We start from the raw sequence: 288,358 nt of genomic DNA, 5'->3' as shown, positions 1-288,358 counted from the left end.
TTTTTGAGGGTGAGCAAAAACGCTCCGTTTTTGTGTGTGTCTCTTTAAATGCAAATGAGCTGCTGCTCCTACAAAGAGGGCGGAGTTTCAAGCTTGTGTTAGCAGCTCCGATTACCTCAAGACTCACTGAAAATGTTAGAAATTGTTCAGCCTTTTATGTGCAAAAGGCTGAACAAAAGTCAGACAATGATGGAAAGACTCAAGAAGAAGTGACGTAGAATGCAACAGGACGTTTCTGAATGGTTAGTTGATGAATTTATGTAGCTGATGTGAAGTTAACTATCTTAAAGTTATTGATTGCATATTCTGTCATGATAATCTATAAATTGCTTGTATAGGAACTGTTGTAATGTGCCTACAGAGTCAGAGAATATATGCTGCATGGTATAGTTTAGTTTAAAGCTGCAGTAGGTAACTTTTGTAAAAATGTATTTTTTACATATTTGTTAAACCTGTCATTATGTCCTGACAGTAGAATATGAGACAGATAATCTGTGAAAAAAATCAAGCTCCTCTGGCTCCTCCCAGTGGTCCTATTGCCATTTGCAGAAATACACCGCTCCCGGTAAGAAACAACCAATCAGAGCCAGGAGGAGTGTCTTAGCAGTGTCAATCAAGCTCGCATGCGCGCTGATCACACTCCTCTCATGCACAGCGCCAGTGCGTACAGGCGTTCAAATTCAAATTCAAGGCACCTGCTCATAAAATAAAGACGGTTAAACAGAAAAAGCCAAAAAGAAAGAATTAGATAGAGCCCGAAATAAAACGAGGGAAAATATCGGAGCGGCTTTTCCGAGGTGAAGGGAGCTACGTGTCCTGAAAGGATTAAAAAACGATGCAGAGTTAGCCACATTTCTGCTTGACAAGTAAGTATCCCTGCTTGATTTGTTTCATTTTTTAAGAACTAACGTTACACAACTAAGATAATTTAGTCCGTAAAATTATAATTTAGCCCGTCCCCTGCCTGATGCTTCCTCTTCTCCCCGCCCGTTGACTCCTCGAAGTCGCTGTGGGTGTGAATTCCTCGTCGGAGCCCACTGACTCAGTGTCAGAACTCTAGCCGCATAACATACAGATAAAATGTCACGCACTGTGCAAAGCAACTATTCACTGGCTTGTCATGTTGCTGAAATAATGTACTAGCAAACCTTATTTAGCATTACATATCGATAGAATAATTACTTGCATACTGTAACGTTAGTTACCGTTATATTATCTTACTAGCTATTTATTACTTTTAGAAATAGTGCAACGTCATATAGTTACATTTACATGTATCAATGTTGATGTTTCGTCCGTACCAGTGAATGTGCCATAACTGTTTATCCGCCGTCATTGGTGGCCCTGCTTGCTTACTAGCCTGCGCATTCACGGCAGGCTCCGTTGTGATGGGGGAAGGCTGTAGCGCAGCATAGAGCAAGGGGGAGTGACCTGTGAGTTGTGCTTGTTCAAATTTTCAGGCTAAGTCAACGTTTTCTAAAAACTCCCTACTGCAGCTTTAATTACGGTTTTAAAATTGTCATGTTGTCATCTTGTTTTTATGACATGCTATTGCATTTGTGTTACATACTGTATTGCAATAACATAGCTTCACCCCTTTGTTGCATGTTCTCGGGGGCAGGGTTTATGTAAATTTTAGGGTTAGTGATGTCACTAACCTGGGAAGAATCTCGTTGTAGTCCCTACCAGCTGTTTGTTGTAGTCCTTAAACAGAGAATTCTTTAAAAGAAAATATCTCCTTTTGCATTGAACTTTGAGCTTCGTAACTGCAGAAGTTGTTTATTCTCTACCAGCAACATCACACACTAACTAAAGTTAAAAAAGTGAAATCATAATCAGCAATACATTTAATTTTACACGTAATGCAGATTTGTTATTTGACAGCATTATTTGAAATTTCTTAATAATGGCACAGTTATTTGCATCACCTGCGCTGCATCAAGCCACTCCCATAATAGCTGTTCAAATTAATGCATTGACTAACGGTTTACATCATGTGTGTAAGACAACAATAAAATTATCAGGTAATTATTCCCTCACAAATAAATCTCTAAATGAGACTGGCTGTGTCTACATTATGATAGACTACACAACATTATAATATTATTTTCATTTTTTAAATTATTATTGTTGTCCTGGATTCAAAAAGGTACTCTTGTAAGAAAGTAGCAGTGGCTGGAACAGACTTTAAGTATCACCTCTGCTTAAAAAGATGCAATTCAGTCCTGTTTACATGAAATAAGCCTGCTCCCAAGCAGGTTAGAGCTTATGGACCTGTTGCTATGACAGCAATTCCGGGATGAGTTTCGAAGAACCTAACAATCCTGGATCATGTCAAATGGTCAACAGTAAAATCCAGATAACTGCGTAATTCACATATGAAGAACGGGACCCAGAAGTCATAAAATAGATAAAATGGATAGATAAAATGAATGCAAACACACACACACATAAAGTGTCATAAAGTGATTCCTCTGTACAGACGCTTGTTTGTTTTTAGGCACGAAAAATACACTGCTTATGCAAATGTGTTTTCAGAGGGGCTCTAAAATCTACTCTGGCTCCTGCATTGCAGGCTTATTCAGGTCAAATGAAGCCAGGGAAAACATCTGATATTTCATGCAGCCTTCATCCTCCTCCTCCTCCTCTTCCTTTCATCACATTGTCTCTTCCACAAGCTTCAGCTTCAACCGGGACTAAATATGTGCCGTCTTTTAGCACTGTTTTCTGAATAACATATGTAACCGTATCCCACGAGCATCTGTTGTTAGCTTTGAGATAAATTTCTGTTCTGACGAGTCCATTAAATATTAACGTATCCCCATTATTGCTTAGAAACCTCATCAATATTTAACTTGTTTTAACTAAACTTTTTAAGTATTTGCTGGCTAAGGGTCAGCAGCACACATGAAGGTGAAGAAATTCAGTTTTTTTTCATCCTGCGCTGTCCAAGCCAAAACCTGAATGACAAAATGCGTCTTTGTTAGACGTGTGTGCTTTTGGGATGTGTCATCAGCTGAGTGGTATATTGTGCTCAGATTACATAAATGTCACATTATTCCTGTGTAAATATCTGTGGTTTGTGTATGCTTACTATGAGAAGTCATAGTACTATGAGTACTCCCCTAAATATAAAAACTATGCATAAATTAAACATTTTTATTTTAAAACATTTTTTTTTAGATTTAGGTTTGTATTATTATAATTAGCTTTATTTAAAATAAATGTAAGTCTGTTTTATGTCAGGTAAACATGTGGTGTGTGTGTGTGTGCTCGCAAATATGTACTGTATGTGTGGGGTAATACCTGCTCTGGTTGAAAGTGTGTATCTTGACTCTGTGATGTGTATATTTCTGTAAGATCTTCTTGGTGTCTTCATCCGTATTGAAAGAGTTCATTAGCACCAGTGGAACATCAGCATTATATGTTTTATTCAAGTGCTGAAACCAAAGAAAAAAATACTTACTAAAAATACATTATCAAGCAAGTTAACTCATGTTTTATATATTAACATTGTAAACAAGCTAAAAAAGACTGCGATCCCACAATGATTCATTGAAACTCGGTTGACTCGTTTGAAAGGTTCAAAGTGTCTTGAGACACTTTGTAGGTTTCTGCAGCACATTCTGTTTTAGCTGGGAGAATAGATCATTTTAAATAATAAAATTTATTGTTTAGACAGCAATGCTGTAAATGTGTGATCTTTACCATCAGCGTCTCAAATGGACACAGACATCTCTCATATCTAATCTTTAGTTTTGATAAACATGGTCAATAATTAATCAAAACTAAAGTTTTAGGTGAATTGGCCAATATCAACAGTACTGCAATAAACAGAGTAAGTAAAAAAAAATTATGCCTATTTTTGGAGCAAAGATTAAGCCTAGTCCTAGACACCAGCTTCAGCAGTAATTCTTAAAATATTCAGATAAATTACAGAAACCCTTTACCAAAAAAAGGCACAAGTGAAAGAACGCAGATGCCTTTGAACATAGCACAAACATTCATTATCTATCTTGCGCAAGTTCAAAATGGAGAAAATCTGGCAAATTTATTCACGCAACAAAAAGTTTAAAACTTTAAAAATATAATAATAAAAAAAAATCATTAAACAATCATACAAGGGGACAAAAACTTAACCTAATTACCCACAAACACTGGGTTTCCCTGTATTAATGGTACTTGTCCAAATAACTACAAATTTCTCAAAAAATGATTTAAATGAGTCCTCTTTCAGAAACTGTTGGATATGTTGACAGATTTTAGGTTGGTTTCCTGTAATTAATGTATGCCCATAAGTCTTTGCCAAAAAGAAGCCAAATGGTATAAACTGGCCGACGGGCTTGCTGAGTCCTGCCAAGCACAGAAACGACAGCCTGTATTTCTGTGCGAGAAGGACAGAATACCCATTTACATGTACTAATGGGCCTTATTCAGTGAGCAGGATATCTGACGACATGAGGCAGGTAAATGGTCTGCCGAAGAGACACTAGGCTGAGTGTTCTTCAGCGAGAGCGTCCCACAGGGCTCAGTATTCTGCCCCTATCTTTTTTCCCTCTTGCCCAGAACACAGCCCTCTCTGTTTTGGTTTCACCCTAAGTTCTCTTTCATGCACACTACCTACAGTCCATGGCACTGAGAAAAATAACTAGCACAGAGCCTGTTGCTGCTGGTTTAAAATGCTCGCTCTGTATAAATGAAGGAATGTGCCTGTGTTTTACAGCTGTAGATGAGGAGAGCAAGAGAAGGGAAAGACAGAGGAACACATGTTTGTGATTTAAGACCTATGGGTGGAGGTCTATTTGCTCACTTTCAGATCTCTCAGACAGCTGCTGCTTTTTCCACATCTGGAGTGCTTTATATTTCTTTGGATTCAAATCTGAGAAGCTCTCCTATTTTGATATTTTCAAGAGACCATAATTAAAAGCATTTCCTCTACAGATAAAAACACAAGAAGGATATTAGAAAGAATGTGTAATGAAAAAAAATGAATAGAATTGAAGTGGTGTATTTTCTTTTAAACCAAATGCTAATTACCTAATAAAATGCAAATTATATTCAGTAGAGAAGAAATTTTCTATTTCATGGCAACAAAGAAAGTAGACATGTTTTAAAACAAGGGGTTGATGTTTGGCTAGTTAGCATGGCCACTTAACCCCTGCTGAATAACTGTCATTGAGATGAATGGGAAGATATTATAGACTTTAATGGCTTAAACTGTAAACAAAGTACTGCAAGCTTCCAGTGTCATGTGACCAACCTCAATCTGTTGAACGGTCAGATCCAGGAAAGTGTTCTCGTTACGGACGCTAATGAGGCTCTTGGGCCCTTTGCAGCCCATGCTGGTTCCCAGACCTCCATTTAGCTTCACCACCACCAGCTTATTCAGACTGTCAGCTATGTTGTCCGGTATACCCTTCACCTTAATCTTATCGTATGGCTGGATCTGAGACAAAGACAAGAAAGAGAAACAACTGTCAGTCAGGGCATACTTTCATTTTTTTCAGCATCTGAAGGATTATATTAAAAGGACTGTAGTTTCATCCAGTGACCACACTGAAGTTGTTAAATTTCACCCAGATGCTGTTGCTATTGGTGTGTGTATGTTTGCCTCAATGATTTTTCTACAAAAAAATATTGATGGGTCAGAGGTCAATCGTTGAGGTTAGTGAGCTGTTATGATCATGCGTGCAGTCAGTCTTCAAGAATCACTAGGATCAACTTACAAGCACACCAAACAACCACCACACACATTGTGCAAGCACAACATTTCTCATAGAGACAGAAACGAATAAACAGTCTGACTGCTGGATCAATAAGGTAAGGGGGAGAGAAACAGGAATGTGAGAAGAGAGAGAACGATGGATTTGTTTTTAAAAGAAAAGAACCTTTCCCTTTTCTTCATTCCTCTTGTTTCCCAGAGGGCCATATAGCAATGCCATGAGACATCACTGATGAGTCAGATACCAAAAAAATGTCACCACACACGCACTAATATTTAGTGCACAAAGCCCCACTTTCTGATATTATGACAAAAAAAAAAAAAAGAACAAATAAACACAAACATGAAAAAAAGAAATGGACAAAGATCTTCATGTCTACATCACACACAGCCACATTTCACTGACATAAACAGATAGATTGAGAGGATGATGTAACCAAGGTCATGTTGTTTGTCAGGGAGAAATGGGTGAGTGAGAGAGGAAAGTCAAGACAGATGTGTCTGTGTAAGAGTGGGGTAAAAAAAGAAAAGAAATATTGATTAACTCTCCCCCCATTGGTCATTTCAATCATAGAGCCTACACAATGCTGAAACAAATATTAACCCCTAACCTTAAAAGGTTAGTTCACCAAAAATGAAAATTCTGTCATTAATTACTTAACCTCATGTCATTCCAAAAGATTATTTTGATTAAATCTGAGAGCTTTCTGTCTCTCCATAGACTGCCTTTACAAGTGAAACGTTGACGCTTCATAAAGTTCATAAAGAGATCGTAAAACTAATCTATATGAATTGAGCGGTTTAGTCCAAATTTTCTGAAGAGACTCGATCACTTTACATGATGAACAGATTTAATTTAGGCTTTTATTCACATATAAACATTGATCAGCGAACATAAACAGAAGCTCAACCGAACCTGAATGACCCGTGAGAACAAACCTCTTCTGGAAGCTCAAACGTGCTGCGTAACACACGAGAATGAACCTCATTGGTTCTTGCATGCGTCAAGCAAACAAACTTGAGCTTTCCTTTACCACAACTGATGTGTGAGTTGATGAATTTTTATATGTGAATATAAGCCTAAATTCAATCTGTTCATCATATAAAGCGATTAGCGATGGACTAAACTGCTTAAATCATATGGACTATTTTTACGATCTCTTTATGAACTTTTTGAAGCGTCAACGTTTCAGTTGTGAAGGCAAGGACAGAAAGCTTGACAGGTGAGTAAGTTACCAAATTGACCAATGAAATCAGTTGTGTGGCGCGCTTTGTGCGTAACTAGTTTGGGAAAAAATAATGTATAAACAAAAATCTTTAGTCCGGAATCTGTGAACACAGAACTTTGCAGAATTCTGCACTAAATTCCATTCCATAGAATTCCACCTAACTGTGAAAATCGTCTGTAGATTGCTGGTCATCAGGTTTCATTACAGTGAAATCTTAAGTCTTACGTTAAAATCTGACAATTTAGTATTTTTCACAAATTCATATTACAGAAGGAAATCTGAACATGATTGAGGTTTCTTATCCTATACAAAATCTCATCTGTAGTTAAGATAAGATAATGCACTTAAGAAATGTCATTCTGTAATAGCTTTTGTCCTAAGGTTCTAACTGAAATTGCCATGGTTACCAAACAGATAAGATAGGATTCTAAAGTTAGGATCTTTCTGTAATATGTGGTGCTCAGATACAGCAGGGCTTGAGCCATATGCTATCACAGTGATCAAATGAATGAAAAACAGGAGTATCATGGTGCTGATGCGACTTATCGTAGGCATTACTTTGAGCCTTACAGTGATCAAACAGTGAAGCTGCACCTGGTGGCTGAAATCCCAGGACTGCTCATCGCTTGGAGCAAACAAGAGCCAGAGAGGTTGTTCCAAAGAGAAAAACCCTTTTAAATGGCCTACTGTTTTTGTTGTCGTTTGTTTTTTTTAAAACATTATTCACCGTGTATTTTTAATCCCTAAATAGTTCTTCTTTTACAAACTGTGAGGACAGTCTGTCCATGAAGATTCAGCCACATTGTTGTAGAATGACAAGTAGAATTGATTTTTTTTTTTTTACTTTTTCAAAGAATGTTATATTAAAATATCCTTTTATCACATAAGTGCCCCATTCTATTTTAGCATTTGGCAATAACATGGTACAAAATTATTGCCATATTCATATACCATAGTATTCATATGTTAATCCAATGCATTTCAAAGAATACCAATGGCTGGTTTGTACAGTAGTCAACATTTGAAGGTTTTGATCCACTTCAAATGTTGATTACTATAATTTGGTTCATTGTTTTGATTGGCTTGGTTAATTCCAATGAATCTAGGTCATCAGACAACCATGTATTTAAAAACGGAGTATTTATGAACAGATTTAGACCGAAACTTGTTCTGCCCATGTTTCATGAATAACACCCAATGACCTTAACCCCTGATCAGGTGTTGTGGTTATTGTTGTGGTGATGTAGGTTATGTCTTATTTTCAAGCTTTTAGTGTGTGCTAAAACTTGAGCAGCATTTAAATCCTTTATCCTTTCCTTTTGAGACCGAAATTCAAGATGAACACACATACAGTACATTCTTGCATAATTGCAGTTCAGGTGGCTGTGCCAACAAAAGGCATATGACCAAACCTGAATCCAGTTCTAAACCACCATGACACCACTTTCCCCGGAGCCAGTCATGAAACATTAATTCATCAGAAATTTATTTGAATATACAATAAAGTGTTCTAGCGGCCATATTGAATTAACTAAGCAGTTATCCAGAGAACAACAGGGACTTCCACACTTTGATGAAGAAAAGCAAATATGGGAGACCTGAGCTTCAAACCAAGGGCAGGAATCCTTTACCTTAAACCTGGTGCACAGGTTGAATCCACTGATTTATATAAATGGCTGGATTGCTCATTGCATTCTAAACTGCCAGCAAGAGGTGAAGTGTTCTAGCGGCCATATTGATATTCCCTCCCTCGACAGAGGGCATCATTGACTTGCAGCCAAAACCTTGATCTAAAATCACAGATTTGCAGCGTTTCAGTGGGACAGGATTAGTTTTTAATATATATGTCTATAAATTAATTGTCACTTTGGATGTTAACTGTAATGTTTATGGTCTTTTTGGGCAGGATAAGTGATATATAGAAATCGTTAAGATGGGTGCGTCTACTGTACTGTGCTACAAATATAACTGACCTAACACAAAATCGATTTCTTTATGTATGTAATTATACAGGAACTATTAAGCATGAACATTTATCTGGGATTTTCATCAGAAATTTATTTGAATATACAATAAATATTACAATACCTACAAGCCTCTATTACTATAGAGATATTCAGAGATCCATTCGTTGCTGATCACACATTGACGATTGTCTTTTTGTTGACCAACATCCACTTCAGATTCTTTGAGATCTTGGAAACTGTTAAAAAGCCACAGGTCAGCTCAAATTCTATGGCTTTTTACTAGCATGACAGTTTGCATATGAATTAGGTGTTATTTGTACATATTGTTTAGTTAATTATTTATTTATGCAACATTTAAGTCATTACTTTACATCTTTACTGCTTCGAAATACATGCTGTTAATGAAAACACTTGAGTCAATTACAGTTACTGTACAATGAATAAAATTATTTATCATTTTTATCGATTAATCGCATCCAAAATAAAAAATTGTGTTTACGTAATATACATTTGTGTACTCTATATTTTTATTATGTATATACACACACACATGCATGTATATATGTAACAAAAATATATATATATAAAATGTATATATATAATTTATTTATTTATTTATATATATACAGTCAAACCAAAATTTATTCAGACACCTTGAACATTTCATTCATTAATACAGTTTATTCACTATAGTTTAAACATGGTCAGGTCAAAGTGTCTGAATAATTTTTGGTCCCAAATTTTTATAAGTTTTACTGGTAGTAACATGGGTATAATATGTCACAGTTTACTTTATTTTGCTATCCTCACTTACATGACCTATAGTGTCCTGCACCCACTAGTAAAAATATACCAAAAATATCAAAAATGTCTGAATAATTTTGGTTTGACTGTAAGTATATATATATATATATATATATATATATATATATATATATATATATATATATATATATATATATATATATATATATATATATATATATATATATACTTACAGTCAAACCAAAATTATTCAGACATTTTTGATATTTTTGGTATATTTTTACTAGTGGGTGCAGGACACTATAGGTCATGTAAGTGAGGATAGCAAAATAAAGTAAACTGTGACATATTATACCCATGTTACTACCAGTAAAACTTATAAAAATTTGGGACCAAAAAATTATTCAGACACTTTGACCTGACCATGTTTAAACTATAGTGAATGTGTATATGTAATGTGTATATTTATTATGTATATATATATATAAACACACACACACACACACATATATATATGTGTGTGTGTGTGTGTGTTTATATATATATATACATAATAAATATACACATTACATACACATATATTATGTAAACACAAACTTTTATTTTGGATGCGATTAAATGTTTGACAGCCCTATTACAAATGTTGAGGTGTCTCGTCTGTCAGCTGATCTGATATTCTTGACTGTAATGAAGATGAACGTAACTCTTAATAAGCAGGGGAAATTCCTGACTTTAAACAAATAACCATTTATTTGTTGATGATAAACCATCCATTTAGGATTGTTGTGTTATAAGAATATACAGGGATACTGTCAAGTAGTTATCTCAATAATTCAATTGAATGTGAGGGAATACCAATATGGTAGTGGTGTAAATTATTTGAGTAAATGTAATTAGTTACTGTACGTAAGTATCATTTTGGCTGCTTTGTAGTTGTACTGAGTATCAAATATATTAGCAACTTTTACTCTCTACTTGACCACATTTTTGAACAAGTAAATGTACTTTTGTGATGAGTAATGCAGTTACACATTACATTTTGCATGGCACCTAACTTTTTCTGCAGCAGTTTGTTTCTGCTATAAAGAAGCGATACCGCCATCTAAGGGCATTGAATGCACTATATCTTGAGCGTTTTGCCTTTACTCACCCAAACTTGTCAGCAAGGCTACTTTATGTGAATGCGAGTGGATTAGCAGGAAGTATCTGAATTGCAGGTGTACCACTGCAAACCACTGCAAACAGACATTGACTATTTAATTTTACTTAACATTATTTTATTTATCCACTATATTGACCTTTTTGAAGGATATTGGTTTACTTGTGGCCTTTTTGAGCACTTGAGCTTGACTGAAACTTGAGAATCTGTAGACGTTTAAGAGGCTGTTGTGTCGACCTTGATTTATTGCAATATTGAGGTGTTCAGTTTTATTTTGAGTTTAGAAAATAAACATGATTTCTCATCTACAAATACATTTTTTCTTATTTTCACCTGCATGTCTCTTAGGTGTCGAGGACTAGTGCATCTTTGAGCCTACATTCAGTATGAGTAACATACTTAAGTACTGTTAAAATCAGATACTCTAAGACTTTTACTCAAGTCGTATTAGAATTGGTGACTTGTAACTTGTAATTATTGCTGTAAGGAATCTGTACTTTTACTCAAGTATGGTTTTCAGGTACTCTTTCACCTATGTGGCACGGTGGCTTCTCTTTTTATGATGTTATGAGCAATCCAGCCATTTACTGTAAATAGACAGTGGTTGTGTCAGATTGTTGAAATGTTGTTCCTGGGTTAGGCACATTCCATTTGCTCAAAACTCAAACCTGTTAACTCACTCTCAATCACACACACACACACACACACGTGGATAATAAAAACTCGTAGCTCCCACAGCGTCACAAGACCAGAATCTAATTAGCTCAGTCAGAAAGCCACAATTCCAAGTCTGTTTGCATCGTAAGCACTTTAGAAGAGCGTCTCCATTATGCAGAATGAGAGGCTGATGAACAACTACAGTGCTTAAAAGTTCACAGAGGTAAAGGCATTTGAAGATGAACATTACCTTGAGAACATCAATCTATGCAGTGCATTTTTTAATCTGGATATATTACTGTGGTGAATTGAGGTGGGAAGACTTGAACTAGACTCATTCAAACAGGAAGGACAACATTCCCTTTGGTATGCTTCATACAGACGTATGCAAATATGAAACAGACTTGCAAGATATTTCCTGCATTTAGGAATCCTTTGCCAACGCATAATGCTCAACAATAATGATGACCTGTGCAGCATTCTCGATCCTTACCTTTGTTTATTATATGTTTTTATGTCTTGCAAACAGAAACATTTTTTTATGATGTATTAAACACAGTTGTTGCTACTTCTGCTGATGTAAATCTGTCACCTATGTAAAGTTAGTTATTTGACACAAGAGAAGGTTTTGGAAATATCAGTTAGAATGGGATGAAAATTATAAACAAATCATGTTTTTATTGTACTGCATGTCATAATTTCCTGCATAAGTGAATTCATAGCTGTTACTGAGTTACAATATATGTTACTGAAAATTGCAATCATAATAAATTATTATTTTAAAAAAAAAAAAGAAAAAAGAAAAGAATGGTTAATATAAAAAATATATAATCATATTTTTCTGATGGTTATTTAAAAATAAAAATAAAAACAAATATATTTAAATTTAAAATGTGCATTAAAAACTCCACAATTGAGTTAATAGGCCAGTTTCATGTGAATTGTAAATTAGGTCATAACGTGTATCGTAGTTATTCATATCTTGTTTTATTCTGTCGGGATTAGTTACATAAAAATGTTGTGAGTTTAATACATGCTTGAAATACACACACACACACACACACACACACACACACACACACACACACACACACACATATATATATATATATATATATATATATATATATATATATATATATATATATATATATATACACACACACCCAGGTGAAAAAAAGTACATTTCTATAATGTACTTAAAGTGCTCTATTTTCATGCACTAATTTTGTACTTAAGAAGTACTAAAGAAGAATTTTTAGTATATCAAGATAATCTTAAGAACATCTAAGTGTACTCAACTGTGCTATTTTGAGACATCATGAAATAAGAACTAAAATGTGCTTTTACTATACTATCTCTGTATTTAAAAAATGTTATTTAGATACTACTTTTAGTACATTTGAACCCATAGTGTACTACAAGTGGTAACTAAATATTCTTTCAAATACAGAGATAGTATATTAAAAGCACATTTTAGTTCATATTTCATGGTGTCTCAAACTAGCACAGTTGAGTACACTTAGATGTTCTTAAGATTATCTTAAAGGTGCTAAAGAGGATCTTTTCATTGACTGAGAAACCAAAGACTGTTAGTGAGTTTTTGAAATGAGCGCATGCGTAAGAACAACCCCCCCTCCTTCACAGCTCATTCCAGTATTGGAATACGAGTGTTAACCACCGGCATTCGCTGTGTTGTGTTAGTGGATTCATTATGTCGGACTCACCGCAGGTAACTCATAATCTGCAGTTGTTACTCCTGTCTCCTGACAAAAACATTGCATGCGGTGCCTGTAGAGTGTGGAAAGTTACTGGAGCGCGCAGCCGCGCTCGTCTCTCACAAGGAACGTCATGGCAGTGATTGACAAGCCAGAGGGCCAATGTTTTGGCTGATGTTTTTAAGGCCCTACCTCGTGCACAGATGATGTATATTAATATTATTCCTTTCAGTGCACCTAATAAATAGTCTTTTATCAGTTAGTAAAGACAGTTTCAAGTAATATTGCAAAAATGTATAAAAACAAAACATCCTCTTTAGCACCTTTAAGAAGTACTAAAGAAGAATTTTTAGTATATCAAGTACAAAATTAGTGCGTGAAAATAGAGCACTTCAAGTACATTATTGAAATGTACTTTTGTTTCACCTGGGTATATACAGGAGTGCAGAATTATTAGGCAAGTTGATTTTCTGATCATATTTTTTTCCCAAGCACATTTTACCAATTCCAATCCACATCAATCTTAATAACTACTATTAATATTGTTTTTAATCATTTATAAGTGATATATAATTGTTCATGAAGGCTGGAAATGAAAAATGCTTTATATTCAGGTGTGCAGAATTATTAGGCAAGTTTTCTTTTACAGGCAAAATGAGCCAAAAAAGAGATTTAACTCAGACTGAAAAGTCAAAAATTATTAAATACTCATGAGAAGGACGCAATACTAATGCAATACTAGAAATTGCAAAGTTAAAGCATGACCAAGGGACAGCAAAATGCTCATTGGGTCAGCGGGGTCAGACAAAAACATGTGGAAAAGAAAAGACACGTTAACTGCAAAATAATTAAGAATTATGTGTGAAACCATCAGGAACCCTTTAGTCTCCAGCGCCACCATTTTCCAGAACTGCAACCTACCTGGAGTCTCCAGAAGTGCAAGGTCTCAGGATCTCAGAGACTTAGGTTAGCTAAAGAATCCTAAAAAATGACCCGCACTTGATAAGAATCACAAGCTGAAGTGTTATAAAATACATGAAGACTGGGTTTTTATAGGCCTTATAAACAGACAGCTTGAGAGTGACTCCTGAAGGACCAGCACCACATCCTCTTGTACCACTGTTTGAAGAATTTATCTTCCAGAATCTGGCAGTAAGTTTTGGAAGATCATTTTTAGTCCATCTCTGCAAGACAGACATTTCAGGATAAGAGATGGACTAAAAGTGAACTCAAACACCTTACTGCCAGATTCTGGATAAATTCTTCAAACAGTGGTACAAGAGGATGTGGTGCTGGTCCATCAGGAGTCATTCTCAAGCTGTCTGTCTATAAGCCCTATTAAAACCCAGTCTTCATGTATTTTATAACACTTCAGCTTGTGATTCTTATCAAGTGCGGGTCATTTTTTAGGATTTTTTAGCTAACCTAAGTCTCTGAGATCCTAACACCTTGCACTTCTGGAGACTCCAGGTAGGTTGCAGCTCTGGAAAATGGTGGCGCTGGAGACTAAAGGGTTCCTGATGGTTTCACACTTAATTCTTCACCTTAATTCTTAATTATTTTGCAGTTAACATGTGTCTTTTCTTTTCCACCTGTTTTTGTCTGACCCCGCTGACCCAATGAGCATTTTGCTGTCCCTTGGTCATGCTTTAACTTTGCAATTTCTAGTATTGCATTAGTATTGCGTCCTTCTCATGAGTATTTAATAATTTTTGACTTTTCAGTCTGAGTTAAATCTCTTTTTTGGCTCATTTTGCCTGTAAAAGAAAACTTGCCTAATAATTCTGCACACCTGAATATAAGGCATTTTTCATTTCCAGCCTTCATGAACAATTATATATCACTTATAAATGATTAAAAACAATATTAATAGTAGTTATTAAGATTGATGTGGATTGGAATTGGTAAAATGTGCTTGGGAAAAAAATATGATCAGAAAATCAACTTGCCTAATAATTCTGCACTCCCTGTATGACATTATATGCCACATTCAAGCATGTATTATGACTAATCCTGACAGATTTAAATGATGAAACTAAGACATAATTTATTTCCAAGACTACATTGTATACAACATTAATCACAGTTGCATTAATCTATAATAAGCAGAGCCACTATGAAATGTGCAACAACAACAATACTACTACATATTTACACATTTTAAGATGATGATGACAGCAGCATATTTGCGTGAATGAGATCAAATACATTGAAAGATGACAGAAGTGTTGCTGTTTAAGATAGATATGTCCAGATACACGTGCATGGTGCAAGCAATGCGTCTTCTCAATATGAATCATCGGATCAGGTCTGTGCGAGTAGGGAGCTACTGCTTAAGCGCAGTCATTTCAAGTTAATTCTAAATTTAGCTCCTAATTAGAGCTTTGTAGTCTTATCAATAAATCACCAAGATAGTTTAAATATTTTCATGACAGTTCATGTACAAAGACTTTGATTTCCAAACTGGTTCTTGTTAGGCTTAGCCATTGCTGTTTCCAGAAAAAAAAAAGGTTACCCACGTGGGCCAATCCAGAAGCCAAAAAACCCAGAAGTTTGAAATTGGCCAATCAGGTTTTTGAAGTGTGCTTGTGTGGAGAATGTCATGATGAACTCGACATAAAACCAGGGTAAAAAGTTCTGGGTAAAAGTTCCAGTGACTTGATGTTTTTACACTACGAACAAGTCAATCAGCAACTTATCTTGGGTATAATATATCTTAACGGATGACAATTGTCATTTTCAGCAAAACGGACATGATGTTGCAGGATCCAGAGGTTATGTGGCAAATTTTTGCAACAGGCAAGGACTGGTTTGCCTTTATAGACCCAGATGTTGTAAAATGGTGAATGAGTTTCATTTTTGGTCAGAGACAATTTCATAAGGACATGACACACCCTCAAGTTACAATGACAGAAAAAATTGCACAAGTACATAGAGCCCATCCCTCACCAAACATATTATATCACTTACTGTACATACATACTGAAGGAAATTCTTCTAAGAAACAACAACCTCACCTTCTCCAAATATCCTTTAAATTCATATGCACACACTCATATATGCAACAGTCTGTCAAATATATATAAATCCTTTATAAATCTGAAAGGAGTTGGAAGGTGCTTGGCATTAGTTCTTGTCTTGTATGTACACTCAAAACAGGAATTTCTGGAGTGATTCATTTAATTTCCTGTTCAGATAACCTTGCTATATGCTGCAGACTATAGCATCAAACATTTCACAAGCAGTTTCATAGTGTAGCCTGTGTGTGGTTCCTCGTGGAGCTAAAAGGCTTGTGTGTGGGTTTCTGGCTCTAAGAGGGCATTGCATAATCATCACAGACCCAGAGGAAGCAGACTGACACAGGATTCTTTATGTGAAACACAAACACACACACAGCCAAATCAAATTAGGAGACACTTTTGTTAATGGTTTGTCTTCCTAACACCCTCCCTTGCCCACAAAGACAAATCAATGTCGAAGCTTTATTTATAATTTTCCTTGCACACACACAATCATTCACACTGGGTCTATCTACAGGCTAATACTGTAACTCTAACTGGATCCAAAGTCTTTGGATACTTAAATACAAGTGTATGAATGTCATACAAATTAATTCATGCTGGAATGTGGGCAGCTTTTAATCACAGCTGGTTAATTCCCAGAGCCTGAGGCGATACTAATGCCCACACATGAGACTCAAAGCAGAGGCTCTGAGTGCTGTCTATCTCACTGTTTTAATACTTGAAGTCAAGTGTGTATAGACATACTAGGCTTGACTTTCTCTGCATATTCAGTTTATAGTTCTACAATCAACCAAATATGGGCTAAATTAGTAATACAAGCGAGTGTAAGAAATAGGCTTGTGTACGACCAATCACTTGCTTATCTTACCGAGTCCTCAGGGGGCCTGTTGATTTTTGGCCACTCTACTGAAGGTCCCTTCACCTGCAGAAATCGGTGGAATAACTTCCTAAAGCCTTCAAAGTCCTTTTTAGACACCTGGAGAAGAAAACAGGCAAAAAAGAATGAGTTCTCTTTCTGAGAAAAACATAATACGTTTTCAGTACTTAAAACTCATCATGATGAAAAACAGATGATGCCCTTATAGGCCTTTCCAAGAATGTACAATCCATTAACCTCCATAACCAGGCCAGACCTTTATTGATATTAGATAATGAGAGATATTTTTAGAATAGCAGTAAGTCAAAATAGGGTTTTTTTTTTGATCATCATTTACTAAACTTTTACATTTGCCTTTAGATGTAAGAATATCAGCTTTTTTTTTTTTTAAATAATTCTAATCTTAAAAAAAAAAAAAAACTAATTTTTTTTCAGCATAAAAATTAACAACAACAACAACAACCTGCCAGCATACCTTTCTAATCCTGTTTACAATCTTGCAATTAAAACTCCTGAAGGCTTTTTGAAATAATTACTACCCTGCTGTGAAAGATTGCTGGGTCATCAGACCTCTCACTGAGCACATCATTAAAAATAAAACCTGTTTGATGAAAATCCATAAAACTCCTTGTTGTGCCTGCTGAGAATTTAAAGTTACTTCTATAGCTCTGTACTTCAATCAGATTGTAACTTTGATACATAAACCTTGAAAAAAGATATGCAATATTGACTGACGAGAACAACAAATATCTATATGTGTGTATTCTGTATACACTGTAATTGATAGCAATAGGTCTATCATAATGTATTTCACTGGAAGGTCTAATCCACTGATCTGATATTTAACACATATCCAATTTTTGCCCTAGCTGTTTACTCTAATTTCACCAAGCATTTTGAGAAGGAAGTACATTTTATTTTATTTGATATACAGAGCACAAACACAAATATTTCCGTGAAAGTCAAAATCGGCTGCCTGTGAATCAGAAAACACTAGACTGGTAATGTTATTTTTTTATTTAAGAATCAATGTGGTACTGAAGTACCAGTGCTTTTGATATCCCTACTTAAAAGGCAGCTATAATGTTTACAGCTTTAAACTGATGACATATCTTCACCATATCAGACTTTATTTGAGTTAGCAGGGTGTGGATTTTAATACGTCATTTGGCAGTAAATGTTTAGGTGGGATTATGGGAGTGTGTAATGGAGAGGGAGGGATGACACAAGTGGTCAGTATGTGTCACGGTGATGACGGCTAAGTCTGATTATTACCATATGTTGCTGGGGAAACATTGGGATGAATCGCCAAACAGCTCAGAGTTTTACTATTTGACCTGCTCAAATGAACTCAGTGTAGCTGAAGAAAGAAAAATGAAATGAAGTGCGTAGGGGCTGAAGAAAAGCCGGAGAGAATGAGAGAGAAGATGCATCATGATGAAGCCAGTCTCGTGGTGAGACTAATTAAACCAGCTCAGCAGTGTAATGAAATCTCTCCCGTCATACTGGCACGTCATTCATTAGCTTGGATGCATACTGGCATCCAAAGAGGGTTCCTCTCATTTCTCATCTTTGCTCACTTGCTTTTTTGCTTTGAGACTATAAAAAAAAAAAAATAATGATTTCTATTTCTAATTAAAAATGCACTCACTTAAAATGAAAACTTTAGTCATATTATTAGTAGCCTAAAAAAGTTGTTTTATTTAATATGGCTCTTGGTGTGACATGTTAAGATCAAATAACCAAGTCAAACACTGCTTGCCTTATCCTAAAAAAAAAAAAAAAAAAAAAGTATCATAGTTTCCACAATTTTTTTTAAGACAAATGTTAAAACAAATGTGTAAAACATAATTTTTTTTTTAATTTTAATTTAATTTTACATTTTTTAATTAACATTTAATTTTTAAATGTTTCTTGAGCACCAAATCAGCACATTAGAATGATTTCTGAAGGATCATGTGGCACTGAAGACTGGAGTAATAATGCTGAATCACAGTTATAAATGACATTTCAAAATATATTAAATTTATTTTAGAAAAAAGTTATTTTAAATTGTAATATTTTACAATATTCAATGCAGCCTTGAATGGTAGTGTATATAAAGGTTAGCTGAATTTTTGAAAATGGGTTTAATTTTTTGTAAGCTTGTATCTCACCTCAGCATCTGCACCTTTGGCCGTGTTTAAGAGTTTCTCCAGCTCATTGTGCATGGAGCTCTCCAGCTGCTGTCGCATTACTTCCTGAAATTGAGCCATTCCGTAGGCGTCCCTCGGTAACTCTTTACTCAGACCTGCAATTAAAACCAAACACCTTAATGTTAAAGTTCTCACATAATTTTGATGACTTATTATCATTCTGAAATGTGGAAAACAATACCAATAAAAATAGAGTTGATGTGTTCAAACTTTAAATACAGCTCCTTGATAAATCTTTTAAATGTAATTATTTTTAATAAATCTTATTTGCAGTTATAATGTCCATATAAGGAAGCTGACAGCGGTTACTGATAATTGTACCACTGCCAAACTTCTGCCCCAGAATGAAAAGACTTTTATACTAGAAGCCATGAAAGCACAGATATGTTATCAACATTAAAAGAGCCTAAAACACACATCATTACTGGGCCTGGGGTTAATTTGCTGTAAAGTTGGCCATTAACACTGGCTGTACTGTAAAGCCTGGTTTATACCCTGCCGCGTCCAATCAAGCTCAAGGGTTTCCGCAACAAAAATGGTGTCATCGCAGTGTGGGCAGTCGTGTGCGTGACCCCATTTTGCATGGCGGTGTGCAAAGCATTTTTTTGTAACTTTAAGCGCTGCTCGGCTTCCGAAGATGAACAACTACAAGCCGATTCTGGACGAGCAGGTATTTCTATACTGGCATTTGCACTAAATAATGTTTGAAACAAGCTTTATTTTAATGAAAATAAAGTTCCCTGTTTAATAAAAATGTTGAAATTAAATGTTTAAAAGAAATTCAAACATTTTTAAAGGGTTAGTTCACCCAAAAATTTTAATTCTGTCATTAAGTACTCACCCTCATGTCATTCCAAACCCGTAAGATTTTTGTTCATCTTCAGAACACAACTTAAGATATTTTTTATGAAATCTGAGAGCTCGCTGACTCCTCCACAGACAGAAATTTAACCACCACTGTCAAGGTCCAGAAAGGTATTAAAGACATCGTTAAAACAGTCGACGTGACTGCAGTGGTTCAACCTTAATTTTATGAAGAGACGAGAATACAACAATCTCTTCTCTTCTGTGTCATTCTCCTACACTGTATATGTTGCATAGACAGCGCAGAGCTTCCAGAGCTTCTCAGTATTGGCAGACGCTGCACACGTGAGCAGCACAATGTATGTGTGTGTGATGCTGACGCAGGAGCTGGCCATAAACTGTGTAGGAGAATGACAGGGTAGAGAAGAAATTGTTGAATAAAGCTATTTTTGTTTTGTTTTTGATCACAAAATGTATTCTCGTCACTTCATAAAATTAAAGGTGCTATAGAGGATGTTTTCGACGACTGAGAAACCAAAGACTGTTACTGAGTTTTTGAAATGAGCGCATGGGTAAGAACAACCCCCCTCCTTCACAGCTCATTTTGAGGGAACACCTCCCAAAACTCGTGCACGAGTATTGGAACACGAGTGTTTACCACCGGCATTCACTGTGTCGTGTTAGTGGATTCATTATGTCGGACTCACCGCAGGTAACTCACAATCTGCAGTTACTCCTGTCTCCTGAGAAAAACATTGCATGCAGCACCTGTGGAGTGTGGAAAGTTACTGGAGCGCGCACATCTCTCACAAGGAACATAATGGCAGTGATTGACAAGCCTGAGGGCCAATCCGTGTGCGTCTCTCACAAGGAACGTCATGGCAGTGATTGACAAGCCAGAGGGCCAATCTGCGCGCGTCTCTCACAAGGAACGTAATGGCAGTGACTGACAAGCCAGAGGGCCAATCCGCGCGCGTCTCTCACAAGGAACGTAATGGCAGTGACTGACAAGCCAGAGGGCCAATCCGCGCGCGTCTCTCACAAGGAACGTCATGGCAGTGATTGACAAGCCAGAGGGCCAATCCGCGCGCGTCTCTCACAAGGAACGTCATGGCAGTGACTGACAAGCCAGAGGGCCAATCCGTGCGCGTCTCTCACAAGGAACGTAATGGCAGTGATTGACAAGCCAGAGGGCCAATCCGCGCGCGTCTCTCACAAGGAACGTCATGGCAGTGACTGACAAGCCAGAGGGCCAATCCGTGCGCGTCTCTCACAAGGAACGTAATGGCAGTGATTGACAAGCCAGAGGGCCAATCCGCGCGCGTCTCTCACAAGGAACGTCATGGCAGTGACTGACAAGCCAGAGGGCCAATCCGTGCGCGTCTCTCACAAGGAACGTAATGGCAGTGATTGACAAGCCAGAGGGCCAATCCGCGCGCGTCTCTCACAAGGAACGTAATGGCAGTGATTGACAAGCCAGAGGGCCAATCCGCGCGCGTCTCTCACAAGGTACGTAATGGCAGTGATTGACAAGCCAGAGGGCCAATCCGCGCGCGTCTCTCTCAAGGTACGTAATGGCAGTGATTGACAAGCCTGAGGCCAATCCGCGCGCGTCTCTCACAAGGAACGTCATGGCAGTGATTGACAAGCCAGAGGGCCAATCCGCGCGCGTCTCTCTCAAGGTACGTAATGGCAGTGATTGACAAGCCTGAGGGCCAATCCGCGCGCGTCTCTCACAAGGAACGTCATGGCAGTGATTGACAAGCCAGAGGGCCAATCCGCGCGCGTCTCTCTCAAGGTACGTAATGGCAGTGATTGACAAGCCTGAGGGCCAATCCGCGCGCGTCTCTCTCAAGGTACGTAATGGCAGTGATTGACAAGCCTGAGGGCCAATCCGCGCGCGTCTCTCACAAGGAACGTCATGGCAGTGATTGACAAGCCAGAGGGCCAATCCGCGCGCGTCTCTCTCAAGGTACGTAATGGCAGTGATTGACAAGCCTGAGGGCCAATCCGCGCGCGTCTCTCACAAGGAACGTCATGGCAGTGATTGACAAGCCAGAGGGCCAATCCGCGCGCGTCTCTCTCAAGGTACGTAATGGCAGTGATTGACAAGCCAGAGGGCCAATCCGCGCGCGTCTCTCTCAAGGTACGTAATGGCAGTGATTGACAAGCCTGAGGGCCAATCCGCGCGCGTCTCTCACAAGGAACGTCATGGCAGTGATTGACAAGCCAGAGGGCCAATCCGCGCGCGTCTCTCACAAGGAACGTAATGGCAGTGATTGACAAGCCAGAGGGCCAATCCGCGCGCGTCTCTCTCAAGGTACGTAATGGCAGTGATTGACAAGCCTGAGGGCCAATCCGCGCGCGTCTCTCACAAGGAACGTCATGGCAGTGATTGACAAGCCAGAGGGCCAATCCGCACGCGTCTCTCACAAGGAACGTCATGGCAGTGATTGACAAGCCAGAGGGCCAATCCGCGCGCGTCTCTCACAAGGAACGTAATGGCAGTGATTGACAAGCCAGAGGGCCAATCCGCGCGCGTCTCTCTCAAGGTACGTAATGGCAGTGATTGACAAGCCTGAGGGCCAATCCGTGTGCGTCTCTCACAAGGAACGTCATGGCAGTGATTGACAAGCCAGAGGGCCAATCCGCGCGCGTCTCTCACAAGGAACGTAATGGCAGTGACTGACAAGCCAGAGGGCCAATCCGCGCGCGTCTCTCACAAGGAACGTAATGGCAGTGACTGACAAGCCAGAGGGCCAATCCGCGCGCGTCTCTCACAAGGAACGTAATGGCAGTGACTGACAAGCCTGAGGGCCAATCCGTGTGCGTCTCTCACAAGGAACGTCATGGCAGTGATTGACAAGCCAGAGGGCCAATCCGCGCGCGTCTCTCACAAGGAACGTCATGGCAGTGACTGACAAGCCAGAGGGCCAATCCGTGCGCGTCTCTCACAAGGAACGTAATGGCAGTGATTGACAAGCCAGAGGGCCAATCCGTGCGCGTCTCTCACAAGGAACGTAATGGCAGTGATTGACAAGCCAGAGGGCCAATCCGCGCACGTCTCTCACAAGGAACGTCATGGCAGTGACTGACAAGCCAGAGGGCCAATCCGCGCGCGTCTCTCACAAGGAACGTAATGGCAGTGACTGACAAGCCAGAGGGCCAATCCGCGCGCGTCTCTCACAAGGAACGTAATGGCAGTGATTGACAAGCCAGAGGGCCAATCCGCGCGCGTCTCTCACAAGGTACGTAATGGCAGTGATTGACAAGCCAGAGGGCCAATCCGCGCGCGTCTCTCACAAGGAACGTCATGGCAGTGATTGACAAGCCAGAGGGCCAATCCGCGCGCGTCTCTCACAAGGAACGTCATGGCAGTGATTGACAAGCCAGAGGGCCAATCCGCGCGCGTCTCTCACAAGGAACGTCATGGCAGTGATTGACAAGCCAGAGGGCCAATCCGTGCGCGTCTCTCACAAGGAACGTAATGGCAGTGATTGACAAGCCAGAGGGCCAATCCGCGCGCGTCTCTCACAAGGAACGTAATGGCAGTGATTGACAAGCCAGAGGGCCAATCCGCGCGCGTCTCTCTCAAGGTACGTAATGGCAGTGATTGACAAGCCTGAGGGCCAATCCGCGCGCGTCTCTCACAAGGAACGTCATGGCAGTGATTGACAAGCCAGAGGGCCAATCCGCACGCGTCTCTCACAAGGAACGTCATGGCAGTGATTGACAAGCCAGAGGGCCAATCCGCGCGCGTCTCTCACAAGGAACGTAATGGCAGTGATTGACAAGCCAGAGGGCCAATCCGCGCGCGTCTCTCACAAGGTACGTAATGGCAGTGATTGACAAGCCAGAGGGCCAATCCGCGCGCGTCTCTCACAAGGAACGTCATGGCAGTGATTGACAAGCCAGAGGGCCAATCCGCGCGCGTCTCTCACAAGGTACGTAATGGCAGTGATTGACAAGCCAGAGGGCCAATCCGCGCGCGTCTCTCACAAGGTACGTAATGGCAGTGACTGACAAGCCAGAGGGCCAATCCGCGCGCGTCTCTCACAAGGAACGTAATGGCAGTGACTGACAAGCCAGAGGGCCAATCGTTTATGCGATGATCGCATAAACGATTGGCTGATGTTTTTAAGGCCCTACCTCATGCACAGATGATGTATATTGATATTATTCCTTTTAGTGCACCTAATAAATAGTCTTTTATCAGTTAATAAAGACAGTTTCAAGTAATATTGCAAAAATGTATAAAACAAAACATCCTCTATAGCACCTTTAAGGTTGAACCATTGCAGTCACGTCAACAATTTCAACCTTTCTAGACCTTGAAAGTGGTAGTTAAATTGCTGTCTATGGAGGAGTCAGAGAGCTCTCAGATTTCATCAAAACTATCTTAATTTGTGTTCAGAAGATGAATGAAGGTCTTACGGGTTTGGAATGACATGAGGGCAGAATTTTCATTTTTGGGTGAACTAACCTATTAAGAGATTGTTGTTTAATTTAGTTTTAGAACAAAATATATCTCATATCTATATGTTTTGTTCTAATGTCACAAGTAATAATCTCAAGGTTTACTGGGTTTTACACGATTCTTTGGTTCTTTTGTAAAGTGGGTTTGGTGAAGTGTAATAAAAACAAAGGGGCGGCACGGTGGCTACAAAGTAGAAAATTCCTACTTTGGTCATACTTTAAGACTACAATCTGTGATTCTGAAGTACAGTATCCACTCCGGTATGGTGACTGACAGCAAACATTAGATTCATCCGCGCTGAGGAGCCGTGCCGATGCACAACGCACGTAAAGATAATAATTCCGCATATAACCGCAATTGCAGGTTTCAAACAGAGATGGCGACTGAGGCAAATCTTACGGACAGCAGCTTTAAGAACTTTATTTTTAACAAAGTTATAGTCAGATCACTTCAGTAAGACACTGTTAGTTTGGTTGCTTCATTTTACTGTGGATTAATTTTTAAACAAGACAGTTCGACGCAGGCCTTTCAGAGAGACTAGAAAGAAAAGATGATGCGTGCCAACTACATTGGATCCGATAGTAATGTCGCAACACAGGCGTTGAAATGAAATCTAAAATAAAATCTAAATTATTTGTTTTATGTAAGTAAGAAATTATTTAATTTTTAACTTTCATCTCTCCTTCACAGCAAAGAAAACATGAAAGAGAACTAGAGCTATTTAGAGCCATTAACTCTCAGAATACTAACGTCATCAAACGCATGGGTCAAAGAGCAGCCACACACTGCATAGAAAGACAACTGTACATCCAGAGGTCCAACAGTCTAAACCACTAGTGAAAATGCTCCATGCTTTAATACTTTTATTACAAACTAATACTATGAGCATTAGAATTTGATTGAAAATATACAATTGTATGTCGCTCCTTTGACTGTAGCGCTCAAGCTCAAATTCCACAAGTAAAACCTGACAGTCATGTTCTCCAGTATGATTTGACAGTGATCTAAAAGAAGTAAGGTCATATGATAATCTGTACAAAAAAATCATCAGTAAGGATGCTTTAAACTGATCAAGTGACAGTAAAGCATTTTATAATGTTACTAAATAGTTCTTTTTCAAATAAATGTTGTTGTTTTAAATGTTCTATTCATCAAATAATCTTGAATAAAGTATCTACTGTTTTCTAAATTAATAAGAAATTATTCTTGAGCACCAAATCAGCATATCAGAATGATTTCTAAAGGATCATGTGACACTGAAGACTGGAGTAATGATGCTGAAAATACAAACCCAATTCCAAAAAAGTTGGGACACTGTACAAATTGTGAATAAAAAAGGAATGCAATAATTCACAAATCTCATAAACTTATATTTTATTCACAATAGAATATAGATAACATATCAAATGTTGAAAGTGAGACATTTTGAAATGTCATGCCAAATATTGGCTCATTTTGGATTTCATGTGAGCTACACATTCCAAAAAAGTTGGGACAGGTAGCAATAAGAGGCTGGAAAAGTTACATGTACATATAAGGAACAGCTGGAGGACCAATTTGCAACTTATTAGGTCAATTGGCAACATGATTGGGTATAAAATGAGCCTCTCAGAGTGGCAGTGCCTCTCAGAAGTCAAGATGAGCAGAGGATCACCAATTCCCCCAATGCTGCGGCGAAAAATAGTGGAGCAATATCAGAAAGGAGTTTCTCAGAGAAAAATTGCAAAGAGTTTGAAGTTATCATCATCTACAGTGCATAATATCATCCAAAGATTCAGAGAATCTGTAACAATCTCTGTGCGTAAGGGTCAAGGCCGGAAAACCATACTGGATGCCCGTGATCTTCGGGTCCTTAGACGGCACTGCATCACATACAGGAATGCTACTGTAATGGAAATCACAACATGGGCTCAGAAATACTTCCAGAAAGCATTGTCAGTGAACACAATCCACCGTGCCATTCGCCGTTGCCGTCTAAAACTCTATAGGTCAAAAAAGAAGCCATATCTAAACATGATCCAGAAGCGCAGGCGTTTCCTCGGGACCAAGGCTCATTTAAAATGGACTGTGGCAAAGTGGAAAACTGTTCTGTGGTCAGACGAATCAAAATTTGAAGTTCTTTTTGGAAAACTGGGACGCCATGTCATCCGGACTAAAGAGGACAAGGACAACCCAAGTTGTTATCAGCGCTCAGTTTAGAAGCCTGCATCTCTGATGGTATGGGGATGCATGAGTGCGGGTGGCATGGGCAGCTTACACATCTGGGAAGGCACCATCAATGCTGAAAGGTATATCCAAGTTCTAGAACAACATATGCTCCCATCCAGACGTCGTCTCTTTCAGGGAAGACCTTGCATTTTCCAACATGACAATGCCAGACCACATACTGCATCAATTATAACATCATGGCTGCGTAGAAGAAGGATCCGGGTACTGAAATGGCCAGCCTGCAGTCCAGATCTTTCACCCATAGAAAACATTTGGCGCATCATAAAGAGGAAGATGCGACAAAGAAGACCTAAGACAGCTGAGCAACTAGAAGCCTGTATTAGACAAGAATGAGACAACATTCCTATTCCTAAACTTGAGCAACTTGTCTCCTCAGTCCCCAGACGTTTGCAGACTGTTATAAAAAGAAGAGAGGATGCCACATAGTGGTAAACATGGCCTTATCACAACTTTTTTGTGATGTGTTGATGCCATGAAATTTAAAATCAACTTATTTTTCCCTTAAAATTATACATTTTCTCAGTTTAAACATTTGATATGTCATCTATGTTGTATTCTGAATAAAATATTGAAATTTGAAACTTCCACATCATCGCATTCTGTTTTTATTCACAATTTGTACAGTCTCCCAACTTTTTTGGAATCGGGTTTGTACAAGTTTGCCATCAGAGTGATACATTACGTTTTTCAATCATTTTAAATTGTAGAAATATTTTTATTTTTTTTTACAATATTTTTGATCAGATAATTGCTGCCTGGGTGAGAATGAGACTTCTTTCAAAAATGTTTAAAAAAATCTTACAGACCCCAAACTCTTTGTAGGCCTACTGTAAGTCATATTTCTCAGTATTATATTTTTAACGTTTTAAAGCTTTTTAATTTCCAGATTTAAATTAGGTTTCAAATATTCAGATTGTGACTTTTATTACCCACATTACTGACTTTTGAACCCCGCTGTACATCTGAAACACTGTTGAACGCAAACAGTCAGAAGACTTTAGTCAGTATCCCCTATAACTGTGTTTAATGTACAATCTCTTTAAATTACAGACACTTTCAGGCCAAATGAATAGCTGTCAAAGAACCAGACCTCAGCCAAACCAAAGCGAGGAATGGACAAGACAGTCTGCAAAATGTCTAGAGTTTACAAAATGCTCTCTATATACCCTTCAATTTCGGCAGAGCCAGATTTCCAGAGCAACTTTCCCAGTCTATCAGTCAGCAGTGATGGAAGGGTCCATTCAGCTCTCACTCTCATCAGAATTCAAATGACAGCTTGTACATGGTGCAGTAAGATCCAGTTGATCACTACGTATCTTCTAGTTAATTAAGTTACATCCAGAGAACCAGTACAACCTTAAAAGTACTTTAGGAGTAAGTACAAAAAAAAAAAAAAGCTAAATGAATGTTCTTACCTTCAACGTAAAGCGACATAGTGCTACAGTATCTGTCCTCTAAACTATTAAATACAGTTCGGTTCAATATCACAACAACATTAATCCTGTTTTTCTGTCATGGGAAGAACAGCAACATAGATACAGTCCAGTCGGGATGTCACGCTTATTAGTACTATTAATAATAATAACAACAACAACAAGATAGAAGGTCAGCTGATCGATTCTCTCATTCTGTTCAAAAGCGCTTTCCTCTTGTGTTCACGCGCTTTTAAATGAACAATCTCTCTCTCTCTCTCTTTCTCTCCTCCCACTGACTATGAAGTAGCGCAGGGTGAATAAACGACTGCCTCGTCAACCTTTACTCGCGAGCGCATTTATTGCTCAATGTAGACGGTGGGTTATATTAAAAGGTGAAGTAATTATGCGTATCTCTGTGTGCGTAAATGTAGGAATTGCATTTGTGTTCAGCCCCTTTCATTATTCAACACGTCACATTAGTCCAGACTCCAGTCGCACTTCCTCGATCACGTCCACACCATCCTGTTCGGGTCTTAGGGTCGTTCTTAAGATTTATATGGTCAAATTGGTTTAGTTTAGGGGAAAATAATTAAATGTTTTCATATTACTATATTCTATACTAAGAAAGGAATTGTTAGAGGCTGCAATTGTATCATTTATCATGGACTTGAACGCATTATTGCAGGAATTTATAGTCATAGAGCAGCAATGTTCTCCTCTCTGCGCTTAAACCCATAGCAGACGCTTGGCGTTACGTTATTGCATCGAAAAAACGTCGATTTTAAAAATTATTTAGGAGTTTAGGAACGCGTTAGAGGTGGCGTTAAAGTATTATAATTGCAAAGCGAATGTGAAAGTATATAGTGTCTTACTCTGAAGCTGAATGATGCTGTCGTAGATCTGCTGGAGGTTGTTCCGGAACAGCGACGTGTTTTCCTCTCTGACCAACCAACTTTCCTCTCTCAGAAACAGCAGTGCGGGGTCACTGAAACACTGCGGAAGTGCTTCACTAAAAACATCCTGAATATCACACGTTCAATACATTTAAAGTTACATTAAAAGAACTGCTTGGAAACCAAAATTATATGCGCCACTTGTCATCCATTTCTTTATTTTTTTGGTAATTATTGTTATTTATCCCAGTCACCCAGTCTTGATGAATAGTGGATACATATATCAGTTCACACTCAAATTTTGACATGTTACAAGACACAATGGAAGAGCGGATTATTTGAGCGGATTATTTCCATTTTTGCAGGATACAAAAGCTAGTTATTTATTAACAGTGTTGCTGTAGATTTGATTCCAAAGGGGGAAAACGTAAACTCGCTGCATGTCAGAGCGGCGCATCTCATTGGCTGACTTCAGTCGGGCTGCAGTGTTGCCATATCCACATACTAAAAGCGACTCTAATAAATTAAATAAATATGAGCTGTTGTGGTTTCGCTTTTCTTTTCTTTTTTTTAACTTATCCGTAGAATACAGTCGCGTTTTTTGGGGGTTTCTCGTGCTTGTTCTCCTTATACAATATAAAATCACCTACCTTAATTATTAATTATTGAAAAGACATAGCAAATTGTGGGATTGTTTTAACGTGGTTTGGCAACACAGTCGAAAAAGCCACGTTTGCAACCTCACATCAATGACCTTGCAGGACAAGAACGTTTAACTCTCCTTTCATACAGTGAATGTAATGTGTCAGAGAACAAGTACAATTCTATCCTCTATCATAATATAACACATTTTAAGCACCAATTCAGTGTAAGTGGCAATGTGCAAAAGATTAATTTATTAATATATGAAAACTGCAGTATGTCTTTTAAAAATGAGGGAAAGTATGCATTTTAATGTGTGGGTTTTATTGCTGGTTTCTACATACAAACATCTGTTACAGTAACCGCACTGCCAAAGCACTTTAACACATTAAACATTCCTTGTTTATTTCTGACAAACACCTGCCAGACATGTAACAGTTGAAATTTCAGTAAAGGCTGGATAATGACAAAATTTATGTAGTCTGAGTCTTTTCCAGGCTTTGGTCTTGCTTTATGCAGCTCTGGATTGTAAAGGGCAGTCTACAAATAATCTTGTTTTAGACTACCGTTTCTGCTTACATGACAAATGTGCTCAGATGGAAGACCAAAAACAGGAAGGGAAACAACCAAAGTCCCTGCTAAACAACAAGGCTGAAAATCCAGCTGAAAAATGAGGAAACGGGATTTCAAGTACATACAGTTCTAGAATTTATGTAACAGTTTCGGGGGAAGACAACAAAGATTTTCTGGAGTGTTTTACAAACGTGCTTCTGGAGTTTTCTGGTCATCTAAGAGGGGTGTAGATGGCTGGGTTTCTAGTCAAACACCCAGGAAAGAGACAGCGGTGTCTCTTTCCTCCACTAATTCAGCTGCTGTTGCATCCATCTTGGCTCTTGAGAAGTCATTGATGGCCAGCCCATCAACAATCTTCCAGGTCTTGTCCTGAAGAAAAAGAGAATTGTTGCAATGGTGGCTAAAGCCTACGTTCCTAGTATGATGAACGGATGTGAATATGAATTTGATCTCAGGATTCGGAGTGGAGATTAAAGAATAGATTTCAGGCATAGATTTTAGTAAAGTTTCAGGACAAACCTTGATTGAAACAGGGAATGAGTAAATTAGGTCCTCAGGTACTCCATAAGAGTTTCCACTAGAATAGACACCCATAGAGATAAACTCGCCCTATAAACAAACACAAAAACAGTTCAGTACAAGTGGCCTCCCTATAAAAATGTATAGCATCAGTCCAAATAAAAGTTGTTTTGTGTGCAATATCACACAATAAGCAGAGAACACATTTCAGTTTGACACTATCATATTATGCAATCATCATATTAAAGATGAAATTACTTATAGACAATTAAATACTTAATGTAACCCCTATTGTTTTTGTTTGGGAGTAGAAAAAAGACTAATGAGCAAATATTGTTCTTACACAGTCCTTGTACATTTCTATTTCATATTGCTTGGCTTTTTAGCTCCATAGAGCGGCATCATGCGTCTTCAGGACATTTCAATAGGCTGACTTTTTTAACAGAAGTTTAGGTCTTGTTTTTCCCCTTTTGTCTTCCCTGTTTATTAAGGCTGACTTTGAGCCTTCATTTTGTCCAAAATTGCTGGTAAACATGATTTTAGAGTAGAAATCATTAAGAGATTACTTCATAGATGCAATAAAACACCTACAGCAGTAATTCTCAACTAAGGGGCAAGGGCCCTACAAAAAAAAAGAAAAAAAAAAAAACAAAGTTGACCTCAGTAGTGCCTGTCCAGATGTCTCTCATGTGGTCACAGATGGCCTTGGCGGCTGACATGGCACTGGAGAGCTTCCTGGCCTTAATGACTGCAGCACCACGCTGCTGCACTGTCTGTGAAACAGAGGAAGAGTGGAATAACAATAGAAAGATTCTCAATCAGATCACTCCAATCAGTAGTCATGTGCAAACTGAGTGTTGCTACAATGGACCTACTTAAACTAAATTTCATATTACTAAATACCATACACATTAATCCTATTAAACATACTGTTATATTCTTACTTACTCAGTAAGTATGTAAATAGTCCAACAGTGACCTCTACAGAAGGAGGAAGTCATAGCAGACAACACTTACAGAAATGAATTCTCCCTTCAGCCAGGCATCGTCCTTCACTGCATCGAAGGCAGCCACGTCCTTCCCCTGCACAATCACCTTGCAGTGGTGGACGTCAGGGTACTGCGTAGAGGAATGATTTCCCCAGATGATCACATTCTTCACACCGTTTGCTGAAATGCCGCAACGCATTGCCACCTAGAGGACACATTGTGTGGTACAAGTTAGTGTAAAACTTGGGCATAAATTGAACCATTTCACCTCTTTTGAATTGTGCTTCATTACTGTGGACCATCAAGGGGGTGTTTTACCTGAGAGCAAGCCCTGTTGTGATCCAGGCGTGTCAGACAGGAGAAATTCTCTTTGGGGATGGACGGGGCAGATTTGGCTGCAATCAGACAGTTAGTGTTGGCTGGGTTACCAACAACTAGAACCTGTATATTAAAACATAAGGGTCAAAATACTGCCTTCATATTTGCTGAACTTTAATTGTGCCAACTGGGCAAGCTCTTAATTAGGTCACGGTCATCGGCCTGTTATTTACCTTGACTGTTTTCTTTGCATACTTGTCTAGTGCTTCCCCCTGAGACTTAAAGATGGCAACGTTGGCCTTCAGTAGGTCCTTTCTCTCCATGCCCTCTCTCCTTGGCATGGAGCCCACCAGGATGGCAGCATCCAAATCTTTGAATGCAACGTCCTCTTTATCGGTGGGGATGACCTCTGAAGCAAAAAGGGACAGACAGTAGTAATAGAGTAGATGGAGGGTAAAAAAAACACCAGCAACACCCAGGGAGTCCAAGACATTCTTTTCAAAAATGTGAAAGACCTCATTATTAAAACTATATGTAAAAAGAGTCAGCTTTTATTGTTGTAAAAAGGTTAATTTTATTTATTTGTATTATTATAACTTATTTCAGACTCTGATATAAACAGAAAAATTGGTTTGGGTTAAATACTACTTATTTACAATAGAGTGCCCCAGGGATGACGTGTTTTTGTAGGCCAACCCGGAAGTTAGCGGCGCACGGGTTCCCTCGATTGAAAGCCTATGCATTTTTCCCTTAGACTTTTGGAAAATCGCAGAAAATAAGGTCTGTGTTTAACAAAGGCTTATGACACTCACACGTTTTGTCTATCAAGATAATCTTTACAAGTGAACACAACATTTATACATTTTGAAGCCTAAATAAAGTCGTCAGATATAAAAGGCTAACAGTAGGCTATAAACGGACTACAGCACACCATGGTCGCGGATCAACGTCGTCACCACCAAACTTCCTCAAACTGTATTTAAAAAAACAACTTTATTTACAAACATGCTCGCTGATTATGATCTGTGCTGTGTATGAATACTTATCCACTTTTTCATGAGAAATGCTGTCCAAATGTCCCATTTTTAATGATGACGTCTAAAGTCCCCGCCAAAGGAAGTAGTCCCTTTTAGCAATTTGTTAGCAACCGCCGATTTTAAGACACAGTAAAAGTAAAAAAAAAAAAAAAAAAATCACAAGTGGGTTATAACTGGTGTGTTTTATATCATAGATCAGAACTTGAAAGTATTTAGAGGCTTTGTTAACCACAGACCTTATTTCAGGCGATTTAGCAAAAACCCATTCAAAAAACCCATAGACTTTACGCCGTTGGAACCGGAAGTCCCAAAATGCTAACTCGCTTCCAGGTTTTGCCTACAAAAATGCGTCATCCCTGAGGCACTCTATTGGCCTAATTCTTATTAACACAAAATTAAAAATCTCCCATTTTCATTAAATGTGAATTTGTGAAATAATAATAATAATAATAATGTATTATTTCATATAAATCATAGTAATAATTGTTGAACTGTCATGTATTTATTATACATAAATACATTAATAAAAAAGTTGGGTAAAGGTGATTGTTATGAATGTAACGTCAAAATGCAAAATATATTGTTTATATATACACATAAAGCCACTGAAATTTTTCATTTAAAAATGTGACCAATGGCATAATTTGGTTTCGCCCATCCAGTCTGGTTGTTTATTTTGTTCCATACACTTGACAGATCACATACTGTCAACCTTCCCATACCATCCTCTGATGGGAACCACTGCCTTTTCAGATAGGGATCATACATGCAGCCAATCAGATTGTTCGGAGCTCTTGTCATTTGTGCAGTGAAAACACAGGCCTTTAAGACTGCATGACTGGCACAAAGACTATAGAACGCAGGGCCTCATGTCCAGTCCATTCTGTGTGAGTGTACCTCTCAGAAGTGGGAGGGCACAGTCCTGCAGCTCCATAACAACACCCTCCAGCACAGGCAACATGGGAGTGATGTCCAACAGAACCAAAACGAGGGGCTGAAAGAGAGAGGGAAAGTGAATGTTAGTTGCATAACTGTCGCAATATAGTTTTGACCTGCATCCTATGTAATAATCTCATCAGATGTTGGCTGTCAAAGACATATATGGTGCTTATTCCTGGAATTAGTCAAACAGCACACTGAATGATACAACATCCTTTAATTGGATGTGATGGGACATTGCATAAGCCAAATCCTGCCTTTACCTGATCTTTACCGAAGACATCTCCCTTTGCGATGCTGTATAGCAGAGAGTATGCGATCTGCCCTGCAGCGCCAGTCACCAGGACTCTGATAGGCTCAGCCTACAGCAAAACAAGAGAGATAGAATTATAAACAATAGATGTATGGTAGCATAGAAAATGACAGTGATACTTAATGAACCACTCAGGACAGAAAAGCTCAGGAGGCTCACATATAAATAGTCCTGGCAAACTCTGACAGAATGACGTGCTGTGTGGGATATTTTTAAACTGGGAGACATTTATACATTTCCTCAAATGAACTCACTTTCACAGGTTTGGCAATTCTACAGAAAACTTTAATTTGTTGCAATGAATGTATCTGTATTATATTCAGAATCACTAACCCACGACTTGTGCAGAGAATCTAGGGTTAATACACCTCAAAATGCATTTAACTGTTTGATATAAGGAATAATCACATGCAAACAAAAGTGTGTGACTGTTATATTCTAACAAGTGTAATCAACATTATCCAAGTCTTCCGATCAGTACATTATCTAGTAGATAACTGCAAAAGTTTAGGTTCAGCCATAATTCTCAAAGTAAAACTTTAAAGTCTTTCGTCACTTTCCGCTAACATGATCATATATTGTCAGTAAACTGCACAATTTCATATAAATGTAAGTTGGAATATTATTTTTTCTCACCATTTTCAGCTGGTTTAGAATGACAGCGGCTCTCCTACTAGTCCAGTGACTGCGGAGGTCACCCCTATTTCTATCACGAGGCAACAGTTGTCGCTGCACCTGCGTTTCAGGTGTCTTCTGGGAAATGTAGTTTTAAGTGGCCGTACAGTCCGTTTATTTTGTTGAAATAAAGACTACAGTTCCTATAAGAAACTTACAGGAACGGACCCCTTTTGCATTGAGTCGGACGTACGACTTATCACAGAGAATCGGTTCTTTCAAACAGTTCGTTTCAAAGCACCGATACAAAAACTGTAGTTTGTTTGCAGTTTCATTACTCAGGTCATAAATAGTCCTTTTAACTTAAACATATTTACAAACTTATTCAAATAAATATTATCTATCATATTTTCAGGATGTTGTACATATAGCATTTCTGCTAATTGATTATTAAAGTTGACAAAGTTCAAAGAGTCACATTTTCAGCTGCTCGGACCAATTTAGTTCGATTCATGAACAAATCGTTGACTGATTCATTGAAAAAGATCCGACTCTCAAGAACAATTTGCTGGGGCATAACTGGTAGTAAGGTTATTGTATGTGATAAAACATAATTTGCTCATAAAATAACATAATAAAGCAGTTTATGCGAAATGAAGGCGCTAATGGTTTAAGGTTTCTTAGTTTAAATATATATGTAAGTGTAATTGGGCAATAAAGAAGTCATGTAAAATAGCCAAAACGTTCCTAGAAAAAAATATAGTATAAATATTACATAAATATGTAAAGAATCTGGTCACGGTTTGTGAACTCATATAAATGGTACTACGGATATCAATTCATTTTGACTACAGGAACAACCCGGAAGATATTAAAGTTTACCGTAATGTTTGGAAAACAACGCGGGGGAAAAGTAAACAGTGATGGAGAGTTTACAGTTGCGTCCGTTGCTTAGACACTCCTGAAATCATGAACATGTGATACTTGACCGTAAAATATCGTGTGAAAATGTTTAAAAGTTACACAACTGAAGGAGACCGCGTTTAACGACAACAGTTTAATTTTTGCCAGCATTTCCTCCTGAAGGTACGTTATATTAATTTGCTGTCGTCTGGCAACAAAAACACAGCAACTGCGGCATCAGTTCAGTCAAGTGGAGATCAACAGATTATTTGGGAACTAATCGGTAAGTCCAGGAATGAGTCAGAGCAACCTGTGAACTGAAGTATTTAAATTGCATGTGTGAATGTGAATGTGTATGTGAATGCGTATGTTAAATGATTGTGGAAGGTGTTGTATAGTGCAAAACAATGGGTGTCTAGAAACTTTTTTTTCTTTTTCGTATCACCTGAAAAACCGACATTTGCAGCAGTCATATTTAGGTTCAGCTGACCAGTCAAGGTTCACTGCTGTCGGCTTGCACTGACTTCTGTGCTGGTGGGTTTGTTGAGAGTGTGGAAAATATTATTAGTGGACATTTGGTTTGCCTAATTTATAAATTAGACTATAGAGTATTATTACTCGTAATCTATGTAACAGATAAATCCTACCAGTATTTTAATATCTGATAGTTTGAGAATGTGACAAAGGCAAATATGACATGAAAGGAATGTCAGAAACTATCAAAACTAAGGTTGCATCTTATATCCCCACTTACAGTTTTATGGAAATATCTCAAACCTGTTTTGGGATGCAGGAGTTAGTTATTAAACCATATTTTCCCATTCTGAAAAATATTTTCAGTAAGTAAAGAGAATTGTCAGATAGTTTATTCTAACTCTTGTGCTAACAAAGTAATTTTTACTACTGATCTGCTATCTTTTTTCTGTCTGAAAATACAGCTGAGAGCAGCCATGTCATCACACCCAATATATCTTTATGATAGATGTCCTTCGCTCCCTCTTATATTGAGAGGGTGATATAGGGCCTCTGTATCATTTCAGTGCTGTAAGGACCCCTGCTCTGGGTGAGATAGATGATCTCCCTGCTGCATTTTACATGAACTAATTACAGGCTCATTACAAACTGCCTGACAAAGGAGCACAGGATAATGTTGCCTCTTCTTTATGTGACGTCCACACACAGGAAAAACACCAAACACTCTTCTCCAAATCAGTAAAAGTCAAGTGCTTTTTAATCCTTTTAAACAGTTGCTGTTGGATTACTCGATGTAGTTTTATGAACTTAATTATATTTGGAATATTCAGAATATTTTATACAAGACGTTTTTGAAAATATCTGAGCCTGCCTACCTTCTTGTCTTTCTTTTTTTCTCTCTTTCTTTCTCTCTCCCTCAGGCTTTTTCATTCACACTGTTGTTTGTAACACCTTCAGTTTTCTGTAAAAGTGTCAAGTGTGTCACGCCTATACAATACTATATAATGCATATTTTTATACTAAAATAAATACTACAGTAAGAAAGTTTAATTTAACTTCTAAAATTTTGAATTATGCTAATTGGAAAAAATATACTGTATTGGTGCTTAAGAAAATGTAATAATTAGTTAATATTTATTAATAATTAAACAATTATTAATTGATTTTAGACTATATACAATTTATGTAAATAATTAAATACTTTATAATAGGCTGACAGTATTTAAAGATGGATTTATCTTCTGTGTTCAAGACAGTTTTGGGCATTTATTCTTGTCAAATTGTTTTGTGAAATCATAGTTTTTTCTTATGCATGAGTTTTGGGATTTTTTTATTTTATTTTATTTTTTTATACAAACTATTGTAACATCCGGCTATCTGTGTATCAGATCACTTTTAACCTTTAAATCACATAACCGCTTTGTTCCTAACCATGACAGGACTGTCACACTAGCAAATACAGTTTTGAAATATTTTAGTAGCACAGTATCAGATTGCACTCGGTGAAGACTGAAATTCTAGAATAATCCAGGCCTGCTTCAACAAGCCCCCTTTTTAAGACCTTAATCTGTTCTTGACGTTAGTCAACTCTCTCCATGTCAAACTATTGAAAATGAAATTGAATTCAGTCAAAATTAAATCATTAATAACTGATGAAGCGACATTTATGTCTGATCGACTACACCCCAAAATGGCATGGGCAAATTTTTATTTGTATGAAGCACTAATTATTATCAAGCATTTGTGAGATGCTCTTTCAATCTGTAAGATTTACTGAGCCAAAAGTTTTTCAGTACTCCTAGTTTAAATAAATAATAAGTTGACTGATTTCAGACTTCTCTTTGTGGATTAAAAAGTCATATCTCAGCTGTCATGTTTCAGATGCTGTCCCTGATTCAGTGCACCTCTATCAACTCACGCTCTAGCGACTTTAGCTGGTTTCTGGCATTTGTTGTTGTTGTTTTTTTAACTGCGCTGTTTTTCACAGATTTTGTGGACCTGCATTGTTCGTGTCATGTCAGTGGGAATGTTTGTTATTGTGTCTAATGCTCACATTGTACCTGGTGACATGAACAGGATATTCATGGTCTGTGCATAAAGGGAAAATCAAAACAATACCTGGTATCCAAGAACATCTGCACTCTTTGACCTCATCAAACTATAACTAAAAAGAGGTGCACTGTGGGATGTGTTATCACTTCGGTGCCTGAGTGAGCTATGAGAAAGGTGAAAGAGGAAAGATATTGTGGGTTGGGTGTGAGAGTGTGAAAATTAAGAGTTTTTGACCTCTTAAACTCTTTCTTAATATGACCTGAGGTCAGACCATCTACATAACTTTTTGAACAGTGAAGTAAGATATATCTGATTATTTTTGAGGCAGTATGTTTATATATAATATTCATACCTAAGTCAGAAATTAGCTGAATATATGAAATGTATATATAAAAAAAAAACACTATAAAAGTAAGACTTTTTTTCTGAAAGAAATTAATACTTTTATTCAGAAAGGCATTAAATAGATCAATTTCAAATAAAGGCTGATCTTTTCTATTCATCAAAGAATCCTGAAAAAGTATCACTGTTTCCACACAAATAAAAGCAGCACAACTGTTTTCAACATTGATAATAATAAAAAACATATTTCTTCAGCAGCAATCAGCATATTAGAATGATTTCAGAAGGATCATGTGACACTGAAGACTGGAATAATGATGCTGAAAATTCAGCTTTGTCATCACAGGAATAAATTACATTTTAAAATAGATTCAAATAGAAAATGCTTATTTTAAATTATAATAATATTTCACAATATTGCTGTTTATACTATATTTTATGCAGCCTTTGTGAACATAAGAGACTTCTTTAAAAAACAAATATTGATCTCAAACATTTAGTGTACATAAAAGATGAAAGAACATCTTTTGGCCACACATTTTCAATATCTGGGGCTTTTTTTTTTTTTTTTTTTTTTTTTTTTTCAATTTCAATGGCATTTTTACCCCATACAGTTGATTTCAGCGAGGTCATAACATGTCATTTTATTGTATGGTGGTATAATTCCTCTTTAGACGTGGGTTCTTTTGTTTGTTTGTCTTTTTAACTGAAACCATTGGTATTCACCCATGGTAGAAATGACAGAATTGGCACCATGGCACTATAAAAGTGCCAAGTATTATGTGTACGTGGACGTTTTATAATCCGTGTTGACTGGATTAAGATTCACATACCCTTATTTTTGTGAGTCTAAATATTTTTTATTCCCTCTATATCACAATGAACTGCTTTATTCAAAGGCAGTTGTATCTGTTGGTGATCTGGGACTGTCTGCCGGTGACTCATCGAAACCCCTAACCAGACAACTGTTATCTCTCTTCCATTATCTGTTAGCAAAAACCATCTTGATAATTGTGCTGTCTCTCAGTGGGGTTACGTGAGAACTCTGATGTCCATCACTGAACTTATTTTTTAGCATAATCTTCGATTTATTTTTCTAATGACCGAAGTTTGAACTGCAGTTCTGCCTTATGAACAACAGGTGTCAGTGTAGCACTAGTTTTATTGTGTAATTCATAAATGCAACCAAATAATAAAAAAAAAAGAAGCACCTAAAAGAGTTTAAACCTTTATATCCCACAAATCACTGAATTGTTCTATTTTAATTATGCTCATTTTTAACCCGCACTTGTTTGGAGTTTTAAAATCACTACATTTAGTTCCAGCCCCTTGAAACCTGACTGGAAGTAATTGAGCGAGTGTTTAGTTTCTCCTCCTTTAGGGGTTTTAAAGACAGCCACATTTCAAGTTGTCACATTGTTTCACAAATGTACAGCTGGGTTCTCCTGGCTCGTGATCATTCTAAGTGCTCTTTGATTTAGCTTCAAACAACAAAGCCCTCAGGAGTATTTACTCGTGAATGCTTTTTCAACCCCAGACTTCCCCATGCCTGTCAACTACACACTCCTTCAGCCTCAAACTTTCCCATGCCTGGCAGCCACACACACACACACACATACACAACCACACACTCACTCACTCTGATCAAAGTGAAAGCACACACTTCACCTGCTTATAAAGCAGTCCCGCCATCCATCTGTCAATCACCCTGTCTTTCCTCTTCTGTGTCTGGTAAACATGCCACGAAATCCGTTTTGAAATCAAAGGGCCGAGATATTGGCGTCAACTTGACAGACCTTATAAATTGCCTTTTCCTTAGCATAAAGGTACATATATTTTTTAGACAAAAATGAGACAAAATAAAGAGATGATAAAAAATAATTTCAAAATGTTATATATGAAATTTTGTTATATTAATTGTTATTTGTGTATGTGTGTATATTGGTACGTTAAATAACATGCCTTAGATCGGTTTTGCCCTAGAATACAATATCATTAACTTACAATGGTGTTGTACTGGCACTAGACTAAATGAATCTCCTAGGATTGTAGTTCTCTCTGTGTGACAGTGGAGTGTGCTGACGGGCCACTCATAACCATAACCCACTTTAACATTGCTTTGAGTTTGTTCTCTGGCTGGTCTTTTTTGTTATTTTGTTGCTTGCTTCAACAATGCTCTTCTTAGAGTCCTACACATCCACTGCACTCATCTAAAGGAGGGAATCATTGCTTTGGGGATCAGAGGCTGGTGCTGTTCAAGTCAGCCCTTGTGTTCGATTGTAGCTGTCCAGCAATCAAAACATGTTGCATTAATTCAAATCCCTTAAACTGGACAGGCAGTCCTGGCCTTCACACTCTCTTGCACAATGGTGAGAAATGGAGAAACAGAGAGACAGTGAGCATCCTGGACCAGGTCCTGAGTTTGAGGTTTGTTTTTTGTTTGTGTCTCTTTCAGTCAGTGTAGGGATTAGGCCTGTAGTCGCTGTGCCCTAAGTTTCCGTACAGATGTTAGCTGGGATAGTGTTGTCATGCCAACTACAGCCTTCTGTCTGGATGACGGGGTAGTCGTGTCCTCCAAAAAAAAAGCTTGCTCGCATGTACTGTATGCAGGTGTGTGAATGGTTTGAGGAGAGTCCAGTGCCATTTGTCTGATAAAAAAGCTAAAAACGGTTCAGACTCGGATCTGTGTTTGTGTTTGTGTCATGTTCTCCATTTTTCAGTGCTAAAAATATAGTTGTAACGAGGTTAGTAGATGTGGGAAGAAGGAGGCGGGAACCGGCGAACGTTGAACAAAACTTTAATACCAAAATAAACAAAGAACAAAACGAAAGTAATGCCGGCAGACCCTCGCGGACGTCTGCCGGCCACACAAACATAATAAAACATAACGTAAAGTCCAGGCCTGGTCCTCTCTCGTCCTTCACTGTAGTCGCTCCTCCTTTTATGCTCCCGGAGCTCCTCCGTGAGGGACTCAAGGCCGGTGCGCCTCCCAGGTGAAGCTCATTAACACTCGCGCCACCGGCCTCGCGCCGTTCCCTCACGGCTCTCGCCCGCCCTGGTCGCCACATACCCCATCGCCCCTCGCAGGCCGGGGGTACTCCCGAGACTGCGCTCTACTCCCCCCCGGGGCCTGTCTCGGCGGCCGCAGCACCTGGGGGTAAGGACAGACGAGACGAGAGAAAGGAGACGGAAGCAAGGGGAGCGACAGGACGAGAGAGGGGAGAGAGGAAAAAAGAGAAAAAAAAAATTCTTGGTCCGGTTCCCCGACACACTGCCGTTCGGTCCTCAGCCAGCCGGGAGGCTCTTCCTCGCGGTGCCATGCGGTGGCACTGGACGCTCGGTGGACGGCCCGATCCTCGACCGCCTCCTGGCGGCCGGCGATGGCTCCTCCGGACTGAGGGCAGCCGGCAGCGAGTCCCCCGTTCCCTGCTCCTCCCCTTTATGGCGGACGGCAGCAGGCTCCGGCCCACGGCAAACGGCGGCGACTCCTCCGCTCCCTCTTGGACGGCAGCCACCCCACCTCGTCCCAGGGGCACAGCCTCGAGCTCTCCGTCCCACCTGTCACTAGGCTCCAGCACCACCGCCTCGGGCAGCCTCTCGCGGTCTACCCACACTCCCGCGCTGCCCGAACTCCGCAGCACCGCGATCCCCCTCAGCAGCGAGGGCTCTTCGACAGCATGTCCCTCCTTCCTCCCGGGTTTCGGCACCAATGTAACACGGTTCATAGATGTGGGAAGAAGGAGGCGGGAACCGGCGAACGTTCAACAAAACTTTAATATAAAATAAACAAAGAACAAAACGAAAGTAATGCCGGCAGACCCTCGCGGACGTCTGCCGGCCACACAAACATAATAAAACGTAAAATAAAGTCCAGGCCTGGTCCTCTCTCGTCCTTCACTGATGTCGCTCCTCCTTTTATGCCTCCGGAGCTCCTCCGTGAGAGACTCGAGGCCGGCACGCGTCACCGGCCTCGCGCCGTTCCCTCACGGCTCTCGCCCGCCCTGCTCGTCACAATAGTTATCACCAGTGTTGGGGAAAATACTTTTAAAAGTAATGCATTACAATATTGCATTACTCCCTAAAAAAGTAACTAATTGCGTTACTTAGTTACTTTTTTCAAGGCTCGAAATTGCGACCATTTTGGGTCTCGTATGCTCCCTAAATTTAAAGGGTTCACTCAAAAATGAAAATAATGTCATTTATTACTCACCCTCATGTCATTCCACATCCGTAAGACCTTCGTTCATCTTTGGAACACAAATTAAGATATTGTTGATGAAATCTGATGGCTCAGTGAGGCCTACATTGCCAGCAATGTTACTGCACCTCTCAAGATCCATAAAGGTACTAAAAACATATTTGAAAAAGTTCATGCGAGTTCAGTGGTTCTATCTTCATATTATAAAGCAACAAGAATACTTTTTGTGAACCAAAAAAACAAAATAACGACTTTTCAACAATATCTATATGGGCCGAGTTCAAAACACTGCTTCAGAGCTTTACGAATTGAATCACTGAATCGGAGCGCCAAAGTCATGATGTGATTTCAGCAGTTTAGCCGTTTGATAGGAGATCCAAATCACTAATTCAAAACAAAAGATTCATAAAGCTCAGAAGCTTCATGAAGCAGTGTTTTGAAATCGGCCCATATAGATATGGTTGAAAATTCGTTATTTTGTTTTTTTGCCACACAAAAAGTATTCTTATCGCTTTGTAATATTAAGATAGAACCACTGAACCCTTTAATCTGTGCGACCTCAAAATATGGGAGCATTTGGGAGCATGTGTGCGAGTGCAAACAGTTGTTGAGGTGCGACCTGTTTTCATTTCTCTACAAAACGTTGGTTAATTACTGCACAGTATGAGCCTGTTGTGAGCTGATACAGTAACCGGAAATGCAAATTCATGCCTGTACAGTAGAGGTTTGGTTAATAAATTGAGATTAAATACATAAAGTATATTTGTGTAATTTAATATTAATTTTTACAGGATTGCAGAAAATTCTTCATTCTTTCATTTTGAGGAATACTGAATGTTTTCGTGCAAGTGAGATGAGTAAATGCATGTTCACATTTAGTCTAGAACTACAATAGCCATTAAAGCTGCAAGCAGCAATGAAAGGGCCCTTGCACCCAGGCTCACCACCTCCCGTTGGCATCAGGAAAACAGTGAACAGTGGGTGACATGCATATAAGCGAAGGAAAATACTGGAGAATTATGACAAAGTCATTTCAAAGTGCCACACTTCCTGTTGCCAACAGATGGCGCTGTGACCGTAACTGAATATTGGCATGTAGATGTCTTCAGGTCAGGACTATTATTACGTGAAGTTTGGGGCAGATTGGACATTGTATGCCCGAGTTATAACAACTTCCTGTTTCATGTCAGTTGTCTGTTTCTTTGTCAGGCCGCCACGGACACGCCCTTCAGCGAAAACTCTAGATCTTCGCAATATAACGCCGCAAAGGCTTTTAGATTAGACTGACCAAATATGATGTTGATCTGATTAAAGCTCTTGGAGGAGTTCGTTAAAGTACAATGTATGGAAATGGCAAGAACTGCTACAATTTTGCAGAGAAAATTCAAAATATCTCACTTCCTGTTGGGTTTACAGATTTTTCACCCAGGGGCTTTTTTGTAGGTATTGGGCTGTTACATGTGTGCACCGAATTTCATAACTATATGTGTAACGTAACGCGAAGGGCGCTTCATTGAAATTTTGTAGGTGGCGCTACCGAGCCATTTTGCCACGCCTAATTCTGAAACCCATATCAGATGTAAATTTTCACCCACTTTTGAGGCGTGTGCAGTTTCATGAGTTTTCAAGCGTGTTTTGGCCCTCAAAAATGCGATTCATTTTGGAGAAGAAGAATAATTGACTGAGCAATTACAATAGGGTCCTCACACCATCGGTGCTCGGGCCCTAATTATGTTTACACAGCCCACACAACACCTCTGCACTTTTATTTCTCTTAACATGGGGACAGGAGAGCTGTTAGTCAATAAATGTGAAAAAGTAACTTACTTTACTTATTTGAAAAAGTAACTTAGATATTTTGATGTAAATTGAAAAAGTATTGCGTTACTTTACTAGTTACTTGAAAACTCAAGTAATGTGTTACCCCCAACACTAGGTCATCACAGTATATTGCTGATTTGTGTGTTTGTATAGACAGTGTCTGGCTGTATGGGAATTGAAAGGTCTAAGGCAAGCTACAACACAATGGTCTGTTGCCTTTGTGGAAACCTTTAAACCAGACCTTAAAACATAAACATAATATTTAAGTTTTTTTTTTTTTTAATATTTAAGAGCTTTTACTTGTCATGACAACATTTTCACCAAGCCACAAATATAATGTGTATAAAATGTGTCCAAAAGAATATTCTATTTTGAACTGAAATTCTTAAACAGTATAGTGTATATTTCTATTTTTTATTAATTAAAGGTGTTCTAAGCGATGTCACGCGTTTTTAGGCCAAAACATTTTTTGTCACATACAGCAAACATCTCCTCACTATCCGCTAGCTGCCCGTCCCCTGAACACACTGTAAAAAACGCGGTCTATGTAGTCGCCACAAGCTCCGAAAACGTCAACAAAAACTACCAGGTGTAGCCTGGACCACGAAACATAATAAACATGCTCCAGCCAATAACCGACAAGAATGATTTTAAATGCGCGTTCATGACTGTTTCAGGAAGCACGGAGGGGAGGGGGAGGACGAGGAGGAGGAGGGAGGGTCTAGCTAGCCTCTGTTTTGTTTGACAACACTTCGAACGTCAACAGGAAGTTACTCCACCCAGGATCACTTAGAGCACCTTTAATTAATTTATTTATTTTAAAGTGCCACTTACCGGACAAAGAAATTTACCTTGTTTTAAGGATATTTAGGCCCTGTTTACACTAGTACGTTTTCGTTTTAAAATGCATAACATTTTCTACGGTGTCATTTACACTATTCCAGTGTTTTTGACCCTTGAAAATGGAGACTTTTGAAAACGCTGCAAAGCCCATTTTAGTTTGAAAACGTCGGGTTGCATTTCAGTGTAACCGGAGTAAAACGGCAAAGGAGGCCCTGTTTACACTAGTAAAAAAGCGATCCTCATCTACACTGGTGTTTCCACAGCATTTCAGAAACAATCTCTGTCTACACTATACGACCGAAATGCATATCACATGACCGTTCATGCACACTGTACAAGAGTAAACAGTTGCCTCTTGTGCATGTAGTTAGCTGCAGTATTAAAATGGCAGAGTTTAACTGCAGAATGGCTGTTAAAAATGGCAACACAGCCAGCAAAGATTGCAGTTCAGTCACCATGTTATTGTTTTCATGGTTGTTTATACCACCATTTTCAAAAGTTTTTGTCCGTTTACACTGAAGCACAACCCTGGCGTTTTCAAACTAAGACGGACTCTGCAGCGTTTTCAAAAGTCTCAATTTTCAAGGGTCAAAAATGGCAGATTAGTATAAACAACAGGCATAACCGTAGCAAAAGTTATGCGTTTTAAAGCGAAAACACACTAGTGTAAATGGGGCTGGAGACTTTTGAAAACGATGGCATGGCTGCCCACGTTCGCTCTGCATATCCTTGATTACCATGTAAACAATAACATGGAGACTGAACTGCAGTCTTAGCTGGCTTTGATGTCATTTTTAGCAGCCATTCTGCAGTTAAACTCTGAATTTTTTTATATTGCAGCTACATGCATGCACAAGAGGCAACGGTGCACACTTCTATGTGCATTCTACGTGTTTTCGGTCATGTAGTGTAGACTGAGATTGTTTCTGAAACACTAGACGAGGATCGTTTCCATTTTAAAATGCTGTTTTAAAACGAAAACGCACTAGTGTAAACGGGGCCTTAGTTATTTTTACTAAGAATCAAGACAAACATATAAGAATAAAAATTTTTGCAGTCAATAATTTTCCTGGGAACAAATGGTGATGTGGTAATAATACTGTTCTTTGGGCACACTGGTCTCAGGAGCATTTTAGGCTGTCAAAATGCTGTAACTCACTGCAGAGACTTGACACATTCTCAAGTAAGACTCAGCCCACGTCACTCGCACTGGCTCTTAGTCACACAACTGATAGGTAAGGACCACCTCATTTAGTTCATCACGGGAGGGTGATGTCTGAAATACGAGATCTCTCACAACCATTTTTAATACTTTAACTGCTGCAAAATACTCTCTGAGCTCTAGTCCCGGCCCCACGGGGCCATTTGGGAAAGCTGATATAGGATCTGACAAGACAGGGCTTGACACAGCAATGCACTTCCCTGCTATTGTGTCCACTGACCTGGGGCCAGCCGCCTATATTTGAGGATTTTCCCATATAAAGATGAAGAGGGGAAACATATGTATGTGTTGACTATCATCAGTCAAATACAACATCTAGGAGCCATGGATAGAATAGCAGGGAGTGTGTATGCTGGCTTTAACATCAACTGGGCATCCTGTTAAAGTCAAAGCCATTGTGTTTGTAGAGGGGCACTTGGGTGGGAGTGTTTAGTGTATGCATGGCTGATCACTCTGGTTGTTTGTCAGATGGAGCTCCACCCGTTGTCAGAGAATTCCCAGTCCAATCTAGCATTCCTTTTCCACCTGCTCTCTCTGTTCCTTCTCACCCGCTCACAGACTCGCATGATGATGCTCAAACTTAAAAGTCAAGGGTCACACGGGAAAATCCAACCTTTATTTTAAATTGAAAATAACTTTGTGTCTCGTCTCTGTCAGCGGTGAAGGCTTTAGGGGTCGGAGAGAGGGCAAGACTTATCCAGACTGCCAAAAACACCTGGAGAAAAAGATAACATTTCATTACAAGTAATACTTCAGTTGTCAGTGTAGTCTGTGCAAATTGTGAGTAATCAAGTTTTTTTTTTTTTTTTTTTTACAAATCTCAACCAGCCTGATACAGCAACATTGGCTCCACCAATACAGGAAGAGTTTAGAAATCCTGTTTAAAAATAATCATACATTTTTCAATCATTTTTATAATATGCCAGCTCAGTATTGGCTGACGCTGTACACGTGAGCAGCAGGAGTGATGCAGGAGCCGCCCAATAATGAGCCGGCGTTCGGACGTAAACACGGAAGCACTGCAGTTCGTTCACTACGTCAACTGCATAAGAGTATGACAGAGAAGAGAAGAAATTGTTGAATAAAGTTGTTATTTTTGTTTTGGCCGCAAAAGAAGTATTCTTGTCGCTTCATAACATTAAGTTTGAACCACTGTAGTCACATGGACTATTTTAACGATGTCTTTACTACATTTCTGGAACTCAAAAGGTGCAATGACGTTGTTTCCTATGTGTGCTTCAGAAACCCTCGAATTTCATCAAAAATATCTTAATTTGTGTTCCAAAGATGAACTAAGGTCTCTTCAGGGTTGGGGATGACATGAGGGTGAGTACTTAATGACAGAAATTTCATTTTTGGGTGAACTAACCCTTTAAATAGATTTTTTTTTTTTTTTTTTGGTAAAACACTCCAATAAGCTTTGTTTTATTTACAATTTCGAAACATCATTTTATTTTTTTTTTTTTTTTAACAGTGTTCCATAATATCTCTGGGGATGTGATTTTTGTCCTCTGTGTGGTCTGATGTAGAAATAACTCTGAAAGGTCTAAACGGGGTCGATAGCTCTGGATGTCACCCTGAAGAAAAGAAGAGAGTGAGGGAAAGAGAGCGAGAGGAAGGGCAGGCATGTGCTGTGTAGCGGCCACCATGTCAACGTTTGCCTTTCTGGACTGACAGGTTGTCATTTTTTTGTGACAGCATCCTGCAGACTATCCGTAATGAGCTGCTGTGAAGTCCGGAACATTCTCCTGACCTTTCAGCTGCTCGCGACGTTCCGAGGTCTTCTCCTTCTATGCATCCTTGTCAAAGGGCCAAAGCGCAAAACGTCAGGGGATGAACGCTGGCAGGGACATTAAAGAAAGTAAATCCAACAACAAAAACAAAGACACGGACACACTGACACCTGTCTCACTCGCATCTGTCTCACCGACAACTACACTGGACACTGATAGACAGACTCCTAGAGCTGCTCCCCCGTCGTTTAGCGGCTCCTTGCAGTTTTGGTCTTTGTTGATGTTGACGTTTACTCACCTTTGGTCACCAGAATTTATTTCACAAACAAACTCTAGCCTGTGTTTGAAAGTCACAGAAAAATACCCCAGAGTATGCAGACAAAAAAAGATCCCCGCCATTTCTTAAATGACAAGAAATTCCTCGGCTCTGAGAAGTGTGACCCAGCCTCGCGCCCCCACTGTTTGGCTTTCTGCTCCAGGTCTCTGGGTAAACACCTGCTTAAAAGGCATTGCTCCATTTTTCTCTCTTCTGTTCTTTTTGTGGCCCTCTTTCTCCTGATCATTTTGCTCTAATGACGTTTACAGATGTACTTAGACCTCCTTGTGAGTGTTTTAGACTCAGGTTATTACCACCCATGTTTACAGCTATGCTAACAAGAATCGCATTACGCCCGGCCTGTCGGGATAGAAAAATTCAAACCAAAGCTCACTCAAAGCTGTCTTTATCCAAGTGTTTAGTGAAGACAGCCATCCTGGACGTTGAACTTTAAATTCCCATACCAGCAGTCATAGAAGGTTGTGGGTATTAAATTTAGGGCTGCACGATACTGCAAAAAAACTGACGCGATTGCGATATTTTGTCTTTCTGCAATATATATTGTGATATGAAAATAGTTTCACCAGATGTCATGAATAGGATCTATTTGGAAAGAATGAATCATTCTAGAAGGATTGAAGGTGATTTTGTAAGGGAGTGAATCTGCATAGGAAAACAATAAACAAATTACAAGCATTAGATAAATACAATAGAACAAAGATACAAATGAAATAAATTGTGCTGTATGTTTTTCAGGTAAGTCTAACAGTATTCAGGTACAGAAATCGAATAATCAAATGTAAAATAAGTTTCACTGTATAATTTAAATCAAATTAATCTTTGTTAAAGCCACAAAAGTGATTTTCTCATTGTATTTGTTATGAAACTGCTCAGAGACGTGAAGTTTGAGGATCCAAACGCAGTTTATTGAAAGGGTAATCCACAGTCGAAGTCTAAAAACAGGCAAAGGTCAAAATACTGGGTAAACATTCCAAACAGGCACAGGAACACAGGCAAACGTGCAGAAAGTCAAAGCCACGAACATAAGAAACAAAAGACCGCATGCTCAGAAATGCATTGTAGACACATACAAGACTTCGCAATGAATTTCGGAGTGAACAGGGTTTATATAAGCTGGGCTAAACAAGGTAATGAGAAGCAGCTGTAGACAATCATGGATGATGAGACCGGGCAATGAGTTATGGGTAATGTAGTCCTTGATAGAATGACAGTCTGGGGTGGAGTGCTTTCTGATGGCTATCAAGGGCACTCCAGCTGGTTATCACTTTAAGATGGCTGTTGTCACTTTAAGATGTAATGCACGGATCCAATACAGTGATACGCATCCATTTTCTTTCTCAATTGTTTACGTTCACGTGTGACATACAGTGCACAGCATAAATGAGTACACCCCCTCTGAAACTTCTGAAAGTCAGCAATTACTCAATTACTTAGAAGACATGTTAGGGTTCTTTAGAGATATAATGTTCCAGCAAGTCTGCTTAATCAATTACCAAAGAAGCATGTCATAATTATTCAGGAAAATAAGATTTTCTTATCAAGGTGATAAAATGTTGTGTAGCAAAAATGAGTACACCCTCCTAAAAGTTACTAAATAAAAGGAAATAAAAATCTTCTGGTGTAAGTTTAAGGCAATGTTTGATCAACAGGTAAGTATGTTGAATCAAAACATTTAAAGAGAAGTAATTTCTTGACAGTTAAAAGTGTTATATAGCCCACTGAATCATTCTCAGATTTAATGCTGACAACAATGGAACCACTTGGGAGAGAACTGTCAGGAGTTCTCAGTTGTTGAATCTTTTTATGTTCATATAAATATTTACACAATAAAATGATTGCTGGAAAAAAAGCAATTGAATGTAAGAGGATGTTTCTTTTTTTTTAGTATAAATATATTTATATATTTATTTATATATTAAAGGGTTAGTTCACCCAAAAATGAAATTTCTGTCATTAATTACTCACCCTCATGTCGTTCCACACCCATAAGACCTTCGTTCATCTTTAGAAAACAAATTAAGATATTTTTGATGAAATCTGAGGGTTTCTGAACCACACATAGGCAGCAACATCATTGCACCTTTTGAGGTCGAAGAAAGGTATTAAAGACATTGTTAATGTCCATGTGAATGCAGTGGTTTAATCAACAATTTCTTCTCTTCCCTGTCATACTCTTATGCAGTTGACGTAGTGAACGCAGTTCAGCGCTTCCGTGTTCTATGTCAGAACGTGACTCATTATTGGCCAGCTCCTAGGTCAGCATCACATGCATGCGTTGTTCTGCTCACATATACAGCGTTGACCAATACAGAGTCAGCGTTCGGGCGTCAACACAGAAGCGGCTGAACTGCGTTCACTACTGATGGCTTTGTGTGTATGCGTGCCCGTGTGTGTGTTTACTCGGTCAACTCTACAAGAGAATACATGGCATAGAGTCAGAAACTATCTATCCAAACAAGCTGACACATGCTTTCTCACTCTTCCTTTCTCTCCTTTCCACTTCACAGTTCTCCTCCTTTAAACCCACCTCTTCTTTGAGAAAGGCTGGTAATTCCTTGCGTAGTCTCAATTAATGCTGCTAACTGGTTTGAGAGTGCTGGCAACTCCAGTACAAGTTTGTGCAGATCTTCTCTGCCTCAAACTCTCTTTTTTCCCCTCTGTCTGAACTTTTCAACTCTTGAACTCTCAATGGCCTCACTCTCCTGCTCCCAAACAACAATTGGACTAGATTCTTCCTTTTCATCCGGTCTGGATCTCCTCGTTTTTCACACTTGTTCATTCCTTTCTCTTCTCATTTGACAGACAGACAGACCTGCCCCCCGGCCACGTCACTCACTCTGCCCAACTTCATTTACGGCCCTGATTGACACCTCTTACACACGCGCTCACACAGACATACTGTAGATGTCTTGTCACATGAATAGTATTAGCTTTACCTCATTTTGAGCTGCTTGCCTGTCAGTCGCTATTATTTGTCTGGTGAATGTGAATAGAGGCCTCTCTCAAAGACACTCAGGCTGTGTGTGTGTGCGCGCACCATGGCGCCACTCTGTCCTTGTGTCTCTTCAATGGCACCTTCATGTTGTGTGATGTAGCCACATATTGTCTGTCACACTTGACTTGTCTCTCCCTTTATGAGGACCTGAGAAAGTGGAGGAAAGAAATAGATGAGTGGACTGATATGATAGTGTATAAATTGTATGAAGCTGTGGGATTTCAACTGCTGAAAGCAGAGAAATGGGAATATATAGACTAATTCAGATCTTTTCTTTGCTTGCATATGGTTTTTCTGGCTGTGTTGCATTTTGAGCTAAGGTCAGTTAATGGAAATGTCTAAATTATCTCTGCTTAAAAGCCAGCTGGGTCATTCCTGTTATGCAGTACTTTGAAATGTAAATTTAAGCAAGTATTTCTATAGCAGAATTTCCAAAATCTTGATCTCTGGTCAAGATCAAATAATTATGGCTATTTACATAATGGCAATGAGCCAGATGCATGATGCAAATTTCTGTAATTTTATTGGACAGGAAAGAATGTTTTGGAGTGAGACAGACAAACCAGCTAATACCACAAAACATCATAAAATACATTGCTCATTCTTTCTGACATTTGTTTTTACCAAAATATGTCACTTTCTAGAGGAGGATGTCATTAAGGACTTTTGTTTTAGGGATCTTACCAAAAAACAAAGCCAAATGGAAGGTGAAATTTTAAATTTAAACAATATTAAAGAAATATGTTCTGTTCTGTTGATGATTTTGATGATGAATTGATGATTTTCCTTTTTGGATGTTTGTGCAGCCTAGAAAATGGCAAAATCCGACCACACTAGTGAAATTATTGAAAAATTAATCAAAAGTTTGGGCTTAGATTTTTGTTTTAAAGAAATTAATATTTTACTGTTCTTTTGACCTTTTTATTACTTTATTTGAAAAAAGTGTCATGGTTTCCACAAAAATATTAAGCACAACTTTTTTTCAACATTGATAATAATAAGAAATTCTGAAGGATCTTGTGACACTGAAGACTGGAGTAATGATGCTGAAAATTCAGCTTTGCAATCACAGGAATGATTGGCACATAAAAATGGACAGGAATAAAAATCAAGCTGTTTTTTGTTGTTGTTGTTGTTGTTGTTTTTTGAACATGGTAGCTGATTTTATTTATTTATTTATTTTTTGCCTAAGGTGGTCTATCAGTCCTAACCAGCTTGGCCAAAAATATTTGTCCAACAGTCCTTGATCCCACCTGCTGATCAGCTCGTAACTGTAAGTGACCATCTAGAAACTATGTACATCAAAAGCTGTTTTAGCTATATTTTCCTGCAGTGTTTATTTTGCTATTTGAACTGCCTTTTGAATGTTATGATGGACTTTACCCCCACTTCTTTGCATTCTCTCTCTCCTCCTCCTCATCTCTGTTTTTTGGGCTACTTATCACTCTTATGGAGATCACTTCCTCTCTCTCTCTCTCTCTCTCTACATCATCTTCTTTCTCCTCTGTCTTATCACCCTCCCCACAGCACTCCTGGGCATCCTCCAGTATCCCATCATGCCCTTCTGTAATCTGTGACACCATTTTGTCAGCACATCTACTTGTATGTTTGACTTCCCTCTTCCCCTTTCCGTTTCTCTCTCCTAAAGTGTTTTCCATTGTTTTGTGTCTCTATAATGTTAATGCTGATGGCTGTGGCCAGACTGTGCCCTAGAGGACTCTGATAAGAGCTGCTGCCTTTTCTGTTTTCTTTTAGTTGTACTGTATTATATTTTCACTTCAGTAGCTTCAGGTTGAGATATAGAGGACAGAGAGAGAGGAAGAACAGAGGTGGTGATGCTAAAAGTCCACACACAAGAGGAAGTACTATGTATGTATGTATGTATATGATTTATGATCAATTTATGAGTGGTGAACATAACTTAGCAATACTTCAATGTTTTGTTCTACAATGTAAATTACACATCATATTGACAACACACATTTTGAAGCTGTTTTATTTTTAAAAAATGTGTGTTTCTACTAAGTAACTAGATAAGTTTGGGGTGTGAGTGTTTGTAGTTTACGTTGTAGAACAAAATGTTCAAGTATCGTCAAAATATGTTTACCACAGACCTTATTTTACTTATAAATTGAAAAACCCCATAGGAATATCTGGAGAGAAACAGTGTGAAATTAGTCTTCCAGGTTTTGATGTCATCCCTGCAGCACTATGAAAGAGAGATTGATTGATTGATTGATTGATTGATTGATTGATTGATTGATTGATTGATTGATTGATTGATTGATTGAGCATTATTGTTGCAGGTCGATTGTTTTGTACATTTGTAAGGGGCCATTCACACAGAAAGCTTTTTTTTTCTGCATTTAAAAACGCAAGACAGGGCAGTGGAATGAAAAAACACAATGTCTAGAGACAGAAACGTTGTCAGTGCGAAAACTCGACACCAGCTTGCTGTCTATGTGTGTAATGTGTGAAACCTAATAACGTGTACCAAAATCACAGCAAGTGTCAGGAAAAGGGTGTTATGATTTTTTTGAAAGGGGAAGAGTGAAAGTTGAAGGGTTAAGATGAAATTAAAATGCCTTTTTGAGGGGTGTTTGGGGGGGGCTGCAGTTCTTCACTTCTGGCAGTTTCCGTTGTCTATAATTTCAGCTGTCAGTCAAGGTTAGATGGGACACTTTTACTTGTGTCTTTGACTGAAGAGAGTTTAGAGGAGAGTGGGAGAGAGCGAGGGAAAGTCAAGAGAGGACATGTCTGCTTTTCCCTCACTCATCTGAAATCAGCAGGTGCATCTCTCTCCACTCTCCGTTATGACCCTGGATAGGGGCATGGGGTCACCAGGGGTCAATCACTTGCTGATGATTTTCTTTCCGTCTTTTCTGCTGCAGTCAGCTAAACTGCATTGGTTATCTGCGCTCGCCCTGCTGCACGTGAATTCACCGGCCTGACCTTTTTAATTTCATCTGACATTTTTTATTATTCAATTTGCCCTGTATTCTCGCACGTCGCTAAGGTCCTGTTGCTTTGAAAAAAGTCAAATGAAATAGAATAAAAAAATGTAGAGTTGCTTGATTGCATTAAATAAATCGAAGGATGACGGTGTGGATGATAATTGACTATGAAGGGCAGAACTAAAGGTACAGTTAAAACGAGAGTGCCATAAATGAGGAATGATAAATTTAATCTCGTCCTGATTAAATAAGTGAAAAGAGGAACAACGTCTCTTTAGGGTCGACCATTGGGCAAACAGAAAGATTGCCTGACGGACTCATCCTTTGCTCAGGTTGAATATTAATGTGAATACGTCTGTGTTCGAGAGAGAAAAAGAGGGAAAGAGCACCGATAAGACTTTGATAAAGATTCGTTTTCCCAGGGATTTAATTATGTTGCCTTTTAAATCAGAGCAGGACCGGAGGGCCAGATGCTCCCTGTCCTTGTTGTAAAACATTCTCAGTACTGTTTGACTTTAAAAGTTCACCTGCTTTGACAAATCTAATTTGTAATTTAGAGACTTATGGCAAGCATACAAGTGCAACATATTTTTCATAGGCCTCCTTAAAGGGATAGTTCACCCAAAAATGAAAATCATCCCATGATTTACTCACCCTCAAGCCATCCTAGGTGTATATGACTATCTTCCTTTAGACGAACACAATTGGATATATATTCAAAAATATCCTGCTCTACCAAGCTTTATAATGGTAGTGAATGGGGGGCCACATTTTGAAGCCCAAAAACATGCATCCATTCATCATAAATATAATCCATACAGTTCCAGGGGGTTAATAAAGGCCTTCTGAAGCAAAGCGATGGGTTTTTAAAAAAAATATATCCATATTTATAACTTTATTAAGTATAATAACTAGCTTCCAGGCAGACGGTCATGTGCATCGATTTGCAGTGGAAGAGTAACCCTTGACCTGACGCATGATGCAATGACAAACGCAGAAGCGCAAAGGATAGAGCAAAACAAAACACTGGTCACGAATTAGAAGTCTAAAACGAGAAACTTTAAAGAGAAATGTCTGTGGATTTCAATATGAGAGAAGAGGAGCTTGAGTTTGTTGCCCAGCCTTATTTGTTTAAACCATGAGAGGCGTCTAAGCTTATGATACTCCTACATGCGTCATACATCGCTTCAAGGGGTTACTCATTTGGCCCAAGGCGACTTGTGCAGTATGCGTACCGTTGTCTGATGGAAGCTAGTTATTTTAAATTATAAAGTTTTAAATATGGATATTTTTTTCTTACAAAACCCCTTCGCTTCGCTTCAGAAAGCCTTTATTAACCCACTGGAGACATATGGATTATATTTATGAAGGATGGATGCATTTTCTGGGTGGATGCATGTTTCTTCAAAACAGACCCTCTGTTCACTACCATTCTAAAGCTGGGTAGAGCCAATATATTTTTAAATATATCTCAGATTGTGTTCGTCTGAAAGAAGATATTCATATACACCTAGGATGGCTTGAGGGTGAGTAAATTAGGGGATATCATTTTTGGGTGAACTATCCCTTTAATAACTGGCATTAATGTGTTTTCAGTGATGGGATTGCACTTGACCAAGTGTACTGTACATGTACCCATGGCACATTGTTATAAGTTTCTGATAATGAGACCTCACTCAGACCTGGTTAAGGACGGTTTAATATATCCTTGCTGAATAAAAGAATTAATTTCTTTAAAAAAAAAAAAAAAAAAATTGTACTTAATGGTACTGTATACATCAAACATAATGTATAATGTATAACGTAAGGGCAGATCTTTATAGAAATAACCACTTACAGTATACGTCATTATACCTCATTGTATGGTGATGCACACTTGGTAGGTTTGGCTGATTGACTGAGGTCAAAGTCTCAACTGCTCTCTATCTGCTTCCTTTGAACAGATCTCAGGTAGACTGACTGTGTTCCTCAGCTCACCCCAGTGTTTAGACAGGCAGTAGGAGACGTCTACCTGAGGGGAAGATATACGACTAGAAGAGGTAGAGAACATGTTGGCCTCAGGATCAGGATTAGAGTTAGTTTGACAGCTGCCTAGCATGATTCCTGTAAGTTCAGGAACAGCTACAGATGTGAATCTTTCCAATAGGAGTTTACTAAATAAAAAATTGTCCTAAACTTTTGACGAGAAATTTAGATTTGATTGCTTGGTAAGGTTAGCATATGTGTTTAACTGTGGTGCTTATGAATAAGTCACAGGTTTAAGTCAAGGTTCAGTAATTTCACACTCTCCCATGTCTATCAAGTAAAGCAAAAATTGGTGAATTATAAATACATACAGTTCTGCTCATAAGTTTGCATACCCCTTGCAGAGCTGGTTGGTGTACAAATAACCAAATAGAGGATTGTCAGCAGTTTTTGTTCAATTTTTAGGAATTTTTATTATTTGTTTCTAAATTAAGGCCCGGTTTCACAGACAGGACTTAGACTAAGCCAGGATTAGGCCTTAGTTCAATTTGGGTATTTAAGTAGCTTTTATAAATGTACTCTAGAAAAAAACATTACTGGTGGTGTGCATCTTGAGACAAAACAATGGCTCTGACATATTTTAAGATATGTCAGTGCAAGTTCCTTTCAGTTAAAGCAGCTCAAACACGCATTTTAGTCTAGGACTAGCTTAAGCTTTGTCTGTAAACCCGGGGGAAAATGTCTAATTTAAGTATAACTTAAAGGTGCCCTCGAATGAAAAATTGAATTATCTTGGCAATATAACAAGAGTTCAGTACATGGAAATGACATACAGTATTCAAACTCCATTGTTTCCTCCTTCTTATATAAATCTCATTTGTTTAAAAGACCTCCGAAGAACAGGCGAATCTCAACATAACACCGACTGTTACGTAACGCCCCCAATATTTGCATATGCCAGCTCATGTTCCCAACATTATTCAAGGCATTAGAAAAGGGCAGCCAGTATTAACGTCTGGATCTGCACAGGTGAATCATCAGACTAGGTAAGCAAGCAAGAACAACAGCGAAAAATGGCAGATGGAGCAATAATAACTGACATGACCATGATATCATGATATTTTTAGTGATATTTGTGAATTGTCTTTCTAAATGTTTCGTTAGCATGTTGCTAATGTACTGTTAAATGAGGTTAAAGTTACCATAGTTTCTTACTGTATTCACGGAGACAAGAGCCGTCGCTATTTTCATTTATAAACACTTGCAGTCTGTATAATTCATAAACACAACTTCATTCTTTATAAATCTCTCCAACAGTGTAGCATTACCCGTTAGCCACGGAGCACAGCCTCAAATTCATTCAGAATCAATGTAAACAATATAACAGTATACAATACTCACATAATCCAACACATGCATGCCGCACGCATGACGAACACTTTGTAAAGATTCATTTGAGGGTTATATTAGCTGTGTAAACTTTGTTTATGCACTGTTCAAGGCAAGCGCGAGCTCTGTGGGCGTGGAGCAGGAGAATTAAAGGGCCAGTAGCCCTGAATCGGCTCATTTATAATGATGCCCCAAAATAGGCAGTTAAAAAAATGAATTAAAAAAAATCTATGGGTTATTTTGAGCTGAAACTTCACAGACACATTCAGGGGACACCTTAGACTTATATTACATCTTTTTTTTAAAAGTTCTAGGGCACCTTTAATGTGTGTGTTAAATATTTTAACATCTATTTTAGTTTTTATTTATTCTTGTTCTACCTCTTATGGACACGCTAGCTTTTTTGACAAGTTTTTAAGATTTTAGGTCTAGGTTCAAGCACACACACACAGACACACACACACACACACACACACACACACACACACACACACACACACACACACACGCTGGAGGAGACCTGCACATTATTATTATTATTTTTCTGGAGCTCTTGTGAGAGTGTGTGAGTTCTTTCTCAGCTCTCAGGGAGATCAAAGACAAACCTCTCACAGCTAAATCATCCATCACACAAAATCATACAAACAAGCCAATAAATGTTGCCCAGTGAAGGGGAAATAGATTATTTTGGTTTATTCATAAATGGGTTGCCTCTCTCTCGCATACACACTACAGACACAGAAGAGGCCTGTCACAGACAGATGATGCACTTGTCAGATTTCTCAAAGGATCACTCAAGTGTTTTTCACACACCAAAAAAATCATTTACACATTTCTGTCCTCCTTCTACTTTAAGAGAGCTGGCCGGTCTCACTGAGAGAAGGAGAACCAGAACTGCGGATGGAGATTTAATCTCATGCCCTGCACAAAAACTATCCTTTTCTCCACAAACTAACATCCTCTGCATACACACACCTGAAACAATGCAGTGAAACAATCACTAAGAACTCTCAGACAGCCAATTAAACCTTCAATCACAATTATTCAAAAAAGCCATTTCAAAAACACTAGACGATGAGCAGTCCCTAAAGCTGCGATTCAGTGTGGCATAGAAAGGGTTGTGTTTGTCTCACTGGCTGACCTCTCTTTTGTTCTTCCCCAGATCAGTAAATACTGCTTCTTAATTTGCTCGCACACAGCACAATAAAAGCCCATTAACTCATGCAAATGTGCGGCCACTTCAGCAGCTTGCCACGGCCGGCCGGCGCCGCTGTGTTCACGATACTGTGGCATCTGCAGCGCGGCACTCTGGGACGTGCCCGCTGACACCGTGAACGAGCGCACAGGGAGCGCTGTGTCTCCGGCGAGTGCCAGGAAGGCAGTGTGCACTGTGTTTTGATAAGCAGTTTTGCTAATTTGCCATTCAGGTCATTCGCATGTCTTAATTTAGGTGGAACAATGAGACTAATTGTCTCTTTTTTGTTTCAGGCGAAGTGCTTCTCCGGCCTGTCTTGCGAAACGCAGCCTTGCGTTGCCCTGATGTCGAAAGTAAAGATGCATTTCTGTCTCATTTTCAAGCTTATCTTAACCTATTTGAAACAGGGTCATCAAAAATGAGCCTTCCGCCTGACTGTCCATCTTAAAGTGTGAATTGAAGCTTCTTCCCTCTGTGGAGAAATTGGGTTTCTGTCGTGGAGAGAGAGAAAGAGCTGACTCGCTCTAAAAGCTGGTGAGAAGATGAAAGAATCCTCTTATGTCAGTAAACTTGTTAAGAGGCTGTGCTGGGGACAGCGTTTTCCCAACAATTTTTTTTTTTTTTTTTTTTTTTTTGGTCTAGCGTTATTTTATGTTTGTGGTAAATTTATTTATTTATTTATTTGGGAAAGTGGCAGAATTTTTTGCCCTTCTCTCTTTCTCTTTCTCCCTCTCCCCCTCTGTTAGCCCAGGCCTCGAGATAAGACTTGGCATGCTCAGCGTTAACCCTGTGACACAGACAGAAAGCAGGGATGCTGCTCTTCCTTCAATATGACATTAGATTTAATTTTTTTTCTGCAACCTTTAGCCATCCAAACAGGTCATATGGATAGATAGACGGCTGGACCAAGAATATTTGAAAGTTATGTTTGTTCGCAGTCAAACTTGTTTCTGGAATCAAACATGTTTCTGCTGAAGCAGTCAGTGCACATACTCCAGACATACCGTTTCACTCATATGGGTGACGGAGGTTCGTATCCGGCATGCCCTGATCTCATTTCCACGTATTTTTGCACAATAATTTTCTGTAATTCTCCACTATCACTCATTAGGAAATGCCAAGATGTGCATAAATTCTAAAAATGTGCATAAAAACATTATGCAAACAATTAAGCCATATATATTTCTTATCCAATAAGAAGACATACACATGATGGAAACACCGAATAAATCATTCGATGCGCAACAAAAAAACTCACATGACTTTGCCTCAACAGAGTATGTGATTGATTGAATAACTTGACTAACCAGCAGATCAGTTTCATTGCACAGCATCTCAAATGTTGGTTTGATCATTCAGAAATGCCGGAGCTAGTGTTTGTCATCAGAATGATTTGGTAAAATGACCTCCCAGAAGAGCCCTGATTGCAGCAACTTCCATTTTTATTGGATATTTTCCACCATTTTCCCAGGAAGTGATCATTTTTTTCTCTTGAACACACGGAATGGAAATGGTGCCATATTCGCAAATGTTGTATGCGATTTTCCAGTTTTGCGCCTAAGTTAAATTCGCAACTTTTGATGGAAAAATAGCTATTGAATGACGAGAGTGTTTACTTTTTGATATATTAAGATTTCATGCCACTTTGTCATGTGTCTAGCTAAATTCATTGCATTAACTTGGTTGATTATTTTTAACACTGCTGTGGCACCTTCATCCTTGGGTTTCTCTGTGTTTTTGACAACTCATCCTTTTCCATCCTTTAGCACAAAAGATAATTTGGCAGACTTTTTACTATGGACAAAGTAGGAATGTATCAATATTAAAATTCTGCCTGATAACAATATAGTCGTTAATTATTTTTATATACTGTCCAATAACTGATAAATTCTAAATAAAAAAAAATAGTATAAAAATATTTTTATTATTATTATTTAATATTTAATCAAATAAATTATAAACAAAATGTCTAAGTGAATTGAGGCATAACAACATTAGAATGTACAGTATGAAAAATGGATATTTGTTGTGAAATTAGCTAAAGATTACATGTGACAGTGTTGTTAAAGTTTATCTTTAAAAACAATAATTTAAGTAAGCTTTGAGGAAATGAGCATGCACAATTAAATATTATCAACCAGTTTTGCATGTTACATTAAAAAGGCTCTAATTTCAGCCGATAACCGATGTAGTACTGATATATTGTGTGTCTCTAAATAAAAGTATCTGCCAAATGAATAAATGTTATTCTAATCTAGTAATTAAAGTGGATAGTATATAAAATGAGACACAGCTACTAACTATTAAATAGTCTTTTTTTTTGGGTAACATGTCCACCATCTGCTGCTGACTGGCATCTAATGTTTGTATAGGAATGAATATACAAATCTTTTTGAATGCCATCTGTGTGAGAAAGAAAGAAGTGTGTATGTTTGTGTCTTTGTGTTGGTGCCCACTGGTCTGTGTGTTTGTATAGGAATGAATATACAAATCTTTTTGAATGCCATCTGTGTGAGAAAGAAAGAAGTGTGTATATTTGTGTCTTTGTGTTGGTGCTCCGTGTGTGTGTGTGTGTGGAGGAGACAGAGGTGTGTTCACCTTGTTGAGACGTGCAGAGGTGTTCCACACTGTGCTGACACCTGGCACAGAGCTCTGGCTCAAACCCAGACACACAGCAAGAGCGAGTGTGTGTGTGATTGTGTGTTTGAAGGAAACAGAGAGTGTGTGAGCGGTGTCATAGTCTGGTGTGTGTGCCAGCATGTTGTGTCAGTAAGCACCCTTGAGATGCATATGTTTATCTGCGTAGAGGATTCATCCTTTTTCATTTCCTTTAAGCTAATGTGTTTTTGCATGTGTTCAGAAGTGTGTGAACTCAAACCGCTCCTCTTTTTTTTTTTAGTTTGGACCGAAGGTGCCAAAAACTAGTTATAGTCTGAAAACAATCCTTCCTATCGCTCCAGCTCTCTGTGGTGATATAAAAAGCACAGTGCAGGGCTCTTGTTGCATATCTCCACTATTGTTGTCTGCCCTTCCTCTTTCTCACTGTCTCTCTCCCTGTTTAGACAGACTCCTGTTTGAGTTCGATCAGATGTCGTTCTGCCTGGCGGAGCTGCACTTGTGGTCCTTCAGGAACAGCCTGCGTGTCCCAGGTAATTAAAACACACCGGACGTCTCTCTTTCACACATTCGGTTGCCTCTCATACAGTATGTATGTTCCTGCTATCTGCCCTTTGCTGTCTTCTTTTCTTCTCATTAAATGTACCCGTCCGTCTCTCTCTGACTTTGTCTTGTGTAATAATGAATATTAGTTCTTTCAGAGCCTGTTAAACTGCTGGGTCACACACTTATGGTGGTTATTATTACACCAGAGCAGTTAGTCTTTTTATTACAGACATTCTGTGGCCTATAATTAAATTTGTGGCTCCCATAATTATAGCTTTTAAGAGGCAGTTTGTGATAAATACTTCATAACGCACCATTTCAATTTGTGCCGTTCTTTTTGTTCTTTTAATGGTGCTTTATAGTAAAACTCCTCACATCCTCTGCTCCCGTTTTAACCTTTTTGATTGTTTGTTCCTTCTTCACCCTTTGGTTCTTCTTCTTGGGTATTCTGGTATACTGGAAGTGGGTGTAAGGGCAATGTGTATTTTGCTTTTTCTCACAGACGAGTCCAGTTATCAGTTATTTGGAAAATCCTGTGATAACAGGATTGTACGCATGCATGTTTGTGTACATGCGTTATATTGTGTTCTGCAATCTGTTTGCGAGCATTTGTGTGTGATTGCAGCTCTATCGCCTGTAGCCAGCCCTCCTGACCAGCAAGGGAATGAAACATGCGGTGAATCCGTTAGTGTCTATGAATGAAAACTTTGAAAATTATGCATCAACATAGATGCAGGGGTGGATGGAAATGGTGTAGAGTCCATCTTTATTTGTAATACCATGTCAGAGGTACACAGTAAATCCAATGTAAAGTCAGACATTCTAGGTGCTCACATATTTTCGTTATGTGTATGCACCTTTTCAATTCTTCTAGACAGGACTTATTTTATCTGTTTGTCGCAAACAAACCAGTGTTTTACTTGGTATTCAAATAAACTCCTCCTCCCCTCTTTTGATTTGCCTTTTCACAGATACAGATATTGGCACATACCAACTCTATGAAAAAGGAGAACCAGGTATGCATCTTACTTAAATGACTTTCTAATTCATTCACAATCCTTATTTTTTCATAAAATTTGAAAACTTTTTGGTGTCATTTGAAATTTTCAATATAGGAATTACCAATAACATGCAAGTATAAATAGCTATACAAAATAAGAACTTTTAGTTCATTCTTCTTGTCTGAACCACAGTATTTCTGTGTAAATCTCTTGATTGAAGTTCAGTGAATGACACTTCAGTGTTTTTTCCTCTTGTTATGGTTACTCAACACCAGACACGCATGGAATCTTCTCTCTCACATAACTGCAGATTTCCACAGAATTGTAACATCCGTAATTCACAAAGTTCTACAAATGTCTCTGCACCTTTTTGCTAATTTTTTCTTAACTCGTTTTTTAATTTCATTATACCTTCAGCTACCAGAAAGCCTTCAATACTATAAGCAACATTTTAATATATTAAATATTTAAAGATTTGCCCCTAAAATAAGCTTAGAAACAGCCGCAGATTGTGTGTGGGCCTGCTCATCACTCTTACAGATGTTCTCTAAATGCTTCTGGGCAAATGAAGTGCCACCAGGTTTCTTGATTTTTTTTTTTTTTTTTTCATGTGTCACAGATTAAACATTTAATAATCCAGACCCCTCATGAGAGGACACAGCCAGCTCTGAAACGTGAAAAGCTTATTGATTTAAACAATGACAAAATTATGTTATTCATTTTTAATACTTCATACTTGAGACTTGAAAGGTTTTGTTTGTTCCAATGTTTCATACGATAAAGTCTTATAATCTGAGAAAATACAAGGCTTTGATGTTTAAAGACTTTCAGATGGTTAAAGTCTTATTGATTTGAAGTCTCAGAGAATTAAGGAGGGGGGCGTGTAATAATGCAGTGTTTGTTTATTTCATGTACCTAGTGTTTATTAATAATAGAGATCAAAATCTCATCTCCCATTTATGATTCATGCAAGGAATGAAACATGACTCAGAATTACTGCAAAAACCTGCAGTGTATTATTTATACTTTATAGAGCAGCGCTACAAAATTCCATTTTTCTATAAACCGAGTTTCTGTTTGAATGTGGAACCTGCTGTTTCTCACAGCCTCCAGCAGAGGGCGAAGGAGACCCATGCTTCTGTGAGGAAAGGGGGCTCTTCACCCCTCTATCCTGTAGCAGATGTGTGTGTCTGGGGCAGGCAGGGGCAGAATGGCCCTTATCTGATTAGCAGCAGTAATCCTGGAGCTGTCCAGCAGGTCCAGGCCTCCAGCAGAGAGAGGCAGTGCTCCTGTAGAGCAAGGCAGGGAAGGGGGCCGTCTGGCTGGGCCACTGAGGGCTAGAGATCTGGGACTGTGGGGTGAGATGGGGCTTAAGGTGTCGTGCTATAGCACAGGGAAGAGAGAGCATGCTGACAAAGCAGGAGTTTGGTCCTGCCTCAGTCATTTCCGTCTTTCGACATACCTGTCCCTCTCACTGTATGAGTCAGTGTTTTTCACTTTCTGACAAACACACACACACTGGGGCGATGACAACTGAGTGACCATATGCTGAGAAAGACACTCGAGGGAGTGTTTACACATACAGTACATGGGTGTTGCTTAAACTATGGGCACTTTTATGTGGCAGGATTTTTTTTATTCTTTTTCTTTTTTTGAAGGTTACATTGAAAAGTCTTAGAAACGTCTTGCCATTCCTTCATTTGTTTTGCTAATGTTTATATTTTTTATTTTTAGTTAAAAAATTATATATTTTTTACGTTGTCCCAAACTTTTGAACTTAAGCAATGAAAGTTTACTGTAAAAATACTAATTACGTTTTAAAAACTAGTGAGATAGACAAATAATTTTAATATCCATTGTATGAAAATTATTTATATACATTTTACAACTGTCCCTCAATTGTGATTTCCATCATACCCAACAGTTTTATTTAAAAAGTTTTATTTAAAAATTCTGTACTTTGTAACCAAGAGCACAAAAGTGTCAGTCAAGAGTAATGAAGTGCCATTAAGATAAATAAATATTAGCCTTTGCAGGACAAAGGAGTCTGCATTTTATAACAAAAATATTTAAATTTAAAAAAAAATCACAAATTTATTTTTAATGACATTTTTTAAATTACTACGGTGGAAGTGAGTTCAATGTGTGAAAATCTGTAATGCATTCGTCATTGTATGTTGTTAGTAGACAAATTAAACTGGTTAGCATGTGAAAACTGTTTTGAGTTTACTTTCAACGCAGGGCCAAAACACCCACGTATGCACATACAACTCGCTTTTGTATCCTATCTGAAGATTAGAAAATCATAAAAATGGTTCTTACAATGTTTTCTTCTTCTTTGTGCAGCCTTTCCTACAGATCAGCATTACTACAATGAGAAACAGCAGTTTGCAGACAGTAAGTAATCCATCATCGAACAATTAACCTTCATGTCAGTGATCATATTAGCTCATTATTTAAGAACATTGGTTTGCATGTTACTAAAGCAACACTCATCCGATTCCTAATTTAAATTGTGCTTCAGATGCCTGGAAAATGAAGTGCCCCATTACTGCAAATCTGACAAATATTAAACATCACTCCATTTTCCCTCCACTTCTTTAACCCTCAAGAGTCTGACGCAACATTAATGAAGAAGAATGAGATTAAAAAAATGCTGCATAAGGCTACAAGTCACAATGATGGACATAGACATTCTACAATTAATAGACTTCATTAAAGTTCTCTGTACCAGCAGTCCCTTACTTATTGTGTTGGTACCATGGTTCAGTGATGGTATAATACCATAGTACTGAAAGATTACAACTGCATATACTGTACATGTACCACGGTATGTTCTCCAAAGTACTTTGAAGAATACAGTATGGTACCATTTCAACATGGTAATATGGTATTTTTTTGTTGACATTAAATGTTTTGCCTGGACCATTTCCTTCAGCCTCACATTTAACCATTGCACAAGTTAGGTTTTTTGTTTTAAGACAAGTACAGCTTCACTCTGCCTGTTAATGTAGTTGACTACTGTACTGACTCTCTCATTTATATTTCTTTTTCACATCAGTTATAATGTTGTCAGACATTCACTACCAGTATGGCCAGTGTCTTCCCACTGTGATGCCCAGTTACCTCCTACCCACTCACCCTGCTGGTGGGGTAACTCCCGTTGCCCTCGAGAGAAACACAAACACCCTTATCAGGAGACACAGACCCGTCCCCCTCTCGCCCCCATCCTGCTCATCTCCCACCCTCTCTCCTTCATTTGCATTCATTTCTTTCTCCATCCTCTTACTCCTAAAAGGCAGGAGACATTTCTTAATAGCGTAGAAATAATAATAATAAATAAAACAGATTGGATTTGATTGCGGAATCTTTACGAAAACAAATAACAGACCTCCATTTCCATGGGTCCCCGTCCCGGATGAATGTATTAATGCATAAATGCAAACGCATACTCACAGATTGAACTCAGCCGAGAATTCTATTAACGTTTCTTTCTCTTTTTTTTTTCCCTTCGCTGGTTTTCTCCAGAGGGAAACAGGGACTGAGATCTAAGCGGAAATTTGGGGGGCTTTGTGAGCGGAACGAGGCATTTTGGAGTGGCGTATTTAATGTGTTTAATATGTTATGGTAACTTTGAGTTCTTCCCTCGGGTGACTGTGCTAACTCAGGGAGCGCTGATTGAATGAGACTGCGGCGTTACACTGAATTTAGCCTCTGTTGCGCTATTAGTTAATATTTCGCTTTTAAATCCCTTCCGTCTACAGCATGAGAGAAATAAAAAGAGAGAAAAGTAAATATTTTAGCTAATGAAAACAGAGGAATGTTTTAAAAGGAGGAAGTTTATTATCCACACTTTGCATTGTAGATCAAGGGAAAACATTCATTTTGGAGTTTGATTGGCTTTTCTGTAAAAAAAGGGGAAAAAAATGCATAAAACTAGACTTTCTTTACTTTTTAAAACTCACTTTAACTTGAAGCATTTTAAAAAGAATATAAAATATTGTTAAAACTTTTAAATATGTACATTTATGTTCAAAATATGTAATAATATTAATTATACTTTTCTTAACTTTTTAACAATTTAACCCTTTATTCTCATATTTATTCTTCAGTTTATATGTCCCATGTTTGTATGTGTCCCATGTATTTGTACCCAAATCTTCATCAGGATTGAAATGGGAGGATTTCATTCTTGAGCTGTCAGCTCAGATTCATTTGTAGGGTGACCTCAGGTAGAGCTGTATTTCAGGGTCAATCCTCTTCACCCACAAACACAAAAACACATTCTTTTGGCTGTCTTTTATTGCTTCTTTTTTGCCTCAGATGACGGTGCATTTCATACCTGTGTCCTCTATTTCTGTCACTCAGGTCGGGGTTACCCATGGTTCCTTAGTAACCGTCGTCCAGAGAAGCTGCGTGATGCCCTAAAGGAACTAGAGGTATTTGTTTACATTTCCTGCAGTCTGATTAACAAATAGGAGCATTCTCTCTCTCTCTCTCTCTCCTTTCATAAGGAAAGAGAAAATCCCCCCGACCTCTCTTGCTCGCTCTCGCTCTCTCTCAGCACCTGTGTGGGTGCCTCTCTGTCATCGTGGGGGATATTTGAGGGGGATGATTGGGACTGTGAGCTGGCTCTCTCTCTCTGCCTCTGGCTCTCTCACACAAACCTAGCTTTGTTCAGTCCAACTCGGGCTCATTTTTGCTGCCTCTCCGTATCTGAAACTGGAAACATCCCTCTAAACCTGACCCTGAAAACACTCAGACGGCATCTACTCATTCCTACTACACATTCTCTCTGTCTCTCTTTCTCTCAGGAGCTGCTGCAGTCATGCCCGGTCATGAGTGTCAGATGGAGAAGCAAGCAGTGCTGTCAGGTACCTTTCCCAGCATGCACCAGTACCCAGCAGGCATCAGGCCTTCTTGGCATGAGTTGGCTCGTGTAGCAGAGGTCAGGCAATGAGCATATGCAGACTGTTTGTGTCAAATACTCTTGGGGAATTTATCTCTGGGATCAAAAAGATTCCCTTCTCAAACACCTCGCTGTAGCCCAGCGGTTTTCCGTTCAGTGTGGATAGATTCTTCAGCTACATGCACACACATTTTCCGCACCTAAAGTGCTTGATTTAGGCCGTTTTAAAAGGTCGGGGAGACCAAACGTTGTTCGGCTTTTTTTTATTTTTTATTTTGGTGGTCAGAGATGGTTTTTCCTGCCCAGAAGCAGGGTCTGATTGGATGCAGTGCCCTTTATCGGTTGTTCACGTGCTATAGAGATGGAATTCCACCTTATTCCAGACAAAATGTTATCAGACAGCAATTTTTACCTAAAAAATTCTGTCATCATTTTCAGTACTTCATTCTGTTTCATTAAAACTAAAAAAGATATTTTGAAGGATGTGTCAGCTGTTTTTGTCCATATTATGAAAGTTAATGGGACCCAAAAAGCTCCAAAAAGAACATGAATGTGGCTTAAAGGGTTAGTTCACCCAAAAATGAAATTTCTGTCATAAAATACTCATCCTCGTGTCGTTCCCAACCCGTAAGACTTTTGTTCATCTTCGGAACACATAAGATATTTTTGATGAAATCAAAATAAAATTTGTTTTTATCCCCTATAAAAAAGCAGCACAATTACTGTCATTCAAGGTCCAGAAAGGCATTAAAGACATTGTTAAAATAGTACATGTGACAACAGTTGTTCAACCTTAATGTTATGAAGCAACGAGAATACTTTTTGCACATAAAAACAAAATAAAAATTACAACTTTATTCAACAATTTCTTCTCTACTCTGTCAGACTCGTACGCAGTTGACGCATTGAATGCAGTTCAGTGCTTCCATGTTTACGTCCGAATGCCAGCTCAGTATTGACCGGCTCCTGCGTCATCATCACACGCATACGTCGTGCTTAGAGACAGGGTATAGAAGAAATTGTTGAATAAAGTTGTTATTTTTGTTTTTTTGTTTTTGCGTGCAAAAAGTATTGTCGTCACTTCATGACATTAAGGTTGAACAACTGTAGTCAACTGTTTTAACAATATCTTTACTACTTTTCTGGACCTTTCATGACAGTAATTACATTGCTTTCTATGGGATATAAAAAAAAAAAACTTGAATTTTTTTTTTAGCAAAAATATCTTAATTTGTGTTCCAAAGATGAACAAAGGTCTTACGGATGTGGAACGACATTTTTGACACAAATAAAGACATTTTTGATAAAATCCAATGGCTCAGTGAGGCCTCCATTGCCAGCAAGATAATTATCACTTTCAAATGCCCAGAAATGTAATAAAGACATATTTAATTTATAATTTATAAATTAATTTATAATTTCATGTGACTACAGTGGTTCAACCTTAATATTATGAAGCTACGAGAATACATGTGTGCACCAAAAAAAAACAAAATAATGGCTTTATTCAACAATATCTAGTGATGGCTGATTTCAAAACACTGCTTCATGAAGCTTCGAAGCTTTACGAATCTTTAGTTTCAAATCAGTGGTTCAGAGCGTGTATCAAACTGCAAAAGTCAAGCCCCCCTGTGGTGAACCTTTTGAAATTTCGAAACACTTAAGGCCCCAGTATACTTCAAACGAAATCGAAGAACGAACTGGTGTGACGTCATTTAGAACAAAATCAGGCCAAAAAGAAGTTCGTTTTGTGTTCTTTTTGGAAGTTCGAAGCGGCATGCCAAAGCGAACTTTCAGGAAAACTTCACTCCAGCTGCAAAACACCTTCATACTACCATTGGTCAGTGACGATAACGTAATAGGTGGTGTGTGCTGAGGCTCCGCCTTCACTCACGTCGAACGCGTCTTTGACTCATTTCGTGTGTTTCAGTTCGTTGAGGTAAGAGCTCCGCTGGTGAAAACATGAACACACTGGATAGCCGCTTTATAGTACAAAATGAAGTTGTGCTTATAAAAAAAAATGAGGCACTAACACTGTTTTTCATGTTTGCTTGATTTTAAGCAATCTATTGAATAAAGTGCTATATGAAGACGTGATGTGACTGGAGTGCTAATTTGCAGAGCTTGTGCTAACATACATGTTGTTATGATCAGACGCTTTTCTTGCTTTCTATAATAAATGCTTGCTGTTTTCTCATTTTTATTGCGTTTATTTTGTTACTGAGAAGAAAGCGTACAGCACATATTTACATATTCATCTAACCGTCGCTCTCAGCAGTGTGGGCGGCGTCAGATGTTCGTTTACAGCATATCGCTGGTCACGCATTTCGAACCCTGAACGAAGAACAAAAAAGAACTTTGTTTGAAGTATACCGGGGCCTTTATGACGTAACAAAGCCTCGTTTACTGAAATCACGTGACTTTGGCAGTTTGAAACACGCTCCGAACCACTGATTCATAACAAAAGATTTGTAAAGCTTCGAAGCTTCATGAAGCAGTGTTTTGAAATCGCCCATCACTTGATATTGTTGTAATAAAGTCGTTTTTTTTGGGGAGTTTTTTGGCGCACAAAAAGTATTCTCGTCACTTCATAACATTAAGGTTGAACCACTGTAGTCACATGAATTGTTTTAAATATGTCTTTAGTAGCTTTCTGGGCATCTGAAAGTGTTAATGATCTTGCTGGCAATGGAGGCCTCACTCAAAAATATCAAAAATATCTTAATTTGTGTTCTAAGGTCTTACGGGTGTGGAACGACATGAGGGTGACATGAGGGTGAGTAATTAATGACAGAATAGACTACATCAATTAGGCATCTCAAACCTTGAACATACAACTAATGTCAAACCTCACTGGTTCTCAAGTGTCCAAATGTTTGAGGTTTGTGTCACCATATTTGATGTAGTCTTTGTGTGCATGCATTAAACAGGTTTTTTGCTTTGGAGCTTGACCCAAATATCTGAAATTTCCTTTAAAATATTGTCTTTTGTGCATTACATAGTAAAAAGAAAGGTTTGGAAGGACACAAAAGGGTGAATAAATGATGACAGAGTACTCATTTACACGTGTGAACAATTCCTTTAAATGTATTCTTGTTGTACTCTGGAGATTTACAGTCATTAAGTCCCATACAGTGTGAATGTGTTATTGTTTGTTACTGTGTGTAGATGCTGTTGAGATCAGGTGTGTTGGTGACCCTTATCCTGGGCGGAGCTCAGGTTGAACGAGTGGCCATTGACAGAACGCTGGTGGGGCGACTACCTGCTGACACCATCAGCGACGGTGAGTAAACGCGCACTCACACGCTACCCTTCCTCTCTTCTCTTTTCTTTCTCTCCTCTTCTTGTCTCTCCCCCTCTCCTTGCAGTTTCGCTCACTGCTCATTTTCCCAGCATGGGCCTGGGCGGCATGCACACCCACAGGTCACGAACGGCAGTCCCTTCTGTTTCTCCTTCTTCCGTTACTCCCAGAGGAAGTTCGAAAGGCACGGACACATGCACACACATACACATCGAGGTTCCTCCTGAATCTCAGGGGAATCTGGCATGGCTTCCTGTCTTATTTCTGGTTTGTGAAATTGGACACTCTCCCAAATCTGCTAATTATTTTCTCATATCATTTATTGTTTAGAGCTTATATGGCTAAAGCTCTCTGTGCCAGGTCTCTAGATACCTGACAAACCTCTCTCACTCTCTTTCTCTCTCCCTCTGTCAGCCCACCCCTTTCCTTTTCCTAGTAGCCCCCCATAGAGTGCCATTCAGGCCCCCAGAGCCCCTAATTACCAGAGTAATTATGTGTGTGTGTCTGAGAGAGAGAGAGTGAGTAAGGGTGGAGGTGCCAGGAAGGCTTCTGCATCTGTCACTTATTCAGTTAGTTTCACACACGCGTCAGACCTGTCCTGTCCTGTTCTTCGCGAGTGCTTTAATACAAAGAGAGAGGTTGAAAACTTTGATTAGCCTTTGATTGTGAAGAACACACATTTCAGACCCCAAAATCATCTGTAATCCATCTATAGCTGTCTCATTAGCATAGTCACAGGTTTAGAAGATTTTTTTAAGACTTATATGGACAGCCAAACAATGACATAAGAGGCATTATTTTTAGGAAAGTCCCACAGTGATTTTAGGTTTAAAAAAAAAAAAAAACGGCTTGGTATTTGAGTCCATTAGTGACGCCCAAAATGTAATGACCTACAATTTAAATATCTGCAATCAATGAATATTTTATCTTTTTTTTTTTTTTCTCGGTAAGCGTTTTAGACAGGGACGTAAACATGTTTTAAAGGAATGGAGCATTAACTAACTAAGCAGATTTAGAGGAATTTATTGATTTATTCTGCTAACCCGCTGCTCATATGTTCTAAAAACTGTTTACTAGCCCCTGGACACAAATTTGGAATTTTTTTGGAAGGATTATCATGGAATCTTCCCCTTAATTTGGCCATGATTACTGAACACTAATGCATGAGTATTTTCTCTGAAATGTTTGTAATCTTTTAAAAGCATGTTGAGTATTCTTTTCTTTTTATTTTTCAAAGGGAAAATATGTCATTTAAATAATCAGTTTTAATGTAATCATTTACATTTAGCTTTTCCAAATCACTCAAAGTAAGTGAATAAACTAAGCAAAAATGATTCCTTTAAATTCCTTTTAAAAGTAGATTTTTTTTTTTTACACACAATACATCAACTTTTTAAATTTGAATTTTCAAAATCTTTTGCAAATGTGCATGTATTCTTTGTTATTAAAGACTTGCTAAAGTAAAACTTAAAAATGATGGTAAATACTGCATTTAACACGCTATTCCTTTGAAATTAGCTCTCTGTTTTATGCTTGAATGTGAGATGATTCATAATTACTGCAGAAGCGCTGATATTCCATCTCTAATTGCTGTTCAGGTTGAAAATTCCAGCCTTGAATATCATCCTCAACTAAACCTGTTTCTCTGAATGGTTAATTGGTTTCATAAACAGATTAATTTTTTAGGAAGGGAAGGTTAATTGCTAATCACAGTGTGAAGAGCTTGTCAACAGTTTCACTGCAAATGTCTCTCTTTAACATGAAAGCTGCATACCCTACAGGCTTTATAGTCTCTCTTCTTTATCTCGCTCTCTCCTCCGTGACTCCTTATTAGTGTCTTAAACTACTGCCCTGACTCACTTCTGAAAATTATTCATTATGTGCATTTCTGTGTGTCTGGGTCAGATTTTACCTACATTGTAGGGACCAAATGTCCCCACAAGGATAGTAAAACCTGAAATTGGTTGCTTGAACCAACCAATAGTCAAGGGGTAGGTAACCTCCATTGGGGAAATTTGGAGACATCATCCTTTGGAAAAAATGGTCTGTAAATAATAAATAATAAATAATGTTGTTGTTTTTTTTTAGGCTAAAAAATGCAAAAAGATTTTCTATTAGGGGTAGGTTAGGATTGATTCAGTCTGTAGTGATTATAATGAGCTTTATATTTTAAAAATAGAGTTATATAGTATGTCCTCATTTAGATAGCAAAGTAAACGTGTGTGCATGCTTTGTCTTTTCACAAGGTCATATGAGTTTTGACCTTTGACTTTACTCTGTGGTTTTCAGCGGTGATTGGCGATCGCTTCCTGCTGTTCTCGCTGATGGAGAGGAGTCAGGTGTGTCAAGTTTACCTGAACAGGAAGAACCAGAGTTCACCTGAACCAGCACGACACATGGAGAAACTCACAGCTGCGGAGATTAAGGTAACACACACACACACACACATATGCACATACCTTTTACACACGCATCTATTGAACGCTCGTCCAAAGACATAAACTCACATACACACATACATACACACACACACACACACACACACTCTTCAATACGCACACATTAGCACATTTTAGGAGGAAAGGCAGCACAGCCTCTCCTGCTTTCAATTAAAATGCTTTAATGAGGCTGGTCTGGCTCTTTCCACAGGGCTTTTAGCTCTAATAATTGCCTGGCTTTGCTTGCTTTCTTTTACCACTGGGACAGGTAACACTGTGATTACTGGAGCTCTTTTCTAATGCACACCTGTGGGGAACATCACGTCCACACTCATAGCACTTCTCTTTTTATAGAGAGATCACATCCTTTATGACAGTACATCTGTATATGCCTGGGAAATGTTCTTCTCTTTGTCACTCTTTTTTGTTGTTGTTAAATTAAAGAAAGCTTTTTTTGTTGTTGTTGTTGCAGATCCTTGTGAATATAAAAAAGTGAATATAAAAAAAAAAATGATTTTGAAAACAATCTTTTCAAACTTCACACTGTTTTCTTACATCAAATGTATTACTAGTACCTAAACAGGAAAAACCAAAATTATTTTTGTATTTTGAGATAAATTTGGAATTTGGAAGATTTACATTTGCATTTATGCATTGGCATATGCTTTTAGCCAAAAAGATAAAATATATATATTATTATCTATTTATTTTTGTATTACATTGCATTCAAGGTACCTTTCAAAATTTGGGGTCAGTAAGTTGTCTCTCTTTTTTTTTTTTTTTAAGAAAGAAATTAATGTTTTTATTCAGCAAGGATGCATTAAATCAATCAAGTGACAATAAAGACTTTTAGATTGTAACAAAATATTTACATTTTTAAACAAATGCTGTTTTTTAACTTTATATTCATCAAAGAATCCTGAAATTCCACAAGAATATTCCACAAGAATTCCACAAGAATATTAACAGCACAACTGTTTTCAACATTCATAATAATAAGAAATGTTTCCTGAGCACCAAATCAGCATATTAGTATGATTACTATGATGTGAAGCTTAAGCTGAAAATTCAACTTTGCCATCACAGAAATAAATTGCATTTTAAAATATATTAAAATAGAAAACAGTTATTTTAATTTGTGATAATATTTCACAATATTACTTTTTTTACAAATTGATCAAATAAACGCAGCCTTGTCGAGCATAAGAGACATTACAAACCCCAAACTTTTGAACAATAATGTATATATTTTATTAGTTCTTGCACTAGTCCTGGCAGTTGTCCGCATTACCTTGGTGTTATTAGTTCTATGCTCTTCTGTTTGAGCTATAGGAACAGAATATGTACTATCTATATTAGGAAATATTTGTAAAATTGCTCACAGCCATATAGTTTGTCGCTAGCAGAGCAGTGGTGTAGGGGTCGGAAGGTGGGGTCAAGTCCATCTCCTCCTTTTCAGAGGAAATGAAGGTGATCACTCCATCCTTTATCCTCCATTCCATTCATTCTCTTGCTTTCCAAAGCAACTTGTCTAAAAATTCATAACGGAATTTAAGAAAAAAATCTTTATTCGTCTTCTTTTTGAAAGCATTAACCTCATTTTAATGGGCCGGAGACCAAGTGTGCGGAGATCACAATTTGGATGGGTCTGATTATGGACTAAACACAATACATAAATACATCAGGCTCTTAACACCCTCCGCACCCGAACATTATCGCATTACTGGAGCGCTTTGTTGCGACGGCAGCCTGAGTATGAAAGCAATCTCTCCTGCGGTGTGGCTGGCTCCAGCAGCATGGCTCTGATAAGGGGGGACCGTACAGCCCCCCCCCCCACCAAACCCTGTCCTCCCTCCCGACACCACCCCCGCCCACCCTCCCAACCCCCCCCCCCCCCACCCCCATCCCAGCCCGGCCGGCCCCATCCACTGCCTGCTCCACTGGACTAAGCTTTGAGCCTAATCCTCCAGAAAGAGGGTCTGATTATTGCTGACCAGCAAGCACAGGCAAGATGGGGAATCAAGTTTTGGGGGAGGGCAGAAAGAGACAGAGAGAGATGAATGTTATTTTCCCACAGTCTGTATCGGTTTACTTTGTTTTTATTTGTTTATTAATCTTATATAAATCATTTTCATGGTAGATGATAATACTTAACATGCACGATTAGTCTGTACAGGCGCAATGTGAAGGTCAAGGTTAATTGATGAACAGTTTTTGTTGTCATGGCCAGACTGTGGTACATTTCTAGTCCTCCCTATTGTGCACAGATAGAGTTGTTGACATAAAGAGAGACTCCGTGTTTGCTCACTTGATAAGGCCTTTCAGAATGAAGTATATGGAAATGACTGCTATTATGTTGCATGAATAGCCACTGACTCTATAAGAGCCATATCGTATTTTCATGCCATTTATTCGTACTATGGGCTGCATTAAAGGTCTGGGGGAAAAAAACCCTGCTTTAAAACCTCAGCCCAGAACTGCTGAAATAGCACATGATGAGCCGTTGCAGATATGAGATAGAGTTTAATGCAGCGGCATGAGACAGTGGTGTGGTGTAGGAGAGAAAATCGCTCCATATTGCTCTATTAATGTAGTCTCATAAACAGATAGTGGATTTAACGCCCTTTCAAAGGAACTAGTTTTGAATGCATCAATTATTATGTCTATGTTGAGGCTAGACAGTCTTGAGTGATTAAAGCTGTTTGTGCATCAGCCAAACAGCAGGTGTGTCTCAATCAGGTGTGGCTCATTTTAATGAAATTTGGTAGTCAGACTTAGTCAGCAGCAAAACACTGGCCTTTGCTACATTAGAAACCTGTAATTTTGGCTGGTTTTGGGATTGATCTATGCTGCAAATTTGCTGATGGAGGTATTTTGAATATGTCATTTGATTTCATTTTTTGAATTTAACTAAAGTTTTAAATATTTCTTTCCTCTGCACCAGTAAATTGCGCCAGGACTTAAAAAAAATCAGTGTTCAAAACTACTTCACTATGGTCGGCCTACTGTAAAAGTTTAAATTCAGAGCTGTCAGGTTTGATTTGGTGGGAAATATTAGGCTTCTGTCATTTATCCTTGTGTGTTTTTGTCACTTCCAAAAGGAAAAAAAGGTTCAAATAATAGCAGCTGTTACTTACTTGCTCAGATGACATTTTTCAGAGATACTGATTTCTTATTGTAAGTGATCTTGGCAGTGTTGGGGAAAGTTACTTTTAAAAGTAATGCATTACAATATTGTGTTACTCCGTAAAAAAGTAACTAATTGCGTTAGTTACTTTTTATGAAAAGTACTTTTGCGTTACTTTTTCCTCACCTGGACTGGGCTGGGCTTGCTTGTTTGTTTTTTAATAACAACAAAAAAGTTCTTTTTTTGGTAAATGTAAAGGCCCTTTTACAACAAAAGTGAAATGAATAATCCTCAGCTGAAGAAAATGCATATATTTACACCTGGTACAGTAGAGGGCGCAGCTCATACAAACCTTTCAGCTGTGCTGCCATTCTGGATTAAAGAAGAATAGGACACCGGAGAAGAAAGTTCAACACTCTTATTTATAAATCTTATCTAAAGTAGTTTTTATTTATTAGTATGGTTGAATTAGGTAATTGAAGATCAACAGCAAAGACACTGGTTGATAAAGTGAGATTAAATACATAAAGTATATTTGTGTGATTTAATATAGTTAATTATTACAGGTTTGCATAAAATTCTGAGATTGCATTTCACTGTTTTTATTCATTTTGAGGAATACTCAATTCCTTTATTTCTCTCAACATGGGGACAGGAGAGCTGTCAGTCAATAAATGCGAAAAAGTAACTTGTGTTACTTATTTGAAAAAGTAACTTCGATATTTTGTTTGTAAATTGAAAAAGTAATGTTACTTTACTAGTTACTTGAAAAAGTAATCTGATTACGTAACTCAAGTTACTTGTAATATGTTACACCCAGCACTGGATCTTGCTGTAGGTATTTCTTGTGGAAGCTCATTTCCACCTCTAGTTAAAAAAAGATTTAAAATAATTAAATATGATTAATTTTATGATAAAACAAAAAGTCTAATTTACAGTATGAGAAACACACTTGCAATTGTAAGATATAGAGTGGTACCTTTTTATATTACATTTTTTCCATAGGAAAAGTCCGAATGCCGAATCCGATTCCAGTTCATTCCTGCCACACTGTGGTTTATGAAAGTGAAAGCATCTAGAGATCTTATTAGCAGTCACACAAACACCTTGTTACCTTCAAACACCTCGCCAAGTGCAGAACAAATGCGGCTAATTCAAATGAATCTAATAAAAACCCCAACAAAAAATAACAATGCCCTGCTACCTGAAACAGCTCAGGCCACATTAATGAAGCAGCATGCAGCTGTAATGTGTTATGCAGAGGAGTTGAGGCCATGTTTTATAGATGTCTTGTGGTCCGATTCTTTTACGGTTGTTGTTCTTGCGCAGGTTTCAGTGATGGATATACCTGGCGGGGGACGCCGCATGGAGCGCCGCATGGGGCTGAACCGGACGCAGGATGTGGCCGTGTGCTGGTGGCCGCTCTGTAACGAGGAGGTTAGGCCTTGGTCTCCCATCCCTAGTGCAGCGGACAGAGTGAACCTGGTGCTGCTCGCCTGCTCGGATACCCCGGGGCTTACGGTAAGCAGACGCTCGCATGGCTTCAGGGTTGGTCTTTTATCCCTTTCTAAACTAATATTTTTTGGATGATGAAATTAAATTATGTTAGAGCGAGATTGTGCACAAACTTGAAGGTCAGATAATAACCAGGGTGCGACCTCCTAAATAATATAAATACTTTTAATAATGCCCTCACAGTGCTCCGCTGCTCAAGGTTTTGGAAAGATTTTCAATCTCTTTTTCGCCCCAGTCTTTTTGTCCCTTTGTACCTTTCTTTTTTCTCTTTTGTCATGCTTTACCAATCACCACTGTATTTCTCAATGAGGTGCTGTAACTCTCAGACTGTTCACTTGAACTTTTTCTTTACGTGAACAGCCAACCTTTGACCTCTCAGTCCCCTTCCTGTGTAGCTGACACTCTTTCATTGTAGCATGTATTCTGCTCTCCAGTGAATCTGCAGTTACACCGCAGCTACACTGAGAACGTTTTCTTGATTCTAAAAATATTTAGTATATAAGTAAAGGTACCACTCATTTTATGCTTATGTTACAGCATGTCTTGGACTTTCATCATGCACACTTTCAGTTACCGAATCAATCATGATTTACTTATATATATGTATGTATATGTCTATATATATGTCTTTGTCTCTAAAGTACTATTTTTTGTGTGTGTGTGTAAAACTTTTTAATGAGGAAAAAAAGAGTAGCTTCAAGGAGCCACTTATAACACTGTCCATTTACTTCTCCATCTCTCCATTTCTACTGTACATTCCTTCTTTTTCCTGCCTTTCAGCGCTGGTAAATATTGAATGGCGATGATTCAAAAATCAGCAAGCAATGCTTAAGCTCCCAACGTTGCACTCTGGTTTTAAACATATGCAAAATCTTCACTCGCAGAGCAGGGAATGAGAGAGACGAGCAAACGGAACAGCGTTTCCAATCGCAAATGCACCAAATGAAAACAAACAAGGGGTGAAAAAATGCTAAATAAAAAAATAAAAGGGGGGGTGTAGCGTGGAGCGACGCTGGATTGCTCTGGTTGGAAATGAACCCTGGATTTATCCTGGGCCTTCACCTATTTATTTTCCTCTCTCTCTTTCTTTCTCTGTTCCTCTCTCTCTCTCTCTCTCTTATTTTTCTACGGTTAAAAAACATTAAAGTGTCTCTCGCCTTCATCGTTTCTAATTAAAGTGTTTGTTGTCATTTTCAGATCCGTGGTGTGAAATCAAGCTAGCAGTTTATGTAAGACGCGAGCGGTGAATCAAACGGTTCGCTCGGCGCACAGACACACACTTCAATCAATTCTGCCTCATATATATGTTCCCTTTGTTAAGTTTGCTATCTGCATGCTAAACCCATTTTCTGCTTAGTCTTCAGCATTTAAAAAGTACGCTTTCTTTCCCTATGTGGTCTTAATTCTTACCCCTCGCAGATAAGCACTGCCAAGAGACACACCGGGAAAAACACTCGTGCACACACACTTATTTATGCAAACGTTTAACATTTTTAATCAATTCCCCTGTTCCTGGAATTTAATGATTTTAATAAAAAGAATTTTTATAAATACACTTATTTTGCATCTTGAGGTGGTTGTTCAGTAAGCATTTGATATCTCTCTCTTTTTTTCCTTTTGTTGATAGTTGTTTTGCATATTGAGGTGGTTGTTGTTATGTTTTCCGTACGCATTAGATGTTGTTGAATATCCTGTTATCTCTCTCAGAACACTTCTCTTTTCATTCGTTTGATCTGCTTATTTACCAGGCGTCTGTACTCTATTTACAAATTGCCACATTTCTTATGTCTTCAGCCAAACTCATATTATGATTTTAACACAATGTGGAATGATAGCAGAAAAGGATAGTTTTATAGTTTTAAGGCCTGTTTGAAAAGTATTTCAGACATCACACATGGACCATGGAGTCGGTGACTTTCCGGGCAGTCCACTTTTTTTTAAAGTGGATTTTTTTTGTAATAAAACCGTAAAATAGTGATAAGTATGTGTTTTTATGTGTTTGCGTTTTGTCAGTGTTCCATTTGATGATGATCCTAACGGAAGTGCTCTTAACAGTCAATGGTTGCTATGGACAAATCAGTTTGCTTCAAAGCTTGGGGTCGATAAGATTTTAAGTACAGTAAAAACAGTAATATTGTGAATTATATTTTATTCAAATATGATTTATTCCTGTGATGGCAAAGCTGAATTTTCAGCATCATTACTCCAGTCTTCAGTGTCACATGATCCTTCAGAAATCATTCTAATATGCTGATTTGGTGCTCAAGACACATTTCTAATTATTAATGTTGAAAACAGTTGTGCTGTTAAATATTTTATGTGAAAACAGTAATACATTTTTAAGGATTATTTGGTGAAAAGTTCAAAACAACCGCATTTATTTGAGCTAGAAATCTTTTGTAACATTGTAAATGTCTTCACTGTCACTTTTGATCAACTCAATGTATCCTTACCAAATAAAATAATTAATTTAAAATGATTTAAATCTTACAGACTCCAATCTTTGGAATGGTATGCACACCTGTTTTGACACAGCCCCTTTTTTTTTTTACTTTTTGATGAGGTATTTATCTATCTGCTGAGTTTATTGCCCTCGTTTTTTTTTTTATTTATTCCTTATTCAGTGAATCTTTGTCAGTGTTGATTTGATTCTAGAAGGCTTATGTGGAATGGTTTCAATCTCTGTAATTTTTCCGTGCATGGCTGCTGTTATGATTCCAGGCCATGTTATATATGAAGAGAAAAGGTCCGAGTGGAATGTGATTTCCCGGGTTAAATTCTTGGGCATGTGCAGGTGCAGTAGAGCGAATGCTTCTGTGTTGATTTCATGCCACAGCGGCCTGACAAGCATCTGAGTAGCACACACACACTTACACACACCAGAAGAGCAGAGACTCAGCAGCAAGAACTTTCATAGATTGCCTTCATCATCATCTCCCTTTCTCTCTCTCTCTCTCTTTTACTGTCCTCCTCTCTCTCTCTCTCTCTCTCTCTCTCTCTCTCTCCCTCTCTCTCACTGTTTGCTCTCTGAGCTGGAAAATTGGCTCAAAGAGCTCTACTGCTGTGAACAAGGCCTGCTGCTCAGCTGGACCTCTTTGGGTTTATCTTTCAAGCTGCAAAAGAAAGTCCAGAGAAGAGAAGAAAAGAAAAGAATAGTTTTGACCAGTGACTGAAACCAATAACTAACAGAGACTCACTTACCACTGTTCTCTCTCTCTCTCTCTCTCTTTTCTCGCTCTCCTTTGCACCCCCTTCCCCCCCCCAAACCTACCCAACTCACCAAGATGCCGTTTGTCTTTGTGAAATTGAATCTGTCATTGTTTCAGCAGCAGCTGTGGGATTTGCGATGTTTGTGTGTGCGTGTGTGTGAATGCAGGTCTTAAGAAGGATCACTCTGTGAAGATGTTAAAACCTTTGTGGCGGGTGGGAGAAAGACACTCGAAATGTCCCCCAGTGCTGAGGCAAACACACTGCCTCTCAACCAGCTTTGCTTTATTTCTTCACCTTTTTGTTTTTGTTTAGTGTTACCGTGGCAAAGAGCTTAGCGCTTTCTCTCTATGGCTATCCATTACTACTAAACCGGATAAACAAGTGTGAGGATTGTGCAATTTCTTTGTAGTTCCTGATGGCACTTGTGGTCTCGATTTTACACGCACAAGACAGCACAACAGTTTAAATGTGTGTATTATTAGCCAGAAGAGTATCTGTAGCACTACCTAGCATGGTATTAGCAAAGCATTAGCCTCGCAAGGTCATAAATTCTGGCCCGAGCAGAGAGCTGACCGCCTTTAAAATGGCCCAGAAAGGTGTTCAACCTAGCCCTAGCTAGGTTTTTACTAGCTTAGTGCTAGCGGGGTCAGAATTATCGTAGTATTAGCCAAAGCAGTTGGGGCGTTGGTCTTGTGCTAGCTTGGTCAGTGGGGTGTTGGTTCTGAGCCCGGGCCCAGCTGTGGACAGGCCCAGAGTGGGGGCCTCTGTGGCTGGGGCAGGTGTGTCTCAGCGGGGCCTGGCTCTGTGGAGATCTGGCACTGTTCCGGATCTCCCCTCTGTGCTGTCAGCAACTCCTCTCCCGCCCTCTCACTAAACCCCTCTCACCCCCTGGGGTGCAGCGGGAGTTGGCCCAGGGGGGATTACAGCTAAAAAAAAGACAAAAAAACTCATCCCCTGCTTTCACAGAAACCATCGGCAACCCGCTTAACTCAGTCTCCTACGCTGGCGCGCACGCCACGGTTCTGTGCCAGCCCATCGCTCTCAGTCTCTCTCACCACACCATCTGCACCAGAAACACACATACTACAGGTAAACCCGAACTTCCTGCGTGCTGCTGTCTGATAGGACATTTTTTAAGCTGTTTGTGTGCACATTTTGAGGTAAAATCTCCAAACAAATTTGCTCAACATGTGTGTTGGGCCTGTGATTTCTACTGTCTCAGGGATGGAGGAGCCCATGCTGAATATTTACTTTTGCAAATGTTTGTAACTTCTGGTCTCCCTGTGTGTGTGTGTTTTTTTTTTTTTTCCCTCAAGGCTGTCTGTGTCTTTCTTTGTTTTTCATCATAATGGGTTTTTACTTTTCATATACTTTGGAAATATAATTAAGACACCCATTTTCTACAATTTTTTTTTCTAGATTTTATTGGAATTGTGGCATAGGCAGCACACATGCTTTGATAAAATGATCTGTGGTGCTCAAAGCTTTTTAAATATAATTGATTATAATTAATTTAAGATGATTCAGTCACCACCAGTATAATTACGTGTTATGCATAATTGTTTAAGACTTTTTTTGGATAATGGTCAAAGAGTTAAGGTTGCTCATTTTGAGTTCAGGTGCTCAATTTGGTGTCACATTTGAATCCGACTCATTACCTGATCCCCTTACCCCCTTCTCTTATTATTCCTATTATTATTCCTATTCTTTTCTCCTCATTATTTCCTACTATACAACATACATATTAGATTGTAATTTAAAGTTGCAGGTACAAGCATATGTATTTACAATGAATTTCTGCATACATTGGTCAGAAAATCTTATCTGTCTGTTGTGACAGATGAAGAGGGTAAAAGTATGTGAACCCTTGGTTTCAGCAGAAACCAAGATTTTGTAATTGTAGATCAGATATGCACAACCAGTTTATAAAGAAATTCACATAGTAAATCCAAGGGTTCACATACTTAACCTTTGACTGTCTGTTTCTCTCTGTGTAGGTATTGAGCTCTGTTCGGACTGACGGGAACCCTATTGACTGCAGATTCAGTCTGACCCAACCCTACCATGTCCTGACTGTGGAGCTGCACCAAGAGGCCAAACACTCCACTTCAGGACTGCATGAGGAGGCCCAGCCTCCTGATGTCCAAACCTGTGTGTATGAATCTGCTCATGGACGTCTCCAGCGTCTGTCCAGCACTCCTCTATCCCTCACATCCAAACCCATTACCTGTAGTCGTGATCCGTTGGAGCGCTGGGTTCTACTGGGGCTTCAAGACTGCTCTGTGGTACTTTTCGACCCTCAGACAGGCCTCACCCAGTGGGCCACCTGCTCCATGGTGCCGACGGTGCTGGCATGGCATCCTTCAGGAGCTCTGCTGATGGTGGGCGGAGGTCAAGGCGAGCTCCAGTGCTTTGATATGGGACTCTCGCCTCTCCCTCTGCGTTTAGTGAGTGAAGAACTGGTCCCCAGCTCTGCAGGTCCCAGTCCTGCAGCTCTCTCATCACATGAAAACCTCAGAGGGGCTAGAAGGGATCCAATGGGCCTACTGTCCGATATCCCAGGGAAACGAGGGTCTGGAGGCACATGATTTACTGCTGCTTCGATTTCACGAAGGGCCGCTTGCTGCGTTGAAGCTAAGACTGGGTCAGTGGGATCTTTGGGTAATTGATTGAAAATCAAAGTAGAGCATTTCAAGTGTAGCACTAATATTTGGGATAGTTATAATAATATAATATTTTATATTTGGGATAGTTCACCCAAAAATGAAAATTTTGTCATCATTTACTCACCCTCAAGTTCTTCCAAACCTGTATAAAAAAGGAAGATATTTGGAAGAATGTTTGTAATCAAGCAGATCTCGCCCCCCATTGACTACCATAGTCGAAAAAAAAATACTATGGTTGTCAAGGGGGGGCGAGATCTGCTTGGTTACAAACATTCTTCCAAATTGTGTACAGCAGAACAAATAAATTCATACAGGTTTGGAACAAATTGAGGGTGAGTAAATGATGACAAAATTTTCATTTTTGGGTGAACTATCCCAAATATAAAATATTATATTATTATAACTATCCCAAATATTTCTGGGAGAACTGCCCCTTTAAAACACAAACTCTTCTAAAATGGCCACAAATACAGTAATTTAAATACAGTATGGTTTACTCCAAAACCACAAATGTTGGACTTTATCCCAGAGAATTTACACTAGACATTTACACAAAAGTTTCAAAGGTTTGAAGTCGGTAAGATTTTTTTTTATTCAGCAATGATGCATTAATTTGATCAAAAGTGACAGTAAAGATATTTAGAATGTTACAAAAAATGTTCTATTTCAGATAAATGCTGATCTTTTAAACTTTCTAGTCATGTGCTTCTGATGAATGGAGTAATGGCTGCTGAAAGCTTTGTCATCACAGGAATAAATTATATTTAAAATATTTTCAAATAGAACATGGTTATTTTAAATTGTAATAATATTTTACAATATTACTGTTTTTACTGTTTTTTTTTTTTTTATCAAATAAATGCAGCCTTGGTGAGCATAGGAGTCTTCTTTCAAAAACAAAAACATTTTACCGACCTCAAACTTTTGAATGGTAGTGTATATTAAATAAATATTTACATATAGTACATATAGTAAGTCTCATTTGCATCTCATTTTGGCTAAAAACTGCCCTCATAGACTGCAAGATAACTTATGTCTGACATGTACAATATAGCAGCCAGTCCTAGTTCACTTTGTTTTAAGAAGCCGGTTAGCCAAGTCAAGTCACCTTTTTATTTTTATAGCACTTTATACAATAGAAATGGTTTGCCCACCCATAGACCCTCCCCTCAAAGAAATCAGGACAGAAGTGGTTGAAAGTGGACAAAAGAGATGGATTAAAACAACAGATGTAAATGGGTATGTGTCTCCCGCATCTACTTGTGATCCGATTGACCAAAAAGCATCTTAATACCAGGTGTAAACAGGGCCTGTGAGTATTCTGAATTTGATTTGAATCCAAAGTAACAAGTACTGTTTACTTCATAGGACACATCAGAAAACAAAAACGATTACACAGTCTTGATCTGACATGAAGTTTATTTTCTACTAAGTGGCGCAAATGCAAAACTTTTTTGGTGAAAAAATTCCCAGGTAAAATTAACCTATGGCATAGCGGTCAGCCAATCAAATAGGAGCTTGCCCGATCAAGCTGTTATTGTGGGTAATATACATCGGAGTGTGGGTGTGCCATCTGAGATTGCGTTCATTGTAGAATTGTAGAAGACATTTGAGGGAATGGCAGGGGCCAAGTCTTCTGAGGTCACTCAATACCCACCCTTGGGCTGCCACCTCCAGGTGCATTCTGGGATGCATTTCTCCGATAAATCATTTACAGTGGCTTACGGTCCCTCAGGGCACCAGATAAAGTTTGCCAATCAAAACCTGCCCATGCCTAGAGTTTAATTTTGACTTTGGAAGTGAATGTGACTCCCAGCGACTCTGTCAAAGTTTTAAATAGAAAGCGTCAGCAAGAGAAAGAGTTTTCTACGAGAGAGAGGTAGAAAGCAAGGAAGGGTGGAAGGGAGAGAGAGCGGCAGCAGTTCCCTCTCCTCTGATCGTGTGCCAAGGTTTTGATGAAGAAAGCAAACGCACATCCTTTCCGACTGATAATTTGGAGCAGCTAGTGAGCAGCGCTTGTTTACCCGTTTGTCTATTTATTTGTTTGTGAACGTGTTCGTTGGGCTTGTCTTGCTCACGCTCCCATATTTATTGACTTGTATCTCCAGAACTGCTACATGATGAAGTGAGTGAATCGGACGCACAGAAGATGAAAGAGTTGGCAGACCTCCAGTCTTCCCAAGGAAGCAGCTCTTTCTTTTTCTTTCACTCTCCCTCCCTTCTTTTTTTCCTCTCCTCCCTGAGTTATCTCATCTGGGCACGCGCTCGGCACAGGAGAGCTGCTGTACAGAGTGGATACGGGGGGCAGCTGGCCGGCACACTCTGAGAAAGTGAAAAAAAAGTGAGTGAGGGAGGGAGAAACAAGATTAATTTAAAGGAGAGGAATTTGCACAGCATTGCAGTTTGGAGCCCTTTGGTTGCATCACATAGGACACCCCGTTTGTTTTGGTTGTGTCAGATAATGCCTATATAACACTTTCAATTAAATAAGTTAGTGCGGTCTTTGTTATACCACTTACAACTATTAGAAGACCAAGAAAAACTGTCCATTGGCGGCAAATTTTTTTTTGTTGTTTTCTATCACAATCAGCAATGAATTAAGACTTCTCATAATTAAAGGTCACCTAACTGTCATTTCAAGCTTTTTTACTGGACAAAACCATTAAATTTTGAAAAAAAATACTAACAAACAAAAAAAGTTTGAGCGCAGTACCAAACATTTCCACTAGATGAAATTTGTCACCCATTTATTTCCAATGAGGTCCTTTTTGACCATGAACATTTTTTTCAGGAACATTTAAGCTTTACAAATCATGTCCATGATTTTTTTGTGAGTGTGTTCACATGGCAAGTGAAAAAAAGAACAAACTGTAAACCTGTGCACTCCTCCTCCTCCTCCTCCTCAGTGTGATGTGTTTTTCAGCTCGATCACAGGCCTAGGGAGAAAATTAATCCTTTTCTTTTTCAATTGGGTGTATATGTGTGCTATAAACAGCATCATTGTGTTATTCCGTCTCTCTGCAGCACTGCAGCTCTTCTGTGTCTGTGCTGACGTCTGTCATTTCTCTCTACACTGTTATTAGTCACATTAGTTGCTCTTCAGGGGCTTGTGGGAAGCGGCCTGTTAATTTCCCACATGCAGTTTTAATTGGACCCTCCCCGACCTTCTTTCTAAATTCACTTAGAAAAAAATGGTGGCGTCATTTCATTTGCCGCAAAATGGCGCCTCCTTCTGCTCTCAGCGTCCACAGGAGGTGATTTCTGTCTGAGAGGAAAGTTGTAATTGGTTTAGCAGCAGAAGTCATTTGCTTTTCTTTGCTGTGTTATATGTGTGTGTTCCTTTTTGTGTAAGACTTCAGGAATCATGAATACAGATGCGCTCGAGGGGTTGTTTTATTTCTGTGTTTGTGTGATGTTTGTCAATAATTTTTATTTGCATGTGGTTTTTGTGGCTGTGCAGATGGTCTCCTGTTGAGTGAGCAAGGTTAAGCGTAGCTGCGATTGAGTGTGCCGTTCAGAAGCAGATCCAGTATGGCTGGATTAAGCTCTGTTACATTATTAAAGGCGCCTTTACAGATGTCAACAGCCTCAGGTGATTAATGCTCATTGTGATCACAGACGCTAACGTTCACAGAAAGTTAGCAAGAGAAACAGACAGATAAAAGAAAGGAATAGCAAAGATGTGTCTGAGAGAGAAAAAAAGAGACAGGAATAAAGGAAAAGAGAGAGGAGCAGATACTAAAACATGAGTGTGTGAAATGCAAGATAAAGGTTGAGTAGTTAAATATACAATGAAATGCTCTTAATGCACTGTAAAATCAGCACCAACCTGAAGATATTAAAGATAATATCTGATAAAGTAACAACAGTAACAAAAAAGTACCATGCAGGGCCCAACAGTAATTTTCTGCTGGCCCGGTTGGGTGTCCACAAATATTATAAATAGAAATTTTTTAAGCTTGTGAGGAAAAAAATATATATTTCTTAATAAAAATAATAATATAACTCGTGTTAGAACAATAATTCCACATAATGTTTTGCAAAATATTACTGATTTGACTAGATAACATTATTTTAATGACATTTAAATCAGCACAATTCAATAACAATGTTCAACACAACACAATCAACACGTTGCTTAATTATAAGGGTGGTAAGACAGCCCTACTTGATGGCGCAAGTAACAGTTCAACTTTACTGTTACCATGTAAAATGATAATTCTTAGAATTACTTTGTAGTTCTATGTAAATACCATGGTACATAAATATGATATACACTATTGTTTAAAAGTTTGAGGTCAGTAAATCAGCATATTAGAATGATTTCTAAAGGATCATGTAATAACAGACTGGAGTAATAACAGCTTTGCCATCAGAGGAATATAAAATTACATTTTAAAATATATTAAAATAGAAAACAGTTTTTTTTTTTTTAAATTGCAATAATATTATATAATATTATAGTCATGATCAAACAAATGAAGCCTTGACTTGGTGAGCATAAAGCCCGAAACACACCATGCCGACAGTTGGCCGTCGGGCAGTTTTTATTCGTCGGCTGACTGAGTTTTCTAAGTGTGTTCCGTACCGTCGGCTATTGGTCCTCGTCTGCTTTTTTCCGCCGATTTGACATGTTGAATCGGCGTCGGAGCTCGTCGGCCAGTCGGGCCATCTGATCATTCTGATTGGCTGTTCAGCTACTGGTACGGAAAGGCATTTCTTCCTACGCAGGCGCAGAACGGACGTGCTACTTGGCCGTCGGGTGTCGGTTTGGTGTGTCAGGGCAACTTTGGACCCAGACGCTGCCGACGTGAGCCAGCCCCACAGTCTGCTTTCGTCGCCACTAGCTCACTGGCGTCGGCTTGGTGTGTTCCAGGCTTTAGACTACTTTCAAAAACATGAAAAAAATGTTACAGGCATCATGTTGTAAAATTAGTGTTTATTTGCCTTCTCGTTTCATTGCTTTCTCACTTCTCACTATATAACTGTATTGATATCAGCCATTAAAAAAAATCCATAACAGTTGACCACTTATGCATTCAGATCAGTTTAAAGAAAACTCGTCTGTTTGACACTGTGATTAAAATTGTGGAGTGCAATGGCTTATGTTAAGATTTTCACTTGATAATAAATACATATTCCATTTTTTTCTTACCGAACTCACTTATCATATGCCTTCCGAACACTTCAAAATCAAAGTGTGTGTGTGTGTGTGTGCGTGCATTTTTGTGATTTATGAGGACACAAATTTGTATAATGACATGGGTATTACACTAGTATTAAGACATAAACATGAAATATGAGGAAATAGCTTTAAAAACATACTAAACAATGTTTTATTAAAAATGTAAAAATGCAGAATGTTTTCTGTGATGGGTAGGTTTAGGGGTAGTGTAGGGGGATAGAATGTACAGTTTGTACAGTATAAAAACCATTACACCTATGGAATATCATCACTTTGATAGCAAAACAAACGTGTGTGTGTGTGTGTGTGTGTGTGTGTGTGTGTGTGTGTGTGTGCGTGTGTGTGTGTGTATAAACTGTCCTGGAGACAGTCACAGAAAAATAAGTGAAGGGGTAAATAAACTCCAAGTACATGAAAGCCATTGTTTGCCCATGATTGCGATGTATAGAAGTGTTTTTATGGGTTTTAAATCAACTTCTCAGAGGATTGCCAGCGACTGTGAATTTTACAGATTTTTAAGTAATCTTACTGGGTATCCATAGACTTCACTTCACCAATTTATGAGATCTCCATTTCACCTTATTTAAGTCAAGCGATCTTGCGTTTTTGTAGACTCTTATAAGGTAAGAGCTGACTTTTTTGTTATTTTTTAATTCATTCATATATCAGCAGCTGCCTATTAACTGCCAGGTTATTTCCCAACCCAAACTGCATGATTATTTTTTATTTCAATTATTTTTTTCTTTTTTTTTAATTGGCTGATGTTGTTGGTAAATGGTGCCATTTGGTCTTTCTTCTGTTGTTCTACACTTAATTGAATTAATGTTGCCACATGATATTGTTAGAGTGGATGGCGTCATCTGAACTTGCCACACCTTGACTCTTATAATTCTCTAAACTAACTGACAGCAGTTTCCACACCAACGAGTACGTTTAACCTGAATCGACTGCATTTGTTGTGTGTGTCAGTTCACACACACACACACACACACACACACACACACACACACCTCTTAACAGTGCTACAGGGAAAGAGCACAGACTGAAGATCGATCCAAATGTCAATGGCAATCTTACAGAGCGTCGCCTCTAAAGATCTCCCACCTCATACGATCCAGAGCTTGCACAATCTCTCTCTTTCTCTGTTCCTTGTAATTGTGAAAATTCCAAATATTTTGATTCTTATTTTTTCCTTTTTTGTGATTTTTATTTATAGTTTAATAAAAAGAGGACAGGAAATGATGTAGACAAGAGTGAGGGGAAAGTGATTGGGGAAACACGGCTTAATGTTTCAGATCACGACGGCTTGCATTGCATATTGTAACTTTACTCTAACATGCTGTAACTACAGCAGTGCCATTGAACGGAGATTTTGGAGAAAGTTTGCTTCTGTCATCATTATATATTTGATATGTCTCACATCATAACCATGCAGCCACTTAATAATAAACAATAATAGTTCTGCATTTGTTCTATCTGCAGGTGTGTTTAATGGTGCTCAGCTAGGCCCAGGCGATTTAGTACAGCACCGTTTGCGCTGTGAGGAGGTGGATGCAGCACTGGGAATTCTGGGTAATATGGACTGGGCCATGATGGGAGCGGAGTGTTACAGGTCACTCATCTCCATCACAGATCACCTGCTGAGAAAACCACTGGACCAGCAGACTGAAGGTAAAGACTTCAGATCTTAAGGCTTTGATTTCTGGACAGACAAAGTGTGCAATAAACACAGCTTGGAATCAAAAAGGTATTTATGCTTCAAAATAACACTATTTAAATGAAGATGAAATGAAGTTAAGTGCTCTTGTACAATACAAACAGGACAATGAAGCACAATGAAAACTGAAAATGTTTTTATTGACTGAGAATATACTGATTGTGGCCCCAAAAGTATTTGGACCACTTATAAAATATCAACAATGTATCAAATCATGTGGCAATGTTTTAAATAAATCAAATTTAAAATGTATTTTGAACAGCAAACACACCTTTCTAGTAAAATATTTACAATTTATGGTTGTCAAAAGTTGGTAGTACTTCATCTAATTTGTTGAAAACTGTTTGGGACCATATTTGATCCTGATGTGTGTGATTGCAGATCAGTTGGAGTCAGCGCTGGGGCTGTTTTATGCTCCCTGCAGACCCCTCTCAAACACTGTCATACTGGAGTACAGAGACCCCATCAGCAGATACGCCCGCCGATTCTTCCATCACCTGCTCAGGTACACACATAACACATACTCTACATACAGTTCACATCACCTATTGCAAGTAATTGTGTGTGTTCCAGATTGAAATGTTTAAATTATGCTCTTCAATTATAAATAATCATTTATGGCTGTTCAATACTTCTGACTTTTCTCTTCTAGACACCAGCGGTTTGAAAAAGCCTTCTTGCTGGCTGTAGATATCGGAGCTAGAGATCTGTTCATGGTGAGCACACACTTTCAGACATGCACGTAAAATTACCCAAAAAAGTATTTGGACACTTCCAGGGATTCCCAAACCTTTTTGTCAGTCCAAACCTGTAAAAACAAATCTTGAAAAAATCTTGAAAGTTGATATTTCAATAATTTAGCAACAAATTTTATTTTTTTACGTTTTTTTTTATGTTAGTTAATGGTCACATGACATGCAGGTAAACTAATACAATATTTTGTCTTTTAAGTATTTTTTGTTTTCATTAAAAAATTACTTATTCCCTCACAAACCCCAAATTGGAAAACCCTGCATTAGACAACCAAAAATCAGACCAAGTGGTATTTATTTTAAAGAAAAAAGACAAAAATCACACTTTTCAAGCAAAATATTTCACAAAAAGATGTTCTGCATTGACAAACTGCAGATACACTGTTCTAAATGAAGACAAAGTATCTGGACACTTTCTGGTTGCCAAATGTTAGTGTATCGTGTTCATTTATCAGCTAAGGCTCGTGAACTTGATGAGACCTACTTCATTCATTAAAATCACCTAAACACCAGTTGGTTAAAAATAAAGGCAAATATATATACAGGTGCTGGTCATATAATTAGAATATCATCAAAAAGTTGATTTATTTCACTAATTCCATTCAAAAAGTGAAACTTGTATATTATATTCATTCATTACACACAGACTGATATATTTCAAATGTTTATTTCTTTTAATTTTGATGATTATAACTGACAACTAAGGAAAATCCCAAATTCAGTATCTCAGAAAATTAGAATATTGTGAAAAGGTTCAATATTGAAGACACCTGGTGCCACACTCTAATCAGCTAATTAACTCAAAACACCTGCAAAGGCCTTTAAATGGTCTCTCAGTCTAGTTCTGTAGGCTACACAATCATGGGGAAGACTGCTGACTTGACAGTTGTCCAAAAGATGATCATTGACACCTTGCACAAGGAGGGCAAGACACAAAAGGTCATTGCAAAAGAGGCTGGCTGTTCACAAAGCTCTGTGTCCAAGCACATTAATAGAGAGGCAAAGATGTGGTAGAAAAAAAGTGTACAAGCAATAGGGATAACCGCACCCTGGAGAGGATTGTGAAACAAAACCCATTCAAAAATGTGGGGGAGATTCACAAAGAGTGGACTGCAGTTGGAGTCAGTGCTTCAAGAACCACTACGCACAGACGTATGCAAGACATGGGTTTCAGCTGTCGCATTCCTTGTGTCAAGCCACTCTTGAACAACAGACAGCGTCAGAAGCGTCTCGCCTGGGCTAAAGACAAAAAGGACTGGACTGCTGCTGAGTGGTCCAAAGTTATGTTCTCTGATGAAAGTAAATTTTGCATTTCCTTTGAAAATCAGGGTCCCAGAGTCTGGAGGAAGAGAGGAGAGGCACTCAATCCACGTTGCTTGAGGTCCAGTGTAAAGTTTCCACAGTCAGTGATGGTTTGGGGTGCCATGTCATCTGCTGGTGTTGGTCCACTGTGTTTTCTGAGGACCAAGGTCAACACAGCCGTATACCAGGAAGTTTTAGAGCACTTCATGCTTCCTGCAGCTGACCAACTTTATGGAGATGCAGATTTCATTTTCCAACAGGACTTGGCACCTGCACACAGTGCCAAAGCTACCAGTACCTGGTTTAAGGACCATGGTATCCCTGTTCTTAATTGGCCAGCAAACTCACCTGACCTTAACCCCATAGAAAATCTATGGGGTATTGTGAAGAGGAAGATGTGATATGCCAGACCCAACAATGCAGAAGAGCTGAAGGCCACTATCAGAGCAACCTGGGCTCTCATAACACCTGAGCAGTGCCACAGACTGATCGACTCCATGCCACGCCGCATTGATGCAGTAATTCAGGCAAAAGGAGCCCCAACTAAGTATTGAGTGCTGTACATGCTCATACTTTTCATGTTCATACTTTTCAGTTGGCCAAGATTTCTAAAAATCCTTTCTTTGTATTGGTCTTAAGTAATATTCTAATTTTCTGAGATACTGAATTTGGGATTTTCCTTATTTGTCAGTTATAATCATCAAAATTAAAAGAAATAAACATTTGAAATATATCAGTCTGTGTGTAATGAATGAATATAATATACAAGTTTCACTTTTTGAATGGAATTAGTGAAATAAATCAACTTTTTGATGATATTCTAATTATATGACCAGCACCTGTATATATATATATATATATATATATATGTGTACATGCCACTAGGTTTTAGATTTTGTATCTCATGAAATTCATACATTATATTTGTGATTTTATATATATATATATATATATATATATGTATTTGATTTTTATATTAGTTCACCCAAAAATGAAAATTCTGTCATCATTTACTCGCCCTTAAGGAGTTCCTAAACCTGTATGAATTTCTTTGTTCTGCTAAACACAAAGGAAGACATTTGGAAGAATGTCAGTAACCAAGCAGATCTCGCCCCCCCATTGACTACTATAGTATTTATTTTTCCTACTATGATGGTAAATGGGGGGGCGAGATCTGTTTGGTTACTGACATTCTTCCAAATATCTTGTTTTCAGCAGAACAAAGAAATTCAGTAACACTTTAGTATAGGAAACACATATAAACTATTAACTACGACTTTTTCCTTAATAAACTCCTAATTTACTGCTTGTTAATAGTTAGTAAGGTAGTTGTTAAGTTTAGGTATTGGGTAGGATTAATAATGTAGAAAAAGGTCATGCAAAATAAGGCATTAATATGTGCTTAAGTACTAATAAATAGCCAGTATTCTAGTAATATGCATGCTAATAAACAACTAGTTAAAAAGACCCTAAAATAAAGTGTTACCAGAAATTCCTACAGGTTTGGAACAATTTGAGGGTGAGTAATTGATGACAGAATTTTCATTTTTGGGTGAACTATACCTTTAAGTGTCCAAGTGTGAATTTAATGGAACAAAGTTGTAACTAAATGTACACTACCACAAAAATATTGAGCAACACAACTGTTTTCAGTATTAATAATAATAATGAGAAATGTTTCTTGAGCACCAGATCAGCATATTAGAATTAGAATTAGATTTCGTAAAGATCATGTGACACTGAAGACTAGAGTAATGGTTGCTGAAAATTCACAGGAATAAATTACATTTTAAAATATATTCAAAAAGGAAACAGTCATTTTAAACTGCAATAATATTACTGTTTTTATTGTATTTTTGATCAAGCAAATGCAGCCTGGGTGAGCATAAAACATACAAATCTTAATAACCCCAAACCTTTGAACATTTTCATATGTACAAAATGTTCAAAGGTTTGGGGTTATTAAGATTTGTATGTTTTATGCTCACCCAGGCTGCATTTGCTTGATCTGCCAGGTAAACTGCAGGCAGAAAGCACAATTGAATTAAACTAATAAAGACTTTATCAGTACGTAGAAAACGTATCAATCTGTGATGATTATTAATAAAAAGATTTATTATTGTGACCAAGGTATAAATGAAAAATAGGTTTTAAAATGAACTTCAAAATGTGTTGCCATTGTCCATGATAACAGTGTAGTTATAGGTGAGTTACACATGTAGAGAGCTTTGCGTTGGCCCTGTTTTGGCCTGAGAGGCTCAGGGCAGGTGCAGCTTGGGATTTGAGGCCCCTGGCCATGTCATGTCCCCTCTCTCCTACCATAACAAGAATCTTAGAGACTCCAGAGAGCAACAGTTGCTAAGAGAATGAGGGAGGGGGTGCGGAAGAAAAAGAGCGAGGGAGTCTGTCTTTCACAGCTCTCGTGGCCGGTACACTATCTTTTCTCTCCCTCTCCTTTCTCACTCCTTTAAATGGTCCTGTGTGTGTGACCCCTTTTCTAGGCCTCCTCTCTCCATGCCCGAGTGACACCTTCCCTATTAGCGTTCACACCGGCCGCTGTCTCTCTCTTTCTCTCTGTCCTTTTTTCATGCAGTTCCTCTCTCTCCCTCCTTCTTTCACGCTGATCGCACTCGTTCCAATTCATTCCCCACTAAGTGCTGCTGCTGAGGGCCCCAATTGAAAAGGTGGAGCTCGAGCCACACAAGCCTGAAAGGGCAGAGAAGAGAGGGAGGGAGGGAGGGAGGGAGGGAGCGAGAGAGAAGGGCAAAGGAAACCTGGATCTGTTATTCTTGGGACATGCACTGGGAAAACCAAAAAGAGAAAGGATGAGAGAGACGCAAGTGGCAAATTATGAATGGCCCATGAATATCAGTCCTTCTGAATCAACAAAGAGAAGCGAGAGCGAGTGAGCTAAAGGCAGAGAAACGGAGAGAGAGAGAGAGCGAGAGGGAGCTAAAGCCAATGGCGTTTCACCCCACGGTTTTGGCTCTTGGCTAATTAGCCACAGAAGTTAAATTAAACCACCCACAGGAGAGAGGGAGAGAAAGAAAGAAAGAGAAAGGCAGAGAACGAGCGGGGGTCCTTGCTCCATCTGATCCAGTCCCCTCCGTGTCACAGAGGTCAGCTGAAACAAAACGGATGGAGCCCCACGTAAGAGCCCCCAGTATGAGCCAGGCTCGAGTCTCCATTGTCTCCGAACCAACAATGGAGCACCGAAAGAATTTCTCTTTCTTTTCTTTTGTAAGAAGCCTTTTGTGAAGTGAAGCACTTTGGTGTTGGAAGAAATTGGAGGGGTCGGAGTCACCCAAAGGGGTAGAGAGGAAGGGAGAGGGAGGGCAGGGTTGCCCCTCCACTCATTCACTGGAGTGTTTTGCATAATTGTTACATTCTATACTTGTAATTATCCTGTGATGTGAACCTGATAGTGCCTGCGCTAATTCATTTAGCTGTATTTCACTGACTTTACTCATTCCTTGCTCTTTTTTTTTTGATCTGCCGATTAATTAATTAGATCATAATTGTGATCGTATGCTTGCTTTGTTGGTTAATGGGGCGTATGCATGTGCGTGCGTTTGCTGGATCGTGTTCATTTCAACGATTAGACGTGACGTGCCGCACTGAGCTGATATTGGCTGCTTTCTGTGTCGAGATGGATAATGAACTCTGTAAGACCCTCTCGCGTATCTGATAAACACCTTCCTCAAACACTCACGTGGATTACAGGTGTGATCCTCCTGAATTGTCTTCGCGCTTGTGTGTGCGAGTGTAAATGCGCAATTGTGCATGTAACGGTTCTTTCTCCCTCTCTCGCTCTGCTCCACTGGTCCATGTTAATTTCAAACTCTTTTCTGACGTCGAGCGAATATCAAGCATCATCGCTGGACCAGCTGTTTATCCTGTCTCCATATGCCTCTCCAGTCAAAAAATAACACTAAAAGGCCGTTTATCCGCGTTTGAGCTCTTAAAGCTCTTAAATAAATAAGATTAGACCAGATCCTGTGTCCTGTGTAAGCTGTGGTGAATAAGAGGTATAATATCTGATTTATGTACAGAATTATTGTCATCCCTCTTAGACGTCTGGATTCACTCGCTTTTTCTCTGTCTGTCTCTCTGTTTCTTGGCCTTCCTCTCTTTTTCGATCTATCTCTCTTGCTGGCTCAGAAAGCATTATGTTCTGCTAAGCTGAAATAAAGGTCTTCAGATGCATTGCTAATATCCAGTGTTTGGCACCTATTCGTTTTCCCTTTCAAGTCTTTACCGAAAACATGATGCCCTTAGAATGCTCTCTCTATCTCTATTGTTGCATCTGATTTTTCATGTGCTTATGGAAATGTGGGCCACATCCACTGAAAGTTCATGCCTTGTAGCTGATTCAGGGCTCCAGACTGTGATTAAATGTGACTAATAATTTGCAGTAATAATTTAAAAAGGAAGGAAAACTTAACCGTGATAGCTGAGTTACTCAAAAAATTCGTAAAACTCGCATGTTAGTTATCGGTTTGAATCAGATTCAGTTTAGAGCTGTTACTGAGTTTGCAGTTGACTATATTCTAAAAAATATATAAACAATATAAAAAAATCACAAACATTGTTTAGCATAATGAGTTACATTTGTAATGTTTAATCGATTGTAAGGAAATCAATTGTGAGGTTTAATCAAAATAAAATGGGTAGAAATAATAATATACCATATCGAGCAATTCTGTATTTCGTCAACTAAAAAAGTAATTTGACATTTTTTAAAGTTGAAGAATCATTGTTCATGAAGGTTATTGGCTCTCATCCCTGAGCCTGTGAAAAGCTAAATCAAGTCCTGTTTGATGTTTATAAGTCACTCTTACAAACTCCCCAACCCCCCTCATTTGATCAGACTTGGAGAGGCCGGTTGACAAAACAGGCATTAGTGCTCTGCAGGTCCGACTGTGCTGTATTCACCCTCCCTGCATCCTGCCGCAGCTCTGACTGATGTCCCTGAAGCGGAAGGATGGGTTTAGCGTTTAAACGGACAGGCAGAGAGAGGATCTTATTAGTATCGGAGTCAGCACTGAGCTTCTCTCCCAACTTTCACTTTAATTTACCCATGAATGGGCCCCTCCGAAGATGGTCAAATATAGTCTGTCAATTACATTATTATAAGTTCTTCCAGCGTGTCTAAGGATCTTCTCTACAGATACATAAGGATATTCTGCTTGACAGAGAATGTTTTATACCACATTGCTTGAAGATAGACATATCAGATTCATTTTATGTAGCTCTAGCTCTTAAATTTGATTGGATGGTCTGAATAAGTGAAATGAACAGTATAGACATAAGTGACCAAACATGCCAGGTTACCTGTTGGCAGGTTTTTGTATTGTTTTGTTTTGTGTTTTGTTTTGTTTTGTTTTGTTTTGTTTTGTTTTGTTTTGTTTTGTTTTGTTTTGTTTTTTGTTTTATTTATTTTGTTATGTTTTTTGCTTTTTTATTTTTATATATATATATATATATATATATATATATATAAGGAGTTATTCTCTTGGAACCGATGGACGAACTATTGCTTGACAGAGGAATTGATTATTTTGGCTGTTACTATTAATTAATGCAATTTTTTATTAAACAACATATTTTATCAAATTTGCCCCGTTTTCTGAAAGCAGCAAGCAAGCATTTCTATAGTAAATTTACCACTGTGTTGGTAGTTCTTCTCTTTTAGCTTATTGCTTGTTAGATGTATTTTATGATTTTTTTTTTTTTAATACTTTGTTGAATTCACCAAAGGTTTCTGTCAGTGAAGCAAGTCTAGTCATTGATAGACTTTCTCTGAGCAGTCGGATGTGCTTTATCTCTGTTGTACGTCTCAATCCGGCATCCATTTTGGTGGGACTAATGGTGTGACATTTAAAAACATGTTTGTGGGTTAATGGAGGTCTCCTGACTGCATGAGGCTCTATAATAGATATATTATAGTCTATTCTCTGGGATGAGAGGGCTCATATTTAAGAGAGAGAAAGAGCAAGAGCGAGTGTGTGAATGTGTGTGCGTCACACACCCACCTGCTCGTAATGACAATAGTTTAAACTCTATTCCGACATGAAGAGCATCGCTCCTGCTTTTTAAAAGATGACACATGCCTTTCCCCACATCTTTGTGCTTTTTGAAACCAGTATGATTGCATCCGGTCAGAGTTCAGGGAGAAAGAGAAAAGGAGGGAGGACAACATAAAGGCGACTGAACAAATGAGCAAGACAGATTTTTGAAAGTTTGATACTTTTATCTGTTTTTTCCCCCCTCTGAAACTTCAAACAGGTTATTTAATCTATTCTCTCTCTCTCTTTCTCCTGCAGCCTCTATTCGCTGCTTCTCTCTCTTCGAGTAGAGTGCAAAAATGAAAAACGGAAAAAACTGAAGTATTGTCATGTGAGCTGAGATTAATTTTAGATTGCTCTGCTGTTCTGCTTTACCTTCAAAGGACCTCCATTACGTGGCAGCAGATAAGGGTGAGGTGGTGTTAGCCGCTGTAGCCAAGAAGAAGGCTAATGAAATAGACGCAGAGGCACAAACATCGGCACCAGGTGAGAGAATTATTCGCATAATGTTAGTTACAATAAAAATGGTGTTTTAATAATGTTTTGTAAGTGCAAATATTGACTCAAAAACTCTAATTATCTGCATGTTTTCAAACAGGTTTCCTGACCACACTTCCCATGTCTTTCATTGTTTGAACACACATATTAAGCTGGGATAGGTGGAATTATTTTGGAACAGAAAAACTTTAAAATTCTCTTTTTTTCCATTTACAGCTGTTGCAGTTGGCATGTTGTAGTAGAATGTGCTCTAGCGCTGAGTTCAAAACATTTGCACTGTTAATTTCATTCAGTCTTTCATGATATGACGTAAGAGGCATGTGACCCTGGCCGTGGCACCACTGGGAAATTAAAAAAGTCATTAGGTTTCGTAATGTTTAATCTCTTATGTAATTATATTTGACTTTTTGAAGGTTTTTTTAAACACTGCGCAGATATAGAGGAGAGTTTGATTTGTTCACATTGTTAATTGGCTGAATAGGACTGGTTTAAAGTGCATTGACCTCGGCTCTGATATTCTGTTTCCTACTGACCTGATGAGGACGTCCTACGTGCTGCTCATCATCAGCGATGTTCAACAAATATTTCCTAGGCCAACAGGGTGGGCAGACATTCAAATGAGAAAGGGCAGTAGAAAGAAAAGAAAAGCAAGTGGGAGATGAGGGACGGACAGAAGTAGTTCAGCTAACAGGTGTACAGATGAGACAAGGGAGGTGTTTAGCTTCTAATAAGGGGGTGAAAACTTGAGGGTGTGTGTGTGTGTTCCCACCCCGTCTGCCCATAAGCCTCTTAATTATGTCCTTGATGATTTCCCTGCTCTCTCACCCCGAGCAGACCTTAGCCTTGGAAGGAAGTGCTTAAGAGAGTGAATGTGAAATGAACAGATGGGCAAAATAGTCTGTTTGAGGGCATTTTACCGCTGTTAATAGTTAAAATGTTGCAATTATAAGTCATTGCCTGAGATTTTTTTTTTTTTTATGTAGTACAAGATACAAGGGGTCTCAGGCTCTCTCTCTCTCTCTCTCTCTCTTTCTTTTCTGTCAACTCTGTGTACGTTTTCGGGTCAATAGCTTCTTTCAGGTGCTGATATTGCCCGTGTGCGTTTGTGTGCAGGGATTATTGTGGAATAAAGGAATATTTACAGGAAATTCTGTAAGGCAGCGTAGAGGATCATAAATAGGGAATGAGAGCGGTAGGATTCTGCTTTGTGCTGTGCATTAAAAAGACAAGGTGTCTTGTTTACATTTGGCCAGCCTGAAGCAAAAGTCTCAGACTGCCAGCCAACCATGACTCACAGTCTCACACACACACAGGCTAGAAATCCAAAAGTTACTTAATATTCACACATTATATGGCTGTTCTCATAAATAAAACAAAGAGCTTTAAGGGTATTGTTCTGTTGTAGCTGCTTCTGGATGATTATTGACAATTTAGCAATGCTGCCTAGAGTCTCTTAAACCAATATAATAGATAGGGCTGTGTCAATCTCTTCAAATTTGTAATCAAATCAATTACATGGTACCATAATTAATTAATCAAATATCCACAAATTAGAGCTGGGAAGTATGACCAAATATCTGTACTTTTCATGACTGAACCTTTAGGTTTATTGTGGCTTATTTTACTGTCAGAAGTACAAAGAATGTAAAAACATGGTAAGTCAAATATTAATTTACTTTTTAAAATGGTGGTAATCAAATCAATTTATAAAACTAACAATTTAGTTTATCCTTTCAGATGTTATCAAATGAAAATGTAATAATTCTTTTTATTTTTTTGGCAAGTGTTATGGTTTAATTTAAAAGTATGAAAACTTGTGTAAAATTCCTTTAAATTGTTTTAATAAAATTAATAATAATTATTATTATTATTATTATTATTATTATTATTATTATTAGGCTACTTTAAGAAGTACATTGTACTGTGCAATAGTCAGAGGTCGCGTTAACCGAAAATTTTTCCTCATTGGCGGAATTTTTTTAGCAGTGATGGAAAAATCTGAAAGCCATCCGTCATTTTGACAGATTATACTGAGGGTCAATTGTAAATTGGAACTGTAATTCCCACCCCTGTCCACTTGGTGGCGAGTGCACACTTGCTGATTATCAAGTTAATGGTCAACGAATGGCTTTTCTGAGTTACCTGACAATGTTTACGAGCAGTTTTATTGACATCTTTCCATTGAAACACTGATTGAGCGATTACATAAGAGACATGATACGGATTTCGGTAAGTTGTACTGTATATTTTAACATATTTTCTGATGTTCATTTCGTTCTGTAACGTAGTAGCTAAAGAGGAAGGGATGATCGCGTTCACTTTCGCTCTGCTATCTTAACTGAGGCAATACAGTGATCTCTCGCGCCACATAAAGAGCACCAAAAGGGTATTTATTGTTTGAATTTGTGATAAAATAGACAGAATTTGAAAGCTGAGACTTTGTTTCATATCAAAAGTAACAAAGCACAAAGCTTACTGTATTGGAAAAATTTCATGATGAAACCTGAAAAGTGACAGTGAAAAGTGAAATATGCATAATCTAGCCTAAATGCTTGTCTTGTAAATTAATGAATAAAAAAGAATTGTGAACAAAAACAACGCCTATTAAATAGCTTATTATCACTAAAATATAAAAATTAAAATGATGGGTAATAATAGAATATGACAGAATTTTTACAACCCTCCTGTCCATCAAAATGAAGGACAATGCGAAAGTCTAACACGACCTCTGGCAATAATAATATATATATTTCATAATTTCTTCAAGTTTGTTTTGATGTTTGTGTGTACATTATATGAAGGTCATTTTATCAAATGAAATGGTGACATGTTTGTGAAGTTAAAGGTAGGGTAGGCAATGTTTTTATAAACACTTTTTGTTGTGGTTCCAACTCTCTTCACATCTTGATAGAAACGAAAAATTAAAGTATATCTTCTGTGGAAGTCTCAGGACCAAAAATGTTTGTCCAATCATTACATTCGGTCCAAATGCAATGTTAGGATGTCCTACCTGCCTGTCGACATATGTATTTCCATACCTCCGCGCACCCTGTTCGCGCAGACATCACACGTCATCGGCGCATTTCGTGAGGCTATGCAGTAGGGATGTTATCAATATCGTGGTATCGCGATAGCAAAATTGTCTCAATATTATCGTGGTCACATGAATGTACGATACAATATGTCTTCTGGGCAAACAGTGTAGGTTTTTTTTCAACCTGGTTCCAAAAACAGTTCTGGTGTGATGGGTGGGAGAATTGCGAGGACCGTATCCTTTAATAGAGACGTCTCACCTCATGAATATTATACCAATGAATGTACTGAAAAGCCCTTGTGGCTCACGCTACTCATACAGATATCGATGCAGAAGGAGAGAGAGAGAGCGTGCGCACGAGAGAGAGGTGCAAAGGCAAGCTGCACCATTAATCTTTGAAAGATTGCGTTCTCGATTTCATCACCTGCATGATCTAATTCCTGAATGACTACGATTCCTCGTGTATATTAAACCTTTGACAAAAATAAAATTGCGACATTTAAATCTGCGTTCACACTGCCGTTGATCCAAAGCGAGTTGTCAAGTTTAGTTGAGATATAAACAGTTTCACAAACAATCTTGTCAAACACACAGTATCATTTCTGTTAAAAATATTCCAAAAGTGTATTATTCAGATAACCGCTGGTGTCTACTTACCGATCAAAATTGAATAAATTACCTTCTGGAAGTGTTACGCCACTAGGTGGCAACAAATTACTGTTAAAAATGTATCACTGAATCATTCTTTTACAAACAAGTGAAGTCTCTGTACATCATTGTAATGTTCAATCATTGTTTAACACTTATGGCACTTTTTTCCAAGTCTTCATTTGTTTTTAAATATTGCAATAAATATCATATCGTGGACTTTATATTGAGGTATTGTCGTATCGTGAGATTTTGATATCGTTACATCCCTACTCTGCGGAGTTCAATACATTCTATAGATGCAAACATGCAGCAAATGTTTCAGCTACGCACCGGTATGGCGGTATTTGAAAAATATATATTGTACGTGAAATTATGCGAAAACCCATACCGTATACTGTTCAGCACTACCACAATTAATTTAATTTATTTGTATTAAAAATGGATTTAAAATATACAGCAATCAATGTCTTTGTAGTTTCACGATATACACATGAACCTTCAGAAATCAGTCTAATATGCTGATATAATATTCTTTAATATGCTCAAGTAACATGTATTATTATTGTCAGTGTTGAAAAGTTGCTACCTAATATTTTTGTGGAAACTTTTTTTTCAGAATTCTTTGATGAACAGAGAGTTCAAAAGAACAGCAATAGATTAATAGATTTAATTTAGGCTTTTATTCACATATAAACTTTGATCAGTAAACATAAAATATCAACCGAACCTGCTTCACATGCAAAAACAAACCTCTTTCGGAAACGCAAACGTGCTGCATAACACAAGAATGGACCTCATTGGTTCTCACACTTCAAGCAAACATGCTTGAGCTTCCGTTTACCATAACTGCAAGTTGGTGAATGTTTATATGTGAATAAAAGCCTAAATTCAATCCGTTCGCGATTGAGTCTCTTCAGAAAATTTGGACTAAACCTCTCAATTTATATGGATTAGTTTTACGATCTCTATATGAACTTTTTTGAAGCATCAAAGTGTCAGTTCCGAAGCTGTCTATGGAAGTACAAAAAGATCTTCATTTGTGTTCTGAAGATGAACGAAAGTTACAGGTTTGAAATGGCATGACAGTGAGTAATTAGTGACAGAATTTTAATTTTTGGGTGAACTAACCCTTTAATATAAATCAAATTCATGTGTTAATGAGGCTTCCAGCTTGTCATGTCTGAACAGCTGTTTTACACCGATGGTCAGGAAGCAAGATTATATGCCAGAATTTTTGTGGTGTAATTTTCTTATAATTACTTGCACTCGATGAATGCATTCAAATAACAGCCCTAAGGGGTCGTTCACACAGAACGCGTTTTCTATTCCAATGCGCTACTTTCCCATTGTTTTTCTATGTAAACACGCGCTTGACGGACGTGCATGACCGTTACGCTCGCGTCTCGCGTCTTTTGCAGTGTCTCGCACATGAGCGCCGCGTTTTTAAGACGCCGTGTCAAGTTACAAGAATTTCAACTTTTACACGCGGCGCCGCTCATCAATGTCAGTTCCAAAACAGTGGACCAATCAGAAGAACTCGGAGGCGGGGCAAGCGTTGCTAGTTGGCATGACAACTGTTTTATATGACGGCAACATGGCGGAGGAGGCGCTCATTATTATCTTATTTTCTTTTTTTTCATGTCAGAACTTGTATCTGTCAATTCTGGTGTTTGCCTATTTCTATTATTTCCGTTATTGTCATTATTGCATCACGTCTCAAAGGCGCGTCTCGAGACTCTCGCGTTCTGTGCTGCGCTTTTTTTAAAAACCACACCTGAGCGCTGCGTCTCGCGTTTTTAGACGCAAAGACGCGTTCTGTGTGAACGGCCCCTTAGGGCTTATTTATATAATGTATTTTCCCTTACATGTTTTTATATTGATCTCCTTGCCTAGACTCCCTCTCTCTCTCTCTCTCTCTCTCTCTCTCTCTCTCTCTCTCTCTCTCTCTCTCTCTGTCTGTCTGTCTGTCTTTCCATCCTTCCACCATTGCTTTGTTGTCACAGAAGAGGATCAGTGTTCACTGTCTCATTGAGGAGTGTGTTGATTTGGTGAGAGAGCCAATTGTAAAGGAGGACTCTGAGAAGAGCGTATGAGAGGGATCATCTTATAGCTCATGAGATGCAGACGCACACACTGCTGTGCTGTAGGGTGTTCCCTGAGATCAAGTCTCACTTAGTGTCTCTTGTTATATGTAACCTTCACTGTCTCTGTCTGGGAGAGTCGTGTACTAGACGCCCATGTATTACACAATATGTCATGTTCTCGCTCTCTTTCACCCTCTGTTTCATATAGAAGAGCTTCTACATTTCAAAGATTCATCATGTTAAACTGTTTTCCTCAGGGCATGGTGGGATTTTGTGTGTGATTTCAGATGAGTGTCAGTCAGCATACGGAGAGCAGAGTGGAGTCAAGCTACGAACAACCAGCAGCGACAGACATGTTCACGACCCCAAACACTGGAGCACTGCATCAAGGTGTGTATCTGTGTGTGTTTAAATTTAATTATTCAAGTCTAGATTGGCTGATACGTTAGCAAATGCACTTCTTGAAATGCCACATTCTGATGCTGTTAGCAGTGTCCTTCTTATAGCATTTATCAGAGTGCATTTCTTAAAGTGATAGTTCACCCAGAAATTAAAATAATATTACTTATTTGCCCTCATGTCATTCCCATCTGTTATTTTTTTTTCTGTGGAACACAACATTGTTTTTGTTTTTTTGTTTTTTTGAGTAACAGTTATATTGACGACAGATGTCACGTTCCAAAACAGATAAAATTTCAAATAAACTTCATAAAAGTAGTCCATACATCATGGGATTGTGAAGCCATAAGTGTTTGTTACTATTTCTTAATAATACTTAAAACAACCCTGACCAGAGCATTGACTCAGTGAGCTGAACTTGAGAACCGACTGAGAATAAGTAATTCATTTCAATTTGTGTTTTGGATCAACCAGTTCATTAAAAAGAACTTATTCCAAAAAAAAAGTTCAATCATTCAGTGACTGTCAAATTCACACAATGCCATCATGTGGCTTCAGAAGTCTTTGAATATAGTGCACAAGTTTTATGAGCTACTTTTATGGTGCTTTTTGTCTCTTTTGTAGCTTGACAGAAGTAGTAATTATGAACATGAGGGGAGTAAATAATGATTATGTATTTGTATTTTTGTGAACCATTCCTTAAAAGCTCATGTCAAACATATACACAAGTGGGATATTTTAAGCAAGCAGCCATACTAACTGTTCTAGTGTGTGTAATTCACCCAAGTTTGGCCTGGAGCATCACAATGAGTGTGTAGAGTGGATGTGTGTGTGTTACACGAGGATTGTCCTATTGTCTTATCCTCTCTCTGATTCCGTTGCTGCTTACGGAGGGAACGTTGACTCTGTGCAGACTCTCTTTCTTTCTGTCCCACTTAAGCTCCCTCGATCTCCTTTAAATCCTCCCTCTCCCATCAGCCAGTTCCGAGTGGACGGCCCAAAGAGGATGGGGTGGGATTAAAGGGTTTTTAAAACATAAAATAAGGAGTTTTGGGTAATTTGGCAGCCCGAATCCCAGTTTACAGGCCTGTACTGCTACACGGCCGCATGCAAGACATCAGAGGGAGATGCTCCCACCCAGATAAATAGCAGTCAAGAGAGAGAGAGGAAATCCTCTTCTCATTTTTCCCTTTTTATGTTTGTTTTTTGGAGTTTGTTTTTTTTATTTTTTTTTATTCTATTTAACCAGACTAATCTGGTCTCCGATGAAGTTTTATTGTTCCTTATGCCGAGCCAATAAGGCTTAGAGACACTGATTCGAGCTTCATGCCTGCGTTGTGCTGGCAAAGAAAAAAAAGATGGGGAGAGTAAGCGAGAGAAGGAGCACAATGACTTGGTGGCATCACCGTCGGTTGTACTAAATCCAGCCCTGTGCAGGGAGAGAGGCAAAGATGCGGATATCTGGAAAACATCCCGAGTTCAACACACATCTGTTGACGCATCCTTTTATTCTCTCACACACACAACGCACTCAGAGAGACGCACTCCAGCTCTTGGACTCGTGACGCTTTTTGCATCCGAGTGCATCTGTACATGCGTAGCGACGTGTATGTTTGTTCGCATGTTTGTATGGTGTGGGCTGCGCCCCGTAGGCCTCTTTTCTCCTCCTCCCTCGATTCTTGTAAGCGGCGTGCATCACTAAAGGAAATAGAAAAACCACAGAAATTGGACCCCATCTCCATCGCCAGTCGCTGCAGAAAAACCCAAATCGCACAGCCCACAATAAGACTGATAACATTCACGCGGTCTTACACGCTTGCTGGATTTGACGGCATGGCGTACGGTGGCAGCGGTTCGTGTTTTTTGGAATACCCATGAATCCCTGGGAAAGGCCTGACTCCCACACGTAGACTCTCTGTGTTGAGGACTTGATGTGTGTGTGTCTGTGAAAGAGATCCAGGCCCGTCTGCTGTGAATGCTAGTACACACTGATTATATTATAACATTGGATCCAGTAAGGCATTTCTCTGAATGCAGATGACTAGAATATTTCTATACAGCATTCAGGGTTTCTTTACTCATATTTTTAGTTCTATATATGAAAAACATGATTCCACAGTCCCTCTTTCCTGCAATAGGGCTGCAGAAACGTCGACTTCTGAGGCTATGGATGACCTCTCTAACACCCTGACAAGTCATCGCACCTGGCCTTGGAAACACACAGGTGTGCTCTTTTGAATACAACACCGTTTGAGTGAATGCTCTTCTCAAAGTAGACACAAAAGTAACAGGCTTGAATGAGTATATTGTTCTCAGTATTTGGATCAAGGCGTACAGCTTGTTTTTCCGCTTTATTGGCATAATTTATAGTGACTGTGTGTTTTACACAGAGCTTTACTGCCACAGATAATTCCTTCATTAATGCCCTGAGAGTGATATCTTTCCCTCTGTTTTGCCCTCTCAAAAATAGGTTCAAGTTGACTGCCTTTTTTTTCTGCTTGTATTGTACTTAGCTAATCATCCTCAAACATGAATGTTTTATTCTTTTCCGTCCACAGAATAATTAAACTTTTTTTCCCATACATATTTATTGGACAGTACAGACTGTAGGCTATTACAGACATTTACATCAGAATTTTAATACATGCATAATCCTGAATGCTAATGGCACAGTCATAATTGACCATGGAGAAACCCTCCTCCAGTTGAGCTGCAGAGGATGCTTGAACTCAACACTTCCTCCCACTCGTACATACGGTACACTTTCACAAGATTATTGAGCGATTGGCGCTCGGTCTGATCACCTGATTCAGGTGTGCCGCTATGGCGCTCAAGTCGATGCGTTGACGTACAACTTTCTTAAGTTTGAATTTTTTCTCTCTCTCTTTAGAAATCAACCTTGTTGATCGGAACACACAGGTAGTATATTTATTATTTTTGATGATGCGCTGTGTTGTTAAGTATTTGTATGAGCATCATTTACAGTCTTATAACTGATGAATGTAGACAAATCAGTTTTGCCAGGTATTATACCTAAAGTCGGGCAGAATATGTGAAAATAACTACTTTAAATTCATTGTCATATTTTCATTTATAAAATATTTAATGGCTGTATTGAATATGATCTATTTATTAATACATATTATTAAATATATTTATTTTAATACAATATTTAATATCTATTACTGCAGTTAATGCTGATAGTTGTAATAATTATATTCTTCTTTTGTGACTTATAGGTGCCTGAGGAGGGGAAACTGAAAGTTATTCATTTTGGTTTAGTCTAAATCAATGCTATTTTTACGATAGAAAAATGTTTTTTAACTTAAAAAAAAAAGTTTAACTGATTAAATGTGCTTAAACTGTAAAACTACTGTCAAATAAAACATATTTTTGTATTTTTTTTAAATTCTTTTTTTTAGCTTGACAGTGTTTTTTTTTTTTTTAATGAATTTCTTGTCACATAATTTGTCACACTCTATCTTGGAAAAGGGGTTGTAAGATCCCGTTTAGCCTTGTTGAGTAAATATATATATATTTTAACCTACATTTCCACGGTTATTCCTCTTTCTGTTACATATATTTCCTAACCATTCTGGCCTGTGCCAGTCACTATCACATTATCAGAATGGATGTTTGAGGGTCTGTGCAAACCACTTTTTTTTATTTTAGTAACACTTCAGTTTCTTTGAGCATGGTGGCACAGAGGCCACACTAGTATCCCTGTTCTTGATCACAGGATCAGTGGTGCGGCTTGTGGGCTGGGTTTAATTCTCCACCTGTTTGGTATATGAGATTACACGCAGAAGAAATGCAGAGGGGATACGCAGCGCGTGTCTCTAAAGAGGAGGCTGCCGTTTTCCCCCCACAGTCTTCATACACAGCGGCCGTGTCAGAACTGTCGCCGACCTGCTCTCCGAACTTAATCTGACAGCACCCAGCCATCCATAATCCCTCACTGTATCGTAATCTATTTACTCTGCATTCTAAGAGGATTTTCTTTTTTAAAAAAGTATATATACAAGATATATAAATATGAATTGATGCTGGAAATGGAGGAAGGGTCAGGAGAGGAAGCTTTTGTGTTGCCACCTCTGTTTTTATGTCTGTCTGTTACCTATTCTTTGCACGTTTTAAGGACAAATCAGTAGTACTGTTGTAACCTTATCATTTTTAAGCATATATTAAAACATTGTTTTATATGTATTATCTATTGCAATGTATATAATATGTATTACACACACACCTGTGTATATAATTTATATTTGTATATAATATAAATATATAATATCCCTTGATTTGTGCATTAAAACTATCAGAAATTGACTGATCCAAGAACTCAGCATAATGAATGTGTAGTGTTCAGTAGTTTTCAAGAGGCATCTTTCTTATTTGAATTGTTTTTTTTTTTTTTTTTTTTTTTTTAATTAGTCTGGCCTCCAGTCACTGATTGTGTGCCAGGAACCATTTTCAACAGCTCAGACTTAAGCTTAAAACTTACAATCACAGGATTATTTGAGAGATCACAGTTTTTCTGTAAATGACAACCTTGTAATGCTGTCGAGCCAAACTAAGAAAATGTTTTGAATCAAACATTCTTTTTGGCAAAAATGCTGAAATTTGATTGGCACATCATTGGGTATAATAGACAATGAGTTTCTTTCACAACATCCAGAAGCATTTTGTAACTTCTTTTCATGGGCTATGATAAGGGAGCTTAGATGATCTGGTATTTTTTTTTTTTTTTTGTATTTTGCAGTGTTACATCAGTATTATCCATGAGGTATATTCTTTTTTTTAAAGTGAATAAGTTGAATTTTTTCTAATGGTACCAGTGCAGATGTTTTTATGAATTGACCTACAGCTGTGGTAAGTAGTTAATGCTCATGAGTTTCTCTGAGCATCAAGGGCCTGGTGTTCTGCAGTCCATCAGAGGTCTCGACATCTAATTCAACCAGCTGTCATACACCAGCAGATATACTGAACGAATCTGCACAAACAACCATTCACTGTTAGTATTCATTTCTTGAATGGTTGTGTAAGCAGAGGGCAAACTGGTTTTCAGTCCTCACGCTCCCTGTCGGATCAACAGCCTCAGGGTTCATCTGAGTGGCATCTTTCAGACGGCGAGGTGATGTCACAGTCTGGTCACTTGATATGAGAAAAACGAATTTAACAAACTGTTCTAACCTCAATTAAGAGTTAATTAACTCTTCCCATTTTAATTGCAGCCATTAAGATCAATTATGTCACCACTAGGATTAGATTGCACTGTTTTGTCAACCAACACTTGAGTGGTAAAATAGTATTAGATGTACATTAGTAGAGAGATTCTGTTCCAGTCTCACATTAAAACACTGTGTTTATACTTACTGTCATATAAGGAAAATCAATATGACTATTTTCATATATATATATATATATATATATATATATATATATATTATTGACTCTAAAAATGTTAAGTTGTGAAACTAAATACTAAAATATTTACTTTTCACCCTAATGTATGGTAGTGTATAATATCTTCAAAAAGTTTTCAAACTTTTTTTCAGCAATAAATATCGTCATTTTAGTGTTAGACCTATTCCAATTGACTCGAGCAAAAATGTGCCTTTCATTTAAAATACTTTATACTTAAAAATAATGATGATAAAAACAAAGCAGTCATGAGGGTCGCTCTGTTATATATTTTGTTTGTTTTTGTCACATGACAACAATGGTTCCTACATATTGGTTACGTCACACTGACTTTAAATTGACAAATATTTTTTTACGGTTTATAATTAAAAAAAATATATATATATATATATATATATATATATATATATATATATATATATATATATATATATATATTTTTTCATTTTTTAAATTATAATTTTTTTTTATTGAGACTTTTTGTAGTATTCTGTGGATAGTAAGCCCACACCGCATAGACATTTCTGATTTTAAGGCCCCACCAAAAAAAAAACAAAAAAAAAACTCTCTAACAGATTAGAAAAAAAAGAGGTTAGTTGTCCTTTATAGTTTAATAGGGGCTATAGTCTAGCCTATAGCCTACCCAAAACTGTATGGTCAGTTACTGATTTAAAGATAAAGTTATATATGAGCTCAGCAAGTGTCATCCTGACAGCCATAATGCCGCCTGTCATCTGTTCCTAAGACCTCAGCGTCAGTACTGTAGAATAAATCCCTCTGGTGGTTTTCCCACCCTCAGCGTTTCTGTAACTCACAGAGGCCTGGAGTCAGCATCTCACCATCTCAGCAAACCCTTCGCTCATCACACTTCCGTTTTCCCATTAATGGTTTTGGTCGGTAATCTCTTTTACAGTTTTCACATGTAATAATATGGTGCCAATTGTGGACGAGCCGTCCCACTCGGGTGACATTTGGACATATGAGCATATCAGCAAGGCAAGAGTGGATTGCTTCGTACAGCAGTAATGGAAGCGTCCTATCCTGAGAAAATTCCACATCTTGAGGACAGTCCATCAAAATATTCTTGACCGAAGGAAGTTAGCTGCTTGGACTTTTTGCTGCAGTAATTCGCTTTCGTTTAGTTTAAATAATTTATCACCGTTTTAATAAATGAAAAATAGATATCCATACTTGCAAGGGACACTCTAAAAATAACGTGAAGCTTTCTTAGTGGGCTAAATTTTATTTGAACTGTGGTAGTAGGCTATTGTAACTCAGATGCTGTCAAAGGCACATGCCTTCCAGGTAGAAACTGATTAAACAATATTGTCTGGTTGAGTAAATGACAATATGACAGCCGAGATAGTTTTCAGAACGGAAATTTAAAGCACATCTTGTTTGTGACATAATGAGTAATTATCAAATATCAGACCAATGTGAAGAGTCTATCTTTATCATATGATATGTGTTCGTTCGTGAATTAAAATTAAACAAAGTTCAGGCTTTCAAATTTTCACCTCGACTTGGATATGTAATACGTTTGCTTTGTTGTTCATATGTATATAGCGGTTTAAATGCACATGCCAGGCTTTACATTTTGAAAATCATTCGATTTCAAAATTATAAAAACTGGAAAATGTTGGTAGTCGGATGTGAGTGCTTAAATGACCGACGACGAGATATATATATATATATATATATATATATATATATATATATATATATATATATATATATATATATATATATATATATATATATATATACAATTTCAATATCTTTTTTTTTTTTTGCCATTAAAGTGAAATAAACTTGATTTTTTTTTTTTTTTTTTTTTTTTTAAAAGCTCATTTTAGAGGAAAATTTCAGATGGCACTTAGAGGCTTTTCCATCTAAAGTCTTCATCTTAAAGTCTTATTTATATATAATAAAGTTTATAAGGACGATCTCTGGAACCTTATTTAATTCGGTTAGACTACTTCATCAAGAAAAAAAATTTTTTTTTAAAATGTTGGTTGTTACCAATATAAGTGTAAATGACCAACTCTGTTCATGAACATGAAATCCCTCCGCCAGAATGATGCCAGCTTCAGTTGAAAGTGTTAGAACGAACAGGCCCTAATGTTTTCTTTCTCTCACCCCTCGGGCTTAAGCAGGTGCTCCACGCGAGGGCGTGTCCGAGCTCCTAAAATTATTCCCCAGGAAGACAGGACGCAAATGTTTGTTTGATGCAAATCTTACAAATCCATTCATGTTTATGTAGTGTCGCTGAGCTGCGGTGGCGTCTCAATGCGAGCACAATAAAACAAACACGCGTAATGTTCTCCTGAGCGAGGTGTTGATTCAGCTGCCAGGCCAACACATCAGTAATTAGCACACAAAAACACTGAAGCTGATTAAAGTCGTGCGAATGGGTTATTTTATTATGATGCTATTAACGATATTGTTCTGAAAACACACAGAACGTGATATTCATAGTAACGTCGAGCAGCATTAAGGCGTTTCTTTCAATACGCATGTAGGCCTTTTTATCATATAGTAAACATGCAATAATAATAATAATAATATATATTTCTAATAATGAAACAGAGCTTTGTCATAAATTATGACTTAAAAATAGCCTACAGGCCTTCCTGTGTTGAGAGACGTGTAAACAATTTACTTGTGCACATTCTTTCAATCCTCTGCTTAATCGACCAAAAGGAAACTTTTTCTGTTCGAACACGTTCATCTAAACAGCTTTGCCGAGCCTTGTTTTTCTCCAGCTATTTCTTTAATGGCCCGGTGCCTGACGGCTGCCTCCCTCCCGCTTTTGACCCATTAACCCAGACCCACCCACGTCATTACCGAATCAGAAGAAGCGATATCGCTCCGGGTTATTTTGGCGAAACGCTCTTGTGCTCCAGAGCGCGCGGAGATTCTGCGGGGAAGCAATTATCGCGAGCGCATTCAATTACGGCCTGATCAAATGCGTTAATAAATATTTAAGAAATTTTGCAGTGCCGTGGCCTTTAACAGTTTGCACAAAAAGACCTTCAAACGTTTGTGTGTTTTCTAAAGCCCAGCTGAATACAGTTAAAGTCCACGGTTTGAGTTTTAATCAATTTTACACTCCTGCATACACAGCTGTAGCATCCATACCCATAGCAAATAAGTTTTTGCTTCTCAATAAATCGGTTAATCCTTTCCACATAACGAAAAATTCAATCAGCAACATTCGATTTTTCGCTCACGCCCTTAAAATCCTCACAGGAAATAAATCAATGAATTGCATCAAGTTCAGTGCAGATAATCATTCAGCTCTTAATATTGTTCACTGGTAAACAAGAAAACAAAAAATAACAAAAGTGTTGTATCGGCCATTTAAAAGTTCTTAATTAAAAATGCATCCAAGGATCTCACGAAATAAATAAAATTGAGGTGCGTGTATTGTATTTTTACTTATTTATTCGTTCGTTGACAGTTGAAAACACTTGCAACAAGAGAGTAAATTTTGGGTGTTAAAAGCGGACATACCCCAGTCAGAAGTCATGTGAAATTTTGGTAGTTAACTGATCTTTATTACGGACATGAATGTAATGATCTGCGCCTGCAGTACATTCATCATTTCACTGGCATTTGGGAATACTTCCTTAACCACATTTCTCATCCACATGTTTTCTTTTTTTCTCTCTTTCGGTTAGAGCAATTAAGTCAAGTGCTGTTAAATGCATCCAACAATTTTAATCATGCCCGTGCTCTTTCACCGCAACAACTCTTCAAATGCTAGTTTAACTAATGGAATATCACAGCCAAATATCCCCCGCTCTAAAAATGTCCAACGTATAATTAATTTTTTTTTTTTTTGTTCAAAATTTTAATTTTTTTTCCACATGATGTTCTCAATATAAAATCCTATTTAATTTTTTTCAGGGTAACAAAAATTGGTTTTCAGTATATCAAATAAGTCCAGTGGCCAATTCATGATCTTTGGATTATTTGGGAAAAAGATTTACATAAAGTCGTTTCAAAGTCTTATTAAACCATTTGAAATCCATTAACACCAACTAAATATGGTCAATGTAACTGACCCAAATACATATGTACACAATTCAGCTCCGTTAAGCTGACTAGAATCTGTCGTCCTAAAAAATAACCATATTTAGAAAACGAAACAGCTGTACAGGGTTTGAGAGGTGGAGGTAAACGGTCGCTGAGCGTTCAGTGTCCCGTGTAGAAAAACGGTAATCCAGATCAGGCAGGAGAGTGACGCGAGTTCGGGAAAACACTTCAGAACCAGAACTCTTGGTCGTCGAGTAAATGTAATTAAGTCTCTTCAGTGACAAAAAGGGAAGAAAACTAGGTTTCATTTCCCTCCACAACTTTGCCATTTCCCCTTTCTTGTCGTTTAAAAAGGGGAGGGGGGGGGGGGGGCTCTGATGAACATCTAACTATTCTGTTAAAATCTGCAAGTCCATATATATTTTTTCCTTAAACTCAGCACACTATTAAAACAGAGAGATGGTGAAAATGGAGGGCATTAAAAAAATTTTTTTAAAAAAAAATCAGATCACAAGACTTGGAACCTCCAGGATGCTTGGTCTTTGTAGTCCAAACAGTCTGTAGTGTTGAAGTTGAGCTTCCAGGAGGAGGCCGTTTGCTCCTTGTAATCCAGGCAGTCAGAAGAATTGAAGGCCAGGCCACTGCCACTGTAGGCCTGGTGATGATGGTGGTGGTGATGTCCTGAGGACTGACTGATGTGGTGGTGGGGGTGCGTGGGCATGGACGAAGCCGTCATGGGGCTGAGCTGATGAGGGTGATGGTGAGAGTGCATGGGGGCAAGATAGGAGCCGCAGTCCACCCCACTGAAGTAAGAACCGGAAGGAGTCGGGTAGCCCTGGCTGTAGCCGGTTGTCTGGTTGTAGGGCATGGGGTAGGAGGAGCCAGCCGTGCCTGAGACGGAACGCTGCATGCAGGAGGTGTTTGAGGGAGCGACGGGCTCCGGCAGGGAGACGGACGGGGGTGCGGAGCCTGGGGAAATGGCAGGGCTCCAGATTGAGGAGACAGTACTGATAGAGGTAGAGGTGCTACTGATGCCCGTGTTATTGGTGGAGGAAGAGGAGGAGGAGGAAGAGCCAGCACTGGAGACAGCCGGAGGGGTGAACTGGCCGCTGCTCTCGGAGCCCGTGCTCTCCCGGGTGGGTGAGGATTTCTTCTTTGCAGGCCGAGCTTTAGTGCTGCTGCCACTCTGCTGCTGCTGACGGCATTTAGCGCGACGATTCTTAAACCACACCTGCAGGACAGAGAGGGGAAACAAAAACACTTAAAATACACTTTGAAATTTAGTTTGAACAAAATAGACGCATATGAAAACAGGATAGCACAGAGTCCATTACGCCCAATACACACATGCACACAGAGCCCCATTAAATGATTGTGGAGACCTTCCGTGCATGGCTGAAGGACATGTTGGAGAGCCATTGTGCAATATCAGAGTGGAAAATAGCTAGTTATTAGCAGTTCCTGGCTTTAATTTGCATGCAGGGCCTTTCTGCTTTACTGTGTGGATCTAATTTCAGTGCTTGTAGACGGCTGGGTGATAGCAGCCTATTGAGTTTCTCCGCAGAGATGGTAATTCAATAGTGGAAGGAGGGTCTGACCGTGTAAAGCGTTTTGTTTCATGTGCTTATTAAGAGCAAATAAAATTGCTTGGGAAATTGATGGAGGGTTACTCCTTTAGGCCTCGGATCACTTCAGAAAAAGGATTATTTGCATGAAAAATCCACAGTGGACTGTGGGAATTTTTACATTTCCTCATCAATGATATTTACATCAAAGTGAGTGGGCATTTTAATCACCTGGGAAACACTGCATCTTCATATATTTGCTCTATATGGCCACATTTCTTCATTGCAGGAAAATCGATTCAAAATGCACAAACAAATGCACTGAACACTACTTTGGTTTGGAGATTACAAATTATTCAAGCATAATTAAATTCTTCAATTCAAACATGTCAAAAAAAAAAAAAAAAAAAAAAGTCAAACAGAGAGGAGCAGAAATCATCTCCCAATTAACCCTAGTTCTGTAATGGCTGTACAACTAGGCTGACAACCAAAATGTCAAACACACACCTTGGAGTCTATATTAATAATCATTATTAGTTAGCTACTACGAACTTTGAAGGAAATCAGTAGGGGGAGCAGCTGAGCATAATGTACATTGACGAACATTTTTAAGTTGTCATACTTGTACAATTGCTTTTTCTAAAGGAACTATTTAGTCTATTTTGACCCCCCCAAGCATTTAGTGGTTACATGTACCTGAACTCTGGACTCAGGAAGGTTGATCTTCAGTGCCACCTCCTCTCTCATAAATATGTCCGGATAACGAGTTTTGGCAAAGAGCGCTTCGAGAATGTCAAGCTGTGAGCGCGTAAATGTCGTTCTTTCCCGCCGCTGCTTTCTAGGCGTCGCTGGAAAAAAAAAGTCATACGAGTACACAGAATTAATATATTGTGATTTTGTTTACATGTGAAACAGCAAATAGCTTTAGGACATTTTCAAAGACTATTTTCTGAGAATAATTATAAAGCGTTTTTAAATTAATATAGATGAATTTGAGGTTTTGCGGATTATGTTTTTTTAAACAATAGGCTAATAATAAATAATGCAATGAGCATATTAGATCCAATAAGTCCTTTTTAAACATCGAAAAAAAGACACTATAGAGAATGTCAAGAATTTCAGTGAAGTTTCAGTAAAAAAACCCAGTTGACTTGATTTAAAAAAAAAAAAAAAAAAAAAAAAAAAAAAAGAGACATGATTGTTGCTTACATAGCACTGTGTTAAACACCGTTCACCGTACACATAAAACGTGTTATTTCTGTACCTGGGTATCCTACGGACGGGTGCAGTAGGTCCATGGCCGCGCCGCTCAGCCCCAGGCCGTTCATGGCGTAGGGGGGCTGTTTGAGGTATGACATCATGCTAGAGGCAGTCACGGGTCCCCCCAGATCTTGCCAATAGTTCGATTTCCCCCGATGTTGCAGTTTGACGAAGGACGGACCCGATTTAAGTTACTGAAATGTGATTGTAATAATATTAATTGTATTAACAACTGATATGCGTAACTACACTAAACAAAAGTATGAAATGCAAAGTAAATTAAATGAGTCAATAAGAACTGTTGAGTAGTAAACCATGTCCTCTGCAAAAATTATTAGAGAAAAGTAGCCTACAAATGACAACCCAATTGGTTTCATGGTTTTAAATCATGCAGAAAATCTCTCCATTACGTTTTTCGATAATAATAATAATAATAATAATAATAATAAAAAATCTCTCTCTATTTAAAAACAAAATAGCATAATGGTGAAAACTGATACCGGGATGCCTGACGCGAATTAAAAGTATAATTGCATTTCTAAAATTTCTATAGATCTATAGGCCTATTTGTAACCATATTTCAGCTAAAATTCAAAGCATAAATATTCCCAATTTTCTGACATTTCCTATATAAAATATTTTAAAAAGGCATTTGAAATATTTTGCAAGAGGTAGCTACATTTATTTTCCATTCGTTTTTTTAATTTCAATTTTTAAATACGGCTCTGCAGATTAACAGGAGAAGACCAAATCTGTGCGGTTTAAAAGTACTTATCAAAAGAATTACAAAACCTGCAGGCCTAATAAACATGGTCTTCATGGTCACACTGAATTTAGCTTTGTGTAAAAAAAAAAAAAAAAAAAAAAAAGTAATAGAAAATATTTATTGTTAATTATTTAAAATAGTTTTGTTGAACATTACATCTCTCAAAATAGGTACTTAGAATAAAACAGAGTTAGGCTACTTCTAGAAAATGTATAATCGTATATAGCCTATTATGAGTGTGGTACTGTTTTAAAAACCTTAGGCCTATATCTTTATTAACGCATCGTATTAATTTAGTTAGTCATTCAATTTTTAAGCAAAGGTAGGAGCTGACTGGTTATCTAGTGGAAGTGAATGTGGATGGGCCCCGTGCTGAGAGAACCGATCCGTTTAGAGATCTGTGTATTCCAATCTATTCCTTGCTTATTCTTTACTCTGTAAAGACTTGTTAGAAAGAGCACATCTACGTGCAAATTAACTCAATTACAATGCAGATTAGACCTCTGGGGAAACACCTTCATTTTTTGGCCTTATCACCAAAATAAATTAACAAAAACCAAAACACGCCTCTCCAATTACTCTCCAAGAGCGCTGGTTTATACTGCGGTGGTGAGTTGATCTTTGCAAAACTGCTCGTGTTCGTTTCAAACAAACGGGTCTCTATTTTTAGATTTAATTCATTTTTAAACATTTGCGACTACCACAATTTCCAGTCTGTTTACTGCGTAACTTAAATACACCACTGACGTCGGTAGAGTGAATAGGACACTAAAAATTGAAAACTTTTCCATTCTCCAAGAGAACCAAATTTATCTACGTAATATACATCAGAAAAATAAATGTTGTGCTAACGTAAAAACAACACATTTAACTAAGTGAAACTTGTATTGGTTCAGTTTTGTTAAGTGTTGAACCACAACAATAGCTAAAATTAGGGAGGGAATCTAAATTAAAAGGCGCATTTGTTCTTACCTTTTTCAGAACCCTCCGTCCTTCTCCTCTCCTCTTTATTTGCAGTCTGACCAGACGATACAAAAAAATATCCACCAGCGGAAGAGTTCAGGAAGGCAAATCGACCGAGGAACCTCACCAAATAAATGTCGTCTAAAACTCTCCTCAAAACTGCAGCAATGTTGATAGGGCGCACGTGTCTGGCTTCTAGCTGGACTTGTTGTAGCCTATTGAGAGTGTGTTCCCGGGGTTTAAAACCAAGTACATTAAACTCATTTGCTTTGGCTTTCTCGTTCGTGTCTGTCACTAGTTTAAGGTGATTGCTAATGTAGACGGATGGAGATTGATCACCTTCTCCTAACCCTGCCTCTCTAAGAGCGTAGGACACCTGCAGATCCGCCCACTCCAGCCAATCACCGCGCATTCTCTGCTTGATTGACAACTGTAACAACCAGTCCACGGACAGAACCTCCTTGAAGCCCCACCCGAGGCTGGCTAAAGACATCAAGAACATGCACCGTCCAAATAAATCTTTAGAATTTCGAGAAGACCTAAAATATCAAGAAAAGTGTAGACAATACAGTTAAACATTTCCTAAAATTAGTTGGTAATTTATTTTTAGAATATGGGCTTCATTTACAAAAGTCATTATGAAATTAAGGTAGGTTATAAAGTAGGCTATAATATGTAAAATATTTAAATGATGATATTTTACCAAAAGACCTTACGATTGCGATATTGACCAAAACATTTAATTAGGAAGTCATGTCAAATCTAAACAAAACATTTGACTAGTTGCTTAATTACACGCTTATTGTAACCGTTTTGCGTCTTGAAATGTATTTCATTTTGGTATAGCCGACCTCTAGAAAAAAATCCACGTGTATTTAGCCACGTGTATTAAACAGTCCAATATAATTAAAGCTATATCCACTATCAAAACAGTTAAAGAGCGAGAGAGAGGGAGAGAGAGAGCGAGAGAGAGCGCGAGAGGACATTAAGGCCTTTACTAAAATGTCTGACATCAACTAAAAAAAAAAAAAAAACACCAATTCACAAAGTACCGTTTGATACAAAATTTAAGACTCCTTTAAGTGATCGATTCATGTAGTCCATCGATTTGAAGCGAGGTAAAATGCAGCAAAAAAGTTTAATTTATCCACTTTATCTATTTTCATTTTTATTGTTACCTCGCCTCATGAATATTAATGAGTGGCTAATCCCCACTTAGAATTACATTTCAGAATAGTGTGCGTAAAGTTTAATAGGCAGACGGAGAGGAAACGTGAAAGGGAGTGAAGAAAAACTCGGCCCTTCCAGAAAAGAAACGAAATCAGCACATAGAGAGAGTCTGAGCCTCAGAGAATCAAAGAAAGCACCTTTCAAGCCTCACTTTCCCAAAGAAATGCCAATAAAATACGGTAACAGAATATCACGGAGGGCGCGGTGTTTCCTTAACTGTTTCTGAAAGGCTCAGAAGATCTTAATAAGGCTTCGCTCGGTCCTTTTGTTGATCTCACAAAATCAACTCATTCTAATTGAGGCCTGAGCTGAAAGCGACCTAATGTTCAAAGCAAGTGACCGCCGGAGGAACGAAATTACATTTTTACTATATGGGGCATCCAATCAAAGGCCGGGCGGCTTTACACGTTCTTCTATAGATCAACAAAGTCATCGACAAAAGTACTCTTGGGAATAACTGAGATGCTGCTGTTAGCCGTCAATAGACGCGGAAAAACTAAAGGGAAAGTTATTGGATACCGCTTAGAAGTAGGGTGACAGGGAATGCGCATATTAAATGTTTATACTGCCTGTTTAAAGCACAAGTGCTGCCTCCAGCCCCCCCCCCCCCCCATAAAGGCAGATTTCACCTGCCCTTAAACTACCCCATTTCCACGGATAATAATAACAACAAAATGTGATCCTCAAACGCACACAAAAGAAATATACAATTCCTGCATTTTGTCAGTTTGCTGGTTTATTCTCTCGGCCCTGATGTTGCTAAGACCCCGTGATAAACCCAGAACAAGTATCAAGTTATCAGGTTGCAAGAAGCTTTTGTAATAAGAGTATTTTGTCTAATCCCAAATTGCAGTCGAATTTTCTAAATGCTGAGCTCGTAAATCTCGGGATTAGAGGAGGCGAGAAGAGGAGGGGGAAAAGTTTGGTTTCTTTAGCCGGCAGGATGGGAGCGAGTCGGCGATGTTGTCGGTCCTTATTAAAACGATGATGCATAAAATACGATATTGAAGCTCGTACAGAAGGCTCGGTACCGTTTCCTCCGGTGTATTTTAGGACGAGGGAAGGATTTTCGGCGGTCGAGGGGCTTCGTCAAGTCCAACTGCTCAACACCTGAAGTGAGGCCGTGGACTTCAAAGCAGCTGGATCCACAGAACGCGCTCTGGGACTCGCGCATCTCTGCTCGCGCTCACATGATCGCGCTGTTTTGGAGAGCTCCTTTTTTTTCCTGTGATAAGAACATTTTTTATTTTTAAAGTTTTTTTATTTTTTTTTTTTTTTTTAACATACACTATTGATTTGAGCCTGAAAACAATAGTTGGCAAAATGGACAACAATCAGGTAAGCTAATTGTGCATTTTGAAAATGCCACTGCATGTGCGAACTAGAACTACGTAGATAAGATGTTTGATTTTTTTAAAATCCTTATGTGTTTGTGTGTGTGAAATGCAGAGAAAATGCCAGAGATATCTAAACTTTCTGATAGTTGCGTGACTGAAAAACAGCATTAATTATATAATGTAAGAAACCACAAATGCATCACATATTTTTATGCAATATTTTTTTTGTTGTTTTAGAAAAAAGAAAAAAAAAGCGCTTTGAAGGGATAATACTTGTAAAAAAAAGTGCAATAAAAAGACAATTTCTATTCCAAAAGTAAAATATTCCATCCCACGTTTCACTGGGACAAATTAGATGTATACATACACACCTTGTATTAAATTAGCCATCTGAATGCAGGAACAGTTCAAAGCGGTCATTTAGATATGAACACCACGCTACCGTCTCATCGGGATTACACGGACATCGCCACAGGTCTAATGCATAAAATTATGACATGCGTTTCAAGCCTCTCACAGGCTCAAACTCTCCGATTAGTAAAGGCAACAAACAAATGTCCTTTCCGCCGCCGTGTAATGGTTTGTGAGCGCCAGTAAGTGTCTCCTATTCAGACGATTACAGTCATCTGCGATAACTGCCAAATAACAAAAACAAAAACAAAAGGCCGGGGGGAAAATGGAGGTACAGTCAGACCCAACCATCAGCAAATTAATGTGGAAGTATTAGAAGGGCTAAGGGAGGACGTCAGCTGTCAAAACTTATTTTGTTCGTTAAATGGACGATGCGAAGCTGCGGTGATGACTGTTTGGCTGAGAATTAAGTGTCTGAGGGAAAGCAGATGCTTTGGACAGAGTAATTCTGCCTTAATCTCCCTCTGAGGAAAGACCTCATACAAAACAAAACGCAAACATTCATTTAGAAATAACCGGGGAATTTTCGCAGAACGAGCTGGACGTCCCTCTTGAGTGCCTGTAAATTTTTTTTTTTTTTTTTTAATTGATAAAAAAAAGAGCGTTTGTCGTGTTTCATCATAGTGCGACTTCATATGGGTTTTAAAGTAATTTAAAGTAATGAGTGTCTGAAACAGTCCAGTAAGAACGTAAGAAAAATAAAACACCATTAATTTAAAATACTAAATCATTAAGTTAAACATAATTGTAGACAGGCAAAACTAATGAGAGAATAAATAAATAAATAAATATGCAATTATTCATATAAATCGAAAAGAACTGACAAAATTAAATAAGTGTTTAAGTTTATTCAGTATCAGCTGAATAAAGATGACACAACATTTTCTTTAGAAACACAAGGCCAAATGCATTAGCAACACCCAAAATTCGAGTATGAAATCATTTGAATTTTATTGAACAGTGATATTTATAGTACAGTGGAATAAATAAACCGGTGATGCTCGTACAATGAAGACGTGAAACAGAAATATGCGGACAAGAAAAGCCTGCCTTCTAACTATACAATAAATATTAAAGTCTTTGAGCAAATGTACATGATTGTGAAGATGGTTACTTTAAAAACGTCTCAAACAGTAATAAAAGCAAAAAGTAATAAATTACTCTGATCGTGCCTGCTTCTGAAAATAAAGTTTTTGTCCAAGCTTTTTTTTTTTTTTTAAGCCTCAAACAGTGAAATGAAATGTACAACATGACCGTTTATTTCTGTTTAAGCACTCGCAGTATTTCACTCTTCTCACTAAAGCAAGCTCTAAAATGTTTGGTAAACATATTAAACATAAAAAAGTCAGTAAAACACAAAAACACATTTTTTTTTAAATGCAACAAGTCCCCTTCTCAAATATTCTAGAAAGTTGAGTAATTAAAACGTTTCAGCTCTTGTTAGAGGAGAACATGCTGATAGATTTTCTTAAAAACTGAAATGTGATATGATTTTGAAACCCAATCCTATTCACAAACAGAAAATGTCACCAGTTAACGTGCTGTACCGAAACTTTGAGTTATAATTTCCTGTAAGAAAGAGGCTGCGAACGTCTTAGTGTTCAGATTAATCTGAATTATAATGGATTTAACCATTTAGTCAGAAAGTTTTCGAAATTGTACAGCTTTGCATCTCCTCAAATATTAGCTCCTTAAGTACCTTGTTTGTGAAATCCAACAAACAAAACCTAATAATAATAATAATAATAATAAAGTTTTTGAATTTGTGTATGTGAAACAATAAATCTCTCTGGAATTAATGAAACAGGATGCATCTCAGGGCATTCACCAGTTCTTCAGCCCTTACATAATAAAAAGATCAACATATGAAGATTTAAAACAACAATAATAAAGTGTATGCTGTAGTCTCTATGACGCAAATACATTTCAAGACTTTGTAGTGTACATGTCATCTCGCTCCTTTATTGCTTCGGAAATGTCCGTCACTGAAGAACGCACTTCTCCTCTTTTTTTGCCATCTTGCCTTTGTTCTGTTCCAGGGTTCTCTCCAGGTGCTCATCTTCCTCTTCGGCCCTGCCGACACACACACACAGGACACACAGGATCAAAGGTCACAGACGGGGACACGGGAGAATGCCACCTGCACCTACACCACCTACGACCTGTACGCTTCAGAGTCACTTCGGCTCTTGAAATATTCACAAGCCCTCTCTGCCTGACTCCATCCCCCCCAACAAAACACCTAAACATGCTCGGTGGCAAAGAGAATGCGGGTGACTGCAAACTTTGGCCTTTAAACCCTCCCTGAACCAGGACCTGGAGGACTAATCCTGGCTCTAGCAATCCCACAATGCCTTGCAGCAGGACGACTTACTCTTTCTCCTGGGCGTCCAGGTCTCGGACCAGCGCGTCACGTTTGTTGACCAGTATGACCAGCTCATCCAGCAGCAGCTGCTCTCGGCGCTTCTGTGCCTCTGTCTTCTGCCAGTCTAGAAGATGGAATGGAAACAACGGAGACTGTTAGAGAAAAAGCTCAGGAAATCACCTCATAGCACCTTCCAACACAATCCTGGAAACAAGACTTAAAGTGATAGTTCACCTGAAAATCACAGTTCTGTCATCATTTTCCTCAACCTCATGTCGCTGCAAACCTGTATGACTATCAAAAACGAAGATGTTATGAATCTCAATGTTGTTTTGGACCCCACTGACTTTCAAAATACCTTCTTTTCTTTTCCGCAGAAGAAAAAGTCATCCAGGTTTGGAATGACACGAGGGTGAGAAAATGATGACAGAAATGTAAACTATCCATTTAAAGGCACAGACGTCATATGCTGGGTTTTAGCGAGAAAGACATCACTGCCCCATGATAAAATATTCAGAGAAGAAATCGTAGCCCGTACTGTTGTGGAGTTATTGTGAAGGTGTACCAGGGCACCCACAGGTTCCTGTATGGAGAACAGCCACACGGTGGAATTCAGACAAAAAGGATCTGATAACACGAGTGAATGCGAGGACAGTGCATTGAGTACGCTAAATGTTTTCAGACGCCTCAAAACGGCTCCCAAAGAGACGCGCTGACGCCATTTAAGATAAGAAGAATAAATTAAGATTCACATTAAACAATAAATAGCGTAACTACATTATATAATTCAGATTTTTTTCACTTTCACAAATATGGAGTTCCATAATCTGGAAGAAATGGATTTGTATATGCGTTCAAATGATTACATTTAATGTATAAAAGGTGCGTAACTATAGCGAAGGTCTCTGTGAGGTGACCTGCTCCTGTCCCCCTGCCAACAACAGGTCTGAAATATCAGCCTGGCAGACGAGATCAGGCCTTACTGATACCAGTGCAGATTAGGGCCCTGCTCACAGCCAAGGGGAAGTTATCTTACCAGGCCTATTCTTCAGCCCGCTGTAAGAACAGACTGTACCTAGTGTCTTTACACTGCTTTATTAGCGCTCCCTCATGCACATAGACTCGCAAAAATACACACAGACAAAATCAACTTCTCTTATTATATAGAGCGACTGGTTTCTACCAAAAAAAAAAAAAAAAGATAGATACATAGATAAACGCATGTTCGGCCTTCTGAAAAAGTCAATACTTAAATGTACTTGATTAAAAATAAATATTTCTGCTGCGGTTATGTGAAATTGTACTGAGAACGTCGTTGGTCCTGAAAGGTCTGCTCCTCGCTCTCATTTAACCTCTCCTCTTTGAAGTGAAGCGCAGTGGCAAAATGAACACAGTTCCAATATTTGAAAGTTATTTGGCCCCCAGCAGCTAAATGAAAGTCTTTGGTGTTCTGACATTAGGCTTCAGAGAGGCTAATGCTAAATATTTGAGAGGATTTGTCTCAGCTTTAACAAATTTGCCAAATTTGTACAAAAGCTGCAGAAAAGGAAATGAAAAAAGGTACACCGTTCTTGAAAGAGCGATCCGGCTATCTGAGAAAAAATATTCAATTCTGTTTAATTTTCTAACTATGCGACACAAGCCGGCCATTTCCTGTGCACCTATAGACCGCGTTTAACATCCTACAGGCCAGACTGTTTATCCTGCATCGCTCTTCGTACGTTCTGCGTCTTTCACGACCCTCCTCTTTAATTCGCTCTGTCGTTTCTGCTACCCCTCCGTCAAAAACGACAATGCCTACTTCACAAAGACCTGCCTGGAGGGTAGGCTACGACCAACAAAAACTTCTCCTGCATGTCCCAAAGAGGTAGAGAGAGAGAAAAAGCCCCTCGACTCTTTACCTCCTCCTCCCGTTCCCCTTCAGCATTCTCAGCCAAAAAGCCACAGATCCTCCCCTGCACCTCCGGCAGAGGCCGCATGCAGCTGTCAATCAAACTGGAGCGGCACCGCCCCCCTCATTAAGAAGGTAAACAATGAATATGGACGCAGAGGGACACGGCAAAGTAAACGAGGGATCACAACTCGCCAAAAAACACGAACGGACGGTGCTGCCTCCTCTCTTTCCTCGAAAAAGAGATGGATGAAGACTATTTGGAGTTGTTGGTGGTGGTGGTGGTGGGGTGGGGGGGTTCAATCCTTTTTGGATTACTCCCCTCTTTCTCTCTCTCTCATCGCCCTGGGCAATCACGTTAAAACTCACATGGTTGGTGCTTATTCAGATAACCCTAACAATGCACACCAATGGTAACCATGTGAGCACTCACAACCCACAGAAGAATGCGCTGGTTCAAATCCCCATGACCCTCCTCCACAGCAAAATTTATTCAAGAGTGCAACCTGCTCGGCAGCTTCAGGAGGCACAGAGCTTCTTCTGAGAGTTCTGCTGAAAGATCACTAAACACAAACTTCACACACCCGCTATGCTCACTATAGTGTACGGACACATGGAGCAAACTTTTGGACTGAATGGAGATTTTTTTTTTTTTTGGTTAGAACTTTTTTTTGGGGAGGAAATAACAGGAAATAAGTAGTGTTGGAGGAATCCAGGGAAAAATGCATGATCTTATTACAGCAGATTTAGGCGAGCGGTGGGCAGGCTGGGAGCGCCAGCGTAAGATGGAGCTGGAGAGAGGCCAGCTGGGAATGAGACAAAGACCAACATGGAGAACCATGACAAGGAGGGTGACGGGACAACAGTCCCTGGATTCTTACCGCACTATACCCAAATAAAGTGACGATATCAAAAAACAAACCATATACACAATGTCTTTGAATAAATGTTTGAATCACTAATCTGCATCTTGTGTTTCTGTGCATGCATATGAGTGATGTAACTAATTTGGTTTTTGAGAAATGGAAAAAACTTTAACTACACAAGGTTAAAATGCTGAGAATAAGGTCTTTCAGTAAAATTATACAGCCTTTATATCAACTACTGCTAACTACTGTGAATATTATCACTCAAATTAAATACTGGAAAACACAGAATGTATTACAACAACACAAAAAACAAGTATTATTTCGAATCAGGAGACTACACAAATATAAATGTCTATTTGGCGCTGTTGTATAAAAGTGGATATTGAGAGTCAAATGCAGAACGCGACAGCTAAATGGAAATGAACACAGATTTCAGTGAACGGTGTAGAATGAGAAAGTGTCGTCTCGCCTTATCTCCAGTTCCAGTCAACTAGCAATCTTGAAAGAGTTTGCAACATCATCAAAGCCGGCCATTTGATAGGATTCTCACACTGCACCCAATCAATCTGAGGAATACGGCAGCCCAGACATGTAACAAAGCTCAAATAGATTTACAAATGGGGTTGTAGGGGGATAAGCCCTTGCACAGGATTACATATTGATTTTAAACATATAAAAAAGCTTATCATATAAAACCGTAACAACAAAACTGGGGGACCTATGCAGAAATCCCTCAGCAAAAAGGAGCGTCCACTTTCAAATATAACGCCCCGGAGTGCACCGCATTTGAGGAAAGAAAGAAATAGGGAGAGGGGAGGGGGAAAAAGACGAATTTGAGAGAAAGCGTGTGTGCATGGCAGGCAGATAAAAAGGGCAAAAAGGATCAATTTGGAAGCAGAGAAATAGGAGTCATGGCATATTGTGGAAGGCCTCGCCACTTTTCTTTGCCTCCCCACAGCAGAGCGCAGACTGAAGGGGTTATCGTTTAGCTGACATTAACACTCACCCTGTTTGCTCTACACCTTTAACTGAATCCTTCCCATCTTTTCAACCTGCCTTTATAATTTCTAAAATATTTTCTGTCCCTTTGTGGTGTCCACGGGCTTCAGATCTAATAATGTGTATTGCAACAGGCAACAAGTGTACCTGAATTTAAGTCGGTGAGTAATGATATCTACAGTATTAATATCTATAAAAAACAAAACAAAAACAAAACAAAGGTTGTTCCATATGTCATGCTAGTCGGGGTTGGGTAAATTCAGATCTGAATATCTGGCACCCTTTCAAAATCTTAAAAGTGTGAATTTGAATTGAACTGGCCACATTCCACAGGAATTTGAATAGGAATGACAGGAAGATCAATTTACTGAATTCCAATAAAAAAGAAAAATGAATGCATTCTGGGAAAAGAACTATTCTTCAATTCTGGTCCAGAAAAGATGATTTAAACTTATAATCTATAAGATAATTTCAATCAATCAATCTTCAAACGGTTTTAAACACTTTTTCAAATAAGTCTTTTCTAAGCCAACATTCAAAAGTTTGTTTTGATAAATTTTGCCTTTTTAGTTTTCTAGTTAAAATTTAGTTATGAATTTCAATTCATTTTAATTGTACTACTTTATATTCAAATTCAAAAAATTCCAAAGGGTTAGTTCACCCAAAAATGAAAATCCTGTCATGGACCCACTTTATATTAAGTGGCCTTAACTACTATGTACTTACATTTAAATTAATCATTTGTTACAATGCACTTATTGTGTACATACATGTTTCTACATTGTACTTATATTTTAAAAACACCTGCATGTAATTACATCTGTAATTAATTTCTGTAATTACATTTATAATTACACAGTTGACCCATCCCTTAACCCTTACACCTACCCTTAAACCTAACCATACCACCAAAGCTTTCCCTAACCTTACCCGTATCCCACCTCAATAGCAGCAAAAGTGTTTTGCAATTCAATATGAACCCAATAAGTACATTGTACTTATTTTGTGATGTAAGTACATAGTAGTTAAGGCCACTTAATATAAAGTGGGACCCCTGTCATTAATTTCTCACCTTCATGTCGTACCACACCCGTAAGACCTTCGTTTTTCTTCGGAACACAAATTAAAATATTTTTGATAAAATCTGATGGCTCAGTGAGGCCTGCATTGACAGCAAGTTAACTTACACTTTCAAATGCCCAGAAAGCTATTTAAAAAGGTTCATGCGACTACAGTGGTTCAACCTTAATGTTATGAAGTGATGAGAATACTTTTTGTGCACCAAAAAAACCAAAATACCGACTTTATACAACAATATCTAGTGATGGCCGATTTCAAAACGCCGCTTCATGAAGCTTCGAAGCTTTACAAATCTTTTGTTTCGAATCAGTGGTTCAGGAGAGTGTATCAAACTGCGTGAACCATTACAAATTTCGAAACACTTATGACGTAACGAAGCCTCGTTTACTGAAATCACGCGACTTTGGCAACTACTGATTTGAAACAAAACATTAAGTTGAACCACTGTAGTGTGGTGTGGAACGACATGAGGGTGAATAATTAATGACAGAATTTTCATTTTTGGGTGAACTGAACCCTTTAAATTCTGCTACCTCAATTACTATACACTTATTTTTAGCAGTTAGTATGAAAACAAAACATTTAAGGACACCTCAGAATGGAGAAACCAAATTCTTCTTGACATTTTGTTAAATAAAAGACACACAGAATGCTACCTAAACCTCTCCATGACATCTATACGAGCCTTCAGTATTACTCATCTCCAGGTCACACCGACTGTAGATTCTCCTCTGCACAGTCGTGGGGTCGAGGAGGGTGAGTATTTTCCTCTATCAGTGAGAGAGTGTGCACTGATATGGGAGAAAGTATGTGTGTGTGTCTGAACGCCTCAGCCGCTACACTTCCAATGTCATCAGCTGACCAAGCAAATCAGCAATTACCTGTCTGCATTGGCTGGGCGCGAGAGCCCGTCGGGGCTCCAAATAAGAAACTGATGCACGAACCTCCTCACCAGCAGCTCAGAACTATCTCTGACTCGCTTCAGAAACACCCTGACTCTGAATGCCAAGTGCTGGGCCTCATGGGAGAAAGAGAGAGAGAGAGAGAGAGCAAGGGAGATAAAGTGAGAGAGAGAGAGAGAGAGCGAGAAAATAACTGCGAGTGATAATTCAACAGGTAGCAGTGTGTGGACTGATAGGGTTGTTACAAGCAGCAGGGACTGAATTACCACTGCAGTGGACGGACCCTGTCACCCTTGCACATCCATACCAATATTTGGAACTCACTCCATGTTCGCTGATAAGTGGACACAAGGCCGAGACACTTCAACATCTGAACGCTTATTAGCTTAAGTTCTTGCTATCGGGCTCAGCATTTAGCGTTCAGTATCATCGCAACTCTCGGCTAGGAGGAATCTTTCCGAAACAAGACAGAAGCATGTCAAAATATTGAGATGAACCGTGCTGATCTGCCTCGGTGAAGCCCTGGAGGTGAGAAATCGTGTGGCGAACGGCAGCATCACAATATGGGGAGCTGTGCTCTCTGCTTGGCTATTCATGTCCACTGTCAACCTCTCCGAACTAATTAGAATTGATTTATGATGGATCAGCTAGCTTATCAGGTGCAGAAAGAAATTACCATGGCTAGCCAAGGGGTGAGAGGGTCACCATCGAATTGTAAAATCAATTTGCATTGATTGTAAAAGGTTCATTTTGCGAAAGAGGACACAGTCAAAGGGATTAAACTTAACCAGACAACTTTGATACCGCACAATAGGCTTTATTTTTTTTTTTTACTTTCCTTACCTGTCTGTATTACACACACTCAAAAAGCTTATAAACATGAGCGCAACCTCCGGCGCCCCGGGGTACATCACAGAGATTTCATATCGATGTGGAAATGACATGTGCACTTGCGGCTGTAATACTTGCGATTTTGAGAGCAAATCATAATATCTTGTGAATTTGTAAGATCTTCATTACTAAAGGGCACTAAAACAATCAGTAGTGTTTTCAAATCAGAGCTTGGTGGGCGGAGCCACGCCGGTGGTGTCAAAGAACACGTTGCGGGCAGGTTTAATTAAGCAGGAGAGGATCTTTGTCTTTCACAGAGCGCCTCTCAAATTCACCCCCAAATCCCTCTTTCACTCCCTCTTACCTTCAATCGCCAGCATTGCCCTTAATTCTCGGTTCAGCAGCTCAAAGCGTCTCTCCAGATCGTGTTCCTTCTCCCTGGGCAAGTTGTAAAAGTTCATCAATATGTTAATTACTAAATCATTAAACACTTAAAGAAACCTTTAATAAACATTGATTCGTGAACTCGCCAACACCTTCCCTACCTCACATTAATCTACTGCAAATAAGCGATACACAAACCGGAACAGAGTGGGCCGAGAGCGGGGAAACGGCGACGGGGGGAAAAAGCAGGCGGGCGGGCGGGCAGGCAGGTGGGGTATCACGCGGCAAATTAAATTTTGCCACTTTCAATGTATTGGAAATGAGCTAACTCTGTCCCTAATAGAATTTGTCCTTCACAGTCTGTTCAGTGACTAAAAAGAAATGAAAGAAAGAGAAATTATCAAGGCCCTTTTAATTGAGCACTTAAAAAGCCCTTTTCCAGTGATATAATGTGATTAGAATACTTCAATCTGCCATTTGTGAGAGCTTTGAAACTCTGTCTCTTTCTTCTCCTCCTCTCTCTGTCGCTCTTTATGCAGAATGAACAGCCGCCCAGATTTCTGTACGTCTCACTCTCACTTTTAAAGAAAAGGATGAAAGGTTTAAAAAATGAACATTATCATCTTTTGAGGCAAAAAATAACTGCGAAAGCAGTAAAAAAAAGAAAAAAAGAGGGTAAATATGTGGGTTATTGTCATAATGGCTTCCTCTTTTAGGTGAATGAAGTCATTTTTTCAATTCTTTTTTTGGTCAATCCAATTCTCTTAATGGGTGGAATAATACAGTCTTTGAAATCACATTATTGCAGACGCGTCCGTACTGATATGCCGTTTTGTCCGCTTTACGGTGGAGGACCGCCGGGGGAGGGGTGAAAGTGAATGAGGGGCCCGACCTTCTGACTGGGCTCAGGTCTCTTGGGAAAATCATTTCAAGTGCGGGTCTCAACGTATTATAGGTGTGTGTGCTCAGAGACCACTGCTTCCATTGGTAAGGGTGGGAGAGAGAGAGGGAGAGAAAGAGTAAACATTAACTCACAGCAGAGAGAGCTGATTCTGTCGGCGGATCAGAGCATTCTTCTTTGTTGACCAGCGTGAACCATTCCTGCATCATGGATTCCTCCTCTTCCTTATTATTCCCTGAAGACACACACACACAGAAAAACATGTAAAAAGCATGTAAAACTTTATTATAACATTCTTGTCATATTATAAACATCACTCTGTTGTAGGGGCTTTCAAACTAGGGTACGTTGATCAACAGTGGGCCGTAAGTGGGTGCTAGGAGGCCTGCTTCAAAAAAAAACAAAAATAAAATAAATAAATTAAAATAAAATAAATATCTTCAAAATAAAATAAAATAAAATAAAATAAAATAAAATAAAATAAAATAAAATAAAATAAAATAAAATAAAATAAAAGTAGTTTCTAAAGACTGGTTGGAAATCATCAGATTAAATCACAAATTATTTATAGTCATCAAAAATTCCCACTAATTGCTCAGACATGCTAGATGTCTGTAGATATTAATTAGCCAACCATTCATGTTCTTGCCAGTTACACCTTAATACAACAGTTTAATTCCCAAAGTCTCACTGCAGCCTTTAAACACACCCTAACAAAAAGGAACACACACACTTTTGACCGACTTTCTCTGGAACGGAGAAGTTAAGCACTTTTCTCACACCTCCGAGTATAAAGTGCATCAAATGAGATTATCTGACAGGCTTTTCTCAACTGCGCAGACTGACACGCACGTTAGGAAGCCATCCAGATGTGTGTTCACTACCTACGTATTAGACACTTCACAAGGTACTTCCATTGTCAGTAAAACAGAGATGCCTCTGGATTAGAGCAGGATTAATGAAGGCTGGTTACTTTCCTCCACTGACTGGGATTAAATCCTCAACTCCAGGTCTTTCTGCAGCTTCAGATCCGATCCAAAAGCACATGTCCTGTGCCTGAGGCCTACATGTGCGAACGGCGTACTCGCAGTCGGAAACTACAGGTGGGGCCCCGCACGTTGCTCAGGGGTTGAATGTATGACAGGTGAGAAACTCAATTACTCAGTTTAATTCTAATGGCAAAAATCAACTGTTCAAGTTTAATGACACATGAATGAGTGTATATGAAGACTTTTTTCTTTAAAATTAGCATTTTTATCAGGCTCCAATGTATAGGTTTCTACCTAAGTACCAGTACTTCTGATTGGGCTGAGGCTGGGATTTAGTGGGTTTGAAGTGTAAGAATTTGATGGACGTATATTATAAACGCACTCACTCAGTATCGTTATCTCATTTTTGACCAAGGTGGCTTTTAGAGTCTTTTTTAATGGAAGTCTTCATATGTATCTGCATATCTGGAGTACAATGTACACTACTTCAAAAGTTTGGTGTCAGTAAGAGGTGAAAGAAATAAATACTTTTATTCAAGGATGCATTAAATTGATCAAAAGTGAAAGTAAAGACATTTATGTTGCAAAAGCTTTCTATTGCAAATAAATGTAGTTCTTTTGTATTTTCTATTCAATAAAGAACCCTGAAAAAAACAAAAAACAAAAAAAAAAATCGGTTCCACAAGAATATTAAGCAGCACAGCTGTTTTAAGATTGATGATAATAACACATGTTTCTTGAGCACCAAATCAGCATATTAGAATGATAGTAACACTTCATAATGAGGTTTCATTTGTTAACATTAGTTAACTACATTAGATAACATGAATTTACAATGAACAATACTTCGACAGCATTTATTTATCTTAGTTAATGTTAATCTCAACATTTACTTATACATATTTAAGATCAAAAGTTACTGTTAACATTAGAGCACCATGAACTAAGATGAACATTTGTATTAACCAACATTAAAAAAGGATAATAAATGCAGTAAGAATATATTGCTCATTGTTAGTTCATGTCAGTTAATGCATTAACTAATGTTAATGCGTTAAACCTTATTGTAAATTGTTACCAGAGTGATTTGTGAAGGATCATGTGAAAAATGTTTAAAATGTAAAACAGAAAAAGCCACATTGATAACATTTTGAAGATTTCACATTTTGAAGGTTTTGTCTGGCCAAGCTATGCCATCTCTTATTTGACCTCAGAAGGTATCAAAGGTAAGCAGACACTGTGGGGTTTGGTAGTTTGGGCCGTGGGGTAAACCGGTTAAGTGGGTTCAGGAAGAATGACTCCGATGTCAGTATTCTGAGCATTTTTGTGACACTAATTATGTCTTTGAAGAGGGATGAAAGAGGAGAAAAGATGAAAGATCCTTTAAGCTTATGTAATCACATCACCTACTCTATGCTCTTGTGATACCTGTCTGTTCCTGACAGCATCAACAACAGAATTAGCATCTGTACACAAACACGCTCACTCTTTTTACCGATACGAGGACTTTAAGATCAACTTTTGTAGATCTTAAGATGAGAATTACAGTGCCACACCATTAAATAAAGATCTCTGCATCTGAGTCATCCTGGATGACTTTGATGGCATCTACTGTAACTGTCTAGTGTCAAACACAAAGACAATTATACCTAGCAGTTATGGTCTTATTATACTGTCAAAAAAAGTTTATTTAATCAATAAAGTATGAGAAGCATACTATATTGTGAATACTGTGCAGTGGAGCTTCAGTCATGACTATATTCACATTACAGCATGACTTTCAGTGTTTTATTGCTTCTTAAAAAAAAAACAGTTACTATATATTGAAAATAAAAGGATGCAAATTGTTGTCGAAAAAAATAGCTTTTCATCTATATGATATAGTTGGTATGCAACAAAAATAACAACTGCTATGGATACTGTGTAGTGATATGGTGGACAGGTGTTATATGAACAGGAGTCATATATGTTACTATGTTATGGATTTCAGCAAGCTGTATTGACCAATCAGAAGCCAGGACTGGATCTGTTTCAAAAACAAGTGATATGACAGTGTGTGCATCTGTCTGTGTGCACGAAGCCATTACAAGGACGGGGTGGGGGTGACAAAGGGCGGATCTTCAATAAGCGTCTGATGTGGGAACTTGCACCTCGGATCTTTTTTCCATCACGCTGTTGCTTGGCACCATGTGACTGTGACGCTGGTCATGTGAGAGAGACAAATCCGCTAGCCACAACAAAGCCAGCGGCTGCCCCCGGTGGGACGACGGCCCTGTCACTCATCCCCACCAAAACTCCCCAGCCCTCCACCAGGGGAGCCGCTCTCATGTCTGCCATTGCCAGATGTGTGAAATTTTGCATTTGACGACAACGCAGAGTAGATGGGAGGGGGGAAAAAAGAGGGGGTCCGGGATTTAGGAATCAAGCCTGGATTATTGTAGTCAACTTTTAAATAGTGCAGCTCGGAAGGGATAAAGTGTGCAGTGACAGGTCATTGTAGCGACGCACAGTCAAATGAAACAAGCAAATAATAAATGGTAATATTAAGCTTGTGTGACATTGTAAGGGAATGACGGATTAGTAGCCGCATCCCGGAGGCCATTGCCTGAGCTTCAGCACTGACAGAGCCCTGACAGCATGAAAGAAGTCCTCGCTTTACCACTAAAACAAATAAAACGCACACAAACACTCTTCCATACACATTCTACAGTGCCAACACTTAAACTATGACCTTTGCTGGGGACGACCCAAATAAAGGATGTCCTGAAATTGCAAAAAGAACAAAGCAAAAATAAATAAAGATTTTCTTTTCTTTTTATATTTAATTTAAATTAATCTGATTTGAGATAATGTAAGATCGCGTTTTAAAAAATGCCACAATGCCACAACAGTTTACAGTTTAAACCAAATAAATTTTTTTATAGAGTCAAAGCTTAGACAGAGAATGCAGAGTTTTTTTAACCACATTTCTTTTATTTCTATGTGCTGGTTGAGCACTTTTTTTCTTCTAATTTTCATTTTAGAAATAATATTTTGGTTGAAGTGTGTATTTCTGTACTGATTAACTAAAATAATAAAATATTAACTTAAAGGACTGAAATGGTTGTTTTCTTGTAAATGAACTATTAAATTCTATATAATGTAATATAACAAGAAAACATTTAGGTTACACAAAAATTTGCATGTGTAAGATACAAATAATAAGAAAAGTTAACAAATTAATATCTCTTTTTTTAATTATACAAATAATTATGGTAATACTTTATAATAAGGTTCATTAGTTCAACATTAGTTAATGTATTACTAACATGAACTAACCATGAGCAATACATTTCTTACTGTATTTACTAATCTTTGTTAACATTAGTTAATGAAAATGCATTTGTTCATGTTAGTTCACAGTGCATTAACTAACGTTAACAAGATTTTAATAATGTATTAGAAAACGTTAAAAATTAACATTAACAAAGATTAATAAATGCTGTAGTTCATTATTTGCTCATGATAACTAATGTAATTAACTAACATTAACTAATGAACCTTATTGTAAAGTTTTACCATAATTCTAATAATTTTCCTAAATTGTTTCATGATTTGACAGAACTTCAATTAAAATTATTTATTTTCTTCAGAGCACTGAATACAATTTTAAAAAAATAAAAAATAAACAGAACCTGCTTTCCTAGCTTGGCGGATCACTCCCAATTGAATTCACTTTACAAAACTCGAAAGAGAGACCTTCACACACCCTATAGTCCACACATACACGAGCACGAGAGGCTACAGGGGCCAGGCTCGTCTGGTAGGCCCGAGGGCCTGTGTCCATGGCAGGGTGATCTGGGCCCTGCAGCCGAATCAGATTAAGATAGTCATCTCAGCCACTGTTGCATTCAAAACAGATAGCATTAATGAAATCCTCACACATTTCACAATCTGCCCCTCTTTCCTGCTAACCTTTACTGATTATTTACTAACATCTACAGCACACACACATAGACAAAACAAAGATTCATGTGAATATATTTAAGTTATATCAGCTAGACTATAGCTATAAACAGACATACACCTGTTAGATTTCAAATTCACCCTAAATGGCTCCAGGCATGACTGTCATGAGTCCAAATTATCAATTAAATATCTGAGCTGCTTTAGCAACTGGTTATAAAAACCACATCTTGATATTTGGGAAATTATTGTAGAAGATCTTTCCAAAAGTTGCCAAAATGCTTAAATAAGATTGTTTTTCATTTTCAAGGCATGTAATTAGGCTAAATGCTGTGAATAGCAAATTAATTATGTGAATTGAAGGTTCTATTTTTTTTTTTTTTTAAATTAGAACCTTATTTAGATATTTACAGAATGATAAAAAGCAAATAACTCTGAAGTAAACCTCCACAACAGGGGGATTGTTTTGCTTGGCATTTTGTTTAATTACAAAATTCCCCCTCATTTGATTTAGATAAAAATCTTTCTAAAGCATTAAGAAACCAGAACAATTACAAATTAATCCTGAGTCCTGCTAAGAGCTGGGTGTCTTTACTGAAAGAGAGAGAGAGAGAAAAAAAAAAAACAGACTGGGGGTGGAGAGAAGAGGCCATAAAGAAAAGAAAAAGAAAAGAAATATATTAAACCCTGTGATCACAGCGAGCTCTTCTCATTTCTTATCCACCCGTTTTCTGTTTAATCCAATACCCAGTAATCCAATTTGTCTATCGGAGTTTGAAGGGGAAGATCTCCACTCCTCTGCCACTCAGTCACTTTTTGAACATTTACGATTTATTTTAAGTGGGCTGACTCTGCTCACTCATTCATTCTGTGCGTCTGACTGCCGTTTCCCTCTTTTTTGTTGTCAGGAGTTAAAAATGCATGAAAAAGAGAGGGAGAGACAAATAAATATAAGTAAAAGGGGGGAATGAACAAGATGAATCTCGTGCGATTGAGAGGAAGCTCATTAAGGCCCAGTCAGGGAGTCTTTTTGAATATGCATGAAGGCAATAATCAGATCTTCACTCGTCACTGAAGGAGAGAGCGGCGAGAACAAAAGGATTGATTTAATTACTCTGAGTGGGTCTGCAATGTGGAGAAGTCTTGTTAGCGTGGGCTGAAAGGGCCGCGCTCGCCTTGCGCTGCTCTGATGGAAGGTAGTTTAGCTTTAACCACAATACCTAATCTCAGGATAAAGCCCCGGCCATTGTGCTTTAAGACGCCCATCACTAGTTTCAAAATGGACCGAACACATTTTCTCTTGTTTAAGCCAACCTAGTTAACCACTAACCTTTTCCCCTGTTTGCTATTTATCTGGGGATCAGCCTCTTTAGGTGACCAAGACACTGAAAAAAATCAAAGAAACGTGTAGAAAACGGAGATCTTCAAAAGCTTAAATTTACTCTACAGAAGCAACGGTTAATTCTTTCGAGATTAAAATAGAATTAAACCACTTAAAGAATATTATCCAAATAACTAAATGACAAAAAAAAAACAAAAAAAAAAACAGTATTAAATCATCTTTCAAGCGGAAAATTTTAATATGTGCACTGATCAGATTGTACGTTTAAGGAAACACGTTATCAATTCGTGATCACAGACTGACATATTTGAGTTAATGGAACATGAGCAGTCAAAGCGCATTACAATTTAATTCCTCGTAAAGTGTCCCGTCACTAGGTTTTCAATTGCCAACCGGTATTATTGACCTTCAGTTGCTTGCTTTGCGGCTTATGAGGAAGGATTCATAAGCGGAGCGGCCTTACAGCGAGGATAGAAGAACCGCAGGAGGAAAACAGGACCGCTTAAGTCGCCCTTAATGACTGAAAAGTCTTGGCTATACATACACCGTTATCATACATCCTTTCATGTAATTGTTTGAACGTTCAGTGCGGGGCTGACAGAAGATAGTCTGTACCTTAATACTCGTCTCTCACCCGCCCCTCAGCGCTGTTAACACAAACAACTCCTCTGCAAACACCCCAGTCCCCCAGCTAATACCAGACACCTCTCACTTTATGTCGAGTTTGGCAGGGCAAAACAAACAAATGGCAGATAATAGATTTTTTTTTTCTTTTTTTTCCCCCCTTCTTATACACAAATTGGAATGTAGTTAATATTTAAATTTAATTTGCATACCCATCAAAAATGGTTCTATTACTTTAAAGCATTTTTTTTTTTTTTTTTTTCCCCACATGGGGAGTAACAGTGGAGACTATATAAATTTTAGCCTGCCTGCCTGAGTTAAGCACCAGGAATCACAAATATGTCCATCTCTGTCCGCAGCCCCCTACTCTATTAAACTGTGTTTGTATTCCACCCTTCTTTTTAATCAATAAACATTATCACAGACTGACAGACTATCAGCTAGTGTTGGCCGTTCCTTGCTCCTTAATCCCTGGGCCGCCTGTCCACTATCGCAGCTTCACGATGAGCGTAACAGCCAAGACAGGCAGTTTACATTACAAAACAACAATTACAGCCCTCTTCACAATAGCACTCGCAATAAATAATGATGCAAAATGACAGAAGAGTGGAAAACAGATGAAAAATATGCTTGTCTTTATATTTATGCATTTGGCAGATGCTTTTATCCAAAGCAACTTAAGCTGCATTCAAGGTCTATATTTTATTCCTGGGAATCAAACCCATGATCCTGCCATTGTTGCGCCATGCTCTAGTGTTTGAACTATAGGAACAATATTAGATTTGATCCTTTTTTTAATACTGTATAGTCTAATCAAATGCAACTTTGTTAATTGTAATCTCTTATGACACACATGGTTTACACATTAATTACAAATAATATTATCTTATATATATGCATTTGTTGCATTGTACACTCCAAAAAATGCTGGGTTAAGATGGGATAAAACTGGACAAACCCAGCAAATGGGTTGTTTTAACTCAGCAGTTGGGTTAAATGTTTGCCCAACCTGCTGGGTAGTTTTATTTAAGTCAACTATTGTTTAAAAATTACAGTATTGCTTGCTTAAAATGAACCCAAAATATGTTGGAAATGAACATTTATTAATATGTTTAATAAATGAACATTTATTAATAAGTTTAATGAATAATAATTAAACAATAAACATTTATTAAATTGCTTATTTCTAGTAAGTGTGTGTCTGATTTTTAATTTCCAACCTATTTTGGGTTCATTTTAAGCCAGCCATATAGTAATTTTTAAACAATAGTTGAGTTAAATAAAACTGCCCAGCACGTTGGGCAAACATTTAACCCAACCACTGGGTTAAAAGAACCCAATTGCCGAGTTTGTCTATTTTCAACCCAGCATTTTTTAGAGTGTATATGCAACAAATAAAGCTCTGAATATAGGATGAGGGTGACAATATAAATGTAAATAGGCTACTAGATGGTAGATATTGAACGTGCCAGTAAGTAAAATGAATGTAAATCAACAGTTTGTACCCAAGTAAGGGGTAATACCAATTAAATGAACTACTAATTAAAAATATATATTTGCTGCACATACATATGTTTAAATAGATCTATATCTACATATATATATATACACATCAACCAAGTTAACCTTAAAACGCAGGTGTAAACAAACAACAACAAAAGAGATATAATATGACCTTCAGGGTGAAACACAGGAGCCAGAGGTCCTCTCCTTTCTTTCTTATTTTGACAAATACTATCATTTCACTCTTTCAACCACTTTAAACCTGCTTTTGGGAGCGCTGAACACAGGGGCAGAATCAAGGGCCTATGGAAAAAGCTGAGTACTTCAGGTAATTAAAGCTGGGTGAGTGGCAGACGAGAGCGGTAAAAAAAAAAAGATCACCTGGTGAAGCCTCCGAAAAGGTGTTTCATTAAAAGCCTTTTACCATACAAGCACGGCACAATGTGGGGACGCTGTATTTTACCACTTGTGCTCAACAGGCCCTCAGAGCAGCGACTCGGATGAGAGCAGAAACCTATCCCGGTTAATAATCTCATAACAAAAGCTAAAAGACATCATCCTATTAACTAGTGGTCTCCAGCGCTAATGCGAGGCACTGCCCTGTGCCTCTGTATAGAGAACGCAGCTATTAAAAAGGAGTGTGTGAACAGCCGGCAGGAGACTCCGTCAGACCCGGGCCCTCTTTCACCCTTTATCTGTCCCCTCTTGTTCGGGAGCTGTTATTGATATCATGAAACTCAGCGTCAACACTGGTCAAAAATGAGAATTTTGGGAATCTTGTTTTAACGGAAACGCACGAGACGAGAACACTGAGGTCATTTCTGTTTCGCGATTTAGATATCGTTCGATTCTCTGCAATAACTCGGAAGGAGGAATGCAAGTGACACCTCCCCCTTTCCCTCCAGCACCTCCAACTCCTTGTTGCACATTTTACCTTTTTTCTTTTCTTCTTTCCTCTGTCCTTTCTTTCTCAGGGGGAATATTAAATGAGTGAGCCGACTGAAAGGCACTGAGTCGCTGACACAAAAAGCGTTAAAAATTCTCATTTGGTTGTCTTTATTTTGCTAGCGCCATGTGGTCCTTGAAGATGTTGAAAACACGGGAAGCAGAGGAAAGATCAGAGCCGGCTCATTAGCATTGGGACAGAACTGGAGAGGCAGCGGTGTATAGTGGGCCCTACTCCAGAGCTCCAGTGAGAGCGGTTGGTGGTAAGCTCCCTGTTTCATTGTGCTTTTGTCTTTCCTCTGGGTCTACCTCACAGCGGGGAGCAACGCTAGCCCTAGGTTACACAAGGGAATTATGGGAAAAAATTATTTTGACCAAGGTGGAGAGGACTCAGACATTGTCAGACATAGGCTTTGTGGGTAAAGATGATGTTCTTGGCGATATGACAGAGAAGGTGTAAATGATTCTTCTTCAAAGACTCCATCATACTCGTACTGAATCCACTCTCGGCGGTTCAATCTACTCGTACAGTCTGAAAGAAAATACCCTACAGACCAACATGTTCTCTGAAAATCATACTTCAGTACAAACCTGCAATAGTTATGCAGAAAATGTTAGACTAGTTATAATTTATTAGCATGCAATTAAGGAAAAATATGTGAATTATGCTACGCATTTTAGCCCAAATTTGGTTTGGTCACGATGACAGTATCCATACTGGCTGACGAAATGCCTCACGTTTTGATGGAAAGAGAAAAACATCAGTTCTAACCCGTCTCCATCTCACCCCTGCCTTCCCCAGTCGTAGTGAAATGGATAAAGGTCTAGTTGGATGGGTTTATCGGGTAAATCCTGCTGGTTGGCCTGCTATCTTGGATGATGACCCTGAAGAATGTCAACAGCTCATTTCCCCAAAGCTGGAAGGAGTCACCATGGAAGTCATAATCTGCTCCTCCGCAAAGCCCTTGATTCAAATACCAAATCTTTCCATCTTTCCAAATATATATTAACAGGAATCGTCCACTCCTGCGCACCCATAACTCTTATCAAGATCTGAGGAGGAATTGCTTGGTACTAAATACTCCAAGCTTTCAATTTTAGAGAACTGTCTTTTGTTGTCATGCCTTCATACTGAGACAACATTAATTGACTTGAGAAGGTCTGACTGCAAACCTTGATCACTTATAAAAATGAGTAATATTGTTAATATAAACACCATTATTGTAAGAGTTCCTGACTGTAGCTTAAAAAGTAAAGCATGGCACTAGCAACACCAAGGTCATGGGCTCAATTTTTAAGGGCTGATCAAATGTATAAATGAGAATATGTAAGTTACTTTGGATAAAATGAGCAAAAATATTAAGTTTTCACCTACTATAACTGCTTGCTTGTCATTGGTTAAAATATTTGAACTTTTTTTTTTTTTTTTTGCCTGAAATATTCACACACAAACCCTGCATTTTCTGTTCTTACCAACAGGACGACAGCGACAGCATGAGACACCAAAGTGATTTTTTTGGCCATGTTGACGGGGGTCATCTGCTTGAAACTAACTGGCCTCCAAAAAAAAACCAAGGACCAGATGTTACCGAAATGATCAACAACCAAAGCAACAATAGCTACAGGGGGAGGGAGAGAGCAGCATAAATTAATGGCTGATTTCTCTGGCTTTGATGGAATTAGCGGTACTTCTTTTCTCAATGTGCCATGTGAATGTCCTTGCGTTAAACGTTTTTTTCCCCTATTCTTTTTTTTCTCTCTCTCTCTCTCCTTTTCTCCTTTTTTGACAAGTAAGGCCACCCAGCAGAAAGCAACTGATGCAAAACCCCCAAGTAATCCCTGTGTTTATCTCTCCACTGTGGTAAGTCTGAACACAGACCCCATTATCTCACGGATTTGAGCAAACTTTCATTTATTTGTTGGCCTTGGGTATTCTTTCTTCAACTTCGATGCCTGAGTTTAGGATCCCCTGATTCCCCTATTCCAATGTAAATAGATTTGCATAGTGTCACAATGCATCTAGCCGAGGTACTGATTAGCTGACAGAGGGGAGGCCTGTTTGCAAGGGTGGGGGGACCCCAGTAGACATGTACATGTAAAAAGGTGCCTTCCAGGAGGGAGCAGTGAGCACATACATATGTATCTGTGATTGCATGAAGCTTCTCAAAATCTCCACAGAGCCAAATGGAAAAGGGCTGCTTGGATACCTGCCCCCATCTCTTGCTCTTGGACCAAAAACTAACGATGTTGAGTTGACTGCACCTGAAATAACTGCTAAAGCTGACAACAAATGGACAACTTCTTGAGTATTTTCTCAGTAATTTATGATTTGTAGGCATAATACACAAAGAAACAAGACGTTAAAATGACATGCCTTGGGAATTTACTCACCTTCAAGTTGTTCCAAACCTGACTTTGTGCTGAACACAAAAGAAGATATTTTGAAGAAAGTTTCCACTGTTTTTATCAATATGATGAAAGTCAATGGGGTCCAAAACAACACTAAATTGACAAAAAACAAACCAACAGATTTTTTTTTTTTGTTCCACAAAGAAAAGAATTTTCATTTTTGGGTGAACTATCCCTTTAATGGATATTCAGCATGCAAATGTAATTAGTTTTTATTTATATGATGAAACATTATATTACATAGCATGAGCAATAATGCTTACAAGGACTTTATAGATGCTTTTGACAATAATCTTGTGGGTCAACAGATGTCAATCGTTTGCAGTTACAGTGAGCTACAATAGATATTTAACTAGCATTAAGCAAAGAAGACAGTCTTGGCAGCACCTATTTGAAACGCAAGTGTTTTGGTAAGACATTAGTGTGCGTTAAGGACAGGGCTGTAGCCGTTTAGGAGTATCTCTGTTATCTCATCTACTTAGGACCTGCTCTACCTCTCCGTTTACATACTAGAGGTGTGAAATTCTGGGGGGTTATCAGAGTTTGAGCAACACTCCATTTAGATTCACACCGAACCTTGAGAGATGCTGAAATGGCTACCTGTAGAGACGACAAATTAGCACAAGCAGCAAGGCCCCGTCAACATCATGCAGAATGTTTTTCTTACTAATATATGATTTGCTTTTATTTGCTTAATCCGTTTTCCAAGTAAACGTCTGAGCAAACGATTGCGGAGGGTGAAACACATCTGCTGGCCCCCTAGATTTCAGCCTTTCGGCTGACTGTCAAAAGCATTTAAAAGTCCCTGTTATCATTATTTAACATACGTTCCAGCTTGTGCTAAGTAATATTATGGTGCATCATATAAAAGAAGATATTTTGAAAAATGTCTCAACCAATTTTATTCAAACAATCAATTCAATGGGGTCCAAAACAACATTGTAGCCCTCTGACTTTCATTGTAAGGATGGAGTCACACTTTCTAAAAAATCTTCAGAAAAAAATCCATACAGGTTTGGAACGACATGAGGGTGAATAAATGAATTCTCATTTTTGGGTGAACTATCCCTTTAAGGTCAAAAAGTACAACAAGATAGGAGAACAAATGTGACATGGCTTGGAGTAAAAGAAAATGGGTTAGTTGAGTGCAGAGGTGCAACTCCCTCTGCGTTGTAGTCATTTCCCTCCTGCAGTGTGCCTTTGCATAATTTGCCCCTCCTCCCCCATTAGAGCGGTCGGCTCGTCTCCCCGGGCCATGTGTTAGAACAAATTTGAGCAGTGTCATATTGCACGTATTTCAACAAGGCCAATACGGTTCCCGCCCAATTTGCTTAATGAATTAAGCTGAGGAGAGTAATGGATGTGCTAACACTATTAGCCGCCCTCCACACATCTGCATTGTCAATTCTGGCGTTTTCTTTTCTCCCCCTCTCTAACCCTCCCATTTTTTCTCTCTCTTTCTTTCCTCAGGTTTGCTTAAGGACAAATTGATAATGAGTCTCCTCCCTACAGTAACTATAAAAGTAGCTTCCCTCGCTATCTCTCTATCTCTACTAAGCGGCTAACAGCAGAACAATAGCATTTAAATGGTCATTTCCATTAGCTCAAATGAGCTGTTTTGGGTGTCGTTAGCGTGTTTTAGCATGCTAAAGGTGGGCTGGGGAGAGAGGCCGTGTGCTGATAAGGTTCAGGTAGTACGCTAGAGGAATGTGTAGCCTAGAGAGGCCCATACAAAGGGAAATGAACAACAACTGAGCTAGCATAGCAGGGCTGTTAGCACGTGAATGCCCCTAATTACAGGCCAACCCCGCGTCATTACACTTAATTGTAAAGTGTGTCTTAATCAGTTTCCATATGAAAAGGTCTATTAATTAAGTGCATGACTGAAATTCAATTATGTTGTCAGGAGACAATTTGTAAACCAAATAATGATCAATTATGCAAACAGAGTCCCACGCACCCAAACTGTTCCGCTGAGCCTTTTTCACACCGAGAACTTCTCTGAAAAAATCGAATTTCATAAAATTAGAAACAAATTTAACAACAACACATTTACTGAATGACAATCAAAAGCCTAACTTAAAGAAATACTTCAAATGTTAGACCTGTCCGCGTCTAAATATGAGATTTCTTTGCCTAAATATGTGGCAAAGAAATTCTCTTTGAACAATAGTGCATGTGTTTGGTGTTGCACATGTGGGATTCAAGTTCAAATCTGGCCTGCATCACACAACCGATTCCTGTCTCCTTTCTACCATCCTCTACTTAGAGACAAAAATCCAATAAAAATAAAAAAGTCAGACAAACACACCAGTGCCACAAAAACACAATAAAAAACTAAACTAAAAAAAAAAGCCCAGCAGATCATTGAGGTCTTGGCTGGCGTTGCGGAGAATGGCTCTCTGTTTTTCAGCGCGTATGGAGCCGCAGTGGCACGGCACTAGCTGCTTTTGGCTGGGTCTTACTGGAATGGCAGTCAAAGGGGGGGTGGAGATGAAAAGGCCTCAAGATGCTTCAATAAAGGGGAGATTATAATAAGCGCCATCATTGTGCCCCTTTTGAAAATGTTAATCAGGCATATCACTGCCTGCCTGCAATGCCACATGTAGCAGCGTTTAACTTAACTTCACACCAACAATTTAGAGGACAGCAAGGCCACTGCAAAACACATTGGGGGGATGAAAGAGAGGGATAGAGGGACAGGGAAAACAAACGAGGATGGAGAGGGAGCGCTATGACAGCGACTCATCATAATTTCCGTGCCGTTATAAAAATCTAAATTACATGTCTCACAATGCAGGCCGTATCTCCCGCAACCAACAAACCCTTCCCCCCGACACACCCCCCTCCGCAGACACTATCCACCCCGTGCGTTTTATCTTAAGATTCTCAGACAATGCCTGGAGGATCCCCTTCTCTAATCTTCCTTAAAATCCCCTTTCATCCAACTGTTAAAGAATGTTTGAAAGCCTGACACCAGACCAAAAAAAACCCTCTTCACATCTGGGAAAAGCTTTCGGAGGGAGGGGTTGCTGGTTGGGGGTTTGAATGTGAAGTCAATGCAACTTAACTAATTAAATTGTTTTTGCCTCTCGAACATTCAAACGGCCTCAGAGATTAAAAAGGGCTGATGTGAGGCGATTTTCTTCTCGCTTACAGCGATCATCACAATAAATGGACAAACGCAAGGAGAAATAACACTCATTTGGTTTAATACAAGAGTAGCGCTAATGTCTTACATCATGCATTAATTGAGGCTAAAGGTCTAACCTGTTGATATTAGGTAGCGAGAATACATGACTTCACAAAGGCGATCTATGCTGTGCACGTAACGGTCCGGTGAGAATTAAAACCAGTGAGAAGAACAAAGGCCGCAAAAGCCAGTAGCCGAAAACGGACCATTCTGATGTTAACCAGCTCTTGAAGTCGAGCACATAGTCCAGCACTAAACCTGAATAGGCAGTCACCTCCTGATCCAGCGCTGGCCTTTGGTCGTGCCGATAAAAGCCATCCTTATGAGCCGAATTCCTGCGTTTGTCTCCAGGCTTACTTTTCCGCTACTCACGGCGCACGCTTAGCAGGAAGGCTAAACGAGGTCTTTGGTCTTTAAAATTAGAGTGGACAAGCTACCGAACTAGCATGCAAATCCCATGGAGAAGAAAGAATAGGACAGAGGGAGAAGAGGGAAAAAAAGAGAATTGAAAGAGAGACAACAGAAGAAAGAGAACAGCAGAGAGGGAGAGAAAAAGAGTTTGCGATTACACCGATAGAACCTGGTGCGTGCCGATTGCGCGAGACATCACAAAACCCGTCTCGTCCCCAGAACCGGGGCGAGTATTATGCTCTAAACACTTTTGCTTCTCTTACTGCGGAAAGATTATACTGGTTATCCTATTAATGCAGCTGAAATGCCATTCTAGTGTCTTTAAGCTCTTGCATAGGAGGTCAAGAGGACTATGCCACCGCTTACAAGCATGCTGTGGATGTAATCTTCCCAAAGTTACAATAATTAATGTTAAGCTTCTTTAGCAATACGTTTCTGAAAGAACTTGCCTGATAATATACTTAAAGCTGTGTTAGCTGTTAGCTGTTGTCTGAGCTCGGAGACCATTTCCCCATGCGACTCACGTAGCCAAGCTTAAATCTTTAGTCAAACTAAGGGGCTGGTTACAAGCATGTTGCCTTAGCCACACGAGCAATTCCATTTCAGTCTTGGCGGAGCTGAGATCTATAAACGCAGACACTCAAGCAATTATTTCTGCATGGCCAACACTGCCTTGGAATGCGGGCTGGGAGAATTAATGTGGGAAAGCTGAGGGGGGAAAAAGTGGGAAAAAAAAAAAGGGACTGACGTTCTGAGACTAAAATATAAAAAGGTGCACATCCGTGAAGAAGCCTGGAAGAGGACGGCCACGTCGCCGAGAATAAAACAAACATAACGGGCCTCTTCTGACATGTCTGTTTTTGCTGGCACGGACTGTGATGGCTTGTCTGTAAACTGCATTAAGCTGATGATATCCGTCTTGTATGAATTTCTGTGACCGCGTCGGAGAAAAGGAGAAAGGATTAGCATGCAATAAAACCTGTGTCAATCTTATCAGACTCAAGTGCAATTTTTAAACATATGTTAATCTCACCAAAACTCATTCTTTCCCTTTGCTTTTTTAAAAATCTCTTATCAAGAACTCTGTAGGTGTGTGGGTTTTAGAGCGCCTTTAAATGCCATTATTTTCATAATTGCGTTCATTGTTGCAGGTTATAAAGCAATTTGAAAATCATATGTGTGCATAAATGCATGCTGAGCAGATGTCAGGGAGATGCATTCAGAGGGTTGCTGAATATCAAAAGCCGAGCAGATAACATTTACACACATTTCAATGCTGCGCGCTGAAAAATTTCAATGTGATTCGGGACGGTATTGTGCTCGGACAGAATGGTGAGCGCGCGAATAGCTCTCCTCTTTCACTTTTGATTTTGCCAAATGTTCAAAATTGATATATTTAGAAAATCGGGTGACAATAACATATTTAGACGTAATTCCGGGGATGTGGCTAACTGAGGTAATGGTTGAGCTGCTGGTGAGATGGGCATAGAAGCCTGTGTGTGTGTGTGTGAAGGACACTGCTCCCTCTGGTGTGGGAATAACAAGTTCATTAGGCAGGAGCCACCGCAGGCCTCTGCCTTCCCCCGAGCGTTCTGCGTCCCGTTTACGGCCTCCTGGCCCATCAGCGGCTGCATCATTAGGGCTCTGCCATAATTAAGAGCTGTTAGAAAGTGAATTCTCCAACTGCAGATTAGAAAATTAAACTATTTACTGATTACATATTAATAGAAGACAACAATGGCAGTCGCCATAAGCTTGGAAGGCAACCAAGGAATACATCTGTGTACTTAATTACCATAAACAATGGTTGCATGGAAATAGAGTTTTATACGCATTCCCTTCTGTAATACGCCTGATATCAGAAGACACTTGACAATTCGTGTTCAATTATCTCCATTCTTTAATGTGCTGTGAACTGCACACAGTAAATAAATTAACCAGCCCAATTACTGTGAATTCATCTGGGAAACAAACGCAAAAAACCAGCAGACTAAGGCAGAGCGTATAATGAGGTGGGGAGGGGGATATCAGGGATCACGAGTAGTTCTAAGTACAGTTTTTATATGTATGTAAATATAACTTTATATGCGTGTATATGTGTGCAATAAACATCTGTATGCATATATTATATTATAGATATATTATAGATGTTTTTTTAAATGTCTATATATATATCATGACTTTAATTATTTGCCTATTTTATGTGTATGTATGTATGTATATATGTATTTATATGTATGTATCTATAGTGTCCACCATATAGTATGGGTGGAGGAAACAAATAAGACAAAAGTTAAACATGCGTATGTATATATATATATATATATATATATACACATATACATGTATATACACATACATATATATATAAATTTAGTTGGTTGTGATAATTTAAGTATTTATCTGAATAATGCAGACATTTCAAGTGATAAGAAAATTATATGCAGAAAAAAAAAAAAATCAACTGAGGAAAAACTTTAAATCCTCATGAATTTTTTTTTTTTTACAATATTTTAAAGAATAAAGTGCAACACAGCTTAGTAGTCATTTTAAATTCAATAAGTGTATGTTGAGCATAACATAACCTTGTTTGTTTTGTGTATATTTGACTATAGAAGCTGTTACTGAAGATCATGTTGTCTGTACCTGACAGAGGCGTGAATTCACCTGTTTGCTGTACTGAAATGCGTGCACTGGCTCAGACAGGTAAGCACATTAAGGTGAGAATCGTACATGAGGTCTGGTGTGTAACGGTGCCTCTTATTTCTGTGTGTGAGTGTAAATCTTGCTGAAATGTCTGGTTTGGTTCTCCACCTGCTAGGGCATTCAAGCCATTTATCATTCAGAGCGAGAAAAAAACCCTTCAAACGGACACAACGGCTTTGACTTCAACAGGGTCCAGGTGAGTGGGAAGAGAGAGAGAGGAGAGAGAGAGAGAGAGGATGGATGGAAGGTTGGGCAAACACAAAACTGTGATAGACATGATATCATCCTCAATGTGACGGAGAAGCAAAAAAAAAAAAAAATTCAATCGTCTACTTTACCCTCCTTTTTTCCATGATGCTACCCTTGTGAGAAATTATTGTTTCGTATCAGCATCTGGTTCTTAAATTTGGGTTGAGGTGTTGAAGCAATTGCCATTCTTGCTCAGAATGGAGCTCCATGTTTTAACAAAGGCTCAGCAGCCCCTGCTATACACACCTGAAAGATTGCCCCATATCCTTTCATATGTGTATATGTGAGGAGAAGAGAGAGGAATAGAGGGAGAGGGAGAGAGAGAGAGAGAGAGAGAGAGAGAGAGAGAGAGAGAGAGAGAGAGAGAGGAGGAGGAGAGCAAGTGCATGTATCTATTAATACGTGTCTTTCATTATTTCAACATTTCCTTTTCGGTCCAGCCCCCAAATAGCAAACCCTCCCCGTTTCTCTTCCTCCCCTCTTCACCCTTTACCCCTCTGCCGTATACCCCTCTCTCCCTCCTTCTCTCTCTCTCTTCTACAGCATATCATTGAAGGCCAGATATGGGGTTCTGTTGCGCATGGCTGCACGGTACTGTTCAATAGTGGCTGGCTGGCGGACGCTATCAGCACTAGTTATCAGCTCCCATGAAGGCTCTCTTATCACGGCGGCCCAGAGAGCCTCCCTGCATCCTCACCGCCCCTTTTCATATCCCCGCTGCCGCCCCAACATCCCGGCTTCAAAGATTCACACTTCCCAAACTCCATAAGAGTTTGTGAACGCTCAATTTGCCAAAACTGTTTACAGTGTAATTGGGCGGCGTACCTGTGTCCATGAGATAGCGCAGACGCTTCTCCACACGCGAGGCCCGCGTGTCGATCTGCCTCTGCTCGCTCTCCAGCGCCGCCAGTTCTCCCACCACGTACTGACTGGTGTCTTTGAACGCTTTCTGCTGGGCAAGAACAAACGAGAGGAAGGGGGAGTGATGAGAGGTTAGAAATGAAGCATCACATCCTGGGTTTATACGCCTTTTTAATACCAGGGGAACAGTGGTCAGAATGATGACTTGCTAGAATTAATTAAGCAAATGAATGTTCTTTTTTCAGCTTTCTTTAGAAATGACGTACTGCTGTCAGTTTGATTTAAAAACATAATATATTAAGTAATAATAAATAATATTTTTAAATTACATTAACATTTAAAATTTAGTTTTTTTAAATTGTATACATGATTATAAAATAAAAAACTATTCAGAGCTACTGTATCATTTTTTATGACAAAGCTTAAAGATTTATTTATTTTCATTTATTTATGGCTTAATAATGTCGGTTTGCACAGTTTTAAATGCTAAGCATGTATATAAAATATATAAAAATGAAATTTAAAAAATACAACTCAGAGATACTGTATCATAATTTCTTTCTGACTACAGTATGTTTGAAGATTTAATTTTCATTTATTTATTGTCTTTTACAATTCCTGGCATTTATAATTGCTGTCGGCAGTTACAGACTGTAGCTTTAAATGTTGAGGTTTGACTTCATGTGTAAAGCCTCGGGCAGAGGGTGCACTTACACACCAATATAAACACGCTAAATGACCTCAGAGAGAATCCAGTATTACAGCAGTCTGGAGACTGACACGCAGAGAGACAAAATTGAAATATACGGGAGAGGTGGGTCAGTGCCTAAGGGCCTATCAGCATGGATCTAAGAGATCCACGCAGCACACGTGTGTGCTCAGATTCACTCATGTACACGCTTGGAAACATGCTCCCATTCTTTTACACACGTGGCCCTGGTGGCAGCACCCTCTGGCTCATAGGAAACACTGGAGTGAGGGATGAGACAGTGATTAGGGAGAAATAGAGTAATTAAACTGCACGCTTATTTCTAAGTGTGTGATAGTGACAAGCACTCCCACCCCTCTTTATTCCACTCGTTTATCACCCTCCTCTGTCCTCTCCTCCTTCCAACCTTCCTACTATTCCAAGAAAGGAGGGGGAGGGGGAAAAGAGTGCTAATTTAAATTCACATCCTAAAGATTGCTGCAAAAATATATATATATTTTTAGTGCTGATGCACCTTATTTCATAATAGGAAAGAGGGAAATGGGGAAGAAAGTTTTTTTTTTTTTCATCCAAGACAGCACTTTTTCTGCCTGAGTCCTCCTGCTGTCCATCAAACTACCTTCCTCTTCCTCGCTGCTCTATCAAATACTTCTCCCACAAATCAATTTTACACATGATCAGCCCCCTCCCCCTGCTCTCGCCTCTCTGCCATAATTAAGTGTTGAAATTTCCATATATATTATATTAATGCAAACATCATTCGCTGGGTAATTCAGCTTGAGCTGGGTAATGGGCAAGTTCAACACCCATTAACCCCTACACAGAGAGGGGCAAAGCTGGTCTCTACTGACCTTCCCTCTCTCTCTCTTTCTGTGTCTCTATCTCACTCTTCCCAGGGTATGTTTCTCTATGCTCTGGCCCTATATATGGCGCTGCAATAATTAAAATAGTTTCTTTAGATCAGCCTGCACAGAGAGAATGAAAAAAAATTTAATTGTATTATATATATATATATATATATATATATATATATATATATGTCTGACCCGTGCTGGCAAAATGAGTCGGAATGCGCACAGGCTAATTTCGAGCTACAGGCAAAACAAGTGAAAAATGTCAATTTTGGTCAAAATTGAGATTTTCACAAAATGAGTTCATTAAGCCTTCATCTAGCTATCCCAATGCTCCAAACAGCAATTAAACATCTAAAAGATAAAAAAAAATCTTTATTTGTACATTTTCTGAGATGAGTACCTTTCTTTGACAATGAAAAATGCCGTTTTCTCTGCCCGCTTCTGGGTACGACTGGCGCTTCCTCAGCACAAGTTTGGTATTAAAGCGCAGCATTCCAACTTTGTGAATATTCATAGCGAATTCTCGATGGCATGAGGTATGAACCAATAAAACATTATTTTCAAACTCATGCTGATGTAAACAAAACGATCTTACTCACGCTTACTGACAGATCTGATGTGCGCGCACAAAGATGCCTCAGACAGCGCGCAATCCCAATATACACGCATACACAGAATTGCAGTATTTCAAAAAATCTGTATTGGCGAGTATTCATGCAAACATTATCTGTTATGTCTTAAGTGAACGTTTGGTTAACTGTTGAGGAAAAACATCTGATGTGTATAACATTACATTAGATTTGTGTGATACAGTAGGTCTTAATATATAGTCTGTCTGTTCCATTAATGTTAATCAAACAATTGTGGAATCATGGAAAAAAAGTTGAATATATATATTTTTCCTATAGATATTTGGTTTTGACTTGATTTGTGCCAAATTTGGTGGTATTACCAGAGGATTTTAAGGTATGGTTGCTAGGTGATTTTGTTTTGGAACCTTCAGTTTTTCAAAACTTTTACTCGATTTTTCTCAAAATTGACTTTGCTGACTCTATCAACTTCAAACAGGTGTAGCTCAGTCATTTTTGTCAGATTCCAACAAATCATATATCAAGTTTTTTAAAAAAAAAAAAAAAAAAAAAAAAAAAAAAAATTAACTAATTTTTTTTAATTTGCTCATTGCGACTCATTTTGCCAGCACAGGTCACATATATTTAGGTGAAACTGAAAGGGTTCAGAGAAAAAGACAGAAAGGTAGAGTGAAAGAGGTATATCCAGTGCTCTGTCCATTTTCTTTTTTCCTAATCTTACAATTATCAGGGAATTGCAGTCTAATTTTTCTGGTCTATTTGACTTTAGGGAAGAACAGATCGACATCAGCCTCAAAAACCTCTGTGCCCCTCAGACAGATGTGAGTGACTGTGTGCAAGTGTGAAGTCCAACTATGACCTGGCGTCACAGACAACATCAGAACGAGCAGCGCTGATGGAGAATTTAAATATGTATTAAGTACTTCATCTTCATTTGGCTTTCGTCCTTCCATCTCTGTCAGAGCTCCTCTCTCCTCACCCACCCTCTTTAGATCTTCAGGCACGGATCTCTGCCTTTTAACCTCTAAAACAAGAGAGAGATATTAAAAGTTGGTTGATTCTCACCTGACTATAAATGAATAATCACTTTTTTTATCATATGAACCTAACCTAATCAGATACATCTGACATCTCCATTAAAACAATCACTAGGCATATATTTATATAAAGCTGTAATTAAACTATTAGTATTCTCAAAGACCTCTAAGAGACACTGAAGTACTATCTCCACTTTATGGCTAACTTGCCAGACCTGAAACACAAACCTGAGTGTAACAGACATGTTCATCTTTATGCATTAAATACATTCATTTATTGATTACTGAACTGTTTCACAATGAAAAATCCTCTGTTTATGAGGCCAAATTGGAGGAAGTGACATCACAGAAAGTAAAGGACCTCACCTGGCCTGGTCTCTACGTATTGGCTGAATGATTTGAGCTGCGTTTTCCTGACAGCAGACTCCTTGTGGAAGACAACGGGACTGCGCAGACGTTCTGTAGCCCTGCGGAGACGCTCTGCATGCAGTTCATCTACATTATTCTATAAACACATTAAAAAAAGAGAAGAAGGGATGAAGGGGGGGAAAAAAAACAGTAAAAGAGCAGTTAACTTAAAAGTAGAGCAGAGTCATTTGAATAAAAGCTTGCTTCTGATGCCGGTCGACATTAAAGAAAAGAACAAATTAGACACACATGGCCAAGAAATGTTTAACGATGGAGCGCCGTGCCTGAAGAACGGTCGAGGAAAGGTTCTGCAGCATTTGGTACATCTCAGAGTCCCACATTAACTCACAAGCACAAAGGAAATAAGGCAATTAAGTCTACTTTCAACAAAACCTGAGCCAGAAAATGTATTCAGATTATGCAAATTAAAAGCACTATTGTCTTGGAAGCGAACATGTGTTAGCAGCTTCTCACTGCGGCTTCCAATCACCTCAATATTGAAATGTGTTATTATGTGCTGGGCCCAATAAGCCAAGCAGACTGGAAAGCGAAACGACGGCGTTCAGAATAACATTTGCAACGTCAATAATAATAGGAAACGTCTAATAAAGTTCGCAATTAGCGAACACGTTCCACTGCTTGAGACTAGGAGGGAGAAACATTGTTAGTGCAGACGCTAGCTCACTGGTGTGTGTACGGAAACCGCACAGCTAATAAAGACAAGCGTGTACAAACAGACACACATACCGCCTGTGGCCTGTTTATACTTAAATTATAACTTCTGAAAACAAAGCTACAATTAGCATCTCCCTTGAGAACAACAAATGTAGCCTGATCTCCGAGATGTTCAGCATCTGTATGCGTGAATATTAACAGTTATAGCTGTTTATACAACTGATCCCACACGTTTAAAGGTACAATATCAGCTGTCACAGCCCTAATTTGCAGCTTTTCTTCACCCATCATGACAGATTGTAACTTAACTTTCAGCAATTCCTATAGGCTGGATGAGGAATGGATATCTGGATGGATATGCTCACATCTTAACCATTCTTAACCACTTCTATAGCATTTATTAATGCTTAGTTAATGTGAATCTCAACTTTTATTATTACATTGAGATCAAAAGTTGTATCTGGTAATATTAATGAATGCACTGTGAATTAACATGAACATTTGTATTAATTAACATTAACAAAGTTTAATGAATGCTGTAAAAACATATTGTTCATTGTTAGTTTGTTAGTTAATGCATTAACTAATGTTAACAAATGAGACCTTATTCTTACAAAGAGTTACGAAGATAAAGATTTTTTTTAAAGATCATTAATTATCATAAATATTACCACATTACATTTTACAACTCCTTCCACCGTCCAAAATCAATTCGAATTGTAATAATTATAATTATAATCGTGTCACTGTTCATATACATTCTCGAATAAATAAGTAATATATATGATGGAGAAAAAAACTAAACTAAACTCATTCATAAAACATCATATGATGGCGAAACAATTTCACCCTAAGTCCGTCCCTATAAGTGGAATGAGTACCACAGTCATCACACAAAACCAAAGGCGTGAGCGTGTTATGTGTTAAAACGACACATTCAACAGACTGGATCTCTAGAGACAGCTCAACAAAGCCCTTTAACCCTGTCTGATTCCTCTCATGTTAAAGTCCAAAGAAAACAAACAGGATTCAAACCCAAAGCCCCGCTAGAATCCTCGTTTCCCGGAGGACCCAAGGCCTCCAACCCTCGCTAACAACCCTTTCCTTGAAACACCTGCCCCCACGGCCCCTCGGTACCCCTGGCTGGGGCAGATATCAGGGCTATCCCCACATCGCGATCGGCGCTTTTTCATCTGTTATCGTCCCGATCATTATTATGGTGGTGGGTATTATTTTGGCAGAGGTGTGTGTGTGTTTCTGGGATGCGTGACTAATGTTGCGGTCTGCTGCTCATTGCAGGCGGTTATCGTGTGCCACCATGGCAGCAGGCTCACAGTGCATAGAGACAATTGCTAATGAGACACAACTGGGAGCACTGGGAGGACTGCAGTGTGTGTGCTGGGGGGGTAAACCGTTCTGTCCCGCGCCATTCTACTATGGCCTTGAGGAGTTGTGGGATGGGAGAATCCTCAAGGGATAGAGCAGTTGATTCAGATTTTTTAAGAGTATAAAAACGATACTACAACGGCAGGGCTTGAGAGAGAGAGAGAGAGGGAATATGATACTAACGTGTGTGTCTCAAATAAGGCAAGAAAATATGGAAAGGAGGAACACATTTGATAATCAAACTTCTTCATGCATATAAGGTGTTCCAATGAAGAATAGGGTGAAGGTCAGAGAGACAAGAGAGAGTGTGAGCTGCTCTTTCTTTAAAACCCCTCTAACTGCTGAGGCTCAGAGCTGCAGCGCTCGTAACCCTGCTGATCCTCCCCTGAGCTTTGGCCTGTTGTGTAGGCCTGCAGTTCTGCAGCAGGTGCTGGACTGTTCATAGAAAAAGAGAGCACAAGTCCCTCATCACTAAAAGGTATTTCATAATTAAGGTATACTATAAATTATTGGTTAAATTGCCTCATCTTACAGTAACAGCAACAGTAAGATTGCAATTGTACTATTACTCAGAAAAACTGGTTACACTTTTTTTGAAGGTGTCCGTGTTACAGTGTAATTATACATTTAAGTACTGAGTAATAATAATTAACTACATGTACTTACTATAGGGTTAAGGTAAGGATGAGGTTTTGGTTTAGGGTTAACTTGCATGTAATTATGCATAATTTATAGTTATTACAACAGTAACTACATGTAACGTACATTACAGTCCAAAAGTTTGGAACCACTAAGATTTTTAATGTTTTTAAAAGAAGTTTCGTCTGCTCACCAAGGCTACATTTATTTAATTAAAAATACAGTAAAAAACAGTAATATTGTGAAATATTATTACAATTTAAAATAACTGTGTACTATTTAAATATATTTGACAAAGTAATTTATTCCTGTGATTCTAATATGCTGATTTGCTGCTCAATAAACATTTATGATTATTTTCAATGTTGCAAACAGTTGTGTACTTTTTTTTTTTTCAGGATTCCTTGATGAATAGAAAGTTCAAAAGAACAGCATTTATCTGAAATACAAAGCTTCTGTAGCATTATACACTACTGTTCAAAAGTTTGGGGTCAGTAAGAATTTTTATTTTTATTTTTTTTAAAAGAAATTAAAGAAATGAATACTTTTATTCAGCAAGGATGCATTAAATCAATCAAAAGTGGCAGTAAAGACATTTATAATGTTACAAAAGATTAGATTTCAGATAAACACTGTTCTTTTGAACTTTCTATTCATCAAATAATCCTGAAAAAAAAATATTGTACACAAATATTTTGTACAATTGTACACATTAAATGTTTCTTGAGCAGCAGATCAGCATATTAGAATGATTTCTGAAGGATCATGTGACACTGAAGACTGGAGTAATGATGCTGAAAATTCAGCTTTGCCATCACAGGAATAAATTACTTTGTGAAATATATTCAAATAGAAAACAGTTATTTTAAATTGTAATAATATTTCACAATATTACTGTTTTTTTACTGTATTTTTAATTAAATAAATGTAGCCTTGGTGAGCAGACGAAACTTCTTTTAAAAACATTAAAAATCTTAGTGGTTCCAAACTTTTGGACTGTACTGTATGACTGACACTGTAAAAGTGTTATAGAAAAACTTGCCAATTCTTGACAATATTGTTAATGTGCACATCAACGCATTTATACACTACCAATCAAAAGTTTGGGGTAAGTATGTTTTTATTTTAAAGAAATTAATACTTTATTTTAAGCAGTACATTTACAATATTACAAAAGATTTATATTTCAAATAAATGCTGTTTTTTAACTTGCTATTCATCAATGAAACATGCAGCACAAATGTTTTAACATTAATAATAATAAAGAAATGTTTTCATATTAGAATGATTTCTAAAGGATCATGTGACACTGAAGACTGGAGTATGATGCTGCTGAAAATTCAGCTTTGCCATCACAGGAATTACATTTTAAAGGGTTAGTTCACCACTGATTTGAAACAAAAGATTCGTAAAGCTTCAAAGCTTCATGCAGCAGTGTTTTAAAAATCGCCCATCACTAGATATTGTTGAATAACAAATGGTTTTTTTTGGTGCACAAAAAGTATTCTTGTCGCTTCATAGCATTAAGGCTGAACCATTGTAGTCGCATGAACTGTTTTAAATACATCTTAGTACCTTTCTGGGCGTTTGAAAGTGTAAGTTAACTTGCTCTCAATGCAGGCCTCACGAGCCATCGGATTTTATCAAAAATATCTTAATTTGTGTTCCGAAGATGAAGGTCTTACGGGTGTGGAACGACATGAGGGTGAGTAATTAAAGACAAAACTTTCATTTTTGGGTGAACGAACCCTTTAAATATGTTAATTTTTTTAATTGTAATATTCCAAAATATTACCGTTTTACTGTATTTTTGATCAAACAAATGCAGCCTTGGTGAGCATAAGCGACTTTTTATAAACAAAAAAATCTTACCGACCCCAAACTTTTGAATGCTAGTGTAGCTGAAAGAAAATGTAGAAAATTAATGTTTTCTCCATAACAGTTTTTCAATACATTTTTTATTTAAGTTACTGCTAATACTTATATATAATGTGGACCCACTTTATATTAAGTGGCCTTAACTACTATGTACTTACATTTAAATTACTCATTTGATACAATGCACTTATTGTGTACATACATGTTTCTACATTGTACTTAAATTTTAAAAACACCTGCATGTAATTACATCTGTAATTAATTTCTGTATTTACATTTATAATTACACTGTTGACCCATCCCTTACACCTTACCCCTACCCTTAAACCTACCCAAACCACCAAAGCTTTCCCTAACCTTACCCGTATCCCACCTCAATAGCTGAAAATGTTGTTTTGCAATTCAATATGAACCCAATAAGTACATTGTACTTATTTTTTGATGTAAGTACATAGTAGTTAAGGCCACTTAATATAAAGTGGGACCTATAATGTATATAAATTATGCTATTATTGGTTAATTATTACCAATAATATAACTGGGTAAATATTATTTTCCTCCGACCCAAATGAATCGCTGTATGAGTGACAATTTGCGTCATCCTCTTCATGTCTGTAAATCTGTCTCTGGAATCTAACCTATTTGTGACTAGTCCTTGGGAACCCTCGACCAATTATTTCACACCTGCTGCAGTGCCCTGAATGAGGCCTGCCGACTCAAACGAACACATCACTGCAGTCATTGTGCATCAAAGACCCTGCTAACATCTGCTCACAGGAAATCCCCTCTGTCAGCAGAGAGAAAGAGAGAGAGGCAGAAAGGGGCGAACAGGTGGGGGAAGGTAGTCGGCAGCATCTCTGAACATGCCCTGCAGTCACCACCTGGGGGCTCTGAATACAACAGCGAGATAGGAGGTCATCGCAAACGCGTATGAACACTAAGCAGTCAGCAGTACACAGGTATGCATGTTCTTACACACGGAACGCTGGCATTAAATAAACAAGGTAAATCAATCCACTGCATGTCAACGTCGTGAGCCACACGCTGCTGTCGATACATCCCAAAGCCCTCTTCTCTCTCAAAGGTCAGGTGTGATATGAGGTAATGGCTGTAAAATGTCAATCATGTGTTCTAGCTTAATATATAAACACATGATGTTCCTCAGACGAATAATAAACAAGAGACAGCGAATCAAAGAAAATCAACCTGTCTTGGCCTTTCACCTCACACACACACACATAGACTAAAAGAATGAGAACCAAGCAAATCATTTCATATTGTTAAACTAAAATAGCAAGACTACAATAAAAATCCAATAAATAAGCTTCTAATGCTCTTTGGGAGTGTTGAAAATTTGTGTGGTGCTTACTGTGCAAAACAGACACCACAATGCTAATGTGATGCAAGTGTCTTTCAGCACACTTCTATGCAGTTGCTAGAGTGTTCTGGGTTGTTGTTTACAGGCCCAAGACAAAAAAAACGCAGCCCCAAGTCTATATGATATTCCGATCCCTAAATATGGCTCAGGTCGCTCCTCCAATGTAAAGCTAAGGAGGATTTTACTCATTCGATCTTAAAATCTGTTCTATGTCTGAACACTAAACATCACATATTTCAAGCTACAAGCCAAACAATTTGAAGTTTCCATAACCGAAACAGGGCGGAATGTGTTACTCAACTAAGTTTATTACTTAAGGTTAGGAGTTTGCTCACAATAAATCCTTAAGTATGAGCAATAATATTAGTACTGCTTGCTTAGAAAATTCAATATCAAGATAGTTAGAGCAGGTGGCTGTAAATGTTACCTGCAGGCCGCCATATTCAGGGCTGAGGGGTGAAGTACTGGATGCCGTCAGTGATGAAGAAGAGGATGAAGAGGAAGGAGAGCTGCCACCCTGTGGTCGAAACTCTGTGAGCTTCTTGAGCTTCAGGTCCACATGCCTGCTATTCATCACACCTAGAGAGAGAGAGGGAGGAAGAGAGGAAGCGTTATATGCAGTAGGCCACTCGTCTCCAACACACAGATAAGCAGAGGACATGACAATGTTTGCCCTTAAGCAAACTGGCCCTCTCAACCTCATACACACTCACATATACACACGCACTGCTGGAGAGATAGCGAGATGCTGTGATCACGACACACCTGGAGTGTTTCCCTTGATTCATAAATGACACCCCCACACACATGTGAATTAAAATGTATTTGATGAGTTGTTCCCAATGCACCCTTGAATTTCAGCCTGCTGAACAAAACTTATTTCTGTTGGCTGGAATATAGCATTTTTCACTACAGTTAAAAGTTTGGGGTCAGTAAGATTTTTGTAGGAAGTTTGTTATGCTCAGCAAACCTGTATTTATTTGATTAAAAATACAGTTTCATATTGTTACAGATTGAATTTTGTCCATTTTTATCAATATAATGTGTCCTAATCCCAAACATTTGAAAGGTAGTGTATATTAATTATATATATTGTTATTGTGATTATTTTATTTTACATGTGTAAATAAATATTTTTTCCTATTTTTTAATTATTTAATCGCTAAATGTATTATTTACAAACAAACCATACACATTAAAAAGTATTGTATGAATGATTCATCATTTTAATTAATACAATTATGATATATATTCATTACATATAAATTATTATTTATTTACACTTTGTGAATAATGAAGTGAGATTAAATGATTTTATAATTATATATACACATTTTAAAATAATATAAAATTAACAACCCATTTAAACATATATTATTGTTTTATTTCAGTTTATCTCTAAGGGAAAAAAATAAGAGAGAAAGACTTGCTTTGTTGAGATAACAAAACAAGACAAAAAAATAAAAATAAAATTATGCATGACTTTAGTGAGCCTCTGTATATGCCACAATGAACTTTGTATTGTACTGTTTGTGAATTAATCCTCTCGGGAATTAATCAGTGCTGTATATTTCCACACAAGATTTCTCACAGCTTTAGCTGCATACTTATAAAAAAAAAAAAAAAATCAATGGACACTCGATAGACTCCAGCTGAAAAGCTATCCATTCATTTAGCTCTAATTCAATGGACACTCGGATAAACTCCAGTTGAAATGCTGTCCATAAATTCATCTCAAATTCAAGAAATCTCTAGCTTTCCTCCATCTATTTTTGAGCCTGACTTCTGCCCACAGTACTTTTTTCCATCAGTGAGGGAACAATGTCAGAAGTGAGAAGCCACACATATGCATGGCTTAAAGGGAACAGTGCTTGTTCCTGTGATTACCTGAAAGAAACACAACCCACAATATTTCCTTTCTCTTTAAATGAACAATGACTTCTAATTTTCTTGCTTTACATGCAGACTTGTCTTTCACATGTTGGTCCCTTATTTTATGTCCGTCTTCATATTTTCCAAGTCTGTCTTTCTCTAATAACCTTTCACTAGCAGGTTTAGCCTTGCCACCCCCCCTCCCCTCTCTCTCTCTCATCTGGGCTAGAGATGAAAGTGAGGTGAGGAAGCTTTTCATGTGGGTCCTGTTCTCCTCGTCTCCCAGCATCCCTCTCTAGCCCCCCAAAAACACCATAGGAGTCATTTGTGTGTGTGTGTGTAGTGACCAACAGATTTCTTCAAACACAAAAATCAAATCCTCAACTAACTAAAAGTGTGCACCATGATAATGAAATACATTCATTTTACAAGTCCAACTGAAGACAGTAAGACTGAAATTAGCTAAAATGTGCTAAACAATCCTCACAATACTCACCTTTCATACTCACAATACAGAAAGAAAAAGATTTTGTCTGAAAATATAGACCTTCTTTTCACAATAACAGACAAAAACACAAACTAAACAATGCAACAATCAATGTGGATAGATACTGTACAGAAGTCAAATAAAGAGAAGGAGAATAAATCAGATTTCTTTACATATATCTCAAATGACTTGCTCATCAAAAAAAAATTAATGACTTCACATCTCTTCAGAAGATATAATTGTGTTTGTTTTGGGAATGTGTTCAAATAGTTTTTAATTAAACTAAGAGCACAAAAACAAAAACAACCAAAAAAATAATAAATAAAAAACTGTTACAAACACTCTTACAGACACAAGCAACCCCTCTTCTGTCTGAAACAGATGAGCTATTTTTTTTTCTGAATGTTATTTTGAATTAAAAGATAAATGTAAAAGGTGCTTAAAACAGGAAGTAATGCCACTGGAAACAGAAAAATTGTTGAATTATAGGGCTGCACAATTTGGGAAAAAACAAACAAAAAAAACCAAAACAGATTTTTCTGATAATAATAATAATAAAAAAGAGCCCCAGGTTTGCTGTGCTTGTTTCTAGCTTGTTGCTGATCAATTTGGACCAAAGATTTGTTACAGTATTTATTAATCTTTGTCAATGTTAGTTAATAAAAATACAGCTGCTCATTGTTTGTTCATGTTAGTTCGCAGTGCGTTTGCTAATGTAAACAAATACAATATTTGATTTTAATAATGTATTAGTAAATGTTGAAATTAACATTAACTAATATTAATAAATGCTGTAGAAGTATTGTTAATTCTTAGTCCATGTTAAAGGTGCCCTAGAATTAAAAATTGAATTTACCTTGGCATAGGTAAATAACAAGAGTTCAGTACCTGGAAATGACATACAGTGAGTCTCAAACACCATTGCTTCCTCCTTCTTATGTAAATCTCATTTGTTTAAAAGACCTCCGAAGAACAGGCGAATCTCAACATAACACCAACTGTTACGTAACAGTCGGGATCATTAATATGTATGACCCCATTTGCATATGCCAGCCCATGTTCAAGGCATTACACAAGGGCAGCCAGTATTAACGTCTGGATCTGTGCACAGCTGAATCATCAGACTAGGTAAGCAAGCAAGAACAACAGCGAAAAATGGCAGATGGAGTGATAATAACTGACATGATCCATGATAACATGATATTTTTAGTGATATTTGTAAACTGTCTTTCTAAATGTTTCATTAGCAATGTTGCTAATGTACTGTTAAATGTGGTTAAAGTTACCATCGTTTATTACTGTATTCATGGAGACAAGACTGTCGTTATTTTCATTTTTTAAACACTTGCAGTCTGTATAATTCATAAACACAACTTCACTCTTTATAAATCTCTCCAACAGTGTGTAATGTTAGCTTTAGCCACGGAGCACCATCAAACTCATTCAGAATCAAATGTAAACATCCAAATAAATACCACACTTACGCCATTAGACATGCTGCATGACGAACACTTTGTAAAGATCCATTTTGAGGGTTATATTAGCTGTGTGAACTGTGTTTATGCTGTTCAAGGCAAGCGCGAGCTCCGGGGGAGGGGAACACGAGATTTAAAGGGGCTGCGCAGCCTGAATCGACGCATATTTAATGATGCCTCAAAATAGGCAGTTAAAAAAAATGAATAAAAAAAAAATCTATGGGGTATTTTGAGCTGAAACTTCACAGACACATTCAGGGAACACCTTAGACTTATATTACATCTTTTAAAAAGACGTTCTACGGCACCTTTAACTAAAGTAGTTAACTAATGTTAACTAATGAACCTTATTGTAAAGTGTTACCAGATTTTGTTATATATATATCAATATGACTATAATGATAACAATAATAATATAACAACATAATTTCAGTTTATTTTTGATTAATCATGCACCCTACTAAATGAAGGGTCATTATGAAAAAAACTAAAGCTGAAAACAAACAGAAGCAGACGCACACAGATATGTTATCATGCACACACGTTCACACACGCGCACAAGCAGAGGTCATGCAATGTTGGGTTACCCAGAGAGGCCAGGTCACTTGCAGAGTTAGTAAAATCATCCTCCATTAGACAAGAAGAAGACAGCTCCTCCTCAGGGTTAGTATGTGTGACATCATCAGCGTGAGACGCCGCCGCCTCAGTATCACTCCTGCCCTCCTCATCCACACCCTCCACACTCACCCCATCCACCACATCTGCGAGCAAATAAACAAACAGGGATGGCCAAAAAAAAAAAAGAGAAGAGGAAAGAGACAGAAGAGGTTAGTGAAGCGGTAAGTGTTAGTTCGGTATTCCAGCGGGAAAGAAAACTTTGCATGTTAGTAAAGAGTCAGAAAAGTATTTGTTTAGACCCATTTAGACATACAAACAGTAATTCCTTAACAAAAATGTTGCTGCTGTCACATTGGGGTGTGTTTGTTTGAGCTGACAAAAATCAGGCAGATGGCTGAGAGTGTCTGGCAGAGAGCTGAGCTTTATGTGTGTGTGTTGCATGGCAGATTTGGCCTTGACGGCAAAATCTCCTCCAGAGTTCCTCTTCCGCATCCACAGATCTGAATCCCACAGAGCCCTTGACAATACACACTCAATCCAAACACATCGATCTCATTCAGTTATATGGTAACTAGAGCAGAGCCACACACACACACACACACATGGGGCAGTTCAAACTTAAATAAGAGACAAAACAAATAGGAAACTGGTGCTGCAACATTGTTTGCAAAATTGCCATTTAAAATGTGATTTTAAAAAGTTCCAGGTTTCCTGTGCTTGTTAGTATGGCAGCCCAATTTGGCCAAAATGTTTGTGATTTGTGACATGTTTGTGATTATATACCATTAATGTAAATATTAATATTACTATTATTAGAAGTACTAAATACAAATATTAAATGAGAAATATTACTATTGTAATAATGCAATGTAAAATAAAAAAATGAGTATTTAAAAAATAATGTCATTATTTTATTGTACAGTACAACTGTAATATTTCAACACTAATTTCAACATTTATTGTTGTCTTCATTTCTTCATTTCCAAATGTTAAACCATAAAGCTTTTATTTTGGTGGAAAACTGCAGAGAGACCTTAATGCTTCTTTTGTGTTGACCACAGCTGATTTATACGCAAGTTTGAGAAGTGCACGTTATTAGCAACCCAAACTCAGAGCAAATGCAGAGATGGAGTTTAAGTGGAGCAGCATTTAAAGGTAGGGTAGGCAATTTCAGAGAGGCTAGCAATAGCAAGCTAGCTTTGAAAGCATTAAATCCCTCCCTCCCTTCAGAGCATTCTCTCCAAAGCCACGCCTCCTTCAAAACACATGAACGTACATAGCAGAGTCTGCAATGTTTGTTTGTTTATCAAGTTTTTACACCATGTTAACTTCATGGCTATTTACATGGCAAACACAAAGGTCAATTTCATCCATAAAATTCACGTTATTATATAAAACATTTCAACTTAACATAAGATAGAAAATCTAAAATACATTCAGATCAGAGTCTGCAAAGCGTCAGAGTATTAAACTACCTCATGTCTCAAAGAACACAACATTACAGTAATAATGAACATAAACAACTTGCAGAACTTGTACCACCTGACTGCTGCAGATTAATTTCAGTGTTGATCGTGTTGCCAGAGACTGAGGACGTGAACGGTTTCGGGTAGAACATCACGGGTTGAAGCATAAGCTCGTTGTTTTGTTATGGAGGAACTGTCTGGTGACTGTCTACAACTCTGCATAGCCTTATGGAAAGCGCTGATGATGTGATGTCTGTGCGAGCAGGGTGCGCGAAGGTATGGAAATACATATGTTGACAGACAGGTAAGACATCATATCATTGCATTCGGACCAAATTGGATGAACATTTTTTGGTCCTGAGATTTCCACAGAAGATATATGTACAGGTTTTAATATTTTGACCACTTCTATAACTGATTGCTATCGGGACGTGAAGAGAGTTTCATCAAGTAAAACAAAAAGTGTTTAAAAAAAAAAATTGCCTACCCTACCTTTAATGTAAACCGAGTCGCTCTGAGACACTGAAAACACTGGATCATGAGCTGCTCGAGCAGAAAAGAACAGTGTTGCGCTTCACTTTGAACCATACAGCACATATATTTGTTTAATTAAATCACAGCCTTTGTGATTTGATCATCGCACAATGCCATATCAAGATTTTGGCTTTATTTCGATTAATTGTGCAGCCCTGTAGGAAAATGGCAAAAGACATCTCTAGAAAAATGCTCTGATAATCAGAGAAAAAGAGAGAGAAAAACAGTGTGTTCAGTTCAGACAGTGTGTTCCTTTTTTCCTTTCTCTCATGCTTTTTTAATTACTTTCCATGATATGGCGAGACACACACACACACACGGGGCAGCGCAAAGCTAATTAACAGAATACATGCTGCTGGAGTTGGTGAAAGTTTTGCTGGTAAATGTTTTGCTCTACTCAGCTTGAGCTCTCTCAGAATTAGAGCTGAGTGTTTGTGTATGTAAGTGTGTGTGTCTGTGTGTGTGTTGGTGGGATTATGCGTTCTGCACGATAGGCCTTGTGCATCAAGCCTATAGCATTTCCCTCCAACCTGATTTTTAATGAGTTCTACAATTAGCAGAGTTCAACAGCCCGAAAGGCCAAATAAACCGTTTTTTTAAAAACTGACTTTCTTTCTCTCCCTCTCTCTGACCCGGTTTTTCCTCTGCTCTGTCCATATGCGGGTTTGTCCATCTCTGCAGGCCACGAGATGTGTTCTGTGGCGTTTCCGAGCTGCAGTAAATGCGTGATTGCGGAGGAGGGAACACTATTAGGCGGACAGGGAGAGGATGAAGAGAAAATGGAGGGCGTCAAAGAGAGAGAGATGAAAGAGATAAAAGGAGAGGAATATTGTGTCTCCCCTTGAGCTGTGAAATGGTACACACGGACACGAGCCGGCACAGAATTAGGCACAGCGGCTAACCTGCTATGTTAACACCTCGCGTATTAAACAAAACCTTGACGCGCCACTAACACCCCTCTCGCTCGACGTGCGTACGCGCTTTTAATTATACGCAGCAGCTAGCCACAACGCTAACACCCCTCGGTGTAAACACGTTTAATAACACACCGCAGCTACCCGCTATGCTAATGCCCCACTGTTTCTGCACAGTCCTCCCAATGGTTAGCGCTACAATAATGTGCCGTCTCATTGTCCTGTAATGTGAAATAAAAGGAGAAATGGTGGCTGATGATAACGCGGGACACGGCAGGAAATCCGAGCTGAAGGTGATGCGGCCTATAGGAGTCCTCCATGGACAATGAGACACTGATTACCCAGCATGGGTGTGTGTTATAATGACGGTGATGATGCTTTGGGCAGTGTGGACTAGTGCGTATGTGTGCGTGTTGGGGCATAGGGCACCGTTGGCTGTTGCCAGAGTTCTCCTGATGTATTTCCGAAGGATTACGTGTGAAGCGATTGCCTGAACAAATGGAAGTGAAGCCCTCTGTGAACACCTCAAATTAGAGTTCAGACTACGTGGGTGTGTTGGTGTGTTTCTTAATGTAATGCTCCTTTGGGCCTTGAAAGCAGACGTGTTGGTTGTCATTATGGAGTGAGCAACAAAATCGTTTTTTTAAGGGCTGAAAGCCACTAATGGACACACACACATATGGCTTGCTCCTAATGGACACGCACACAGAAGCTTCATGAGCCAATTAAAAATCTCACAAGTCAAACACCTTTCACAAGGCCTTAATGTTCTGTTAGGAACATTTTCACTAATATTTTCAGGGAGCCAATGGAAGCCAGGAACAAACATGGCTGGAAATTTGTCTCAACAGAATAAACATTACCATGGGGACTGCATTAGCATGGTTATTACTCTGCATTTAACAATGCAATCCTCCATTACTTCAGCAAAGAATGTAAATACAAAAAATCAATATTAGATGCAAATATATATCTTATATATATAGCTTTGTCCACAATCTTGGATGCTTTTTTCCTCACTGACAATGAAGCAATGCATTGTAGGTTTACCTTATTTATGAAGGATGTAAAGCTACTTTTAGAGTTCGCCAAAGCAAGGTACGTACATTTGTCTAGATAGGCAGGTCACTAGGAGCTTATGTGTGTGGTATTTCAAAGTGAACGCATGCAGATTTGCATGTGCGTTCGCATGCTTATGAGAAAGTGTGCATGCGTGCGCGAGTTTATGCATTGTGAGTGTATGTGCGTGTTCGGCCTATAAAAGCCCCCCTGCACTCACCTCCAGCTGTCTTTGACCTTCCTTTTAAGTTGTTCCCAGCTGCACTACAGGCAATAGAGGTGGAGTCAGTATAGAGAGGCAGTTCAGCCATCTTTACTCCAGATCGAGCCTCCGCTATCAGCTGCCTGGCTCTCTCTCGCAGCTGCCTGCGCCGTTCTTCATCACGCTCCTGACACACACACACACACACAGACACAGGCAGAGGGAAAGGGGGGTTATTGAACGGGTGCCATCTCAAGTAATTGACAGAAATGCCATTTTCACTCCTCTCTCTCCCATCAGATCAGACTGATAGCAGCATTTTTTTTTTTTTTACTAGAGAGCGAGTGAGAGAGAGATTCACTGCATGGTTTATTTGTCATTGATTCTGTATAAGTCCAGACATAATAAACCTGAGATATTTGCTGGAGTGTCATTTTTCCCCCTTGACTACATGTTTATGAATGTTTTGTGTGTATCAACAAGAGGAAGAGACAGAAATGTATGTATGAACTACTTCACAACATCAATTTGTTAACAGACATATCATGGAAGAGAGAAGGGGACAAGGATCGGAAATTATCATTGGATCCAAAGTTTCACCACGTTCATTAGGAACCTCTACCTGCTAGGGGCCTGATATGTAACACCTTTTTAATAAAAAATACTGCTTATTTATAACAGAACACATTCCATACAAAGCTTTAAACAGTTTGCCATATTGGATATGCCACACAATCTTTTTAAAGCAACATCAAATTGTGAAACAGTTGTTTTGGACCCCATTTCTTTGAAAAATTAGATGTGTCTACGTGAAGGCTAAAGGTCAAGTTCACCCTGTAAAAGCATGTATTGAATTTTATGGATGTAACCTTTATTACATAAACTTAACTAGGTGCGTTTCACTTAAAGGGTTAGTTCACCCAAAAAATTTGTCATTACTCACACTCATTCCTCAGTCATTCCACACCCGTAAGACCTTCGTTCATATTCGAAACACAAATTAAGATATTTTTCATAAAATCCGATGGCTCAGTGAGGCCTCCATTGCCAGCAAGACAATTAACACTTTCAATGCCCAGAAAGCTACTACAGAAGTATTTAAAACAGTTCATGTGACTACAGTGTTTCAACCTTAATGTTATGAAGCGACGAGAATACTTTTTGTGAGCCAAAAAAAACAAATAATGACTTTATTCAACAATGTCTAGTGATGGGCGATTTCAAAACACTGCTTCATGAAGCTTAACAAATCTTTTATTTCAAATTAGTGGTTCAGAGTGTGTATTTTACTCAAAAGCACAATCTATTTAGGTCCACATGCAATTCTTAAAAAAAAAAAAAAAAATGCTTCTAGCCGCAGATTGAGAACTTACGTTTCTGTTTGCGAATGTTCAGTGGAATGATATGGTTTCGGGAAACACCAGATCCGTAAACTGTATTGGTAACAACAGAATTTGAGACCATTGTTGGCTAACGACGCACCCCAGAATGCTTATAATATCACTCATTGTAAGGAATCAAATGTTTTTTAATACACTAGATATCACTGGACTGTTATTACAGCTTAACAATTTTGTGTAATATTTACAAAGTTGCAGTATCAATACCATTAACATTTAGACAGGTTCGCTTAGCATGATGGGTAACCTGGCCCCATAGACAGCCACATGCACACACATGCACACATTTTCAAGATGCTAACAGGTTTCTGGAGCAAAAGAGCAGAGACTGAATTAGCCCAATTGGTTACAAAAGCGTTAAGCTAATTAACCCCATTTCACCTGTTTCTGTGGATACTGTTTGTCGGAGGCCATTGTTCAGAAGGACAATAAGCAGAGAGATGCAGATGAGGGAATCACAGAACCACTTTTCAGGGGTCCAGCCTGGGGCCTTGAGTCTCAGGGTAATTTGAACATGCAAGACAAAGCTAAGGCCAGGTTACACCTGAAAACACGGAAGCGCTCCTGCCAAAGCTGAATTGGGCACGTTTAGTGCAAGTGTGTGTCCACTATGCTCTCGCAAAATGAATACATCTGCTCTAATTGGAAGATTGCTAAATTTATTCACATGGCTATAAAAAACAAAACAAAAAAGAACCACGTTTCTGTGAATGTGACAAAATCTACCACTATAATAATGTTTGAGCTGTGAGGCTTTTTCTCTGTGCTCATCATACAATTTAATGTAATATAATTGTCATTCTTTTTGTAGCTGAAGTCATAAACGCCACATGATCGGCTAAACCTTGCAGGTATCATCACACACAACCTTCGACACACTGTTTTACATACAGCGATTCAGGGCTGGGCTAGCCATTAGTACAGAAAATGAGATTCCTTGTGTGTGTTCGCCCAGAGGACAGGATTACCACCATGCCCAGTGTAAACTGCTTTTAGGCAACTTAGGAAATGTTCTGTAATACTGTAGTCAAGGAAAATTAACAGACAGAGGAGAGGGGAGATGCTTCCATCCACACAGACTGTGCTGAAACATTTAACAGAGGCTTGAAGTTGTCAAATCTGTAAAGGTGCAGACAGATGCTTTATGAAGTTGGAAATGCTTGGTATACCTGGAATAAATGCTGATTCACACTAAATGGATACTGACATTGATGGTGAAAAAAGGCCAGACATTTGAATGCATCTCTGAGTCTTTTCCTGACCAGAACAATTTACTTTCACTGAAAATTTTACTGACTTTTTATTACACTTGCATGAATTTTCCAGGCCTGCACTTTTTTCCCCACCATATTTCATACTTTTGTATCATTTAATTGCATTGGACTTGGACTGAAAAAGACTTTTTTTGGAAACATTCTTATGCAATAACATAAAATGACAATAAAAATACTTGTAGGATTTGTTAAATCTAGGTTATTTTCAACATATACTAATATATTTTTAAAGATGTACATTTTGTACAAATTAATATTAAATAAAACGTCAAGCTTATTGTAATGCTGCCATTTTTTTCCGATCATTGTTTATTGTGATTTGTATTGATGCTTTAAAAAAATCATGCCAATAAAGCACTTAAAATTGAAAATGAAAATTTGAGAGATGGAAAGGGAAGGTTATGAAGGTGTGAGGTCAAAACAGTCATTGAGAGATTGAAATTAACTCCCCAAATGAATCAGCCTTGCACAGGCAGAGTGCAGAATAACCACTGTGGAACGATCCATTTCTACAGCAGCAATGAGGTGTGAAACTGTCTCTCCTCTTATGAAGAGATTTCTTTAATGACTCTCTCTTCAAATGGACTTCAAGTGGCTCTTCTTCAGTAACACTGAAGCTTGACCGTTCAGTCTGGACTCTCCAACTGAGTTATGCTTGGAGTGAGAGGAAGAGAAAGAAGGAGAAAAAGGAAGAGAGGGGAGAGAGATCAGTGGCCCATCCAACCTCCAAGCTGCAGATCTCCAAGGATAATGAGGGGATCCACAAGAACGAGTGAGGAAAATGAAAGAACACCACCAGGGGTGGCAGAAACGACGACAAAGTCATAGTTAAAGTTGTAAAAGAAAGCATGGTGGGTGGGAAGACCTCACTCCATCCTTTGGGAAGTAAAACAGAAGGGAGAGAGGCGCAAAAGCAGATAATGTAGGGCTGTCGCTCTCATTCTGGACAGGAGATCCAGGGAGAGAGGGGGTGGGCAGTAGAGACTAGGCCCAGACAGAAGCACTCACAGTGGGTATGGGGTCCCGGTGGCTGCCCCAGCCTGGCTGCTCTTTTGGAGGGGGCTGGAGGGTGGGTGGGGGCTGCGGGGGTGCAGCGAGCCATGGAAGGAGTCGCTCGGCTGGGCACACACACAGGCTCAGGGCCCTGGCGCTAACACAGCCGTGCCAGCCAGCCAGAGACGGTGCCAGCCAGTGAAGCACAAACAGATATATTTGTCATGACACACTGAGTGTGCAGAGAAGGGGAGGGCCATGCACACACACACACGCACACACACACAGCGCAAGCAAGCAGTGCAGAAGAAGAGAGGTTTTGGATCTTTATCCCATTCAACAACAAAAGTGTGTGTACGGACAGAAATCAGTAGTATTTGATCAATTCTGGTTCTGATTTCATGAATGACTCCGTTAATGGTTCTTTTTGTAATGTTAAAGAAAAAATGGAAAATGATGGGAAAAATGTATTTCTTGTCTTCTGCAACCTGTTTGGTCAAATGATATAATTTTAGATGTCAGATAACTAATAATACATTCAGGTAAGATAAGAAATTCTTAGGAGGGAAAAAAAAAATATTACTAGGGATGCACGGGACCAAATTGATGTTGTTGGCCGATATTTTTTAATATATTTGTATTGTTCTGTATTATATATTTAATTGTGCATGCTTATTTCCAATATTTTTACATTTAGATTTCCTTTGCCATTATCTAATGCTCACTTAAAGTTAATCTTTAAAAACTCGAGATGCACCGATATTAAATTTCTAACTAAACTAAAGCTGTAGTAAACTATACAGGGAACCCTCTCGTTTGGTACATTACGATAATAACAGAGGTTAAAACTAACAACATAGCCCAAACTAACATATTCAACTACTATTTCTTTTCAGATATAATAATTACACTCAAATAAAAACTGAAATGTTTGTAAAACTCAGTTGCACATAAGGTAGTTTTCAAAAGCACTTGTCTTCATGACAAATTTATTCAAACATACATATATAATTAAAAGTAAATAAGCTCCTCTCTAGTGTTTATATATATATATATATATATATATTAGTTAACTAATGAACATTGGATAGCTTTCCTGAGGTAAATGCAATGTTAAGTGACACTGTTCGCAAGCTGTTTTATTGACATCTTGAGTGATTAAATGCGACTTGACACATTTTGGTAAGTTATACTGTATCTTTCAACATAGCTTTTGTTTTTCATGCATGTTTTTTTATGCTATAACTTGTATTAAAGTGGAAGAAAATACTCATGCTCCGTGCTTGAACTGAGGCACTACAGCGATGTGTCACATCACATTTAATAGCATCAAAATGCCATTTATTGTTTGAATTTTGTCATAAAATGAACAGAATTTAAAGACTTCTTATCAAAAGTAACAAAGCACAAAGCTCCAAATAATGTTTGGTGCACTGTAAACCCTAACGCTTAAAATAAATAATTGGTTTGAGTAGGACAAACTTAAATTTAACATAAATGAGTATTTACAACTTTCTTTTCCTTTCAAGTTCACAGAACTGATATATTTTAAACTGAACCATTTCATTGTTTTGAGTTTTATGAACTTATTTCTTTTAATGTAGACAAACTTAAGTTTAACCGAAACTGTGCTGGGATTTCTATTTCCTAGCATGCTTTGCACATGGCACTCGAAAGGGAGAGTAAATGGTAAAATTAAGTGTTAAATAATTTTTTTTTGAGCAAGATCAATGTTAAGTGGGAGATTTAGTAGTGATTAATGTTTTGTTATGCTAATTTAGAAGAGTTTTTGTTCATGTGGGTTTTTTTGAGAGTTACCATTATGGTGACAAGTGCTATACCATGCTATCGTTAACATGTTAGCAAATTAGCAAATTAGCATTTTTTTAATTAGCTTGTTACAGCTAGCTAAGTTTACACTAACAAAAATGTTCACATTGAGGTTACAAGGAAATTTTAAATTAAATGTATGAATGTATAGTGTAGTCAAACATTTTTAAGAACAATTAATATGAGTACAAAATAAAAATCTTAAACTTTGAATTTCTTAAAAATTGAGGCAACTGATTGCCTCAAAATTTTTGAGTTTTGCCAACTTATTTGGGTTTAAGTGTGTTGGGGAAAAAACTTGGAACTGGCAACCCTGGTGTTTGGTGTAGTGGAAAAAAAACATGGACCTGGCAACCCTGGTTTGCGCTACAAGCTATAGCACAAAAAAAAAACATGCATTCATAGGGTCAAATAGAGCCTGCTTTAAGGTTGCTATTTTTTGAACTCTTAATGTGTTATTGTCTCGCTAACTTCGACAGCACTAAATTCAACACAAGAGAGATTTCCTTCACACACAATATAAGTTGCAGTCTGACACATTTTTCCGGCCCCTTTTGATTGACAGGATATAATTGGCCGATGGTCGAAAATTATTGAATTATTGACTGATACATTGGTGCATTCCGATTAAAAAGCCAATTTGTTAAATGTTAAATTTACACTGTTAAATGTTTTAACAAAATTTTAATGTTTAAATAATTTTTAACAGAAAATTACTTTTAGCTATTTTTTTTAAACATTATTTCTATATTTAAATAATTTCTATAAATAGGACTTATTGTAACATGAATACTCATACGTTTAAAAGGTCTGTGTACAGACTTTTTAAACTGCAATGAATCACAAAGTTGATTACCGACATAAAATCACCAGTTATATTTAAGAACCGGCTCTTGATTTCCAAACCAACTTGCCTATGAACTAAAATAATCTTAAACTCTGCATGGTAAAAACACAATATTCAGTGCTTCCACGAAAGCAATCAAACATGAATGCAATGTTTGAGACACGTTTGAGAAAATGAAAACATTGCCACGTCTCGGCCTCATCAGCCCTCTCTCTCTCCGTCCTTTAGAAAGTGACCTGTGAAATAAAGAGTCTTCCTTGTCCTCTTCACCTCCCTCTCTCTGCACTGTCTATCAAACCCTCCTCTCTTTTATTCTTCCTTCTCTCCCATTTCTGTCCTCTTTAAATGGAAAATACAGATCGTCTATGATCTGTCCCCTGGCTTCGTGGTCTGTAATGAGAAAACTTCACCTTGTGTCCCCGGCCATTCTAAAGGAAGCATTCGGCTGCTCCCGTTCACAAATCCAATTATATGTAGTCGAGAAAGAGAGGGAGAAAGAGAGTGTGAGAGTGTACGGAATGGGAAGCGTAGGGCGGACAGACGGGACTGCTTTTCTTCTGTAATGTGGCCTCTGCTTGGTGTTGAGGTGTCAACTTAAAATGCAAGTAGTTGAGCATCAGCTAATCCTACAGCAGCCTGCTTTAGCCCCCAGCCAAACGAGAGCGAGAGAGAGAGCAAGAGAGAGCGCGCACGCGAGAGAGAGATGCCACTGTGGCCTTATCGCTAGGCTGCAGATGTGGTTCCTGGATCAATGCACATACACCACGATCAATGCATTTGATAAAGAATTAAGAAGAAAACTGTACATGCTATCAAAGGCCGTTGTACATGGCATAATTATGCTTCTGCATGTGTGTAGATGATACTGGTGCGGTGCAAGGGCGAAGAGATAAATAGAGAGATAGAGATAGATGTCTTGCGGGCTACACAGCCTGCCCTTAGCACCTGGCTCATAAAAAAAAAAAAAAAAACCTGTCAAACAGTTACCAACCCGTTTCAGAGGAGAAGCAGAGGATGGAAGGATAAAGGCTATTGGCCAGGTTTGTCCCTCAGAAAGACGTCTGACATTTTACGTACATGCATACTTACACCTCATGAGGGCATGAATGAAAATATAAATGTCTAGCGCGGGATTACTACCAAACAAAACAGGGCAAAACATGCTAATTTCAATGTATGACTGCAGAGAGCCAAAGGCAAGAGGTATATATAGATGGAGAAAGAGCTGTGTGTCAATACTGCTCATACACACACAGCTGAATGTGGGCAGTCACAAAGATAAACCCCTGATGCTAGTGAAACAGTAGTAGATGAACAGGTTGAGCAGGCGGCTTGTGTGAGAGTGGGAAGAAAACTTTGCCCTTTACATGACAGCATAATTACCTGGCAGAGAGAACCATTCACTGCAAGCTGTTCTTACAAACAACATACAACTGCTCCAGTCAACATTAAAGTCAGGTCGCTTCCGTAATGTGACGTGTTTCCGAGTGAAACAAGATATTCGGTGAGAGAGAAAAAAAAAAAAGATTGGGTCAATTGGGATGTGACTGGATTGAGAGGTGAGGGGAGGGGGTTTAAAAATAACAGGGCTTGGTGAGAGGACGAGCAATTTATTACTTTTTTTAATGTGCACAAATGAATCGTTCACAATAACAACAGGAACATGCATTAAAGTGAATGTGAAATCAAAATTGACCCCATTTGCTTTCCTACTGCATGTTTCTGGTGTTATTGTGAACTGATTCATTGGTGCACACATAAAAAGCCATCAAAATGTAATAAATTGCTTCTCCTGTGACTTTCCTTTTTTTGTTATTCTGAAACTTTTTTCTTTGTAACCTGTAAATCAAAATTTAATAATTCATTCTTCCTCTAAAACGACTTTCATTTTCCACTTTTATAAATTACATTACCTTTCAAAAGTTTGAAGTTAGTAAATTTTTTTTTAAATATATATATATATTTTTGAAAGAAGTCTCTTATGCTTTTCAAGGTTGCAATTATTTGATCAAAAACCTGGTAAAAATTTAATTATTTAAATTTAAAATAACCGTTTTCAGTTTTAATATATTTTAAAATGTTATTTATTCCTGTGATGGCATTCATTTTCAGCATGATCCTTCCGAAATCATTATTATTTATAATTAATTATAAATTGTTAATAATATTAATTATAATAATAATTGTCAATGTTGAAAACAGTTGAAAACAATGATTTCCTCATGAATAAAGTATTACTTTCTTAAAAAAAAACAAAAAACAAAACAAAAACAATAGTGTTTTAGCAAACTTGCATTCACTCTGTCTCCATTCTAGTACACTGTAAAAAAGAATTGTTGGTTTAACTTAAAAAAAGTAAGTTACCTTGTTGCCTTAAAATTTTGAGTTCATTGAAATTAAAAATTTGAGTTCAATGAAGGCGATTGATTTAATCAACAGAAACTCAAAATATTATGTTATCTGAACCACATTAAGTTGATTTGACAAAAGAAAAAATGTTGTGATAAATCATGAAAATAATTTTTTACAGTGCCGTAACGCCCATTTTTCATTCTGAATCACTGAATATCCACTTCTGCTCAGAAATACATCAGATTACGAAAGTAAAATGGGTTGTGGACAACAATGCTCATTAAAGAAAGTAAATAAGGTCCATGTTAACTTTAAAAAGTTTGAACTTTTTCAGTCTTTAGAAAAACTTGGAGCACGACCATTAAAAATGTATTAATGCGAAAGAAAATCAACAAGTTATTGAAAAATATAGTACTAATGCTTGTACTTACTTACTTTAATTAAAGTGTTCACACAGACACACAAACACTCTTAGCACTCTCCCTCTCTCTCTTTCTCTAAACAAAAACTTCTCAGTCCGACTGAAATAACTGGATTAAACAATTGCAATTTCATATCAAAATGAACTTAAACGTTATGCTTTTATCCTTCATATTTTATTCATAGGAGACCGACTTATGAATGAGGTTAAAAACTGAAGGGTGGTAGGAAAGAGAGAAAAGAATGAGGTAGTGAAGGAGAAGAAAGGAGTGGTTGTTGTGGTGGAAAGAGAGAGAGAAAAAGAGAGAGACAAGGGGGGAAAAAAAGAGGAGACAGCCCCACTGAGAAATGACTGTGTGTGCGTAATGCCGGAGAGAGCAGTGGCTTGATCACAACTCATGAAGAGATTGGAGGGGCGTCTCTCTCTCTCTCTCTCTCTGTCTAACAGTTTCTCTGTTCCAACCAACCGCTTTGATCTCCACACACACAGCCCTTCAACTACCTTCTATCCATTCTGTTTCATTAGACGAGAATCCACCAGAAAAAGAAAGGTTTCCGAACTAAAAAGACAATCGGAATGCGGCGCGAGAGAGCCTGTGTAGTCACGTCAGCATGTTAAAATGCATATGGAAGGCACAGTCACGGTTCCTTTGAAAGACTGAGGGAATCGTTTGAGGGCGTCAGACCCAAAGAACAGAGAACAGGAGGACAACTGTGGCCTAATTGGCCCAATTAACTCCAAGTCTCTGGTGCTTGCTGGGACAATTGGTCTTCCCTGGGCCTTCCCACTGACTCTCACGCATCAGAGGTGGGCCGACACTAACGACTGTGGACTACAGAGAGAAAGAGAGAGAGATACTGCCATACATGGTGCGTTAGCATGGAAAACAGATTTAAATAGAAAAAGCAATATAGTTGATTACGTGTTGATTTTATGACTGGTGTCGCAGTTAAACAAGGCAGAAAAATGAACATGATAGAGGCAGCGGTTTGCATCAAAACACACACGCACAAGCGCACAGGGAGGCCGCCAAAAGTTCAAAGGTTTGCTCTGTCTCTCTCTGAGAGGGAGGGTCATGGGCGGCTCTGAAAAGTCACCGCACTGTCACACAGAGCAGGAGGGAGGGCTGAGGACGGAGAAGAGAGTCAGGAGGGTGAAGCAGGGCCTCGTCGGTAAAAATCAAACACAGTCCAATTAAACTAATCATAACGAGCCAGTGAACACGAGGAAGCTCACCTGGAATCTTTTCCCTCTCTTTTTCCTCCCCCTCGCCTTACCCTCCATAATTACCCTGGCCAAAGCGCTGTGAAATTACTGCACTGATCAACTAATGCTTGAGAAAATCTGAAGAAATGCACTGTCCCCTTTTTTTCTGCCTCCCTCCCTCCTTTTTTATGATTTAAAGGACTACATAAATAAAAATTATTTCCCCTTACTATCATTCCCTCTCCCTGGCTTTCTCTTCATCAGGAAGAGAAAAGAGGAAACAGAGAGAAGATTCTCTTGACTTTTTTTTTAAAGGTCTTGCCTATGAAAGAACGAAAAAGAAAAGTGGAGGAGAGTTAAAGGAATGTTCCGGGTACAATATAACTTAATGTCTATCAATAGCAATAGTGGATTAATATTAATTACTACAAAATATTATTTTGAATTACCCATCAGTTTTAAAATTGCACAGTGTAACACAGGACAAGGAAGTAAAAAATAAAATACAGTGTTTTTAAAATTTTAGTGTGACAGAAACACTTCAAAACTTTCAAGTTTGTTGTCATTACAACGTAACTCTGGTAGCCTGGAAAAGGCTGTTAGAGCTGAAATAAACAAAAATAAGAAATATTACAATAAAAAAAAAACTCAACTTAAAATTAGAAATGCTGCCTTGGCACCTAGCAGAAATAAAACGTGTTTAAATTGAAGGACTAAACTTACTAAAACTAAAATTTAAATAAGTTAAAGCTAAATAGAAATATTTACACAAAAAAACATGCATAATTAAATTACTAAAACTAATATAAAAAAATGAATTAAAAATATTAATAAATACATTTAAATATTAATAAATACTGCTTCAGATAGCATATTTTAAATCTTCTGGAGTTACTTTGTATGTTACTACCCCAATATTTGAAACTGATGATGAGATGAAATGATCTTGCTGTAGAAATCAACACTAGGCCACAAATGTTGATAGCGCTTAACTTAAACCTGGAACATTCCTTTAAGAGTTTGTGTATGCGTATACTAGCATGAAGGAGACGTTGTGCCGCTGTGTTTTTTCTAATTGTTCATTAATTAGCGATTTGCTCCCACCAGGGGGTGAAGAACATGAGAGCGACTCAGAGGTTTGGTCCTAATGGATTGTGAAGGCCACCTACCCATTGTACAATGAGCACTACTAAACAATTTATACCGTTAGCCTACTATCAAAGGCCTAAACACACACATATACACAGAGTTAGTAAAGAGTAGGAAGACAGAAAGCGAACAAGAGAGAGAGTGAGGGTGACAGACAGTGGTGGCAAAGATCAAAGCAAGAGAGCCATTGCGGCACAATGGAGCACAATTAACATGGCATGTAAAAGAACAAGAAAAACACACACACACACAGAGCAGTTCTGATGAGAGGGGTGGGCTCACCCTGATGGGCCCCTTGAAACACACCACTGACTGTGGACAATAACTGGCCCGCTGGCCATCCTCACACACAATCAAGTCTGTATGCTAACTGCTAACAATATTGCAACCATGGAGAAGCAGAGCTTTATTTAAAAGACCCCTTGAAATGGTTCGACAAATTTTTTTTCCCACTATATTAAGTCGAAATAGAAAGAATAATGAAGGGCTAGTCGCTTTAAAAAAAAAAAAAAATTCAGCATCATTACTCCAGTCTTCAGTGTCACGTGATCCTTCAGAAATTGTAATATGCTGATCTGGTACTCAAGAAACATTTATTCTTCTTATTATTATCATCATCAATTAATATTCACATTTTTCTTTCATGAATACAAATAACTTTGTTAATTACGTCACTAATTATTGTCACTTCTGATCAATTTAATGTATCCTAAAAGTATAAATTTCCTTCAACAACAAAGAAATCTTACTGAGCCCAAACTTTTGAATGGTATTGTAAATTTAAGACAGTTTCTTTCTTCACAAAACAAATTTGATGGTTGAGGGGGATAAGTAGTAACCGAAAGACATACAGACAATCCACAATTATAATTTACGAGGAGAGGATATTCTCATTCTAGGGAGCATTTAAGTAGACAAATACCTGACAATAATTTTTTGTGGTCCATTTTGTCAAAAGAGAAACTGTAAATTTAGGCAAGTTTTTCAACTTTTTTTCATCCATCCATTGAATATGAACTCTAAAATTAATCAAATCTTCCTTTCTCTATCTTTTATCTGAATGTTAGGAATGTTTAGCAGTTAGCAATAAACAAAAGCACACAGTATTTCAGCCCATGCTAAAGTGCTCACTACACCCCAATGACTTCTCTCTCTCTCTCTCTCTCTTCTCTCTCTTTCTCATCCATCCTCACTTTCACCCCTCCATCTCTATCTACACTTTGAAAGAATGGAACAAGTCTTAATTTAATTAAAATATTCCCTCTGCATGCTAAAGCGCAAAGTCTCTTCTTAGCGGAGGAGCTTCATGCAGAGGCCAGTGATAAGATAACAGGGCCTACTAATCAAAACAAGACATCAACTAATCTAATCTAAATCACTAACAATTACCAGCGTGCCAAGCAACGCTCCCTTTTGATCAATGTTTTCTATTAAAAAGTGAAACAATTCAATATTCTGGCAGGCTAATGCACTGAAGCCTCATTAGCACATCGTCCTTGGGATGGAGGCGTTGTAAACGCACACACAGACGCTAATTCGTGGTTAATTTGCGGGATGAGGACCATCTCCCCTTCATCAGACCGCAGAGGACTTTTGCAGGACGGAGAGACGACGAGAAAAGGAAATATTGTTCTTTGAAAAACCCTTAATTTATGGCAGCATCACACTGAGGAGTCCTCCTGTTCTTTGCCTTCTTATGCATTTCATTCAAGGGCATCTCATTTCCTTTTAAAATTCATACAGCAAAACGTCTGAATAAATCCGCCACACGCCAGATATTTCATCATGTCCTGAAAACCCCTCCCCTGCGGTTCTGTATGTTTATGCCACAGCGTTTCACACTATTCTTCCCCTAAAACAGGATGTCAGGAGAACCGAAATATTATTCGGATGTGGCCTGAGCTTTTTGACGTTGAGTGTCAGTCGTCCTGCAGTACTGAGCTCAGTAGAGCATGTTTATTTAGAGTTTGATGTTCTCTGACTGGTCACTTCCTACATCACTACCTGGGGCCCTTGAGTAACCCTTAAAGACTTGCCCTGTGTGAAATGAGAGACTCCAGCATGCAGGCTCTTGGCTATAGAATAATATTACTCTCTATTACTTCCTGTCTGACAGGTCCTGAGAAGGAGCCCGAGAGGAGCTGTGGTAAGGACCTTCTAGGTGTGGATTTGTACTTGGGTTAGGGTTAGTTTAGTGAATAGTTTAATAGTTTATGAATTGTTTGAACAAAACAAAGACAGCAGCAGGTTTATGGCTGCGTTCAGCATTCGCTTGGTGATGTCTGATCACGCGCTCTGACAACGGCAGTGATGTCTCGCACTCATTGAAGTATATGCGCCAGACATCACTTCCGCTGTCAGAGCGCGTTCAGACCTCACTAACCGAGTGCTGTGAACGCAGTTGGACATAGTGGTGTTTTAGAGGTAAAATATGATATAAATACTGTTCGTTTTCTTGCACAAACCGATCGTTTCGTGTCTTAGGACATCAATGTGCCGTCACGAGCCGCAGGGTTTAATTTGGATTTGTCTGTGCAAGTTTATTGACTCTTATAAATTGTGTGACCATTGACTCGCATTATTTGACTGACAGACATCAACAGTTGGAGTTAAAAATCATCATTTGTGTTCTACTGAAGAAACAAAGTCACCTACCTCCTGGATGCCCTGGGGGTAAGCAGATAAACATCAAATTTTCATTTTTGGGTGAACTATCCCTTTAAACATGCATTTTATTTCTCAACTGTTTATGTTCACTTAAGATATAACAGACTATGTTTACTAGGATACTAGCAGAGCCTGGCATTTTTTGATGTAATTTTGTGTGAATAATATGTCCATTCAAGTGCAAGAAGACGTGAAAGAGAACTCAATTCAGCAGCGGTCTGCTCTTTGCTGAAATAAAAAAGATAACTTTCCTCTGCCTCGTCTATAAGCAAAGACTAAAATAAAGCGATTTAATAATTAATTAATATCAATTCTGGAATTAAATTTAATAAAACACACAAAAAAAACACAGACCCTTTCAAAAACATTCAAAAGTTGCAGAAGTATCTCCTGAATGTCAATATCTAAGCAAAAGTGTGTATGTGTGTGAACTCACATCAATAATCTGTGGAGTGTGCGTAGGCGACTGTGCATTAGTAGTGCTTTTGTTTCCAGCCTTCATGGCGGCATCTCTACGGGCCTGTTCCAATAGCAGCCTGGCCCTCTCCTTCAGCTCCTCTTGACGAGACAGGACCTTCTGCAATTGAGAGAAAGAGGTTTTTATTCAATTTTGAGTGTAACCAAGTTTCCCTTTTTATCTGTATAACCATGATCTTTTTCACCTTCTCTTCATTGTTGTTTGACACTGGGGCAGTTACGACTTCCTGAAAGAAAAACAACAACAACAAAAAATACATCAGTAGATGTCCCATTCCCCTATATGCTGTGTGAGTCAAAGTAGCATCTCTTCCAAACATTATAAGTTATCATCAGTTTGGTATGGTTGTTATTCTGACACCTGAGAGGAGACAGAGTGACGTTTGCTACCGATCATATAATATTGCGGGTGAGAGGGCATCTGCACTGTGCAACACATTCAGTAAAACAACCAAATGAAGTGTCAGCAAAGTTAAGGTGGTGTCAAGTAACTGTCACCATGGTAACGCACCTCAAGTCACAGCTGAGGCCTTGATGACATGTCGAAATAAAATCAGGACAAATCTAAGCTGGAAAGTTATTCAGTGGAAGAAATGACAGTGATACATGGAGAGTGTGTGATAAAAGTTGGCTGTGCTGCAATACCTGCAAGTGTGTATGTGAGTGTGTGTGTGCACGCTGTATAGATGAGGAGAGGCTCTCATGCGGAACACGCTATAACCCATGTCAGAATTAGAGCTGCAGGCGGGACGGCCCGTACATAATGACATGCCACTCCGAGTGACACACGGCTGCTGTCTGTGCCGATCAGGCGTCTCACAAAATGGCAAAAATATCAAACATGTATAAAGCTTCAAACAGTTTTATGTGCTTTGATTTTATATGGCAGCTTTTTCTGTTAAAGCTCTAACTGCTTTTCTGTTGGGAGTGTTCGGGGCATTATTCATTTAACATGCATGTGTATCTATCCCTGTTTGTTACCTGAAAGTGTGTGTCTGTGTATTTATGTTTGATGTTGTTGACTTGCTTGTGTTGGACCATTTGTCACGTGTGGTTTGGTCATTTTCACTGCTCAACATGGATCCCACTTTTTGACCAATGAATTTCCAAAATATTTCCATGACTTTTCCAGTCATTTGTGATGACTGGATAAGGTGTTTTAAAAATCCATTTTACATCACACTGACTGACTGTCATTTTTAATCAATTAAAGGGTTCGTTCACCCAAAAATGAAATTTCTGTTATTAATTACTCACCCTCATGTCGTTCGACACCCGTAAGACCTTTGTTCATCTTTGGAACACAAATTAAGATTTTTTTATGAAATTCAAGAGGTTTATTATTCCCCAAGAGAAAGCAACGCACTGCACTATCATAGACAGCATAGGAGACTGACTGGGTAGAAAAGAAATTGATGAATAAAGTAATTTTTTTTGTTTGTTTTTTTGTGCACAAAAATTACATTTGTCGCTTCATAACAATAAGGTTAAACCACTGTAGTCACATTGACTACTTTAACAATGTCTTTACTACTTTTCTGGACCTTGGATGTGGTAATTACAATGCTTTTGATGGGGGATAAAAAAACCTCTTGGATTTCATCAAAAATATCCTTGTGTTTTATATAAAATATATTTGTGTTCCAAAGTGTTAGGGGTTTGGAACGACATGAGGGTGAGTAATGACAGAAATGTTATTTTTGGTTGAACTAACCCTTTAAATACTTTGGAAAAAAATAGATAATGGAGGTAGAAATTTCCATGAGCATTTAGGGTTTTTTATTACAATTTCTAGGCCTGGAAATCACATGTTAGAAATTCCCTGATATTCCCTGAAGTTATCCAGAATATTGGGAACCAGCATTGTATGAAATTGAATTGAGAATGCCTTTTAATTTCCAAATTCAACTTCTGAATTTGAATAGAATTTCAACTGAGGTAGCAAACATGATGTGGAATTAAAATTTGAATGGAAGTAAAATGAAAATGAACTGAAATTCAAATAAATTTATGACACTATATGATGTTTTTTCACCAGAAAAATGTGAAAGTTTTGAAAAAAAAGTTTAAAGGCTCTTAAGTTTTAAGGTTTAAAGGTAAAACAATAGACAGAATGATAAAAAGAGTGGTAGAATGATAGAAAAAACAGCAGAACAAACTACAGAGAGAGATTAGATAGACAGACGATAGATAGATAGATGAATGACAGAAACAATGGTAGAATGACAACGGTAGAATGACTGACCGACAGAAAGACGGACAAAAAGAATGACAGAATGACATGTTGAATGATAGAACTAATGACAGAGACAGATAAATAGACAGATAGAAAGATTGAGAGAATTGACAGAAGACTGTCTGTCGTTATACTGTAACGACAGACAGTCTTCTGTGAATTCTCTCAATCTTTCTATCTGTCTATTTATTTATCTGTCAGAATGAAGGTTTATAGACTTTAGAGAGAGAGACAGATAGATAGAATTATAGAATGACAGACAGACAGATGTTGTCATTTTGTATTCAGATATGTGCATATCTAAGCATGCATGTGTGTTGACATTTACCTGTGTGTGTTTAGCGGGTGTGTGCGTGTGGTTGGTCTGGGCACTGCTGTTCTGATGTGCTGTCAGATTCAGAGTGGCGCAAACTCGCTCTCTTCTTCTTGATAAGATCAGTGTCTCTGTTATACGTGAAGCCCAGTTTGTGTGTGTTTGCTAGAGAAGATCTGGTCTGCCACATTGGCAACCCAGATTCAGTTTGTTTTTCACCGGGTCGTGGGGCCTCGTGCTGCTCCCTGGAGGCTCTGGAATCAGTGGCAGTCAACCCACCCGACTGCCCTCTCTCCTTTTCTCTCTCCATCCTGTTGAGACAGGTCACCCATGTCCAGTGTATCGGCTTTGAGGAGCTTTTTCTGTTCAGCAGCAGGTTGGCTGATGGAGGTGTCCAGGCTGGTTCTGGTACTCTGGGCAGGTCGTGGGTGAGGTTCTGTGATAGTGGGAGCTGCTGGAGAGCCGCGGTCTGCTGTAGATGCCCGTAAAGATGGAGTTACTTCTTTTAAAATTTCCCCAGAGGAGACGGACAGAGAACCAGATCCCCCACCTATCATGGCTGACTTCACTTCCTCTTCTTTCTCACCGTGCTCACCATTACTTGCTGCAGCACCCTGATCAGTGGGCTCACGGTGAATGTCGTTGAGTTCGGCGTAGAACTTGTCTTGGTCAATAGAACTGTTTGTGTCTGTTTCGAAGTCTCCAACTTTGTATGTGCTACGACTGCTGTTAGCTTCAATCTGCACAACGTTGAGTTCCTCACCACTGAAATGTGCCCGGATCTGATACAGGTACGTCATCACTGTCAGCTTATCCGGGATCGCCAGCAGAACCATGTCAGATGGCTCTAGGAGCCGAGAGATTCCCAGACTGGCAAAGCCATCATATGCCTGCAGAACACAAAAAAAAGATCATGTTTAAAACAAATAAAGCACAGAAAATAAGGGACAGTATCAAATGAAACGGGGTAAATAAAACAAGGACTGATGGAAAAGAAACGTTTTTTTCTTGCATTAATCTGTGACACTAAAACGCAACAACATTGTATCTGAAGGGCAAATGTACTTTGTGTCAATAGTGGGTGAAGTGCTATAATATTTTAAAGTATAAATATAAATAAAACATGTCAAACAAATCAAAGTAAATTAAAAAAATTCTGGTACAGACTAAAAAATTACAGACATATAAATAAATAAAAGAATCAGACAATCATTCTTCAAAAAAAATCTGGGTCAGACAAACATTCTATAAACATAAATTAATAAATGCACTAATAAATGATGGAAACACATAGATAGACAGATATCTTTCATTCAAAAAATATGTATTTGATAGAATCCATGATGCCATGTATCTGAACAAGATGTCCAGGACCTCCAGCAGAAAAATAGGCCCACAGCATTAAAGATCCATCAGTATATTTAACCGTGGGCATGGGGTACTTTTTATCCAGGTTTGCACCAAACCCATCTGGTGAGTTTGCTGCCAAAAAGCTCTTTTTTTAGTTTCATCTGACCATAGAAGCCGGTCCCGTTTGAAGTTCTAGTCGTATCTGACGAGCGAGGAGGATTTTTCTTGAAACTCTCCCGAACAACTTATGGGGATGTAGGTGCTGTTTGATAATTTTTTTAGGCTTTCTAAGACTCAAGACTCAACTAATCTCTGCAATTCTCCAGCTGTGATCCTTGGAGAGTCTTTGGCCACTTAAACTCTCCTCCTCACTGCGCATTAGGACGATTTAGACACACGTCCTCTTCCAGGCAGATATTTAGTTGATTGGAACTTCTTAATTATTGCCCTGATGGTGGAAATGGGGATTTTCAATGTGTTAGCTTTTTTCTTACAGCCATTTTCTATTTTGTGAAGCTCAACAATCTTTTGCTGCACATCAGAAGGTCCATGTACTTTTGCGTCCAATCGTTTTTCCTTTTTTTAAGCCAGAAATGAAATATGGAAAATGTGGTTTCTTTTTATTTTATTTTAACACTGATGAATAGAATTAGTAGCCTGGTAATACCAGACTCTGCTACTTCACTTTGCTTCGTAGACAGAGTCTGGAATGGCATAATAGAGAAGTGTTTTCTCTCTCGCTAGGGGGCGCTTGTCTGAAGTTTAAAATCATTGGTTACCCGTAAGCCAATTAGATACGTTTAGTTATGACGTATGTTATGGGCCTGTACAGCCGCATCGAAGCACAGACATCATGCATCGAACTCAAATCTATGATTGAACTTCCACTGTAAACCTGTTGTAAACACATGATGATGCGAGCGAAATACCGGAGTGAACATGGCTGTAAACGACTTTTGCAGATTATGCGAAGTTAATGCATCCCGAAGTTTGCATCCCGTGTCTCGTTTCCCATTTCCGCGGTCGTTTCGGTTTTCGATTTCTCTAACCTACAATGTAAAACTCGGCGCTTAGCATTACGTCACGGCTCTCAGCCCGCCCTCTGTTCTTTGATTGGCCCGGCTGTTTCCAGACCGGTGGCAAACACAAAGCTCTGACGCTGTATCAGACTGAGTACAGAAGCGAAATGAAATTGAGCGGAAGTAGGAAGTCTGACGTAGTCAGGCTATAGAATTAGCGGATACAAGCTAATTTTCCTTATGCAAGATTATTATTTTGTTAAAAATAATATAAATGATATACAACTTGTTTTTTAATATGTAAAAATACTAAATGTAATTTACAGTGTTTTGCGTCATATACACAGACGCTAAAGCGCCATCTAATGCCTTTTCCTCTGGCGTCAATAGAATGACTCGCTTCAAGAGCCTGCCTAAATGACATTAATTTTCATTTGTTAAATTGCTATTATTATTATTTTTACATTTATATTTTAAACTAAACATTACATTTCTAAACCTTAGTCCTATAGCCTCTTGTTTAATGCTCTAACATGATCGAGTTCCCGCTTGTGGTCTCAAATTGAGACTCTCAATCCTGTCATTTTGCTTTTTTACTCTGTTATATGAATAAAGGCCAAAACGACAACTAAATTACTGTGACTTTTTCGTCTGGCTCTGTTAGGTGTTTTATTGTTTTATATTGAGAAATTGTTTGGGATTAGGAGTCACTTTATAGCTATGCTACGCTGTTCAAATTGAAAATATACCAACATATATTATGTTATGATGACAAAATTATACCCCAATATGTGATTTCGGGAAGACAAAATTCCCATGCCCTTTGACATTAAATATTTCTCAATTCTCACTGAAAGCAATGCGTTACGGCCGCGTCGCTGGACATTAACACTTTACATGACTTAATCCTACTAAAATAGCCTAACAACCAGGGAGAAACTATTTTCTTGCACATTTTCTTGTCATCAACAGCATCTAAGGCTAAGACAACGTCAACGTTAACAAAATGGAAGGACAATATTTTTATGTTAAGCATTTATAACGGTTTTCTATAACGCTAAAAAGTTGAAAGCGCGTTACCTTCATATTCAGCCTGACTTGCTTGTCTGCATATCTGTATTTGTCATTTAATATCAGTGTCTTAATGCATTAACGTTTTCTTCATAACTGTGTTTTATTTTCAAGGAAAAAGCTTAACGTGTTAATTATGTTCATCGTGGGCTGCTTATAAGTAGTGAATTTGCTCCTCCAATATCACTTATCATTCTGGACGATAGCGGGACATACTATATATATATATATATATATATATATATATATATATATATATATAGCATTCTCTTGGACACTCGGCAGTATCGGACCCCTCGTGAGTGAAAAAAAAAGAAGAAAAAAAAGAATGGTTTGTTGTATTTTTAAATGCTATGGTGAATACCAAAATTTAAATTATTAAAGCCGAATACAACAAATTTCATGTGCACAAAATAAATATTGACTTATTTTCAGATTTTTGTTTATTACGTTTGCATCTTTATAAACCAACTTTAATGTCCTTTTTTAATTTTGGTTTATAAAGATGCAAACATAATAATAAAAAATCTGAAAATAAGTCAATATTTATTTTGTGCACATGAAATTTGTATATTCGGCTTTAATTTAAATTTTGGTATTCACCATAGCATTTAAAAATACAACAACCATTCGTTTTTTGTTTTTCTTGACGTGGTTAAAACACGAAAAAAGGAATGGACGCAAAAGTACATGGACCTCAGAACTATATTCTTTGGTTTTACTTATTGTGATGAATGATGAAGGGAATTTGGCCTTTGTGTTTACACATATTTGTACTCCTGTGGAACAGGAAGTCATGGCTGGACAATTTCATGCTCCTAGTCACCCTGGTGTGCTAAAAAATGTAAATATGAATGGGAATATACTTCAGAGATATTTTACTCATAAAAATTTCTAGGAGTGCCAATAATTGTGGCCAACATATATTGGAGAAAAACATTTATTGAACAATGTTATATATTATGTTGTCTTGTGCACTTACATTATCCCAAACATTTCCAACAATGTTTAAATCCAGAGAAATCAGCTATTTTAACCAGGACATGGACCGTGTCATTGCTCCGCCCGTCAATGACATCATATCCACGCTACCTTCTATTTCCAGTTTTACTAATATCGATCTAGTTACTGCAAAGTGCAACAAGTCTCTCAAAGCAGCCACCGAGCGAACGCACATAGTAACGTTATAAGATAACTTTCAACACACTCAAATGTATTTAGTTTGATTGTTTTAACCAGCGCTGTGTTACCCAACATGCGCTATGCAATGAAAAAGAGCGGCTGACTGTAGCATAAGCATAATAAAAGCTCCACTGTACTCAACATCGGTGTGTATCGCAGATGTCTATCGTTTAGCAGTTCGCTCCAGTTGCATCGTCCCACTCCCACAGCTCTCGACCCCTCCTGCTTCATTCCAATGTAATGTTAGAAAAACTTTAATACATTAGCTCATCCATGAACATGATTTCTGCCCGAGTCTGTCGGATTCCTTTCCATCGGCTGTGGAGGTGAAGACGACAACTCCTATGATTTCACTCTCATTCACGGCATCATCAAACTATGCCTTTGTTTTAAATAAGTGACCTCTAGTGGCGAAAATTACATAGTGTGCCTTTAACACTCTGCTTTTTCAAAAAAAAAAAAAAAAAAAAAAATTGCTACAAAGTCTTTTATTGATTTATACATCAAAGCCAATTTCTACCTGTATTTAAAGCATGGCAGGTGTTAAATTAGACAACTTTGGGTAAGGTGGAAGGGTTGGCTTTAGAGAAGAAAATAGTAAGTTAATATGTGAGGTAGGATAAAAATGTAAACTTCAAAACTAGGAAGGAAGCGATAGCGTAAAGGTGAAAGGGACAGACACCCTACTTCACATTTTAACCTACTTTGGTTGAGGGGTGAAAATGAATGTAGGGTGAAAGGGTAAACTACAGGGTGTAGGGTGGGATGGAACACCAAGGTATAGGATGAAGGGAAAAAGAAAATGATAAGGTAAAGGGTGAAAGGGAAGAAGAAGGTTGTAGGGTGATGGGAAGGAGAGACAGTTAGGGTGTAGGGTGCATGCAGGAATTAGATTTGGGATAAGACAAGCTGGGATCAGTAGGATGCGGCAGGCGGTGACAGCTAATGTCAAGGATGGTTCTCCATGATAAGAGAGCACGATACCAAGAAACACTAAACTAATCCTGCCTCAGTCTTATCGCATACATCTCCCACTCCCTCTCATTCCATCTCTCTCACTTTCTCCCTCACTTTTCCCTCTTTCCGTCACTCTCTCTCTCTCTCGGCAGTGAGTATAATTGCACTGATTTGTCCGGTTGAGGAGAACAGGCAGATAATCAAACAGCCAAACTCAATCCCTGATCAGGAGATAGAGGTAGAGAGAGAGAGAGAGAAATGGAAGGAAGAAGTGAAAGTAAACTGGCTGACATTATCACGGTAATCCACCGAATGAATGAAAGAAAAGTTACTTTCTCTTTCTCTTAAGAATCTGAGAATACAACAGTATAAAGAAAAGCCTACAAATTAGCCTTCTGTCTCGCCCTCCCCCAGATTCGCCTTATCAGAACTGCTATCAGAGCCGAGCCGATGGCCGAGAGAATTTCAGCCTGTTGACGAGTGTTGACTATTGTCTCAACCTCTGCTGCTTACCCATCTACTGACTTTATCAGGTTTGTCCCCTTTATTGGCGTGAGCGAGAGAGAGAGAAAGCAAGAGAAAGGGAGAGGAGGGATAATCAAAGGTAAGCCGATTCTCAATTTACAATTAATCTCATCTTTCTTTCTCTCGTGCCTTCTCTTTTTCCTGTTTGCTGGAGGCTAACAATGGTGATGCAGAGCTTTGCAGAGCAAGGCAAATGTAAGGTACAGAGAGCTGAATAGAAAAAAGGGGAACGAAGAAGGGTGAGAAACAAAGAGTCTGCAGGTATGTGTTGTTTGGGTTTTAACTCTAAAGAAAGAGTGAATAATTGGTGGAATGAACGAAACTTAAGTGTCTGATTGAGATTTTAAACTTAAACTACATTCACACCGCAGAATAATGTGGTCCAAATTAGGGATGCACCGATATGAAAGTTTTGGCCGATACCGATAATTCTTTGTATTTGAATGCCGATAACCTAAATATTAATAAATGTAAATCAAATTTTTTATATCATTTTTGAGAGCCTGATTATAAAAACAAAAGTCTCACCATTAAAAGCCATGTCCCAAGCACACAATTATAATGTTTTCATTATAACATTACATAGCCTATATGACAGACTTGCGCTGTACGTTGCACTTAACTGTATTTTCCTTTATGAAGTGATTTCAATCATATTTCAAGCAATTTAAAACCATAATGGCAGACAGTGCGCATCTGAAGCGTCTCAGCTGAAGGAAATAATCCATTATTTATGGGCTTTAACATATCAGCCAAATTGTCTTATCAGGCCAAAAACGATAACATTAAAAATGAACAATATCGATATGGTGGTCGATATATCGCAGTCCAAATCTGATTGTTTTCCTTCGCATATGACAGTACATCAGTTTTTGGCAGGATAAAACACAATTTAATGAACATTATTGCATAAATAGCATTTATTTGATTAAAAAAATTGAGTAAACAGCAATATTATGAATAATCATTACAAATTAAAATAATGTGTTTTGTGTTTTAATGTATTTTAAAATGTAATTTATCCCGTTATGGCAAAGCTGAATTTTCAGCAGTCATTACTCCAGTCTTCAGTGTCACATGATCCTTCACAAATCATTCTAAAATGATAATTTGATGCTCAAAAAACATTTATTTTTATCAATGATTGTTTTGTAGAACAAAAGAGCAGCATTTGTTTGAAAGAGACTTTTTTTTATAACATTGTAAATGTCTTTATCACTTTTGATAAAATGAATGCATTCTTACTGAAAAGTATTAATTTCTTTAAAAATTACTTTTAAAAAAATCTTACTGACCCCCAACTTTTGAATGGTAGTGTATAAATTAGAAAATTAGAAAAATTATAAATAATTATATTTATTATTAAAAATAATATAATTCAATTATATAGATTACAAAGGGTGTTTGTATCAATGTCTGTTTACAGGAAGAACCAGTTTCCTGGGAGAGGGAAAAAGAGTGGTGTCTCTCAGTCTCATTGCTCCAGTCTTCAAAACAGCAAATCATGCTTGATTAAAATAAATACACCATGTCAACAGCAGTTTGTGTGCGAGTGTGTCTGAGCAAGCAAGTCCAGATGATTTAACCCTAAAATCACACTTCAGATGTACTGCGATGAACTACCAAACCCATTTATTCAACAGACAGAAATGTGCTGTTTGCTCTTTCTGTGTATAAATGATGCAGCAGCACTAATAACCCGTGTGAACTCTGCGATTGTGTGTTTAAGACTTTCTCTTCCTGCTCCAGTCTGTCGGCCCCTCCCCCACGCTAAACGGACAATGAAAAGCATTTTGTTTTGTGAATGACATCGCTGAATGATTGACAGGTATCCATCGCTGTCAGTCACACACACAGCCAGGGGCTTTTTTCCCCCGTCTGCACATTTATCGAGGAACACAGGAACACATACACGCAGGCGCACACGTGCGTGCACAGATCAGATATCATGGGAAATTACTGCTAGCCTCTCTCTCGACACACACACAGAGAAAATAATTCTTTTCACTGCCTGTATGAGCAAACCGTCCTCTCCTCTCCCCTCCGCTATTGATTGCTCTTATCTGTCATATTTCAATGGAGATTATTGCAATCACGGCTGGGCCAGAGAGGGTCGCGCTGATTCTATCACATGGAAATGAATGCAGTTTATATAAACGTGTGTGTTTGGGGCTGTATAGAGAGTGCTCTTAACCTCCTCAGCTTGGGATAGTCATTTATCATTGAAAGAGAGCGAGAGTACGCACACTTTGCTGTGTCGGAGAGAGGAAAAATTGCGTATATGAAAGTCGCTGAACGAGAGGGCAGGAAATGAACTCAAGAAGTGACTGCAGGTATTGAGTGCAGGGATAAAGTGATAATAGATGAAAGGAATGGTGGGAAAGGAGAGCACATTAAACACATCTAATAAAGTCTAAATGGAGTTAATCTGAGGGCTGAAATAAGAGTTAATCTGCAGCGCTCCAGAATACAGTGATCATTCAATGGAGCGGAATTACAGAGGAATTAAGTTTTATACATCCACAAATCCAAATAGATTCCAAACAAATCCAGGAAGCAACTCTTCAGCAAATATACATTTTTTTTCATATTGTGTGCTTCTGTGCATTGTGTGTGTGTTTTGAGAGAGGAAGAGAGATGCTTGGAGTAATCCTTGTTGGCACAGCCACCTGGCGGTTTATTTAAACAGGCATTTGAGAGCTGACAGCAATATCCACACCTTCCTCACTCTCTCTCTCTCTCTCTCTCAAAGCCCATTCGTTGCGCACATCCCACTGAAAATTCTTGAATGAACGGAACAGGTTTAAATGTAAAACAATAAGAGAGAGAGGGAGAAAGTGACAAAAAAAAAATGAAGACAAAAAAGATACATCGTGCTCATAAAGATCTACCTGAAGCAAATAAAAACAGCACTTGTGTTCTGCTAAAAAAAAAAAAAAAAAAAATACAGGAAAAGGCAGATCTCCAGAAGCAGGAACTTCTGCATTAACTTTGCAGTATGGCCGTCATTATTTGAGCTGGTGCTTTGGTTTATATGCTACCGTTCAAAAGTGTTTTTTTTTTTTTTTTTTTTTAAATGTCAAATAAATCCTTGCTTTTCATCAAAGCAATCCTGAAACAATGCTTAACAGTTTCCACAAAAATATTTTCAACACTGATAAGAAATTATTCTTGAGCACCAAATCAGCATATTAGAATGATTTGGGAAGGATCATGTGACACTGAAGACTGGAGTAATGATGCTGAAAATTCATCGCAGTATTTGTCATCACAGGAATAAATTACTTTATAAAATATATTCCAATAGAAGCATAAGAATAAGAGCATAAGAGATTTTCAAAAACATTTTTAAAAAATCTTACTGACCCCAAACCTTTGAATGGTAGTGGATATCAAGTACATATCATCGATAATTGGTTCTTTGGTCTGCTAGGTCACCAAAATAGAACCACTCCAGAGTTCTGGTGTTTTTGTGTGAATCCATGTGCAATTGCTGTGTTAATATAAAGTATGCCTGAACAAATGCTCCAAACAAAAAGCGTGGAATGAAAACACCCTATGATAAAAATCATCTTCACAAGGCAAACAAGCTTCATTAGTGAGCATTAGTGAAGTCATTTCTTAAACTTAAAAAAAAAAAAAAAAAAAAACTATTGTAAAAAAATTATAATAATATAATATCATATTTCAAAAGTCTATAAGGGCTTGAGTCGGGTGTAGCAATTATACTTAATTTAAGAACAATAGAAGTTAATGGGAGTTCTTCACAAGTGTGTGCGTGTCTTCTGTTTGGACCTCCTTTGTTTTGCATTTTCCTCTAAGTGTGTGATTAACATCCATTTATTTATCTTCCTTTTCTCCCTCTTTTCTTCTCTCTGTGGAGAAGCCTGTAAAGTTTATTTATAGCATGTTTATGAATTATGATGCTATCTTACGACTCCCAGGTGACTTACTCCATCCACACAAACACGAGCAACCACACACACACACACACACACACACTCTTTCCATCAGTGTCAGCAGGGGAGCCGCATTCTGAAAGCGGCAATTAGAGAACGCTGGGTGGGAGTGAATCAGATTTATAACAAAATAAATCACCTATGAGGAGGATTACTGATGCACAAACAAACGGAGAGAGAAAGAGAGTGTGTAGCATTTACCTTTTTGTTGTTTTCTTTAATATCTTGAGGATTGAGGGCCTTGTAGTCACTAGGAGGGAGGAAAAAACAGCGAGAGAGAGAGAGAGAGAGAGTTAGCTTTAAATATGCATCTCATGTAATGGCTGTAGAACTGTAACATGCAATTTCACAGCTCTGCAATCAACACAACTAATAGAGTGTGTGTGAGTGCAAGCAAAATTAGACACACACACCCTTTAGTCAACCACTCAACACATTAAACGTTTCATCTCTCGTCCTCCATCACCCTACCCACTGTGTGCCTGGGGTCTTTCCTCTTCAGCTGGGGAAACAGAGTTGGCTATTCTGAACATGGACAATATCCTTAATTTTGCTTTTATTATAAGCATTCACTACATGTAATTTAAACCTTGATGTGGGTCCCCCTGGGGCATAATATGTTTTAAAAGCGCTTTGAAGTGTTTCTCCACATGAAACTGCATTTATAAATACATCCAGTTAAACTGCATATTCAGCTGGTAATACTGTAAAGTTTATTTACTGAAATTTGATTCTTGAAAAGTATACAATATTATTGGATAATATTTCTGCTTGCTTGCACGGTTATGTGAGCAGAAAAATCACTGCAGAGAAAAAAAAATTTCTTTAGAATAATGGTCACTGATTAACAATATGACAATGCATTCAGAAAACAAGGAACATTTTAAATGCAGGTTGTCATTAAAGGCCAGTGTGAATAGTCTGTGTGAAAAGTACAGAGAAAAGGTAAAAATGTGTTGATACATGGCAATTAATGTAAAATGTTTCATAAAAGTAACAGATAATAAATCATTCTCTTCCTTTAATAGACGGCGGCCAAAATCCTGATACTTTAGCGTATGCTAAACCCAGAGGGTGGTTGGCTGTGGCGCTGTCAGCACCGTGATGAATCTGCTGTAAGTGTCGTAATTAAGGAGGATTTGAGTCATTCCTGATGAGACCAAACACAGTAATGTTCAGAAATAAGACAGAGGGATTAAAAACTCTCCCATCATAAACCATATTAGACCCCCCACACAGAGTGAGATTCTCACAGGAAGAGAGAGAGAAGGTAAGAGGTGAATAAAGTGAGTTGTGTATACATGGAATTTACGGTTGTCACTATCAATTATATAGAGGTTATTTAGTCATCTGATGATTATTTTGATCAAAGGCAAAAGCTAAAAATGGGTTAACATTAAAAAGAACAATCAATAAAAAACTGTGAATCTCCAAAGTGCCATAAGGCAACATTTTTTTTTTTTTTTTTGTAAAACTCAGTACTGTTTATTCAAGAGACTATGACCAGGAGTTACTATAATAACATCTATTAGGAGAGACTGGTGTAATATGTGTCAGTAGGTTAATTGTCATCCCCTTAATCTAATAAACTGTGCATACTGTAATTTTTGTCAATGTGATTGAAAGATGCACATAAGAAGAGTGACTTTTTAAGGATAAAAAGTGCATATCAAAGTGAATTTACTAAAAATACAAAATTTTATGGCAAAAAGGAATCTATCTATCTATCTATCTATCTATCTATCTATCTATCTATCTATCTATCTATCTATCTATCTATCTATCTATCTATCTATCCATCTATCCATCCATCCATCTATCCATCCATCCATCCATCCATCCATCCATCCCAGTATTTATAGATTTAAAAATATATATTTTCCATTTTTATTGAATTGGCAGTGTATAAAGCCATGTAAATCTGTGGCTAAAGATTAATCTTGAAGCATTTTGTCAATGGTAGCTGTGGGCTAAAATGTGTTTTAGTTGTCAACTAATAGTCAACTTACTTGACATAACACAACATGTTCCCTCAAAAATGAATTTTCTGTCATTTTCTCACCCTCATGACGTTTCAAACCCATATGATGTCCCCCCACCCCCTCACCCCTGTATGTGAAACATACACAGGTACTGTAGGTACTGCTGACTGAAGAACTCTTGTGTCTGTTGAGGCTAATGTAAGAGTGTATATTGTCATGTACATGCATGGCTTACATAAAGTCAGGTCTGAAGTGGTGTAAAAGGGCACAGAATGCCAGTCCATTCCTCCAGGAAGTGGTAAAGTTGGTGATTTTGACACCTCTGTAGTTTTTTGTGACCTCACGACACCATGCCAATAGGGACTGACTTGCATTCGGCCTCCCACCAAGAATAGGACTGGGGATTGGACTGGGCTAGGGAAGGGAAGGGCATAGAAAAAGAGAGATTGGTGTATGCTATTGAAATTAAAATTACTTACCATAATTAAATTAATTACATGTCAGTTTTGACTTGAGATCAACATATCACAGATCATGTATTTATCAGAACAGTAAAAGAAATACATTAAAATATATATTAAACAAACAAATATATTCAAACAATTGAGCACAACCAAATTAATACTCATGTACATGCAAAACAGTGGCCCAAAAATGCATTTGCCAGGCTAGTCCTGTCAATGTACCTCCAGACAAACAAACAAATGAAAAAAACTTTCCTTATTTTTCTTTTCATTGGCATTATACACAATAGCAACATGTTGCATAATATATGCAAAAAAGGGAAAAGAATTAGAAAAACACAGCTTGTAATTATACGGAAACATAACTGTACACCAAATCACAGGCAACTCATTTAGTCCAAGCCTTGACTATTTTTCAAATACACACATTTATTCACTCTCAAACACATACACACACACAACCCTCCTATTGTCCCTCTTTTCTTCATAAATCCTTAAATTCCAATCAAGAACATCAGATCCAAGCCATCTCTCTCCAATTAGCTTTGTAAGCTTAGCTTTGTTAAAAGTCGCCTCTGTTGAAACCCTCTGTCTAATTTGAACAAACACACACACACACAGAGAAAAATGCACACAAAAGACTTACATGCTCGTTCTAATGAGAGCTTTGGTCTGTAAGGAGTGTATGACCATGGATAATGTAAACACATGATTAATAAAGACCAGCCTTTGAAGCTGTATCAGTCTGGATTAAGAGTCCAACTAAACAGAGGAACGAGAATTCTAATCCCGCAAATCCAGAAACACAAAGCGGCAGGAACCCCTTCGCACCGGGAGCCTGGCCACTTTCGGACATAATCCCGTTAAAAATGGAGACGCCGCGTTACGGATACATATCGCTTGAAATTCATATTCTGCGGTGCACACGCTCGCATTTTTCCTCTCACAATAACTTTTTAATAACAATAATCACATAGCCTGAGACAAAACTTGCAGCTATCTGATGAATTGCAGCCCTGATAGATTCCACATCTAAATACAAATCTAACATGTTATAAAAGAGTGCTCATCCTGCAGAAATACATTATCATAGGACAGGTATCTGTATGGATCTGTGTGTGCAAAGGAAGAGAGACTCTGCCATTCCCCTGATAAGAGCTCTATACATCAGCTGGTCAACATTTCACGCATGTACGGCAGTTTAACAACGCCCCCTTTTGGACACAATGTGCCACTGCAGGAGGATTCAAGGACGCACAGACTTTAAAAAAAAAAAAAAAAAATGTTTGTGAGGGGCCCAGAGCAGACTCATGTATATTATAGACCAAATTATTAAAAAAAAAAAAAAAAAACTATTAAAAGAACAATGATATTATAAAGGGAATCATGACATCATAAATGTGTGGTTTGAGTAGACTGGCAAGACATTGAAGTTGCAACTTCCTTTAAATTCTTCGAATGCTTGCCTCTTAGATTATCATAATTAAATGCTAAGATCCGAACGAATGCCACTCAGGGCAAGTGTGTTATTTGTGCGTTTATACGTCTGTCTGCACAATCTGAAAGGTTAAGGTTGTCTTGAAAGAGCATGAGAGAAAAGTCAAGTGAGGGGCCCTTGGGGCTCCAATAGCCTTTTTACTCTAGAGAGAGACATGCACACACACAAACAGACTAATAACAATGTGCAGGATGCCACCACAACAGTAAACACAGATTAATACAAACAAACATGCTGCAATGAAAAACAATAGCTGTGTAATTTTATGTGAAAAAAAGGTCTGAACCTCATTTAAAGGAGAACATTATTGATGAGCAAAGCAAAACTTTCTTCTTTCTTTTGTTTTACTGTTGTTTCTTCTGTGACAGGCCCAATCTGTTAAGTGACCTCAAACTTTGATGCTTGCTTTTTATTATGAAAAGCTAATTTTTCATATTAAAGGATCTCTTATTCAATCAGAGATCAACAGCAGTGATTTACCTAGAGCAGACAATAAGCGTAATGAACTAAATGGACTACGCAAGTATTCCCAGCATACATACACATACTACATGGGGGCGGGGAAGAACACGTTAAGCTCCACACGAATGCAAAACCCGCAACCACTTTTCCATGTCACTTTTCCGGCATGCATGATAAGAGAGCTGTAAGTTCCTGAGGCAGTCTTTGCTCCTTTTAAGAGATGTTTGAAGTAGCTGTCTAATTTCAGCTCAATAATTACCTGGGATTACCGGCCAGGTGCTATTAAAGCAATTAGAAGACAACAGCCGTTTAGGAGCACTCGGCTCTTTAGGCTAACAGTACCCTGTGGCACCTTTACAGCAGGAGGAAAACAGTAACACTGACACACCAAGACACGTTTAAACTCTCAGGAACCATGGCTTACTTAATTCATCCTCCACCTCTGTAAAAGTGGGTTGATTATAGAGTGACTACCTGTACTGTCAATATGATCCATTATAAAAACCAAAATCTGCTAAAATGCTACATTTGCTAAAGTATTCACTGTAAACTGCTTAACTGTTACACTGTAATGTTCAAATATAAATAACTAAACTGTTCTAAATAACTGAACTGTTCCACTGCAAACTGATTCAATGGCCAACTCACTGTAAACTTAATAAATTTGATAAATAAATGTTTAAGATACAAACTATTGAACTTATTCATAAGCATTGTTTAAATATACACTGCTGAACTGTACTATTGTAAACCATTTCAAAAGCTGCTTAATTTTTTAAATGTAAACTGCTAAACTGCTCAATTGTAAACCATACAGTTCAAACTACTGAATTGTTTAAATATAAACTAAACTGACTGCCTTCATTTTTTTTTAGTTTTGCCAACTTATTCGGGCTTAAAGTGTAGTTGTTAAGACTTAGTTAAATCTGTTACATGAATTCAAACTGAATAAATAAAATAAACGTAACATTTTTAAGTCGAGTTTACTCTAATGATTGACTAAACCAACACTAAAATATAAGTGAATTTAACTCAATGTATATGAGTTTACAGTATTCATACTTATTGGTTTTAAAACTTGAATGGTTTACGGCAATCTTCAAAGTTTCTTCAAAGTTACCGTAACTTATCGGGTTTTACAGTGTACTAATGTAAATGGATTTTAAAAAAACTGCTTAATTCTTTAAATGTGAACTGCTAAACTGTTCAATTGTAAACTGTTAAAATACAAACTACTGATTGTTTAAAGATAAACTGAACTGTTTTTTTTAAAGATAAACTTCTGTATTGTATCATTGTAAACTTTCAAAAACCACTGTAGTCACATGGACTATTTTAACAATGTCTTTACTACTTTTCTGGACCTTGAATGTGGTAATTGCGTTGCTTTCTATGGGAGATAAAAAACCTCTCGGATTTCATCATAAATATTTTAATTTGTGTTCCGAAGATGAACGAAGGTCTTACGAGTTTCGAACGACATATGGGTGAGTAATTAATGACAGAAATTTCATTTTTGGGTGAACTAATAATGTAAATTGCTAAACTGTTCAAATATTAAATCCTTAACTGTTTTACTATAAAATACATGGTTCACAGATAAACTACTAAACGCTTCTGTAAATCACTAAACTCTTCCACAACAAAACATGAGAAATGTTACAGACTAAAATAAAACAAAATGATCATTCCATTCTGGGTTCTTTAACATTAATGGCTTAACCCAATAACATCAATAAAAACAATAGTAAAACATTTTATGTCAGTGCATTCACAAAATAGTGATTTAAGATAATGCAGCATTGCTTTATCTTTCAAATTGGAACAACAACAACAAAAAAACAGTTCAGCGGAAACTGTGTAAAAGTTCTGCCTTCATTCACAAGCTCAAAGCACAGTGCATGTTCTTACCAAACTGCATGTGTCTACTGAAACAACACTGACAGGGATTTCTGGTGTCACATAGAGCGCGTGTACTTATCAAACGCTGCGCTGTCTTGCCCTGAGCAGCGGTCGCGGGGGGAGGGGGTGTGGGGATAGGAGGAGAAAAATAAACGATTGGCAGCGGCGTGTTTCTGCGCTGGAGGACAGGATTACAGCGCCGTTTCTTCCCACAAACAGAACATATTAAAATGAAGCTGTATTCATCGCTATCCAACACACACACACACAAAAAGAGAGGAAAAAAACAACGGTAAAAAAAAAAAAAAAAAATCATGCCGCATTTCAACATCTGCCAAAAATAAGATGGAGACAGAAAAGATATTCATTATTCATGATGGCAGCGAACGTACACACACACCTGACACATTGTGGAGGATAGGGGCGAGGAGGGAGGAGAAGGTAAAAGGAGATGAGGAGGGGGAAAACTTAATCTGTGTTGAATGAGAGTAAGAAAGATGAAGGGTGAGAGAGAAGATGGAGAAAAAGAGTTTGGCGGAGGAACTAGGAGAGGTCATGTGATCAGAACGGCAGTCTTATGCTCAAAGCTGTCATTCATTGTACATTCCATTAATATGCTCTTAAAATTAAATTTCCCTGTTGTCACACTAAACATTTTAACCTATAGACCTCTAGGGCCCAAACTAATTCTGCGAATTGCAACAGAAATATGAGGGGGGAAAAGACTTCATTAAACTGACACAATCACACACATATATAGACACACACACACTAAAAAAGGCACCAAAACAGTGGTAGCTTCAATCACACATATAATCTTTAAAAGTTGTAATCCACTTAAAATGCCTGCAGCAGCATCTATCTATGCCATGTGTGAGTTTGTGCACACACATTCACAAGGTCAGTAAACTCTCTTATACACACACAGAATAGTTTTATGATCTTAGAGAGCTGTCTGACAGAATCAGTTCCGATTTACCATTTGATTCGCCAAGTGGTGTGTTAATTATTTATCATTAATTGTTTTGTAGCACTGTGTTTGCTTCATGTAACTGCTTCTCAATTATTCAACTGCACCTTGCATCTAATGACTAAATTGTCCTTAAATGCGTGTCTCCGTACCTAGCTTTACTATTGTTTCCAATTACCTTGGATATTCAATTGTGAAAGATTCGTTGAACTGCTTTGAACCACATCAAAAGCTCAATTATAAAAATGAGAACTCGTACGGAACATGATGCTACGGGAACTCATATTATAGACATTAAAGTAATATCAAATTACTATTATAATGATATGGTCTCATTTCAAAACTGCAAACACTGAAGCCCGCATGGAAATTCAAATCACAAAGCAGCGGCCTCTCCAATGTGCGACGTTTTGAAGTGGAAGAGATTGTCATATCTGACAAAGATCAATAAAAGAAGTCGTCAAAACAAAACGATCTTTCAGATCGGAAATGTACAAATTTTGCACAAAAAAAAAAAAAAAAGATAACTTTGTAGCTTTAATAAACATTAATATGTTTCGCTTCTTTAGATTTTTGCAAACAGCAACAGTTTCATATGAATTTCATCATTTCAAATTACAAACTTACCAAGTTTTCTTACAGAAAGCTAAGTTCATTTGCCTAAGCTTGAGGCTGAGGGGGAGTTTTTTGGGCCTTGAACAAAAACACAAAATATGCAAGCATGACTAAATCACATTTCCGGGGCCTGTTTCCCATGCTAAGCTACACGGCTTTAAAAATTTAAACACAACAGCCCTCGCTAGAACATAAGAAAATTTGGGAGGATACGATCGAGAGCAAATCTCCCGCACGCGCTTGTGTGCTATACATGTGTAAGGTGGTGTAATCTAACGTTAGAGGCGGTGAAAACACTGGCGGAGAGGCATAGCCCAAAACTCAGTACTGTGTAAATGAGCTTTATCTAGTGAGGCCTGCACACGTGCGCAGCCTCACGCACACACAAAAAAAACGGTATTTAGAAGCAAAAAAGGCGACTGGCACAGGGTTAGCTCTCTGATAGAGGGAGGCAGGCATTTACGAAACATACTGAATGACTCAAATCGCTGTAACTCTAAACATCATCAACATGCGAACATTTCTGGCAAAGCGTTCGCACAGAACTTAACAACAACCTTCAAATTACCGCCACACTAAACAAACCCTATAAAAAAAAGTGACTTACTGAGGCGAATCTAGACATGAGAAAAAAACAAACAAACATATAAAAGATTTTTTTAGTGTTAAAGCAGCGTTGTTAGTTAAAGCAGGGATGAGAGGGTGTGTAGAGCAGGAAAAACTAAATCTATACAGCGCTAATCTGCTTTAGACAACACTCCTCTACAAACAAATTACAGGAGGCGAAGTTCAGCGATCTGCTCTGATAAAGCTGTCATTTATCAATGAATCCGCAATGCACACGGAAACTCATTAAGAGCAGAGCGGCAGTAATACTGCGCAAAGAAGAAGGAGGGAGAGAGGGATGAGGAAAGGAAGAGAGGGAAACATCAGGTGTGCTCCGCTCCGCTCTGCCGTCAGATCGTTGTCCGCGGAGGTACGGTCTCGTTGGCAGATGAGAGCCCTGATAAGTGAAAGCAATTAAAAAGAATATAATTACAAAGTCACCCCTATCTGAACGAGGCCTTGATCAAAACACGCCCACGTCAATACGTCGGCCGGTGTGTGAAGCAGGATCGATGGAGTCAGGAAGGAAGGCTTTTACTGTGGCATGTTTTCACGCCATCAAACGGCATCACGCATGAGAGATGAGACGAGACGAGACGCACACTTAAGATAATGAAAGACATAAAAACATAACCAACAACAAAACATCAAGCTCTCTACATGGCAAATGCCAGATTTACTTCACATTTAATGCAGTGATTCGCAACCATGGGTACATGTACACTTGGGGGTACTTGAAAGGATTTTGAACCTATACAACAGGAAAAAAAATAAATAATAATAATGAATTAAAATAATTAATAGTGATTGATGCCTTGTATTTTCCCAGTTTCTTTAAAAGGAAAGAAAAATGAATGTGTAATGTGGCCAAGTTTATCAATTCGTGTGTATATATTTTGCTTCATGTTGTCCCAAACCTGTATAACTTTTCTCTGTAGAACACAAAAGAAGATATTTTGAAGAATGTGTCGTTTTGTCCATATAGTGGAAGTCAATGATAACCAACCTGTTCAGTTACAGGAATAGCTCACTCAAGAATGAAAATGATCTCATAATTTACTCTCCCTCAAGCCATCCTACAGTAAGTGTATATGACTTTCTTCTTTCAGCCGAACACGATCGTAGTTATATAAAATAATATTCTGGCTGTTTCAAGCTTTGTATTGAATGGCATTGATTAGTTTTTGAAGCTCCAAAAAGTACATCCATTCATCATAAAAGTAATCTATACAACTCCAGTGGGTTAAAAAATGCCTTCTGAAGCGAAGTTTATAAATCTTTATAAACTATAAGCACTGGCTTCTGGCAAAGGCCGTACACGTGATCACAATAGAGTTGAGTTCGGGTGGATGGGTGACCTCTGACACGATTACATAATTTAACTCCAATTGTGTTCGGCTGAAAGAAATAAGTCATATACACCTAGGATGGCTTGAGGGTGAGTAAATTATGAGATCATTTTAATTTTTGGATGAACTATTCCTTTAAAAGGGTTAGTTAACCCCAAAATTAAAATTCTGTCATGAATTACTCACCCTCATGTCATACCAAACCCGTAAGACTTTTGTAACACACAAAAATGAACCTCATTGGTTCTCGTACGTGTCAAGCAAACATGCTTGAGCTTCCGTTTACCACAACTGATGTGTGATGAATGTTTATATGTGAATAAAAGCCTAAATTCAATCTGTTCATCATATATAGCAACTGAGTCTCTTCAGAAAATTTGGACTAAACTGCTTAAATCATATGGATTCGTTTTACAATCTCTTTATGAACTTTTTGAAGCATCAAAGTGGTAGTCGTGTAGCTGTCTATGGAAGGACAGAAAGCTCTCAGTTTTCATTAAATATATCTTCATTTGTGTTCCGAAGATGAGCGAAAGTCTTACGGGTGTGGAACGACATGAGAGTGAGTAATTAATGACAGAATTTTCATTTTGTGTTCCGCAGAAGAAAGAAAGTGAGGTGAGTAAATGGTGACACGATTTTCAATTTCAGGTGAACTATCCCTTTAAGATGAATGATAATGCTAAATGATCTCCATAATATATATGATAAAAGGGTAATTCATGGGCCTGATACATAAAGTAAATCAAAATGGGTTGTGAAACACTGCATTACTCAGTCACACAATCCCACGAGTCCAATAAGAAAGTAACACTGGACAAACAGACTGAAATCATGCACCAGAGACATGGGGAAGGTTGGACACACATGCATACACACAGAACGTTTGGTTATTAATTCTGCTGCATTTTGCCACTCAGTGGTCCAAAATCAGGCACCGCATAAATATTAAACAAAACACATTTTGATTATCTGTTACTGTGCTGCATTTTTGGTTTCAGTGAGGACATACAAATTACTTGATGCTGGAAACATCACAGCTGGTTAAGGCATGATGTTCGTAACTCGTGACTCAAAACTACCTCCTTAGTCCACTCAGGTATGCAAAAAATGGTTTATGCAGAATGAGTCACTGAACTGATATCAGAACCATGAATACATTAACATACACTATCACTCAGAAGTTTGGGGTCTTTAATATATATATATAATTTTTTTTTAACTTTTTTATAAGGAGTCTCTTATGCTCACCAAGGCTGCATTTATTTGACCAAAAATGTAATAATTTTATGTTTTAAAATGTAATTTATTCCTGTGATGGCAAAGTAGAATTTTCAGCATCATTACTCCAGTCTTCAGTGTCACATGATCCTTCTGAAATCATTGTAATATGCTGATTTGGTGCTGAAGAAACATCTATTATTATAATCAATGTTTAAAACAGGTGTGCAGCTTAATATTTTAGTGTAAATTGTGATAAATATTTTTAGGATTCATTGAAGAATATAAAAAACTGCATTTATTTGAAAAAAAAAAATCTTTCATAACAATGAAAAAGTATTCAATGTCACTTTTGATCAACTTCATGCATCCTTGCTAAATAAAAGTATTAACTCTTATTGACCCCAAACTCTTGAATGGTACACTGTAAAAAAGAATTGTTGGTTTAACTTAATAAAAGTAAAGTTACCTGGTTGCCTTAAAATTTTGAGTTCATTGAAATAAAAAAATTGAGTTAATACAATGAAGACGATTGGTTTAATCAGCAGAAATATAAGTTTCTGTAAGTTTCAGGGGTGACAACCGCATTTAAATGTGGGAGTGAATCCCCTAAATTATCATTACATGTGTGTACGGAACACGACTCAATCTCAAAAATACGATGATTGACAGCTTGAAAACCATAGCGACGTTCTGGATTTATTTCGGTATTTATGGCGTTTATGGGCTTATTCTTGTTTGCTGATTTTTCTAGCAAGGTCTGGCAACACGAATGAGTCAAGACTTGTGATTCACTGAGCATACAGAAGAGAGACATTTCCGTTGAACGTTAAAAACCACATTACCAACTAGATGTTCAGTTCGGTTCTGTACACACTGCATATAATTTCTGTAAATGTGGTTGTCACTCCCGTATTTTACTGAACTGTGTGTGTACTGACAACCGAATTTAGCTGCAATGTGTACATGGCCATTATGTTATCTGAACCACATTAAGTATTGAAGTTGATTTGACAAAAGAAAAAATGTATAATAATTTTTTACAGTGTAGTGTATAACCACCCTCATTTACACGGTGTACAATTCGCCAGTATGCCGTGGTCAGCCAATCACAACAGAGGTATTTTATGTATAAAAGTCTTAAAGGTACAGTAACAGGTTAAGCCTACAGATCAGAGAAAAGGTGGGAACTTGTCATTTACAACTGCCTTATGATGCTAAACTAACCATGACTAACATAACTAAAAAATAAACTCAACTAAAGAAATAAAAATACAAAAATAATATGACAGTCAAATATCATACCTTTAAGAGGTCCACATTCCATCTTCATTTCAATAAGGGGTATAATATGTGTGTGTAGCATGTCGGATATTAGAAGTTGAAAGGCAGAGGTTGAGGGGTAGTGGGGGCCAGTAATAATTAGGGGCCGTTATTGATCAAAGCTTGGTGGTATACAGAGGACTGTGGGTAAAAGGTTCTCCCAGTTGAAACGGGTTTAAGGCCACACACCTTCAGGAGAGGAGAGACCAGGAGAAGATTAATCTAAAGTTACTCTCTCCATCTCCACCATGTCATTCAAACTGCTCTCGGCCTTAAAACCTCTCACTCACACACACACACACAGACCTCATCAGCTCTCTCTCACTCATGCACACACACACTCTCGATCCTTGTGTACACAAACGAACACACACAAACTCACTCCCATACACATACAATCATCAAATGCACACACACACACACACCTGCCTCGTTCACATCAAACATGCAGAATAAGGCGATTTGGTCAATCTGCAGCCGGCCAACTTCCCCACTCAAACAGGTATTCTTTCTAGAGATTACACTAAAGATTTGTTTTCATTTCTTCGCAGCCTTTTTTCTCATTCTCTCCCTCTCGTGCTCCCTCTCTCTTTCTCTGAAGCCAGAAGTGTAATCCCTGGCAGATAAAACTAAGGACTTACAACAGGAAGATTACTGAGAGCTTTGTAGCCTGTGTGTAGCAAGTCAACGTGGGTATTGGAGAGCTCTTCAAGTGCTTAACTCATGAACTGAGCTCACACACATACACACACGCAGGAGAGGAGGATAATGATAGTGGTATTACAGTAACAGGCTCAAAACATTCACACACACCTGCCCCGACGGCTCGAGGACCCTCTAAGTAGTGAAATGCTAACTGCCGTGCTGTGAACTGCTACAGATCCGATGATGGGGATGCAGAAGCCGTTTAAGAGGTAAATGAGGTCCATCCAAAACCTTTTGGATGGGAAACAAGTTCTACGTTTGCCTAGAATCTGATCAGGATAGGCACATTGAGCCAAAACACACACCTGGACAAAGTTTCCCTGAGGTAAAGCCAGTACACTGATGCTTGTGACATTCTTAGAGCACAAACATCTTTCACAGACATGTTGAGGAGGATGCTTTCTCTCTCTCCTTCTCTGCCCAAATAGCCCTCACTTTATTTATATTTTCATCAAATGGAGTGATTTTACAGATAAAAGCTCTAAGACTTTCTCTCTCTCTCTCTCTGTCCTAAGGCCTTAAGGTCTTAAAGAGTCTCAGATTCTCAGGTTCTGTCCTGCATCACTCAGCGGTAGAGGGACGGCTGAGGGAGATTATTCTGGTAGAGTTTCACAGATTATGAGGGCACTATTGGGGTCTTACTGCCCCTCTGTCAGTAGGGGTTTCGTGGCCTCTCCACAGTTCTCTGAGGGGATGGGCGGTCCATGTTCAGGAGCGGAACCAGGCCCCGAGCTGGGCTTAACCATGCTCCCTCGGACTTGGCCCAGGGTTCAGAGGGGGGTAACTGGACCAGGGTGAAATAGGGAGCATAAAAAAACTTGACAGGGTTTTTTGTAAGTCGAAGCTGCCTTTTTGAAATGTGTCATTTACAGTCAAGATAGAGGATATATATGGTATATGTGTGTGTGTGTGTGTGACCTGTGCTGGCAAAATGAGTTGTGAATCACAAAATGCGCACAGGCTAATTTCGAGATACAGGCAAAAACAAGTGAAAAATGTCAATTTTGGTCAAAATTGAGGTTTTCACAAAAATGAGTTCATTAAGCCCTCGTCTAGCAATCCCAATGCTCCAAAAAGCAATTAAACATCTAAAAATATCTTTATTTGTACGTTTTCTGAGGGGAGTACCTTTCCTTTGACCATGAAAAATGCAGTTTTCTCTGCCTGCTTCTAGCGCTTCCTCTCAGCACAACTTTTGTTTTAAAGCACAGTATTCCAACTTTGTTGAATATTCATAGCGAATTTTGATAGTATGAGTCTGAACAAATGAAATGTGATTTTCAAACTCATGTTGATGTAAACAAAATGATCTGACTCACATTGACTGACAGATCTGATGTGCGCGCACAAAGACGCCTCAGACAGCACGCAATCCCGATATACACAGAATTAAAGTATTTCAAAAAAATCTGTATTGGTGAGTATTCATGCAAATATTATCTGTTATGTCTTAAGTGAACGTTTGGTTAACTGTTGGGGAAAAACGTCTGATGTGTAACATAGTAGATCCATGCGGTACTGTAGGTCTTAATATAGGTAGGCTGTCTGTTTCATTAATGTTAATCAAACAATTGTGGAATCATGGAAAAAAATGTTGAATATATTTTTTTTTTCCTATAAATATTGGTTTTGACTTGGTTTGTGCCAAATTAGGTGTTATTTAAAGGGATTTTAAGGTATGGCAGCTAGGTGATTTTGTTTTGGAACCTTCAGAAAATTTTTCTCAAAATTGACTTTGCTGACTCAACTTCAAAAAGGTGTAGTAATTTTTTGTCGGATTCCAACAAATATTATATAACATTTTGAAGTTTTATTTAATTGAGAAAACAATAACTCATTTTTGAAAATTTGCTCATTGCAACTCATTTTGCCAGCATACATATACATACACACACACACACACACACACACACACAAACCCGATTCCAAAAAAGTTGGGACACTGTCCAAATTGTGAATAAAAAAGGAATGCACTAATTCACAAATCTCATAAACTTATATTTTATTCACAATAAAATATAGATAACATATCAAATGTTGAAAGTGAGACATTTTGAAATGTCATGCCAAATATTGGCTCATTTTGGATTTCATGAGAGCTACACATTCCAAAAAAGTTGGGACAGGTAGCAATAAGAGGCCGGAAAAGTTAAATGTAGATATAAGGAACAGCTGGAGGACCAATTTGCAACTTATTAGGTCAATTGGCAACATGATTGGGTATAAAAAGAGCCTCTCAGAGTGGCAGGGTCTCTCAGAAGTCAAGATGGGCAGAGGATCACCAATTCCCCCAATGCTGCGGTGAAAAATAGTGAAGCAATATCAGAAAGGAGTTTCTCAGAGAAAAATTGCAAAGAGTTTGAAGTTATCATCATCTACAGTGCATAATATCATCCAAAGATTCAGAGAATCTGGAACAATCTCTGTGCGTAAGGGTCAAGGTCGGAAAACCATACTGGATGCCCGTGATCTTCGGACCCTTAGACGGAACTGCATCACATACAGGAATGCTACTGTAATGGAAATCACAACATGGGCTCAGGAATACTTCCAGAAAACACTGTCAGTGAACACAATCCACCGTGCCATTCGCCGTTGTGGCTAAAACTCTATAGGTCAAAAAAGAAGCCATATCTAAACATGATCCAGAAGCGCAGGCATTTTCTCTGGACCAAGGCTCATTTAAAATGGACTGTGGCAAAGTGGAAAACTGTTCTGTGGTCAGACAAATCAAAATTTTAAGTTCTTTTTGGAAAACTGGGATGCCATGTCATCCGGACTAAAGAGGACAAGGACAACCCAAGTTGTTATCAGCGCTCAGTTCAGAAGTCTGCATCTCTGATGGTATGGGGTTGCATGAGTGTGTGTGGCATGGGCAGCTTAAACATCTGGAAAGGCACCATCAATGCTGAAAGGTATATCCAAGTTCTAGAACAACATATGCTCCCATCCAGACGTCGTCTCTTTCAGGGAAGACCTTGCATTTTCCAACATGACAATGCTAGACCACATACTGCATCAATTACAACATCATGGCTGCGTAGGAGGAGGATCCGGGTACTGAAATGGCCAGCCTGCAGTCAAGATCTTTCACCCATAGAAAACATTTGGTGCATCATAAAGAGGAAGATGTGACAGAGAAGATCTAAGACAGTTGAGCAACTAGAAGCCTGTATTAGACAAGAATGGGACAACATAGCTATTCCTAAACTTGAGCAACTTGTCTCCTCAGTCCCCAGACGTTTGCAGACTGTTATAAAAAAGAAGAGGGGATGCCACACAGTGGTAAACATGGCCTTGTCCCAACTTTTTTGAGATGTGTTGATGCCATGAAATTTAAAATCAACTTATTTTTCCCTTAAAATGATACATTTTCTCAGTTTAAACATTTGATATTTCATCTATGTTGTATTCTGAATAAAATATTGAAATTTGAAACTTCCACATCATTGCATTCTGTTTTTATTCAAAATTTGTACAGTGTCCCAACTTTTTTGGAATCAGGTTTGTGTGTGTGTATTAATATTATATATAAAAATATTATATAAATATTATAAAAATATTATATATATATATATATATATATATATATATATATATATATATATATATATTTATAATATTTATATAATATGTTTATATATATTTATATATACAGTACACATACACAAATAAACATATCTATTAGAGCTGTCAACATTAACGCATGCGATTAATTCAAAATCCTTAACACGTTGCAATATTTTAAAACATTTAACGCAAAAAATTATGGAAGCATGTGGAATTGTCATAATGTAATTTACGTCACGCAGTTAGATGATGTTAAAAGTCCATGCTGATTATATCAGAAATGGCACAGAGAATTATTCATTCCAGTATCTGTTTCCCTTTTTAAACATGAACTCTCTGTCATATTGTGTCATTGTATCTTGTATCTGTATCTGAGCCCTCCCGTATCGTGCTGTTCCTGTCTGAACGGAATGTCGAAACATCCCACCGCTGTATGGACAGATGAGATGAAAACTGTGTTTCTCAGCTGGATAAAGTAAACCAGCTTCTTGCTATGAAAGTTTTGATGGATGAGGATTGCAATCAAAGTAAAGACAATTGTGGTGACCTACAGGAGTCGTACATTAAGTACGCGTGAGTCTGTTATATTGATGTGCAAACAAATCATGTATGAGCGTGCTCTCGACGCACTGATCGCACATTGTATTCATGCACAGACAAATTTCAGTACATTCACATTGTTTTCACAAACATTCAGGATAATGTTTGGATTTGTCCTGTGTGTGTTGCTGTGGACTGCAGGTCAAGGTGGTTGGTTTAGGTTTTTTTTGGAATCTCCATGTGGTCCTGTTCAGTTTTGCAACTTGACTTGTCTAAAATGTAAACAAGCTCTTTGCTGTTGCACATACCAGTGCTTCCCACACATAGACTTTACCTTGGCGGGCCGCCCAAGTATATTTGCTGGCACATTTTTGCTTTTATTGTTTTTATCCCCTTATACTTTTTTAACCGCCCAAGATAATGAAGCCATCCACGTTTGATTTAGAGGCCGCTCACATGTCGTGTCTAAAAACGTGTGGAAAATGTATATGTATAAATGAATAAAACATTTAAAATAACAAACTTGGGCGCGCAATATATATACACATATATATACACATACATATATATGTGTGTGTGTGTTATGATTATTATATGCAAAATTTTAAAAGCACTCTTTAATTTCTTATTGTTAAACTTCTCATCCTGGTTTGAAGCATTGAAACAACTGATACTACAGAGAAAAAGAACCAGAAGCAATGAAATGACCATGTGGAGTCAAAACCCACCAGTGTTCACACAAACTAATTAAAAAATGCCACTGCCATCTGCGAACTCAATTAAATAATGTTAATTCACTTTAATTTCAATTTATCTATGTTGCAGTCTGAATCAGACGGAGGGAGTGGAAAACAAAGAAGTGTAATGAAAGTGTAACCTGGCCCTGTCCCTCCCACTGTGGGCTCTCAGGTCATGAATACCATCATTTAATTTGGTCTGGTGATTAGTTCTACTAGTTCAGAACCTTTTCATAAACTTATAAAAACTGAGAAAATGGAAGGTTACTGTGCTAAATTATTTAGTCACGGTTTCTTTGAGGGAAAAGACAGATAAAATAAAACCCAAGTGAAAGTGAACATGACTACACAAAGTTACTAACATCTTTGTCAAAACTTTGAGTTTTTCGTCTTGGTTGTGAGAGAACTAGCCCTAAAGACGGTACCGCCTCACTCCGGAGGGCTTTATGTAAATCTAAAGAGCTTTGCAGTGACTGCGTTTGCCGTTTCTTTATATTAAAATACAGACCATAATTTATGAAGCGTGAACTGATGAAAATCCGCAGATCAGTGCGTCCCTGTGTGGAAGACTGCTGTTAAACGACAGAGAGGAGAAAGGGGTGAGCAGGGAGGTGTAAAATCGCTTCACTGGAAAAGACAAACGACGACAGAGGAACGAGAGAGATAAAAAAAGGAGGAGAAAAAGATGTACTAGTGAATCAGAACATCCCTTTCTACTTTCGCAGCCCAAAACATCCTATTCCACTCTTCCTTGATACGTCCAGATTAATTCTTTAACCCATTTCAAAAACAGCATCCTCAAATGCTAATATATCAAAGTTCTTGAGAGCTAAGTACAGTTATCTAGATCTTTCCATCCCTGAAAATAAAATGTGAAAATTACTAAACTTATTGTCGCTTTTACATGTAGCTAGCAGACAAAAGTTAGCTAGATGAATCTGGATACAAATAAATACAAACTTAAAAAGATGCATTCAGTAGTTTGGTGCTAATTTAAAAAGTTTAACATTAAAAAATAGGTTGTTTTTGAGAAAAAAAAATCAGCTAGCTAAAGAACTACTGAATGCACTTTTAACACAAGGCAAAATCATGTCAAGTTGTCAGCAAAAACAAAACCAAACATTGTCTTAATAAATAAAAAATAAAAAGCTAAACTAACCACTTATTTTAGTCATTTATTTTAGACATCAAGCAACACCTTTGTTTTGAATAAGAGACCTCTAGCAGCGAAAAATTACATATTGTGCCTTTAAAACAATTCAAATGTACAGTATGAAAAAAAAATAGATATTCATTTTGAGATTTGCAAAGCTCAAATATTAGGCCGTGTTAGCAGAATGACGATGAACTGAAGGGAGCATCCTTTTGAAAATATTAAAATCTATAGCAGATTGTGTTTACAAGACCATGATGACATTACCATGCGCGCCCCCAGATTCCCTCTGTGAATGTGTGTCTTCGGGGCTGCTTTAATCCAAAAACTACTTTCAATAGTTTCAACATTTCCATTTATTTTGTGTTTTCAGAGATTATCGCGGTGTCCTATTCATTTGTTTTTCAACCTGCACCTTCTGTCTCACCTCAGGTCTATGCGTGTGCAAGGGGGTTCGTCCAGCAAACACATAAACACACATAGAAAAGTCATAAACAAGGCCTTTGGGCTTCCCCGTATCTTTATTCTGGATGTGTGTCTCTAGCTAATCCCATTTGACTTTTTTTCATGCTAAGGTCATCTCATACACCACACTCAGAGGAAACAACCTCCGCACGCATTGAAAGAATGGAATCATAATCCATACAAAGTGCATGTGGGATAGAGATCGAGGGAGCACATGATCAGAATAAATGGGGTTCTGCTGGATATGTGACATCTCTGATCAAAAAACCGAACATTGAGAATCATTCTGACGGACCAATCACTCTGGTTTTAGTCGGACAGATCTGCTGTGAGTCCAGCGGTGTAGTCACTGGACAATTCGGAGCACAGACCCATGTATCCATGAGCTGAAGCTTGGACCACTTCCTGAGGAGATGTTTTTATTTTCCTGATATCTATGTGTGTGTGTGTTTCCTCACAGGCCACTGAATTTGGGTAATTAAATGTTTAAGTTGGGCAGGACTTCTCAGGCGCGGACACACACACAAGTGCTGTGCTGTGATAAACCCCTCGCTATAATTAAATATGGACTACATTATAACGCACACACTCGCAGGCGTAAATAAAAACACTCGGCCTGTGGGGATTTAATCTGGCCATGTATAAGCCCCTCTGCAGCGGCCCGACGCCTTGCTCTCATTCACACTCGGTGGGCTTCCTTTCGCCCCCTGCACCCTACGCCCCACACCCTCAGCCAGAGAAGGACTGCAGAGCCAGTTAATTAGACTCACTAAAGCATTGAGTGAAGAGAATCATAATGCATATATAACGATCCTACAGAGCAGCTAATACATGCCTGTATTCAAATGCTCAGAGTGAAGCGTGCAGGAAGAGGACAGAAAGCAGACGAGAGGGATGGAGTGAGTGGTCCTGGATGTCAAAAAGTAAAATGAAAGGGGAAAACAAGAAATGTGGAACTGTTCGAAAAAATGAGCGACTGAATTATACTTTTTTTAATAACTATATAATATTTAATAACATTATATAGTTATTTCAGAGTGACCGAAATGAAAACTAGATTTGCCTTTTCCTGAAGGAAATGACATGCCCAAATTACAATTTACTTTCTATTAAAAAAAACAAAAAAAAAAAAACAAAAAACATGTGATCTGGATGTTTCACAACTCACAATCACAAGACAGTATGCAAATATTAGTGACATCATCGCTGGCAGTTTTCTATAACTGAGATTTAATTAATAAAATGATTAACTACAGTATGTCAGACAGGAAATACAAACCTTCACCTATCATCCATCAACCTCAAATATGGCTTATCATTTGAACTTGTAAGTAGTAGCAACTTCACAGGGCTGCTCGCTCTAACATTAACCTAGATAAAAGTGTGCTATTATTAGGCGCATATCCAAGTGTTTGTGCGGAATGTGGAAGCTGAAGTATTAGCGCGCTTACTGCGTGACATGGAGGCGCCGGTGCGATCACTTGCATTTTTTCTGATAACAGCGGAATCAGCTATATATATTCCATCATTTTTGGTCATACAGATTAGAGTATTACATCATTCGAAACTAAAGGGTTTACTTTTATTTGTGTAAACTCACAATAACAAGAAAATATTGTGCCTTTGTAAAAATAAAGAAAACAAACAGCATGCGCTTTCTGCCGTCTCGGTCTCCGTGAACTGGAGCGCATCACAAAAATAAACCGAAACTTAGCATATAGGCTACTTGCCTCACAGACATGAGAAATATATCTATAGAATGCTTGAAATGTCTACTTTTAAACAAACCAATTCAAATAGAAAAGAAATACTCTCTCCTGACTATACTATACAAGTCAGCATCGTCAACTTCATCTTTGCAGCTGACACTGACTCAAAACAGTAGTTTATTAATAAATAATTAAAATGTCTGCTTGCTATTTTTTCCTGACATATTCATAATCATTAGGCTACTTTTGCCGGGGGCTTTGCGGCAAGCTTTATGCGTGCGTTTGAGCGCAAAATAGGCTATGTTACGCCTATATATATATTAAAGGTGCTCTAAGTGATCCTGGGTGGAGTAACTTCCTGTTGACGTTCGAAGTGTTGTCAAACAAAACAGAGGCTAGCTAGACCCTCCCTCCTCCTCCTCCTCCTCCTCCTCACCCTCCCCTCCGTGCTTCCTGAAACAGTCATGAACGCGCATTTAAAATCATTCTCGTCGGTTATTGGCTGGAGCATGTTTATTATGTTTCGTGGTCCAGGCTGCACCTGGTAGTTTTTGATGACGTTTTTGGAGCTTGTGGCGACGACAGAGACCACGTTTTTTTACAGTGTGTTCAGGGGACAGGCAGCTAGCGGATAGTGAGGAGATGTTTGCTGTATGTGACAAAAAATGTTTTGGCCTAAAAACGTGTGACATCACTTAGAGCACCTTTAAGCGCTCATTATGGTTTAGTATTCTCCTCAGTATATATTAAAGTAACTCAGTTAATATAAATGTGCGATTAGTTGACCAATGGGTTAAATGAATGACTAATAGTTGACTAGAAAGATCTTTAGCCGGGGGCAGCCCTCATTAAAAGTATAAAGTATTCAAAAATACAGGCAAAGTATATAGTTTAAAGTGAAAGCTAGTATTTATCTACCAAAGAAAGATCAATGGAGTCTGTACAGCTGTGTTCCAAAACCTACTGAGCTGCCTACTTGGACAGCATCATAGGCACATTACCTAAATAAAGCCTTTTCCGAAAGGTAGACTGGTCTGTGAACTACCCTTTTGGTCAAAATCTTAGACAGCATTTCATCACAATGCAATGTGACAAGCTCAGTAAAAACTGATTTACATTTCATTCAATACCAAAATTCGAAAGAAAAAATATTTAAGTCTAATAAAAAATTAACTATTGGATTGACTTTTTTTTCATGCTTATTAGTGCATCACATTGATAGCGCAACAACATGCCAAACTCTATTGGAAATAAAGTCATAATGTGTTGAGGACAACTTACCTTAGGCGAGGATGAGGCCAACTCTCTCCCTATCACAGCTGTGACAGCTGAGGGTGCCAGGGCAGGTGGAGTGGATGTTCCTTCAGGAGCTAAAGTCTTTGGTGTGAGGCCTCCAGGGGCCACAGCAGGGTTGGGTCCAGCAATAGGAGGCTGAGGGGCCCGGCGTTTGGTGCTCATATCTGAGGTGTTGCTGTCTGCACTGGAGGATCTGGGCTCATAGAATGGGTTTGATCTGAGAATGGGAGAACAAACTGTGGTATCAGCAATAAAGCTTAAGCAAATTGGTGAATCACAGTAGAAATGGGATATCTGTGTTTTTGTTCACTCAAAATGTAATTACCAATTAAAATTTGTTAGTTTAAAATATTTAGATTTTCTGCACCTTTCCACTTGTCTGTCTGTTACATGTATGTGTGGTTGTCTTCAGGTAAAGGAGGCATCAGCGAACATTATTAGCCAATAAAACGCTCTGCTGACTACGAGAAGGACCAGGTGCTCCAGAGGTCACATCTTATGAACTTTGACCTGTGGCCTCGTCAGAGGGCTCACTGACAGGCGGACACAGACGTCCGCTGGCATCAATACACACTGCTGTGTAAAGGTCCATCACTCATCACAGACACACACACACATACATGAACACACACACAATGAAGAGAAAAGACTGAGCAGGTATTCAGCTGAAAGACAAGGTTAAAGACAAAGTATCCCAAGCTTCCAAGCTTATGGACAAAGACAGAGAGCGAGAGAGCAAGAGAGAGTGAGAAAAGAGGTAGGAAAGAGCTGACAGAAATGCAAACAAGTTAAGAAAAGAAAGAAGTGGAAAGTGCAGTCAAAACAACTGGAGGTGAAAGAGAGGACGAGAGACAGAAAAAGAAAGATAGAAAGCAAATTAGAAAGAGAAGGTATAAGAGTCAGATCAGTTATAAAAAATATATATATGTCTCAAGTACAGTATAACCTTTTAAAGCCAATCCTGTGACCAAACAAAATTGGAAAAAAATTATCATTTTAAATATTTATATAAATATTAATATTTATTATATAAATAAATATTTATCTATATAAATTCTAGCTTCTTTTTGTTAAGAAAAATAAATAAATTTGAGGATATACACACAATACAGGTATATTTAACATATTTTGTCTTTCAATATATTTACCATATAGTTCAAAAGTTTCAGTCAGATTTTTTGAAAGACAATGCTTTTATTCAGCAATAATGCATTAAAAGTGACAGTAAAGACAACTATAATATTAGAAATAGGGCTGTCAAGCGATTCAAATTTGTAATCTAATTGATTACATGATGTGGCGATTAATTAATCTAATCTAATTTAATCACACATCAATTTAGGCAGAGAAACTACTCCCAAAAGATCATTTGAAGTCATTATTGTGTAAAGCATCAAATAGACATTACAAAAAGTAGCTCCAGAAAGAAATATTTTATTCGATCCAACATAGAATTTTTTACACATTAACTTTTGGACCATGAGGTTGAGTAAATGATGACTGAATTTTCATTTTTGGTTGAACTATACCTTTATTTTTATTAATATGGAAATATGAAATTATTTAAAATTAGACTTTAAAGGTGCTCTAAGCGATGTCACAGGTTTTTAGGCCAAAACATTTTTTGTCACATACAGCAAACATCTCCTCACTATCCGCTAGCTGCCTGTCCCCTGAACACACTGTAAAAAAACGCGGTCTCTGTAGTCGCCACAAGCTCCGAAAATGGCAACAAAAACTACCTGGTGCAGCCTGGACCACGAATCATAATAAACATGCTCCAGCCAATAACCGACAAGAATGATTTTAAATGCGCGTTCATGAATGTTTCAGGAAGCACGGAGGGGGAGGAGGGGGAGGAGGAGGAGGAGGAGGAGGAGGGAGGGTCTAGCTAGCCTCTGTTTAGTTTGACAACACTTCGAACGTCAACAGGAAGTTACTCCACCCAGGATCGCTTAGAGCACCTTTAAATAAGAAACAAACTTCCAGTAGGTGGCGGTTAATGTCTTAATGATGAAATCGTTCATTCATTCAGTCGACTCATTCAAACGAATGATTAATTCAGTAGTGATGTAGCTTAAATGGTTCTCTTCACTTCAGGATTGTGGACTTGAAGTGGTGCTACACAGACCAATCGGTATATGACATCAAAGTACCGCAATTAGCGAAGAGGTGGCTGTTTGCTTCTGAATCTCTCTTGCTGTACTTTGATGTCATACATTGATCGGTCTGAGCAGCATTGCTTCAAGTCCAAGTCTTTTATGAATGGTCCGCTGAATCATTGGTTTCACTGGATTCAGACATGAAACACTGCTGTGCATTGCGTGGAGATGAACAGTTCTGCTTTGTCTTTATATTTTCATTAGCAAAACTGAACAAAATAGACAATAGTGTGTCTAAAGTAACAAATATTAACTTCTTATTAACTGAACTGTTGTATAAAATTATATACAATTGTAATTGCTCTCATTATATAGGCTATAGGACAAAAACAGCACTCATGTAATATTGCACTTATTACTCATGTGGTATATGATCTAAATATGAGACAAAAACTCAAACAGGGGCATTTTTGCCCCCATATCTTGAAATGTAGGGACTTTATGACTGCATTCTTTAGGCTTCATCGCACAATGAGTTGTTGCCCTGCATCATATTAATCATCAAACAACTGTATGTAATGTCAGATGACCTGCATAGGTCTGGGGCGAGGCAAGTGCGTTAAATGCGTAAAAATTTTAACACGCTATTTTTTACCGTAATTGACCCTTCGCAAAGACCCGCCCCCCTTAGTTACTGTTGCTTTGTCCGAGAAGCCGTGGCGCTGTCACGCCACACACAGTGAAAAATACATTGCGGAGCAAAGAGGATACTAACAACACGTCAACAGACAAGACAAAGCAGGTTACTTATGATATTAAACAAAGTTCCAGCTTTCAAACTGTGTAGTTTTTTTTAAGAAATTCAAACAATAAAAACCGTTTTGTGGCTCTTTAATGTGTCGTGACCATGGTCGTGACAGATTGCTGTAGCGCATCAGCTCAAGAGGCTTGTAAACCGATCATCTCTTCCTACTAGTCCATTTATAGTATCAAATAAACAGGAATGAACATGAGAATGAATGTTGTTTTAAATGCGGAAAGACGTCAATACACACAATTTTTTCAAGTTTAACTCCACCTAGGTTAATCTTCTAACTACTGACTGCTTTGTTGGACAAAATGGCGGAATCGGCGTTCTGATTGGTTAGATCGCTTGTCAATCAAACTCCCGGTGAAGGGTCAGTTAAACTAATTAACATGTTAAATCCACAGCCCTTGTTATAAAAGATTTCTATTTCAAATAAATGTTGTTCTAAAAAGTTTTTCGTTCTGCTCTCATTATCTCTACATAACGTCAGGTTTGGAAACGCGTGCCCCTGCTGGAGCACTGTGAGTGAGTGAGGGACGAGAGAAATGCAGAGATGAACAGACAAGGCCAAAGAATGTGGGGAACAACAGACGCCTTGTTCCTGCTGAAAGAACTCGCTCACCACTTTCTTCTCTTCCGACAAGTGCTTTTCTCCTTCACTCATACACACATGCACACACACACACACTCTCTCATGTACTACTAATGAACAATAGAAGAGCAAACAGAGGTCAAATTTTGTGTGTTTCTGAACCGAAATGTTTTGCTCAATTAAAAAAAAAAAATCACTTAAAATAGTCCCACAGTGTATCCCAGAATTCCTAGACTTACTCATCAAGCTCATCCTCCTCTGTCCTAGTTGTGTTGGCGTACAGGTATTTGCTCATGTCCACTGGCCGGACGTTCTTCCTCTTGCTGCTTCTGGGTGGAGATATTTTAGGCTGGGGGTCAGGCTCGGGTTCAGGTTCGTCAAACGGGTTCCCATATTGAGAAGGATCCTGGTCTGTGTCAGTCTCATCAAATGGGTTTGAGGGATAAGAGGTGTCCTGATCATACACAGGCTCATGATCTTTGATAGTGGGCCGCACATGGGACTCAGGAGATGGTTCTAGAAATACACAAGCAATGCAAAACATCCCCACCTGTATTATTTAAATTAAACCCATGATTACAGCACTATAAAAGTCACTTCTTCAATTTCAAGTCAAGTCAACTTTATTTATATAGCACTTTATATAATACAGATTGTTTCAAAGCAGCTTGTACAGCAGCTCTAAAATGAAAATAGTGTCAACGTTCAGCTGTTGATTCAGTTCAGTTGTAAAGATAGTATCCCTAGTATCAAATGCATTTATATAATTAAATATTATCTTAATGATTTTCCAAAATCCAGCTGCAGTAAACATTCCCTTTTCACTTAATACATCAACACACATTGTTAATGAGTACAACCTGCCCTGTTGATAAAGGGGCAAAGGGGTCACACAAAGGGTCAAGGGTCAATCCTTACCATCCTCATCCGGGTCACCAAAAGGGTTAAGGTCAACCGGGTCATTAGGTTCATCGAAGGGGTTGGAGCTCATGTTGCTCTGGTCTTGGTCCTCCTGATCCAGGAAGTTCAACTTACTGATCAGCTCTAAACCGTCAACATCCATCCACAATGATAACAGAAGAGAAAGGGAAAGAGAACATCATTCATCAGTCCAAAAAAAAAAAAAAAAAAAAATCAATCCACGAGAAGAACAGATGACTTATCAGGTGAAACCTTTAAAAAAAAAAAAAAAAAAAAGCAAAACTATGGTAAAAAATAACCAATAAATAAATTGTTGACATCTGCACTTTGAAGTGAACCGCACCAAGATCCTTCAGATCCAGAGCCGATGTAGGGTTTCATTCTGAATCATTACTCCCAACATGAGCCAGCTGGCCAAAAAACAGTGTGTGTGCAGGGTGTGAGAGTGAAGTGCTCTCTGAGGTGATAAGAAAGGTGTGACGTCTCTGTTCACTCCACCACCATGGCACCCTGGCCCATATTAGGCCATCAGAGCGCTCAACCACATGACCAGAGGCATCTTTAAAGACATGTGTTCCAGGATCATCAACTCCATGGTCACGGAAACAAAGCTTTTCAGTGGGTAGTTGGGTTCACTACAAACTGCAGAAAGTGGAACGAGGGCACAAGATCACAAATGAAGAACGCTAAATAAGGAGAAAAATATAGCATGTGGGGGGAAAAAATATTTATGAACTTAACAGATGCTCAAATACACAGTACAACCACAGGGATGGGGAAAAAAAGGAGAAAAGGAGAAAGAAAGAGATAGAGTGTGAACAAAAGAATGAAAGAAGGTGAAAGCTGAAAGACCTTCAGAAGAGGAGGCAGGTTTATTTGCTTGCTTTAGGCAGTCATCTGGATCTCCATCTATTGAGCTGAGAGCATTCAGCTGCCTCACAATTTCTGCAAACAGCACAACATATACTCACTCAAACCTGTATAATGCAATCGGAGGTATGCAATACATACAGTGTGTGTGTCTCTGAACAGAGTCTGAAATGTGTCTTCGCTCTAACAAACTGTTAAAAACAGATCGGATGGCATTGCTATGGCAACAAAGAGATTGCTAAACCCATACAATGAATAAACAACTCAAGCATTTCCATAGGAGCTCCATACATACACTTATACAGGGATAAAAGCACTTGGGCTTAATGTTAAGACTCCACAGTTTGAGGGGTGATGGGGGCTGGATTATATCACAGTATCTTACACACAAACACATAGACATATGCACATGCAAATGCAAACATACACTCATAGGACATATGTTGGATGGACCTTATCACACATGTGTATGAAAACCTACAAAAAAGCAGCTAATAAACAAACTTGACCAAAAACAGAACAATGTAAACAAGGACAATAAGTCTCCATTTGCAGAGGCAAATGCACACATATGTGCACACACAGACAGAAACTAAACCACAAAAGAAAAATTAAAGGTGCCCTAGATTATGTTTTTAAAAGATGTAATATAAGTCTAAGGTGTCCCCTGAATGTGTCTGTGAAGTTTCAGCTCAAAATACCCCATAGATTTTTTTTTTATTAATTTTTTTAACTGCCTATTTTGGAGCATCATTATGCTGTGGCCCCTTTAAATCCCGTGCTCTCCGCCCACAGAGCTCGCGCTTGCCTTAAACAGTGCCTTAAACAGTGCCTTAACAAAGTTTACACAGCTAATATAACCCTCAAAATGGATCTTTACAAAGTGTTCGTCATGCATGCGGCATGCATGCGTCGGATTATGTGAGTATTGTATACTGTTATATTGTTTACATTGATTCTGAATGAGTTTGAGGCTATGCTGCGTTGCTAAAGCTAACATTACACACTGTTGGAGAGATTTATAAAGAATGAAGTTGTGTTTATGCATTATACAGACTGCAAGTGTTTAAAAATGAAAATAGCGACGGCTCGTCTCCGTGAATACAGTAAGAAACGATGGTAACTTTAACCACATTTAACAGTACATTAGCAACATGCTAACGAAACATTTAGAAAGACAATTTACAAATATCACTAAAAATATCATGTTATCATGGATCATGTCAGTTATTATTGCTCCATCTGCCATTTTTCGCTGTTGTTCTTGCTTGCTTACCTAGTTTGTTGATTCAGCTGTGCACATCCAGACGTTCTGCCCTTGTCTAATGCCTTTCATAATGATAATGTTGGGAAGGTGGGCTGGCATATGCAAATATTGGGGCGTACACCCCGCTTGTTACGTAACAGTCGGTGTTATGTTGAGATTCGCCTGTTTTCCGGAGGTCTTTTAAACAAATGAGATTTATATAAGAAGGAGGAAACAATGGAGTTTGAGACTCACTGTGTGTCATTTCCATGTACTGAACTCTTGTTATTTAACTATGCCAAGATAAATTAAATTTTTCATTCGAGGGCACCTTTAAACTGTAGCTCAAATAAAACCGTTGTACATGAACTGAACTGAGACTGAAGAAATTAAGAGTGAAGAATGATACGCTGAAATTTACAAGGGACCTAAAATCCACACACATCTATTCTAGTTCTTCAATTGCAATCTAGAAATAAATATCTGGTTTATACACTTTATACAACTGAACCATACAGTCTTCGGTAACCACAACTGGGAAATTCTAGGGGGAAAAAAATAGAATTGAATAGAACAAAAAACAAAAAAAACAGAACAGAAGAAACAAAACAAAACAAAAAACAAGGGAAAAAAGCAAAAAGATATTAAAAAAAAAAAAAAAATTAATAGATTTACAATTAATAATTATAAAACAAAAGAAAAATAACCTAAATAAAATTGATTAAAAAAATTAAAATACAAGAAACAAAATAGAACAGAATAAACAAAAACAAAAAAAACTCCTGAAAAACTTACATTTCACTGCATTTGTACTGCAGTGAAATACTGTGCAAACAATTAGAACTGGAACAGATTAAACAAAGGAACAGAACAAAAAGAAAAAAACTAGAAACAGAAAATCTCTGTGGTGGTCTTGTGTTTGTACAGAATTAGCAGATCCACTGGTAAAGGGTTTTCATATGAAATCATGCCTCAAGTCTCACCTGTGATCTTGGCGGCCTTCTCCTCCTGGTTCACTCGGTTCTCCTCATCTTCCTCATTCTCTTCTTCAAAATCATCCAGATTGCCGATATCAGCCTGCTTCATGCTCATCAGACTGGCCAGACTCTGCATATCTTCATCACTACACACAGAAAGAGAAACAGACAAAAGCACAATATAAATCTAATGAAATTATCATAAATGAGACACTTCACACGGTACTCATTAGGACTGTTCGTCAGCAGGCCTAGACAGAATCCGAGGACTTGTTTTGAATTTATTTTGGCACAAAATGTGAATTTATGGATTTAACTACAGTTAAATTGAGAACGGATTAAGTATTGTTCATTTATTTTTTTGATAACTCCTCCAGACTTGCATAAAACACTGAAAACTGTTAGTAAAAAGTGAATATGGCCTTCCATTCACTGTGCTTTTGTGTAAAAAACATTTTGTTACACTGAAGGAGATGGATGGAAGGAGAGAAGAAAGCCAGGTTGACATAGAGAGCGCGAGAGATGATTGTGTAAAGGGAATGCCCTTCATGGTCCTGCTCATAAGAGGCAGTGCAATACGGACATGCATTCCAGCCAGGGCATTCACAAGCACGGCGAGATAACGCTCCAGGATTAACTCCCTCTCTCCCTTCCAATGTCCCCGTTTTCTCGTTCTCTCTGTCTATCTCACATTTCTTTATGAATGCGGTCCAGTCTTTCTCTGGCGGGCATGGAGCTTATTTGAACTTATGTAATGGGGTTTATTTGTGTGCTGTTGACATGATTCCCATGGGTTAAGAGCGGTTACACTTCCGCCACATAACCTCTGTCACACACATGCCACAAAAGCCACACAAACACACATATAGTACAAGGGAGAAATCACATACACTCATACAATCTTCTTGCCTCCTTTATTTAGAGGCAGGCAGAGATCAGAAGCAAAAAAGAGGAAAGCATGGATATTGCGAGATGAGTGAAGGAAAGATATTTACATTCTCAAGGCCAGTGGCTGGAAATATTCAATATGACTTCTGTTTGTTGTGACAAGCATGTCAAAGAGCAACAGCTCACGTCTTAGGCAAAGTTCTCCAACAGGATTTGATTTCTGATCTTCTGAAATTTTCTTAGCAACAGTACCCAGGATAAAAAATTTGAAAATGAATTCTTAGTAATATAAATTTGATTGCCACAAGTATTTCTTACTAACTATGAATTGTATTTTAAACTAATAGAAAATCACTCAAAGTGTCAATCGCAGAATCGTTATATGTGACCCGTGCTGACAAAATGAGCCACAAAATTTCTCTAACAATCTCTATTAAAAAACCTTCAAAATGATGTATTATTTGTTGGAATCCAACAAAAAATGACTGATCTACTCCTGTTTGATGTCGATCTCCTGTTTGATCGAGCGCTTCAGATCTGTCAGTCAGCGCAAATAAGACCGATTTACAAATGAAGATATTTTTAATGAAATCCGAGAGTTTTCCGTCCCTCCATAGTGATCCAATGCAACTTCCACTTTAAAGGTCCAGAAAGATAGGAAAGACATCATTAAAGTACTCCATGTGACACCAATGGTTTAACCTCAGTTTTATGAAGCAACACAAGTGCTTTGTTTGCTCAAAGAAACACAATTTACCACTTAATTTACAAATGAATATTATCCAAAGCATCTTCACGCAACAATGTCAGCTTTTGCATGAACACAAAATGTATGCGTCGTGATGCTCTTGTGAACGTGCATTGCCGATCAATATTTTCGTAAATAAAGTGGTAAATTATGTTTTTTTCACAAACAAACAAAAAAAAAGAAAAAAAACTAAGAAAAAAACTTTTCATAAAATTGAGGTTAAACCAGTCACATGGAGTAATGATGTCTTTCCTACCTTTCTGGACCTTGAAAGTGGTAGTTCAGTTGGATGTCTCTATGAAGGGACAGAAAGCTCTCAGATTTCATTAAAAATATCTTCATTTGTGTTCCGAAGATGAACGAAGGTCTTAATAATGACAGAATTTTCATTTTTGGGTGAACTTACCCTTTAAAATGCAGTCACATTTAAGCTGCTGTCCGCAACTTTTTTTGTGTTCAAGATTTACAAAAAAATATTTAATAATGAATATGTACAACATGAATCCATTTTCCAAACCGTGTTTTTGTCTTACCCTGAATCATTATGGTACACTTGTTATGTTTACATTCTGACTATATCAGACCGGACTGGTAGGACCCGCCACAGAGTATCACAGTAATAAGGCCGTGTGTCCACCAGAGCGTTTTTTCCAGCTGCTAGCGTACTTTTTCAATAGTTTTCAACGGGAACGCCGCGTTTTTTAAACGCAGGAGCGTAAAAGGCGCTGAGCATCTTTTCACGCTCAAGCGCTGAGAGCTCGGCGTTTTTTACCGGTCGCCTCGAGTTGAAGAATGTTCAACTTTGAGTAAAATCAGATTGGAAGAGGGGCGGGACAAATACTACACCGGCCAACTGTCACAACATTCTTGCTGTACAACGACATTAACAAGCAGAGAACGGAACGAAATGAATGAGAAATTAATATTGCTGGTCTCCGAAAATACATAGCAAGTAATTTCACACTGTGTCAACATTTTTTTAGTCTGAAACAAATTACCTGCAAGGTAAATTACCTCAGTTATAAGTAACAGTGCCGCGGATATTCCGTATCATAGCAACAAAGCGTCTCAACGGAAAAAAAACGCTGCGCAGCTGAAGCGCTCTCAAGCGCTCACAGACGGGCGTTTTAAGCAGAGCACCTAGCGTTTTCAGCTGGCTAAAAACGCTTTGGTGGACTGGACACACGGCCTAACTGCGTGACTCGCCATAGACATACACAGAGAAATACACATTGTAGCTCCAGCTACAATGTTCTTCCGCAATACGCATGCAGTACTGTTTATTAACCGCTAGAGGGTCTGCAGCTTTAATGAAATATTTCAAAACTTTGCAGATAAAAAATGGCTCACTGTCTGTTGTCAATATGTAGCAATATATGAAGCACAGCTTACACAGAAGTCAATTTTAAACCAAGAAGTTTTCTGTTGGTCAATGTGGTGAATCCGCTGTGAATTCTGCATGGGCAAATTGTCTGCCCTCACGTGAAATTCCTGATCGTGTGTATTCCTATGAAAATTCGCTGAACAATGGTAAATGTGACCGCAACTTTAGTCCATCAAATGCACACTTTCTGTATTCAGACATATAACTGATTTGATGTTTTGCTTTTTGCATACTATCTAGCAGGAAATCTAGCTAGGTATGTTCAGTCTCTCTACTAAATTTTACTAGTCACAAAAACTTAAAGGGTTAGTTCACCCCAAAATGAAAATTCTGTCATTAATTACTCGCCCTCAATGTTGTTCCACACTCGTAAGACTTTTGTTTATCTTCAGAAGACAATGAAGATCTTTTTAATGACAGAACGCTCTCAGATTTCCTTCCATTGACTGCATTTGTAACTAACACTAAAGAGATTCATAAAGAGATCAGAAAAATAATCCATATGAATCGAGCGGTTTATTCCAAATTTTCTGAATAGAATCGATCGCTTGAATAACGCACAAGAGCAAACCTCTTCCTCAAGCTCAAATGTGCTGCTTAACCAATGAGATTCAGTCTCGTATGTTATACAGCACGTTTGAGCTTCCGGAAGAGGTTTGCTCTTGGCATCAAGTTAGGTTAAGTTAGGTTGAGTTTCTGCTTATGTTTGCTGATCAACGTTTACACGCAAGTAAAAGCCTAAATTAAATCTGTTCATCATAACAAGCGATCGATTCTCTTCAGAAAATTTGGACTAAATTTCTGTCATCAAAAAGATCTTCATTTGTGTTCTAAAGATGAACGAAAGTCTTACGGGTGTGGAACGACATTGAGGGTGAGTAATTCAAGACAGAATTTTCATTTTGAAATCTTGGTGGCTTTATGCATGGATTATTCCACATGTTTGTCGAGTTCTAAACTTCTGGCCTCTAAGTCCCACCCTGGCCAGAACATTCCTGAAAACGAGACAGAACAGCCTCACAGGTGTGCATAAAAAGATGGGTTGAAATCAGAAAGGGAAAGAGAGAGAGGAAGGGCTGGAGAGGGGGGGATGAGAGAGGGAGAGATCCAGGAAAAGGAATGTTGGGAATGTGAGGTATTGTCACTTCCTATGTCACTGAGGCAAAAGGAAAAGTCAGAAATGCACAGAGAGTGAAGAGAAAAGGAATGAGAGTGTAATTTGAAGTGGCAGCATTCCTTCAAGGTGGGTGTTGTCAGCTGGTTTTGGAGGTGTGGGTGGTGTAGTGAGCTGCTCTTACGTGGCTTTGCCCTCTCGCAGGAAGATGCAGGACAGGGAGAACTGCAGCGTTGCTGAAACCACCTTCTTGGACAGCGGCTTGAACTTGAGCTTGACGTCTGTCTGCGTGGGCATGGCACTGGCATACTGCTTCATGTTAATGCAGCTGGTGGCCAGCGCTTTCCGACGACCCGACGGTGATTCCTAAAATAAAACACAAAATAGAGAAAATGTTGTTCACATGCTGTAAAAATAAAAAATTAAACTATAATTAACCATAATTTAATTGCTACAAATATTACAAAAAACATCTGATTAAACAATATGATTGACTGACATCAATAAACAGTTTCAAATGCCATAAAATGCATATGATAAAATAGCCCTATGATGCTTTACAAATAGAAAAAATAAACAATCAAAAAGAATGAATGAAAGTTGCTAATCTTCACACTAATGGGTAAAATCATTGCCTGTTTTAACATGTACAAAGCCCACACACAAATACAAACACACACACACCTAAACAGGGGAAACCAGCACTCCTGGAACATGTGCATACAGGTAGACCGTCTCAATGAAGTATGAACTAAACAGAATGCTAAAGATTCCAGCAAATAGAATGACACTGAATTCTCAACAGTGAGATGAAGTTTCATTTTGAAGCCATTTACAGGCATATGTCAAACTTGATTTTTCAAACCAAGAAAAGGTCATATCAGAACTAAAAGGCATTCATTTGCCTAAATAATTTAAATAACCAAACTCTTAGTATTAGTTCATCACCTCTGACACCAGTAGAGTGAACTGGCCTGTCATTATGGTCAATGGCGCCCCCTGTAGGTCAGAGGGTGGGGATATTCTAACGAGACTAGAAAGGAAACTCGAAATGGCTTTAATTTTGCTCTCTTGTTCATTTGCTTTATTTTTTTTTTTTTTTGCCTTGTAAGATTAAGTCTGGTAAACATCAATTCTGATATCTCAGGTTACAGTTTCAGATTGTGTTTTAAAAAATAATGAGGAGAAGAAAAGGGTTCGACACCAGCCATGTGCCCAAATGACTTCAGGGCGACAACATCTAATAAAAATAGAATAAAACAAAACACTAGCCCACCTGCACACTTTCCATTTGCCAGATAGGCCGGAAACACAGTTGGAGATGTTCCCTGACCTGCCTCTTCTTATTAAACAAAGCCACAAAAAAAATATATCTTCACATTTAGTCTTTGTTCTTAGGGCATTTTCACAGCTTCCTGACTAAGTATCAGCAATTTGCTCCTGGATGAAAGTATCACTCTTAACCCGTGAAACATGTTTCAACACCAACACAGGCCAGAAAAAAATTGTTGATATGCAAAATCCATCTAAATTGATATATATTTCCTCTAATATGGCTTTCTTTTCTTTCTTTCTTTTTAAATCAGGGGAACATTTTAACCAAACAACATTTATAACATGATTAATGCAAGAAATAAAATACAGTAAAAATTCATAATTAAAGATAATCGGTTAATTCCAAATTGCTTTTTAATAAGTGAACATAAGATTATTATCATTTATATAATACACAATTTTTAATACAGCATTGAAATTGTGTTTATATATATATATATATATATATATATATATATACACACACACACACATTTTAATGTATACAGTGCGCTCTTTTGCAAACATATTTGAGTGACAATGCAAACTAACTGAATCGGGTCATGAACTGGTTACTAAATCAATTCATTGAAATGAACACTGGAAATGACTCAAATTAGTCAAGCATCTTTCTTGTCCGTCTCTATCGCTTTCTCTCTGTCTCACTTCTGTTTTAGGCCCTCTGCAAGTTTCCTCTCTTGCTTTAAACCATTTTTTGGCCCTCTGTTCAGCAAGTATTTATCCTTTTCAGCTTTCTCCATGGGTGAGATCCATATACTGTAGGCCTATTTTTCTGTCTTTTATGCTCTCTTCACTTTTATCTCATCAGGCCTGTTGCGCAGAGTAATCCAAAACAAAATGAGCAGAGGGAGAAATGAAGGCCCTGTGTATAACACACTCACGGCAGGCCTTTTAAAGAGCCTGTATTAATACACCTGACTGAGTGCATATGTGGAGCGACTACGTATAGATCTCCAGATAGAAATCTCACTCGCAGGCGCATGTGTGTTTGCATGTATCAGTGGTCCCGTAGGTAAAGAGGAGCCCTTATCAGAGCAGAGACGCAGAGAGCTGAAGAGTGACTATTTTCGTCTCAGATATGCCTCGATACAGCTCCACACACACACACATAAAATCAGGTGACTCACAAGGGCAGCGCACACTAACCCTTTTTCCTTCTTCCAGTTTGCTGAAGGTGATTAATCTGACCGAACGATGCCATCGGAGGTGCCGAAGAAGAACACCCCACGTTCCAGCGGCTGAAACACAGACAGAGACGTAAAGCGCTCGAGCGCTGACCCGATCAAAACAACAGTGCCGCCTGCCAATCTCGCACCCAGACAAATTACCCACAATCCCCCACTCCAGCTGGGACGGGAGATGGTCCTCTGTGACTCCTTCAGTAAATGAAAACGATAAAAGGGAGAAAAAACCTGCGTCTAAGATTCAAAACCGCTCGCCGACGAAGCCACTTGACATTTGTGTTGACATTTGAGCCCCTGTTGAATCGGTCGGAAATACAGCATGTCATCCCTGAAGAATCCAGCGCTCCAAAGCGTGTCTTATCGCTGAGATTATGCACTGGCATTATACCGAGCTAATAGTGCATGTAGGTCCTTTATGAATGAATTTCAAAATGCATCAAACACTTAAGAAGGATTTAGTCCTTCCCCGAAAAAATACTTAAGAATATGCAAATATGCGGGGAAGAATTAGGTTTAACAGATTTGACGAGCGCAAACAATGAGGGTGTTCTTTTCCCTGGCTGCCGGTGTCAATCAGAACCCCAGATTACCGTCCAGGGTTATGACAATGTGTAAAATGAAAAGAGACAATAAGACACTTTTAATTTATCACAGGGATATGACTATCAATACGCAGCTATTGTACCCACAAAATTGCTAAATACCTGGCGGAGAGGGGAGATGAAGGTGCCAGGGTGTCTGACTGCTGCCCCCTGCTGATCTCTTAAGGGCATATCATCCTTCATTAACTGACACACACACACATAGACACACTCTTCTACTTATAAAACAGAGTTAAACATTTGTATAGAAATATAAAAATGCATTTATCATCAGTGAACAGATTTTTTTTTTTTTAAGAAACTTTAAGCTCCATTGGTAACAGACTAAAATATTAAAATATTATTGGGCCATTTAGAGAATATCAACATAAGTCAACATTTCTTTTTTTTTAGTGGATTTTAACCAAACATGTGACCCTGGACCACAAAACCAGTCATACGGGTCAATTTTTAAAAAAAAATTGAGATTTATACAACATCTGAAAGCTGAATAACTTTCCACTGAGGTATGGTTTGTTAGGATAGGACAATATTTGGCCGAGATACAACCATTTGAAAATCTGGAATCTGAGGGTGCAAGGTTGTCCAAATGAAGTCCTTAGTAATCCAGATCCAACTCACAAAAATACATTTTTGATATATTTACGGTAGGAAAATTACAAAATATCTTCATGGGACATGATCTTTACTTAATATCGTAATGATTTTTGGCATGGAAGAAAAATCGATAATTTTGACCTATACAATGTATTGTTGGCTATTGCTACAAAATATACATGTGTGACTTATGATTGGTTTTGTGGTCCAGGGTCACATATTATAAAATGTTGAAATATGTTAATTTTAGCAACTTTGTCTAAAGTTGTGTTTATATCCTGCACAATATCTTTAAACCACTGTCACCATTTGATCCCAAAACAGAGACGTTCTTACCAAAGTGTCGGAAAGCGTAGTGCTAATTACATTAATAGCTTTGTGCTGGTTATATTAATAGGAAGTTAAAGAAAATATACAATCAGACTGTTTTAAGTTAACTGATATGAAATAAAATATAAATATATTAGACAAAATTTAAACTTAAAAATTAGAAATGTTGCCTTGGCAGCTAACTGGAATAATTTTAAGTTAAAGTACTAAAATTACTAAAACTAAAATAAATAAAAAAATAAAAAAATGTCAAACCAAAAATTATTCAGACATTTTTGATATTTTTGATATATTTTTACTAGTGGGTGCAGGACACTATAGTTCATTTATGCAAGTGAGGATAGCAAAATAAAGTAAACTCTGGCATATTATACCCAAAAATTCTTCATACAGTGGACTACCAGTAAAATTGATTAAAAATTCGCAACCAAAAATTATTCAGACATTTTGACCGGACCATGAAAACTCTGAGATCTTGTCATATTTTATTACCAATTTTTTTTTTTTAACTATAGTGAATAAACTGTATTAATGAATGGAATGTTCAAGGTGTCTGAATACATTTTGGTTTGACTGATATATATATATATATATATATATATATATATATATATATATATATATATATTTATATTATTTTTTTTTTTTTTTTTTTTTTTTTTTTTTTTTTTTTTTTTTTTTTACACACACACACACACACTATATTTATTATATATTATTTTATTTTTATTATTATTATTATTTTATTTGTTTTTGCCCAACTTCAGTTGACATGTTTGACGTTTTGTGAAAACACAATGCCAATAACTGTAAAACAAGATATTCTGCAGTAATAAGCATTACTCTAGATGACGTTCATGGTGCTGTGACATGTTTGTGTTGTACACAGGCTTTGGGTGTATCATGGACATGTTTGCCTTTGACCTGTGCTTAAATGTTTGTTTTGTTAACACAATGATAATCCAACGCCATAAGGATGGCAGACATGATACTTCAATTGCTGAAAATCTTATTTAACATTTCCCATCTACGTGTGTGTGCGTGTTCCTGTTAGAGGAGAACACCACCAGACCCCTGCAGGCTTTCACACCTAAAGTGAACCTCAAACTTCCTTTGATTGACATTTCCAGGAAGCGTGAGGAAGAAAGGGGTGCGACCGGGAGCTGCATCCACTTTAGGGTGTGTATGTGTGTGGTGTGTTTAGGCGGGTGGCAGTCCCAGCTGTCCCAGTATTGATCCACAGCTGGTGCCAGTATGGGGGGTGGGGGTCAGGGCTGTGGGGTTTCCTTCACAACACACACACAAATATACTAAAGTAGAGGGAAGAGAGAGTGATGCAAGGTATATATAAAAAAAAATAAAAAAAAAATTGGACAATTCTTTCTGATTCCGATTCAATTAATGATTATATTAATACTTCGACTTTTTGACTGATTCATTCTAAAGAACTGGCTCACTGAACCGGTTCTTGGCTCTCAACCCGAGATGATCCCAGAGGGGATCAGAAATATAGCTCTATAAAAAAGAAGTATCAACATTGAGGGTGTTTGTCAAAGAAATGGGCCACAATAGGCTTTTCCGTCAATAAGTGCCAGTTGCGTGTTTCTGCATGAATGCAGAGCTGAATCTAAATATATAAAAGAACAGACAAAGAGCGAAAAAGAGGGAGAGGATGGATGACACATTTTCAGTTGGCATCACCCAGGGCCTATTTCTGTCTGTCATCACTCATCTGTTGTGATTCAAATGTGATTTCCCCAAACTGTCATTGAGTGGCGCTCACACACACACACAGATTAGGGGTAGTGTCATTATTTGTGGGAATTGTGCTATTGAGGGTAGGGCCGGTGGCTGGGGGATTGCCATTGTTCCAGCTGAACATAAAAGACGAGCAAAGCCAACAGACCAAGACTTATGGAAATCAAAAATAATACCAGCCACCAAAATAATAAAAGAGCCCAAAACAATAACAGCCTATTATAAAAGAGAGGAAGAGAAGATGCCAGCTTAATACCTTCAGAGAGAGACAGACAGAGAGAGAGAGAGAAATGACAAAAAGCTGTGTTCAAATACTGGAGATGTTGTTTCTGCGGCATACCCACGCTGGGACACTGCCTGCTGCCTATGAACACACAAAACAATAACAATAGACAACAGAAAATAAATCTCTCTTCACAACCCACCAAACCCCGTGACCTACAGTCTCTTTCAGGCTCTCTGTTGAAGGACAAGCATCCGCTGCCAAAATGACTCTTAACACAGACATCACATACACCAGGCCTGTGAAAGATCAATAAATTCATCTTTAAGGGTAAGTTTACCCAAAAATGAAAATTCTGTCATTAATTACTCGCCCTCATGTCGTTCCACACCCGTAAGACCTTTGTTCATCTTCGGAACACAAATTAAGATATTTTTGATGAAATACGAGAGGACTTTACGACTTTTCTGGACCTTGAATGATGGTAATTATGTTGCTTTGTATGGGGGATAAAAAAAAAGGGTTCCACACCTTGGTTAACTTCAAATTCAACGAACTTTCAAGGACTTTCCAGCTCCAATACCTTCAAATTCAAGGACTTAATGTGGGGACACATTTCAAGTGAGAGCAAGGTTACTTTATCATGTTACCTTGTAAAATACATTGTTACAGTTTTCATGTGTCAAACAACTATGCAAAAAAGCTCTCTCTCTCTCTCTCTTTGTCTTATTTCTGTTTTGCTTAAAACTGAAGAATATTCAGAACATCCTATACTGTATTCTAAAATGATCTGATATTAACTTTTGCATGGATTTTAAGTGCTTAGGCTCATGTAACCAGAAGTTTTAAGATATATGATTATGCTTTTTAAGTTTTTCTTGCCTCATGGGTTTACATCTGTGAAATGTTGAAGTACCATCGCAGTAGTTTCGTGCGCGTGTGAATGTCATGGCAAACGTACAACACAAAGTACCTCACGCGGGAAACACTTAACGTAGGGCTCAAGACAAAAAAATCCATTAAGGAGCCATTGGCTCCTATAGGGGGGAAAAAACAGGCGCCAAATAACAATGAACTTAAATTTTTTAAATCACTTCCTTTTAGTCATCTTGTTGTGTTTATATATCTCCCCTTTACAGTTTCAGCTATTTCATCCTGTGACTTTTCTGAGAAATGAATGTCACTATTTTCACTTAAAGTTGCCATGAAATCAAAATTGACAATCCTTATTTTTTTTTTATGGAATATTACTTATCGTCTCCTCCTGTCACATGCTATGGTGCGAGGGCGGAGCTATCTGGAACTGCCAGCCAGCAGATCCAGTGACATAACCCACATGGAAAAAACCTATATAAACATATATGTTTCAATATAGGTTTTGATATAGGTTTTACATATATGTGACATATATAAAATTGGCCGTTTTCCTATATTATATGTACATATATGTACATATATGCACACATATATGTACACATATATGCACACATATATGTACACATATATACACATATATATATATACACATATATGTACATATATGTACACATAATATAGGAAAACGGCCAATTTTATATATGTCACATATATTAAAAACCTATATCAAACCTATATTGAAACATATATGTTTATATAGGTTTTTTCCATGTGGGACCAATTTCACGTGTTCGTGTAGCGGTGTGTTTTCTGCGTTGTGTCGTAATCAAAGACAGACTGCGAAAAATCTTGCCATCAGGTCCTCACTTTATTCTGTATAACACAAATGGCAATATATGAGGACTTGTGCAGCATACAAACAGCATGCGGCAGCAACGCACAACGCTGAGAAAGAGAGATATTAAAAGTAACTTAAGTAAAGAAAAATAATCAACGAAACATCTGAATGTACATCACAGAGGGGTTTTGGATTACAATCATCCAAATATATCATGTGAATTCAGCTGTTACATGAAACATGGCCTTAATTGAATCACCGCAAAAACTTTGTGCGACCTACCGCTGTGATGTCTCATGCAGACTGGAAAGCAGCAAAGTGCGTCAACACCCCAAGTCAGCATGGCGGCAGGAAACCCCAAATATGGTCATGGCAAGTGGAATCACAAAATAATTGTCTAAATACATAACTGCTACATTCGCACATACATAAGTTCTTGCATAATTTTTTTCATTAATTCTTAGTTTTTGCCTTGATAATAGAAAATATGAGCTAGGCATCATGTATGACAGTCAAAAATGAGATATGAGCTACAAAATGACCAGATCCTGCCATTAGCTATATAGAAGACATATCTTGTATGTATAGGGCATATATATGGATATGAAGAAGCAATACAGGAGACCTATATTTCCTGTATATGCACATATATGCACCTCAATTTTGCCTATATGTGGCATATATACACGTATATGCAGTATATATGCGCATATATGCAGCATATATATTATCATATATGTGCATATATGCAGCATATATGTACATATACACCGCATATAGGTTTCATATATGTGCATATATCCACATATAGGTTCTTTCCATGTGGGAAGGGGGAAATGCTAAAGCTGATGTTTCACTTTATAGAGATCAATGCATTACCCTTAAACATTGAAAGGATATTTAGAAAACATCACTCTTTGGACATGGCAAACAATTTTTTTTTCATGAATGACTTAACCTGATGGACACGCTCAGTCAGTCAGTCAGGCTGCGTGTCCACTGGAGCATTTTTAAATTCATTCCTCTTGAAGTTGAGAGTCGCGCTTAACCTATGTGCAAACGTGAGGTTCAACTTCCATAGGAATGAACAGAAAACGCTCACTCTTCTCCACTCACTCCGCGCCAGCGGACACGCACCGGCAGTCAGTCTCTCTCTCTCGCTCTCTCTCTCAGTTTAGTGCCATTGACCATCCTCGTCTCTCTCTCTCTCTCTCTCTCTCTCTCTCTCTCTCTCTCTCTCAATTCAATTAAAAGTGTGCTTTATTGGCATGACAATTGTTACAATGTATTGCCAAAGCATTTGATTTCTATTTTTTTACAGTGAATCAAAATACACATAATAACACATAAAAAGTAAGTAGAACAATCAATCAACATTTTAGAGTTCTATGAACAATTTAGAATTCAGTGTGTGTATGTGCATAAGTCTGTGTGTTTGTGTGTGTTTCTCTCTCTCTCTCTCTCTCTCTCTCTCTCTCTCTCTCTCTGTTTAGTGCCGTTAACCGTCGTCGTCATCCTCAGTAAATAAAGTTCTTACAGTAACGTGAGGGTGCTGGCAGTGAGTCCGGTGGAGACAAATCCCCCACAACTGACTGCAAACGGGCATTCAGATCTGCCTCCATTTTGTTAGCAATGGCCAACTTCCAACGATCCAAACAATTCCTGAAGGATGAAATCAAGTCCCTCCCTCTCATTTCAGACGCTGTTTCACTCAGATAGATGTCACAGTAAAGAAAAGACAATCACAACTTCCGCTTAATGCCAACTTTAATACTATTATAGTTTTTGTTAATATTGTGAATCTGATTAGATTTCTATATTTTCCGTTTTAATTTTTCAATAAGTTTTATTAATTTGTTTTTGTTTAGTTTTTTTTGTTTTTATACATTTTTATTTCAGTATTAACATTCATTTCAAGCAATGAAAAAAGTTTTTTAACTATAATAACCCTGATGCTTCTAAATCTTTATATTGAATAATATGTGTCAAATAATGTTCTTAGTCTTTCCTTCCTGAAGCTACAACAGTTTACCTTGAATCAATTGAAAATAAATATAAATATATGGAAATAAATATATAAATATATTTAATTTGTTAGTTTATTAGTTAGTTTCTGTAACCAAATAACAAACAGGGGAAATTTCAATACATACTACTTGACTGATTAATGAACAAACCGAAATACAGCGGGACTTTTAAATTTATGTGCTTTACTTTTGCTGCTCATTCAAGTTCAGATGAGGAAGTAAAAAAAAAAGTACATTGTTACAACCGTTTACAACACATTACAATATAAATAATCGGTTGACAGATGTGCGCTAATCATTGATTGCAAGCTGCTCTGAAGCACCGTTGCGAGGGCCTGAACAATGTGCAACAGCGCCATCTTTTGACTTTTAAACATGCAGCGCTTACATTTATTTAATGAAATTAAAGTTAATAATCACATTAGGGAGTATCGCGGGGGGTTCTATCCACAAAATATAAGACGCCTTCAAAATGATCATTAATACTCTTGTTATACCATTTAAGGTACTGAAGACTTTTATGACCTTTTATGACCTTATGATCGCATGAGCGGAGTGGAATAATTTATCAATTGATAGAAACGGTAAGCACGCGCTGCATTTTTTTTTCTACAGTCTGCAGAGCCGGTTTCCCCGGTTTCCGTTGCAGAACGGTGTGTTCAAATGCAGTTTTTTTGCAGCGACGCAGGCGATGCGAGTTGACATCACAGTCGGCTTTCATCAGCGCTAGTTCTTTGGCGTCGGTTTGTTGCGTGATGTTTTTCCCTACTTATTTTGCCACTCTAACTCAGTGAAACTTTCACTCGCAGCATCTCATTTAATTACTTCAACACAACAAATAATGTGATAGGCTACTGGTCAAAGAACACGCAAATAACATGCAAATTTTGGCGAACTCAGCAAAAATGTCACTCGCAAATTAATGTTTTTGGTTGCAAATAAGACTGTTTTAGGCGCAGTCTGGAGCCCAGTAAATGCATGTATCTAACATAAATCAAGTAAGCTAGTATGCATAGGCCACGAAGTGTTGGCAAAATAACACATTAGCGGACCGGAGGGAATAATATGGATTTTTTTCCAGAAAACTTCTTGCACAAAATAAATTCAAGCACTTTCAAGGACCTGTATCTATGTATGTTTATTTTCAAAAACTTTCCAGGGTCTTGAAAAAAAAAAAATTCAGATTCACAAACTTTCAAGGATTTCAAGGACCAGTGGGAACCCTGAAAAAAACTCTCAAATTTCATCAAAAATATCTTAATGTGTGTTCCGAAGATGAAAGGAGGTCTTACGGGTATGGAACGCCATGAGGGTGAGTAATTAATGACAGAAGTTTCATTTTTTGGTGAACTAACCCTTTAAGAGCTTCAAAAAGAGTGTATGAAGTAAGCTGCCGTTCACAAAAACATGTTAAACCAGCTCTCTCAAATTTCAAATGGATGGGGGATTCAAGTTATTTAAAAAAAAAAAAAAAAAAAAAAAAAAAAAACTTCACATGCTTTATTGGCATGACAATATTATGTTTGCATTTGCAAAGCAAAATTGCAAAAACAGTACAAAGTAAAAATAGAGCAAATTGAGTAAATAGGCACTTAAAATAAAGGAGAAGTAAAATAAAAAGGAATTAAAAATTAATAAAAATAATAAAATAAAATGAAAAAGGGCCACTTTATAGTGTCACATAGTGTGTACCAAAAACTAAGGATACTAATTTTTTCCCCCCACTTCTGGCTCTATCCATTCCTCTTCCATCCTCTCAGTTATCAAATGTGGGCCAAAGAAAACACTGCTCCAATCCCTCCAACAATGCAGCATTCCAGCACACGTACAATGTACCAGAAAGACAGGTAACACACACCCACCAGAGAGACAGATTTATTGGATTAACACCCAGCATCCCACATTTTAAAGGTGCCAGCTCATCAGTTTCCACCTCAAATGACCACACACACATGCAGTTGTAATTATATCGACAGCACTAACCTAAATTAATGCTCAGTGGGTCCATCACAGCTATAAAGGAGACAGTTATCAGGTGGAAAAATGCTGAGTGTGTCATAATCAGTAATTCATGTGCAGAACTTGTAGACTTTAGTTCATAAACTAGCCACTGGCTACAACTATTTTAGATCAGATAAGGCCAGATAGCCAACTGCCACAAAATTGACACAACAACACTAAAGCCAGTGACAGTTAAGTATTACGGCGGGTTAAACGTGAGTTAGCTAGACTCATTAGATGCATCACTGTCAGGTTAAGAGATGGGCCTCTTATTGAAAAATTAATAAGAATAATCATAATATGGTAGTGAACTGACTTGAACGGATTTTGTTTTGTTCAACATATAATATTCAGAGGTTCTTAATGATCAGTCTGCGAGCACTCAAGGTCTGACGGCATCTCTAGATCAGAGGATGCTGTAAGAGCTTCTGTCATTCTGTCATAAAGCAGGTTTTATGGCAGTGCCGTCCCGCAGGCTTTGAGGGTTGTATCTGTGTTGGCTCTTGAGTTTTAAGCCGTTTAAAACTGACATAATAGGTTTAATCCATCACACGCAGTCTATGGTTTAAAAAGACTTTAAGCAACAGAAGATACTTTGCAGTGTCTTTACCTGTCTGAATCCAATTGTGCTCAAACAGACAGTTAATTAAACACATGTCACTACTGTTTAAAAGTCAAACATTGGGGTCAATGTTTTTCAATGAAGTCTCATATGCTCACCAAAATTGCATTTATTTGATCAAAAATAGAGTAAAACAGTAAGATTGTGAAATATTATTACAGTAACTAAACAGTAACTGTTTTTATTATAAGGCATTTTAAAATGTAATGTATTCAAGTGCTGACAAAGCTGAATTTTGAGCATCATTATGCCAATCTTCAGTGCCACATGATCCTTCAGAAATCATATAATACTCTGATTTGATGCTCAAACATTTATCATCAATGTTGAAAGCAGTTGTGTTGTTTAATATTTTTGTGGAAACTGATTTTTTTTTATTTCAGGATTCTTTGATGAATAAAAAGTTCAAAAGAACAGCATTTAGGCTATTTGAAATAGAAATCTTTTTAGTAACAATGTAAAAGTCTTTACATTTTACATCACATTTATGATCAACTTAAGTTTAAAAGTATTAACTTCTTTAAAAAAAAAAAAAATCTACCAAAACTTTTGAATAGTAGTGTATATATTACTATATATACAAATCCTAAAATCAATGGTATGTGGACAAAAAGAGCTGCTAATGAGACGCTCACTCATATTTTATGCTATTTCAGAATGCATTACAAACATTAACACCCATAAACCCAAAGTCTACTTCACTTTTTACACACACACGAGGGTCAGCGTACAGCGCGTGAAGCTAGTTTCGTCATCAGGAACGCCGGAGTTTTGTGACCGTGCGTAGTTTTGTACATGCAGGTCGCACATGCGGATTTCATTTTTTTGCAGTAATTAGTTTATCCACAAGGTGGCAACCATGCCCTAAGGCCCTAAGGTAGTTGAAGAAAAACTGCATAAACAAAACAGACGCACACGGAACACATGCAAGCTACAGCGAAAATGGAGGCCTACATAGATGACAGATTGTGCGAAGACTTTAGAAAGTAGCCTCATTTGTATGAAAGCATGAAAAAATACAAAGATGTTTACATGGGTTGTAACTCGTGGCGAGAGATTGCTCAAAACTGCGCATGCGTCGAACGCCTGTGTATGCGTAAAAGTCCAATGAAGTATACTTTTCTGTGTGCATACACCAACATACACATTTAAAAAAAAAAAAAAAAAAAAAAAAAAAACGTATAGTGAATTGACCTGATGGGTATACCCAGGGCTATATTCAGGTTCTCTCTCCTTCCGTTTTTCTTTTACTAACCCTGTTTTTCCATTTTTCAGATAACCATTCAAGTTACTGAATGAGTGCTGTGCGTTTGTATTTCCTGTAAGTGCTTCTGAAGGTGAATGATGGTGAACGATTGTTCCACAGCTCTAATTCGCTTTATCATGCTTGTCATCTTTTTTTTTTTCGAAACTAGCAAAGCAAAAAAAACAAAACAAAAAAACAGATGAAGTAATGCTAGCTAAAGACACCACAAAAAAACAAAAACACAGAGGGATTAAGAATTATGTGTGTGTACATCATCAACAGCAAAATGCTTTAAATCAAACTCTTTTCAACTGCATCAACCAAACATTCAAGAGCTAGGAGTCAAACGCAGATGTTCAAAACACTCCAGTGCTTTACCCCTACAAGAGCAGATTAAATTTGAGAACATACTGATGTTTCTAAGAGAAAGAGATTTAGATCGTTAGACCACCTTATTATCCAGTGCTTGCGACTGAATCTAATGATAATAATAATTAAATAATTTCACTGATATCCGACTTTAACTATAACAGGTAATATGTAAAGCTGCTGATTGTATCTGTAAGTGTGATCAGAGACAGCAATCTGGAGGAAGAGAGAGAGAGGGAACACCTGGGTCAAGCTTGTGGATAAATATTTGGCTTTGAGGAATATTTTTCAGAGCTACAAAGATCTGTCTCCATCAGCAGGCACCATCTTAAGAAGAAACAGAAAAATAAATACGGCAGAGATGCGGGGAAAGAGATAGAGAGGGAGGGACAGGCACAGAATGGAGCGAGATAAAAAGAAATGCGAAGGCAGGCAGGTGAGGAAGGATGGACAACAGTCTTAAAAAGAGACAAAGAAAAACAGCGGACAAAAAAAAGAATGAAGGACCAGTGACACATAAAAAGACAAACATTACATAAGTGTGTGTGTGCTCATCTGAAGTTACAGCTCTAAGCCCAAATAATAACAAAGCAGTACAGAAATGCAGCAGACAACACACACACACACACACAGTGTCCCGAGAGTCTGTGTGCAGCAGTGTGACCTCAGAACTGAGAAACAGATTAACACACACGTGTGCATGTTTATTCCTGCTTCCATCTCACAGTAGAGGGGGAAAACAAAGAGTGTTTCTGTTTTGGATATCTTTGCTTGTGTACGTGTGTGAGGTGGGCTTAAAGTCGACTGTGACCTTGCCTTACATCTGATCTCCAATCTGGTTAAGGATCCTGTTAATCTGTCAAACACACAGACTCCAAACTGAACTTTCACACCTCCCGACGACAAGTCAATTGAAAACATTTACCAGTCATACATATTTTTACTGGTCATAAAACTGTTTTGTGCATTTTACCTTTTTACCTTGCATATTAATAGCAAACAATATGTCACTTGCAGTATCATATACACAGTCAATCAAAAGTTTGGAGTACTAATTTTATTCAGCAAGGACCGATTAAATTGATCAAAAGTGACATAAAAGATGTTACAAAAGATTTCTATTTCAAACAAATGTTGTTCATTTAAATTTTGTTCAAAGAATACAGGGGGAAAAAAAATTCACAAAAATATTAAGCAGCACAAGCAGAAAATGTTTCTTTAGCAACACAAATCAGCATATTAGACTGATTTCTGAAGGATCATGTGACGCTGAAGACTGCAGTAACAATGCTAAAAGTTTAGCTTTGCCATCACAGGAATAAATTACATTTTAAAAATGGAAAACAATTATAAATAAATAAATGCAACTTGGTGAGAAGAGACTTCAAAAACATTCAATCTTAACGACTCCAAACATTTGAAAATATAACCTGCCCACTAAAGCTTTCAGAGCACTTTAAGAGTGTTACACACATACACACACAGTAATCTGTATACATATACACACATACCGTGAAACGGTAGATCAATATCTGCACCCAATGCTGTCAGTGTCGCTGTAGGTTATTCATATTGCATAAACAAACTTTGTTTTACTCTGTACCAACAAGAAACCAGCAAAGGTCCAGATGAACGTTGGTGTTGAGTGACGTGTTTTGAGTGATGGTCACTTAATCCAAGGACAACTATTAAAATCATAATAAGTTGATTAGCAAACTTGTTATTGTTAAAAAAATCCCCTAAATATGTCTTTGCTAGGGATGCATTCAAAAACGTTTTGCCAAAAACTTTATCTGAATTAGAAAAAAAATTAAAAATTGACTACATTTTTATAGAGCCATTTAACATTTGCAGAAACTTTAACATCCCTATTTTTACATTTAGATTACCTTTGTCATAATTTATAAACTGCTATCTAAATAAAAACTACTAATAACATTGTTAAAAGTAAATGTCCATTTTTATACTTATAATGCTGGGTTAAAAACAACCCAAGTTGGGTTGAAAATGGACAAACCCAGCAATTGGGTTGTTTTAACCCAGCAGTTGGTTTAAATGTTTGACCAACGTGCTGGGCAGTTTTAACTCAACTATTGTTTAAAAATTACTATGTGACTGGCTTAAAATGAACCCGAAAAAGTCAGACACATAATTACTAGAGGCAACAATAATAATCAAAAGGTGAACATTTATTAATAAGAAATGTAGTAAATGTTTATTGTTTAATTATTATTCATTAAATGTATTAATAACATATGAAAACACTTAGTTTTTAGCAATTTATGTAGAATATATATATTACAGATATTTAATATCTGTTTTTAGCCACAACAACATCCCTAGATTTGACCAAAACGAAAATCAAAACTACAGACCATATTGAAAAAAAAAAAAAAATCTATTTATATTATATATATATATATATATATATATATATATATATATATATATATATATATATATATATATATATATATATATATATATATATATATATATATATATATATATATATATATATATATATATATATATATATATATATATATATATATATATATATACATATATATATATATATATACACACATACATATATATATATATATATATATATATATATATATATACCCTGAAATCGTCCATAAGGGCACACAGGTTAATATTTAATTTGAAGTGAAATCCGTGTGCGTCTGAAGCTCTGATCTGACAAAATTACACAAAGCAAAGCAGCAATAAAAGTTGGGAGCCAGTTATATTCAGTTGAGATTAATCCCTGGAGAGACACACATAAACTTTTCTATTTCATTCTCCACACCAGCTTTGCTCAGCATGCCTGGCTGGGTGGCTGAATTATTCTGTGTGGTCTCCAGAGAAGTGCGGGACCAGAGGGCAGCGTGTGGACCAGTAGCCCACGTAATGTGCTCCTGACGCAGACGAAGCCCGCGCCGAGGACCCCTGGGCAAAGGAGAACTGAGGTGGAAATTACTTTAAATGTTTTGGACGAAGTCCACAAAAGGCAACAGATCAACAGAAAGAGAGAGAAAAGAATAAAAGAAGAATGATGGAATGATAGAGAAACAAGAATTGGGCTGGAATTTGGCAAATTTCTCTTATTCTAAACGCAAAACAAGCTAAATTGTGTATTTGTTTTAGAGTGGCAAACCCCTGAAGACTTGGACTTGAAGAAAACAACACCACAGACAAGGGCAATAGAAGCTTATCACTGTTTGAACAACAGGACATGAATCATTCTGATTTGACAAATGTTTTTTCCTGTTTTATCTTAGAATTCATACATTGAGTAAGAGGAAAGATTAAACAATGTGAAGAAAATGTATTAATTTTTTTTTTATGGTTGAGATATAAGTAAAGGACTCCTTCACTTATTTCTAATCCATTATAAAAAAAATCCAGAACTTGTGAACATAACCTATTTCTGCAGTCAGTCACATGCTGCCCTCTAGTGGCTGGATGAGGAAATTAGCAAGAAATGGTTCACCAAAAAAGACAATTATTTATTTTTTTTTTCATGGAACACAAAATGAGACTAAGGAATCTTCAACTCCTTTTCCATACTGCAAGAGTTGACAGAATTATTCTTTGTACAGCTCTGCTTTTCCATTTATCCGTTTTTCCATTATTTAAAGGAAACATCACAGATTAGTCCAGGATGAGACTATGTTCTCACCAGTCTGAACTTTTGGCAAAAAACATGTCTCCAGTAAAAAAACAAATGGAAAACAACAATTTCCAAAAATGCAGAAGTACAGAAACAAACTACAGACAACTCTGTAGGTTTAAACCCAGAGTGAACCAGAACACAAGACTCTGATATGAGGAATACAGACTGAAAATGGCTAGAAATGCTGTCACTGTTCTCTCTCACACACAAACACACACAGAGAAATGTGGTGCCAAATAGGGCAGCTCAAGGAGCTTTGATGTCGGTCTCTCTTGGAATGCTCTCTTCTCCTTTCCCGCCTTTTTACTCTTCTCTTTCTATCCCTCTCTCATTCTTTCTTCTGTTTTCCTCCCAGTTTCTCACAGCAGGCAGGAGAGCAAAATAGAATGAACCAGTGTGCAGAACTGTTTGTTTTTTTTGTCAATTATAACAAAGAGACCAAAAAATTATATTTCACAATTTTATTTCAAACATATTTGTAATGAAAATCTATAGTGCATTTTATGCTGATACATCTTTTATATGTTTGGGGGGGGGGGGGGAGGTTTAATTAAAAGGTATAGTTTGATTTAAAGGTGCCATCGAATTGAAAATTGAATTTACCTCAGCATAGTTGAATAACAAGAGTTCAGTACATGGAAATGACATACAGTCAGTACAGACATGATCCATGATATCATGATATTTTTAGTGATATTTGTAAATTGTCTTTCTAAATGTTTCGTTAGCATGTTGCTAATGTACTATTAAATGTGGTTAAAGTTACCATCGTTTCTTACTGTATTCACAGAGACAAGAGCCGTCGCTATTTTCATTTTTAAACACTTGCAGTCTGTATAATTCATAAACACAACTTCATTCTTTATAAATCTCTCCAACAGTGTGTAATGTTAGCTTTAGCAACGCAGCATAGCCTCAAACTCATTCAGAATCAAATGTAAACATTCAAATAAATGCCATACTTACGCGATTAGACATGCTGCATGACGAACACTTTGTAAAGATCCATTTTGAGGGTTATATTAGCTGTTTGAACTTTGTTTATGCAATGAAAGAGTCGAGAGCTCGGGAGGGGGCGGAGAGCGCGAGCAATTAAAGGGGCAGCATTTCTAATGATGCCCCAAAATAGGCAGTTAAAAATTTTTTAAAAAAAAATCTATTGGGTATTTTGAGCTGAAACTTCACAGACACATTCAGGGGACACCTTAGACTTATATTACATCTTGTAAAAAAACGTTCGATGGCACCTTTAAAGGGATAGTTCAGTCTTAAATGTCTCGATAAAAAGTAAATTATAACCAATTGTTACCAAGATTTTTCAAAATATTAATTTTTGGGATGAATTATCCCTTTATGAATATGTCAATTTTACTAGGCTAAATGTAAAAGAAATTTTCATCAATAGCAAAAATTTTGAATAAAAAACTGAAACTGCAAACAAAAATTAACACTTCAAGTTAGTGTTGAGGTGTGTGTTGAGGTGTGTGAGTGTGTGAGAGAGAGAGAGAAAGAGAGAGAAAGAGATTGAGGAAAGAAAGTTTGTGGGCGATGGCAGTGTTTTTGTTTGTTTTTGGAAGGAGGAATTCAAGAGATTTTGTGGGAACCTGGTGTGTGTGGATCTCTTCTCGTCTCATTGCTGGTGTCAGATGACAGGCATGTCTTTGATCAGTCTGTTATTAGTGAGGTGTGTATGGACAAGAGGAATTCAGATCTCATGCTTTGTGTTCCCACCCTCCTCTCCCACCACTCTCCTTCTGTGAACATGTAACCCAAATACACCGAAATACCATATAATCCATTCATTTCACATAACAAATACACAGTCATCGCACACAGAGAACTGCATGAGTGTTTATGCTGATTAAGAAACATTAATGAGAGCTTGCCAGCGCTGGAGACACTTACATTGGACCGGTGATGTGACTTTACTATTGTGTATGTTGATGTTTGTGCATGTGTCTGCTGAGCAGACAGATGGACAGAGAGCCCTGTCTGGACTGGTGCCCATGTTTGTGGATCTAAACAACCTCTCACTTGAGACACAGACAGATGCCATGTTCAGAATGGAAAACTAGTGTAATATAAACTCTAAAGACTACAAACAAATCAGTCTGCTCCAAACTGTAGTATGCTACATTGCTGGTACTGTTTAAAGTTTGGGGTTGGTGCAATTTTTAAAAAAAAAGTTTTTTAAGAAGTCTCTTATGCTCACCATAACTGCATTTATTTGATCAAAACAAATGGTAAAATCTGTAATATTGTGAAACATTATTACAATTTAATATAACTGCTGTCTATTTTATTATATTTAAATATGTAATTTATTCCTGTGATAGCAAAGCTGAATTTTCCGCATAATTACTCCAGTCTTCAGAGTCACATGATCCTTCTGAAATTGTTCTAATATGCTGATCTGGTGCTCAAGAAACATTTCTTTTTATTATCAAAGTGGAAAACAGTTGTGTGTCTTAATAAAATGCTATACTTTTTTTCCGGATTCTTTGATGAACAGAAGGTTCAAATTTAAAATAGAAATCTTTTGTAATTGTAATATTATGTCTTTACTGTCACTGTTGATCAATTTAATCTGGCCTTGTTGAATAAAAGCATTCATTTTTAACATTAATTACTGAAACCAAGTTTTTGAGCGATAGTGTCCCTAGCTAATATGTATGGAAGCTTGCTTCCGCCATGAAATAAAAAATAAAAAAGGTAATTGCGACTTTTTCTCTCACAATTCTGAATTGCATGATATAAAGTCAAAATTGTCAAAATTTTGAGATGTAAACTCACAATTGAGTTTTATAAATGTCCAATTGTGAGGGAAAAAAGACTCGGAATTGCGGGTTTATATCTCACAATTCTGACTTTATAACTCACACTTGCATGTTATAAAGTCAGAATTGCGAAACATAAACAATTCTGATAAAAAAAAAGTCAGAATTGTGGATTTATATCTCACAATTCTGACTTTATAAGACCCAATTGTGAATTTATATCATGCAATTCTGACTTAACTTGGAATTGTGAGTTTATATCTATATATCTATATCTAGTTTATATATCTATATCGAGATTTAAACTCGCAACTGCAAGTTATAAAGTCAGAATTGCCTGATAAAAACTCACAATTGCGAGAAAAAAGTCAGAATTGTGATATATCTCACAAAATATATATCTTCATATCTTTATATCTCGCAATTCTGAGAAAAAAGTCAGAATCGTCAATTACTTTTTTATTTTTTTTTATTTACTGCCAGAAACCAGCTTCCATAAATATGTAATTCTAAACATTTGAGTATGAAATGTGTAATTGAAATAAACGTGTAATGAATCTGCAGGAGAGAAGTGAAGATAGATGAACATAAGAAGAAAAACATCTGTCAGCACCATACTTTTAACTTGTTGCTCTTCTGCGGCAAAGTAAAATACGACCTACCCAAAACCATCTCTGACATGACCACCAAACCCTAATCCCTAATCAGAAGCCTGCTAAAGAAGAGAGAAAACAGCAACATCATGCAAAGGTAACATTACTGTTTTGCACAGCACATGTCCCCATATTCTCTATCTCTCCCTCTGTCTCGAATTGTGTATATATCTTTCAGAGCCCTGTGTCTGTCTTTGAGGAAATAAAATGCATGCAGTGATTCCAGTATTGTCTCCTTCAGTGCAAAAGAGCAGGCAAAAGTAATCTCATTTTTGTTTTTTCCTGTTTCATTAAAGTATGGTCGGACAAGCCACAAGACAATTAGCCAACCAGATGCCAAGCACAGCAGTGTTTATGAACAACCCTGTCCGACAGCAGTTGCACTGCAAACATCTACAACAGCAACATAAGTCTTGTAAAGCAGCAGAGGGATTTCTAAAAGCATCCGAGACACAAATCAGTGTCAAAAAAAACATTTTAAGAGCAAAACAGATGGCAATTTTCTAGAAGGCAAAAACAATTGGCAGGGTGAAGCAATCATATTATTTGTATTACAATTGTGTGCTCAAAAAGGCTAGATCTGATAAAACAGCTATAAAAATAACTTGCTTTTAATCCAAGACACAAGGCAAATTAATCTAAATGCTCACAAACAGTTCAGCCAAACTACAGAACCATGTGTCAATTGTGTGTTAAATCACAAACCACATGAACGCTGCCAACAACGAGTGTACAATGTTGAGGAATAAACAAGCACAACATGACACAAACATCTGCCGCAAATCAGTCATTCTTCATCCTGAAACTGTAACATTAGTGTGATTACTTCATTTGACCACTAGGTGTCAGGCTGCACATGGCAGAACTCAACAGAAACACAAGAGCATAATAAAAGCACTCACATTTTCAATGACAAATGTCCACTCTTTGTCTTCAAACTCCTCTGCATGGGGATCCTGAAAAACAGAATGTGGGGATTCATTTGATGGCATTAAAAACTGAAAGACAAAGCTCATTAAACTCAGTCTCAGTATAAAAGCCTGTTATAATGTCTTTTGCAGCAGGGATATTTGGAAACAGCAACTCCACAGATCAAATCCAACTCTACTGATCATTACAGGGGAGAAAAAACAAGATCTGCATTTCCTTGCTTGTTATGTAAAACCTATGAGGGATGTAGAGGCACTTTCATAAATGACTTATCCAAAGCTTTATCTGGTTACATCAGTAATATAATGACCAAAACAGTCCATTTTTGTCACAGAGGAACTGATGCCAGTCTGTCTGTCTATCTTTAAAATGGCATACAATAATATCAAATACACTTTTTTTTTTTTTTTTTTTTCAAACTCCTCTGTCTTGAGCACATTTCATAGTTGAAGTTTATTGGTCAGCTAAACGTGCACATATGAAGACATGCATGCATACAGCTTCACCTGAACTGCTCTTCTGTTGTTCTAGAACTGTCCCGGTCAGCTGACTTCATGGTTGGCGGTACACAAATGAAACATTCATGAACTCACGAATGACAAACTGGTCCAATGCAATGAACTCCGGGAGATGTAGTTGTACATGACACTGATTAGGTTTGGTGAGAGCATGGCTGATAAGGAAAATGTTTGGACAAGCACTTTGTGTGTGTGACCTTTGTAAACACAATGTTTAGACTGTTAGAGGATATACAACACCAGGTCAACCTGTCAGCGCTAGCTCGTAACTTGCATGTGTGGTGTTAAGTCAGTGCTTTTGCCACTCTTGAGGTTATTAAAGCTGATGAAATCCAATATGTTTTATTTTATTTATGGGAGATATGATCAGAATCTTAGTATAGAGTATTTAATATCACTCATAACTCTTAAACTAAAATGTATATTATATATAATTTAATGTATTCTACATGCATAAGTAAATATATTTGAAAAATGAACCTATTTACATATTATAATAAATATAAATAACATTATGAATGATATCATAAAATATACTGTTATATATATAATATACACATTTAGCATGCATACATATTAAGTATAGTAATATTTGAAATACTACATACTATACATATTTATGCATGCAGCCTAGTGTTATATATACACACACAGTTAAACCAAAAATTATTCAGAAATTTTTGTATATTTTTGATATATTTTTACTAGTGGGTGCAGGACACTATAGTTCATGTATGCAAGTGAGGATAGTAAACTGTGACATATTATACCCAAAAATTCTTCATACAGTGGACTACCAGTAAAATTGATAAAAATTTGGAACCAAAAATTATTCAGACACTTTGACCTAACCATGGTTTTGCTCAAGTGTTATCTGACATAATTAAGACTTTTTTTCTGACACAATTTAACTCTGAGATCTTGTCATATTTTATTACTATTTTTATTATAAGCAAATCTTGCCACTGGTAAACTGAACTGCTAAAAATGTAAGAACTGCTGTCAGAATGTCATCCGAGTCAAGAGTGCTGTCATCTAAAATCCTGTGCTGTCAACATTAGGAACCTCACATGTACAAACTGCTCTTTCTCTCAGTATGTCTAATAGATGCACTTCCTGTATATTTGCACCTGGGTCTGACAATTCAGGATGTAAGGTCTCACTTTTCTCGTGCCATTTGGAAAAATCTGCTGACCGGCATCTCAAAAAACTAAAATACAGAACACACACTTCCTGCTGCCATGTCAGTTTCTGCAGCACACACACAAGAAGGGAGTTAAAATCTTGGACTATGGCAGTTAAATCACTGTGGAATCAGGATGTCTAGACACCAGCAGCCCTGCAGATCCCAACCAATCAGCTTCTGGGAAACAGCCAACTGCTACAACTGGCCCCAATAACGTCTAGGCCTACTTGGCCCCTAGACGAGAGAGTATTTGTGTGTGTGTGTCTATGTGTATGTGTTTACCTTAAATAAGGTGACAGTTATCTCTATGTTCTCTGGAACCGGCCACACCACCACTCCTCTATAGGGGTTCTTAATGCCAGGCTGCCAGCTATGAGACTGGGAACAAAAAAAATTACATTAGATGATACACAAGATGATTATAATAAATCCAATATGAAAACTAACATCTTTACTATATACAGAAAATATACAGAAGTTTTTATATATAAATTTAGCTAGTTGTTGTTACATAAACACTGCACACACACAAAAAAAGATTTTCTTACTGAGTATTTTGGTCTCGTTTTCCAGTTTGAATTAAACTTATTTTTCTTACCCATTGGCAGACATTTGTTCTTGTTTTCATTTTGCTTTTCAACAAGTAAATGCATCTGGATTTAAGATGGTTTTGATATTTGTAATGGAAAACAGGACAAAAACAATAAGAAAGAAAATATTTTTCGCAGTGAAGCATACAGAAGTTGTTACAAAAAACTTGTATTTTTTGAAATGTCTAATTTTTGGGCCAATATCAACACCAAATGGAATTCCGGGCCCGAGCTAACATCATTAGCTCAATTAATATGTACATTTATATGTGCATTGAACGTTTGATTTCAGCCAAACTAAAATCTCACAATTGCTTCGGTCTGACTACTCTTACCATACTAGTCTGGTTTTGATTAGTTGGATTTACAGACCTAGTTAATATGATTGCAGTTCAACATTGTCCAACATGTATACATTAATTGGGCTACAAATGTCTTCAAGAGGTGATGTGTACTTTTTAATCCTTCAAATTTATTTTTTGCATTATGTTTATGTATACTTGTTAGGGCTGTATGATTTATCACGATTAAACCGCACGCGATTTGCCAAAGGCTCCGATTATTTTATGCGCAATTTGTCTGTACTGTATTTGTCTGTAAAGCTGTACGGCTCTGTGATCAGTAGTAAATGCTTCACCATCTGAAATCCAGAGGGCGCTCTTGAAGATAATGCAAAAGATAACGTGCGTCATATTGCTGTAGCTGAATAAACAGAAGATTGAAACGCTTTGTTTAAACACACGACTGCCTTATTTTGTGTAAGAAGCCACATTATCTCACAGAAGGATGCTCAACTGTCGTTGAGGTGAGTGGAGTAAAAATATGTTATTAAATGTTGTTTTTTGTTGGACAAGATGTTAATAAATGCTTCTCATGTCTGGAAAGATGTTTGACGCGTGTTGCTTTTTCAAATGCAAATTATAAGCGACTCAAACTTGCAGTGCTTCAGATGGATTAGCATTTGGAGCCATACTTCACTGACAAGATGTGCATAAATTTAAAAAAAGTAAAAGTAAATCACAGCCTTTGCAATTGAATCGCGTTTAAGTTCAATGTTTTTTCATATCGTGCACCCAGATTTTACATTTACTTAAAAATATAATTACAATATACTTAAAATATTTAAGTTTGGTTGTATTATAAAATATAAGTATATTCTACTAATTTGTGGGTGTATTTGAATGTGTTAATAAATGTAAGTTAAACGCACTCAAATTATGAAGTTTTTCTCCTGACCACGCCTCCTGAATTCAAGGAGCTGTTGATGAGCAGTTGGAACATTTGTTTTGGCTGTTCTACAGACATTTTTTCCAAACATTTACCTTTTTATAGTTTTTCACCAAAGGATAAAATCACAATTTTTAAGTTACCATCATCGAGGTCAGGGTTTGTTTTAGTTGAGCTCTTGACCCTTGACTTTTTAATATTAGATTTTGTTTGGGCAGTTTTAACTGCATTAAAACCAACCAGACAAGCAAAGTTAAAAGATGATCAGGTGGTGTTGATTATGTTTTCACATTATCATTATTTGATCTGAATCACTGAACTCATTTAGAGCCCAATCTCTGAGTTAGATTTACATTATTGATTACAGCAGTACTGTGATTCTACAGCTACAGATCAACTTTTACAATACAATTTTTTTTTTTTTGAAAAGGCACACACAGACATCAAGATTCAGCGTATGAATCTCAACAACGGTGACAAGCAACATATTCTGATAAACAGATCAACTCTGAACATTAGAAAACAAGCTACTAAAAACAGCAAAATTTAAATAGTGAGAATAAAGAAAATTACTAAGACAATTCAGCTCATAATTTATTCATGCAGCAATGCATGATGGGAGGCATGGATGAATTTTGATTGGTGGCAAGTTAACTTGCTTAGTACATTGAACTTAAATATAGTAGGTGTAATAACTACAAAGTAATTAATATTACAAAACATTTTAAGTTAAATGAACTCGAATTATTAAGTTAACATTACTTAATTTTTTTTAGGGCAACCAGTTTCCTCAAATTTTTTAAGTAAATTCAACTTATCCGGGCTAAAGGCCTTTGCACACTGAGTCCGAAATTTTCGCATGCGTTTTTTCGTATTCGCAATCCTAAAAATTCATCACGCACAGAGACCTTGCAAACTGAGTCTGATGCATATTAATGAATGCGTTGCGAAAAATCGCAAAACAATACAAAATGAAGTCTTCAACCAGTGAGCACGATTAGTTGTCTCCTCTCTTCTTAAAAAGAGAAAAAGAAAGAGGAAATATTGGGTCCATTCAATCCCGAGATTGCAAGAAAGGAGATTTCACCTCATCACGGAGCTGCCCCGAGCGTTTCAAAGTTTACTTCAGGATGTCAGTGGCTCTGTTTGATGCTTTACTACTGGCACAATCTGTCTTTATATTCGGTCTCTTTGTATTCCTCACGTTGTTTGTCATTCAGTGCTGCTGTTTTGTGCTGTAGAAGACGTGGATTAATTTGTCAGATGGCATTCTGGATTTTTGCGTTCGCGTACGGTGGCTCTGAATTGTCAAAACGTCTCTCAAAATGCGTGCCACGGATGCGAAAAACGCAGAAAATCGAACCTGATCCGAATATTTTTTTGACGGACGAAAGTTTCGGAGGCAGTGTGCAAACGCGATTGACATAACGTGAGGTCGAATTTATTTTTTAACGTGCGAACGTTTCGCATGCGAATTTCGGACTCAGTGTGTAATGACCTTAACAGTGTGTGATAAATCGTGCAGCCCTAATGCTTGTACTGAAAAATTAAGACTAACTTGACTACGCAAAAACCTGCTACTGCACATAAACATACTTAAGTCATTGTTAGATTGAAAATGCAATAAAAAAATAAAATAAAAAAAAAATTACCCACCTTTGAAGATTTCCTTCGGCTTCTTCGTGTCCAGACAACAACTAGCTTGTCCGGTTGCCTAAAAAAGGACACGAGAGAAAAAAAAATTAAACAACCAGTGCTAAAAAGCTAATAAGCAAACATAATAACTAATTTAAACACTACCAGAGCTTCTGATTTCAGCTCTACGGTGCACAAACTACAGCAAATTTGAGTCTGAATCACTTGTGGCCCAACAGAGAACAAGATAAGGAATAAAAGATGAAGATGCTGAGAACCAGCCTTCTCTGGAAAGGGTTCAAAGTTCAAATGATGCTGCAAATCCATTCATACCCATATCACACACAGCCTAACCCAGCAGTACATAAACTCACTACTTTTTTGATACAAGTGTATGTGTGCACAGGATAAATGTCCTGATGGAGTTCAGGTGGCAAGACCTCTATTACATGAAACAAATTATATACAAAAATCATTTCTCATGCTAAAGCACAAATACACCTCACAGTACAACATTCACAATACACAAAGTGAATAATGACACTCACGGACAGACTAACAGGTTTAATGATAAACGGACTGTTAGACTTGAAGGACAAAAAGGTTTTAGCACATCTGAGCAGAACTGAGAGAGAGAACAATCACAGAGAGAGAGAGAGAGAGAGGATCCAGGACTCGTGAGCTTAAACTGGATTACCAGCAGTAAGAGGCTTGACCGCAATCTGACAGGTGTGTTTATGCATGTGTGCTGTGTGTGTCTCTCATTTTAAGAAACATCACTGTTCTCATCTAAACCATTCCAAACACGATGGAGCAGACGGTATCTATGCCGATCTAAAGTGACTCCTGGTGCGTATCTGGATTATTCTAGATTACTATATGGATCAGTTTCCCAGGAACAGAGAAAGTGCTCCCCAAAAAGGATTTTCCATGGAGAATCACCACTGACAGGGCATTTCATCCAATGACTAGACTTAAACTGTGTCCAGGAAACCAGCAAGAGAGAATCAGAGAAACCATGCATAGACGCTCCATTGTGTCTCTACATTTCTAGAAGACGCACACACACTCCCTCCTGCCCTACGGCATCATGCTGTGTGCAACATGGAGCATGAAGACAATCTGTTTTCAGTCATCTCTCACTCTGCAAAACTCTTTCCTTTTATCCTCCTTTCTTTTTTTCTGTCTGTTCCCATCCCTACTTCCTGGACTTCTGTGTTTCCTCTAGGCTAGTTGACATGCTCTACTGCAGGCCCCGATTCACATGATTTTATCAGAATGTTTTTCATATCAGCGTGATGTTTCCTCTTTAGGATGGATGGGTCACTATGTTTTTTGTTTTGTTTGTTTTTTAAATAAAATTTTATTCAGCAAGGATGCATTAAATTGAGCAAAAGTGACAGTAAAGTCATTTCTAATGTTTTTAAGATTAATAATATATGCTTCTTGACTTGAATACCAAACCAGCATATTCGAATGATTTCTGAAGAATCATGAAACACTGAAGACTGGAGTGATGATGCTGAAAATTCAGCTTTGCCTTCACAGAAAAAAAAAAACACTTTAAATATATGTCAAATATCTACAGTATATATAATATATAAACAGAAAACAGTTATTTTTAAATAGCAATAACGTTTCATAATATTAAATTTTTAGTGTATTTTTGATCAAATAATTTCAGTCTTGCTGAGACTTCTTTTAAAAACATTAAAAAAATCTTTCTGTCCCACTACTCAGTTTTTAAAATGATGTATTTTTGCACATTCATACTTTTTACAATACTTTCTGAAATCTAATCTTCATCACTTTCAAATGTCTCCATTTCATAGTCTATAGTCAATGTTTTCCATCTACACTTAAAGGTGCCCTAGAATGCTTTTTCACAAGATGTAATATAAGTCTAAGGTGTCCCCTGAATGTGTCTGTGAAGTTTCAGCTCAAAATACCCCTTAGATTTTTTATTATTCAATTTTTTAACTGCCTATTTTGGGGCATAATTATAAATGCACCGATTCAGCTTGCTTCCCGTTTAAATGCTTGCGCTCCCCGCCCCCAAGCTCGCAACTCTATAATACATTGCATAAACAAAGTTCACACAGCTAATATAACCCTCAAATGGATCTTTACAAAATGTTTGTCATGCATGCTGCATGCATGCATCAGATCATTTAAGTATGGTATTTATTTGGATGTTTACATTTGATTCTGAAAGAGATTGATAGTGCTCCGTGGCTAATGGCTAAAGCTAACATTACACACTGTTGGAGAGATTTATAAAGAATGAAGTTGTGTTTGTGCATTATACAGACTGCAAGTGTTTAATAATGAAAATAACGACATGGCTCTGGTCTCTGTGAACACAGTAATAAACGATGGTAACTTTAACCACATTTAACAGTACATTAGCAACATGTTAACGAAACATTTAGAAAGACAATTTACAAATATCACTAAAAATATCATCATATCATGGATCATGTCAGATATTATTGCTCCATCTGCCATTTTTCGCTATTGTCCTTGCTTGCTTACCTGCATAACGTCTGATGACTCGGCTGTGCACAGCTCCAGACGTTAATACTGGCTTGTCTAATGCCCTGAATATGGGCTGGCAATGCATATGCAAAAGTTGGGGGCGTACATATTAATGATCCCGACTGTTGCATCACACTCGATGTTATGTTGAGATTCGCCTGTTCTTCAGAGGTCTTTTGCAAAAATCAAATTTACATAAGAAGGAGGAAACAATGGTGTTTGAGACTCACTGTATGTCATTTCCATGTACAGAACTCTAATTATTTAACTATGCCAAGGTAAATTCAATTTTCAATTCTAGGGCACCTTTAAAAAAATTATGAAAAAAATGCACAAGCATTTAAGCACACACACACACACACACACATACATCTGTTTTCCATAAGGAGAAAATGCTCCAGAGGAAAATGTACTCTTAAAAAATGGAGCTCTAACAGGGTTCAAACTCATTACTCGTGACTGTTAATAAACCTGTAGCCCTAGATACCACAGCCAGTCTGTTGACTGACCATCTACTACATACACCAAAATAGCAAATGCTGACTGAAAATCAGTTCAAATTTGATTGGCTGGCTGTACGTCAAAGGTTTGAACCAGATGCCAGTGTCCTGTATGTTTCTACAGCACTGCACTGAAACCTATCCGAAAACTAAACACAAGCAACACATGTTCACCAGAACTTCACAGTTTTACTATTGTTTAAATGTGTTTCCTGCCGCAATCCCACCAGCAGCCTGCCAGAAACAGAAAGAACCACACCTGTAACTCATTTCATGGTTCATTTCTTACATTTCATTTCTGCACTCTGTGCCCCCTAGGGTACAGTTCATTTCTCAGACCCATTACTACAGAACCGTAAAGTCGGCCAGTTGTTTTAGCTGAGTTTTGTGGCTGCAGGTCATGCATGTCTAGATACATTAAGATTTACTTTACCTGCCAAATCCAGAGAGTCTTTTCACTGTGCTTTCAAGGTCCATCTTAACTACGGTTCTCTACAAAACCCTAAAGTGAAACTGTTTGGTATCCATCACTGGCATGCTATGTAGATCATACACCTGGTAGGTGTCTGCTGATAGAAAACTGTCAACATCTGAGGTGCGAGGAATGAAGCCAAGACTGTCAAACCATTCGTTTAAAATCGATAGGCTGGAGGTCTGTAACTGTGTTCACATCTTTTATATAAGAACTCCATGAGGCCCCGATCAGACAGAAAGTGTTTTTCAGGTTTGAAAACGCGAGGCGCACCATACTGCCTTTTTCCAGTTGACTTTTTTTAATTAAAAAAAAAAAAAAAAAGAGCAGTGTGCTGCTTTTTTTTTACGTTGCTAGGCAACCACAGAGTCAGCTGTCCTGTCAGTCTAATCAAGAATTATAGCTTGAGTGCTCTAGAAATTTGGTTTTCTGTTAAATAAACTGTCACATTAGCAGAAACTTAAAGAAAAAAGAAAAAAAAAAAAAAAAAGGACAAGCAGAGGCAGAGGCAAAATGCTCACTGTCATCAATAGAAAACAATTTAAAAAAGGTGCCTCTGACCACGAAGAAGAAAAAAAAAAAAAAAGGTTCTGTCTGATTACATTGACCTGAGAAGTTGGGCAGCATTTATTTGAAATGGAAATCTTTTGTAACATTTTTAACTGTCAATTATGAATTTAATGTGTCATTGCTGAATATAAGTTCTTAAAAAAATATATATACAGTACAGTCCAAAAGTTTGGAACCACTAAGATTTTTAATGTTTTTAAAAGAAGTTTCGTCTGCTCACCAAGGCTACATTTATTTAATTAAAAATACAGTAAAAAACAGTAATATTGTGAAATATTATTACAATTTAAAATAACTGTGTACTATTTAAATATATTTGACAAAGTAATTTATTCCTGTGATGCAAAGTCTGAATTTTCAGCATCGTTACTCCAGTCTTCAGTGTCACATGATCCTTCAGAAATCATTCTAATATGCTGATTTGCTGCTCAATAAACATTTATGATTATTTTCAATGTTGAAAACAGTTGTGTACTTTTTTTTTCAGGATTCCTTGATGAATAGAAAGTTCAAAAGAACAGCATTTATCTGAAATACAAAGCTTCTGTAGCATTATACACTACCGTTCAAAAGTTTGGGGTCAGTAAGAATTTAAATTTTTATTTTTTTGAAAAGAAATTAAAGAAATTAATACTTTTATTCAGCAAGGATGCATTAAATCAATCAAAAGTGGCAGTAAAGACATTTATAATGTTACAAAAGATTAGATTTCAGATAAACACTGTTCTTTTGAACTTTCTATTCATCAAATAATCCTGAAAAAAAAATATTGTACACAAATATTTTGTACAATTGTACACATTAAATGTTTCTTGAGCAGCAGATCAGCATATTAGAATGATTTCTGAAGGATCATGTGACACTGAAGACTGGAGTAATGATGCTGAAAATTCAGCTTTGCCATCACAGGAATAAATTACTTTGTGAAATATATTCAAATAGAAAACAGTTATTTTAAATTGTAATAATATTTCACAATATTACTGTTTTTTACTGTATTTTTAATTAAATAAATGTAGCCTTGGTGAGCAGACGAAACTTCTTTTAAAAACATTAAAAATCTTAGTGGTTCCAAACTTTTGGACTGTACTGTATATACATATCTTATTGACCCCAAACATTTAAACATTTGTGAACATAACCAATTGTCAGCTGCAAAATCAATTAAATGTTTAACTACTCAAGACTTTTAAAAAATATTATTAATAATAATAATAATAATAATATAATTTTTTAATACTTTTGATTTTAAGGAATTTCCAGAACCAGACTTTAGGAAACCCTGATCTAAAATAAGATTATTCTAAAGGTCTAAACAATCTGAAAACTGCTTTTCTGTAGGATTAAAATAGAGCTGCATGTATTCCGCCTAGCTAGTAAAAGAAGATGTACAACACCCATTAATAAACATTAAACACCCCCATAAAAAAAAACAACGGAAAATGTTGTGGGTGTGAGAGAGAAAAATTTATAACCATCTTGAGCCTTTACCAAGCATTCTTTCTATTACAGAAAGAGACAAAGACAGAAAACAACTTAAATTTACTTTATAACATTGCAACAAACTAATTGTCTCTGAGGCAAATTACCTCAAGATGCCATTTAAACTTTTGATTACAGCAAAACAAAAGCTGTAGATTTGAGGAGGGCTGACATAAATAAATAAACAGAAAAAGAGTAACAAAGTGGGTCATCGCGCAGCAGGAGATGTTATCAGCAGGAAGTGGAGGCGGGTAGAGAGGGTACACAGACAGACAGACCGGCAAACCCTGGAGGAAAATCCTTCACTGAGCACTAGAAGCACAGCTGCCCAAACGCGAACGCTAAAGCTGCTATTCCACACCATCACGCACAGAGATAACGAGAAAGAGGCTGGCATTTGTTTAGTTTATACTTGCCATTAAAATCAATCTCAGGTGTTTACACCTGGTAACACATGTATCTCCTGTGACTACTTGTGATCAGAATGGGGTTTTTTTTGGTGGCTTTTTCCCCATTTAAATCCTTTGTTTAGCACTTTTGATTTCCTTCATTTATGTCCAAGACGCAACTGGATGAATTATCATTTAAACTATTATGTGATGTTGTTGTGGCATTTTAACTACCTGCATAGGTGGTTTTTATCTGGATGTAACAAGAAAGAAAAACAGGCGCACCTAACAGGCAACCCAACTTAGAATCTTAGTCTCAACAAAGCTTAACACAGTCTCACAGAGAGCATGCAATAAAGATGTCCGATTTGCAAACAAATGGCTCTTTTCAAGGGTTCTTTTAAGATTCAGAAGATTTGATCAAATTGATTCACAAATCTATCAGATACAAACTGAATCGTTTAGACAAACAATCAACTTGCTCTGTAACTCAGATTACTGACTCACGGAATCACAAGTTATTACTTTTAGTCATGTCTGAGTCTAAGAAAATCATTGTTTGTTTTAGGCACATTGTTTACAAATCAATTTCTTCACTAAGGCCTTTCTAATTCTAATTCTTGCTAAATTAAGTTAACAAACCTCAAGTGATGGTGTAAAAAAGTCATGTTTATAACAATTCATTTGGGGATGTGTTTCTAATAAAAATGTCAGATATTTATTAGAGCTGCACAATTTTGGATAAACTGAGAACAACCCTCTACGGACACAGTGAAGCTCGAGTTGCCATTACCCACTAGACTTTTTACATGGAATGCAAGAACAATGCAAATGTAAAAAGTCTATAATATACATTTCAAACATAAAGACAAGTAAATAGTCTGTAATAAAATAAGAACAAATAATTAAACTACAAGCAATTGCACAAATAAACACAATATAACAAAGATACAAATGAAATAAACCATGCCTTTAGGTATATCTAACAGTAGTTTGATACAAATTAGGTAGATTAGGTAGCCTACAGAATTAGTATAAAGTAATCAAATGTAAAATATCAATGCATATAGTCTTCACTGTATAAATTAAAAATAGTTGAATCCTTATTAAAGTTACACAAGTTATTAAGTCAAGAAACTTTTTTTGTAGGCTTTTGCTGTTTGATTTACATTAAAAACAGTCAGCAGCAGGAATATTAGGGTGCTGTCACTTTAAGAGCGCATGCACGGATCCAATATACCAGTGGATCCCAAACTTTTTAGAGTGGAGTACCCCCTGAGGCATCCTTCTGTGTACCCCCTCTCTTCCACTTAGACTGCACCTTTTCCATTAAAGGGTAATATTTGCCCCTAAATTGACTTTCCAGTGCATTTTTATCTCAATAATGTTTTAAATAAAAGTTCTATAGATAAATATGCAATGATGATAAAAAAGTGAAAAGTGATTCTTTTAAATACTAAAACCGCCAGTAGGTGGCGGTAAGTCTTAATGCGTGAGTCATCGAGTCATTCATTCATTCAGTAACAAAACAAGTGGCTGTATTTATGAATGAATCATTGAATCAATGACTTTCAAGAACGATTCATTCAAAGCCACAGATTCGTTCCGCTGTGTGTTGTAGTTCTGCTGGCTTTCGTTGAAACTATTATTTCATTGCAAAATAGAGCAAATACTGGCATTGTGCCTGTTAGAAATACATGCTCGGCTTTAATGTTATTTTAAGGTGGGGAAGAATTAAATGAATGGCAAAACTCAGCATTTTGTTCACATACCTCCTCAGTCGCCTCGCGTACCTGTTTGGGAACCACTGCAATATACTAATACTGTATACATGCGTTGTCTTTCTCGACAGTTTATGTTCACTTAACACATAACAGACTACGTTTACTAGGATACTTGACAAGACAGACATTTTGACATAATTTTGTGTTAAACTGTTCGTACAAGCACAAGAAAACTCAATTCAGACGCTGCTTTCTGTGTGAACACTTCCAAATTGAGTTCTCTTTCATGTTTTTTTTTGCGCTTGAAATTTGGCAAGGCTTAAAAACTGACCCAATTGAGACAGTGACAGTTCCGTCAACTCTTGGCCATTGGGGAGTCCTTACTGTCAAGCCCCGCATTTTAGATCTATCGCATCAATTCTCTTTAATTAATTTTAATAAATAATTTTTTTTAACTTGTTTACTGGATGAATCAGCATTTTTGAAAAAATCTCTTGAATGAATGATTCAATGAAAAATGCATTTTTTAACAGTCGCTTATCGCCACCTACCGGTGTAATGATGCAATTAATTACATCATTACAAATAATGCAATTGTGGTTGAAAAGACTGTTACATGATACCTATACATGACAACTGCTCTCTGGTCAGAGGCAGCACCGACAGATCTAAATGTTCGCTGTGATCGTACTTGTGAAAGGTTTAATACACATTTGATGAATTTTGCATGATTAACTTTGGTACTTTGTTGTTTATTATTGTGAAGCTGCTTTGAAACAATTTCTATTTTATAATGCGCTATAAAAATAAAGGTGGCTTGACTAGACATAGCTGAATCACTGTCATTTAGGAATAAGATTGAGTGGGTGTTTGAATCAAGATATTTTAACAATTAATCGTGCAGCTCTACTATTTATGCATCATGTCTATAAAACACTGTTTATGGAGAGATGCTCCTACAATCTGACCTTATTGACTGACTCCACAGGGAAAGGGAGGGAAAGGAAGGGATGAGATGCCACGAGAGTAGGAGTGGACAGACTGAACCACATCCTGACTCAGAACGGATGGACAAAAAAAAAAAAAAAAAAAAAAAAAAAAATTATATATATATATAAGGAAGGAATGAGGAAATATAGCTGCGAGCAGCGATGGCGGGCCCAAGCCCGGTGGCACCGCCACCCCGGTGGCTTCAGGGCAACTGTGCACAGCGGGCAATAGGCATTTAAAACGGTTAAACATCAAAGGACTATGTCAAATTCGCTCCACATTTACTGCACTACAAGGTGCTGCTATAGAGCCCCTCCTCCCTGCCCATTTTCAAAGTATTACATGTGCCAAGTTTTAACATTATTCTGATGAATTTTGAAGCAAATCAGGTAAAAATAAGAGGGTGATCTCAATGTATGCTAAAGTGACACATTTTCTGCTTCCAGTTGGTGGCGCTATTACTTTGAATCACAATAGTCACATCCATGTGATCAGCCTTGTACAACGAAGACTAAGCCGAAGTTTCATCAAAATCAATTAATGTATGCAGAAGTTATAACACTTTGTTTCCCTTTTCTTGCCATAAATTCGTTGCCTCGCCACGGCCAAACCGTTTGAGATATCCAAAATCCGTTTGCAATTAAACAACTTCAATGTGTTAGCAACAAGTTAAAAAAAGTTTGGTGTAAATTGGATAAACCCTGTAGGAGCAGTAGTATAAAATTCATAGCCTGTTTTTTCAAAAAATTAACATTCAAACCAAAATAGCTGACTTCCTGTTGGTCGGAGCTAATGAATGTAAATTAGAAAATTGTCCGGCTTGATGAGAACAATATGTGTACCGAGTTTGGTGATTGTAGGAAAAACTAACCCCCCCACTTTTGTCAAAAGGTGGCGCTACTGAGCCCCTCCACCACGCCCATTTCTATGGCTTTGTCCATGTCTACTGGTTGACAATATTGATGTGTGTGTCGAGTTTCATGCAATTTGAAGCATGTTAAGAGCCTCAAAAACACTCAAGAATATTATTACAGTTTGACCTGTTGCCATGGCAACAATATTTCAAATATCAAAAATCCTGTCATAGGTCTACATCTGCTGTGTATTGACATTACACTGATGAAGTTTGAAGCAAATCAGGTAAAAATAAGAGGGTGATCTCAAAACATTTCAAAAAGTGATACACTTCCTGCTGCCAGTTGGTGGCGCTATAACTTTGACTCACAATAGTCACATCCATGTGATCAGACTCCTATAACGAACACACTCGTGAAGTTTCATAAAGATCAATATATGTATGCAGACGTTATAACACATTTCCTGTTTCCTTTTTCTCGCCATAAATTCGTTGCCTCGCCACGGCCAAACCGTTCGAGATATCAAAAATCCCCTGGCAATTTTTAATCATCAGTGTCTTGACTTCATGCTGACCGAGTTTGGTGGCGATCGGATTAATCGTCTAGGAGGAGTATATCAAATTCCAGAGCATGCGTTTTTCAAACAACCCTTAATAGCTGACTTCCTGTTGGCGTGGTGTTTAACTTAGAGCACGAAAGTTGTTCGGCCCGATGAGGTCTATATGTGTACTGAGTTTCATACTAATACGTGCAAGCGTGTTTAATATATGGACCAAATTTTCAGACTTTTTTCAAGGGGGCGCTGTCGAGCCCCCTGCCACGCCCGGGTACCAGCCTCTCCGGCGTCCTAATGGCCGCGGATTCCAATGTGTGTGCCAATTTTCAAGAGTTTTTGAGCATGTTAAGGCCCCCAAAAAGCCCCGGAAGACGGAAAAAAAATAAAAAAAAAAAAAAAAAAAAAAATAATAATAATCCTTAGAAGAACAAGAGGGCCCTGCGCGAATTTTCGCTTGGGCCCTAATAATAACGAGCAGCGATGGCGGGCCCAAGCCCGGTGGCACCGCCACCCCGGTGGCTTCAGGGCAACTGTGCACAGCGGGCAATAGGCACTTAAAACGGTTAAACATCAAAGGACTATGTCAAATTCACTCCACATTTACTGCACTACAAGGTGCCACTATAGAGCCCCTCCTCCCTGCCCATTTTCAAAGGATTACATGTGCCAAGTTTTAACATTATTCTGATGAATTTTGAAGCAAATCAGGTAAAAATAAGAGGGTGATCTCAATGTATGCTGAAAGTGACACATTTTCTGCTTCCAGTTGGTGGCGCTATTACTTTGAATCACAATAGTCACATCCATGTGATCAGCCTTGTACAACGAAGACTAAGCCGAAGTTTCATCAAAATCAATTAATGTATGCAGAAGTTATAACACTTTGTTTCCCTTTTCTTGCCATAAATTCGTTGCCTCGCCACGGCCAAACCGTTTGAGATATCCAAAATCCGTTTGCAATTAAACAACTTCAATGTGTTAGCAACAAGTTAAAAAAAGTTTGGTGTAAATTGGATAAACCCTGTAGGAGCAGTAGTATAAAATTCATAGCCTGTTTTTTCAAAAAATTAACATTCAAACCAAAATAGCTGACTTCCTGTTGGTCGGAGCTAATGAATGTAAATTAGAAAATTGTCCGGCTTGATGAGAACAATATGTGTACCGAGTTTGGTGATTGTAGGAAAAACTAACCCCCCCACTTTTGTCAAAAGGTGGCGCTACTGAGCCCCTCCACCACGCCCATTTCTATGGCTTTGTCCATGTCTACTGGTTGACAATATTGATGTGTGTGTCGAGTTTCATGCAATTTGAAGCATGTTAAGAGCCTCAAAAACACTCAAGAATATTATTACAGTTTGACCTGTTGCCATGGCAACAATATTTCAAATATCAAAAATCCTGTCATAGGTCTACATCTGCTGTGTATTGACATTACACTGATGAAGTTTGAAGCAAATCAGGTAAAAATAAGAGGGTGATCTCAAAACATTTCAAAAAGTGATACACTTCCTGCTGCCAGTTGGTGGCGCTATAACTTTGACTCACAATAGTCACATCCATGTGATCAGACTCCTATAACGAACACACTCGTGAAGTTTCATAAAGATCAATATATGTATGCAGACGTTATAACACATTTCCTGTTTCCTTTTTCTCGCCATAAATTCGTTGCCTCGCCACGGCCAAACCGTTCGAGATATCAAAAATCCCCTGGCAATTTTTAATCATCAGTGTCTTGACTTCATGCTGACCGAGTTTGGTGGCGATCGGATTAATCGTCTAGGAGGAGTATATCAAATTCCAGAGCATGCGTTTTTCAAACAACCCTTAATAGCTGACTTCCTGTTGGCGTGGTGTTTAACTTAGAGCACGAAAGTTGTTCGGCCCGATGAGGTCTATATGTGTACTGAGTTTCATACTAATACGTGCAAGCGTGTTTAATATATGGACCAAATTTTCAGACTTTTTTCAAGGGGGCGCTGTCGAGCCCCCCTGCCACGCCCGGGTACCAGCCTCTCCGGCGTCCTAATGGCCGCGGATTCCAATGTGTGTGCCAATTTTCAAGAGTTTTTGAGCATGTTAAGGCCCCCAAAAAGCCCCGGAAGACGGAAAAAAAATAAAAAAAAAAAAAAAAAAAAAAAATAATAATAATCCTTAGAAGAACAAGAGGGCCCTGCGCGAATTTTCGCTTGGGCCCTAATAATCCTTAGAAGAACAAGAGGGCCCTGCGCGAATTTTCGCTTGGGCCCTAATAATAATAATCCTTAGAAGAACAAGAGGGCCCTGCGCGAATTTTCGCTTGGGCCCTAAAAAGACTTCCGCAACCACGTCTAGGCTATAAACGGCTCCATCAATAAAAAGGAATGAACACTTGTGACAAACACACACAGTGATGCTGTCAATCAGAAATCTCCCACTGATTTGATCTCTGAATGTTGGAATAAAGAAAGAAAGCAAGACAAAGAGAGAGCAGCAACTGGAACAGAGTGATATTAAGATTAACACACTAAAGAGCCTGTAATGGGAGATCAGGAACACAATACAGCACTGCCACACAATACGGCTAAAAAAGAGAGAGAGAGATGGCAGACGAGAAGGTTATTGATTCGGCTATTTGGTTTTAAATTATTTATTAGAATAAAGTGAGAGAGAGAAAACATATCCATCTTAAAACGTTTGTGGAACACATGTAAAGAAAATTGATATGAAACCTTTAGGAATGTCTGCTTGATCATGGAATTAACCATCTTTCTTAAAGAAATAATTCACGCAAAAAAACAAAATGTCTATAACTATAACTGTGACTTATTGATTTATTGTTTGAGTTATTCATAGCCCATGTCCAAGCATTTTTTATAGTCAACAAATTCTTCAAGACTATTTCAGATAACCTTTATATAAGTTAGCATGAAACTTCATGCATTCATTTAATTTTTTTCTTTGGACCTCGTAATTAAATCAAAATGCTATTGACCTTCTGCAGAAAGACAGGCTTCTCTCTGGTGACGGAAGCCATTTTAAGGCAGGTTCAGACAACACAACATTTTTGTCTGTAACGACAGTCACTTATGCGATTTTGAGCCCTAAATTATTGCCGTGTCATGGACTAGCAACATGTCAAACTACACGTTGCTTCCTGACCAGTCATTGCTGTAGACGTCTATATCGATGTGAGTGATGTCTTCAAGAAGGTAGAACTAGAGACTGACTTCCAAAAACAAACAAACAATGGCTATCAAAGCGGCATATTAGCTTAATGCTAATTCCAGTACTTACCGGTTTGCCGAAGTTCCTCTGCTATTATTTGTCACCATTTATCTTTTTTCACTCTGTCAAGGTAGTCCCTCAAGGAAAGATCATATAGGTAGGAAGTGTAGCTCCTTTCCTCCATTGTATAATTCCACCTAGCAGCACCTATACCCTTATTAAACATGACTAATAAACACACAACTGCCTTATTCTGTGTAAGAAGCCACATCATCTCACAGAAGGATGCTCAACTGTCTTTATGAAGTGAGTTTGGAGTAAAAATGTTATTAAATGTTGTCTTTTGTTGGACAAGATGTTAATAAATGCTTCTCATGTCTGGAAAGATGTTTGGCGTGTTGCTTTTTCAAATGCACATTATAAGCGACTCAAACTCGCAGTGCTTTCACATGGATTAGCATTTGGAGCCATACTTCATTGACAAGCTGCGCATAAAAATAAAAATAAATAAATAAACGAATAAATTAAATAAATAATCGCAGCCTTCGCGATTTCATAATTGCACTACTTTAAGCGATACTCGCGTTGAAGTTCAATGTTATTTTTCTAATCGTGCGATAAATTGTGTAGCCCTACCTGCTACACATGCATTTATTTCTCAACTGTTTACGTTCACTTATCTTGTTTCTATTCTGGGAGTGTTCTGGGCATTGGGAGTGTTTCAGTATTTCAGTATCAATATGTATAGAAAAAACTTTTTTTTTTCCAACACTACATTGTCCTTTTAGTGCTCAGTGTCAATGAGTACACCCCCTTTGAAAAGTAACATTTTAAACAATATCTCAATGAACACAAAAACTATTTCCAAAATGTTGACAAGACTAAGTTTTATATAACTTAGGAATCTGATCTGAACCCAATCGAATACCTATGGGGAATTCTGAAGAGACAAGTTGAGCATCACTCTCCATCCAGCATCCAGTCTCTAAAAGAGGTCATTCTTGAAGAATGGAAAAAGATAGATGTTGCAAAATGTCGCCAACTTGTTCATTCCATGCCTAGAAGACTTGGTGCCGTCATTAAAAATCATGGAGGCCATACAAAGTACTAGAAGTAGTAGTTTTTGTTGTGGGCTGTACTCATTTTTGCATCACCCTAATTTGAGTAAAACTGAAAAATATGTAATCTAAGTTATATTATTAACCTTACTTTCATGTTATAAGTTAAACAGATGTTATATTAAACTTATTCTTGTCAACATTTTGGAAATTGTTTTTGTGTTCATTGAGATATTGTTTAAAATGTTACTTTTCAAAGGGGGTTTACTCATTTACGCTGAGCACTGTAAGTTTATTATTACAGATAGCTTTTTAAAAGACTACAATTGAAAAAATATATATATTATATTATATATAAAATTCAACCCGACAAAGTGGCTAGGAGTGACTGCGTTACACACCACTGCTGAAATTCACCCGCATTTGGCAGGTGTTAATGTCAAGCCCTGACTATACGAGATAAAATGATCACATTTTGTATCCCGATGCCCATTGCCATTTACAAATCACCTTGAAACCCTGCATCAAATGGATTGTGCCAAAATCGGGCTGATATTGTGTAGTCTGAACCCAGCATTAATTACTTAGATGTAAATCATAAAACAGAAGAAAAGATCTGTTGCTACTTCAGTTTCTTAGAGACCTTAAAGCTATTTTTGCCCACAATGTCTAGTAAATATAGCATAACTTCAATTTACAAATTTTAAATTAAATCAACAAGATTAATCTATTGTTAAAATTGTTAGTTTCAGCCATGTACAGATATTTATTCATAACTTTCCCAACTTGCAAAGAAACCATTTGCAGGTCTATTTTTAGAAATACTTCAGAAACATTTTTCCTCAGATTTATCTGACTTATTCCAAGTAAACAATTTTTCAGTTGTTTCCTCCAAAAGTAGTACTCTGGTCTCTGGATTATCAGTCAGTATAACTAAAGTTAACTGACGACCTGAGATTTCATGATCATGTCAGCTAGCTGTAGCTCACCGGCAGATCATTCACACAGACACACACTTCCTTCACCAGTATATCGTAATGGAAATATTCTTTTAGGTTTACGAGTCAGTTATAAAACCTGTTTTATTGAAGCCATTATGAAAAACTGCAATCAGCGCTGCAATCATTCAATGAGTAAGCGCACAAATGGAGAGAGAAAAAGAAGAACAGAGAAGGTAGATTTGTAGCCTTAAAAGGAAATAAACCTAAATGTGCCTACACTGATTTTCATGAAATTACTAGATGCTTTTTAGCTACATTTAAATTCTCATTTATTAACAATTCTGGTAACGCAAAATGTCACATTTCTGGAGCAAGTGGACCTTAGAGAAAAAAATACAACACCACAAAACTATACAATATGACCCTGCATACTAAAAGCTGTGCTATATAAGATCACTGAAGGCTACAAAACTAATTATTTCCTCAGAGTCATTTCAAGTTGCTGTAAAATCTCCCTTTATCTGGTCCTGCTAGCAAGAAAGGCTTTAATTTGAGCCAAAGAGCAAACAACCATACACACCCAGTGTCATGAGACACATGAAAGGGCTTAGACTCCATTAACTCAAACTGATTGATGCATAAAACCATGAATCCTTCATTATGAGGGCTGACTGCATCCAGACGATATGAATCCAAACCCAAAAGCACTGAGAGAGAGAAAGAAACACCGATCAGCTCACTGTGAGGTGCAATGATCAATGAATCCCAAGCTATACATCATGAACCCCCTCTGATTCCTTGATCACTTACATGACCTTATTAATCCTTCAGTCTGCTCAGCATGTGTTATCACACTTATACAAAAACAGATCTGCATCTTCACAGCCTCTTACACAGCATCAGTAATTTCCTCACATCCACATGAAGCGAAGGCCGTGGGACGGATTTAAGGAACACTCTGGATCAATACAAGTTAAGCTATATCGACAGCATCAGGAGCATAATGTCAATTACTGCAAAGATAATTTAGGAACATTACAGTAAAGCATTTAAATGGTAGCACATATTTAATACACACATTGTTTGAAGACTAGTGTTAAAAAAAAATCACTTACCTTGATTTTCTTATTACTGATAATTTTCTGCAGTAATTAACATTAAAGCACAAATGCTATAATTTGCACGGAACCTGAAACTTTCCTTTAAAAAAAAAAGGATGAAAACAAACAAACTGCCAAGTGCCAGCATCCATTCATATGAGAAATGACAAATGAGGGTCTGTTTCATTCACCCTGAGTGACTTAATTGAGAGCGACAGGGAGTGGGGCATCTGTGTGTGTTGTGGACAAGAGGGTGATTTATTGTGACAGACAGTAACGTGAGCATTAAATTGCCATTTTTCAGGTCAAAGGCAGGGCTAAGTGCTAAAGATTTTTTTTCTACTGGCCCAGTTGGACTTTTACTTGCCCTGACAAAATTTGGGCCCCACCACCAATCAATCAATCAATAAATAAATCAATAAATAAATAAATAAATAAATAATTTCTATCATTGATTTTGACCCATGTAACCTTGCATTCTAATAAATATGGTTGGTTCAACACCAAAATTTTAGATATCAATTTCACAGTTCTCAATTCCAATTTTGATACCACAGAAAAAACTATTTTCCTAATATAAAGTTTAAACATTTTTAAAGGTGCCCTAGAACTTTTTTTAAAAAGATGTAATATAAGTCTAAGGTGTCCCCTGAATGGGTCTGTGAAGTTTATGAATTATACAGACTGCAAGTGTTTAAAAATGAAAATAACGACGGCTCTTGTCTCCGTGAATACAGTAAGAAACGATGGTAACTTTAACCTCATTTAACAGTACATTAGCAACATGTTAACGAAACATTTAGAAAGACAATTTACAAATATCACTAAAAATATAATGTAATCATGGATCATGTCAGTTATTATTGCTCCATCTGTCATTTTTTGCTATTGTCCTTGCTTGCTTACCTAGTCTGATGATTCAGCTGTGCACATCCAGACGTTCTGCCCTTGTCTAATCCCTTTCATAATGTTGGGAACATGGGCTGGCATATGCAAATATTGGGGGCGTACACCCCGACTGTTACGTAACAGTCGGTGTTATGTTGAGATTCGCCTGTTCTTCGGAGGTCTTTTAAACAAATGAAATTTATATAAGAAGGAGTAAACAATAGAGTTTGAGACTCACTGTATGTCTTTTCCATGTACTGAACTCTTGTTATTTAACTATGCCAATATAAATTCAATTTTTGAATCTAGGGCACCTTTAAAGACAAGTAAACAGAAGAAAAGGCTTTTTCCGGTGCTTCATATAGGGGTTCCCATTTTGGGATCTTTTTATGGATTTCATTTTAATTAATTTAGTTTTAATTAGGGCATGAGCAACAATGGTGTGAGTACCCTACTGTAATTGCTCAGTCAATTCTTCTTCTTCTCCGAAATGATTCGCATTTTTGAGGGCCTAAACATGCTCAAACTCATGAAACTTTGCACACACATCAGAAGTGGTGAAAATGTACATCTGATATGGGTTTCAGTATTAGGCGTGGCAAAATGGCTCGATTGCACCACCTACAAAATTTCAAATCAAGCCCCCTTCGCGCTACGTTTCACACACAAGTATGACATTTGGTACACACGTGAAACTGCAAAATTTTTGTAGTTTTTGCCATTTCCAGATGTTGTACTTTAACAAACTCCTCCTAGAGCTTTAACCAGATCAACATCATATGTTGTCAGTCTAATCTTAAGGCCTTTGCAACGTTAAATTGCAAAGATATTACGTTTTCGTTGAAGGGCGTGTCCAAGGTGGACTGTCAAAGTTCGATGTTTCGCCATGAAACAGGAAGTTGTTGTAACTCAAGCATACAATGTCCAATCTGCTACAAACTTCACGTTTGATAAGTGCCCTGGCCTGAAGACATCTACACGCCAAAATTTAGTTATAGTCATAGCGCCACCAGCTGGTAGCAGGAAGTGTGGCAAATACAACTGACTGACATTGTCCTCCAATATTTATATACTTAAATGCATATTGCCCACCGTGCTCTGTTTTCCTAAAGCCACCAGGTAGCGGTGGCACGGGTGCGAGGGCCCTTTCATCGCTGCTGGCAGCTTTCATTTTAATTCAATTTGATGAATTATACAGTTTGCAAACATACTCTAGCACTAGGAAAAAAGTAAATAACCTGGTAAACATTAAAGTATTATGGAATCATTTAAGACATTTTCCCTTCTATAGAACCTTTTTGGCATAAAGTGTTCTTTAAAAATGAGACAAGAACTCTAGGGTTCTATATAGAACTCCTTTAAAAAAAAAAAAAAATTCTGATAGTTTTGCAATAATAATCAAAAAGGAGCACAAATAACAATTACAATTCAGTCAACTGTGTTGAGTGTCTTTAACACTGGCCCCGGGCCATGAGAGGAAAGAATAGGAGAGAAATTATAATTTCTTATAAAGAACAGATGGATGAACACATGGAAAACACAGCTGGAAAAGGAGAATCAGCTTTTACTGACAACAGAAAGCGTGTACCATATTCAGTCTGTGCTCCATCTCACTAAACAGCTTGCCCAGAAGCAGATGATCTATGTTGTTTTGTATTCACTCTGATAAAGTAACATAAAATCTAAGCCTAGTTTAGCACTCTGGATCACATCTGAGCTGAACAGTGCTGATGAAATTTGTGCTTACTACAGACAGAAGAACCAAAGGAGTCACAATCAGGCCAGGCCAGAAAGTGCAAAGGCACTGCAATAGACCTACTTTAACATGTACCTGTGGGCTTTTTTCCTCTGCTGAAAAGGATGTACAACTATTTCACACTCTAAACCACATTTCCTATCTCCCTCTCTTCAATCATCACCTCCTTTTCTCCACCCCTCCAGAAAAAAAGAAGAAAAATGTATGGGAGTGAAGCAAGTATGATGTTTATCTATCTTTCGATGCATATTTAAGAATGAAATTTAAAACACAGAGAGCGCTGTGGTTCAGTATGTAATTCTTGTATGAACACCTACTGTAAGTTCATTACAGGCTCAGTGTCACTGTGATCATGGGTCAAATATAATTCACCAGTAAAGATGAGATTCTTGGCAGCACTGAAATACATAATGCTGGGCTTAAAGTTAACTGAAATCCCACATGAAGCATGCTGAGATTTTAAAGGTCTGCGTTGAGGCTTGGCTGCTGTAGCACTTTGAAGGATTTCCCTTCCTCATTCCAGTCAGGCTGACCTGTGGCACTGGGCCTGAAAGCAAAAGCAGCTGGCTGCCCCAGTAAATACTCTAAAGCAGCTACACATTACTGCTGCAGTACTGGACAGCAGGGGGGTCCTTTTGATACCAAAGACCCCTTACAAAGGAACCCCATTCCTAAAATATAAAGGAAAGGAAGCTATACTGTCATTATTGTATGAAGACTCATTTATACTGTGCGAGGAAAAATGTGTAATATATATATAATGTTTGGAAAATTAAATAAAAGCTAAAGCAAATTATTAAAATACTATCTAGTGAATTATTAGATAGTACATTTTTACACTTAGAGAAATGTTAGATGTTTAAATTTCGAAAAAAAAAAAAAAAAAAAAAAAATCAAGCTTACTGTATAAAGAATTTCATAATAAATATTATTCTCAGTTTCACAGAAAAACGGTGCACAAAACAAATGAATATGATTAAAAACATTATGTATGTCGCAGAGAAGGTGAGTTGAGCTAAAAATACACTAGTGTTCAAAGATTTGGGGTTGGTAATATTTTTTTATAAAGATGTTTATGAAAAAAGTCTATTATGCTCAACAAGAATGTGATCAAAGATACAGTAATAACATTCATTTTATTTCAATATTTTTAAAAATGTAATTTATTCATGTAATGGCAAAGCTGAATTTTCAGCATCATTACTCCAGTCTTCAGTGTCACATGATCCTTCAGAAATCATTTTAATATGCTGATTCGATGCTCAAGAAACATTTCTTATTGTCAATGTTGAAAACAGTTGTTTTGCTTAATATTTTTGTGGAAACCATGATACAATATAGTTCAAAAGAACAGCATTTATCTGAAATATAAATCTTTTGTAACATTATAAATGTCTTTACTGTTACATTTGATCAACTTAATATATGAATGCTGAATATATGAAAAAAAAAAAAAAAAAAAAAAAAAAAAAAAACTTACTGACCCCAAACCTCTGAACAGTAGCATATGGTTTGTAAAATGTTTTTTCCCCTTGCAATTTTTGAATTACTACAGCAATTCTCCAGAGAAAATAAACAATGCTGTTAAAATAGTCTACATCAATTCTATACATTACTGCTGCAATTCTCCACAGTAATTAAACACCACCACAGCCATGCTATAGAGGCGTGGGAATCGGCAGGATTACACAACAGCACTTTAAACCAGAGACACTGAAACATTCAACTAATAAACATTTGATGTTGCCAAGAGACAAGAGAACTGCAAAGGCCAACATTCTAGAAGGCACTGAATCAACAGGCGGGGGATACCTAAGCAGGCCGTGGCGTGTCCCGTATCCTAGCAGCATGTTTCTGGAACACTGCCCAAGGTGTTGTCTGAGGCCTGACTGGACGCTGCTCCTGCAGTATGTGTCCGGCGGAACTGTTGTGCTTGGCTTATCTGGCCACAGATAAATCACGCCACCAGATATAAATGATCTAATAACATATACGCACATATACAATAATTCCACAATACTGTGGAAGTCAATGATTAAAATACTATAACCCACCTTTCAGCCTCTAGAAACAGATGCAGAGCTGATGGCCATGGCAAATTTCCTACACAGACGACCTATTCTATCCATTTTTTATACATCCTACACTCACATTATCCAGAACCAGTGAAGATGTTATGCTATGTTAAAACTTCTAAAACTATTTTTCACTCAAACTATTTCTTTATTAAAGGGTTAGTTCACCCAAAAATGAAAATAATGTCATTTATTACTCATGTCGTTCTACACCCCTAAGACCTTCGTTCATCTTCAGAACACAAATTAAGATATTTTTGATGAAATCCGATGGCTCAGTGAGGCCTGCATAGACAGCAATGGTACTTCCTCTTTCAAGATCCATAAAGGTACTAAAGACATATTTAAATCAGTTAATGTGAGTACAGTGGTTCTACCTTAATATTATATAGTTATATAATTTGACACAAAAGATTTGTAACGCTCCAAAGCAGTGTTTTGAAATCGGCCATCACTAGATATTGTTAAAAAGTCATTATTTAGTTTTTTGGCGCACAAAAAATATTCTCGTCACTTTATAATATTAAGGTAGAACCACTGTACTCGCATGAACTGTTTTAAATATGTTATAAAGTACCTTTTTGGATCTTGAGAGAGGAAGTACCATTGCTGTCTATGCAGGTCTCACTGAGCCATTGGATTTCGTCAAAAATATCTTAATTTGTGTTCCGAAGATGAACAAAGGTCTTACGGGTGTGGAACGACATGAGTAATAAATGACATTGTTTTCATTTTTTAATTTAACTGCTGACTCACTCATCCTTTCATTCCTCCCATGAACACATTTTCCTTCTTTTCAAGCATTCCAGAACAAATGCTTGTGGTTTTTCTACATAAAAAGTGGAGAAAACAATTTTACTTGATTTTTTTTTTTTCAAAGTGTTTCCACCTGAGGCCAAATGTGAAAAACTTTCCATCAGAACAATGCCACACTGGACAGACGAAAGCAGAGATCACGTAGCCATCACACACACGCACGCTGCTGAGGCACTAACGTCTCCCTGGTACAAACGCCTTTGAGCTTCTTGTCAGTAAGTGAATAATGCTCTTTCATCAGTGCCAGCGCCGCTCTGACTCCGCATTGGTCCACACATCACCATGCAGATAACAGTCTGTGCATCCAAAACACACATACAGGGGGAGAGAGGGAATGCTTTCTGGTCTTAAAACCCGATTAAGAAATATTGTTTTTCCACAGAAAGGCATTTAGTTCTCAGCACAGTGCCCTTAGCAACCCACATTAGTGCATTTCTACCATACCACTAACTGACACATTCATATCTGAAACACCTCAGGGGTATGTGTTTGTCAAACCCGAGAGTGAAACACTCAATTAGACACATGCCTGCCCTCCAGGGCCCAGAAACAATCCTGCTGCACCTGAACTCCTCAGACTTGAGTAAATATGAATTAGGTTTCCCTTGTGGAGCAGTGAATGTGTTGCCAACTGCAAATCTAAACACTCTTTTTGGAAATCACCAAAACTTCAGAGGCAACATTCTCAAACTTGAGAAATTTAGCAAAATTGCTGCGTACTTGACCCTTGATTCAGCATAATCCACAATCTGACTTTAACCTCTGAGCAGCATTCCACTATGAGCATTCAAAGCAGCAAAGATGTGACCAAACACTCAAACTGGGACCAAATTAGCACGATATAATGGTACTAGAAAGGTGTCGCGATACATTGCTAATAAAAACTGTACGTTTCCAAATTTTATCAGTACTGGTACTTTAAGCGTGCTTTCACATCTGCCTCATTTAGTTCAGTTGAATCGCACTAGAGTTCGTTGTCCCCCTTGATGCGGTTCATTTGGGCAGGTGTGAATGCAGCAATCGCACTTGGGTGCGCACCAAAAGCGGACCAAACAAGCATACTGAGACCTCCTTGAAGAGGTGGTCTTGGTACACTTTCAAACGAACTCTGGAGCGGTTCGCTTGAGATGTGAAAATAATCCAATCCAATGGACCAACGAACCAAACGATATCATAATTCATAGCGGGAAATGTGTTATATAAAAAGCAGTGTCTTATTCTGTGAGTGAGCACATTAGTTACCGTAGTTGAAAACTAAAGAGCGCCTCTTCATCTTAAAATGTTGTTTAATTGCGCTTCTCCATACAAGAATGCTGTCCCGACGAAGCCTATATAATTTAACAGGAATGACGGCTATATTCGTATAGTGTTTACGTGTGTCTCAACAGTTACAAATAAAGCCACAGAAAGCTCATGGAGCTAACTTGTCAATCATTTCGATAAATGACGCTGAGAAAACTGACCGATAAGAGGACAGTTGTACTCGCATGTGACTTGCATAAACACATTTTGGAACTCTTTGAAATGTTGCCTTGTGAAAGTGAACCAAACCAAGAAGAAAATGCAACATTGTAACAAACTTAGTCCCTGTTTCAGAACAAAATAAACAATCCATATGACAGTATTCTAATAAGAGCCATATTTCATAATTTCACAATAAATGTGTGACAGCGTGTGTATGTGCAGAGCTCTGCTTTCACTTCCTGCAAGGAGTAAAATATATTTGTGCAGCGCATATTTGCCATGGTATCGATTCAGTATTGGTATTGCGATATTTTAGTCAGATGTCGTATTGAAGTCACAATTTTGGTATCGTGATTATGGTATTATGATGTACATCCAAGTGAAACGGATGATCGAAAAAAGTAGGACGGGTCTTCTATTTCTATCGATTGTTGATTGGATGTAGATAGAATTGAAAGCGAGCTATGGGGTTGTACAAAAGCTGTGGGGTTTAAGTGGACTGAATGACTGGAGAAGTGAATTTTCATTTCATACAGACTTTAAAAGACATCAACATGTTTCCCCAACATTAAAAGACACACACAAAATCAATGAGATTGAAGCACCTCATGACCTAGATTAAATTATGTGCTGTTTTCTAGATAGAACAATAATAAGTTGATTAAATTACTGTGCAAAAATTCACTCAAATCTATGGTAAGAGTGAGCATCTTTAGTAAAAATATGTTATGTTAATTATGTACAGGAATATTCCAATACCTGAGACACCTTAATTGCCATTTATTTAATAATTTTTAGTAAGTGAAAGGTTTAAAGAGAGTATGGACCTTAAGCAAAAAAATATTGCATGTAAACATAGTAAATACAGTGTTAAATACAAAGATACAGAATTCTCTCTTATATAGCACGTGTTAGCACAGTTAAATAGGTGCAATATGTTATTATTAATATCTCACTTCATCCGATTTGAGTTACATCCTATCTGCAGAAATATAAGGAGGACACTTCAGACTTCATTGCAACCTATCGTGCACAATTCCTAAACAGAGAGGAGAAAACAAACAATACGATGTGGAGAAGTATAGTTGTGAATTGCCTCTCCCTACACACAGGAATGCCCGGGGGAATGGATAAATCATTGCCGTTAGTCAGATACGTCACAGGCCAACTCAGCATTCCAGACACACACGCACAAGCTGGGCTGGAAATGAGTAGCGGCACGCGCAAGACATGCAAGCAGTGACAACTCACCATTTCTTTGTGCATTCCACCATGAGTTCCTGGTAGGAGGCGACGAACTGGAATTTGGAAGCATGTTTCCCAACACGCTGCAGTCTTTTCCACACCGAAGCCATGTTTTTTTCCTCTTTAAAGAGCTGACAGTTTGTTTAAAATACTGTCGCGTTCTGACGCCACCCCCTCACAAATCCTTTCCTTGGAAAAGTTCTCAAAAGTATCCGTCCAAAATCGGCTTGTGTGCATTCATTGATGTTTACAGAGATTAAAATCAGGTAGAGGAAAGAAAAAAAACACGTAGATCCCTTGCCATCAAAACATTAATGTGGATGATCTCAGATCAGCATGATGGCATGACATGACAAATCCACCAGGGTGATTGACAGCTCTCACAGAGCTCATTCCGTACAGCAAATCCCTCAAAATAAACGTAAGCAGTGCATGGTAATCCAATATTCCTCGTTTGCATGTGTCAATAAACCTACAGGAACAAAGAGGAATGCGGTTAGATCTCAGTGATAAAGGTTGCTGCATGAAAAGATATCTTTTAACTCATCTGTCAAGCTTTGATTTCCAATTTCTGTATTTCTACTGATCATTTTAACAAAATCATCCTGAATTTAACCACTGATTCATACCAGCAAAAGAGAAAAATCCTTATCAGTTATCTGTTCTAGGCAATGGAAAGCGATGACATCTAGAGATTTGGCTGACTTTGTTTAGCTGTGCAACCAAATTTCGTAAAACCAGCAAAGAGCAGACAGATTAAATCTTGTGGACCAGTTACAATTATTCTGAAGACCTAGAAACATTTAACAGATCAGAAGTTGCTTTATTTTATTTTGCATAAAAGAAAAACATGGTAGAAAGTGTGCATTTATAAATTTGTTAGGAATTGATTTTTAACCATAACTTGCAAACCTTTGAAGAAAGTGCTACTGTGAGATATGAGGTTGTTAATTGATGGTAAATGCTTTTGTTAAAGCCATCAGCCTGCATGATTTCAACTTATTTTTTTTAAATAATTGTTTAAAAGCAGAATTCCTGGTGAAAAAACTACCTTACTCATGACTCTTCAATAAAATCGCCACAAATCCAGGAATCAAAGCAAGCAAGTCATACCAAAATAACTCTTTAACGCCCGTCCACTCCCATAAAGCAATGAGAGTGATGTAGAGTCATAAAAACTGTTAAGCACACAGTCTTGTACTTTAGTCCAATTTTCAAATACTTTTTGCTTCAAATCAAAGCTTGTAAAGTTGTCATTCATCTTGAATCTGGTTGGTTTGCTTCCTGGTTACAAAGACTTTTTTAAATGCCTATGGGAAAAATTTTGCTTAATAGCATAACATTTGTAATTTTCAAAAGCAGAAAGGCACCTGAGGCTGTTATATTGTGAATGTAGTCAGTGCTGAAGAGGACTATGCTGCACCCTTTAACCTTTAGTGACAATAATCGAATCACAGCTGTGCCAATATTCAGCACAACAGCATTTTTTCTCTTGTGTCATTGCCTGAATATCTAACAGGATGACAATCAATTTTTGTTTCAAGTCGTTTTTGTTTTATGCTGTCAAACTTTAATGAATATAGGTGACATTAAATTATATTTTTAATTAAAAGGTTTATTAGGAGCTCAAAATGGATTATTTCAAGAACTCATTTCTTTTAATTATGTTCACAACTGTTGCTGTTCAAACATTCACATTATATCCATACAAGACTGCTGCTGAAGAAGGCTTCTTCAAACAACTCACATCCTCATTCACTGAATACAAACTGATACACTGTCAGTGCTGTCAAACTGACTTCATACACTTTAGATATTTGTTCTCAGGTTACTGGTTAAAGGTCCTTTTTTTAAAGTCACACTGTTTTTATAAACACCTGAGTAGCAATATAGCTTAAAGAGATCATTACAATAATCAATAATGAAACCCCTGCAATCACAGAGACTCTTATCATAATATAATTCACAAACATCCTGGTTGTGGTCGCATTCCTGCACTCACCCCGTGAATAATGCAGCAGCAGTAGCGGCTGAATGCGCCCGTTGCGGCGGGAGGCGCGTGGCTGCATTCAGCCCGCTAGCGAGCTAAAGAGCCGCTCTGGCTGGATATTCCCATAGAGCACCGCTAGCAGCCTAGGCTAACCTTAGCCAGGCAGGCTATCCCAGGGCAAAGAGCGGCAGCGAAACAGAAATCCCTTTTCTGCTCGGACGTATACCGGCAACAACCAAACTGAGGAGTTTGAGGGCGAGGGGCAGTGGTGGTTTTCCGGTCGAGAGGAGGAAATTCCAGCGCTGTTTTCGTATTCACACACAAACTCAACGCATCAAGACTCCATCATTTTCCTCCCCAATCCCACATTCAGTCAAACATCTGTGCGGAGTCTCCGAGAAACGCCCCCACGCGCCTCTCATTGGCTGTCGGTCCATAAATATTTACATATTCATGATACTTCTTAACGCTTTGTTGCCAGCGAGCGCTCCTATTGGTCGATTTATACATCTTTCAGAGATCTTTAACCCGCCTGTGTGTTCAAGCGTACTGAGCTGAGTAGGAGCATAAATAATGTAAACCTTCTCTTATGGGTTAAGGAATAAAGTTAACTAAATATGAGTACGAAATTGACTGTAAAACTGATATACTGAATGTAGGTTGTGGCAATTCAATATTTATTATTGTATATCTGTGAAATATTTAAGGTTAAAACAAACCATGTGGAGAGAGTGTTGTGCTCTGACACTCTTCTACAGCCAAATGGAAAATAGTTCATGACTGTAAGTTTTTTGTTTTTCTGGCTACTTAAAGTCTGAAGAGAAACACAAAAGCCATTTTAACCAGATAAGCTATTTTTAAAAAAAGTTAAGATTTATAATTAAAGTTTTATTTTTTGTATTTTTACCTTCATTCTATTCTTTTATAGCCTTAATTCACAAGTTTATCAGATGCTTGTTGATTCCTGCACATCAATCTCTAATATTACAGAGACACACCATGTGTCAAAAAATGCTTTGAAGCAGCCAGCATTCTTGGAAAGACACATATGTCTGTGAGTATTTGAAGAGAGGGGCTCACATAGACTGTTTCTGCCAGCTCTCCAGCATCTTGATCCTTATCTTTTGAGTGCATGAGACGTGTTTCCTCCCCGATGAACGGGTGTGCGCGTGTATATCAGAAGATGTGAAGATGTGGGCACACGGAGCAGAGGAGGGTGTGATCTCTACCCAAAAGCAGTCACAGTGTCTACAGAGAGTTAAAACATCCTGACTGCACACATTGCCAAAAGCTCCTAGAAAGACAGCCAATCAGACACCTTTGCCATGTGTCAGACAGAGACTCAAGAAGTCTGTAGATCAGATCCTGCTTTTTATGGGCTGCCAACACTTCAGGACATGTGTTAGCCAACATTAAACCTCTCAGGCCACTGATCTGAAAGTTCGGGAGCTGCCAACACCATCTTGTAATAGATAAGATGTTTAAAAAAAGCTGTGATGTAGGAAAATGGACATTTTTCTTCTTTGATAAAAAAAAAGTATTAGTAAAAGCCAGTGATTTTACATTAACAATACATCACTACTAAAAAATTATTAAATTCCCACAATTTAATGAAATCTCCACAAAGCCAGTTTTAGAGTGGTGTGAGTCTGCAGTTTGTCTGTGTATCGACTTTACTTTCTCTCGCTCTCTTCCTGTGTGTGTCCCAGCGGTAATGTGAGTGTGTTCGCTGGCAGTGAGATAAGCACGCTTACTGTAAGTGAATCACTCCCTCATGCACGGGCACGGACACATGGGCACAGCAGTGGGTGAAGACAAAGAAAGAAGAGGACAGTGATGTCACACACAATGGAGCCTCAGACTGCAGAAAGAGACAATGACATCACAGAAGAAACTATAGAACATTAATGTGCCTCATTAAGGGAAATTAAATGCTCTAAACCGTTTCTTTTGAACGTTATGTGCCTCATTATGAGGAAATCAATGTTCAACAAA

At 37.9% G+C, this 288,358-nt stretch overlaps 5 protein-coding genes across 6 annotated transcripts in view; 1 reads left to right on the top strand and 4 right to left on the bottom strand.

The window, feature by feature from the left end:
- The window catches only part of ugp2b (UDP-glucose pyrophosphorylase 2b), a 34,318-nt gene extending 5,021 nt beyond the window's left edge, over nt 1–29,297 (bottom strand). Inside the window, exons 1-5 of one of the 2 annotated variants that reach the window (XM_048191242.1) lie at nt 29,110–29,297; nt 19,274–19,407; nt 17,109–17,216; nt 5,261–5,446; nt 3,307–3,440 (exon numbers count right to left, since the gene is read on the bottom strand). In XM_048191242.1, the coding sequence (XP_048047199.1) occupies nt 3,307–3,440; nt 5,261–5,446; nt 17,109–17,216; nt 19,274–19,372 (527 nt within the window). In that variant the 5' untranslated portion in view covers nt 19,373–19,407; nt 29,110–29,297. Of the gene's footprint in view, nt 1–3,306; nt 3,441–5,260; nt 5,447–17,108; nt 17,217–19,273; nt 19,408–28,237; nt 28,702–29,109 lie in introns of those variants that run through there. The other variant, XM_048191241.1, reaches the window with a different exon arrangement.
- Nucleotides 1–110,763, top strand: part of LOC125268773 (WD repeat containing planar cell polarity effector) — a 117,171-nt gene extending 6,408 nt beyond the window's left edge. Inside the window, 18 exon segments of the mRNA XM_048191238.1 lie at nt 62,561–62,647; nt 63,632–63,676; nt 66,008–66,058; nt 68,030–68,100; nt 68,476–68,535; nt 71,739–71,853; nt 74,161–74,297; nt 78,766–78,957; nt 84,159–84,626; nt 84,628–84,805; nt 91,495–91,683; nt 92,111–92,234; nt 92,382–92,445; nt 100,235–100,337; nt 106,406–106,508; nt 108,656–108,741; nt 109,408–109,436; nt 109,757–110,763. Of these exon segments, the coding sequence (XP_048047195.1) occupies nt 62,561–62,647; nt 63,632–63,676; nt 66,008–66,058; nt 68,030–68,100; nt 68,476–68,535; nt 71,739–71,853; nt 74,161–74,297; nt 78,766–78,957; nt 84,159–84,626; nt 84,628–84,805; nt 91,495–91,683; nt 92,111–92,234; nt 92,382–92,445; nt 100,235–100,337; nt 106,406–106,508; nt 108,656–108,741; nt 109,408–109,436; nt 109,757–109,804 (2,150 nt within the window). The 3' untranslated portion in view covers nt 109,805–110,763.
- mdh1ab (malate dehydrogenase 1Ab, NAD (soluble)) lies at nt 30,076–35,240 on the bottom strand. Its single transcript, XM_048191244.1, has 9 exons — nt 35,097–35,240; nt 34,411–34,509; nt 34,106–34,202; nt 32,405–32,580; nt 32,172–32,294; nt 31,882–32,058; nt 31,524–31,637; nt 30,865–30,954; nt 30,076–30,714 (listed from the first exon to the last, which is right to left on the bottom strand). The coding sequence occupies exons 1-9, from the start codon at nt 35,097–35,099 to the stop codon at nt 30,592–30,594; spliced, it is 1,002 nt and encodes a 333-aa protein (XP_048047201.1). The 5' UTR covers nt 35,100–35,240; the 3' UTR covers nt 30,076–30,591.
- A 4,604-nt stretch (nt 110,764–115,367) lies between the features above and the next one.
- otx1 (orthodenticle homeobox 1) lies at nt 115,368–120,886 on the bottom strand. Its single transcript, XM_048191237.1, has 4 exons — nt 120,543–120,886; nt 118,809–118,998; nt 118,241–118,392; nt 115,368–117,210 (listed from the first exon to the last, which is right to left on the bottom strand). Exons 2-4 carry the CDS (start codon nt 118,903–118,905, stop codon nt 116,488–116,490), a joined length of 972 nt encoding a protein of 323 aa, XP_048047194.1. The 5' UTR covers nt 118,906–118,998; nt 120,543–120,886; the 3' UTR covers nt 115,368–116,487.
- Nucleotides 120,887–124,437: 3,551 nt separating this feature from the next.
- On the bottom strand, nt 124,438–286,788 carry ehbp1 (EH domain binding protein 1). The gene is given in 29 exon segments (XM_048191236.1): nt 124,438–125,584; nt 125,886–126,000; nt 132,813–132,886; nt 133,868–133,911; nt 133,913–133,968; nt 152,875–153,001; nt 155,987–156,087; nt 156,467–156,605; nt 162,892–163,043; nt 166,886–167,059; nt 171,110–171,278; nt 185,667–185,807; nt 185,893–185,934; nt 188,272–188,319; nt 188,321–188,572; nt 188,574–189,146; nt 198,521–198,569; nt 200,537–200,715; nt 220,872–221,103; nt 224,628–224,904; nt 225,307–225,432; nt 226,162–226,254; nt 228,409–228,548; nt 232,721–232,902; nt 254,562–254,615; nt 256,576–256,671; nt 259,767–259,824; nt 284,380–284,845; nt 286,376–286,788. Coding segments are annotated over 28 exon segments (3,888 nt in total). The 5' UTR covers nt 284,484–284,845; nt 286,376–286,788; the 3' UTR covers nt 124,438–125,493.
- Between the last annotated feature and the right edge of the window lie 1,570 nt (nt 286,789–288,358).

The sequence above is a fragment of the Megalobrama amblycephala genome, linkage group LG5 (genome assembly GCF_018812025.1).
Source record: "Megalobrama amblycephala isolate DHTTF-2021 linkage group LG5, ASM1881202v1, whole genome shotgun sequence".
NCBI lineage: Eukaryota > Metazoa > Chordata > Actinopteri > Cypriniformes > Xenocyprididae > Megalobrama > Megalobrama amblycephala.
Note: the sequence above shows the minus strand (reverse complement) of the source record. Positions and strands in the feature narration are given on the sequence as shown.

Bases quoted from the DNA above. Each gene is read 5' to 3' on its own strand.
- mdh1ab (XM_048191244.1), bottom strand. The intron at 34,203-34,410 runs GTAAAGGCAGGA...TCTCTCTTTCAG, and splicing joins ATGTCTTCGGTAAAGATCAG to CCCCTCGTTTTGGTTCTGTT. The intron at 32,581-34,105 runs GTACACTCACAC...TTTTTGCTTCAG, and splicing joins TGCCCTCCCACTTCTGAGAG to AGGTCATCCCCACCGATAAA.
- otx1 (XM_048191237.1), bottom strand. From the start codon at position 118,905: ATGATGTCATACCTCAAACAGCCCCCCTACGCCATGAACGGCCTGGGG. The intron at 118,393-118,808 runs GTACAGAAATAA...TTTTTTTTCCAG, and splicing joins CCCGTCCGTAGGATACCCAG to CGACGCCTAGAAAGCAGCGG. The intron at 117,211-118,240 runs GTACATGTAACC...TCTGTCCTGCAG, and splicing joins TTCCTGAGTCCAGAGTTCAG to GTGTGGTTTAAGAATCGTCG.